Source organism: Anolis carolinensis, chromosome 2, assembly GCF_035594765.1.
Source record: "Anolis carolinensis isolate JA03-04 chromosome 2, rAnoCar3.1.pri, whole genome shotgun sequence".
In the NCBI taxonomy this organism is placed as follows: domain Eukaryota; kingdom Metazoa; phylum Chordata; class Lepidosauria; order Squamata; family Dactyloidae; genus Anolis; species Anolis carolinensis.
Genome location: NC_085842.1, coordinates 274,758,922 through 275,047,279, shown reverse-complemented (window position 1 = coordinate 275,047,279; position 288,358 = coordinate 274,758,922). Strand labels below are relative to the sequence as shown.

At 40.4% G+C, this 288,358-nt stretch overlaps 2 long non-coding RNA genes across 2 annotated transcripts; both read left to right on the top strand.

Moving 5' to 3' along the window:
- The first annotated feature begins 136,540 nt into the window (after positions 1 to 136,540).
- LOC134296694 (uncharacterized) lies at positions 136,541 to 158,196 on the top strand. The gene is made up of 3 exons (XR_010003518.1): positions 136,541 to 136,623; positions 154,897 to 155,121; positions 157,829 to 158,196. It is a non-coding gene; the product is annotated as an uncharacterized LOC134296694 (long non-coding RNA).
- Positions 158,197 to 162,966: 4,770 nt separating this feature from the next.
- Positions 162,967 to 260,349, top strand: LOC134296693 (uncharacterized). The gene is made up of 3 exons (XR_010003517.1): positions 162,967 to 163,286; positions 246,324 to 246,391; positions 257,064 to 260,349. It is a non-coding gene; the product is annotated as an uncharacterized LOC134296693 (long non-coding RNA).
- Positions 260,350 to 288,358: the final 28,009 nt, after the last annotated feature.

Here is a 288,358-nt window from a genome sequence, read left to right as displayed (position 1 = left end):
AGCCTGGACTCCCACCTTGGTGCCTGCTTCTCTTCTCGGGTGGCACTTGTGGCCCCAGAGCTGGACAGCAACCCCTTCAGCCCCTTCTTGCTTGCATGGGAAAAGCGGGCGCCTTTCCCATGCTGTCGAGATGATGCATGGCCCTCAATAGGCAGGGAGCCCTTTCCTTCAATGGGAGGAAATTAATTGATGGCCCAATCCTGATCCCAGATGCCTCAAGTAATGCTGACCAACAGATAGGAGGCCCTTGACCCCAAAAGAGGGTCTTCATTGCTGGTGGAGGCTTCTCAAGGTGAAGGGCAGAGCCTGGTCAAAGTCAAGAAAACACTTGTCAATGGGAGGAAACGCTTCCCCTGTACAGTATGTAATAAATGTTCATTTTTTGTTCAACAATAAATGTGAATTCTTCTTCTTAAAAAAATAAGACATCCCCTGAAAATAAGACCTAACACATCTTTGGGAGCAAAAATTAATATAAGACACTGTCTTATTTTTGGGGGAATAGGGTATGTGGCTTTCCTCTTTTTCTACTACTTTTATCTTACTTAGTATTACTGTCTTTTTTAACGAGCTATGTCTTCTCATTGTATGTTCAAAATGCAACAGCTTCAGTTTCGTCATCTTGGCTTCTATGGAGAATTCAGGCCTGATTTGCTCTAGGAACCATTTATTTGTCTTTGTAATAGTTGATTCAACTCTTCCTTAGCAGCACATTTCGAATGAGTTTATTTTCTTCCAATCCGCTTTCTACATTGTCCAGCTTCCACAACAATGCATATAGACTGTAAATACAATGGTTTGGAAAATACCAGCTTTAATATTCAATGAAATATCTTTATGTCTCAGGATATTGACTGGATCCTTCATGACTATTCCTCTAAGTCCTAATTTTCTTGTGATTTCTTGACTACACTTTTTCAAAATGTTTAAGTCAATAAATGAGAAATCTTGAGCTATTTCAATGTTTTCATAATCTACTTTAAAGTTATGTAAATTATCGGTGATCATTATTTTTGTTTTCTTAATGTTCAACTATATACCTGTCTTTGTACTTTCTCCCTTTCTTCAATAATGGTTCATGTCTTTGGTATTTTCTGCTGGTAGTATGGTGTTATTTGCATATATTAAATTGTTGATGTTCCTTTCTTGGGTTTTCACGCTTTCTTCCTCTGAGTCTAATCCTGCTTTATATATGATATGTAACATAGAAGTTAAAGAGATAGGCTGATGAAATGCCTGAATACCTGGCTAATTTGAGGCCATTCCATTTCTCTGTATTCATTCCTGAGTGTCTCTTCACATCCATGTGATGACACTCCTTGCCCTCAAAGACTCTTAGTTGTGGTCCTTAATGCATCATGAACAATTGTAGCAGTAATGGAAATTCAGAAACAGTTATTATATCTGAAGACACAGAACAATGGATTCAAGCTACAGGAAACAAGATCCCACTTAATAGGAAACAAGATTCCACTTTTAACATGTTGGAAGTCATAGAATCATAGAATCATAGAGTTGGAAGAGACCTCATGGGCCATCTAGTCCAACCCCCTGCTAAGAAGCAGGAAAATCACATTCAAAGCACCCCCAACAGATGGCCATCCAGCCTCTGCTTGAACGCCTCCAAAGAAGGAGCCTCCACCACACTCTGCGGCAGAGAGTTCCACTGACGAACAGCTCTCACATCTCTTCCTAATGTTCAAGTGGAATCTCCTTTCCTGAAGTTTGCAGCCATTGTTCCATGTCCTACTCTTCAGGGCAGCAGTAAACAAGCTTGCTCCCTCCTTCCTATGACTTCCCCTCACATAGTTATACATGGCTATCATGTCTCCCCTCAGCCTTCTCTTCTGCAGGCTAAACATGCCAAGCTCTTTAAGCCGCTCCTCATAGGGCTTGTTCTCCAGACCCTTGATCATTTTAGTCACCCACCTTTGGACACTTTCCAGCTTGTCAACATCTACATTCAACTGCAGTGCCCAGAATTGGACACAGTATTCCAGGTGTGGTCTGATCAAGACAGAATAGAGGGGTAGCATGACTTCCCTGGATCGAGACACTATACTCCTATTGATGCAGGCCAATATCCCATTGGCTTTTTTAGCTGCCACATCACATTGTTGACTCATGTTTAACTTGCTGTCCACGAGGACTCCAAGGTCTTTTTCACACGTACTGCTGTCAAGCCAGGCGCCCCCCCATTCTATATCTTTGCATTCCATTTTGCATTCCACTTTGGGTCCCCATTGTGGGATAAAAGCGGCATATAAATAAAGATATTATTATTATTATTATTATTATTATTATTATTATTATTATTAATAACTGAAATAATAATCATTTGGAAAACTTCCTGATGGTGAGAGCCGTCCAACAGTGGAATATGTTACATTAGAGTGCGGTGGAGTTTCCTTCTCTGGAGGTTTTTAAGCTGAGGTTGGTTGGCCATCTCTCAGGTGTGCTTCATTGTGTGTTTTCCTTGACAGGAGATTAGACTGGTGGCCCTTGTAGTCTCTTCCAACGCTATGATTCTAACAAACTTATTGTGGCTCATGAATTGTAATACTATGATGGAAAGGCAGCTGTTGGATACAAAGTTGCTATCACCTTATCTCTTTTTTTCAAATTTGCTCTAGCCACTATTTTTTAGAAGCTACTACTAATAGGCATACCTTTGCAAAATAAAATGAATTAACATTTAAAAATGAAGAAAAAGAGTTGGAACTTGTATGTTTCATTAAAAGCAACCTTACTATTCACTCTGTAATTTAAGGATCACTGCCATTGCATTATTAGAGTTCCAGGACCAAGGATGCGTTTCTCAGTTGGCTAACCTGATTTATCTCTTTATCCCAATCCAGGCAAGCATTCCATGCTCTCACATTCTCACCAAGCTTCTGGCATCTCATGAAGCTGGTGATTATTGTCTGTTAAACTCATGCTTTATAAAACCAAAACCAGCTTAATGAGCTTATATTATATTTAGAGCAGAGCATGGAAAAGATTGACATTTTTGGACCACTTCTCTGAAAACTCCAAAGTGCTATAATTGCTAGATTTTGGGAGCTGCAGTGCATTTCATAGAATCATAGAATCATAGAATCATAGAATAGTAGAGTTGGAAGAGACCTCAAGGGCCATCTAGTCCAACCCCCCGCTAAGAAGCAGGAAATCGCATTCAAAGCACCCCCGACAGATGGCCATCCAGCCTCTGCTTAAAAGCCTCCAAAGAAGGAGCCTCCACCACGGCCCGGGGGAGAGAGTTCCACTGCCGAACAGCCCTCACAGTGAGGAAGTTCTTCCTGATGTTCAGGTGGAATCTCCTTTCCTGTAGTTTGAAGCCATTGTTCCGTGTCCTAGTCTGCAGGGCAGCAGAAAATAAGCTTGCTCCCTCCTCCCTATGACTTCCCCTCACATATTTGTACATGGCTATCATGTCTCCTCTCAGCCTTCTCTTCTGCAGGCTAAACATGCCCAGCTCTTTAAGCCTCTCCTCATAGGGCTTGTTCTCCAGACCCTTAATCATTTTAGTTGCCCTCCTCTGGACGCTTTCCAGCTTGTCAGCATCTCCCTTCATCTGCGGTGCCCAAAACTGGACACAGTATTCCAGGTGTGGTCTGACCAAGGCAGAATAGAGGGGGAGCATGACTTCCCTGGATCTAGACGTTATTCCCCTATTGATGCAGGCCAAAATCCCATTGGCTTTTTTAGCTGCCGCATCACATTGTAGGCTCATGTTTAACTTGTTGTCCACGAGGACTCCAAGATCTTTTTCGCACACACTGCTGTCAAGCCAGGCGTCCCCCATTCTGTATCTTTGATTTCCATTTTTTCTGCCGAAGTGAAGTATCTTGCATTTGTCCCTGTTGAACTTCATTTTGTTAGTTTCGGCCCATCTCTCTAGTCTGTCAAGATCGTTTTGAATTCTGCTCCTGTCTTCTGGAGTGTTAGCTATCCCTCCGAGTTTGGTGTCATCTGCAAACTTGATGATCGTGCCTTCTAACCCTTCGTCTAAGTCGTTAATAAAGATGTTGAACAGAACCGGGCCCAGGACGGAGCCCTGCGGCACTCCACTTGTCACTTCTTTCCATGATGAAGACGACGCATTGGTGAGCACCCTTTGGGTTCGTTCACTTAGCCAATTACAGATCCACCTAACCGTAGTTTTGTCTAGCCCACATTTTACTAGTTTGTTTGCCAGAAGGTCGTGGGGGACTTTGTCGAAGGCCTTACTGAAATCTAGATATGCTACATCCACGGCATTCCCTGTATCGACCCAACTCGTAACTCTATCGAAAAAAGAGATCAGATTAGTCTGGCATGACTTGTTTTTGGTAAATCCGTGTTGACTATTAGCAATGACCGCATTTGTTTCTAAGTGTTTGCAGACCACTTCCTTAATGATCTTTTCCAGAATCTTGCCTGGTATTGATGTGAGGCTGACCGGACGGTAATTGTTTGGGTCGTTCTTTTTTCCCTTCTTGAAGATAGGGACCACATTCGCCCTCCTCCAATCTGCTGGGACTTCTCCCGTTCTCCAAGAACTCTCGAAGATGATTGCCAGTGGTTCTGAAATAACTTCCGCTAGTTCCTTCAATACTCTTGGATGTAGCTGATCTGGCCCTGGGGACTTGAATTCGTTTAGAGTGGCCAGGTGTTCCTGGACAACTTGTTTCCCTATTTGGGGTTGGATTTCCCCCAATCCTTCGTCCATTCCATGTTGCTGAGGTTGAAGATGGCTTTCTTTTTGTGAGAAGACCGAGGCAAAGAAGGCATTAAGCAGTTCTGCCTTTTCCCTATCCCCTGTCACCATCACCCCATCTACTCCTTGCAGTGGCCCTATCGCCTCCTTTTTCTTCCTTTTCCTTTCCTGAACAGTGATTTGAAACCTTGTTTTAGCAATATGATGGCAGTGAGCATATCCTTTTCATCTGCCAGTATTTCTGAAATATTAATTGTTAAAAACTTGATTCCTATGTAGACTGAAATTTGAAACAAATGGATTCTACTTAACATTTTATAATTCTCACTATAGCAGTTAGGGAGGATATACAGGATAATAGGTTACTGACAGTCATTTTCCAAATTACACTCTACTGTGGACTTATTTTCATTTATGCTTGTCTTTTATTGCTGTTGTTATATTTTGTTCATCTTTTCAATGCTGTCACCAGTGGTGGCTTCTGTTGTTAGTGAGGCAGTGAAGCTTCTTCAGGTTTTAATCCAGACTTCAAAGGATTCATCCAGGGACTTTTCTACACTGCTGAATAAAACCCCACATTTTCTGCATTGAACTGCATTATATGGCAATGTGGACTCAGATATTGTGGGATTTTCTGCCTTGATAATCTGGGTTATATGGTGGTGTGGAAGGGACCTAGTAGGCTTGCTCAAATAATTCGATTTCCCCGTTACCTGTTATTAATTCGTTATTTTCGTTTGTTTTGAAGCAATATACGGCCTTGATTGTCCACACGTTTGGATATCGCGGTTTCGAATCGCGAGAGGCCGTTTTTTCTTATTTCGTCGTATTTTTCGTTAGGAAAAAAAAGCTTTTGCAAATCACCCAAACTCCCACCATTCAGGCCCTTTCCTTTTGCCCCTCAGCAAAAGGGGCGTCACGGGCTCAGCCAATGGGAGGGGGCGAGGGGGAAGGAGGCCGAGGAGGAGGAGGAAGACGGAGGGGGGAAATGGCCGCCGCCACTGCCGCCTCGCCTCAGCTCAGGCCTGGTGTCTCTCTGTGAGGCGGGAAGGCGGCGGATGGAGCCGGGAATGGAGAGACCGAGAGAGACAGAGAGGGGCCCGGCGGTGAGGTTTTGACGTCTGTGCGAAGCTAGGCAAGTGGGGTTTATATATCTGTGGAAGGTCCAGGGTGGGAGAAAGAACTCTTGTCTGTGGGAGGCAAGTGTGAATGTTGCAATTGGTCACCTTGATTAGCATTGAATAGCTTTGCAGCTTCAAAGCCTGGCTGCTTCCTACCTGGGGGAATCCTTTGTTGGGAGGTATTAGCTGGCCCTGATTGTTTCCTGTCTGGAATTCCCATTTTCTGGGTGTTGTTCTTTTACTGTCCTGATTTTAGCTTTTCTGTAGCTAAAAATGCATATAAAATTGATTCTATAGGGAGGATAAATGATTGGATTTCAACTCCTACAGCTTGGCTTTCTCTGCCAATAATGGTACCCATCTTGGATATTGTAAGGGATTTATTATTATTATTATTATTATTATTATTATTATTATTAGACCTTGCTCCCAGGAAGGTGCCTTCGCTGTGGCTCCCAACTTATCTATCTATCTACCTTTCCACATATTCTCCACATTGTGTGTATGTGTATGTATATTATATATACATGAGCCCCGATGGCGAAGTGTGTTAAAGCACTGAGCTGCTGAACTTGCAGACCGAAAGGTCCCAGGTTCAAATCCCGGGAGCAGAGTGAGTGCCCGCTGTTAGCTCCAGCTTCTGCCAACCTAGCAGCTTGAAAACATGCCAATGTGAGTAGATCAATAGGTACCGCTCTGGCGGGAAGGTAATGGCACTCCATGTAGTCATGCCGGCCACATGACCTTGGAGGTGTCTATGGACAACACTGGCTCTTGGGCTTAGAAATGGAGATGAGCACCAACCCCCAGAGTCAGACATGACTGGACTTAACGTCAAGGGATACCTTTACCTTTACCTATACACACACACACAAACACACACACACATATGCAGGGACTATATATATATATACACAGTATATATCACACACACACCAATTTAACAAAGTTTCAGCCACAAAACCAAAGTTTCTGAAGTAGAACAATGACTTTCACAGTAAAGACAACCCAATTTAACAGGAAATAAGACTTTCAAACCAGGAACAGATTTCTGCAATTATTAAAAAATGGTTTATTATAAAAGCTATGAAAATTCGCCAAAAATCAGAGGATAAGGGAAACATTCCAAATTTTGGTGAGCTATCAGTGGTAAATGTGTTCTACCACTGTACCAAGTTTGAAGAAGATCACTCAAAAAATGAGGGTGGGAGAGTCCTGTAAATTCCTCTCCCTCTGTGCTGTTTTTGGGAATTGCGCATGCGCGTCCGCCATTAACGAATTAATTTTGAAGATAACGAATTTTCGTTAATTTCGAAATTTTTGGGGGGCAAAATTCGGAAATACCTTCAAAAACAAAACGCTGCCCCCCTCTACTTTTGCAACGAGTTTAGAATCAAATTTTTCGTGGATCGATCAAGCCTAGGCCCTAGGATGCTATAGCCTAAAACAGGTTCAGCACCTTGGAAAGCTCCTTGACAGTTTGTATGAAAATCTTAACTAGATTTACTGCCCTCCTGACATTGAAGCCTCTGGCTGCCACTGATAGTTGTTAAGCTGCTCTGCAGATCCTGGTGGACACACAATGCAGAATTCAAATTGAGATGTTTTCAAAGAAATAAATGCAATGGCTGATCTTGCTGATTTATTTGCTACAATGCTTCCAGTGCTTTGGAAATCTGCTGTTTTTTTATTCTTTAAAAGTCTTAATCCAGAGAATCTAACCTGCCTCAGAGAGTGCCTTCTCCCCTACACACAACAGGAATTAAGATAATTAAAAGGAAATGTGGTTTCAGTTTGTGCTATTGTCAACAGGAAGATTATGTTCCATTGAAAATAGGACTTCATCCCAGCTAGATCTGTCAGGATAAGATTTTTGAAGTCTTTCTATGTTTTTTTAAATATATGTTTGTATCTCTAGGCTCTTTTGAGGATTTTCGATTCTGTCTGATTGCTGCTGTGTTAACTTGCTGTCATCTTTTATGGTGATTTCTTGATGTTTGCTTATTGTGCTGTAGGCCATTTCACAGACAAGTGGATGAGGCAGAGAAATACTTATAAATAAGTATAAACCACAAACTAGCTCCTAATGTATATGCCAGGGTTAGTAAATAGGCAGAATGGTATATGAGTCTGTGTAGCATATCTCTTACTGGGTTTTGAATGTTGCTTTTTCTTTTTCACCTTTTCCTGCTTAACTTAAATTCAAGATCTGGGGACTTGGAAATATGTTACCTTGTAGTTATACAGTGACAGAGTGATGTGGCCTTCAGCAGCCTAATAATGACATGTATGTTGGACTGTGGGAACTGACAGTCCAAACAGTACAACAGTCCAAACAGTACAAAACAGAATTTGCTGGATTTCCCTCTCTCCTAGATATTATTTGTTTGTTTAATTTATACCCTGCCTACCTCCTCCTTCAGGATCCAAGATGGCTATTTGTTTCTGTCTCATCTGTCACTGGGCAGCAGCTGGAGGAAGGTGAAATGCAGGACTTACCCATGATCCCCTCCTGAAAGTCTGAACTGTTTCTGTTTCAACTGTTCATAATTGCTACATATTTGTGTCCTTGTTTGCTTTTTTGCTAGATCTCTTCCCACTCCCTTTCCCACTTGTTTCATATCATCTAGGTATGCTTGCAGTGATTGCAGAATTTTATTGGGTAGGAGCAATTGAAGTAAAAAAAAGTGATCATGCCAGCTGGAAGATTCTATGGGTTGTTTTCCTCAAAAGTAACTTTTCCAAGCTCTGGTAAGCCCCTAAAGAAATCCTTTCAGTTACATAATGTTTCAATAACTAACTGTGCAAATGCATCTCTGGTTTTGTAGTGAATACCCTCTGGCCCTACATGTACTGTAAGTCTAAACATAGTTTTAATACCAGCCCAATGAATTTGCTGAGACGCTTTAGTCCATTTGAAGTAAGTACTATTATGACAGAAATGAACATAAAGGGTTGCAAAGGGTATATTGGAGTAACATGTTTAACTGTGATGTGTGTTTTAATCTGTCTTGCTCAATGCAAATGAATGGCTATTGAGGGAAAGTGAAGAATGGCTTATCGTTTGAGCCAGAAAGCACTTTCAACCTTGTTGCATTTTAAAATAACCTCATCCCACTGATTTATATGTGGCTAAGTCGATTGCTTCCAACATCATCAGTTCATGCTAGCACATGAATTGAGTGTAGGGGAAAGTCCTTCAGTCAAAGTACTTTTCATTCTCTTCTTTCAGATAGGCCTTTCTCTTTTTTATGCAATGTCTTTCAAGATATTTGCATTGAACAGTCAACTTTAGTCATTTTGTGCAGGGGACGAAATGTAGGTGACGAAGGGCAGATTTATATGGGCCAAGTTAATCTGGGGCATTTTTGGGCATTTACCCCAAATCCAGCACATACCTGGTGAATCTGGGGCCATGTGTCCAGACAATCCAGCCTGTCCCTTTGCTGGCCCATTCCCTTTTCAGCTTGTTGCCACCACTGCTTCTTGTGGGCCATGGAGCTCCTTGTAAGCACCTGGCCATGGCCTGTTGCATTTGCTGAGATGATAATGAAGTGCCCATGTGATCAGCAGGGAAGGAGTATAACAACTCCTTCTTTCTTCCTGGTCATGAGGGTGCCCTATTATGAACTCAGCAAATATTATTGTGATGGCCAGGCACTTGCTTACTATGCTGATAAGTGCAGGGAAACAGTGATGTTAGCAGCATGCATATGGACAACAGATTGGGATGAAATAGACCTGATCCAACTTTATAAATGGGTGCCAAGCATATGAATTTTCTGAAAACTCCATATTACCCCAAACTTTGTTTAATATGGAGCAAAGTCAGGTTAATGGCTAAACACTCTGGCCTCTTACCAGAAGTCATGGTGCATTGTGAAGACTGCTATAAGAATGGTATATATAGAAAAAACTTAAATGTATATATTCTCATCCAGGTCCACAACCTAAAGAAGGACTTCCCGAAATGAGGCATTACTTGTTGTTGTATAGTTTTGGTTGTATACACACATTAGTTGTGTTTTTCATTTGAAATTGATATATGTTTTGCTTTATATGTTATATAATAAGGTTGTATAATTGTGCTTGTATATACACCATATTTGTGGACTGTTTTTGGTTTGAGATTCATGTGTGTTTTGCTTTATATGTTACATAATAAGATAGTACACGGTTGGGACTGTAAAGAAAATACTCAACAATACTAGCATATTATAATACACACATTTAAACATGGATGAGAATATATACATTTAAGTTTTTCTATATATATCATTCTTATAGCATTTTGATATAGATATCTGTGCCTTATCGGCATTGTGAAGACTGCCGTCATTGTATTCGGACTGAGTATTATTATTTTTAACTAGTGTAAACAAGCCATGAGAAATTAAAAAAGAATACGTATTTTGTTTCTTTGACTTGTGAAGTCATTGTCCCAGTTTATCATCATCAATTTTTTTTTACTGTCCAAAGACCCAATTTGCTCAGCAGAAAAAATGCATAGCATATTCATGAATGAATATGATTCTGTCCCAGTTTAGATCATAGAACTGCCTTCTCCTCTGCCCCTTTTGCTGGATCAGGTGAATGCTACCACCCAAGAGCTTCTGGATTTAAGAAGGAGAAAGTTCATGATCTCAGGACAAACTGGAGACATTTGGGCTATTATATAAAAAGACTACCATATAGAAGCTTTGTCTATTGACTTGGATCAACTTTAATTCATTTCCATAGAGGCTCCAAGGAAAAAAAATGTGCCAGAATGTTTGAAAAAGAAAATAACAAAATGTTAGGAATTTTACCTGGTCTTTGAGAAAAATGAACCTAAGCTACCTCCAGAAACTCTTTCATTTTAAGATGTGTATGTGTATGAATATAATCTATATATATAAAAGAGTGATGGCATCAGGGCAGCGGACAAAACAACAAAAGTAAACACCCCACAACCTCGAAAATTGACATCACAACCCCTCATCCATGCCTCTAGGTTGATACAACAAAAAGAAAAGAAAAATAAATTCCTAATTAGAGGGAGAGGAATAATAGTTTTTATCCAATTGCTGCCAGTTACAAGGCTAAGCTCCACCCACTTGGTCTCCTAGCAACCCACTCAGCCAAGTGTTAATAAAATAATGATAAAAAAATAAATACAAATAATACAATAAAAAATTATAAAAAACACTAAAATAATTAATACAATAAAATACTATAAAAATGACTAAAAATAATACAACAAAATAATAAAATATAATAAATAAAAAAGATAAGTGACAATAAAATTAATTTAAAAAAATACAAATAACGTCAAATAAAAATTCCACAACAAGTTTTAACCGATACCACCACCACTTTGCCACAGCAACGCGTGGCCGGGCACAGCTAGTTATATATAAAATACAGTTATTGTTTTAATTAAAATTTGTTCCATCAAATATTTTGTTTTGCTTCCTTTTGTTAATAATATTCTTTCTAAAACACAGGCAAACTCTGATCTGTATGATTCACCTTTACTCTAATTGATGATTTGTGTATGTTCCAGATTCTGGGGTTATCATTTTGAAAATATTATAGTTCTTGTCTCCTCCTAAAAATGTTTGTTCATCTTCAAAATGCAGCAATCTTCATGTTTCACAGCACAACTATTTTTAGACCCTGCTCACTGACTGATCTTCAGAGGAAATGAGTTATGATTATGCAATATAGACAGACTGAGTCTTCTGTGGAAAAATCTTGAAAAGTACTGTTGATGGTTGGGTCGGTAGGCTTGATAATTGTGAGCACCCTCTTCCCATGTGATTGAGTTTGAAAAATGACTCAAATATCTTACAAAGGAAGGCACTAACTTTACTTTGGTCGGTAGTGTTTAATGGTTCCATTAATCAAGTCTGACTAGCTCAGAAAGGTGTAATACTTTGAATACAAATACTTCCCAAAACTGCAGCTGGAAAGGGTTGTTTTTGAAGAAGTGTTACTCCTCTTTTCCACAGTAGAAAGAAGTTCTCTTCTGAAATGATGTCTGTTACAACGAACTGTTGTATATTCCTAAAACAACAATAACAACAGCAGTAAGTGTATGCTTTTTGTCTTTACAGTTAACTCAAATGCCAATGCATGCACATGAAATCAATACATTATTTTTGAAAAATGTATACTGTCAATCAACTAATTATTGTAAAATCCCAAGAGAATTTTATATGACAAAATGGCATGCTAATATCATTAATAAGCAAATAAGCTCTTTCTGGTTACTTTAAAATGTGAAAGCACTAATCTGGACAAATAAACAGGTTATGATCAATGGTGATTAACTGAATAATTTTATAACCAACAAGTCAGCCAGTCAAAAACATTGTTCCGTTGCCTTGGGAAACCAAAGCTCAGAACTCCATTGACACATCAAGCTCAATGAGTGACAGTGAACATGTCTTTTTTTTTTTTTTTTAAGTTCTCATCCTGTTTTGTCCCCATGGGTTGTTGCAAAGATAAAATGTAATGCAGTTTAACCACATGATTTTGCTTTCCTTGGATCTTTGAGGAAAATGGTAGGACTGAAATATGACTAAGAACTAAAGACTGATTCAAAATGGTTACCATGGTGAATCAGTCTGCAGACTTATACAGTGGGTATCATATGTGTCAAAGAGGACAATTACCTAGAAATGAATGACAGTACAAACAATATGAAACACACAATAGAGCAGCGGTAGCACTGTAGCCATAGGGCTACATATGGTCTCCTGTTTTGGGGGCATCAGGTCCACCCACAAACTATGCTTCTCTTGACAAAGAGGAGTGAACTTCATCCCTGGAAGAACTTTCACATCACAAAATTATAGCATTATGATTGCCCATCATTGTCTAAGGACTTTAACACATAAAGCTGCTGTAAAATGGCAGGTATGTGACCATAGATAGCTGATGAGTGCCTTCAAAATCATACATCTCTTCATTTGCACAGTTGCATCAATCTAACAATCCATGGTCCTCCATATCTTTGCAACCTTCCTGCACATCCGCTGGTCCATTGTTTTAAATTTTTTAGCAAAGAAAACAAATAAAAAAGAAAATGCCCCTGCAAAATATTAAATAAATGCAAAAGAAACAGCTTAAGAATATCGAAGAGAAGAGGGGAGCATCAAAGAGCAGGAGAATCCCAACCCCTGATATCACATTACTGTTGGCATACTGGCAGAAAATCAGACTGGTAGGTGATGGAAATGTTGTGGAATCATGAGCAGATTGACATATTGACATAGGGAGAGATGGGTTAATCTCAGGAAGTAACCGCACCAGCATCGGGATGTACAATGTGTCATACAATAGGGACCTTCAACAAATGTGACAGTCCAGTTTCAATGCCAATGTGCCTGACTTATGTCCCAATTGTCATGGTTGCATCCTATAGAATATTGTGCCAAACAACTATAGTGCTATGATTGTCCACATGTTATGGCTGTATCATATGGAATATTGTGTTTTTTAGTTTGGTGAGAATTTTGTGACATTTTTGGTGATTCGCGTTTGTGTGTCCAGATGGCAGAAAAGTGGTCTCAAAAAGTTGTTAAAATAATCCACCACATCACAGAATATATTGTAAAAATGTGAGAAGATAATGATGACAACTACTCTTCCATCTGTTCTTTATAGGTTCCTTGGCCCTGATCCTGCTACTTTGAGAGTTGAGAGTTCACCATAAAGGCCATCATGACACATTGATCTAAATGTAAACAATGAAGTGAAAATTTCTATACTTGTCTCAGAATCTACAGGTATATTTCAGTTTAAAATGTAGGCATGTCCCTGGGCATTATTTCCTTAACAGAACATTTGGGACCAGAGTCAGAAATGACATTTTAAATATAAGGGTAAATTTTATGAGATATAGAACTCACAGTGAGTAGTGTTGGAAGTCATGGGTGGTGGGTTCATGGGTTGGGGGTAGGAGGGGAAAGATTGGATAGAATATTGTAATATATTAGTTTGGGGGAACAACATACATAAGTAAAGGTAAAGGTTTCCCCTTGACATTAAGTCTAATTGTGTCCAACTCTGGGTGGTAGTGCTCATCTCCATTTCTAAGCTGAAGAGCAGGTGTTGTCCGTAGACACTTCCAGGGTCATGTGGCTGGCATGACTGCATGGAGCACTGTTACCTTCCCTCTGGAGTGGTATCTATTGATCTACTCATATTTGCATGTTTTCAAACTGCTAGGTTGGCAGAAACTGGGGCTAACAGCAGGAGCTCACCCCACTCCTCGAATGTATTAGATGTATTTGTCTATCTATAGATGTTTCTCCTTTTTATATTTTGTATCCCATTAACTTTAATCAATAAACTTATTTTTATCCCTCATGTCCGAATATGATTGCCTTCCCTGTTAGCAAAGGTAAAATCCTTAGGTTGCAGAGTATTAAAAAATAAAGCTGCAGCAGAAACAAAAGCCCTGAAGTAATGTGGTCAAACTTAATTTAATACAGAAGCATAATGCAGGAACAAAACAAAACTCAGAGAGAAAAACACAGCAGAACAGGCAGAGTGCAAAGTGCAAAGAATATATATATAACAAACACAGCTCCACCTGTAACAAATTGACAAAGCATATTACCTGTTTAAGGTACATGAACAATATAATTTTGTAACATTATAATATTTTCAACACTCCTCCACAAAATTATATTAGTTCACATTTATAAATTCAATTTCTTACAGAACTCATTATGTTTTTCAAAAGAAAGAGGTTTAGTAAAAATGTCAGCAACATTTTCAACTGAAGGAATATAATTGAGAACAATTCTTTTGTCTTTAACAAATTGTTGTACATTTGAATATCTGACATTAATATATCTGGACCTTGTTTTCATATTTTGACTGTTACTCAAAGCGATACAGGTTTGAGAATCAACAAAAACTTGCATTGGCAATTCTAAATCAATGTTAAGACTTTTAATTAAAGATTCTAACCATTCTGCTGATGTCAAAGCGTCAGATAAAGCTGAGAACTCAGCTTCTCCAGTACTTAGTGCCACAATTTTCTGTCTTCTACTCTTCCAACACACTGGTGTATTTGCATATTTTATCACAAAACCAGTAATAGATTTATTTTCCTTTAAATTTGCAAAAGAACTATCACAGTGTGTTGTTAAAGACTCTTTATCATCTGGACAAATTCTGAAAACTTTTTCAGCTGTTTGCTTTAAATATCTCAGAATTCTTTTCACTCCTTCCCAGTCTGTATGTGAGGGATTTTGAATCCTTTGACTTAGAATACCAACAGCAAAAGAAATATCAGGCCTTGTGTTATTTGCAATATACAATAAAGAACCAATAACTGAACGATAAATGAAATTATTATCGAACACTTCTCCATCTACATGTTGTAAAAACTGAAGTGCCATGGGTGTATTAACAGTGTTTGCATTTTCCATTCTTGTTCTTCTCAAAAGATCATAAATCTTGTCAGTTTGGTTTAACTCAAAACCTCCTTCATTTCTAACAATATTTATGCCAAGATATTTATTAACATCTCCAAGATTTTTGATTTTCAATTCTTTGTTCAAACTCTGAAATACTTCCTGAATTTGTTCCTCAGAACCAATGCATAACACATCATCCACATATATTACAACAAACATTTGTGTGTTTCCACTTCCTATCTCCTCCATTTTCACTGGGTGAGTAAGGATTTGTTAACCTGTGGACTATACCAAACTTTTTAAACAAATTCTGCATTTGTTTGGACATAAACTCAGCACCACGATCACTCTGAAAAGCTTTTACCGGGTACTTAGGAAACTGTGTCTTCATTAACTTCAGCCAAACAGAAAGTTTTTGAAAAACTTCACCTTTAGTCTTTAGAAAGAAGGTGAATTTCAGCCTTGAAAAATCATCTACCAAAAGCAAAAAATATTTTGACCCTCCTACAGAAGTAGGGTGAGGACCAGATATGTCCATATGAACAAGCTCTAAGATCCTTTTTGAAACTCTAGTACTGTATTTTGCAATAGGAGCTTTCTTAAGATTTTCTGATGCACAAATTTCACAATCTAGAAAATTCTTACATCCTTGAATAGGAATTTCACACAGCTCAGCTGTCTGCCTTAGATACTGCCATGACAAATGACCCATTTTTCTATGAAATTCATGAATACATTTGCTATGTAATGGCCTGGGATTATCAGGTATCTGGTTAATGCAAGCAGACATATTAGCATTATCAGATGACTTTAAAATAAAAAAATCCATTTTCTTGTATCAGTTTCACTTCGTTACCTTGAGGATCAACCAGCATAGACTTTTCTTTCTTTAAAGACACCTCAAAACCTTCATCCAAAAGTATGTTGGCACTGAGAATATTATACACAATTTCTTTTACATAGTACACATTCTCAAAAGTACATTTTAGACGATCAACATAAAGATCACCACAAGAAATTACTTGTACTTTTCTATCATCTGCCAAAGAAATAAAATTTATATCAGAGTCTCTCACATTTGATAACAGTTCCTTACACTTTACCAAATGTTGAGAACAGCCCGAGTCAATGATGAAAGAGTTCATGGTATCCATTTTAGAAGTCACCAGGAAAGCATGCTGAAAATCCTTTGAAGAACTAGGTCTCTCCACCTGCTTGTTTTTCCATTGTCCTGGATTCTGCCAGCAATTCTTAGCATAATGCCCTTTCTTTTTGCATTAATAGCATACAACTTGAGATTTTGGCTTAGCAACACAAGCAGTGTCTTTACAAGCAGTGTCCTTAGAAACAATTCCCAGATTCTTCTGTATAGAATCAACACTTCTCAATTTACGTTGAGCTTCAAATTCCATTATTTTCCCCGAAATAAACGGTATCGTGAGATCCGTGTCTGGAATTCCATGAAGAGAGTCAATAAATGCATAATAAGAGCGAGATAAAGACCCCATTAAAATTAATGCTTGTTGCTCAGGAGGAAAAATAATATCTCTTGCTCTCAATTCCGAAAAAAAGCCACAACTTTTGTAATGTGAGATTGAACTGGAGTGCCTTCCTCATGTTTGAGGTTAAACAGCTGGCGCATAAGAATTATCTTTGAGCCACTTGATTGTCTTTGGAACATATCTTTAAACAAATTCCATGCAGTTTGTGCATGAGGAATATTATGAAGGTGGACCAACAAAGAATCCGTCACAGACAACTGAAGCAGCGCCAATGCTCTTTCATCTTGGTGTTGCTCAGCAGGAGTTAATTGAGCTGGCAAATTCTCAATTATTTTCCATAAATTCTGAGAAACCAGATAAGCTTTAAATCTTATACTCCAACTCAGCCAATTCTTATCATTCAGTCTCTCAAACGGGAGTGAATTCACTTGAACAGGCGGCAAAGCCATTGTGTTCTTTTACTTTAAAGCTCCAAAGTTCCAAAAAAAAAAAATTCAGACCAGCCAGTCTATACTCACTCCTCCATGAAATTACTGGTTTCTTCCAAACTTCGCTGTATTTCTTTGGAATACAAGCAGGGTCTGACTCACAGACTTTTAGTTTCTTCTTTCAGCTTCCAAAATATTTACTGAAGAGAAAAACCTTCCATGCAAGGCATAAAAGGAAAACAACAAAAAATTGGCCCTCGTTGCACAAGCATGTAGAAGGCAAACCAAACAAACACTACACCATAGCAGGCTATAAATCTTCTTCATGCCTCCAGGTCTCTCCCAAGGTTCAGCATTCAGCAGCAAACTGCCGCTTTAAACTTCGCTGCTCTTCAAAACAGCAGGAGCAAAAAAAACTTTTCAAACCACATACTTCAAAATAAAACATTACCACAAACACATTGGCTTTGTAGTTTTCTGGGCCCATAACCTGTTAGCAAAGGTAAAATCCTTAGGTTGCAGAGTATTAAAAAATAAAGCTGCAGCAGAAACAAAAGCCCTGAAGTAATGTGGTCAAACTTAATTTAATACAGAAGCATAATGCAGGAACAAAACAAAACTCAGAGAGAAAAACACAGCAGAACAGGCAGAGTGAAAAGTGCAAAGAATATATATATAACAAACACAGCTCCACCTGTAACAAATTGACAAAGCATATTACCTGTTAAAGGTACATGAACAATATAATTTTGTAACATTATAATATTTTCAACATTCCCAGTGTAGGATCTTGGCCGTGGGTCTGTAGGTGACTGTAGAGACCTATTCTTGATCCATATGTTCTTCCACAATGAGGACATCTAGACTCACAGAGAAGGTTGTAAAGAAACATTTTGTTGCAGAGTGTGTATCACCATCTCAAATCTCTACAGCTAATTACAAGGAAATAATATTTTTGGTAGTATTTTTTTTTCATTTCTTGCAATGCTTAGGATAATAATTTGTTGTTATTGGGTACCTTTCCGTTTCTTTCCAACATATGGTGACCTTAAGGCAATCCTATCATGGGAAAGTTATACTGTCTCAGAGGAAGGCAAAGCCAATCTTATTTTGAACACAGAGATAATTTCATTTTCTCTTCTTCTTTATTCGTTCAGCCATTTCTGACTCTTCGTGACCTCATGGACCAGTCCACGCCAGAGTGCCCAACCGAAATATCTTTGGCTGTACTGATCCATTTAGTTTTCATGGTAAGAATACTGGGGTGGGTTGCCATTACCTTCCCCAGGGATCATATTTAGTCTGACCTCTCTGCTATGACCTTCCCATCTTGGGTGCCCCTTCACGGTTTAGCTCATGGCATCATCGAGGTGTGCAAGCCCCAGCACCACGTCAAGGTAATGATCCTTTGCATGGGAATTTCATTTTAGGATTACATAAATCAGAGATTATTTGAAGACACAGCAGCAGCAACTATGGGATAGTCCTTAGGGTTGCCTTATCCGGTCTCTTCCCATGCCCTGAGTTATAAGAATAAAAATCTGAGGCCTAGAAATAATTCTTACGATGTCACAAAAAAGCAGATGGACTGATGTTACAAGGACAGTTCCTGGTGACGTCATTAAGCATCAACTGCAGTTGAACACAACGTGTCAAGTAAAAATGTGTAATGCATGCACACACACAACTCTTTTAAGTAAGTGTGCTCATCCTGAGAATCCTCCTTTTTGCCCTGAGAACTAGAGAGAAGAAGCCAAGCCTTAAGAATTAGTAAACTAATCACTTATATCATCTTCAAGTTATAATGGGGAAAATTGGGAAGTCTGACAAATATTCTGGCACCAAACTCAGCATTAATAATTTTTTTTAATTTTTATTGAAGTTTCTTATTAAAAAGAAAAAAGAAAAGACAAACAAACAAGCAGACATGTAACTTAAGTGAAGAACGTACAGACATACCATTGTGCAAAAACGTAACAAACAAAAAAACATAGATTGCATCATCCCAACAGACGCAACATCTATGCACCAACCATACAATTACATTAAAATTGACTTCCTTCTATTGTGCGGTGCTTTGAAAATTAATCTTTTTATATACATTGTGCCCTTGTCTACCTAAATGCTTATTTTCTCCTTATTTACATGTTCTAGGGTGGTCCATTATTCAATCATTCTTCTCTAAACCACTTTCATATTATTATCTTGCATTTTTCTTTATTTAAATAGTTTTTGATTGATTCCCAATTTGTTTGTTTTCTTGGTTTACCTTGGGTGTTTGATAATAGATATGTTAATTTGTCCATGTTCATTATTTCAAAAATTTTATTATACCATAATTTGATGTCCGGCCTATTTTTTTCCCTCCATTTTTTGCCGTAAGTCAGTCTCGCAGCTGTAATTAAGTAATTGTACAGGACTTGTGAGAAGGCCAAACAATTTTGGAAGGAAATACAACAAGGAATTCAGAATATGCTACATATTAAAGTCAACCTAGACCCCAAACTCCTCATCCTAGGGATGTATGACATTGAAAAAGATAAAAATAAAGAAATCCTGTAGCATTAATAATTTGAGGTTGTTGTTCTTGCTTAATCTTTATGTTGAATATGACAAAAAGCAAAATTGTGAATTTGTGCTCCATTCTCAAAATGTACTATCTGTGCACTAACCATATCAATTTCTGCAAGTGAATTTCTTGGTACTAGAATATATGTAAAACCAGTGCTTGGTATTTGCAGATTTCTTTCTCAACAACTTCATTACTTATCACATCAACAGTTTTCTTGGGATCCCAATTGTAGTAAACATGACAAGAAATTAGGTTGAGAAATGATTCACTACTAAGAACATCTATTAGCAATTAACTTGTATTAGAGAAGTTAAAATGTTTAGCCAAGTCAGGTAAAAACAAAAACAGAGAAAGCTGCCTTTTTAGTAGTTTTGAAAGCATAGCAGGACATTTCCTCCCTTTCCCTATTAATTCAAATTATCTCCAGTAAGATGTCTATGTCATTAGGAAAAATTGATTAAACCTGGCAACCGCGATAAATTTATTAATGCCTGGATGGGCTATTTGCAGATGGGTGTATGTCTGTGTGAACAGTACATCCTGAAGCCATGTCAGCATGTCACTCTCTCAGTAAACTGTCTGGATTCCTAACCATATTTAGCAATACAATGCAGTTACACTGTGAGGAAGACAACAGCAGTCACAGTTCATCACTGAATGACATGACTTGACAAGACTTACATTTTATGAAGGATAGTTTCTATGAAGCAACAGGACCAGCCCTTATCTTCTTAGACACATGAAATTCAGTGGCTGCCACTAAGAAGGTAGTTTGTGATGAGAGTGCCAAGAAGAATATCATACTGCCACAGTCAAGTCTTTGGTTCTTTATAGTCTTTGCAAAACACAAAAACAGTATTTACCCTATATATGTGTGTCTGAGTTGACCTCATGTATTAGTCAAGGACAATTTTGGTGGACAGAATTATGAATTTTGATGTGATCTCTGGATAAGTCGAGGGTCACTCCATGGAGAGGGGAAACATCAATGTAGCCACAGGAGGCCAGCTGCCTCTGGCTGCCGTCTTCATTTTCACATCACAGGCACATAAATGTAAGCTTCCTTGGGCCCTGTGCTTAGAAAAAGATTGGATAGAAATGAAGTAAATAAAAGAAAAATTTAGGGCATGGTAAAGAAGCTTTTTCATGACTGGGTTGTTGTTGTTATTAATAGAACAAAGGCTGGTGGCCATCTGTTGGGTGTGTTTTGATTGTGCTTTTACTGTATGGCAGAAGGGGATTTGACTGGATGACCCCTGGGTTGTTCCTATCATTGTTATTGTTATTATTATTACAAAGGCTGGATGGCAATCTGTTAGGGGTGCTTTGATTGTGCTTTTACTGCATGGCAGATGTGGGTGTGACTGAATGGGCCCTGGGGTCTTTTATTGAAATACTGTTAAATGTATGTTGGTTTAAATTGTCCTTCATTTTAAATATTATATTTTGATTTCTTTCTGTCTTTCTTTTTTTCACTGCAATGAGATATGTACAGTGTGCATATGAATTTGTTCATTTTTTTTAATTAGTTCAAACAAGTACTCTCCATCCATTTGCCACTGGCCTGGCCCATCTGTCAAATTATAAAGTGCATTATGGGCCCTGTGTCCAAAAGTTTGCACATGCCTGATATATATGCTATATACATATACGTACACATTTCTTGGGGCTCCATGAGAAACCTTTGTTTCAAAAAGGGCTCAATGGCTGAAAAAGTTTGAGAAATCCTATGCTAGACTATTAGATGGAGAAAAATTTCAGGTGATGCCAGAATGGATAAAATAATTCCAGATGAAAATTTGTCTTCACAAATGATATCAGGCATTTGAGTTTAGAGATCTGTTTGTAGTTCATTTATTCCATCTGATATTAGGAAATAAACTAGAAATTAGGGATCTCTTCACACAGCTGGCACTTATTGGCAAAAAGGAGGGCGCATGGGTCGGCTTGTGGCACCCCGCACACCCTTCCCCCCTCATCAAATGGAGAGGGTAGGACAGAATGCGTTGGCACCCTTTCTCTTTCCCCATCAGATGGTGGAAAGGGCGGCAACACACATTGCCTCACTGCCCTTTCCTCCATCACATGGGGAAATGGGGGGGGGATGCGGGTAATCCATCGGAGCTACCCAAAATATACTTTCCTCCCCATAGTCATGGAAGAAGTGCCGATTGGGAGGAAAGTGGACAGGGTCTGCCATGTGTCATGTGGTGGCACATGGCAGGCCCTGTCCTTACTGCGAAGCATAGTGGCAAAATGGGGCAAAAATGGCCCATTTGAAGAGGTGGTAAGTCTATCTATATACATTTCTATCCATCTATCTTGTATCATCTTTTGGGATAAATCATTAGAATGTGGTGCAGATCCTCTATATTTTCAGTTGCATGAGTCTTTTTGTCTGCTTCAGCATGAGTATGGCTCCTCCAGTCTATATCTTGTAGAAGATTGAAGGTTTCTTTGCTGTTTATTGGCCATTCTCAATCTATCTGAATTTTGTAGGAATTGCTGTGTTGGTCAGTGAACTACCAAGATTACAAAACCAAATTCTATCCAATAGTCAGATCAAGTATTCTAACGATCTGGAGAACAAATTGCAACTTTTATATTAAGGTTCCTTCAAGTAGCATAAATAGCATATATAAAGATGTTGTTTTTAGTGGCACAGTTTACATAGATCTTGAATCAGTCTAGGCACAATCTTACATCTCTATTAGGATTATATATTCCACCTCCTTTGTTAGTGAAAGGAATATCTTATCACATGTTGGAGTTTGAGTTATCAGCCTGGAAGTAGAAGATTTTGTGGAGAGCAAAACCTGGTGCTTTGCTTCTGAAAAGCTTTCTCTTTAGAGTTCATCAGTCATTGTTTATCCACTCCGTCCCTGCTCTGTCATCCATTCAAAAAAGGGGGGAGGGGATTTGAGGAGAGGTAGGTATCATTTTGTATGCCGCCCCGACTCCCTATGGGAGATGGTGGTGGGGTATAAATAAAGTTTTATTTTATATTTTATTATTATATTACTACTCTACTTGTTTCAGTCAGTGTACATGTTGAGGTTTATTTTCTATTCTAACCAACTGGAGTCGCATTTTCTTGTGTACAAGTGCAAAGGTCTTTTGCTGGCATTAGACAAGTAACCTGTACTGTCAGAACTGTTGTTATTACAAGCTGGTTGTTACTTTTCTCTTATCTCTGTTTATATTTAGGTTTGTTCCCTTCCTGGAGCAAACAGGTGTTTATTTTCATAACATGCTATTCTATATTACATCTCTACAACTTTAAAAGCTTAAATGGAGCAAACAGAAACCAAAAACAGACAATCCTGTTACACACACAAACACACACACACACACAAACACACACACACACACCTCTATTATTTAATAGGTATTTTTAAAGAGATTTTCATCTACACTTTTCATTTCCTTTTTATCTGCTTCAGTGATGTATTTGAAGCATGAGTGGAAGTTGAATTGCCAATTAAATAATATATTACTTGGACAGACAAGAGTTACCGAACATTTCTTTCCACACTGGGAAAACAGCAGCCTCTCAAATACTACCCTACATGAATACCTCCTGCTCACAAGGCTGCAAAGATTGGCAATTCCATTAACATCAGGCATGATATTGACTCTCTATTTAGACAATATTTTAATTTTTATTAGAAATCACAAAATCCATTACAGAGCCACAGTGAAAGTACCAACATCTCTGACTCTACAGGGAAATTTCTAGCAAGCAAGTGAATGTGATCTATATTTTGTGCATTGCAATTTATGTGAATTGAATTAACAAAAACACAAAGTTCTTTATTTTTGTATTTAATTCAATCATAGAGTGATATGTGCACAAAATAATTTGATAATATTTTACTTTAATTGATAAACTTACTACATTATGTTTTTCTGGGATATAAATTGAACATGCAATCTATTCTGTTTCTGGACTTTACAAAGATGAAAGAAGAAGACATAGGTCAAGATTCTTTACTAATATTCATAACTGGTGTTCTGTGAGTGCAAAAGCTGCAGGTTGTGTGATTATGTGAGAGTACTCTTCTGGCATACCCCCATGATGTATGTGGATACCATTACATAGCCCAGGGGGAAAAAAACATTGAGAAAAGAGAGATGGGAATAACCAATTATTGAGATCTGGAAATAATACTAGTGTCAGCATCTGTTCACACTAGCATAAGTCACCTGAGGATTCCATACTTATTTCCACACAGCAAGGTCAGATCAGGTCAAGACAGGTCAAGAAGTATTTTACCCCAATTTGTCAAGAGTGGCATAAATTCAAGCAGACCGTATCAAGATAATATAAATATCTCAGTGAAGTGTACTGCTATGTTCAAGCAGTAAGCTTTACTGTTTATTGCTCTCTGCTCTGGAAATTAGAATTCTTATGATGGCTAGAAGTTCTATCAGTTGGCACTACTGTCCTTACCATGTAAATTTTGACTTGTATTTCCTGGAGAGCCCTTCCCTGATCTGTTTCTACAAAGCTCCCAGACTTCGGGGTTGGCAGTAAGGACAAATCCTTCAACTGGAACTGCATAAGAGATATTGAAGCTTCTCTCTTGAGTGGGAAAGTGGCACTCTCTTCATTATGTTTTAACCCAGGAGAGCAAGAGGATACATGTTTATGGATTATAACAGAATGAACAATTATTTTTTTATTATTATATTCTCATTCACACTGTTTCCTTCCATCAAATTGTGCATAGTAAGGTGTGGATTGGTGTCATCTGGATAATGTTTATCTGGATAAGCTTTGTTCACTGAGTGCACACCTAGATCCGATCTGCATGTGGGATCCACATATAGATCTCTCTATCTATGCATAGTTATCCTCTGCTGGATTTTGGTCACAGTACAGAGGGTGGAGCAGTGAAAAAGAAGGAGAATGATCTGCTTAAACATTAACAGGAGGGGAAAAATCTTTGTGGCCTGGTACAAATGGCTAATTTAATTTTATCGATTTAAGTGAAAGTGACTTTAAACCAAGGGAGACTAATATGAATAGTAAGCCTAATTGCAGATGCCTCAGTACATTATGTAGATAATAACAGCTCCCCTGTGGATAATACAGGACTTACTGAGAGAACGGAAAATTATGCTCTCTCTTGCTGTAATGAAAATGAGCCAATATTGCATCTTATCCTTCAGACTACAGATTGAATTGGAAATGTCCCGTGTCCTTTGTTTTTACTAATCCCTCCCTAATAATCGCATATGAATGAACTTCTTTGCACATTAATTTATTCTGACAAAATGAAAATGTTCTAGGTCAAGTAGAAAAACATAATCTAAGCTGGTGGGAAGAGAGGGGAAAATATTGCTGTTAAAAGAAAAGCTTTCCATTAGATTTACTAGATTTTCAAATGCAGGTGGGGAGCGGTTGGGTTGCTTTATTCCTATAATTCTAAACTCGGTCATCAAAGTATCACAGTTGCATCCCATCAGTATCTAAAACACCTTTGACAGGGATGCAGGGATCTCTCAGCCTTCTCGGAATAAATATTAGGCATTAAGGAGAATGAGTTTATCTTACAATAAACCCATTTTTCCTCCCACAACAGGATTTATCTAGAGCTTTGTAGTTTTGAAATCAAACTTGCAAATAAAGCTTATGTTTACCTCCTATGACCAATCAAGAAACAAAGCACACTGAGTACAAGATGCTTAAGTGATGAAAAAAAATGTACTGGGGCAAACGTGTCTTTTAAGATTCGAGGAAATGCCTTTTCTAAAAATATGATAAGCATATTGTGTAGTTTGACTCTCAGTATGTACTCCAAACAGTTTTCCAACAGACTTTCCCCAATAGTCTCAAATCTTCCCATTTTGACAGGCCTTTGGCATATACAGTGGATAAATGAGACATATAGCAAAATGCTACCACACAGCACTACTGTTGGGGATTCTAGCTATCCATTCCATTCTCACTGACAGCAAGTCAGCGTTCCCTGACTCTGTGTGTGTGTGTATACAGTATGTGTGTGTGTGTGTATTATTTTATGTGTTTGTGTACTTTGACAATCCTCATGATTCCCTCAAGTACATTAATGCTTTGCTGTGTATTGGGCTGTTTTGGCTCTACTAATGTATTAAATATTGGAAATTGAGATTATTTTTTAAAATAGCTAATAATTAAAACTGTGTATGCTAGGAGATGTAGGTAGCTTCCAAAGATAATTTTAATAGTCAGCTGAAAGCCACTTCAATGTGAAGGTAGTGTTTAATAAGCTGTGCTTTTTTTTTTTTTTAGTGATTTTGGTTCTTTGTTCTTCTTGTGGTTCATGAATTCAGTGTTTGAGCACTTACTTCTATTAGACTGTTAGTGAAGTTGGCATTTTATGCAAAAACACTTCAGATTGTCATACAGTAATTTACTATAAAACATTTTTATAAGTATATGTGAAATATATATTATATAATATTTTACATAGAATATTAAAGTATGTGTGTGTATGCTTTCAAGTTGCATGTTGATTTATGGTGACCAATGAATTTAATAGGTTTTTCTTAATCAAGGAATATTCAGGTACATTTTCATTAAAATATTTAGAAAGATGTAAATGCTCATATTGCATTGCATAAAAATCCTTTTAGGGATAAAGCTGCACTTTTCATGCTTTTAACTTTTCTAATTGATGCCTTTTAACTTGTTTTCTATTGTTAATGGTGTGATTTTTGTGTTTTTACTATTGTTTGCCACTGTGGGTGGATAAGGTAGAAATATGTGGTATGATTTTTTTTATTACAAAGAAATGTCTAAGAATGATTTTTCCCCCAACTGTACACCACATTTAGCAAAGGAAGTGTGTATGTGCCTAAAGTGATTTTGTTTGGAAAGTAAAGTTTTCACTACCTATGGAGCCTCTGCATGTATTCTTGAACCCAGAGGGTTTCTGCTAATTTGGAAAAGCTATCCGAGAATGCATTACTGCTGTATGTATTTATTTAATTAATGTCCCACATTTCTCCTGGCATGAAATTCAAAATGTCTTACAACAACATTAGGCTCAATCCTACTGAAGGCATGTTTCGGCATTCACGATTGCATTTCCTAAACATGTCAGAAGGAATGCACACCGTCTTTTCCAGATTATTGGTCTTCAAATAAAAACAACAGTAATGGGTAAGCTTGCCTGATCCTTCTGCTCTTACATTTGTTTTATCCCTCTTTTGAACATCTCAATATGTGTTATAGTATATCCCCTGAAATTAATTGGATTTGCTAGTTACGGATTACTTGATTCCCATTGATTCAATGTGTATACTTTAGGAAGGGTTAATATTTGAATTTTCCCCATTTTTTGTACAGAGGTTCAGTTCTGCTGCTTTGCATGCATAGATCACTTATAGTACAACCATACCCACATTTTTTCAGATCAAAGTCCCATTTAATTATCATAACTTCCAGTTAAGTGGTTCCTCCTCCTAAGGAGTGTTCCCTCTAAATTAAACACCCAGGATGGAGAGACAAGGATAAGGAGAGAATAATGTGGGCAAACACTTAAAGCTTGATTACAGGTGGAAAGTACGAATAAGAGGACGAGACATGGAAAAGGTGGGTGTTTTTCAGAAAGAGGTGTGTTCCTATATTCATTCACTAAAGAGTAAATTGGATTGGATTCAGTATAATCCCCTTTTCAGTAAATATAATTTGGCTAATGCTGTGTGAGAAGGGAAACAACACATGTGATAGTAGGGCCTACATCATGTAGTGATTAGAGAAATTGATTGGGAGAACACTGGGTGACCTTGGGTGCTTGCTTGCTATTACCTCAAAAGTTCATTTGTTGAGAAAGTGAATATGAAAGGAGCCATATCTGCTGACTTGAATTCACTAGAGGAAAGGTGAGATAAAAAAATATATAGGTGGACCTTGGTATCTGCTATGGTGTGGTTCCAGAACCTCCCTGTGGATACCAAAATAGTGTCCTTTATATAAAATGACAAAATCAAGGTTTGCTTTTTGGACATTTGGTGGAATCTGTGGGTGTAGAATTTGTGGATATAGAGAGCCAACTGTTAAGCCAACAGAAGTTTTAAGACTCCCAGGACAGAAGTCTCTCGATTTAGCCTAGAATTAACTGCCTTCTCATATTCTGAATTTAGCAGTAATATCACCTCAGAGTATACATGAACTAAATCTTTCTATCCAGCTTCATAACAGAATATTTTGTTAATATTTTATCACATGTCCATTAAGTCAGCCTTTTTCATGACTCTCTTCATGCAATTTGAGGATAAATTTGTTTTGGGAATAGAGCAGCCATGGTTTCCATCCATAAGAAATGGAAACTTATGAGTGTGTGGAGGATTTCTTGTTAGCCTTGAGATTGGTTGTAATATTAAAGAAAAAGCACACAAAATCACCACAGACCATCCTTTACAATCAGAATGCTGAATGAATTTATTGTTGGCTGAGTTTGTAGTGGTTCGTTTTCTCAATGTTCTCATCATAGTTCACTTTTGCTTCCTTTTCTGTCCAAAGAGAAAAAATAAATCGTATATTTATCTGGGTACAATTATTGAAAGGTAATCAACCTTGTATACATTATATTGTAATTATTTGCTGTTGCCACAAGAAATCAGGGGCTTATTTTATTAGTAATTTAAAAGGTTTAAGGGTTAATTTTAAACAATTGCTAATATACTGAATTCAATGGCATAACCATGGGAGTCTGAATATGAGCATGCGAAGGGATCTTGTAGCAAGAAGTTGGTAGCATAGGGTTTCATAGATTACTCTGAGATGTTACAATACCACTTTGCATACTAATATACTGAATGAGATGTATGAATAGTTTGCTATAGGTCCAAATGGTTTCAAAGTTGGCTGGATTTTGGTTTATTTTATCTAATTATAGGTGTGTGCTGGGCGGGGGGCGGGGCCAACTCTGGCCCCGCCTCCCTCACTATTCGCCCTGGCCCCGCCTCCCACGCAGCGTGGGAGGCGGGGCCAGGGCACGCTGGGCGGGGCCAGGGCGCGGGAGGCGGGGCTGGTGGCGGGAGCGCTTTTCAGCACCCCTGCTTCACATTAAAAAATATCTCCGGCCGGCCCTGACAGTGACAAAAAAGTAGAAGTAGGCAAGGAAATAAAGGACATGCTTGGAGCCTGCTTTTTTGGTGTGCTTTTCTGACAGTCTAGGTTTGAAGACGGTTGGATACCATTGTGAATACTATTTTATTGTGCACTTAACTTCCCAAGAAAAGAAAAACTCCTAAAACTCATAGGACAAGGATCATGAATGCATGGTATTTTAATTATTGTTGAACTATAATCTTCAGTACTTGATATGATTCCTGGAGGGCCACAATTCTCTGTATTACAGAAGTGGGAATCACTCTTTTCTTGAGAGAAGGAGTTTGGTCCCTTCTTAGAAAAAGGCCCATTGTGGGGGAGGGTATATGGCTGACATCCACATATGGATATTTACATTATGATGAGGAGACATTGGTTTGTGGCTTGTATGTGCAGGACTTTAATAATGAAAAGAAAATCTAAAAAGGATGTGTGGTGAGAAGATGAGATTTTATGTTAGATGTCTCCTTGTCAGAGCGCGCGGTTTGGATAAACACACATGCAGCAGAAGATCAACGAAGAATCACTGGCACCAATAAATAGGCTGAAGCCTATTTGGCTTTCTACAAAAGATTTACTAACAAACGGATAACTCTCAAGATGTCACGACCCAGGCTGCAGAGCACCAATAACCATACACAGAGGCCAGAATCTATCTAATATCTTTATTAAGGAAATATATAAAGTTAATAAAAGCAAGTGTATGAAATAGTTCAGAAGTAGACCTTTCAGGAAAGGTCAAAATTAGTCCAAAGAAACAATGTCCAATATAAAATATTAAGGTCCAAAGTTGTAATCCAATAACCGAAACACTCACTTTGCCAGGCAAAGTGAGGGGAGATGACAAGGTCCTTTAGTCCTTGAACTTGAGCAAGGCTAGGAAATAACTTGAAACAAGGCTTAATACAAGGCAACAAGGAACGAGGAGCGAGAACAAGATCCGTGGAATTACTTGGCAAAATCCGGAAAACAAGGCAAGGTCCGTGGAGGTAAACAAGGCTGGAAACGGGAACGAAGGCTTGGAAACGGAGCGAAGGCTTGGAATCAGGAACAAGGCTTGAAACAGGAACGAGGCTTGGAAACGGAGCGCGCTGTCCACACACAACTTACTCCAGTAGCTGACGAATTGACTCCGCAAAACCCCTTTGTGGGTAAAACACCTAAATAGGGTCTAGTTTTCCCACCAAAGAGCAGTTCTCTGGGGAACCAGAAACGAAAGCTAATCTCTGAGTCCAGATGCATGACTCCTTAAGGTTTCCCATGGAAAGCAGGCTTAATCAGCTGAATTCTTAGCAGCTATCCTAGCACTCCTACGAGAGGCCGCTTGAACTCCTCTCTGTTGTTTACAAAACTCGTGGCGAGAAAACACAGGAGATTTAGACTCAGGGCTTGTTTGACAGATTTCTGGAAGACAAATCTCTTGCAGGTGCAAGGTTCCCAAATCTGGCTGGGAAGGTTCCAATTCTGACTGAGACGGTGAAAAACCCAAGTTCTCCTCTTCATCTGGGACTACAGTGCCATGAACGGGACTACATGGCCCATGACTCATCACACTATCCCCCTCCTCAAGCCCCCTCTCAAACCGGGACTCTCTCCCCGAGGCGCGAGGCCGCGGCTTGGCGGGATAGGTCTGATGGAAGCGGCGGGTTAGATCAGGAGCATGGACTGTGGAAGCGTCTTCCCAAGAGCGTTCCTCGGGGCCAAAACCCACCCAGTCAATGAGATATTGTAGGCGGCGGCGGTGAAAGCGAGAATCCAAAATGTCCTCAACCTCGAACTCCTCCTCCCCATTCATCAAAACAGGAGGGGGGGCCGGCCGGTCTGTATCAGGGCGCACACCATCCGCCGGAAGGAGCAGGGAGCGGTGGAACACTGGATGAATGCGCATTGAACGCGGAAGTTGGAGTTTGAAAGTCACGGGGTTAAGTTGCGCCACCACTGGATAGGGGCCAATGAAACGGGCATCTAACTTCCGGCAAGGGCGATGGGAGGGCAAAAAGCGAGTGGACAGAAGAACCCGGTCTCCTACCTTGATTTCGGGGCCCGGCTGGCGATGTTTGTCCGCGTGACGTTTATAGTCCTCCTTGGCTTGGTTTAATTGCTGGAGCAAGAGTTGTTGCACCGCTGTGAGTTCCTGCAGCCAGTCCTCTGCTGCGGGAACTTCTGAGGTTTCAATGACAGGGGGAAAGAAACGTGGATGGAAGCCGTAGTTTGCAAAGAACGGCGTTTCTTTAGTAGAAGCCTGGACCCCATTGTTGTAGGCAAACTCTGACAGCGATAACAGGGAAGCCCAATTGTCTTGCTGGTAGTTCACATAACAGCGAAGGTATTGTTCCAAAGTGGCATTGGTGCGCTCAGTTTGCCCATCTGTTTGGGGATGATGAGCCGAAGATAAACGAGAGTCTATGCCCAATAGTTTTTGTAGTGCTTTCCAGAAACGAGAGGTGAATTGGGACCCACGGTCTGTGACCAAACTCTTGGGCAATCCATGCAATCTGAAAACATGTTGGAGGAATAGATCTGCAGTTTCTTTGGCCGTGGGAAGGCCATCACAGGGAATGAAATGGGCTAACTTGGTGAAAAGGTCCACCACCACTAGGATCGTGGTGAATCCACAGGAAGGTGGTAGATCAGTGATAAAATCCGCAGAGATTATTTCCCATGGGCGGGATGGGGTAGGGAGGGGGTGCAGAAGCCCTGAGGGCTTTTCTCTTCTTGTCTTGGAGCGCTGGCATACTGGGCAGGTGTTGACATATTTTTCCACATCCTTGCGGATCTTGGGCCACCAGAAATCTCTTAGGATCAAATGCATGGTTTTAAATAGCCCGAAATGCCCTGCTGGCTTGCAGTCATGACACAGACGAAGTGTTTTTTCCCTGCCCGGTCCTGGGGGGATGTAAACATGATTTCTATAGCAAAGTAGCCCATCCTTAAGCGAAAAGGGAAAACGTAGTCCTTGGCGAAGTTGGTCCTGTGCCCAGGCGTCTGCTTGCTGACTAGCCCTGATTTCCTGAGCACAAAGGGGTCCTGGAGTAGGGGAAGTTGATTCAATGGGAGTGGATTTGGTGTTTCCCACTGTGAGCGTGGCAAAGTTCTCGGGTTGTAGCAGCTGGGACTCAAAGGTCTCCTTGCGCCCTGCAGCGTATTCCGGTTTCCGTGACAGAGCATCTGCTTGCTTGGTCTGGGCTGGGGTTACATAATGAATTTGAAAGTTAAAACGTTCAAAGAATAAAGCCCAGCGTTGTTGCCTTTGATTTAGCTTGCGGGCAGTTCTTAGATGCTCTAGATTTCGATGATCAGTATGGACTTCAATGGGAAATTTGGCCCCTTCTAGCCAATGTCTCCAAGTTTCAAAGGCTGCCTTTATGGCCAATAGTTCCTTTTCCCAAATGGTGTAATTTCTCTCTGGCGCGGTCAATTGACGGGAATAAAAGGCACAAGGATGAAGATGGTCTCCCACTGGTTGTAGGAGTACAGCCCCAATTGCCACATCGGAGGCGTCCGCCTGCACAACAAAAGGGGTTTCAGGATCTGGATGCTGAAGGATTGGCTGGGACGTGAATAATTTCTTTAGTTGCTGGAACCCTTTCTCTGCTTGATCTGTCCAGCGGAAAGGCTGTTTCCCACGGATGCAGCTGGTGATTGGGTCAGACCAGCGGGCAAAGTCTGGAATGAACTTGCGGTAGTAGTTCGCGAACCCCAAGAATCGTTGCACCTCTTTCTTGTTGGTTGGCGCCCGCCATTCCAATACTGCTGAAACCTTAGCCGGGTCCATGGAGAGCCCTAGTGGTGAGACGCGGTACCCCAGGAAATCTACCTCTTGTAGATCAAAAGCGCATTTTTCCAGCTTGGCATAAAGTCCATGATCCCGCAATCGTTGTAACACCATTCTGATGTGGTTCTCATGCTCTGATTGTGATCTAGAAAACACCAAAAAATCATCCAGGTAGATGATCAAGAACCGATCTAGATAATCCTGAAAGATGTCATTGACAAAATGCTGGAACGTTGCGGGAGCTCCACATAATCCATAATTCATAACTCGGGACTCGAATAATCCGAATTTAGTCTGGAAGGCGGTCTTCCACTCGTCCCCTTCTCTGATGCGAACTAGATTATAAGCCCCCCGAAGATCCAGCTTGGTGTAGACCTTGGCTCCTCGAAGTCGGTCTAGTAGGTCCGAGATCAAGGGCAGGGGATAGCTGTTCCGCTTAGTGATATTGTTCAATGCTCTATAGTCCACCACCAAGCGTAAGTCCCCTGATTTCTTTTTCACAAACATCACTGGGGAAGCGGCTGGGGATTGAGAGGGTCTGATGAATCCCTTGCGAAGGTTTGACTCTATGAACTCCCTGAGAGCTTCTTGCTCCGGTTCAGTCAGGGAGTAGAGATGTCCTCGCGGGATCGGGGCCCCCTCCACCAAGTCAATGGCACAGTCATAAGGTCTATGTGGGGGTAATCTCTCAGCTTCTTTTTCATTGAATACATCCCAATATTCTGAGTACTTCTTGGGCAAGGTGATAATGGGTTCAGTGTCTGTGGCATGGCAGACCTTGGCTACAAGGCAATGGTTTTGGCAATATTTTGAAGCAAACTGCAGTTCTCTGTTGGACCAGGAGATGCTTGGGTCGTGAAGTGTCAGCCATGGAATTCCCAAAATCACAGGGAAATGGGGAACCTCGGTAACAAAGAAGGAAATCTCTTCCATATGTTTCCTTATCCACATTCTGGTGGGTTCCGACCACTGGCTTACGGGACCCGTCTTGAGGGGGCGGCCATCGATGGCTTGCACCACACGGGCATTCTTGAAGTCATGGTATTGTAATCCCAGAGAGTCGGCATACTCTCTATCAATGAAATTGTTTGTAGCTCCTGAGTCTATCATGGCATGGACCATGACTGGCCCCTTTTTTGCTGACCACAAGGTGACCACTTGTGATGACCCATGGGCCTTGTAGTCCTGCTCAGGACATTGTAATTCCTGATGAAGATGAAAACTTGGGTTTTTTACCTTCCCAGTCTGAACTGGATTCCTCTCAGCCAGATCTTTCCCAGGCAGATCTGGGAACCTTGCACCTGCAAGAAAGTTGTCTCCCAGAAGTATGTCAAACAAGCCCAGAGCCTACTTCTCCCGTATTCTTGCGCCGGGAGTTTTGTAAACAACAGAGAAGTTTGGATTCAGCTTCGCGCAGGAGTGCAAGGATTGCAGCTAAGAATGTGGCCAATTAAGACTGCTTCTCGTGAGAATCTTTGGGGAGTCTCACATCTGGTCTCAGAGTTAGCTTTCGGTTCTGATTCCCAGAGAACTGCTTCGGCGGGAAAGCTAGACTCTATTTAGGTGTTTTACCCGCGTAGTAACTTCGCGGAGTCAATTCGTCAGCCTACGGAGCGAGTTGTGTCTGGACAGCGCGCTCCGATTCAAGCCTCGCTCCTGCTCAAGCCTTGCCTAGCTATCCAGCCTTCGCCTTGCTTCCCAGCCTTTGTTTATCTACGGACTTTGCCTTGTTTCCCAGGATCAATCCTTGCCTTGTTCCACGGATTTATCAAGTTATTCCACGGACCTTGTTCTTGTTCTTAGTTACCTTGTTCCACGTTCAAGCCTTGTTTCAAGTATCAAGTTATTTCCTAGCCTCGCTCAAGTTTCATGGACTAAAGGACCTTGTCATCTCCCCTCACTTTGCTTGGCAAAGTGAGTGTTTCGGTTATTGGATTACAACTTTGGACCTTAATATTTCTTATTGGACATTGCTTTTTTGGACTAATTCTGACCTTTCCTGAAAGGTCTAATTCTGAACTATTTTCTACACTTGTTTTTATTAACTTTATATATTCCTTCAATAAAGATATTAGATAGATTCTGGCCTCTGTGTATGGTTATTGGTGCTCTGCAGCCTGGGTCGTGACAGTTTGACTCCGCCACCCTAAGCACCAATTAACCTCGGCCAGAATGTCTACCGGAGTCGTACCTGGGCCGAGCGGCCAGCCGATTACCTACACCATCGACAAGGAAGAGGTGGACCGAATCCGTGATAAGCTCAATGCACAGGATGGAGAAATAAGGGGTTTGAAGGAACGCGGAGTTCGTCTTCCGGCCATGGCGTTGCCAACCAAGTTTACTGGAGAAGCTTCTAAGGTTCATGTCTTCCGTCGCCAATGTCAAGCTTATCTGGAGGCCCGTGCTGCCGAGTTTCCCCAAGAAGACATCAAAGTGGCATGGGTTTACAGTCTTCTAGACGGGCCAGCGGCCAGCTGGGCGACGGCACTGTTCGACCAAGTCTCTCCACACCTAAGATCAGCGCAACACTTCTTGGACCACCTCAAGGAGACTTGGGGAATCGAGGACAATTTGGAGGCAGCCGGTCACAAACTCCGTCGCCTTTTCCAAGGAGACAGACCTATGTCTCAGTATATAGCCGAGTTCCGAGTGCTGGCCCACAACACCGGCTGGAACGATGTAGCCCTCAGGGGACAATTCCGGGAGGGTCTCAACATTGAAATGCTGGAAGAAATCTCCAAGGTGGATCCTCCCCAGACCCTCGAGGCACTCATTGATCAATGTTTACGGGCTGAAGTCATGATTGCCAACAGGAAACAGTGGGTTCGAGGCCAGGGCAGTAGAGCCGGGGCAAAACCCCCCGCTCCCGCCAGCGTTCAGCCACGTCCGGTGTGGAGACCCCCACCGCCAACCCCATACCCCAGAGGAGGCGAGGAGGTGCCGATGCAGTTGGGCAATGTGCGTCCCAGACTAGATGCCGCCGAGAAGGCCCGTCGTCAACGCTTAAACCTCTGCTGGTACTGCGGGAACGGGGGCCACTTCGCCAGAGAGTGCCCAGCCAAAGGGAAGCCTGCCGCCCGTCTTGCGGCGGCGTCCTCCACGGAGACGAAGGCGTCTGAGCCGACTGGCACACAGCCGGCGGGGGAAGCCAACGACCGGGTGTAGAGAGGCTCGCCAACCCGGTCAAAAAATCCATCCAAGAGCCGCCAACCGGGGTCCTGTTCCTTCTCGTGGTCACATTATGGTCAGCAAAAAGGGGACCCGTCATGATCCACGCCATGATAGACTCTGGAGCTACCAACAATTTCATCGATAGAGAGTATGCCGACTCTCTGGGATTACAATATCATGACTTCAAGAATGCCCGTGTGGTGCAAGCCATAGACGGCCGTCCCCTCAAGACGGGCCCCGTAAGTCAGTGGTCGGAACCCACCAGGATGTGGATAAGGGAACATATGGAAGAGATTTCCTTCTTTGTTACCGAGGTCCCCCATTTCCCTGTGATTTTGGGAATTCCATGGCTGACTCTCCACGACCCTAACATCTCCTGGTCCAACAGAGAACTGCAGTTTGCTTCACCGTATTGCCAAAACCATTGCCTCGTAGCCAAGGTATGCCATGCCACAGACACCGAGCCCATCATCACCTTGCCAAAGAAGTACTCCGAGTATTGGGATGTATTCAATGAGAAAGAAGCCGAAAAATTACCCCCACATAGACCTTATGACTGTGCCATTGACTTGGTGGAGGGGGCCCCGATCCCGCGAGGGCATCTCTACTCCCTGACTGAACCAGAGCAAGAAGCTCTCAGGGAATTCCTAGAGACAAACCTTCGCAAGGGATTCATCAGACCCTCTCAATCCCCAGCCGCCTCCCCAGTGATGTTTGTGAAGAAGAAGTCAGGGGAACTACGCTTGGTGGTGGACTACAGAGCATTGAACAATATCACCAAGCGGAACAGCTATCCCCTGCCCTTAATCTCGGATCTACTGGATCGGCTTCGAGGAGCCAAGGTTTACACCAAGCTGGATCTTCGGGGGGCTTACAACTTAGTTCGCATCAGGGAAGGGGACGAGTGGAAGACCGCCTTCCAGACCAAATTCGGATTATTTGAGTCCCGAGTTATGAATTTCGGTTTATGCGGAGCCCCCGCAACGTTCCAGCATTTTGTCAATGACATTTTTCAGGACTATCTAGACAGGTTCTTGATAATCTACCTGGACGATTTTTTGGTGTTTTCCAGATCACAATCAGAACATGAGAACCACGTCAAAATGGTGTTACAACGATTGCGGGATCATGGACTTTATGCCAAGCTGGAAAAATGCGCTTTTGATCTACAAGAGGTAGATTTCCTTGGTTACCGCATCTCGCCTCTAGGGCTTTCCATGGATCCAGCCAAAGTTTCAGCAGTATTGGAATGGCGGGCGCCAACTAACAAGAAAGAGGTGCAGCGTTTCTTGGGGTTCGCGAACTACTACCGCAAGTTCATTCCAGATTTTGCCCGCTGGTCCGACCCCATCACTAGCTGCATCCGTGGAAAGCAGCCTTTCCGCTGGACTGATCAAGCAGAGAAAGGGTTCCAGCAACTAAAGAAACTATTCACCTCCCAGCCAATTCTACAGCACCCAAATCCTGGAACCCCTTTTGTGGTGCAAGCGGACGCCTCTGATGTGGCAATTGGGGCTGTACTCTTACAACCGGTGGGAGATCACCTCCACCCCTGTGCCTTTTATTCTCGTCAACTAACCACACCAGAGAGGAATTACACCATTTGGGAAAAAGAACTACTGGCCATAAAGGCAGCCTTTGAAACTTGGAGACATTGGCTAGAAGGGGCCAAATTTCCCATTGAAGTCCACACTGATCATCGTAATCTAGAACATCTAAGAACTGCCCGCAAACTAAATCAGAGGCAGCAACGTTGGGCTTTATTCTTTGAACGTTTCAACTTCCAGATCCATTATGTGACCCCAGCCCAAACCAAGCAAGCAGACGCCCTGTCACGTAAACCGGAATACGCTGCAGGACGCAAGGAGACCTTTGAATCCCAACTGCTACAACCTGAGAACTTTGCCACGCTCACGGTGGGGAACACCAAATCCATTCCCATTGGTTCAACTTCCCCTACTCCAGGACCCATCTGTGCTCAAGAAATCAGGGCTAGTCAGCAAGCAGATGCCTGGGCGCAGGACCAACTTCGCCAAGGTCTGCATTTTCCCTTTTCGCTTAAAGATGGGCTGCTCTGCTATAGAAATCATGTTTATATCCCACCCGGACCGGGCAGGGAAAAAGCGCTTCGTCTGTGTCATGACTGCAAACCAGCAGGACACTTCGGACTATTTAAAACTATGCATTTGATCCTAAGGGATTTTTGGTGGCCCAAGATCCGCAAGGATGTGGAAAAATATGTCAACACCTGCCCAGTATGCCAGCGCTCCAAGATACGAAGGGAGAAGCCCTCAGGGCTTTTACACCCCCTTCCTACCCCATCTCGCCCATGGGAAATAATTTCCGCGGATTTCATCACTGACCTACCACCTTCCTGTGGATTCACCACGATCTTAGTGGTGGTGGACCTATTCACCAAGTTAGCCCATTTCATTCCCTGCGAAGGCCTCCCCACGGCCAAGGAAACTGCGGATCTATTTCTTCAACATGTTTTCAGACTACATGGATTGCCCAAGAGCTTAGTCACAGACCGTGGATCTCAATTCACCTCTCGTTTTTGGAAGGCACTACAAAAACTATTGGGCATAGACTCTCGCTTATCTTCAGCTCATCATCCCCAAACAGATGGGCAAACGGAGCGCACCAATGCCACTTTGGAGCAGTATCTTCGCTGTTATGTAAACTATCAACAGGACAATTGGGCTTCTCTGTTACCACTGTCTGAGTTTGCCTACAACAATGGAGTTCAAGCTTCTACAAAAGAAACGCCGTTCTTTGCAAACTACGGCTTCCATCCACGTTTCTTCCCCCCTGTCATTGAAACTTCAGAGGTTCCCGCAGCAGAGGATTGGCTGCAGGAACTCACAGCGGTGCAACAACTTTTGCTCCAGCAACTGGATCAAGCCAAGGAGGACTATAAACGCCACGCTGACAAACATCGCCAGCCGGGCCCCGAAATCAAGGTAGGAGATCGGGTTTTCCTGTCCACTCGCTTTCTGCCCTCCCACCGCCCTTGCCGGAAGTTAGATGCCCGTTTCATTGGTCCCTATCCAGTGGTGGCGCAATTAAACCCCGTGACTTTCAAACTCCAACTTCCGCGTTCAATGCGCATTCACCCAGTGTTTCACCGTTCCCTGCTCCTTCCGGCGGATGGTGTGCGTCCTGATACAGACCAACCGGCCCCCCCTCCTGTTTTGATTAATGGGGAGGAGGAGTTCGAGGTTGAGGACATTTTGGATTCTCGCTTTCACCGCCGCCGCCTACAATATCTCATTGACTGGGTGGGTTTTGGCCCTGAGGAACGCTCTTGGGAAGACGCCTCCACAGTCCATGCTCCTGATCTAACCCGTCGCTTTCATCAGACCTATCCCACCAAACCACGACCTCGCGCCTCGGGGAGAGGGCCCCAGTTTGGGAGGGGCCTTGAGGAGGGGGATAGTGTGATGACCCATGGGCCTTGTAGTCCTGCTCAGGACATTGTAATTCCTGATGAAGATGAAAACTTGGGTTTTTTACCTTCCCAGTCTGAACTGGATTCCTCTCAGCCAGATCTTTCCCAGGCAGATCTGGGAACCTTGCACCTGCAAGAAAGTTGTCTCCCAGAAGTATGTCAAACAAGCCCAGAGCCTACTTCTCCCGTATTCTTGCGCCGGGAGTTTTGTAAACAACAGAGAAGTTTGGATTCAGCTTCGCGCAGGAGTGCAAGGATTGCAGCTAAGAATGTGGCCAATTAAGACTGCTTCTCGTGAGAATCTTTGGGGAGTCTCACATCTGGTCTCAGAGTTAGCTTTCGGTTCTGATTCCCAGAGAACTGCTTCGGCGGGAAAGCTAGACTCTATTTAGGTGTTTTACCCGCGTAGTAACTTCGCGGAGTCAATTCGTCAGCCTACGGAGCGAGTTGTGTCTGGACAGCGCGCTCCGATTCAAGCCTCGCTCCTGCTCAAGCCTTGCCTAGCTATCCAGCCTTCGCCTTGCTTCCCAGCCTTTGTTTATCTACGGACTTTGCCTTGTTTCCCAGGATCAATCCTTGCCTTGTTCCACGGATTTATCAAGTTATTCCACGGACCTTGTTCTTGTTCTTAGTTACCTTGTTCCACGTTCAAGCCTTGTTTCAAGTATCAAGTTATTTCCTAGCCTCGCTCAAGTTTCATGGACTAAAGGACCTTGTCATCTCCCCTCACTTTGCTTGGCAAAGTGAGTGTTTCGGTTATTGGATTACAACTTTGGACCTTAATATTTCTTATTGGACATTGCTTTTTTGGACTAATTCTGACCTTTCCTGAAAGGTCTAATTCTGAACTATTTTCTACACTTGTTTTTATTAACTTTATATATTCCTTCAATAAAGATATTAGATAGATTCTGGCCTCTGTGTATGGTTATTGGTGCTCTGCAGCCTGGGTCGTGACACCACTAGAAGAAATAGGACCCCGGTTGGCGGCTCTTGAGTGGGTTTTTTGACCGGGTTGGCGAGCCTCTCTACGCCCGGTCGCTGGCTTCCCCCGCCGGCTGTGCGCCAGCCGCCTCAGACGTCTTCGTCTCCGTGGAGGATGCTGCCGCCAGACGGGCGGGGGGCTTCCCTTTGGCTGGGCACTCTCTGGCGAAGTGGCCCCCGTTTCCGCAGTACCAACAGAGATTTAGGCGTTGGCGGCGGGCCTTCTCGGCGGCATCTAACCTGGGACGCACATTGCCCAACTGCATCGGCACCTCCTCGCTCCCCCTGGGGTATGGGGCTGGTGGTGGGGGTCTCCATACTGGACGCGGCTGGACGCTGGTGGGAGCGGGAGGTTTCACCCCAGCTCTACCGCTCTGGCCTCGGACCCATTGTTTTCTGTTGGCAAGCATGACTTCAGCTCGTAAACATTGATCAATGAGTGCTTCAAGAGAGTGGGGGGGATCCACTTTGGAGATTTCTTCCAACATCTCGATGTTGAGACCCTCCCGAAATTGTCCTCTGAGGGCTATATCATTCCATCCGGTGCTGTGGGCCAGCACTCGGAACTCGGCTATGTACTGGGACAAGGGTCTGTCCCCCTGAGAGAGGCGCCGGAGTTTATGGCCGGCTGCCTCCAAATTGTCTTCGATCCCCCAAGTCGCCTTAATGTGATCCAAGAAGTGTTGCGCTGATCTTAGGTGTGGGGAAACTTGGTCGAACAGTGCCGTCGCCCAGTTGGCCGCTGGCCCGTCTAAAAGGCTGTAGATCCACGCCACTTTGATGTCTTCTTGGGGAAACTCGGCATTGCGGGCCTCTAGATAAGCTTGGCATTGGCGACGGAAAACATGAACCTTAGAAGCTTCTCCAGAAAACTTGGTTGGCAATGCCAGGGCCGGGAGTCGGATTCCGCGTTCCTTCAATCCCTTTATTTCTCCCTCCTGCACATTGAGCTTATCACGGATGCGGTCCACTTCCTCCTTGTCGATGGTGTAGCTGAGCGGCTGGCCTCCCGGTCCGGCTCCGGTAGACATTCTGGCCTAGGTTAATTGGTGCTTAGGGTGGCGGAGTCAAACTGTCACGACCCAGGCTGCAGAGCACCAATAACCATACACAGAGGCCAGAATCTATCTAATATCTTTATTAAGGAAATATATAAAGTTAATAAAAGCAAGTGTATGAAATAGTTCAGAAGTAGACCTTTCAGGAAAGGTCAAAATTAGTCCAAAGAAACAATGTCCAATATAAAATATTAAGGTCCAAAGTTGTAATCCAATAACCGAAACACTCACTTTGCCAGGCAAAGTGAGGGGAGATGACAAGGTCCTTTAGTCCTTGAACTTGAGCAAGGCTAGGAAATAACTTGAAACAAGGCTTAATACAAGGCAACAAGGAACGAGGAGCGAGAACAAGATCCGTGGAATTACTTGGCAAAATCCGGAAAACAAGGCAAGGTCCGTGGAGGTAAACAAGGCTGGAAACGGGAACGAAGGCTTGGAAACGGAGCGAAGGCTTGGAATCAGGAACAAGGCTTGAAACAGGAACGAGGCTTGGAAACGGAGCGCGCTGTCCACACACAACTTACTCCAGTAGCTGACGAATTGACTCCGCAAAACCCCTTTGTGGGTAAAACACCTAAATAGGGTCTAGTTTTCCCACCAAAGAGCAGTTCTCTGGGGAACCAGAAACGAAAGCTAATCTCTGAGTCCAGATGCATGACTCCTTAAGGTTTCCCATGGAAAGCAGGCTTAATCAGCTGAATTCTTAGCAGCTATCCTAGCACTCCTACGAGAGGCCGCTTGAACTCCTCTCTGTTGTTTACAAAACTCGTGGCGAGAAAACACAGGAGATTTAGACTCAGGGCTTGTTTGACAGATTTCTGGAAGACAAATCTCTTGCAGGTGCAAGGTTCCCAAATCTGGCTGGGAAGGTTCCAATTCTGACTGAGACGGTGAAAAACCCAAGTTCTCCTCTTCATCTGGGACTACAGTGCCATGAACGGGACTACATGGCCCATGACTCATCACACAAGGCGATATATACATACTAGGCTTGAGCGATCCATGAAAAAATTGATTCTAAACTCATTTCAAAAGTAGGGGCGCCAGCGTTTCGTTTCTGAAGTCATTTCCAAATTTTGCCCCCCCAAAAATTCGAAATTAACGAAAATTCGTTAGTTTCAAAATTAATTCGTTAATGGCGGACGCGCATGCGCAGTAGCCAAAAAAAAAAACAGCACGAGGGGAGATTTTACAGGACTCTCCCGCCCTCATTTTTTGAGTGATCTTCTTCAAACTTGGTACAGTGGTAGAACACATTTAACACTGATAGCTCACCAAAATTTGGAACGTTTCCCTTGTCCTCTGATTTTTGGCGAATTTTCATAGCTTTTATAATAAACCATTTTTTAATAATTGCAGAAATCTGTTCCTGGTTTGAAAGTCTTATTTCCTGTTAAATTGGGTTGTCTTTACTGTGAAAGTCATTGTTCTACTTCAGAAACTTTGTTTTTGTGGCTGAAACTTTGTTAAATTGGTGTGTGTGTGATATATACTGTATATAGTCCCTGCATATGTGTGTGTGTGTGTGTGTGTGTGTGTATAGGTAAAGGTAAAGGTATCCCTTGACGTTAAGTTCAGTCATGTCTGACTCTGGGGGTTGGTGCTCATCTCCTTTTCTAAGCCCAAGAGCCAGTGTTGTCCATAGACACCTCCAAGGTCATGTGGCTGGCATGACTACATGGAGTGCCATTACCTTCCCGCCAGAGCGGTACCTATTGATCTACTCACATTGGCATGTTTTCAAGCTGCTAGGTTGGCAGAAGCTGGAGCTAACAGCGGGCACTCACTCTGCTCCCGGGATTTGAACCTGGGACCTTTCGGTCTGCAAGTTCAGCAGCTCAGTGCTTTAACACACTTCGCCATCGGGACTCATGTATATATAATATACATACACATACACACAATGTGGAGAATATGTGGAAAGGTAGATAGATAAGTTGGGAGCCACAGCGAAGGCACCTTCCTGGGAGCAAGGTCTAATAATAATAATAATAATAATAATAATAATAATAATAATAATAATAAATCCCTTATAATATCCAAGATGGCTCACTGCTACAGAATCTTGGGAGCTTTAGTTTGGTATGGTACCATTATTGGCAGAGAAAGCTAAGCTGTAGGAGTTGAAATCCAATCATTTATCCTCCCTATAGAATCAATTTTATATGCATTTTTAGCTACAGAAAAGCTAAAATCAGGACAGTAAAAGAACAACACCCAGAAAATGGGAATTCCAGACAGGAAACAATCAGGGCCAGCTAATACCTCCCAACAAAGGATTCTCCCAGGTAGGAAGCAGCCAGGCTTTGAAGCTGCAAGGCTATTCAATGCTAATCAAGGTGACCAATTGCAACATTCACACTTGCCTCCCACAGACAAGAGTTCTTTCTCCCACCCTGGACCTTCCACAGATATAAACCCCACTTGCCTAGCTTCGCTCAAACGTCAAAACCTCTGAGTATGTCTGCCACAGATGTGGGTGAAACGTCAGGAGAGAATGCTTCTGGCACATGGCCATAGAGCCCGGAAAACTCATAGCAACCCAGCCAGTAGGCTGTTGCTGAACAACCTATGAACTTGTAGCATTAAAGGAAAAAATGCCCAAGATTTTATCACTTAATACTGTTGGCATGTTTGGAGAAGAATAGAATGCTTCTATACCAGGCAAGGGCAAACTTTGCCTATGTCTGGAGTTAGGAATTGTAGGAGTTGAAATCCAAAACAATTTGACAGAAAACTGGGAGTTGTAGTTTGGCATGGTACTGGCTCTCTTCTGCAGGGAAGGCTAGGGACTTTGTAAAACTACAGCTCACATGACATGGCACTGAATCTGTTGCAATTGAGCTGGTGCCAGAATCCTTTCCGGGAGATCTCCTCAGTGGAGATATCTCTTAAAGGGATATCCTCTGGCTCTAAGGATTCCGTTTAGGAAGGCAAGCCAGTGGTTTTGGTATTCCCCTTTAAGCCTGGCTGAAGAAGCAAAACCAAACGGCGGCTCCAGGGCGAGGCAGGGAGGCCAAGCGCAGGCAGGCATGGCTCTTCTCTCTTCTCTTCGCTCCCTCCCTGCTTCGCGGAAGGCTTCTACTGAGCCGGTGTGGTCCGGGGGGGGGGGCGATCCGAAGACATCAGAAACAAACGAAAAAAAGGTACTTTTATTATTCAAATTTGTAATATTTGTAAGGCAGTGAGCAGATGTTTCAATATCAATTCAAAATTAATTACGAAACGAATTTTAAACGAATTTAACGAACTAACGAAAAATTTGCTCCAGCCTAATACATACAGAGTGCAGAGAGGCAAAAGAGTAGAGGGCAGAGGGAAGAACAGATAACACAGCAAGCTATTTATAACCACCTCTGCTATCTGATGCAATACACAGTTAACTCTTTACACACTCGCATAGTGGACAGCAGACAGCATGATGCAATCTCCAGCTCACATTGCAACACTATAACTCAATTACATTTAAACAACTCTATATACAATCATTCCCACTTCAACACTCCTCACCAGAAATCTTTTCTCAGGCAGGTTTTATTAAGAAGTATCATCATCGTCCACTCATCCTCACCCCAAATAATTGAATTACATTGGGGATAATGTCTACTTGTATAGCTTTACTTATTTGGCCTTTGGTGCTTTTGTTTCTATGACTATATTCAATCCACTGTTTCTGTGTGGGGAGGGAAAGCTGGTGTCCCTAGTTCTTTCCTGAAGGACAACTTAAAGAAAACACTAGTGAATTTCCTTCGGGCCTTTCTTTTTCTGAAAATATATCTTATTTCCTTTCTCTGTTTCACATTGCCAGATTGTATTCAGGCTGATTCTGCCTTTTCTCATTGTCAGCTTCGTTTCTCTCAAATCTGCCATAATATAGAGATAGAAGCATTTTATACTTGCCACTAGTAAGAAGATCTTGTAGCTATTAGCATTTGCCCAGTATTAATGATGTATTCATGTAGAGGACAATATTTATCTATAGAAATCTGTTGACAAGACTGCCCCCACTCCCCAAAATGCTGAGCAGTTTCTTCAGCAAACTAAATTTATAATATGCTTTATGGTTGCTAGCCATGCAAGTCAGGCCATTACTTATAGGCTATAAGGTAATGGCAGTTTCAAAAATTCAGTTGACTGCATTTTGATAAGTAAAGATGCAAGAGAATGATCTCAGTGGAAAAAAATAGCCATAAGCAATAAGAGGAGAATGCATTATTGTCTGGCAAAGCAAGCAAAACTCACTATAGCATGGCATAACTGACAAAAAATTAAGTTCTCTTGCATTTGTTGTACCTCTAGTAAGCATTTTCCTTTCCTGTCTCTAATGAGTATGAATGAAGTAACATGCAAATGATGAGAGGAACTATCCATATCAGTAAACTACCATGTCACACATTATATAGGAAGCGGCCACATTTTATATAGGAATTCAAATTAGTGGTGGCTGATGGTTTCCATTACTGTGAGGTGGTAAATTTGCTCCAGATTTTGGTCCAGATTTAAAGAAGGTATCCAAGTTGCTAAGCCTATGTTGGAATAAGATTCAACACCTTGTACAGCTTCCTTAGAATCTGAAGTAAAACTTGTGACTTCATCACACACAGTAAAATCAGCATTTTTACACATATAAGAAATGGCAACCCACAGTGCCTTCTCATGACACAAGCTTCAACTGTGGTGGTGAGGTATTTTGCTGTTTCTAAAGTGTTGGTTTTTCCAACAATTCCTAAGCTAGTTGGCAATCGACTTATTTTTAAATCCCTTGCATAGAAATGGGCAAAATGGCCAATTTCCCTCTGTGATGTTAATCCCTGTTGCCCGCTTTAGTTGCCCACTTGTAAATAAAACAATGAATCTGTGTGTGGGAGGAGCCAAAATGCCAATTTCCCCAGATTGCCAATGCAGAGGAAAGGGTTAATATAAAACCACTTCCTATGATCACCAAAGGATCTGGGTAAGATGAGGATTAGTTTAAAACCACTTCCTATGATCTGGGGTGTTTCTTTTTAAAAAAAGATAAATAATCAAAATCCTTGAGGGATAATGGGAGAAAATCTCAGTGCAAATGACCCCATGGAAAGTGCCACCTTAAGAAAGATGCCTTAGATTTGCTTCGGTGGAAGTCTTAAAACCAAAGGACCCCAGGGAAAGTGCCGCTTTAAGAAAGGTGCTTCTGTTTCAGTGGAACGGTCTTGAGTGTAAACGACTCCAGGGAAAGTGCCACCTTTAAAAGATGTCTTAAATCTGCTTCAGTGGAAGGGTCTTGAAGGCAGTGCTGCCTTAAAAGATGCCTGTTTTAAAGTGTGTTGATATCCTTCGAATGAGAAGCACCATGTGATAGGAGTTAAGTGGATGGTTGAGTTAGAAGTTGGAGGAGATTTTAGTGTCATAGGAGTGAGTCAATTCTTCATCTTCTTTAAAGACAGAACCCCGTGAAACCCCACCCTTTCCCTTGTTTTCTCCAGCTCCTTCTAATGAAGTCCCTGGAGCAGATTAACTACCAACCTTCTATGGGAAGTACCCAGCCATCACTGACTCAGAGGACTGAGAGACAAGATCTCTCTTGAATTGTTATAGCATTGGTCTGTTGAACACTGAGTTCAGCAATGTCAAGAATTAGCAATTTCTCAGGATCAAAGAGCCATTCTTCCACTTTCTTGAATTTGGCAGACTATATCCAACCTCCACAATCCTTCACCTTCAAATTCTCCCTTCATATCCATTCACGTTCAAAGTCTATAGGAAGAAGTGCAATTCGTTACTGAAAATAATTTCACCTGTTCCAATTTATAAAGAAAGCTAAAAGAAAGCTTCTGAGACAATTTTCCATTTTCAAAGAAGAGAATTAGGGAGCAAGTGGCATGGATGTTGGAGAAGGTAGGCATAGCCTCTGGATTGCATGTTCTCCACCTTTCTGCTTCACTGACTGGCAGCAACTCATACGCATCTCTTTTTTAGGCCTTCCTGGGTGAGGACCAGAGATTGAATGTGGAATCTTTTGCATTCAAAAGTTTACCAATGAGCTAGTCCTTTTCCATTTAACTGCTTGGCTTCCTCTGCGCACTTTTCATCACCATCTCTTTCCCCTCACTGAAGTGACTCTCATTTGCCCTAGTTATTACAGCCAATGGTGAAGGATGACAGATGTTTTAGTTCAACAGCATCTAATGATCCACACATCCCTCATCATCATTTGAGGTTATAAACTTAGTCTCTTTCTAGGGATGGACAAGCACTGGGAACAGTGTTGCCTTCAGCTGCTAATTTATTTATTTGGCCAAGTTCCTGCTTCAAGAGATATATCTCTAGCACATAGCTGTGAAACATCTCCTGCTGAAATTCCTTCACCGCACCCACATTTTCAGTGTGGCAACTTCCCCAACACAGCCATTTCCATGTTAGTGAAAAGTGAAAAGAACAATGAGATTAAGTCCAGCTATTTTTCTTCAGCTGGATACACTGTGACAGGCATCATCAGGGATCTTTGGAAAGTCCTTGACAATGACATCAATACTGTACATGCACTGAAATTAAAATTGTTGGATGCATCTTTGCTGCTCCTCCCATACTCTACTGATACAGAAATGGCCATTGCCAGGGAGGAAGTGCAAAACTAAGTTTTTAGCCATTGTGCTGCCAATTCCAGACCCTGTAAGGACTAAATAGTTGCTTACAGTGGCATAAATTGGACTTACATCATATAATTCAATAACAAGATGGTCTCTACTCTTTTTCATGCTATTGGTTTTTACATCTGGATGTGGCTGAAAGAACTTCATAGTTGGAGTGCACATGTTGTCCCAGATGTATCATCATCATCATCATCATCATCATCATCATCATCATCATCATCATCATCATCATCATCATCATCATTTAATTATTAATCGCCCTCCATCCAAGATGGTCTAGGCGATTTACAAGATAAAACTGTAAAGGATAAAAACATACATATAAATATTGATAAAATTAACATAGATGTATACGCTTCTGCCTAAGGCCCCATCTACACTGACCATTAAATGCAGATCAAAATGCATTATATGGTCAGTGTAGACTTGTATAATGCAGATCAAAAGATTTGCTAACTGCTGGCCAAGATAGTCTCAGATATAGTGCTGAGGACTTCTGAGTTTTGTTTTAAAGGGACTTCAAGATCCATGCTGAGGTGTTGCTTTTCGGAAATGGCTTAGGGCTGCATGAAAACCATGTATTTTTAAAAGTCTTGCACAAGTAGAGTTTTCTTCATTGTATCTGCTGGTATTTTATAGTAGGGAAGTGTTAGAAGTATCATGGAAAGATCCACCTTGATGAGCTTTAGGTGCCAGTGACAGTAAGCCCCCTTGTTTGCAGGTCTAGTGCTGTGGCCCGTAACCCTGAGATTAGGATGAATAGAAATGATTTACTCATATATCATAGGAAGAAGTTTCTTACTGATACAATTGGGAATCATTCAAAGTGTGAAAAGTTTATGCTACTTGTGAATTTTACACAGAATTTGAAGTGAGTTGCCAATGGATTGTAACTATAATTAATCCTTTTTGCACTAATGAAGGCATAAGTACATTCTGATTGCGGCTTAATGATGGATAACTTCACTCCTTCACAGTATAATGGTAGGTTACAGTTAGTTTAGTTAATTTTATTGTTCTTGAAGAGTGTCCTTATTAAGGACCTCATCACACTAGAGCTTGGATCCACTTTAAATGCCCTTTAGGGAGGGGGCTTTAAACAATTCAGCCAGACAGGTTCTAGGCCTTGCCAAACTACAAATCCCAGAATTCTGCAGAAGGCAGAAACCGGATTTAAAGTGGATTCATGCTCTAGTGTGATGAGGCAGCAAGTGATGGAAGCAGAATCTTCCATAGATCATGCTGTGCATCATGCCATTTTATCCAGCATTTAAAAAGTAAATAACAATAAACGATTGACTTTTCAGAAGTGGTAAAATAAAGAGTTGCTTTTGAATTGCAAATGGATTGACCATTAGCCACTTTGTGGGGTGTTGGAAGTGTCATTAATTATTTTGAAAACGACTTTCCAAATTCTGTCCTGACATGAATTATGCAATATTCGAACAGGATAGTCCTGATGTTATTGTGTGACTGATGAGTGGAGGAGTATATACATCCAAATGTGAGATTAATTTCAGAAGTATAGTTTTGATATCACTACAAGTTTGCTTGTAGGAGGCTTGTAGGATGAGGAGGCAAAGTTACCAGGAGAATGTGAACACAGCAAATAAAAAAGAAGAATGGAGGTGTGTGTGTGTGGGGGGAGGTGAAGGGGAGAAGCAGCGTTAACACTCACTTGTTTTTATTTTAGCCTGAGCTGTCATGAATATAAAATAACTTCTTGAGATGTGATCCAGAGTGATATTAAAACAAAAAATACCTCTCCTTATAAAGCTAGAAATTTGGGAACTGAAGGAAAGTTTAATTTGGGGAGCAGAATTCCTATTTAGATAGTATGAGAGTTTTTTCCTCTTCCATTGGAAGAAGAGTGGCATAAGCTTTGACATTCATGCCATATGGGTAAAATAAACCCAGAATAACAGTCTTCAGGCAAAAGCAGGTAACCTGGTTAAGGTACTCACAATAGTCCTTTTATCACAGTCTCTCTACAGAAAGATTGAAAAGCACCTCCCTGCATTCTTTCTGGTCTCCCGCCTCCCCCTCCTCTCACCCCCTTAGCTACACCTGAAAGCACTAGCACCCCAAGGCACATTTCTACGTCACAATCCATGTTTGTGCCATGTTGCTTAAAACAAAACCCTGGAGCACACGTTATTGATAGAAAGGAATTTCACTGTATATTTTAAACCTTAGAGTATGTGAAGAATCGAAATGCTGAAGCATTCAACTCATCACATCTAAGCTTTCAGTTACTGTCAATTAAACTGATCTGAAGTACTTTGATTTAAAGGTCTGTGTATTTTTATTTACAGGATTCATTATCTGTACATATGAATATAAGCTACTTTAAAAACATTCAGTATTTAAATGATAATTACAAAAAAATCTAAATAGAATGTTTTGTTCATTTTTATATAATTGTTCTCCAATTAGCCTTTGTTTCAGAATTGCAAATTGAATCCTTCCAGAGACCTATTGTAACTTTGGCCGGAACCATTGCTAAATCTGTTTTTTGGGTGAGTGCCAAAAGAGAAGCACGAGTCATTGAATACCAGTCAAAATAATGCTCTATTTAACAATATAATCATATATGCTTGGATAATGAGAGCAACAAGCTTTTTTTCTCAATGATATGCTAGCCCTCAAAGTGCTTTTGTAAGTTTATTTAAAAAAAGAAAAGCTGGCAGCTGCATGTCAGATACATATTTGCTGTGGGAAAGGGAAAGACGAAACACACAAAAATCTAAGACAAATCTTATTAATGGATTGGTATAGATATCCCTATGGCCTAAAACCGACATTGTATTTAAACCTGACTGCCATAGTGAAGGGACTTATTCCTCCCCTTTCTTCTTGCAGCCTTTTTGTGCTGACTGAAAACTGGTTCTAGGAGAGTTTTCAGTGATTTAGAGCAGAACTTAATAAACCCACTTCAGACTCCTTTTAGTCCAATTTTTTTTTACATGACCCTGAGTATATAGGTATATAAAATAGGTAGAAAAAGAGTCCATTGTAAACTAAACACTGCACAACACATGTGTAAAAATGTCAAAAATGGCCACTAGGTTATGTTCAGAATATTTCTATTGTTGCCAAATTTTTAAGACCCCATCTTGAACTAAAGGGACCCCATTTGGGATCAGAACCCACAGTTTAAGAAGCAGTGATCTAGACCATCATTTGGAGACGCACTGGAGAAAAAGGAAGACCCTCTTTTACTGCATCCACAGCCAGAAGCAAGTCCCTCAATGGAACAGTCTATCCATCCATCCATCCAGGACCTAATGATATATTATAATATGAAGTTATATGTCAAAATAAAACATCCTTTTGTGTGTGTGTGTCTCTGTGTGTATATATGTCATAGATACATACATACATACATACATACATACATATCCACACACATATATTTGATGGAGGGGCGCTTTGTTGCAAGACTCCATTATTCCGCTCCCCTTTGCTATTATTGATACTGGATCTGTTTAGGGTCTTCGATATCACACCTCTCTTCATTTATGCAGTTGCACTGATTTGCCAATTCATGGTCCTGCAATCATACTTTCACATGCTCTCATAACTCCACCTTCTTGTACTTCCACTGTTTCACAATTTTTAAAATATATATTTTAGAACAATTTTGCAAGTTCAACTTTGAAAGAGGCAACCTGGCATCATTTTATTGCTGGCAAGTTGTCAAAGAAGTGAAATTGATGTATCACAGCAAGATGGATGATGGGAACAGTGTTGGATTATGAGTTATTGTTGGTTTGTCCTGTCAATAATGAGAGAGAGGAGAATCACAGGGAGGAGGCAAATCAGCAGCGGGATGCTTCAATGCCAGTTTGTTGGCTTATATAATAAAGTTGAGAGATAAATAGTTTGTGTGTGTGTTCTGAGGCACCAGACATTGTATGACCAATGAGGCCTGCCTACATCTGCAAGCATGTGGACCACATGGGGGCAAATACATCTGGTATCCTCATTCTCTAGGTCTGTATGGACTCACCCATTTGTTCATTTGTTTAGAATGAAATCCCTGCATAGGTTCTCTGTCTCTGACACTTGCTTATTCTGGTTAATCTAAATTAAAAATGTGCACCTTATCAAATCAATTTGTGTCATCCTTCTTATTTAATGTTCTTGGTACAGATGGAAATAGAAGTGATGAGGTCCTTTATGTGAGTTCAGGCTGTGTTCTTCTTATAGGGTGAGTTCCTATTAAATGTTGGCAGGGCTTCTGCTTGAAACGCTGGTATGAACAGTAGACTTTCTCGTAACCTCCTGGTTTTCTACTTCATCAAATGTTGATTAGCATTGCTACTGTAAGATATTCCGGAGATTTGTAATAGTATATCAGCATGTACATTTTCTTGGTAGAGGTGCATCTACACTATAGAATTAATGCAGTTTGACGCAATTTTAACTTTCATGGCTCAATGCTATGAAATGCTGGGGTTTGATAAGGCACCAGCACTTTGAGAGAAGCCTAAAGACATAGCAAAACTACAGATCCAATGATTCCATAGCAGTGAACCATGGCAGTTAAAGGGATATTGAACTGCAGTCATTCTACAGAGTAGAGGCATCCCTGGTTCACAGTTACATCACTGTGAGAGTATCACAGATGAAGAGGCAAAGGCAATTGATTCTTCCTTGGATGCCACTGAGCCAGGATGTGCTAAAATATTATCTACCCACATGAAGCATCAATTGCAAAAAAAGAAAAAAAAAAGAAAAGCTATTGAGTTAAATCAGATGAAATACATCAACAAGTAAATCCCTCAATCAAAGTTTACATGGGCTTGGTTAGTAGACAGACTAAGGCTTTGGGAGTTTTTCAGTGTCCCACATATCTGCAGTTGTCACTTCTCAAAATATTTTGTCTGGCTACATTTCACAGCTTTAGAATCTTGCTTATCCTCCTAATCCATGTGCACTTGGCCTCTGATCAAGCCCCATAAAGCTAGTTGATAGAGTTTGTGATTATATTCTTTTGGGAGTTCTTATTATAGCCACAAGATATTAAAATGGCTTATCATATTATTGCTCCTACTTGTAGTGTCTGGCTTGAAAATGTTCAATTTTTCTCAAAAGCAAATCTTGATTTTGCCATTTTAGATAGAGAACACCATTTTACTACAGCATTGTACATCATGGAAATCAAGTATCCACAGCATTTGTATGTGTGTTCTGGAGCCAAACTTCAGCAGATACCAGGAGCCTACTGTACAAACTAGCTTTCAATTTAAAAATTTGAAAAGTTGGGTCTCCCTTTTTTTTAGACTACTTGCCTGCTTGCTTCTATTTTGCTCTTATTTTGTTTACATTAAGAATTTGACAAGATTCTGGGATGGAAGCCAGTTCTGGGCCTTTAGCCAGGTTTTGGTATCTTTGCATTGGGATTTGTAGACTATAAATGAGGGGTGGGAAACCTTTTTCTGTTGAAGACTGCATTTCTACAGGGGAAAGCAGCCACAGCCTGCTTTGAAGTCATGGGAAGAACTACAGTCCAAAGTGAACAAAGCCTGAGATATAAACCCATGGTACCAGAACACTCTCTGATGAGGGTCCAATTTATTTTCTTATGTTGACAGAAGGAGGATTCTGGAATGCAATCCCTGAACATCTTCAGTATTTTCTCTGAATGGTCGGAAATGCACCAAAAAGCAGGATTTTGGCTAGTGAAGAAATCTATCAGGGGAAGAAGAGAAAAAGAAATCTTTTTATAGGAACTGCATAGGGAAGGAAATCTCTTCTTCCTTGACTTTCTCCTGTCAATGTTTTTGATTAGACTCTGTGCTACCACATTCCATCCCTCTTTTCACAGCCTCATAATCCAGTTGGGGGACTGAGTCCTACTCTACACTGCAGATTGAACTGCATTATAGGGTCAGTGTAGACCAGTGGTTCTCAATTTGTGAGTCTCCAGATGTTTTGGCCTTTAACTTCCAGAAATCCTAACAGCTGGTAAACTGGCTGGAATTTCCTTTGAGTTGTAGGCCAAAACACTTGGGGACCCACAGATTGAGAACCACTGATGTAGAGTCATATAATCTGGTTCAATGCAATTAAACAACTGATCATATGATACAGTTCACTGTCTTATAATTGCAGTGTAGACTCACATGTTATATTACCAATACTTGTTAAAGAAGAACTTTGAATAAAATCGCCCTGGGGAGCTGCAGATTGACTGAGATGGTGAAATGCATTTTCATGCTATGATTTCTATTAATAATTGTCTAATACCAGATTCTACCAGATCTCAGAAACTAAACAGAGTCAACACTAATGGGACACTTTCAAAGAATCCAGCTGCTATATTTCAGAGAAAGGTAGTGGCAAAACACATGTGAGTATGCCTTGACTAAGAAAAACCTATGAAATTCACAGAGTCACCATAAATTGACAAACAACACATAAATATATGCTGGACTGCACTCCTAAATATCTTGAGGGGAAACCCTTCTTCTAAAAGCTCGCTTCATAAACAATAGGACTTGCACCATGTGTAGAATTGTTCTACTGGTTGAGTATCCTTTATCTGAAATGCTTGGAACCTAAAGTGAATTTGTTTTGATTTTTATATATATTGCAATACTTGCATTTTTATATATGTCTGAACATGAAATTCTAATTTTATACACTATTTTTTAATTTTAATAACTTTGTACATGAAATAAAGTGTGTGTACATGGAACCATCAGAAAACAAAGATGCCCCTTTGTCAGTCGTGGATTTTGGCATATTTTGGGTTTTGGAATTCTGGATAAGAGATGTTCAGCCTATATTAGTTTATTCCTTAGGCCACAGAGTGTAACTTTTAATTTTAACATTTATTTAAATTAAAAATGCTTTCCTTGCTGGCTTTATATAAAAACCAAATTAGCTTTATCTTACAATTTCACAGATCTGTTAGAATAATAAACTTACATGTGATTTGCTTAATAGTGTTTGCATTGTTACAAAAGAACCAAGGAGGCCTCTTAAACTTGACATACTTAAGGGCCTCAGCGTGTATTAATCCCACCTTGCATGTTTCACATATCAAAATCATAAAAGATGGGGAGGGGGAGTATACAGAACCTTGAACAATAGCAATGTTCCCTGGAGAAAATAATATCATTTTCTTTTTACTTATTTTTTTTATAAAGGAAATCCTTTTCCACTTGTGGAAAGTGTTACTTACAAATATTTGCATTATATCATCTGAAGTGACGGACTTCTTAAAAGCAAATGGATACCTTGCAAATTAGATATTCATTTATTCTAACTCCAGCTTTTTAGAAATGAAAATGTTCCATTTGAAGAGCATTTTCTAGAGTTTTAAAATATATTTTTAAATGAAAATAAAAACAGATGAAGAATTTTCTTTAATGGTGAAGTTTCATACAATATAGTTATAAAGATTTAACATATTCAACAAGAAGAACAAGACAACCAAAACAGCACAATACCAGAATTATAATAAAAATATATCCCCACCTATTATCTTAAGCAGAAGTCATATAATGCTGCAGTAATGTCTGTCTGTAGCAAAGTGTTTAATTTCTATGTTACTCACATTTGCAGTACAGCCTGGAGTTGTTGGTTTGGACAATACATGAATACTGAAGCTACTTCTGCAAAGGAACCTCTAACCTCTATGTGACTGCACTCTAATATTGTAGGAGATTCAATGGATAGGATGCAGTTCTCAAGACTTTATCACTCCAACCTGTGGTACCACAACAATCGTGTTAGTGTAGATAATGGAGACATACAGAGTTGAGAACCATGAATACCGCACCTCTCTTTAGTAGTGTAGTTGTGTTAGTTAAACAGTCCATGAGCTTGCAGCTTGTTTTCTGTGCACCCTCACAACCTTTTTTTACCTGCACTATTCTGTATCCAGTGTACCTTCTGGTTCATTTTTAAAAAATATTATTCTGTGCAATACTAGTATTTATATATATATATATATATATATAGAGAGAGAGAGAGAGAGAGAGAGAGAGTCAAAGGGGCCCCTGGTGGCACAGTGTGTTAAAGCGCTGAGCTGCTGAACTTGTGGACCAAAAGGTCCCAGGTTCAAATCCTGGGAACAGAATGAGCACCCGCTGTTAGCCCCAGCTCCTGCCAACCTAGCAGTTCGAATACATGCAAATGTGAGTAGATCAATAGGTACTGCTCCAGTGAGAAGGTGACGGCGCTCCATATAGTCATGCTGACCACATGACCTGGAGATGTCTATGGACAACGCCGGCTCTTCGGCTTAGAAATGGAGATGAACTCCAACCCCCAGAGTCGGTCACGACTGGACTTAACGTCAGGGGAAACCTTTACCTTTTTATATATAGGCAAAGCAACTTCCTTTGAAACTGTGAAGGGAAGGCAGAGAGGAAAAGAATCCCACTTACTGTCACCACATCACATACCTCTAGACTGGACTACTGTAATGCGCTCTACGTGGGGCTTCCCTTGAAGACGGCCCGGAAATTACAATTGGTCCAACGCTCGGCTGCCAGATTAATAACGGGGGCAAGTTACAGGGAGAGATCTACTCCCTTATTTAAGGAGCTCCACTGGCTGCCGTTCATCTTGTGGTCCCAATTCAAGGTGCAGACCATCACTTATAAAGCCCTAAACGGTTTGGGACCCACCTACCTTCGTGACCGTATCTCCCACTATAAACCTGCCCGATCTCTCCGATCATCTGGGGAGGCCCTCCTTACACCACTGCCTATATCCCAGGCCTGCCTTGTGGGTACTAGGGAGAGGGCCTTCTCTGCTGTGGCCCCTCGACTATGGAATTCACTGCCCATTGAGATTAGGCAAGCTCCCACTCTATTAGCTTTTAAAAAAGATTTAAAAACATGGCTCTTTCGCTGCGCTTTTGGAGAGTAACTGTTATTTATTCCTTTTCTTGCTCCTCTCCAACATCTTTCCTCTAGACGGTTCCACTTTCATATGTCCCTGCTCCCCGTGGTCTCCATTCCCTTTATCTTTCTCACCCGAGTTTTTATCTTTGTATTCATGCGGCCGGCCCTGTTTTTACTGTTTCTTTGATTTGCGTTGTAGTGTATATTGTATATTATTACTTATTGTATTGTTTAATTGCTCTATGTTGTATTTATACTTGTTATATTGTTTGCTCTGGGCATGGCCCCATGTAAGCCGCCCCAAGTCCCCGTTGGGGAGATGGTGGCGGGGTATAAATAAAGTTTTATTATTATATTATTATTATTATTACCACATCACATACCATTGCACTAGGGTAGGTGATGGAAACATAGCGAGATAGGGAGTTATTAATGGGTTTTACTCATAGTTAAGGGTGGGAGAATCATGGGGGGAGTCAAGCTGATAGCTGGATGCACATAGTGCCGTGCAACATGGATCAGCTGCAACTCTGGTTTGCCTGCCTTTGTGTTAAAGTCATCAGTCTCATTACTTCCCCAGGCACACTTTGCCCAGGCACTTTATTAAATGGTCTTGTATTATGCACTTTTTGACTTGACCCCCCCTGCCCCCATTTCTCCATTGGTGGTGAAGTTGTTTTTATTACTTTATCTTTTATCTGGTTATTATGGTTTTTATTGTATAATTGTGTTTGAATTTGTTTATTTTAGTTGATTGTCGTGTTGCTTTTGTTTTACATGTTTTAACTTGTTATACCTTGTTCTTCTTTTGGGCTTGGCCCCATGTTAGCTGCCCGAGTCCTTTCGGGGAAATGGTGGCGGGATAGAAAAATAAAGTATTATTATTTATTATTATTATGAGAGAAAGCTGTCTTGGTATCTGTTCACATGTTATGGAACCTTTTCCCTTGTCAGATCCAATTTTCTCCCTTCTTGTTATTTTTCTGTCTGCTAATAAATATATTTTTTATTTAAGTAAACTAAGTGCTTTTTATGCAGCAGATAAAGTCTCTGTGTGTGTAGATATTTAATTTATTATGATTTTATGCATCTTTTGATGTTGTTTTTAAAAAATCACTTACAGTTTTGAATAAAAAACCATAAGTGATTTGTGTGTGTGTGTGTAAAAATCCACATTTTCTGTGACTAAAATAATACTTCTATAGGAAATAGGAAAGTCAGTTTATAGTCTTCAAGTCTTTGACAGTTTGGAAAACAAATAAGAAAGGGGCTTGAGAAGGATCCCCCCACCCCCGCCATCAAAATATTCAGGCACTTGAAAAGCTCCTTTCTCATGTTTCTCCTGGAGCATTCAAATATTTTTTCCATCTCTTTCTGAATCCTTTCTCCCTTTCTGACTAAACACCAATGAATTCATTTTACTTCTTCTATGAGAATGTGAATTCACTTTCATTGTAAAGCATCAAATACAATTACTGGAGAATTTTTGTTTTGCCGACAGTGCAATGCATGAGAACACTTGGTAAGGATTACTGTGTTAATTGAATAACAAGAACATCTTGGGTATGAATGATGGATAGTGAATATTATATTTAAATAGTATCACAAACACCATGAAATTCTTCTTTCCTGAGATCTTTATAAAAGTGGCATCAATAAAGCAACAGCAGATGCAATGGCTCACTTGCTAAGAAAATACATAGCCCTAGGATATTTCGTAAATAAAAGTTACATTGTACTATATGAGTTTCCAGGGTCCCGATGGTAAGGCGCTCTAGCATTGGCAAGGCATGTATTCAATCCACTGTTATTTATTTAAGGCATTTATTTTCTACCTTTCCTCTTCAACAAGGTTGAAATCTGATTTATTGGGGACAATGGGACTGACTTCTGTTAAAAGTACACAATCCTCCATAGGCTGGTGCATGCAGCACCATGCAAACAGTCTCAGAAGGTAAGCCAGTTACTTAGAACAGGGATATGAAAAATTTGATCAGCAAATCACATATTCACCAGCATCCCATAAAATATTTAGGGAAAGTATTGGTTACAAAAGCAATTCTGGAGTACATTTTTAATAAAATTGCAATTGAAAAAATTGAAATATTTAAAATGTAATTTTGGCAAAAATCTTTCCATATGTTTAGCATCCTCCACCATGCCAGAATCTAAATGTCATCAAGAAACATGGAAGGTGTTGGTGCCATTTTAGACTTTTTTCAGTAAAAAAAAAAAAAAAGGGGGGGGGGGGTGCATGAGATATGTGTGTCAGGGACTTCAACATGCCTGGCAGTTGCAATTGAATCAAGACCTTGGTATTTATTATTTTCTGAACTTTTGAAAAACCAGCTGAGTTTTTCTGTATAATAAATACATGGTTATTTTTCCATGAGGAGCCTCCGGTGGCTCAGTGGTTTAAAGCGCTGAGCTGCGGAACTTGCAGACCAAAAGGTCACAGGTTCGAATCCGGGGAGCAGAGTGAGCGCCCGCTGTTAAGCTCCAGCTTCTGCCAACCTAGCAGTTCGAAAACATGCAAATGTGAGTAGATCAATAGTGGGAAGGTAACGGCGTTCCATGCAGTCATGCCGGCCACATGACCTTGGAGGTGTCTACGGACAATGCCAGCTCTTTGGCTTAGAAATGGAGATGAGCACCAACCCTCAGAGTCGGACACGACTGGACTTAACGTCAGGGGAAACCTTTACCTTTTCCTTTACCTTATTTTTCCATGTTTCAGAGAATAGCAGTTAGATTTCCTTTCTGAAAATTTATATTCTATAACAAAAGCAAGAGTTATTCAGAAACGCTTATGTTTTCATGGAACATTTCATATAATAATGGCAAGTTATTAAGTGAATTATTTTAATAAGCATGCTTCTAACAAATGAAACCTCATACATAGTCAAAGACACGACACATTAAAACAAATTCAGCACATTAGTTCTCCCTGCCTTCAGCTTTCTTGTGTTTATATCCTACTCCTTCTCACCCTCCGGCCTCTGAAGAACTACTGCAGAACTTCTAAAATGGGACATTAACACTATTTAATTATGTAGGAGATATAAAGCACGAGAAGAACCGGATACATTGCAAAAATTGCGAGGTGAGGTGACACTCACAAATTGCTTTGAAGGTGCTGAGATTACTAGACTTCTGCTGAAATGTTTTATTCAGTGTGCAGCATAGTGTACAAAAAAGGAAGTCTTTTCTGACTTACGGAAGAATGGCAAAAGTTTCTGGAGATCTACAAATGTAAAGCCCTAAGGAATTCCAAAGCATTGATTCACATCCTGACACATACATAATCTTTTTAGGAATGAAAACTTTCATCATATCAAAGAAATTCAACGGATGCTCTTTTATGGGCTGTTTTTCAATACAATATTCTCCAGGCCTTCACACTCTTTTGACTGAATACTTAATATTTATTTAACCTCAGTGGTGTGCTAACTGCCATGTTAAGCAATAAATCACACAGAGTCAGTTCAGAGAATAGGAATGGAGAATGGCTTGACTGAGCATCCCTGACAATGTCATTTCATGAAGGAAGGCATTTCAGACCCAGATGAACTCTGGTTACAGTTATTTTCCAAATAATTTTTTCTTTTTCTTTTTAGTCTTCTTTAGTTTTCTTTTTTAGTCACCAAAGAGGAAGTAGTTACACTTCATGAAACTGCCCCCTCCTTTTCCTTTCATTTTACCATCTATTCATCATCTATGCAGCTATCTTTATTGCACTCCTTGATTCTTCTGGGTGAGTTCCATTTCCATCATGATTTTTCTTTGCCCACAAAATAATAGTGACAGAAGGAGAAAGCATGCCATCTCTCTGATTTGGCTTTGTATCTCAATACATGGTTTAAGGGACTTCGCGATAACACCAGAGGCCATATCAATGTTCATACTTTCTGCCTTCAATTTGACATTTTGTGAGCAAAAACAGGAAGGTGGGAGTGATATCTAACCATTGTGTCCAGCAAATATGAACAAATTTGTCCCTGATCATAGGAAAACCATAGAATTTCTGAAATGTATTTACCACTTCTCTTTATCCTTCTATTTATATTCCACTCTCTTCCCTGAAATGAGACTCAGTGTGATCCACAAAACTAAAAGCAGTACAAATTACTTATTTAGTTAGTGATTGCACAGACAGAGCAAAACAAAACAACCCCAAACTTTTTTAAACAACTAATTAGAACAACCTTTTGTTTTTAAGAAAGAAACAAATTTAATACCTACACTGCTTTGAGGTCTAAAGGCTATATGAAATGAGACAGTCTAGGACTGTCTTCTGGATACTCAAAAGAGATGGAGGAAGCCTGATATCGATTGAGAGGGATTTCTACAGCTGGGGGCTGCTGCAGAAAAAGTCCTAGTGCTACTTGGAACTGGAAATAATCCTAACATTATTGCCAGTGCACAGGATGGAAATTGTATGTAAGGGAGAGTAGTCATTTCAAACTCCATGAATATAGCAGCATATTTTTTTGGGAGTTTCTCAGCAACATTCAGGTTACACATTACCTCAAAACACAGAGCTGTCCCATTTTACATATAACAGTTGTTCCTTCCTACATTGGATCAGATGACAATGAACTTCAGGGGAAACAAATTGTCACTTTCAAGAAAATTATGATTTACTTTCAAAAAGCAGTCAAAGACATACTTAGAGGCAAATAGTATGCTAAAAAGAGTGAAGACAATAAATATGCTCAAAGACTGTGAGAAAACTGGTTGGAAACCAAGGATCAAAGAAAAACAAAGAATATAGCCCTGAGAAGGATAAAATTAACATCAACCTGTTGTTTGCTATAGTCAACCATATGTTATTTTAGCCACAAAATATAGGAGTTAGATGCTAAAGCACTTAAAAACCTTCCATTAGGATATTTTCTTCTGTTATATTGCTTGAAATAGTAAATGGCAATGAGGAAACCAATAAAAACCCTAATGAACAATAGGAGAGGGGCAGAAATGCCATTTCTCCAGTGACTTTCCACCTCAGATGTATACCTGCCATTCTGGAATGGTGGAGAAGGGAGTCTATATGGTCCTTATTCATCAGGATAGATGATTTCCCTACCTACTTAGGTGATCCCTCGTTGTCCGAGTATGATGGCCTTCCAAGTTCTTGGAAGATGCCTGTGCATGAGTTTTTAAATGTATGAATGTCGGTGCACAGCCGATCAACACAAAGTCTTCACAGAGTGAGGGTCCCAACTAGTGGCATGGTTAACATGATGACGGAGGTTTCTCAATCTGTTGCAGCCTTCTTCTGCCTTCACAGCCATTGTAACATGTACTATGTTATCATCTGCCTAATCTGCCGTTGGGGTCTTTCGATTGTGCTTGGTCTGGAACCTCCCCTGAGCCCCCCGCGGGAGTGCATGACTCCCAGTAGTTACACCCACAGGTTCATTGGAACACACAAGCCCCCTCACCATGACAAGGTGACAATCCATTGAGGGGGTTTCACCAGTCTGAAATTGGCACAACTAGAATAGAATTATAGAATCATAGAAGCATAGAGATGGAAGAGACCACATGGGCCATCTAGTCCAACCCCCTCCCATGCAAGAAAAGCACAAAGTATCCCTGAGAGATGGCCATCCAGCCTCTGTTTAAAAGTTTCCAAGGAAGGAGCTTCCACCACACTCCAAGGCAGAAAGTTCCAGTGTTGAACAGTTCATACAGTCAGGAAATTCTTTCTAATGTACAAACAGAATCTCCTTTCCTGTAATTTGAACCTATTGTTCCTAGTCCTAGTTTCAAAGGCAACAAAAACACATTTGCTACCTCTTTTTTATAACACTCTTTCACATACTTATACATGGCTATCATTTCTCCTCTCAGCCTTCTCTTCTGTACCCAGTTTTTAAGTCGCTCCTCATAGGGCATGATCTCCAGACAATTGATCATTTTAGTCGTCCTCTTCTAGATACCTTCCAGCTTATAAATATCTCTTTTGAATTGTGGTGTCCAAAATTGGACACAGTATTCTAGGCAAGGTCTAACCAAGGCAGAATACAAAGGCACCATGACTTTCCTCGATTTAGACACTATGCTCCTTTTGATACAGCCCAAAATTTCATTGTTTTTTAAGCTGCTGCATCATACTGTTGGCTCACGTTCAACTTGTTGTCCACAAAGACTCCAAGATCTTTCTCATATGGACTGTTGTCAAGTCAGGCATAACCCATCCTGTATCTTTGCATTTCATTTTTACCTTACATTTGTAGTACCTTACATTTGAATTCTGATCCTGTCCTCTGGAGTATTAGCTATCCCTTCTAATTTGGTGTCATCTGCAAACTTGATAAGCATGCCCTCTAAACCTAAATACAAGTCATTAATAAAGATGTGGAACAGAACTGGACCCAGGACTGAACCCTACGGCACTCCACTAGTCACTTCTTTCCAGGATGAAGAGGAACCATTGGTGAGCACCCTTTGGTTTTGGTTGCTTAACCAATTGCAGATCCACCTAATAGTAGTATTGCCTAGCCCACATTTGACTAGATTGATTGCAAGAAGGTCATGGGGACTTACTGAAATAAAGCTATGCTACATCCACAGCATTCCCTGCATCTATCAAAAAAAGAGATAAGAGTAGTCTGGCATTACTCATTTTTGAGAAATCCATGTTGACTTTTAGTAATCACAGCATACATTTCTAAGTGATTGCAGGCTGCCTCCTTAATGATCTGCTCCAGAATCTTTCCTGGTATTGATGTCAGGCTGATTGGACGGTAATTGATTGAATCCTCTTTTTTTCCTTCTTGAAGATAAAGGAACAACATTTGCCCTCCCCCAGACTGTTGGGACTTCTCTTGTTCTCTAAGAATTCTCAAAGATTATTGCCAGTAATTCTGAAATGACTTCTGCTAGTTTCTTCAATACTCTTGGATGTAGTTCATCTGGCCCTGAATACTTGAATTCATTCAGAGCAGCGATGTATTCCTGGACTACTACTTTACTTATTTTGGGTTGCATTTTCCCTATTACCTCGTCTTCTATATTGCTCAGGTTGAACCCCAATCTCCTTTTGAGAGAAGACTGAGGCAAAGAGGGTGTTGAGCAGCTCTGCCCTTTCCCTATTCTCTGTTAGCATTTCACCACCTTCTCCTTGCAGAGGCCCTACCATTTTCTTTTTCCTCCTTTTTCAACTGACATAACCAAAGAACCCCCTTTTATTGGTTTTAATCTCTCTGGCAAGACTGAGTTCATTTTGTGCCTTAGCATTATGAACCTTTTCCCTACATAGGTAAAGGGGTAAAGGTTTTCCCCTGAAGTTAAGTCCAGTCATGTCTGACTCTGGGGGTTGGTGCTCATCTCCATTTCTAAGCCAAAGAGCTGGCATGGTCCGTAGACACCTCCAAGGTCATGTGGCCAGCATGACTGCATGGAGTGCTGTTACTTTCCCGCCAGAGTGGTACCTATTGATCTACTCACATTTGCATGTTTTCGAATTGCTAGTTTGGCTGGGGCTAACAGCAGGCACTCATTCCGCTCCCGGGATTTGAACCTGGGACCTTTTGGGTTGCAAGTTCAGCAGCTCAGCGCTTTAACACACTGCGCCATCACCAGGGGCCCTTTTCCCTACATAGTTTGGCTATTTGTTTGAATTCCTCTTTGGTGATTTCCTCCCTTTTCCATTTCTTGTTAATGTCTCTTTTAAATCGTAGCTCAGTTAAAAGTTCTTTGGACATTCATTCTGGCTGTTTTACACTTCTCCTATTTTTTTCTCCTTGCTGGTAGTTTGCAATTGTGCCTTCAGTATCTCACTTTTAAGAAACTCCCATTCATCATTAACTCTCTTCTCCATAGTCCTGTCCATGGAATCATGCTCAGTATTTCCTTACATTTCATGAAGTCAGCTCTCCTAGAGTCTAGAATACGTGTTTGATTTCTCTTAGTTTCACTATTCCTTTGTTTCACAAACTCTAGGAGCATATGGACACTCCCACCTAAATATCCCATCTCTTTCACTCCATTGACTAGATCTTTTGTGTTGGTTAGGATCAGATCCAGAATAGCTGATCTCATTGTTGCCTCTTCTACCTTCTGAACAATAAAATTGTCTGCAAGGCAAGTGAGGAATTTGTTGGATTTTGTACTCTTCAAAAAGTTATCTCCAACAAATATCGGACTCATAGAAGACCCCCTATGTCTCTTCTTTTTGCATGTTTGGTCATCTGGTCAAGGAAGGCTTCATCCAGTTCTTCTGTCTGACATGAAGGTCTGTAGTAGACCCCCCATAACTACATCTTTTATAGTCCTTTCCCCCTGAATTCTTACCCAGATGCTTTTAGCCTGGTTTCCAGGATTAAGGTCTTGCATCTCTTCAAAGATGAAAATATTTTTGTCATTTAATGCTATTCCACCCCTTCTCCTGTTTGGTCTATTTCTCTGAAATAGGTTATACCCCTCCATTGCCACATTCTAATCATAGGACTTGTCCCACCAGGTTTCGGTTATGCCTATTACATCGTAACTGTTTAGTTGTGCTAGGAGTTCCAGTTCATCTTATTTATTTCCCATGCTCTGGGCATTAGTGTAAAGACATTTAAGTCCATGGGCCATCCCCTTAGCTGTTTATTTAAGATTATTGTCCCTTCATTGCTCGGTACTTGTTGTGTTTGTTCAACCCTCTCTTTAGCCTTTTTTCTGTTCACGCCGGGCCTTGATAAACTACTGTTTCCAAGGAAAATGTCACCCTCCCCCACACAACCTAATTTAAAGTCCATCCAATCAAGATTGCCAGTCTCTGAGCAAAAACATTCCTTCCTACTTCTGTGTGGTGCAACCCATCCCATGGCAGTAGGCTATCTTTCTGGAAGAGCACACCATGGTCCAGGAAGCCAAATTGTTCTTCCTGACACCATCTGTGGAGCCAGTTATTCACCTCTACTATTTTTCTCACTCTTCCTGGGCTGCATCGTATAATGGGGAGAAGAGATGAAAAGACCACCTGTACATTAAGATTTTTTAGTTTTCTTTCAAGAGCTTCAAAATCCTTTCTGATCTTTTGAAGACTATGCTTTGCAGTATAATTGGTTCCTACATGAATCAACATGAAAGGGGGAGGGTAGGTTTACTTGATGAGTTTTGTCAGCCACTGAGTTATGTGGTGGATTTTTTGCCCCAGGGAGACAGCATATTTCTCTAGACATCCTATCAAGTTTACAAATTACTGTTTCTGTTCGTGTCAGGAGGGAATTGCCTACGACCAACACAGGTCTTCTTTGAGGATTGACAGGGTCTCTACCACTCACACAATGGCTATCTGGAAGAAGATAGTGAAGCATAATTATTCATGAAGGACAAAGGCAGTTAGTTATCTTCTTTTAATAATATTAACAGACATAAACCAGTAAAGCCCACAAATAAGGCTTTCCCCACATACAAGTTAGTATGACTTTAAACTGCAGTTTTCCATATGAAATCTTTTCCCAAAACTTGTTGGAGTTCCTAAGAAAAGTGTGATAATTTTCTAATTATACATCTACTCATAAATTATTGAATAGGCAATTACAAAGCCATTTTAAGATTATGCACCTGAAACCATAGGATGATGATTGGATATTGTAAAGACAGCATAATTTTATAGAATTTTTTTTGTTACATTAAGCCTGGCTTTATAATCTTTCTTCAGTGTGTTTACTTGAAAACAAGTCTTAGTTGCTTCTTTAAGGCTTACCTCCAAGTATGCAAAGGATTTGAGCTAAAAAGATTTGTGTAATGCAAAATAATTTTCTTAAGCTCTATTTACATATTTAATGCTAAGGTGATAAAGTACATATGAATTTTACTACCACAATTGTAGATTTCAAAGCTATTTGGCAATAAGTCAGCTGGCCTGTGCCAGGTCAGACTGCTTGATGGTCTAGCCAAGGGCCTTTTAAACCCTTTTCTGACTGATATTTTTCCCATGTCCCCAGATACATGAAATAGGTATAAAAATCAAACATTTACTGAAAAGAGATCAGCATCTGCAAGGCTTGGAAAACAGGCTGATTTTCCTAAACAGCTCAAGCAAACACAGCATGTTGTTGCTAACAGATTTGCATAAATGAGTGGCATTCAGAAACCTTTTACAGTTACCTAAGTTTTCAGGACCTCAACATTGAGCTAAGGGGACACCATCTGGGGATGGGACAGTTTAAGGACCTCATCACACTTACCAAAACAAGTGGCTTAGGATACTGTGAGCCTTTTTCGGGGACAGAGCCCCATGCCAGTCATCACATAACATTGTGTGACTTCTGGTAGAGGCCCCACCCCCAAATCAGGGTGGAAGCATCCTTGGATGCTTCCCCGCAAATACAGGAGCATTCCCTGTTTGGGTGATGCTTCTCCCATGTGATGGGGGAAGCATTCCCATGCTGGAGCGGTGCATGGGGCAATGGATACATCCCTCACATCTGCTTTTTCACCACACATGCTGGGGAAAGGGTACCTGAGGGGCAGGGGGAACCCCCATGTGATAATTTTGTAAGAAGCAGTGGTCTAGCCCATTACTATCTATTCTTCTTGATCAAAGTTTCCCACAGTCTCTGATGGCAGGCTTCCTCACCAATACTACAAGATCCTTCTCAATAGGAGATGGCAATATAGTTACTGAGCTCTATTTCTTTCAACATTCTGAAATTTGCACACATGTTTGCAGTAGAGTAATTCCTTTCATGTCAGCAAAAACAGCTGCAAACTAAAAAGTAAACAGGATAGGATTATGGATTCTACCATGATACAGAGCAGAAGGAAATCAAGCCAATATATAATCTTGGAATACTGGTATATAATCATAGGTTTATATACTAGAATTAGCTGATATATAATCTTAGAATATCTGCAATCGACATGTTAAATAAATAGATAAATGCAACTGTCTATTCGTGAATGGAATATAAGCAGACAGATAAATTTAAGGTAGGATGGGAAGATATAAACATTGACTGGAAATACATTTACAAAGCAAATATAGACATATGGCAAACTAGGGAGGGGAGGTAAATGGTTTTCTTGGACTGCAATTTTTATCATCTTAAGACTACATGACCAATTGTGAGAAATGATAAGAACTGCAGGCCATGTGCATCTGGAAGACCATAGGTTTGCCTTCCTATTGTTCTAAGCAGTTAGGATACAGGAAAATCCTCCAATAGTAAATTATCTTCATTATTGCTTTGCCCAGTTAACACATGCAGAAGTAACCTACATCCTTTAATCCAGTTTTCCACTCAGTCACACTGTCTTCACAACCAAAGTATAGAATATGGATCACCAGTAGCTCCATGAAAACTACTTCAATCGTTTGGCACTAGGATAACAGAAGGAAAGCAAGAACACAAGACAGTGGAAGCCATATGGGATTATTGCATCTTTACTTCTAATTTCTTTATTCTCTTCTCTGTCTTACCATGCCCATGTTATATAGAAGTTCCTTTCATGAGTTATATATGTACAGATGGTCCAGCAATGACTAGGAAATGTGGCCCTGGTTAGCCAATATTTATTTATTCATTGTTTGTTTAAAATATTTGTCTTTTGCCCTTTATTCAAAGATATCAGGGCAGTTTACACTAAAATCAACAAAAAAACTATATATAATTAAAAAGTTCGAAAGACTAAAATATATTAAATAGTGTTTCAATTTTAAAAGAGACAAACTGGTTAAATAATCTTGAATAACATAACCATCCTTTTTTAAATTAGTTGACTCAAAGGCTTTTTTAAAGCCAGGTTTTAGCTTGGCACATAAATCATTCTAAATTGGCATCAATTGGGTCCCCAGAGGGAGGGAATTCTACAACTTGAGTGGTCCTACAGAAAAGCCCTCTCCCATGCCTTCCCCTAATGTATTTCTCTTACTGATGGGACTTAGACAAAGTGTTGCACCCCTAGACTGCAGAGACACCTTAAAACTACACTGGAGCCCCAGGACAAAAGCAATGCAAGCTGTTTATTGAAGATAATATGTGAAATAGCAAATTCAAAGTTCAAAGTCAATAAAACAAGCTTTTAGTCTACAAGGGCCAAGATATTTGAGAATCTTGAAGAAAGGGTCCCTAGAAAACCAAACACAAGAATAAACTTCAATCAAGGTAATCAAAATTTGTCCAGGGGACAAGATCATGAACTAAAACAAAGAACGGGATCAAAGACTGAAGCAAAAAACAGGATCTTGAACTGGAATAAGAGATTCACAATGCAAGGCTTTTAGGAATGTAGCATGATAATCCAAAATACCCAGGAACAGGAACAAGAACTAGAACAAAACTCAAAATACGAGGTTTACAAGAACTTAGCATGAAAGTCCAAAGGTAACATGAAACAAGAATCCATAAAGGAGGAACAAACCTCTCGATGAGCAAAGTTACCACCTCTGAATTCTCTCTCAGAAGCTGTTCCTCTTAAAGCTAGAATCAAGGCCTTTTTCCGTGGGAAGTTTGATCAAAACCCTTTCTCATTATTAAAATTTTGCTCCTTCTCAAAACCTCCCTTTCTTGGATCTGTTGACATATTTATTTATTTCTATCAACCTCATTACTCTTATCAAGACTGGAATGCCCATCTGCCATGGGATAACTCGACCTTGACTCTTCCAAGGAATGTGGTTCAAGCTGCCTGCTTGAAACCATTATATGCCTGCTCCCAGAATCCTTAGGAACAGCATCCTCATCTAACTCTGGCTGCATGGGAATTTTGATGATATGCACAACTGCAGACTTCTGTTGTTACATGAGTTCCCTTTGGGATAGTATATCTCCTTTAAATTTTACTCTCCTCCTGCATCTGTTACTCCAAATTGAATAGGAACCCTGCCAGCAGAAGACCCCAGGTCAGCACTTGAAGAAACTCTTTCTGACTTGCCACCTCATTGCATGTACCACTGGAAGCATCCTAGGATACTTCTAATGCAATTTAGGCATGAAGCCCCACGCCGCTGATCTTATGACATGGCAACTTCCATGGGGCTCCTTGCTTGAAATGAAGAAAAAGTGTCCTATGACACGCATGTTCCCTCCACAGTTCAAGCAGGGAGCCCCACTGGAGGTCACTCTTCATGGTGTGATGATCGGCATGGGAGGCTTCCCAGAGCAGTTCAGATATGGAGCCCTACCCTGCCCATCACATGAAGCAGGGCGACTTCCGGTGGGGTTCCATGCCTGAACTACAGAGGAAGTGTCCTACAAAGCTTCCTGTACAACATGGGCGGCTTCCCGTGTTCTGCTGGCTGCAGAAGCCAGCATGGAGTGAAGACCTGTGGTGTTGCTTTCCTCCTTGTGATGCAAGGCACAGGACCCTGCTTGGCTATATCAGATTTCCCCCCTCCCATTCACAGCTTCCCCCATCCTTCTCTTCCTCCCATCCCTTCTCAATTGGGAAGAGGGAGAAAAAAATATCAAAATAATTATGATTTTTAAAGCTCCTTATGATAAGAGCAAGGTTGGGTCGGTTGTGTGACCGGTGCCTGGTTGCTCTTCCCGCCTCCTTCTTCCCTAGTAAACATTAACCATTTGCAATTTGTATCTGCATTGCCCTGCATGCCTGGCTTGCATCTTTTTTCTTTTCCTCTGCCTTGATCCTGCCAGCAGCTTGCAGAAACCTGGCAACATGCAACTTGGAAACCTCAGGCTTTCTCTCAGTCTGGGACAAACTTAAGCCTGGGGTTGGGGAGATAAATCTTTCCTCCCAGAACTGCTTGATCTCCCTTTCTTGGGCTGTTTGGGGTTTGTGGGCTTTTCCAAGCACCTTCTTTACCCCAGTCCTGTTCTCTTGAGGATCCCTCTTCTCCCTGATCCTCCTTCCTCTCTCTCTTTGCTTTCTCCCTCCCTTCCTTGGTCTACACAACTTCCTTGCCAATCACTCTTTTCCTCTCTTTCTTTCTATCTCTTTTGGCTCCTCCCTTTCTCCATTTGAAGGTGCTCAGGGAACTTTCCCAAATTGATTTCTTCCCCCTCTTCCAGATGGAAACAAGATTTGAAACTCTGAGCTTCCTGACTTCTTCCTTCCCTCTGCTTCCTTTTTCCCTCTTTGCTACTTGCAATGTGGTCAACGCGGGCACTTCATGCTGGATTCACCTTGCTGTCCCACCAATTAAAGATGAAGGGGCTGTATGTGTGATAAGGTCATCCGAGCAGCTGGGGAAGGAGTGGCAGGAGCATCCAGTGTAGATTTCCTGCCTGTAAGATTCACGGGAAAAATGAGGGAAGTGGTATGCTTTATAGGGAATGGAATCCCAGTTTCTATCAAAATTTAATATGACAATACATGAAGGAGAGGAGGAGGAGGAAAGAAAGGGAGAATATCTTAATTAGTGTTGTTGTCTGTTTGTAAGGCCCAACAGCTCAAAATGCTTTTCTTAACAGTCTCAATTACCTCCACATATGCCTCCATGTTTCAAAGGACAATATAAAAGGGGAAAAAAAGGAAGGCTTTGGGTCTCATGAAGATGCCAGCTTGGGGCAAATGCTCAAAAGTGTTTTGCAACCCCTACTTCTGATGGAAGTCCCTTGTTCCCAGTGCATTCAGGGAAGGGCTAGAATGCCAAAAGCCAGCTATCAAGATCTTCAGTCAATGACATCTCTCTTTTGGCTGCCTGTTCCTGGTCATCACCTCTAGCTTTCTGCCTCAGCCTTGGCCAAGAGGAATCCCTTTGTTCTGCTGTATAGTAGTTCCTGAACCTTGACAACAGATTGTGAATCTCACCCTCAGAGTTTCAAGGCTGGTGAGAATGATACATCAAACAAATGACCTCAAAACATTTCACAGCATCAGGATTTATGCCACCAGGCTAAATATTTTTAATGTTGTAAAAAGGCATGTAACTTTGATTCATGTTCTTGCAGTAAGCTTATTTTTAAAATCCCCCCCCCTCTCAGAATTTGGATTTGTGGCTATGAGCAAGGCAGGGAGAACATTAATAAAAATGCATGCAGTGCCATGGTAATATTTGCAAATTGATAATGAATGTACGCAGAGCCAGGATTTATCAGCAAGTATCTTAATTTGTTTATTTAGGCAACTGGGCAGGCAGTAGAGTGTCTTTGGCAAGCTTATTTTATCTCAACCTTAATTAAAAATGAATGAGCTAATGGATCTGAAGTTGGATGTTTTTGCTATATTTTGTGAGAGTCTGCAGAGAAATATAAAACAAAAAATCAACTAACAAAAATAAAACAACATGCCCATAGATATAACACACATCATTCCAAAAAGAAGATCCAGCTGTAATAGTATGAAGAATTATGTGTGATAACAGCTTCCTCAGGCCTACCCAATCTTCTTGTACTATCTCTTTCATATCTGAATCTATCCCTAAGAAGAAAATAAAGTGCCTTCAAACAAGAAAAACAGCTATAGTCCAATACTGTATTGTTTTATCTGTCTTACATTTTTTACCAGTCAGAAATGTTTCCTGAGAAAACTCTCCTCATTATTATTTTGGTGTAAGGCACTGGTGATCTTTTACGATAAACTCTGCATGACCAGAAAAATACATTCTCACATAAAGTAGAAGTTACTTCCACTGTAATTGCTTAGAAATGTCTTGTCTGCCAGCTTCCTTATTTGGAGGGGGTGCATTGGGGAGAGTTCTCCCTAAACTGGGGAAAGAAAAGCAAACATAAATGATTTGCTTTGGGGCACAGGAAGAGAAAGCTTGGCATTGTGTTTCTTTTTAGTTATGTAGTATGGTGAATGACAGTGTTCTATTTCCCCTCCTTCCATTTCTGCAATAAAGAAAAAGTAATAAGCTGTTGGAATTTAAGAAATTGAAGACTTTTCTCTTCTAACAGTCCTACCCAGTCAATTTTTAACTATGAATTTAAAACTCATGTCCCATGTTTACTGTATTTAACTTTGTTCTGTATATTTTAATATATACATTTTATATAATCTATATATAAAAAATGTAATGTTCGTTTTACTATGGAGTAAACAACAAAACTACTGAACCAAATCACACTAAATTTGGCCACAAAAGACATAGTCATCCAAAATATGTCTTTCAAACAAAGAAACCTAGAAAAATTAAGCCCAAATTAGAGGACAAGAAAGAACTGTTTTTCCCCTTGCTGCCAGTTAGAAGGGTAGGCTCCGCCCACTCCACCTCCTAGCAACCCACTTGGACAGAAATGGTGCCCAGGGCCTCTTGCACACTGCCTAGAAAATACAGATTATCTGATTTGGATTAGATTATATGGCAGTGTACACTCAAGGCCCTTCTACACACCTATAAAACCCAGAATGCCAAGGCAGGATAATCCACAGTATCTGATTTGAATTGAGTCCACACTGCCATATAATCCAGTTCAGTGTGGAAAACAGGGAAATTCCAAAAAGGAAACAACCAGGGCCAGCTAACACCTCCAAACAAAGGATTCCCCCAGGCAGAAAGCAGGCAGGCTTTGAAGCTGCAAGGCTATTAAATGTTAATCAAGGTGGCTAATTGCAGCATTCATACATGCTGCACTGAGACTATTCATTGCTATTCAATCTGGCTAACCAAGAATTCCACAAGGTAGAAAGCGGCCAGGCTTGCAAGTAGCAAGGCTATTCAGTGCTGTTCAACCTGGCCAACCAATATTTCCCCTAGACAGAAACCCCCCAATCTTTGAAGCCATGGGGCTAATCCCATCAGCCTGGCCAATGAAGGATGGCCCTATGTAGATCCCCCCCGTTAGTTATATTCTTCCTTAAGATAGTCCTCAAAAGCTGTCCAATCAGTTTCCCCCTACCCCACTCCCAATTTTTTCCTGTGCCTTGTGTGATGACTCATGGGCCATGTAGTCCCGTTCCTAGTACTATTGTGGCAGATGAAGAGGAAAACTTGGGTTTCCCACCGTTTCAGCCAGAATTGGAGCCCTCGCACCTGCAAGATGTTTGCCCACAAGAAGTCAGCCAAACAAGCCTTGAGCAGAAATCTCCCCCATTTTCTTGCCGGGATTATTATAATCAAGATAGAGGCGCTAGGGAGGCGAATCGCAGAAGCGCCAGGATTGCTGCCAGACAATTAGCTGATTAAGCCTGTTTCCCTTGGGAAATCTTAAGGAGTCATGCATCTGGACACAGTATGGGTTTCGTTTCTTGTTCCCCAGGGAAAGTGTTCCTTGGCGGGAAAACAAGATCCTATATAGGTGTTTACCCGCAAAGAAATCCTTGCGGAGTCAATTCGTCACCTTGTGGAGTGAGATCGTGTGTGGACTACGCTACTCCAGTCCCTTGCCTCCAGGATCAAGTTCCAAGCCTTGTTTCATGGACCTTGTTCTAGCATCAAGCTTCCTTGTTTCCACGGACCTTGCCACGGACCTTGCTCTTGCTTCTTGCCTCTTGTTGCCACATATCAAGCCTTGTTTGCCAAGAATCTAGTTTGCTTCCAGCCTTGATTGTCAAGCTCCATTGGACTAAAGGACCCTGTTATTTCCCCACACTTTGCTTGGCAAAGTGTGTGTTTCGGTTTGGATTATAACTTTGGACTTTAATATCATATATTGGACATTATTTTCCTGGACTATATTTGACCTTTCCTGAAAGGTCTACTTCTGAACTATATTCTACACTTGTTTTTATTGACTTTATATATTTCCTTAATAAAGATATTAGATAGATTCTGGTCTCTGCGCATGGTTATTGGTGTTCTGCAGCCTGGGTCCTGACAGTTTGACTCCGCCACCCTAAGCACCAATTAACCTAAGACCAGAATGTCTACAGGAACCGGGGCGGAAGCCCAACCACTCAGCTACACCATTTCCAAGGAAGAATTCGACAGGATCCGAGATACTCTCCGAACACAGGAGGGTGAGATTCTGGGCTTGAAGGAACGCGGAGCGCACCTCCCTGCCCTAGCGCTTCCAACCAAGTTTACTGGAGAAGCCTCCAAGGTTCATGTTTTCCGTCGCCAGTGCCAGGCGTACATAGAAGCCCGCCAAGCTGAATTTCCCCAGAGGATGTCAAAGTGGCGTGGATTTACAGTCTCCTAGATGGGCCTGCGGCCAATTGGGCGACGGCGCTGTTTGATGCGGGTTCCACGCACCTAAGCTCCGCGCAAAGTTTCTTGAACCACCTTAGGAAGACCTGGGGGATCGAGGACAACGAGGAGGCGGCTGGCCATAAACTCCGGCGACTCCTTCAAGGGGACAGGCCGTTGTCCCGGTACATAGCCGAGTTCCGGATGCTGGCTCAGAACACCGGTTGGAACGATATCGCCCTCAGAGGGCAGTTTCGTGAGGGCCTTAACTTCGAGATGCAGGAAGAAATTTCTAAGGTAGATCCTCCAGAGACTCTTGAGAGACTCATTAATCATTGTCTACGAGCCGAAGTCCTGCTTGCCAACAAAAAACAGTGGCTCCGAGGTCAGAGTGGAAGAGCCGGGGTGAGACCCCCCGCTTCTACCAGTATTCAGCCACGACCAGTATGGAAATCCCCACCGCCAGCCCCAAACCCCATGGGAAGCGAGGAAGAACCGATGCAGTTGGGCAATGTGCGCCCCAGACTGGATGTTGCCGAAAAAGCCCGCCGCCAACGTTTGAATTTGTGTTGGTACTGCGGGAATGGGGGCCACCTCGCCAGAGAATGCCCAGCCAAAAGAAAGCCCGCCGCCCGCCTGGCAGCGGCGTCCTCTGTGGAGCCGGAGACGGCCGAGGCGGCTGGGGCCAAGCCGGCGGGGGAAGCCAGCGACCGGGCGTAGAGAGGCTCGCCAACCCGGTCAAAAACCCCACTCAAGAGCCGCAGACGGGGGTCCTATTTCTCCTAGTGGTCACGTTGTGGTCAGCGAAAAAGGGACCCGTCATGATCCATGCCATGATAGACTCAGGAGCAACAAACAATTTCATCGATAGAGAGTATGCCGACTCTCTGGGATTACAATATCATGATTTCAAGAATGCCCGAGTGGTGCAGGCTATAGATGGTCGTCCCCTAAAGACGGGTCCAGTAAGCCAATGGACTGAACCCACCAGAATGTGGATAAGGGAACACATGGAAGAGATTTCCTTCTTCGATACCGAGGTGCCCCACTTCCCTGTGATTTTGGGAATTCCATGGCTGACACTCCACGACCCAAACATCTCCTGGACCAACAGAGAACTACAGTTTGCTTCAAAGTATTGCCAAAACCATTGTCTAGTAGCCAAGGTCTGCCATGCCACAGACGCTGAGCCCATCATCACCTTACCCAAGAAATATTCAGACTTCTGGGACGTTTTCAATGAAAAGGAAGCCAAGAAACTACCCCCACATAGACCCTACAACTGTGCCATTGACTTGGTGGAGGGGGCCCCGATCCCGCGAGGGCACCTCTACTCCCTGACTGAACCAGAGCAAGAAGCTCTCAGGGAGTTCATAGAGTCAAATCTTCGCAAGGGATTCATCAGACCCCCTCAATCCCCAGCTGCCTCCCCGGTGATGTTTGTGAAAAAGAAGTCAGGGGACCTACGCTTGGTTGTGGACTATAGAGCATTGAATAATATCACGAAGCGGAACCGCTACCCCCTGCCTTTGATCTCGGACCTCTTAGACCGGCTTCGAGGGGCCAAGGTTTACACCAAGCTGGATCTCCGGGGGGCTTACAATCTAGTTCGCATCAGGGAGGGGGACGAGTGGAAAACCGCCTTCCAGACCAAATTCGGATTATTCGAGTCCCTGGTCATGAATTACGGATTATCCGGAGCTCCCGCAACATTCCAGCATTTTGTCAACGATATCTTTCAGGATTATCTAGATCGGTTCTTGATCATATACTTGGACGATTTTTTGGTGTTTTCTAGATCACAATCGGAGCACGAGAAACACGTCAGAATGGTGCTACAATGATTGCGGGATCATGGACTATATGCCAAGTTAGAAAAATGCGCCTTTGATCTGCAAGAAGTAGACTTCCTGGGGTACCGCGTCTCGCCACAAGGGCTCTCCATGGACCCGGCAAAGGTTTCAGCAGTATTGGAATGGCGGGCGCCAACCAACAAGAAGGAAGTGCAACGTTTCTTGGGGTTCGCGAACTACTACCGCAAATTCATCCCAGACTTTGCCCGCTGGTCTGACCCAATCACCAGCTGCATCCGTGGAAAACAGCCTTTCCGCTGGACGGAACAAGCAGAGAAAGGGTTCCAACAATTAAAGAAGTTATTCATGACCCAGCCAATTCTACAGCACCCTGATCCTAAAACCCCTTTTGTTGTGCAGGCTGACGCCTCTGATGTGGCAATTGGGGCTATACTCATGCAACCAGTGGGAGAGCATCTTCATCCTTGCGCCTATTACTCCCGCCAACTAACAGCCCCAGAGAGGAATTACACTATTTGGGAGAAAGAACTCTTGGCCATAAAGGCAGCCTTTGAAAATTGGAGACATTGGCTGGAAGGGGCCAAATTTCCCATTGAGGTTCATACTGATCATCGAAATTTAGAGCACCTAAGGACCGCACGAAAGTTAAATCAAAGGCAGCAGCGCTGGGCTTTGTTCTTTGAACGTTTTGACTTCCAGATCCATTATGTGACCCCGGCTCAGACCAAGCAAGCAGATGCTCTATCACGGAAACCAGAGTATGCTGCAGGACGCAGAGAGACCTCAGAATCTCGATTGCTGCAACCCGAAAACTTTGCCACGCTCACAGTGGGAAACACCAAATCCACCCCAATTGAACCAACTCCTTCCAACCCAGAACCCCTTTGCGCTCAAGAAATTAGAGCCAGCCAGCAGGCAGATACCTGGGCTCAAGAACAGATTCGCCAAGGACTACGTTTCCCTTTCTCACTTAAGGATGGGCTATTGTGTTACCGGAATCATGTTTACATCCCTCCAGGCCCCGACAGAGAAAAGGCACTTCGTCTGTGTCATGACAGCAAGCCAGCAAGGCATTTTGGACTCTTTAAAACCATGCACTTGATTCTACGAGATTTCTGGTGGCCCAAGATCCGCAAGGATGTGGAGAAATATGTCAATACCTGTCCTGTATGCCAGCGCTCCAAGACACGGAGGGAGAAGCCTTCGGGGCTACTACATCCTCTCCCCACTCCTTCTCGCCCATGGGAGATAATTTCCGCAGATTTTATCCCTGACCTACCACCTTCCCTTGGATTCACCACGATCCTAGTGGTGGTGGACCTTTTTACCAAGCTGGCCCATTTCATTCCCTGCAATGGCCTCCCCACGGCCAAAGAGACTGCAGATTATTTCCTTCAGCATGTTTTCAGACTACATGGATTGCCCAAGAGTTTAGTCACGGACCGTGGATCTCAATTCACCTCTCGTTTCTGGAAGGCACTACAAAAACTATTGGGCATAGACTCTCGTTTATCTTCAGCTCACCATCCCCAAACGGATGGACAAACTGAGCGCACCAATGCCACTTTGGAACAATACCTTCGCTGTTATGTAAACTACCAGCAGGACAATTGGGCTTCCCTGTTACCGCTATCGGAGTTTGCTTACAACAATGGTGTCCAGGCTTCAACCAAGGAAACCCCGTTCTTTGCAAACTACGGCTTCCATCCACGTTTCTTTCCTCCTGTCACTGAAACCTCCGAAGTCCCTGCAGCGGAGGACTGGCTGCAGGAACTCACAGCGGTGCAACAACTATTGCTCTAGCAACTGGACCAAGCCAAGGAGGACTATAAACGCCACGCTGACAGTCATCGCCAGCCGGGCCCCGAAATCAAGGTAGGAGATCGGGTTCTGCTGTCCACTTGCTTCTTGCCCTCCCACCGTCCCTGCCGGAAGCTAGATGCCCGTTTCATTGGTCCCTACCCAGTGGTGGCACAACTTAACCCCGTGACTTTCAAACTCCAACTTCCGCGCTCTATGCGCATCCATCCAGTGTTTCATCGCTCCCTGCTCCTTCCGGCGGATGGTGTCTGCCCCGATGCAGACCGGCCGGCCCCCACTCCTGTTTTGGTGGATGGGGAGGAGGAATTCGAGGTTCAGGACATTTTGGATTCTCGCTTCCACCGCCGCCGCCTTCAGTATCTCATTGACTGGGTGGGTTTTGGTCCCGAAGAACGCTCTTGGGAAGACGCTTCCACAGTCCATGCCCCCGATTTAGTCCGTCGCTTCCATCAGGCCTACCCTGCCAAGCCGCGGCCCCGCACCTCGGGAAGAGGGCCCGTTTTGGAGAGGGGCCTTGAGGAGGGGGATAGTGTGATGACTCATGGGCCATGTAGTCCCGTTCCTAGTACTATTGTGGCAGATGAAGAGGAAAACTTGGGTTTCCCACCGTTTCAGCCAGAATTGGAGCCCTCGCACCTGCAAGATGTTTGCCCACAAGAAGTCAGCCAAACAAGGCTTGAGCAGAAATCTCCCCCATTTTCTTGCCGGGATTATTATAATCAAGATAGAGGCGCTAGGGAGGCGAATCGCAGAAGCGCCAGGATTGCTGCCAGACAATTAGCTGATTAAGCCTGTTTCCCTTGGGAAATCTTAAGGAGTCATGCATCTGGACACAGTATGGGTTTCGTTTCTTGTTCCCCAGGGAAAGTGTTCCTTGGCGGGAAAACAAGATCCTATATAGGTGTTTACCCGCAAAGAAATCCTTGCGGAGTCAATTCGTCACCTTGTGGAGTGAGATCGTGTGTGGACTACGCTACTCCAGTCCCTTGCCTCCAGGATCAAGTTCCAAGCCTTGTTTCATGGACCTTGTTCTAGCATCAAGCTTCCTTGTTTCCACGGACCTTGCCACGGACCTTGCTCTTGCTTCTTGCCTCTTGTTGCCACGTATCAAGCCTTGTTTGCCAAGAATCTAGTTTGCTTCCAGCCTTGATTGTCAAGCTCTATTGGACTAAAGGACCCTGTTATTTCCCCACACTTTGCTTGGCAAAGTGTGTGTTTCGGTTTGGATTATAACTTTGGACTTTAATATCATATATTGGACATTATTTTCCTGGACTATATTTGACCTTTCCTGAAAGGTCTACTTCTGAACTATATTCTACACTTGTTTTTATTGACTTTATATATTTCCTTAATAAAGATATTAGATAGATTCTGGTCTCTGCGCATGGTTATTGGTGTTCTGCAGCCTGGGTCCTGACACCTTGTTTGTTATCATATTTTTCAATTATTAATAAAAACTATTTGCAAAACAAAATGAAGGATGGCCCTATGTAGAAAGCAGCCAGGCTTTGAAGCAGCAAGGCTATTCAGTGCTGTTCAACCTGGCCAACCAAGATTTCCCCTAGATAGAAAACTCCCAGGCTTACGATATGTTTCACATACACCATATATTCACATAGCCCCAGGTGGCACAGAAGATTAAACCGGTAAGCTGCCAAACTTGTTGACCAAAAGATCGGCAGTTCAAATTCAGGGAGCAGAGTGAGCTCCTGCTGTCAACCACAGCTTCTGCCAAACTAGCAGTTCGAAAACATGCAAATGTGAATAGATTGATAGTACCACTCTGGTGGGAAGGTAGTGGGGCTCCATGCAGTCATTCAGGCCACATTACCTTGGAGGTGTCTACGGACAACGCCAGCTCTTCAGCTTAGAAATGGAGATGAGCACTGACCCCCAGAATTGGACACGACTAGACTTAGTGTCAGGGGAAAACCTTTACCTTTACTATTCACATAGCATGAAGGTAATTTTATGTACACAATGTTTTCAATAATTCTGAACAAACCTTTGAGGATGCCTTCCATGGATACAGGTGAAACATCAGGAGAGAATGCTACTGGAACACAGCCATACAGCCCAAAAAATTCACAGCAACCCAGTGATTCCAGCCATGAAAGCCTCCGAAAATGCATCAGGGACATCAATTCAGAACCTTAAAACCATGATCCAACATTTAAGACAGGCATGGGCAAACTTGGGCCTGCCAGGTGTTTTGGACTTCAACTCCCACCATTCCTAACAGCCTACCAAGATTTCCCCTAGAGAGAAAACCCTCAGGTTTTGAAGCCACGAGGCTACTCCGTCCCATTCAACCCGCCTAACGAAGGATGCACCTATATAGTAAGCGGCCAGGCTTTGAAGCCAGCTAACACCTCCCAACAAAGGATTCCCCCAGGCAGGAAGCAGCCAGGCTTTGAGGCTGCAAGGCCATTAAATACTAATCAAGGTGGCTAATTGCAGCATTCATACTTGCCGCACCGAGACTATTAATTGCCATTCAACCTGGGCAACCAAGAATTCCACAAGGTAGAACGTGGCCAGGCTTGCAAGCTGCAAGACTATTCAGTGCAATTCAAGCTGGCAAACCATTATTCCCCTACAATGGAAGTAGCCAGGCTTCAAAGTGGCTCTTTGATTGAGGTTGCTACTCCAGCTCACCAAACAAGAATTCCCCTAGCTATAACACAGCCAGGCATTGAAGGTGCAAGGCTATTCAGTGCAATTCAACCAGACCAACAAAGGATTAACCTTGGTAGAAGACAGACAGGTTTTGAAGTAGTGATACTACTCTGTACTATTGAATCTGACCAACCAAAGATTCCCCTAGGTAGCAAGCAGCCAGGCTTTGAAGTAGTGAGGCTATTCATTGCAATTCTAGCAGCCCAAAAAACCATTCCTCTAGAACGCAAGTACCCAGCCTTCCAAGCAGCAAATCTATTCCGTTGCATTCCAGCTCACCAAACAAGGATTCCCAAAAGAAGAAAACAGCCAGGCTTTGAGGCTGTAAGGTTATTCACCTGGCTAATTCCACTTGCCAATTGCTATTCCACCCAGCCAACAAATGATTCCCGTAAACCACAGCAATGCGTGGCCAGACACAGCTAGTATTTTATGAAATGTTTTAACTATGTTGTACCTTACCTTGTGCTGCAAGAAGAGGCAGATAACAAATAAAATAACAACAATAATACTAATAGTAATTATTATTATTATTAACCTTATTAGTAGCCTTGGCTGACCATACTGATTAATTATAGCATTATTACCCCAATTAAATTGCCATGGTTTGTTCCTCGGATTGGTAGCTTGATGAGGCACTACTGCTCTCTTGCTGTAATCCTTCTGTCATAAGTTTCCATGTGTCTTAAGAATATCTTAGAAAGTTACAAAGCTACAAAAACAAATTACATTCAAAAGGCATCTTGGAAACAACAAAAAGCTAAAGAAAAATAACAAATAAATCTCTGATGTCCCCTAAGTCAAAATTGTCCCTTTTTACTTACAGAAAAGTAGACCTGCTGTTCTCATGCATTCCCATAGCTAAGGAAGAAAGAATCTGATAATTTGGAGACCACACTTTATTAGCCTCTCTCTTACCAATGGTCAACATTCCAAAGAGAACCTGAAAGAACATACCAATAGCCCACTGAGAACAAAGACAGGAAAACTTATATAGGCCTGAATTCTGAAGATTCCCAGTGTTTGACCATGTCTACCCACATAAAGCTTAATACTAGATAAGGGCTAGCTCCCCAGATCTCACCTATCATTCTCCCAATCCTAAATGTTAGCTTCATGTACCTTGGTATATAGCCAGTGGTTCTCAACCTGTGAGTCCCCAGGTGTTTTGGCCTACAATTCCCAGAAATCCCAGCCATTTTACCAGCTGTAAGGATTTCTGGGAGTTTAAGGTCAAAACATCTGGGGACCCACAGGTTGAGAACCACTGCTCTAGATAATGCATGAGTGTATTACACACCTCCTTAAATTGCAAGGTCAACAATTCCATAAGATGAAACCATGGCAGTGAAAGTGGAATAACTTTGGGCAAGTCTTACATGAATTCAGTGGCAAATGTCTGAATAAAACTTGTCAGGAAATCCGGAGTGCCAAAATCTCAAACTCCAAAAACCAGCAGCGCATACATTTACAATCCAAGGTCACATCGATAGTCCCACAGAGATGTAAACAATAACAGATATACACAAGAGAGAATCCAAATGTCTGTTCCAGGGTCATGATCCAATTACCAGAAATGTTCAGAGTACCAGGTTGAATCAAAGTCCAAAAGCCAATATCTAAGGTAAGTCAGGGGTTCAGGAAACACAAGATATCATGTCCAGGGTTGTAGTTTCTAGAAGTGACATTGTAGTCAGCAACCAGGTATCAGTCTTTAGTTCCTTAAATCCTAAATCCTATGGGATCGATGCAATGTTTTAAATGCTTAAATGCTTTAAATGCAATGTTAAATGTTTTATGGTATGTTAGATGATTTATACAGTTTTAATTACTGGTAGCTAATTTATGGTTATATGTACTGTTTTTAGACTTGCAATGTTTCTTTTATGTTTGTGAGACATTGAATCTTTGCCATTTACTATGTTGTTGAACTGCTTTGAATCCCTTTGGGGTGAGAAAAGTGGTATATAAAGGAAATACATAAATAAATAAGTCCACAGGTGTTACATGTCATTGACTCTCTTCTCAGCTGAATTCAGGGCCCTTCCACACAGCCATATAACCCAGAATATCAAAGCAGAAAATCACACAATATCTGTTTTGAACTGGGTTATCTGAGTCCACACTGCCATATATTCCAGTTCAAGGCAGATAATATGGGATTTTTTTTTCAGATGTGTGGAAGGGTCCTCAATCATCTGTGCAGCTGAGACCTTTCTTTTCATAGGTCAATGAAAGCTTAAACAGTTAACCCTTCCTCAGCCTGCTTAGAAGAACTTGCTTGCACTTGTTCAGAAGGCTGAATAGTAGCTTCTTCCATGGATGTTGCTTCAGAGTTTGTCTGGGGATGCTTCTGTGCACTGCTGGGCTCCGGCTCTACTGCTGAGCCTTCCATAAGCATCTCCTCATCCACACTTTTCAAGCTGTCCATGACACAGAGGTGACTTGAAAGCACCTAATAAAGAACCAATGTATTTTAAAAAGCTATCCATATATTACTAAAGGTTCAGGACAACCCTCCTGCCTTTAACCAATTTATTATTTTCATACCCTCGAAGACAGTTTCCCTATTTCCACTAGTTTCTACACATTTGTGCCTGCCTGTCTGCCATAATCTAATCACCAGGTCACCTGATACCTAAGCAGATCTTCCAGATGTGCCATTAAATAACAGCCATAGATGGAAAAAGCTACAGTGGAAGGTTTTTGACTCTATGCCTTATATTTATTTTAAAAAATCTGACTGGCCACTTGGGACACACGATGCTGGATAAGGCTGACCTTTGGCTACAGCCAGCAAGCTTCCTCTTGTGTTCTTACTCTCAAGGTTATTCTTTTTCTTGAACAGGAAATGTATGTCAAAACTCCTTCTGCTACACTTGGAATACATGCTTGGCATCTTGCTCACTCTCTGTGTCAGTGTGGCAGCTTGCCAGAGAATGGAGCTGCTTCCATGCTTTTTGATGCTAATGGATACATTCCTTGGGGCACAGCTTGGAATAAGCGTGGTACTTACAGGTTTTCTCAATAAGCTTCCAGAATGATCTAGTTTCTGAGCATTTTCCTCAGTTTATAGGGTCCCAGACTCCTTCAAAATGTGAAGTATTTTCTTATCGGGCAGAAATTTATGACTCACAGCTCTGCCAAAGTCCCCAAGATCTCAGCTGGCATTCTGCCTTGCAATTGCACATTTGTAAACTAAATTTACTGATCCATATCTGCTTGGATCAGTAAGTGTCCCCAGTCTATCATAACAGCCAACAACCACATCAGGTGAATGAGATCTATTCAATTGTTGATCCAGGTGCAAGGAAAGTGACATATCCAATAGGGTTGTGTAATCTGGTTTAACTGTTATCTGTTTTGGTGTCCTGGATTTTTTTTTGGGGGGGGGGGATCCCAATCCATTTTTGAGAGCCTCCGAAATTTGGGAAGACAGAAATCCATTTTTGACCTGGGAAGCCAAAAGATTCATTTTCTATCTGGCCCATTGGCGGCAATGGGGGGGGGGGGACTTCCCAGGCTCCCTTTGCTGTCATTTTAGGAATCGTTTGTCCTTATATCCTTCATTAAAACCTGAATTAAAAGCATCAAAGTTAAGATTCCACTCTTTCTGTGATCCTTTCCCTTCTGGCTATAGAGGACATCTAGGTTTAAAGAAAGGGCTTAAGAAACTTTGCTTCCTGCGATCCTTTCCCTTCCATCTGTAGAGTAGACCTGGCTTTAAAGAAAGGGCTTAAAAACCTCTCTTCCTGGGATCCTTTTCCTTCTAGTGGCTACCACTCTCTCCACACTCCATGTGCAACCGAAAGAAACTGAAAGCAGTCATTTTTCGACAGCCACTGTTCTGTTGTGGCCAGTAAAAAATTGGCAGTGAAGCCCATACCATTATGGGCTTCTGAATCAACTCAACTAACTGAACAAGCTGAAAGCAAATGTCCATAATGAATTCATGCACAAGCCTAATGTCCAGCCCCCTCTCATTAGTAAGTCAGGCGTGGAGAGTCACAAGCAGGACTCTTGTTACCATTTCTTGTCACAGCATTTATCACTGATGAGAGTAGGCTGGATACATCTCCTTTATGCATTCCAATTGGCATCTGAAGAGATCTCATACACCTGATATGACTGCTGGTTGTTAAGGTGAACTGGGAGATCTTGGGCCAGGAAATCTTATTTACATCTCCTTGGGTAAGCAGTGGATCTAGAACATAGGATCATAGCATACCAACATAGAGTTAGAAGTGACCCCAAGTGCCATCTAGTCCAACCTCCTACCATACAGGAGCACACAGTCAAATCACTCCTGAGAGATAGCCATTCATCCTCTACTTAAAAACTTCCAGAAAAGGAGACTCCATGACATGCTGAAGCAGCATATTCCACTGACAAACAACTTTAACAATCAGGAAGTTCTTCCTAATGTTTAGGTGGAACCTCTTTTCCTATAGTTTTAATCAATTGCTTTGTACCCTAGTTTCTATAGCAGCTAGTTTCTATAGCAGCCCCCTTCTCAATATGACATCCTTTCAAGTATTTAAATATGACTGTCATGTCCCCTCTCAACCTTTTCTTCTCCAAGTTAAACATACCCAGCTTCCTAAGCTGATTCTTATTTTTGTTGCCCTTCTTTTGGCATTATCTTTCTTGAATTGTGGTACCCAGAACTGGACACAGTATTCAACCCATATTGTTAAGACCATGCCTTAAATCATTCAGAGGAACCTTCCGAGTCGTATAGATATTTCTCTATAACATCTAGATATCTAGCTAGGGTAAAGGTGGGTTCTGGGTGCTCTTATATTGTTATTCCCATCCGCTCTTGCCAGAATAACTAGAGATGAATGACTATGGTAATTACAATAAAACAATATTTTGATGGCCCTAAATTCTACATTTCAATTGCTAATGTGATTCTTCTAGGGGTTGGGGGAGAGTCAATTAAAAATAATTGAAATATTAAGTTTAAAATTGAATGTTCTTTTGAAATATTGCATATATGTAAGGAGCCTGTGCTTCTTGAATTAAATCCCTATGTATCTTTCCTGATTTGTTATATATGTTAAGTGCTGAATAGAAACTGTGATGGATTTAGGAATGTAAATCCTCATTTATTTTGTTCTGTTGTGTGAGAATGAAAATCCACTGGGTGAGATTATTTGAGATTTTGGACTTTTTTTCAGGATTTTTAATGAAGTCTTGGGGAGCTAAAACCCAAGCTTCTTTGATATTATTGGTGGTTAAAAGCAATGGTTTTTTTTAACACTTGTGCAAAGATGAAAATCTTTCTGAAATTGGCATTATTTCCAAGCAAATTTCTCCAGACACCCTTTGGATAATAAAATTTGCAAATGTTCCTTACAGCCATAACATGGTTCCAAAATTTACAGGCAATATTTTATTCATTTCTGGGAGCATTGGACAGAAAATTGGCATGACTTGGGAATGCTTTAGACAAGAATGCTGAAAACCTAAGGAAGAAGCTGGCAGCATTTTTGAATGCAGTCCAAATAGAGAGTATTGCACTTGGCATACATGGCAAAATATGTATATATCTAATATTAAAAGCAGGAAATGGTTTATACTGAAAGCTAAAGATTTTCAGTCATGGTAGTCCCTTTTAAATTTCTTTAATTATTTTCATCAGAAATATTTTTCACTTCCACTGCCATGTGAGATGTTGATTTGGAGAATGAAACTAAATTTGTGTTACAATAGTCATTGACCTATATGCACTTAAGGCCCGAGTTTGCCAAAACATGTTTTAAAATCCTGAAGCAAAGTGGGATGTCATAAATCTTCAGGTATCTCAAGTAATTGCTGATTAGAGCAATGCATTTTATTTTATTTTTCTCATTGTAGTGATAGATGGGTAGCAATATGGTAGTAACATAGAGAGCTGATATTTATAAGAGCCAGAGGAACATTTCTGTTTGATAAGATGATGTAGGATCACTCTGTACTGAAGTCCTGAAATAAGAGGTCATCCGGAGTTTTGGAGTTCAATGTCATCTCTACTACTCCTTTTCACCAGATGTTCAGGAGGCTATCTAGGTCATGAATCAGTGCCTGGCTACTGTGGTGGTCTGGATCAGAGCAAACAAATTGAAGTTGAATCCAGACAAGACAGAGGTCCTCCTGGTCAGTCGTAAGGCCAAACAGGGTATAGGGTTACAGCCTGTGCTAGAAAGGGTCACACTTTCCTTGAAGGCGCAGATTCGCAGGTTGGGAATCCTCCTGGACTCATCGCTGAGCCTGAAACCTCAGGTTTCGGTGGTGTCTAGTGGGGCTTTCGCACAATTAAAACTTGTGCGCCAGTTGCACCCGTACCTTGGGAAGTCAGATTTAGCCATGGTGGTCCACACTCTTGTTACATCTAGGATAGACTACTACAAAACGCTCTATGTGGGATGGCCTTTGAAGATTGTTCGGAAGCTTCAAATAATCCAATGAGAGGTAGCCAGGTTAATAACTGGGGGGTGGGGCTTACAAGGAGCACACAACTCCCATGTTGTGTCAGCTCCACTGGTTGCCAGTTTGCTACTGAGTACAATTCAAAGTATTAGCTTTGGCTTAAGAAGCCCTAAACAGCCCTGGACCAGTTTATCTGTCTGAACACATCTCCTTCTCTGAAACACTGTGCAGATTAAGATCTTCTGTGGAGGCCCTGCTCTCGGTCCCGCCACCGTCACAGGTGCAATTGGCGGGGACAAGAGAGAGGGCCTTCTCAGTTATTGCCCCTCGGCTATGGAACTCCCTCCCTGGCGAGATTAGATCAGCCCATTCCCTCCTGTCCTTCAGAAAGATGGTAAAGACCTGGGTGTGGGACCAAGCCTTTGGGGCAGGGCAATAACGGCAGCAATAGGGAATTTCACCCTGCTGACTGGATACAGTGTGGCTGTCTTGCAAAAGTTTTAAATAATGGTTTTAATGTGAAGATAACTGATTTTAGTGTTTATGTATATTTAAGCTTTATTTTATGTTCCGGCATTGAATGTTTGCTGTATATATGTTGTGCTCCACCCTGAGTACCCTTTGGGGTGAGAAGGATAGAATATAAATGTTTTAAATAAATACATTTTCAATTGCTTAATAATGAAAACATAATTGAAGAAGACATTTCTTTTTAAATGATATAAGCAAGCATCTCATCTGAGTGACACTAGCAACATGCCCAGAAAACACACTAAAGGAGATGGAGGTCAGCTGAAGAACAAAGAATGTCTTCCTAGTAATTTTTACAACACAAAAGCACAGCTAGGGGAAGAATCCACATTAAATAAATATAGCACCTTGCTACCATTTTAACTGCCATAGCTTCTTCCCAAGGAATCTTGGAATTTGAAGGTTGATGAGGGATTAGAATGTTCTGATCCAATCAGGGCCAGTTCATCATGGAGGTTGTTGAAGCTGCCGCTTGGGGCGCAGCCCTTGGGGGGTGCACTCTAGGCAGCAGCAGCAGCGGCGACCATTAGGTCACTCGCCGCGGAAAGAGGAAATCCTCGCTCTTCTTGCGAGATCTCGTGAAATATCACGAGAAAGCGAGGCCTTCCTGGAGGCCTTCGTAGTTCCGTGGCTGGAGAAAGCACCGCCATCACCCCCGGTATGTTGTGGGGGGGGGGGTGCGCATATTTTTTTTGGGGGGGGGACGGCCCTACGTTTGCTTACATAGCGAAAAAACCTAGGGCCGCCTCTGGATCCAATGTTTCTCAAACTTTGGTCATTCAGATGTTGTAGAATTTAGTTCTTAGAATCCTTGAACTAAATAATGATTTTTGGAGTAAGGTCCTAAACATCCAGAGAGACAGAGGTTGAGAAACAGTGCTAGCTTGTGGTCCCCTAAAATGCAGCATATTGTCAAAAGCAGAGAAGGTGTCATGCTGGGTGGGTCAGGGCCAGATACAATTCTAAGAGCTACTGAGAGTCATTATACATAGGATAAATTGGGAATATTTGCATCAAAATCCTTGTTTGGCCACAAAACCAACTGAGGAATCATATGTGTTCCGTTGAATATCTTGGGGGAAAGGTAGGGTATGAACTATAAATGTTAAGTATTGTATAATTCTCAGTGGTACCTTTGTGAACAGATCTAAGTGTTTGAAAATTAATATGGAAGATTAACCACAAACAAGCAAATTAATATGGAACATTAATCACAAACAAGCAAAAATATTTTGGGTTAATTTATGTTAAATGCTTTCCGTATTCACCCTATCTCCATGATCCCATAATCTACAATAATTGCATCATACTGGCAATATGGAGATGGTCTTGAATCTTGTGAGGTGGTTAATTCTAGCTTCATCAATTCCATGGCTCTGGATGGCTATCAGTGGCAAAATGAGAAATTTATACCTCAGATTAGTCTTTCAGTAGAAAACACCATGGAATCTCTGCAATTAAATATTTCAAGGTTACCATTCCATATTACAAATGTAGAGCTGATGACCAATGCAATCAACATAGAATGAAGTGGGAAAGTCCCGCAACATCTGGAGGGCCACCAGTTTTCTGTTCCTCTGACTCTCTGAACAATATAGATCAAGACTATGCCCCACTACTAGCTGTTGACTGGATTTGAGAATAAACAACACCTCCTGAAATTCTGGCTATGCTGACTGTGCTTGCCTCAAGATTCATTCAGCACAATCCACATAGAATGACAGAATGGAAAAGTACTTTGAAGACTGACTAGTCCCTTGCTAATGGAGGAAATAAAGCTGCCTTCCTTAGCCCTCCTATATATCTCCTCTGCAGGATATAATTATGGTCCTGCTGTGCTTTGCCGTCCTCCACCTCTTGAAAGCACCTTTTGGAAAAGGTTGCAGTGGAACAATGGGAAAAGTTATCTCTGCTATAAGGTTGTTCAACTAGGAAAGGTTACATTACTGCCCTTTCTTTATTACGTTTCAGACAATTGTTTTTTTTCCCCATCATGCTTTTAGTAGGGCTCAATAATCTCTAGACTTAATGGCTTCTGCATTCAGGCTTATTTTGATGTCATAGCAATTCAGTTTTGCTTTTACCATTTGTACTTCAAATTTTATTTTGCCGTGAATACAAGTAGGTGAAGAGGTAATAAATATGTGCAAAGAAACAAGCAATATACTTCTTTAAACCTGTATCAGCCAGGACATCCTCCTAGATGCAGTGCTCTCTCTCTCTTTCCCTCTCCTCCTTGGGAACAAAACTATCCTTTTATCTTTAAAAACTATCAGGATCTCAGCATGTGTGCCATCGGTCCATGTAGCTTTCCTCTTGATGTCAGCTCAGAATGTGAGAAGGCTATCAACACCTCTGCCAGTTCAGTGTATTCTTCCACACATTTTTCTTTTTTTCTCTGCTGTCTCTCTTTCTGATGTTGCAGCTTGCTGAGCAGGCCAAGTGCTTTGGGCTACAAGCCTATGCAGCTTAACCTCAAAAGTACAAAACTGTAGGTGGCAAATGGGAGGGAGGGATGGGGAAGAGAGAAGAAGATAGTGTGAAATGATGAGGCAGTAAATCCATGGCCAGTTTGCAATTGGCTGCTTCCTTGGGTCTTTTAACCTATATAAAGGTCGAAGTTTCCCCCCCCCCCCCCATAATTTTAATATGAATTTACAGATCATTTTTCCTTTAGTGCTTGTAGTATTTTTCTGTCCTATTGTTGTAGATCTTATGTTCATCTCAATGATTGCTGGGGAAAATATAAATATGCACGGCAAGTAGTACTCCAGCTTCCCTATCCTTGTCATGAAAGCCAAATTCAAGAAGCAACGAAAACCTGAACAAAGAAATGAAGAAAGGCTTTTAAATAAAATGTTGTGATCACCTACATGTTAATTTTATTGTGAATAGTCATCACTGCTTATAAAATGTAAAGAAATTGAGGAGGAAGCAAGACCAAGGCCATGAAAGAGAAAAAACTGTCTTTTGGGCACATTATTCCAAAGTTCAGAAAAGTTATCTTTTAAAACATAAATTTCATTTAATTACATGTTCTCACAATAATAAAAGAGTCTTGAAAATATATAAAGAAAAGTTTTTTGAATGATAATATGCAGAATTTCTATAATAATCAGCACAGATGGTGGAAGTTTTGGATCCTCCGTCTTGATGTAGAGGAGGGATTTTGAACCACGTACAGACTGAAAAATCAGAATCTCCAGAGCTATTGTTATTAATCCCATTAATCAACTGGCTGTTGTGGATTCTACCCTCAGAACCACTTGAAGAGCATTACTAACCCCACCCCAAGGCTTGGGGCTCTTATGAACAAGCAAGGTAACTCGGCCCCACTAGTAATGTGGAAAAGTGTTTTACCACCTCATCAAATGGGCTGATTTACCCATTGTACACCGTTTCATTTCCACTTTCATCATGGAGTCCATTAGACGATGCAAAGGCACTTCCAGCCAGACTTTGTGCCAAAAGAGGAGAGGAAGCGGTGCGCACTGTCACCAGAGCAATATGGGAACCATCCTGTGCTGCCTTACCATCAATGGGGGAAAGCCAGGCGGCAACACTTTCCCCAATGGGATGAGGGGCAAGCCAATTCACACAATGCAGGATGTGGAATAACAAGTTGTCCATTTCCCCACCAGGAGCCCATGGATTTGCCATGATATGTGGCAAATCCATGGGCCTTTGTGATGAGGTCCTTACACTGGATAAGACCAATGATTCCTGTGACTCATTTGTGCTTGTAGCAAAGAGTGGAGAACCTGTGGACCTCTAGATGTTGTTGGATTCCATGTCTACTTATCCTTGACAATTGGCTATGCTGCCAGGAACTGATGGGAATTGGAATTCAACAATATCTAGAGCAGTGGTTCTCAACCTTCACTTCACTTCACTTCACTTCACTTTATTTCTTAATTAGTCACTCTCCACCAGAGTGCTCCAAGTGACTTACAATTTAAAATATTCCACAATATAAAACATTCAACATAAAAACATTCAACAGTGACTATTTGGCAAATTAGATCTGATTTACTTAAATGCACAACCAAACAGCCAAGTCTTGAGTGCTTTTACAAAAGGTCGCAACTCCGACATTGCTCTAACATATGGAGGCAATGAGTTCCACAGAATTGGAGCATAGGTCGAAAAGGCTCTACGCCTTGTAGCTTACAGGCATACCTCCCTAGGGCACAGTATGTATAGGAGATTTTCCTGGGAGGATCAAGGTGACCACTGATGGGAAAAAGGAATGAGGCGGTCCCTAAGATATAATGGTCCTTGGCCATTTCGAGCTCTAAATGTTAGGATCAGTATCTTGTAAGAGATCCGATGTTCTATTGGTAGTCAATGGAGTTGTTTCAGAATCAGTGTAATATGGGATCTTATAGATGATCCTGCTAGCAGCCTGGCCGCCGCATTTTGGACCATTTGGATCTTTTGGGTTTTTGTCTTCGGAAGGCCAGCGTATAAGGCGTTACAATAATCCAACCTAGTGGTGACTGTTGCGTGGATTACCATTGCCAATGCTTCTGTCGAAAGGTAGGATGCCAATTTCCTTGCCTGGTGAAGATAAAAAAAGGCCTGCTTACTTATGGCAGTGATCTGGGCCTCCATCGTCAGTGATGAGTCCAACACAACCCCAAGGCTTTTAACAACCTGGGGTTCCCAGATGTTTTTGGCCTACAACCCCTGGAAATCCCAGCCAGTTTACCAGCTGTTAGGATTTCTGTGAGTTGAAGACCAAAAACATCTGGGGACCCCAGGTTGAGAACCACTGATCTAGAGGGTTGTAGCTTATTCATCCTTTTCTGCACTGACTGTTCAGGGTTTACGTGTGGTCTTTCCTATCCTTACTGGGCATACAATATTGATCCAGAGAGTTTCTGCATACAAAATATATGTTCTGCTAGTTGGTCATGATGCTTCCATTTATATACATATTTTATCTGTATTATTCTCATATATTTGGTGGGACAAAACCTATAGTGTACATGCTGACTTGAAACAATAAACCCAATGTCTAAGTCCTCTTGATTGACAACATGTTATTCATCAGTGCATGTAAGAATACAGTCTGCTTCTTTCTCTTTTGTACCTCACTGCTCTATTTTTAGGCAGATGAAAATTAAATAATTTAGTAAAAATAGCTCTACACATTAAATCAAGTAGCTCATTTGAAGGACACATAAGATAGATATTGGGAAATCTAGCTCTGGAAATATTGATTTGAATAGAATACTTCCAGTTCTTCCAAATGTAGCTTTCTGATCCAGTCTATTTGGCTCAAATCCAAAATGAATCCAATGAAAGACAAGGGAGTTAAAGATGGATGTAAGTTTTTCAAGAGTGAAATACTCAAGGCGCAATTGCAAACAGTGCCAACAAAGAGAAAAAACAAGACAAGTACAATTAAGCCAGAATGGATGTCCAAAGAACTTTTAACTGGGCTAAGACTCAAAAGAGACATGCACAAGAAGTGGAAAAGGGGAGAAATCACCAAAGAAGAATGCATACAAATAACCATCTCCTGTAGGGAAAAGGTTCAAAGGCTAAAGTGCAAAATGAGCTCAAGCTTGCCAGGGACATTAAAAACAATAAAAAGGGCTTCTTTGTTTACGTCAGTAGAAAAAGGAAGAAGGAGGAGGTGATAGGGCCTTTTGAGAGTAGAGGATGGGGTAATGCTGACAGGGGATAGGGAAAAATCAGAGCCTGGGCTGTGGCGCAGGTGGGAGAGCAAGCCAGCTGCAACCAGCTGTAATGAATCACTCTGACCAGGAGGTCATGAGTTCGAGGCCCGCTCGGAGCCTATGTTTGTCTTGTCTTTGTTCTATGTTAAAAGGCATTGAATGTTTGCCTATATGTGTAATGTGATCCGCCCTGAGTCCCCTTCAGGGTGAGAAGGGTGGAATATAAATGCTGTAAATAAATAAATGTAATGCCTTCTTTGCCTCCGTTTTCTCACAAAAAGAAAGCCGTCCTCAACTTCAACAACATGGAATGGACGAAAGATTAGGGGCAATCCAACAATCCTCCTACCAAATTGGGAGGGATAGCTAATATTACAGAAGACAGGAGCAGAATTCAAAATGATCTTCACAGATTAGAGAGATGGGCCAAAACTAACAAAATGAAGTTCGTTGTGTTGTCGAAGGCTTTCATGGCCGGGATCACAGGGTTGTTGTATGTCTTTCGGGCTGTGTGGCCATGTTCCAGAAGTATTCTCTCCTGAAGTTCATCAGAGACAAATGCAAGATACTCAACTTAGGCAGAAAAAAATGAAACACAGAGATACAGAATGGGGGATTCCTGGCTTGACAGCAATACATGTAAAAAAGATATTGGTGTCCTCATGGACAACAAGTTAAACATGAGCCAACAATTCAATGTGGAGGCAAAAAAAAAAGCCAATGGGATTTTGGCCTACATAAATAGGAGTATAGCGTCTGTATCCAGGGAAGTCATGCTACCAGGAAAATCTATTCTGCCTTGGTCAGACCACACCTGGAATACTGTGTCCAATTCAGGGCACTACAATTTAAGGGCTGAAATATACAATTTGACAAGCTGAAATATATCCAGAGGAGGGCGATTAAATGATCAAAGGTCAGGAGAACAAACACTATGAGGAGTGGCTTAATGAGCTGGGCATGTTTAGCCTGCAGAAGAGAAAGCTGAGAGGAGACATGGTGGCCATGTATAAATATGTGAGGGGAAGTTATAGGGAGGAGGGAGCAAGCTTGTTTTCTGCTGCCCTAGAGACTAGGATGCGGAACAATAGCTTCAAATTACAGGAAAGGAGATTCCACCTGAACATTAGGAAGAACTTCCTAACTGAGTGTGGTGGAGGCTCCTTTGGAGGCTTTTAAACAGAGGCTAACTGTTGGGTGTGCTTTGAATGCGATTTCATGTTTTTTTGGCAGGGGGTTGGACTGGATGGCCCTTGAGGTATCTCCCAACTCTATGATTCTATGATTCTATTATTCTAATGCAGTTGTAGCAGGACCTTTTCATAAACTGCCATGGCTCAAACAAGCACAAATATCTGTGAAAGTTTTGCCCAGTTCCCTTTGCTTAAACTGATCACCCTTATTTCAATTCTGTGCAAGTATCCTTGGACGTTAGACCCATTAAATTCAGTGGGACTCTTTCCCAAATCAATAATTGGCAAAGCATCACTGTACAACAGTGGAGGGTGCCTCCCATTATTTTCCAAATACCAAACAGGTGCTATATTTATTCACTTTTAGTTGCCAGCTGTGAGGCATCCTGAGATGCTATCCAGGGATTCATTATTTGGCAAGGTAATAATGAGGCTATATCATTGAAGCCTCCTGCAGCTTTCATTGGTTGTTGAAAAAATGGGATTTTCTTCTGCTGTTCCATTATTGTCTCAGAAATACTTTCTGAAGTACAACTGTGAAACCTTTTATTTCAGTTTAAGAAGACGGATATATATATAAACTATAAGTAGAACACAATTATTCAGGTATTAGGGATCATATGTGATAAGGTCTACTATTTAATCAGCACATACACAGAAGTAAAAAATACTTCCAAAAATAATAAAAGACCTCAATAAGGTATCTGATCACAATAATATGAACATTTTCTATATAGTCAAAATGGCACCATTCAAACAATCAGAAGAACATAGTACCAATAGACTTAGTAGACTTCCAATGTTTACTGAAAAAGAATTATGCAAAGAAGAAGAAAAAAGAAAACCTAAATGGGCAAAAAACATCAATAGAGTTAGGAAAGAGGAGAGATTTTTCCCTCCGTAGCAGCAGCCAGAATTCCAATAAATTGTTGAATCTGCAAAGAGGAGGGCTGACGGATACTTCTAGTAAGTAAATCTCTGTGCTGGGCTGGGAAGAAATCCCTAAGAGACATTCAATGAGATAGCTGTTGTGGCTTTTTAAAAACGTTAACATTTCCCTAAAATCAGCAGATGGATGAATATTTCTGAAAGTTGCAGGGAATTATCCCCTTTTATCTTGGGTCATTATATAAGAAATTCAAGGAGATAGCTGTTGTAGTTTTTTAAAATATATATTGTTTATAAAAATGTTTAAACTTACCCAAAAATGTATGGTTATGTGAAAAGTTCTGAAACTCGATGGGCTAATAGTGGTAAATGTGTTCTACTATTGTAACACATTTCACCAACAGCCATAAAAATAACGGGTAAGGAGCCCCTGCTGAGGTGGCCCAGGGACACAGGATGGCAGCCTTCTTTCCCCACTGCCCTGTGTCATGGTGGTTCTGGCTGCATCATGGTACCTACCTTTTTTCTGTCATTTGCTCAGATGTCAGGCAGAGTGACAGGAAGCACTGGGGAGGAGTGTTTCCTCCTCTCCCCCCTCCTCCCTTGGGGCCCCATTGCTCTGGCTCATGTTAGATTAAGCAATTGGGAAACAGTTGGTGCCATGCCATCATGCAGGTGGGTGGTGAGGACTTTCTCATGCCTCCACAGTGGTTGAAAGGACTCCCTGTTTGGCACGCCAAATTGGTCCCAATTTCTGAATCATTGGGACCTAAGGTATTTCTCTCCCATTCTCCATGTCCCATCACAGCTGAAATTCTGCTGTTGAGAATTCCATTAAGACATTTGGCTAATGCATTGGGCTGTAGTGGGTTTTGAAGTTAATGCTTGCTGAGGGAAAATTGTTTTATCTCAGTTGGCTGACCTAGGTTATAGATACAGCCAGCACTTCAGCATTTTACATCCCCAGCTGCTTCCTTGGTACAAAGATTAAACTGCCAGAGGAGCCTTTCAGAAGATTCTTTCAGGCTGTCATTTTGTAAAGTCAGCTTTAAAGTTTAGTGGCTTGCTTTTGTTGCCATAACAAGCAAGAGTGTTTTCAGCTAAGAAGACCTTTTAGCCCACTTCAGATTGAGCAGAAATCCTGCTGATAAGCTAAATAGGGATGCTCCTGTTGTGAAAACAGAATTGCAGCTATTGCACAGATCTTGTGGCAATTGATGTACTCAAAACATCAAGATAAAATTTTCTGATGCTCTACAATAATACATGAAAAGGCTGATAGGAGACAAATGTCATAATGGCAAAAGGAGTCTACAGTCTGCATTTACCTTTTTTCTATATTTTATATCATCACAAAGGCCGGACATGTTGCCATTTTCTATACAGTATGGCCCTTTTATCCATGGTCTTGATAATAAAGTTTTACTTACGTATGTTCCAAAAAAGAAACAAAAAACAAAACACACCCCACTAATGTTTGTTGTCCTTTCTAGGTCCTCCAGTGTGATTCTATGGTATACTTTTGGACTAAATATATTCAAGATATAAGGTTTGCTATCATGAACATTTTTAGATATCCACAGGTATTTTGGAAAGTATCTTAAGTTGACATGGGATTTGTATTGTATTCTATATTTACAGGTTGAGTATCCCTTATCTGAAATATTTGAACGTATATACACAATGAGATATCTTGGAGGTGGGACCTAAGTCTAAAGACAAAATTCATTGATATTTCATATACACCTTATACATATTGCCTGAATGTAATTTCAGAATATTGGATAAGGGATGCTCAACCTGTATCATTTTCTTTCTAGCTTAGATAAAGGGAAATGTTTTCCCAACATTAAGTCTAGTTGTGTGCAACTCTGGGGGTTGGTGTTCATCTCCATTTCTAAGCCAAAGAGCCGGCGTTGTCTGTAGACACTTCCAAGGTCATGTGGCTGGCATGACTGCATGGAGTGCCGTTACCTTCCCGCAAGATCTATCACATTTGCATGTTTTTGAACTGCTAGGTTGGCAGAAGCTGGGGCTAACAGTAGGAGGTCACACTGCTCCCCGGATTTGAACCACTCACCTTTCAGTCGGCAAGTTCAGCAGCTCAGCGGTTTAATCCACTGCACCATCGGGGGCTCCTCTTTCTACCTTATATAGAATATAATGATGAACAAGATTGTTTAGTTGACAGATGCCCATTCTTTTGTTTTGGCTGCTGTGATTATAGTAGTTTGAAGCCATGATGCCTCTGGCTGTTATAACTACATTGGTGTAGGTGGCAGTAAAATCACAGAGCATACCTGTGACATGGGGGAAATGGTTATGAGCACTGCAGTGATGAGGCGGCACCAGCAAAACTACCTCGGTCAGGAGCAAAAACATATATGTCAGCTACTGAGGTATTTGGGAAGAAGTAAAGCAACTTTATTTGGTGACAGAGATTGTTTTCTTTGCTCTCCTGCTGTTAAACCTCACTCTCTCCAAAAACTGCCATAAATTGGTATCATGGAACATTCCACTGCTATAAGGGACCTGGAATATTCCAGCCATTTGCATTCTGCTCAACCTTGTTCTCAATTTGTATGAACATGTTCTTATTTTTATCTCTCGTTTTCATGTCCTTTTATTTTGCTGGTGTTCTGGAGATTATCAAACCATTCTGTGTTGGTTTCTGTGCTTTGTGTTCTTTTCTTTGTACAGCTCTTTGCCAAGCTAAGAGAGACATGCCTCTTTAAGAGAATTTGATTTAAATTTTCTTTGAAATTTTGAAAAACTATTTCTGTTTTGATCAGATGGTCTGAGAATTATATAAAAAAGAATGGAGAACATACAACTAGTTTTTTTTCTAGATTCTGTACAGCTGGGTGTGAATTAATTGTTATCTATAGTATTCAAGTATCTCAATGCTTTCATGGCATTGCTTTCCTTCATCTTACTTTTATTAACCACATCCCAGTGCTAGTGAAACACTGTGACTGGATGAGTAATCTTGATTTATTTCCAGTGGTGAACTGGATCTAAAAGTATAGAATCATAGAATCATAGAATCATAGAATAGTAGAGTTGGAAGAGACCACATGGGCCATCCAGTCCAACCCCCTGCTAAGAAGCAGGAAATCGCATTCAAAGCACCCCCGACAGATGGCCATCCAGCCTCTGCTTAAAAGCCTCCAAAGAAGGAGCTTCCACCACGGCCCCGGGGAGAGAGTTCCACTGTCGAACAGCTCTCACAGTGAGGAAGTTCTTCCTGATGTTCAAGTGGAATCTCCTTTCCTGTAGTTTGAAGCCATTGTTCCGTGTCCTAGTCTGCAGGGCAGCAGAAAACAAGCTTGCTCCCTCCTCCCTTTGACTTCCCTTCACGTATTTGTACATGGCTATCATGTCTCCTCTCAGCCTTCTCTTCTGCAGGCTAAACATGCCCAGCTCTTTAAGCCGCTCCTCATAGGGCTTGTTCTCCAGACCCTTAATCATTTTAGTCGCCCTCCTCTGGACGCTTTCCAGCTTGTCAACATCTCCCTTCAACTGTGGTGCCCAAAATTGGACACAGTATTCCAGGTGTGGTCTGACCAAGGCAGAATAGAGGGGGAGCATAACTTCCCTGGATCTAGACGCTATTCCCCTATTGATGCAGGACAGAATCCCATTGGCTTTTTTATCAGCCGCATCACATTGTTGGCTCATGTTTAACTTGTTGTCCACAAGGACTCCAAGGTCTTTTTCGCACACACTGCTGTCAAGCCAGGCGTCCCCCATTCTGTATCTTTGATTTCCATTTTTTCTGCCGAAGTGAAGTATCTTGCATTTGTCCCTGTTGAACTTCATTTTGTTAGTTTTGGCCCATCTCTCTAGTCTGTCAAGATCGTTTTGAATTCTGCTCCTGTCTTCTGGAGTGTTAGCTATCCCTCCCAGTTTTGTGTCGTCTGCAAACTTGATGATCGTGCCTTCTAACCCTTCGTCTAAGTCGTTAATAAAGATGTTGAACAGAACCGGGCCCAGGACGGAGCCCTGCGGCACTCCACTTGTCACTTCTTTCCATGATGAAGACGACGCATTGGTGAGCACCCTTTGGGTTCGTTCGCTTAGCCAATTACAGATCCACCTAACCGTAGTTTTGTCTAGCCCACATTTTACTAGTTTGTTTGCCAGAAGGTCGTGGGGGACTTTGTCGAAGGCCTTACTGAAATCCAGGTATGCTACATCCACGGCATTCCCTGTATCGACCCAACTCGTAACTCTATCGAAAAAAGAGATCAGATTAGTCTGGCATGACTTGTTCTTGGTAAATCCGTGTTGACTATTAGCAATGACCGCATTTGTTTCTAAGTGTTTGAAGACCACTTCCTTAATGATCTTTTCCAGAAGTTTGCCTGGTATTGATGTGAGGCTGACCGGACGGTAATTGTTTGGGTCGTTCTTTTTTCCCTTCTTGAAGATAGGGATCACATTCGCCCTCCTCCAATCTGCTGGGACTTCTCCCGTTCTCCAAGAACTCTCGAAGATAATTGCCAGTGGTTCAGAAATAACTTCCGCTAGTTCCTTCAGTACTCTTGGATGTAGCTGGTCTGGCCCTGGGGACTTGAATTCGTTTAGAGTGGCCAGGTGTTCCTGGACAACTTGTTTCCCTATTTGGGGTTGGATTTCCCCCAATCCTTCGTCCATTCCATGTTGCTGAGGTTGAAGATGGCTTTCTTTTTGTGAGAAGACCGAGGCAAAGAAGGCATTAAGTAGTTCTGCCTTTTCCCTGTCCCCTGTCGCCATCACCCCATCTTCTCCTTGCAATGGCCCTATCACCTCCTTTTTCTTCCTTTTTCTACCAACGTAAGCAAAAAAGCCTTTTTTGTTGTTTTTTATGTCCCTGGCAAGCCTGAGCTCATTTTGCGCTTTAGCCTTGCAAACCTTTTCCCTACAGGTGTTGGCTATACGTTTGAATTCTTCTTTGGTGATTTCTCCCCTTTTCCACTTCTTGTGCATGTCACTTTTGAGCTTTAGCTCAGTTAGAAGTTCTTTGGACACCCATTCTGGCTTCTTTGCACTTGTCTTATTTTTCTTCTTTGTTGGCACTGTTTGCATTTGCGCCTTGAGTATTTCACTTTTGAAAAACTCCCATCCATCCTTAACTCCCTTGTTTTTTAATATCGGCGTCCATGGAATGCCGCTCAGTAATTCCTTCATTTTTTGGAAGTCAGCTCTCTTAAAGTCCAGAAAGCGTGTTTGACTTGTCTTAGTTTCAGCATTCCTTTGTATTGCAAACTGCAGGAGCACATGGTCACTTGCCCCTAAGGATCCAACCACTTCAACTGTATGGATCAGGTCTTCCACATTTGTTAAGATTAGATCAAGAGTTGCTGATCCCCTTGTTGCCTCTTCTACCTTCTGGACCATAAAATTATCTGCAAGGCAAGTGAGGAATTTGTTGGACTTTGTACTCTTGGCTGAGTTTGTTTTCCAGCAGATATCGGGATAATTGAAATCGCCCATGACTACTATATCTCTTCTTTGTGCCTGTTTGGTCAGCTGTTGACAGAAGGCTTCATCAAGTCCTTCATCCTGACTCGGAGGTCTGTAGTAGACACCCACGACAAGATCTTTTTGAGTCCTGGTTCCCTTCATTCTTATCCAGATGCTTTCAAGCTGGTTTCCCGGATTACAGTCTTGCATTTCTTCTGCAACGTAACTGTTTTTGACATATAAAGCTACCCCCCCTCCTCTCCCCTTTGTTCTATTTCTGTGAAAGAGGTTATAGCCCTCAATGGTTAAATTCCAGTATATTATTTATTTATTATTTATTTATTTACAGTATTTATATTCCGCCCTTCTCACCCCGAAGGGACTCAGGGCGGATTACAATGAACACATATATGGCAAACATTCAATACCAACAGACAAACAACATACATTAGACAGACTCAGAGGCATTTTAAACATTTTTCCAGCTTCACGATTCCGGCCACAGGGGGAGCTGTTGCTTCACCGTCCAGTAGTGGCTGTACTTCCGCATGCCTTTCCTCGTGTTTTGCTGGCAGTTTTATGATGTTGTAAATTAGCCTCCCGCATAAAGCGTCCCTAAATTTCCCTAATTGACAGGTGCAACTGTCTTTCGGGGCTGCATAGGTCAACAGCAAGCCGGGGCTATTAATGGTCGGATGCTTAACCTGACCCGGGCTTCGAACACATAACCTCTCGGTCAGTAGTGATTTATAGCAGCTGGTTACTAGCCAGCTGTGCCACAGTATAAGGTCAACAGCATAGGTCAACAGCAAGCCGGGGCTATTAATGGTCGGATGCTTAACCTGACCCGGGCTTCGAACACATAACCTCTCGGTCAGTAGTGATTTATAGCAGCTGGTTACTAGCCAGCTGTGCCACAGTATAAGTTGCCAAGAGACAAAGTGGGCCCACCTACAACTATAAGGCTATCATTTAATTTTTATAAGAAATAATATAGATCTGAGCTTACATATCACATGTGTGTTGGTCTCACATAACTAAAATCAGAATTATTTTTTCAGCATTATTTATTATATTCTTAAATATAAAGTATCTTCACAAAATACTTTAAAAAATATTTTAATTAAATAGAAATATAATGTAAATTTTGGTTGCATACAGTAATAATATTGGAATTTATATTTTCAAAAAGGTTACTAAAAGGTTATTAACTTTTTAAACATATAGTTTAATAAGCATGTGAGATCAATAAAAATGTTTCAAAAGTCATCACAAAATTAGGGGGCGCTGGCATTTTGTTTCTGAAGTGTTTCTAAAGTATATTTAGTAAAACTTTTACTATAACAAGAGTAAAGAAATTTAGTTACTTTTTTGCTATAGTGATTGTGCAAGTGGGAAAACTTCAGGGGCTCCCTTCTTCTTCATTTTTACAGCTATTGGGGTGAAACATGCTACAATCGTAGAACATATTTACCATTGTTAGCCCATCAAGGTTCAGAACATTTCTCTTATCCGCAGTTTTGGGGAATTTTCATTTCTTTTATAAATAACATTTCTTAAAAATAAAGTACAAGAACTATCTCCTTGAATTCTCTGTACAATTTTTTTTGTGTGTGTTAGGAGTGACTTGAGAAACTGCAAGACGCTTCTACTGTGAGAGAATTGGCCATCTGCAAGAACGTTGCCCAGGGGACACCCAGATGTTTTACCATCCTGTGGGAGGCTTCTCTCATGCTCCCACATGGGAAGCTGGAGCTGACAGACAGGAGCTCACCCCACTCCCAGATTCAAACCACCAACCTTTCGGTCAGCAGTCCTGCTGGCACAAGGGTTTAATCCATTGCGCCACAGCTATCTCATTGAATGTTTATCATGTTAACCAATAGAACTTCAATTTAGTTATTTATTCCCAGCACAGAGATTTACTTGCTAGAAGTATCGGTCAGTTCTCCTCTTTGCAGATTGAACAATTTATTGGAACTCTGGTTGGCTGCTAATACGGAGGGACAAATTCCCCTATCCTGATTGGGGCTTTCTGATGCTGAGCAGAATTCTGGGAAATGTAGTTTAGGGCAGGGCCTTTTGAATTCTCTGGCATATGGCTCCTCATCTTTTCAAACTACATTTTCTAGAAATCTGTGCTTTCTCAGTCTCTTTCCCAGCAAACTCTGCTTTCTCCCTGCAGCTTCCCGCTCCTAATGGCGAGAGGCCATTTATTTAAAGAGGAAAGGCAGCCTTTTTAGCTTGGCTTTGCTTCCTTGTGCTGAAAATGAAACTGCCTTTGGGAGGCTTCCTAGATTTACAAAATTTAAATGAAAAGGTATTGGGTAAGTTTAAATTCTTAAGGTTTTGGTACGGGCAGAGGCGGTTCAACCACCAGGCCAACTAGGCAGTTGCCTGTGGTGCCATCTTGTTGGGGGTGCCATCGAGGCAACTCCTGTCTCCTGCGGCCTGCCTCTGCAAGGTATTGAACTGCTTTTTCTGTCGATTTGTTGTAAAACATGATGTTTTAGTGCTTAATTTGTAAAATCTTAACGTAATTTGATGTTTAATAGGCTTTTCCTTAATCCCTCCTTATTATGAAACATTTTCACTTATCCAACGCTTTTATTTTTCAGTGATTGGTTTGGGGGGGGGGCAAAATTCTGTTCGCCTACACTTGAAAAATACTTAGGGCCGGCTCTGGGTACGGGCCACACATGCATGTCGGATATCGGGTCGTAAGTATGAATTTAATAAATTTGATATGACTTATAATGACTAAGCAAAATGTTGCACACCCCTTTTGTTTAATGTTTAAAGGGAGTCACTTGCCATCGGGCAAGATGATACCCTAGCGAATCTGCCACTCCCCCCCCCCCCTAGAGTTTGATAGTTTATATATAATGTTTCCATGTGGTGTTTAACACACACCTGTACACATTAGTAAAACACCACACAAAATAATCTTGGTGCCATTGTATCTAAATTGTTATTTGTAATGTTTTATCAATACAGATTCTTACATTGTTAGCATAGAAAAGATAATCAATTTAATACTGTACCTCCATAGAATGCATATTTGAAAGCTGTGTTTTGCAGCTTTCAGTAAAAATCTTGACAGTTTTTTCCATCAAGAAATCCCAATTAAGTTTTTGTATTATTTTGAATGAAATGAAAATAATTACACTATAACAGCAATTTTCTGCTTTTGTGGGTGGCCTGCATTGTTTCAGAACTTCATAGAACTGCGATTACTGCAACAAATAATTTTGCACTTCATTGAAAACGAAAATGCCATGGGAAAAAATGTTTATTTCACATAATACAATTCAATACTTTGTGGCAAATTTGAAAGGTTATGCTTTAACCCTGGCTTTTTTATTGTTTTGGAAAAAACAACAACAATCTCACAGTACTTTTTGATTCTTTCTACTTTTTGGTATTTTTTTTTTGTCTTTGTACCTGCTGAAGTGAACATTAAGTTCTGCTCAGCCGCAAGTAAAACTGCTTTCCTCCTAATGGACAATTGCTGGCAAGTATTTTTCAACCACTTTGACCTTATTCCTTTGTTAACCAGGCATTTTCCAGAGCAGACCATGGCTAGTAACGCAACTATAGTATTAATCAATAAAAGTAATCAACCTGCAAGGCCAGACCTGTCTATTACAATAGGTTAGCAACTGAGGATTGTGTACATTACACTGTTAAAATGTAAACAAAAGGATACAATTACATTGCTCTTCTGATCTCTTCTTCTCTATGGGCCCTTTCACACTACCCTTTATCCCAGGATCTGATCCCAAATTATCTGCTTTAAACTGGAATATGTGAGTCCCCACTGCCAGATAAGCAGACAACGTAGGATCAGACCCTGGGATATGGGGGCAGTATGGTAGGGCCCTATCTTACCCACATATTTATTTTAAGCATTGCATTCTGTTTTTAACATCAACCAGTTCAGGATGTGTCATGGACAGCTTGGAAATCATGAATAAGGGGATGCTGGTGGAAGGCTCAGCAGTAGAGCTGGAGCACAGTAGTGCACAGCAACATCCCTAAGCAGGTTCTAAAGCAACATCCATGGAAGGATCTACTATTCTGTCTTCTGAACAAGTGCAAGTGAGTTCCTCTGAGTGGGCTGAGGAAGAGTCAACCATTTCAACTTTCATGGACTTATGAAAAGAAAGGTCTCAGCTGTGCAGATAATTGAATTTAGCTGAGAGGAGAGCCAACTACATGTAACACCTGTGGACTTAGGATTTAAGGAACTGAAGATTATTACCTGGTTGCTGCCTGACATTTGGATTCTCTCTTGTGCATTTCTGTTATTGTTTGCATCTTTGTGGGACTCGGCTCAACCTTGGACTGTAAATGTATGCTCTAGTGGTATTTGGGGGTTAAGGCTTCGACACTCTTGCTTTCTTGACAAGTTTTATTCAGACATTCAGACTAAAATCATGTAAAGCTGAGAGAGTTTGAGACTTGCTTAAAGTCACACATTAAGAGTTTTGAATCCTGCCTTGGCAACAGTAACCCCTAAGAGCAATTCATCTGATACTGGGTGTGATGTATTTTTAATATACAAGGTTGAGTGTAGATTAATTTATTTTACATTAATGTTTTAATAGGATTGTTTGTTTCATGCCATATAAATTCATGTACTACATATTGTTTTAGCTGTTTTGCTTTAACGTACAATATACCCTGCCTTGGGCTCCTTAGTGAAACAAAGATGAGATAGAAGTAAATAAATAAATAAATAAATAAAATAGTGCGACTCCTAACTAATAGCAGCATCAAACATGATTAAAATCAATATATGGAGAAAATAATCAAAGCTGTCACTGCAGGCCTAATGTTTAATTTCTCTGTTTATAAATAGGATCTTCATGGCTTTTAGCAGTATGCTCATATTCTCCAGGAGAAAATATAGTTTGCAAATCCAGGCTACAGTGATAACATATGGGGAGCTTTCTTGAGAGGCTCAGTCAATATATCCAAGGCACACACTATGCCTCCATACACTTACTTTATCCATGTTAGGGGTGTAGCAAAATTCTTAATTCCAGTTTCTAGCAATCTAACCTTTAGAGATGGCCCTAAAGGAAATTGCCTTGGGATTAATTCAAATATCATTCCACATATGTATATGGACACCTGTTTATCTTCCCTATATTGCATCATGCATAAGGTGGATGGCTTGTCTTTCGCTACACATTTTGGCTTTGCATGGCAAATTTCTAAGATGAATGGTGTGTGATTGCATGAACAACTTGTGAGTACATCAAATGCCTTTTAAATACACTATCCAGATCTTAAAGTGTGATGGAGACAGACAGGTATCCATATGCAGGAGACCCATAGAAACAGACTTTTCTTGGTATCCATTGATTTTTTTACACCTCTATGAATTTTTCTAGAAAAGGACACAGAAATTTGCCTTATTCTAAATCACACAATTAGTCCACTCAATTCTATACACTCCAAAATTAGTTATGAATACAGATGAGGTGACAAAACAAGCTCTGTTACCCTTTTGTAGAAGCATCTCCCTAGGTATTTGGTTGGACTCTTTCCCAGCCCCACTTGAATATGCCAGATCTGACAACTTAGGCCCATACACAATTTTATCTACCATTTAACAATGATTCCTTTTCCCCTCATATGTATAATTTCATGATTACTTAAAATTATCTCACAGCACAATACATAAGTACAGTAGAGTCTCACTTATCCAAGACTCGCTTATCCAATGTTCTGGATTATCCAATGCATTTTTGTAGTCAATGTTTTCAATATATCATGATATTTTGGTGCTAAATTCGTAAATACAGTAATTACAACATAACATTACTGCGTACTGAACTACTTTTTCTGTCAGATTTGTTGTATAACATGAAGTTTTGGTGCTTAATTTGTAAAATCATAACCTAATTTGATGTTTAATAGGCTTTTCCTTAATCCCTTCTTATTATCCAAGATATTCGCTTATCTAAGCTTCTGCCGGCCCGTTTAGCTTGGATAAGTGAGACTCTACTGTACCATACTGAGTCCTATCTAATGCACTATCGAATCTAATGCACACTGTCATGGACTCGTATCTTGTGTATTCTAGACACCAGAGCACCTCCATGACATCAAGGTAGAGAAATAAAAACAGAGTGGAACCATCTGGAGACTGGCGTGGGAAAGAGCCTGATAAAATGAGCCTTCTCAGACTGGAAGACTTGGAGGCTGGACAGAGGAACTTTTGAAAATTGTGGGGGTGGGCTTTAGGGGTATTGAATTGGGAACTTCCTGTGTTTTCTTCATTTGCAACTTTCATGTAGAATAGTAATCTAACATTAAATACATTTCCAAGATTTCCTCGTGAGTGAACTTAATTGCTAACAAGGTTCTGTCATCATCACACACACCTTAATTTTCAAAACCCTGAAACAAAAAAAAGTATTTGCTGCCAAAGGTAATGTGCAGAAACAAAACGTTCATTCTTTGTAATTTGGCTATTACATTTGCGGCATGCTTAGAATTCCTTTTTTAAAAACAGAAGTATCAGAAAAGCAAAGCTCCCAGCAATGGAAAATAAAACCTTGGAATGCCCCAACACTGTAGAATTTAACTGCCCAGCTCAGCGCTGTGGAGTTATGGGGGCTGTAGCTTTACAAGGGTGGGAGCCTTCTTTGCCAAAAAATGCTGATGCCTCACCAAACTACAAATCCCAGGATTGCATAGCATTGGCCATGAAAATTAAATTATAGATTATGTCCCTCAGATAGGAGCTACTGAAGCAGCTTCCCCTTTTGCTTTGGCTCAGCATTAAGATTACTGTATTATGCAAGTCCTAATTTTGGCAAGCTGATTAAGACAAAAAAAACCCCCTGAAAATTAGATTGAAGTAAATAGGGTACTTTGTGGGTATGGAGAAGTTTGTCCACTTTTTCTTAATGGCACTTCCTAACAACTTTGGAAAATGGTTTATTTATTTATTTTAGGCTTATGAAATCTTTTTTTTAAAAAAAACAAAACAAAAACACAACAGCTTACAATGTGTCCTAGCATGTTTCTGCTTCAAAAAAACCAACCAACCAAACAAAATAAACACTTTTGCTAATCTGGTAGTTTTCTGGATCATGACTGAAATGAAGAACCACATACTGTACAAAGTCCCCTAAAAGAAAAGAAAGTTTGGCATGGGAAGAAATGAATTTATTTGTTAATTTAATGGCACATACACAGAAATTCACAAACATATAAAAGGCAATATGAAAGTCTCCTGTTCAAGATCATATGTGATCAGAATATAAAGAAATATGTTTCTGATATTACAAACACTAGATTTTCTTTTTTATGTGCAACTGATTTAAAAATCCAACATTTGATGCTTGTTTTCTTTAACTTATAATCCCTTCATATAACATTTTACAGCCAGGGTGTGAAATATTGTTATAAACCTATAACTTCTCCCCAATATACGAAACATTGTTTTACAATACTCAAAGGTTTAATTCTCTATTCTTTTATGCTCTTTTAATTTTAAAAATGATATTGTACAAGAAATACAGAAAGTATACAAATAATGAAAATATAGCTAGGTTGCTATGGATTGGATACATATAATTCAGTAATTATATAGCTGAAGCATACAATATGCATTTCCAGAAATGATGACCAAAGAAAAGTCAAGTTATTATCTGTGGTAGCAATGAGTGTTTAAATGTTTACATATGTGATAATGTAAATTTAGACATAAAAGAAAAAGAATTGGATGAAATCAATAAGGTTTTAGATAACCAAGGGGAACAATGCTATTTCACTGTGTTTATTTGATAAATATAGTGTGTACTGGAATCCTATAACAAAAATACAGGCTGAATCTACACTGGCATATAATGCAGTTTGAAACTGCATTATGTATATGGTCATTGTAGACCCATATAATGCAGTTTAACTGCACTGAAGTGCATTATATGGGTATACACTGACCATATGATGCAGTTTCAATGATCTATTTGCACTTGGTGTAACAGTGTATGTAGGCCCTAATCCAGGAATGGGCAAACTGAGGCCCGGGGGCCGAATGTGGCCCTATGGGCTCTTTTTTCAGGGCCTCCTCTCACACCATCCAATCTTTCCTCCCTTCTCTCTTTCCTTCCTCCTTCCATCGTTCCCTTCCCTCCTTACCTCCCTCTTTCTCCTTCCCTTCCACCCTTTTGTCCTTCCTTTCTTCCATCCTTCTCTTCCTCCCTTCTCTTTTTCTCATTTCCTCCTTTCCTCATGGGGGATGTTTAACTGGATGAAGAGAAGGTAGAGAAGGAAAATTTTTCAATATTTCAAATGGTGTCCAATTGAGGAGGAGGGACAGCGGGGGGAAACTGATTTTCTGTTGCTCTAGAGACCAGGGCACAAGGGAGCAATGGGTTCCAATGGCAGGGAAAGAGATTCAGCTGAAAAGATTAGGAAGAACTTCCTGGAGAGTGGCCTAGGCTGCTGGGGTGTGTGGTAGAGGCTCCTTCTCTGGTGGCTTTTCTGCCAAGGCTGTCTGTCGGGAGTACTTTGATTGTGCCTTCCTGTATAGCAGGGGTTGGCCTGGATGGCCCTTGGGAGTCTCATTCCAGTTCGAGGATTCTATTTCAGGAGTAGGCAATAAGGGGTCTAATGGATATACTTCTTCTCTCTCATCTATCGTCTCATCCTGACCAAGGCCAACCCTTTTGAGATCCAAATGTTTCCCATTTTTCCCTCACTTTATGCCTCTCAAAGAGAAGAGGAAAGGGAGGAAAGGTCAGGGAGGGGACTTGGGAAGAACCCTTCCTCCCGGCTCACCCACCCTGCTCTGGCCTGCCATGGGGCCCCAAGTTAGAAGGTTTGTCCATGCCTGCCCTAATCTGTAGTGGGGCTGTGTTATACTTAACAGTGTGAAAAGTAAATGATGTTGAATGGTTGCTCCAATTTCTTTTAGATGGGATGGGGAATAAATTTTTGCATCAGAGGTTTGGGGAACAATACATCACAAAATGAAGAAATGCATAATTCATGTGGCAAAATTGAGTCCTCAAGTATGCTACAATTAAATGGAAGACATATTTTTGTCTTGGATAAATACATTAAGTGGGGTTTGATAAATACAAGAGGTATCAAATTAGTTTACTGTATGTTGAATCATTTAACTGACAAGCTTCAAGAACTTCTGAAGAGGCTTAAGAATATTAATAATCAGTTTAATGATCTCTCAAAGGGTTTTGAAAATTAGATAAATCTCTTCAAAAGTTCTCTCAGTCTCTAAGGTGCTACAAGATCCTTTTGCATTCCAAAGTGATGACAGACATATAGCTTAAAGTTATAATGTATACTTTCCACATTATAATTCAAAGTATTTTCATCAAACATTAGACAAGGAACTGGACCTGGAGCAATGCCAATATATTGTAATGCCATATATATGTTTGCATTACCATCTGTTCTCCTGTATTTTGGTGCTGTGAAGCAGCAGCAGATTGACGAAGGGAACTTGTTTTTATCCACCTTATATATTTCCTTAATAAAGATATTAGATAGTTTTATTGGCCTCTGTGTTGGGTTATTGATGCTCCGCTGCCCTGGTGCGTGACAGTTTGTCTCCGCCCCCCAAAGCACCAAGCAACCTAGGCCAATATGTCGGTGACACCAGGAGCCGGAGCAGCCGCGCCGGTTCCCAGCTTCACCATTTCCCAGGTTGAGTTTAACCGGATCCGAGACAAGATCCGGGAGCAAGAAGGAGAGATTCGGGGCCTGAAGGAGCGAGGAGCCCGTCTCCCAGCTTTGGTGTTGCCAAACAAGTTCTCCGGGGAAGCCTCCAAAGTCCACGTATTCCGTCGCCAGTGCCTGGCGTACCTAGAGGCTCGCCACACGGAGTTTCCTCGAGAAGATCTCAGAGTGGCGTGGATTTACAGTGTCCTAGATGGACCTGCGGCCACATGGGCAACAGCGCTTTACGATGCGGGTTCCGCATACCTGGCTACCGTACAACAATTCTTGGCTCACCTGCGGAATACCTGGGGAATTGAGGATGATCAAGAGGCGGCTGGCCACAAACTCCAGCGCCTTTTCCAAGGGGACAGACCGCTATCACAGTACATAGCCGAATTCCGGGTGTTAGCTCAAAACACCGGCTGGAATGACATAGCCCTCAGAGGACAATTTCGTGAGGGTCTTAACCATGAGATGCAGGAGGAAATCTCCAAGGTGTAACCCCCAGACTCCCTTGAGAGACTCATTGCCCATTGCTTACGGGCGGAAGTTCTGCTCGCCAATAAAAAGCAGTGGCTCCGGGGCCAGGGTGGAAGAGCCGGGCCAAAACCCCCTTCCACCACCAGCGTCCAGCCTCGCCCCGTTTGGAGGCCACCGCCACCAGGCCCTAGTCCCTTGGGAAGTGAGGACGAGCCGATGCAGCTGGGCAACGTGCGTCCAAGGTTGGATGTGGCAGAAAAGGCCCGCCGACAGCGTTTGAACCTATGTTTGTACTGTGGAAACGGGGGCCACTTCGCCAGAGAATGCCCAGCTAAGAAGAAGCCCCCTACCCGTTTGGCGGCGGCGTCATCCGCGAGCGCGGAGACTACCGAGGCAGCCGAAACGAAGCCGGCGGGGGAAGGCAGCGACCGGGCGTAGATGGGCTCGCCAACCCGGTCAAAGATTCCACTCCCGCAAACGGGAGTCCTTTTTCTTCTAGTGGTCACACTGTGGTCAGTCAAAAAGGGGCCCGTCATGATCCATGCCATGATAGACTCTGGGGCGACCAACAACTTCATTGATAGGGACTACGCCAACTCTCTGGGATTACAATATCACGATTTCAAGAATGCCCGGGTGGTGCAAGCCATCGATGGCCGACCCCTGAAGACGGGGCCAGTAAGCCAATGGACCGAGCCCACTCGAATGTGGATAAGGGAACATATGGAAGAAATCTCCTTCTTCGTCACTGAAGTTCCCCATTTCCCCGTGATTTTGGGAATCCCCTGGCTAACTCTCCATGACCCAAACATTTCCTGGGCTAGCAGAGAACTCCAGTTTGCTTCAAAATACTGCCAGAACCACTGCCTAGTAGCCAAGATCTGTCAAGCCATGGACACAGAGCCCATCATTACCCTGCCTAAGAAGTATTCAGACTTCTGGGACGTTTTCAATGAAAAAGAAGCCGAGAAACTACCCCCGCACCGACCTTATGATTGCACCATTGATCTTATTGAGGGGGCCCCAATTCCGCAAGGACACCTCTACTCCCTGACAGAACCAGAGCAAGAAGCTCTCAGGGAGTTTTTAGAGACAAACCTCCGCAAGGGGTTCATCAGACCCTCTCAGTCCCCAGCTGCATCTCCAGTGTTGTTTGTGAAAAAGAAGTCAGGGGGCCTACGCCTGTGTGTGGACTATAGGGCTTTGAACAATATCACGAAGCGGAACCGCTACCCATTGCCACTAATCTTGGACTTATTGGACCAACTTCGAGGAGCCAAAGTTTTCGCCAAGCTGGATCTTCGCGGGGCCTATAATCTGATTCGTGTGAGAGAGGGAGACGAATGGAAAACGGCTTTCCAGACCAAATTCGGATTATACGAGTCCCTAGTCATGAATTTCGGTTTGTCAAACGCGCCCGCAATATTTCAACATTTTGTCAACGACATCTTCCAAGACTATTTGGACCGCTTTCTAGTTATATATTTAGATGATTTTCTGGTATATTCGAGGTCACAAACGGAGCATGATCGGCACGTCAGGATGGTGCTACAACGGTTGTGAGACCATGGGTTATATGCCAAGTTGGAGAAATGTGCCTTTGATTTGGAAGAAGTAGACTTCCTGGGATACCGCGTCTCGCCTCTAGGGCTGTCCATGGACCTGGCGAAAGTTTCAGCCATGTTAGAATGGTGGGCGCCAACTAACAAAAAGGAAGTACAGCGCTTCCTAGGATTTGCTAACTATTACCGTAAATTCATTCCAGACTTTGCCTGCTGGACAGATCCAATCACCAGTTGCATCCGAGGGAAACGGCCGTTCCGCTGGACAGAGCAAGCTGAGAAAGGGTTCCAGCAGTTAAAGCGATTATTCATGACCCAGCCAATTCTTCAAACACCCCTTTTGTTGTCCAAGCAGATGCCTCGGATGTGGCAGTGGGGGCCGTGTTGATGCAACCGACAGGAGAACATCTCCACCCTTGTGCCTACTATTCCCGCCAGCTAACAGCCCCAGAGAGGAACTACACTATCTGGGAAAAAGAGCTCCTAGCTATCAAGGTAGCCTTTGAGAATTGGAGGCACTGGCTCGAAGGAGCCAAGTTTCCAATTGAAGTTCACACTGACCACCGGAATTTGGAGCACTTAAGGACTGCCCGGAAGCTAAACCAAAGGCAGCAACGTTGGGCTTTGTTCTTTGAACGTTTTGACTTCCGGATCCATTACGTGACTCCTGCCCAGTCCAAGCAAGCCGATGCCCTATCACGGAAGCCGGAATACGCAGCAGGGCGTAAAGACATCCCAGAGACTCAATTGTTGCAACCCGAGAACTTTGCCACGCTCACAGTGGGAAATACCAAATCCACTTCAGCTGAACCAGCTTCATCTAGTACAAAATCCCCATCCACGGATTCTCTTTCTACCCAAGAGATCAAGACCAGTCAACAGACAGACGCCTGGGCCCAAGAGCAGATCCAACGAGGACTACAGTTCCCATTCTCACTCAAAAATGGATTATTATGTTACAGGAATCATGTTTACATTCCTCCAGGAGTCGGAAGGGAAAAGGCTCTTAGCATGTGCCATGACAGCAAACCTGCTGGACATTTTGGATTGTTCAAAACCATGCATTTGATCCTGCGAGATGTCTGGTGGCCCAGGATTCGCAAGGACGTAGAGAACTATGTCAATTCTTGCCCTACATGCCAGCGTTTCAAGACACGAAGGGAAAAACCTTCAGGACTTTTGCATCCCCTTCCCACCCCCTCTCGGCCTTGGGAGATAATTTCAGCGGATTTCATCACAGACCTACCACCGTCCTTTGGATTCACCACAATCCTGGTGGTGGTGGACCTTTTTACCAAGATGGCCCATTTCATTCCTTGTGAGGGGCTCCCCACAGCCAAAGAGCCCGCAGATTTGTTCCTTCGGCATGTATTTCGACTACATGGCCTGCCCAAGAGTCTGGTCACAGACCGAGGATCTCAGTTCACCTCCCGTTTCTGGAGGGCCCTTCAGAAACTATTGGGCATTGACTCTCGTCTCTCCTCAGCTCACCATCCTCAGACGGATGGGCAGACTGAGCGCACTAATGCCACTCTGGAGCAATATCTTCGTTGTTATGTCAACTACCAACAGGACAATTGGGCATCCTTACTACCGCTCTCAGAGTTTGCATTTAATAATGGTGTCCAGAACTCAACCAAGAAGCCCCGTTCTTTGCAAACTACGGATTTCATCCCCGTTTTTTCCCTCCCGTTGTGGAAACCTCAGAAGTCCCTGCAGTGGAGAATTGGCTACAGGAACTCACAGCAGTGCAAGAACTCCTGCACCAGCAACTTGACCAAGCCAAGGAGGACTATAAACGTCATGCTGACAGCCATCGCCAGCCCAGCCCCGAGATCAAGGTAGGAGACCGGGTTTGGTTGTCCACTCGTTTTTTACCCTCCCATCGCCCCTGTCGGAAATTAGATGCCCGCTTCATTGGTCCATACACCGTGGTGGCGCAACTTAACTCCGTGACTTTCAAACTCCAACTTCCGCATTCCATGCGCATTCATCCGGTGTTCCACCGTTCCCTCCTCCTTCCGGCGGATGGTGTCCGCCCCGATGCGAATCGGCCACCCCCCGCCCCCACTTTGGTGGACGGGGAAGAGGAGTTCGAGGTCCAGGACATTTTAGATTCCCGTGTTCATCGCCGCCGCCTTCAGTACCTGATTGATTGGGTGGGCTATGGACCAGAAGAACGCTCTTGGGAAGACGCTTCCACAGTCCATGCTCCTGACTTAGTCCAACCCTTCCATCGAACCTACCCTGCCAAGCCGCGGCCCCGTGGATCTCGGGGAGCGGGCCCCGTTGGGGAGGGGCTTGGGGGGGATAGTGTGATGCCTCATGGGCCTTGTAGTCCTGTGCCTAGTGTCATTGTGACAGATGAGGATGAAAACATGGGGTTTTCTCTGGATCAACAGCCAGAGCCAGAGTTTTTCCAGCTGCCTGAAGTTCTTGTCCAAGAACCAATTAAAACTGACCTTGATCAACGCTCACCTCCCTTTGCTAGAAAGCAATCTTTCTCGGCGGATAGGGGAGCGAGAGAGAGAATTCGGAGGAGTGCCCGAATTGCTGCCAAGCAAGACTGATTAGCCATGTTTCCCCTGGGAAAATCCAGGGAGTCTTACACCTGCAAGCTGGGTTTTCGTTCCCTGTTCTCTAGGGAAAGAGAACGCTGGACGCCCATTTGGCGGGAAACGAGACCCAGATAAAAGTATCAAGCTCTGTTGATTCTTTGCGGAGACAACAGCTCAGCTTCGAGAGTGAATTCCATGTTTCCAGCCTAGTGCGGACTTCGCTAAGTTCGCAATCCAGTTTCCTTGCCTCACCTATCCAAGTATCCAAGAATTGCCTTGCTTTATTTTTAGCCACGGATTATGCTCCTTGAATCAAGTTTTGGACTGCCTGCCTTGTTTTGAACCACGGACCTTGTTTCCTAGATTCAAGCCTTGTTCTCAGCTTCCCTGCGGATTTACCTTGTGCCTTGAAAGACTTTGGGACCATTCCCCACACTATTGCTTGGCATTAGTGTGTGTTTCGGTTGGATTTTACCTTTGAACTCTAATATCAATTATTGGACAAACTATTTCTGGACTATTTTAGGCCTCCTTTGAAAGGTCTGTTTCTGGACTATATTCTCTACTTGTTTTTATCCACCTTATATATTTCCTTAATAAAGATATTAGATAGTTTTATTGGCCTCCGTGTTGGGTTATTGGTGCTCCGCTGCCCTGGTGCGTGACAGGAAGTCCCTGTGAAGAGCTTCACAGCAGAGCCCTGCTGGAAAAGTAACTTGCTCAGAATAAGGCGCTAAAGGTCGAATGGTCTCTTACAGTGATTCTCAACCTTTGGTCCTCCAGGTGTTTTGGACTTCAACTCAAAGAAACCCGAGATTATTAGCTGTTAGGAATTGTGGAAGCTGAAGTCCAAAACACCTGGAGGTCCAAAGGTTGAGAACCACTGGTCTTCTACCTCGTCATTGACTGTGTGGCTGGGTGCCTCATTCTAACATGAAAGCAAGGGACTTCTCCATTGGGGTTCTTCTGGAAAGCTGTTTTGTTGGAAAGGCAGCAATAGGCATATCATATACTAGGAAAAGGAGAAACAATTTGAAGTCTACACAAAACCTTGGGGAAGCTGTTCAAAAGCATGAGACCTTATACAGGAAGAAATATTATTTCTATAATGTTCACAAAATAAATCTCTTGGTAAGCTACAATGACTGGTCTTTTAATTATCAGTATACTTAATAAGTCAGAAATGCCAAGGGCATCTACAGGATTTGGAAGGTATTTTGGGTTGGCCTGGAAATTGGAAATGTTTCAATTCCTACAAATTTGCATGGATTTTTCCTCCAGTAACAACATATTTCTCTCTATTCATGCCTTCTCAACTAAATCCTAGGACACATTCATGACATTTACACCTATTAATAAAGCGGAATTCCACAAAGTCTTATGCAGCTACTCCATGGTGCAATTCAGCTGATGCTGGGTTTTTGGAGGCTGTGCCAGTGAACCATATATTCTGTCTGGTTTTCCAAGGCTGTTGAGTATGGTCCAGGGGCAGACTATCCATCTGTTATATAAGGAGCAGTTAAGCCAAGTCCAGAGAGGTTTCATACCAGAAGGACAGCCATCTGGTGACAAACTGGCCATAGCAGCCATGCATGGAATTGATGCAATCTCTATTACTTTTGGGATAACCAACATGCGAGAAGTTAGAGATCTTCAAGCTTTTCAAGGTAAGTATAACTTGACAGAAAATGAATGATCTATTCTGATCACTACAACTTTTATGCAAGTTATCAGTGCATAGAATAGTCATGATGTGGGATTAGGAACAACTAGAGAGATATTTGCTCAGTTCATTTTAATGCAAACCCATCTCACTCAGATTTTCCAAGCCTATTTATAAAACAAAATATAATTAGCTTGTGGGACTCACAGTCCTCTGGTTTTTGAAATGCAATTCTCTACTTGAAGATACATAAAAATGTACATATTATCCCAAAGCCCATACAAAAGCTTGTATTAATGAAACTATATTTTAAATGCATTACTTTACAAGTTGCTTGCAAATGCCTTTTACAATATTTTATGTTTTTATTAATGTGAATTCTTTCTGCAAAAGAGGAACAAGGTAGAAATAGCTAACAACTCAACATGGCAACAGCAATAAAATAAGTGCAATTAAAACAGGTTAGCAACGTAATTAAAAAAAACTAGAAACATATGAATAAAAAGAAACAACAAGATATTTCAACTATACCATTTCATTTATATGCCCTTTAATCTATTTTAGATTCTAAGACTATATTTGAATTTAAATGTTTGTCAGAAGTATGTCTCCAGTCACCTGCAGTTTTATTCCTGTTTCCATTTTTAGCATCTATGGAATATGTAAAGAAATGGCAAAGAAAGAAATGGCAACCTAGGTCTTGTAACCAGAACTGTTTTTAAGGTTGGAGAATTAGTTATCAATTTTGCCTAACTGCAGGTACTTGTAAAGAATGGGGAAATTACTTTTTCCCACCCATTTTCAACTAATCATCATTAAACATTCATACACTTGTAATCACAATGTGTACATAGAAGTGCCATTTATGCATTCAGTGTGGCTTACTCCTAAGTAAGTGTGCCTATGGCAGGTTGGAGGCAGTATTCATTATTCCTGGGAAGGCTCAATGACAACTGCTCTCTTAACATTTATTAGTGTTTGCCTGATAGAATAATCTAACCAGACCTGAGTTCTTAGTTCTTAAAGGTTCAATATGGAATCACTGTGTATTTAAACATTTTTTTTATGTTGAATTGGAGTTGCCACCTCTTTTTGCCTGAAAGGTTCCTCAGCTTAAGCCAATCTTCAGCTCTTCTCAGAACTTCTAACATGGAGAGGTTAGAGATAAAATTGGGTAGGAGTACAACATGGGCAAGCTCTACAAATTTCCCTCTATGTGAGGAAACACAACACCAAAAAAATTAGGTCATTTCTGCATGAAATATTATCATCCAGTTAGCTACACTGATACTCAACAATATTTCATAGATGATAACCAGACTATGTAGCTGAATAACATGAGAATGTGATTATAAATGTGTAACCAAGCAAAAAAGAGAGCACACAAGACTATTGTTTTAAAAAAGTGCAACTGTAGAATTGGTGTAAGGGATTTAGGAAAACCTGGAGAAAAATAAAACAAGTCTGCTTAGAATGGCAAGAGTTTATTCCCTCCTGAAGCAGAAGGAGGAAAAAGAAGGAATGGAGAGAAAATGGGACATTTTAAAAACAGCTGACAAAGTGGGAGAGCAGAGGATAACTGAAACTGTCTCTGCTAAATTGGAATAGTTGGAAGCGATGCACCTCATCGAATCACAGAGACCAGAACAGCCATCCAGGCCAACTCCTTGCCCAAGCCTTTGCTTAAAACACTTCAAAGAAAAAGAAACTCCACTGTACTCCAAGGCAACACAATCCACTGTTGGACAGCTCTTCAGGATGTTATTTCTAATCTTTAGGTGAAATCTCTTTTTCCTGCAATTGGAAACATACACTGAAGATCTGAACAGAAACCAAACCACCACAAATGGAGCTTATATGCTTGTTCCAGAAATTCATGGTATTTTTTTTCTTTATATAACCACAGAACCTTGGAGATTTTGATCCATTTGAACAAAACTTTTCATATGTCTTAATAACTTGCTTCACCAAATAGTAGTATTGGTAATAAAATTTATTGGTATAGCCTTGTAGAGATTCTTTCTCTTATCTTCTGTAGAATGGCTGACACATACTATCATGTGTACTGTCATAGCTTTATATACTTCTAAGCCCTGGATGTCAACTCGTAAAGGTTAATGCCAACTTTCATCTTTTCTAATGCCTCAAAAGAGTCTGTCTTATTCTGCCTCCTTTTTTGCTTTAGATAAAGACACCATGTGAGAAACTCCATGTGAGAAGATTTGTGTGTTTTTTAATATACCCCTTTCCATGTTGATATTTTGTTTTGGATTTCTAACAGGTTTTGCAGTAACTCAGTATGAACACATACTGAAATCAGCACTTTTACAAGGCACAGCTTCTATTAACTCTGTGGAATGCTTAATGATTTGAAGCTTGCTAAGAGAAAGTCAGATTTCCTATTTGCCAATCAAAGTAACTAAAGAAAAGGTCACACTCAATTTATAACAGTAGAAGGGTTCCAGTAGCCATATATATTATTAAGGTGATGAAATACAGTATCTAAAAGTTTTTTTACAGTCTACCTAGAAGGGCATCCAGAAAGTTAATTGTAGCAAAAATACTAATTACTGCTTTCAAACACAGTATAGAATGAGGATCACATTCAATGAAGTCCTTAAGCACATGTCTAACTCTGAGCATGTGGATGGCTATTTTGAGTCATATTGTTGTTCTCTGAAAAGAATCTATTCAAAATGTAGACTGGTAAGGAAAAGTTAGTTAGTCAGGAACATATACTAACTTGAGAAGAAAAATAATCCAAATGGAAACACTTTCAATTGAAATGATTTTTTTTTTAAAAAAAACCCAAACACATAATACACTTCAGTTCTATAAAACTGATGATCTTAACAATTATTAACATAGATTTTAGATCAGGCTGGGGAGGTTGTAGCTCTTAGGGCCGGGCCTGGTACATTTGCTCTGCTCTCCCATCATCATCAGAAATCTAATCAATAACCCAACAGTGTGGGATTTCTTGAGTTTGATGTGTTGAGTGTCTCTAATTCATTTTTTTTTTAAAAAATTAAGAATAATATGAGATCAGTGCAACACACCTGCTATTGCAACAACAAAAAACTTTATTTATATACCGCTCTATCTCCCATGGGGACTCAGAGCGGTTTCCACATAGTAAAAACATTCAATACATATACATCTTACAAAATACAAGAAAACAATATAACAGCAGTTAACAAAACATAATTAAAATTCCAACATTTTAAAACAATGTAATACCTTAATAAAAGCAATAGCAAATTACTCCATTGGGTGATTCTACAACCATTGGGTTTAGTATATAAATCAGACAAGATGGCAGTATGGACCAGAATAGGGCTCACATGGTAAATAGACATAAAGCCAAGGGAGAAGTGTGACTAATAGCAAGGAACCTGGGCTAGGATTTCACTACTTCAACCTATTGTATAGCTATCAGGTAGAACTAATAAAAGTAAACACCATAACAAAATTAAAAGGAGAAGGTAAAGTGCAGAACAGGAGTCATATAATGGCCAAGGTGGCGTCAAGGGTTACAGAGTAATCACTTCCTAAGGCCAATTTAGACCGTCAAGTTACCATTTGATGCCTAAGTGGCATCTAGGGCTTCAGGTTAGTCATTTCCAAAAACCTGTTGAAACCACCAAGTTTTCAAGTCCCTACAAAAATATGTTATTGATGGAGCTAATCTTGATGGAGGACTGTATTTTATATTGTTGTATTTTATATTGTGTATTTTATACTGTTGTATTTTATATTGTGTATTTTATACTGTTGTATTTTATTGTATGTTGTTGGGTTTGGCCCCATGTGAGTCGCCCTGAGTCCCTTCGGGGAGATGGGGCAGGATATAAAAATAAACTGATTATTATTATTATTATTATTATTATTATTATTATTATTATTATTATTATTATTATTGTATGACACAGCAAACAATGTTTTTTGGCCTTCAACTCACAGAAATCATAACAGCTGGTAAACTGGCTGGGATTTCCGGGAGCTGTAGGCCAAAAACATCTGGGGACCCCACGTTGAGAATCACTGATGTAAAAGGTTTATTAAACTGCAAAAACTGTATTTTTGCGGTTTGCACAAAGGGCTAAAATGGCACATCAAAGGTTTTAAAAGCAGCCACAAAACTAAGTTTCTGGAGTATAAGAACTATGTTCTAAGTAAGTACAGTGTCATTAAACAGAAAATAACACTTTCAAACCAGGGACAGATTTTTTTCAAGTTTTGTTATGTAATGTTACAATTTCAAGGAACTTTACAATTTTGTGATGTTTAGGGGGATTTTAAAAAAGGAAGTGGAAGTGGGGAGAGAGAGGGAGAGTTGGATGACCCTGGCTGAACTTCACTGCACGAGGTAGGTGTGGGGATTGTGGTGTGATTAGATGCTATTGTTGGGTTTTGTGATGTTCATGTTTTTCTGATGTTTTGTCTCCATGTAATATAACGATGTTGTACAGAACAGTATTGTGTTTATGTGTGTGTGAGGGAAACCTCCTTCCTCTCTTCTCAAGTGAGTTCAATAACAGTTCAATTGCATGCATGGCATCACCTATCTCTGTTCACTGGTTTGAGATAAGAAGAATTTCCAAGCAGCAAATAGACAATAGAAGGAGAGTGTCAATATGCTCTTCTTAAACCAGATCTCTAGGTCTTTTGGATCACAGCTGCTTTCACTTGCTAACCAGAGCTGTAATCTTTCCCTCTTGGCATTTTGGGTATTAAATAGCATGTGGAGCTTAATCTGATCCTCTTTTACAGAATGAAGATTTATCTTGTTCCATTTTTGACTAGAGAAATTAAATCCGATAGGAAGTATAGGCAGAAAAAGGCAACCAGGCATTGGTGCATAGTACTGACTATGCACCAATGCACTTGAATACTCCCAACAGCATTATTATGTCAAAGAATTATAAGAGAAAATGAACTTACGCTAGTCTTCTTTGGGTGGCAAACAGTTTAAACAGTATGCATGTGATTTCTCAAACAAAAAAAACTGCTTACTGTTGCTTCAAACTGGAGGTGGTGAATGTGAGACATGTGGGTCATGAGGACTCCCACCACTAATATCTGGTTTAGGAAGAAAACATTTTTTTTAATTCAAAGGATCCCTATGCAATTTATTGGTTGTAGAGACCATTTTTGTCATTTCTTGGCCTATGGAATACTTTGATCAAAGCAGGATTCAAAATCAACAGTTTTTATATAGCACTGTGGGAGAGGAGAATGTTGAAATTGCTTCCTACATGACCTAGGGTGCATTCACACTGTTGAATTAATGCAGTTTGATCCCACTCCCCCCCCCCCCCGGCTAGATGTAGTGGAATCATGGGGTGTATAGTCTGGCGAGTCACTTTATTTGGCAGAGAGGTAAAACTACAGTTCCCATGATCCCACAGCATTGAGCCATGGTAGTTCAGGTGGTGTCAAACTGCAATAATTGTACACTGTTGTTGGACCTTTAGTAGGTTCAGGATGGAATTCTAAATATTTTTAAAGTTTCACCCCCCCCTTTTTTTTTTTCATGATGTGAGACACAGGGAGAATGGTGAGGCATCTGCGCTAGGAATATTTGAAAGAAAATTAATATTTATTTTCCGACACTCAGGAAAGTTAATTGGGAAGAATAACATAGAACTGAGAATATTGTGCAATTTACCTCTGTCGTCACACATACTGAAGTTTTTGAGGAAATGATTCCTTGCAAAAAAGGGCTTTTTGTGGGGGGAGTGGAATTTTATTTTTGTGCTCCCGCCGCCACCATCCCAATGCATTTCTGAAAAAGTACTATTGTGTGTGGAAAAACAAGAGGGTTTTTTTTTGGTAGAGACACCACATTTTTTGTCAGGACCCAGGCTGCAAGGCACCAATAACCATACACAGAGGCCAACATCTATCTACTATCTTTATTGAAGGAGTATATAAAGTTGGTAAAAACAAATGTAAAAGTTAGTCCAGAAGCAGACCTTTCAGGAAAGGTCAAAATTAGTCCAAGTACCAATGTCCAATATGCAATATTAAGGGCCAAAGTTGTAATCCAGTAACCGAAACACTCACCTTGCCAGGCAAGGTGAGGGGAGATGACGAGGTCCTTTAGTCCATGAACTTGAGCAAGGCTAGGAATTAACTTGATACTTGAAAACAAGGCTTGAATCGTGACACAAGGTAACGAGGAACAAGAACAAGGTCCGTGGAATTACTTGGTAAAATCCGTGAAACAAGGCAAGGTTTAGTCCTGGAAGGCGAGGCAAGGTCCGAAGGTAAACAAGGCTGGGAAGCAGGAGCGAAGGCTTGAGAACAAGGACAAGGCTTGAACAGGAACGAGGCTTGGAACGGAGCGCGCTGTCCAGACACAACTCGCTCCGGAGGCTGACGAATTGACTCCGCGAAGTTACTTCGCGGTTAAAACACCTATATAGAGTCTAACTTTCCCGTCGAGAGCAGTTCTCTGGGAACCAGAAACAAAGCTAATCTCTGAGACCAGATGTTTGACTCCTTAAAGATTCTCACGGAAAGCAGGCTTAATTGGCTAAATTCTTAGCAGCTATTCTAGCACTCCTGCGCGAGGCCGCTTCCAAACCTCTCTGTTGTTTACAAAACTCATGGCGAGAAAACACAGGAGATGTAGGCTCAGGGTTTGTTTGACATACTTCTGGAACACAACTCTCTTGCAGGTGCAAGGTTCCCAGATCTGGCTGGGAAGAACCTGGCTGGGAAGATTCCAGTTCTGACTGGGAAGGTAAAAAACCCAAGTTTTCTTCTTCATCAGGCATCACAATGTCATGAGCAGGACTACAAGGCCCATGAGTCATCACACTATCCCCCTCCTCAAGCCCCCTCCCAAACCGGGACTCTCTCCCCGAGGCGCGAGGTCGTGGCTTGGCGGGATAGGTCTGATGAAAGCGACGGGTTAGATCAGGAGCATGGACTGTGGAGGCGTCTTCCCAAGAGCGTTCCTCAGGGCCAAAACCCACCCAGTCAATGAGATATTGCAGGCGGCGGCGGTGAAAGCGAGAATCCAAAATGTTCTGAACCTCGAACTCGTCCTCCCCATCCACCAAAACAGGGACGGGGGCCGGCCGGTTTACATCTGGCCGCACACCATCCGCCGGAAGGAGCAGGGAGCGGTGAAACACTGGGTGAATGCGCATTGAACGCGGAAGTTGGAGTTTGAAAGTCACGGGGTTTAATTGCGCCACCACTGGATAGGGGCCAATGAAACGGGCATCTAACTTCCGGCAAGGGCGATGGGAGGGCAGAAAGTGAGTGGACAGAAAAACCCGATCTCCTACCTTGATTTCGGGGCCCGGCTGGCGATGTTTGTCAGCGTGGCGTTTATAGTCCTCCTTGGCTTGGTCCAGTTGCTGGAGCAAAAGTTGTTGCACCGCTGTGAGTTCCTGCAGCCAATCCTCTGCTGCGGGAACTTCTGAAGTTTCAATGACAGGGGGAAAGAAACGTGGATGGAAACCGTAGTTTGCAAAGAACGGCGTTTCTTTTGTAGAAGCCTGGACTCCATTGTTGTAGGCAAACTCCGACAGTGGTAACAGAGAAGCCCAATTGTCCTGTTGGTAGTTTACATAACAGCGAAGGTACTGTTCCAAAGTGGCATTAGTGCGCTCCGTTTGCCCATCTGTTTGGGGATGATGAGCGGAAGATAAACGAGAGTCTATGCCCAATAGTTTTTGTAGTGCCTTCCAGAAACGAGAGGTGAATTGGGATCCACGGTCTGTGACCAAACTCTTGGGCAATCCATGTAATCTGAAAACATGTTGAAGGAATAGATCTGCAGTCTCTTTGGCCGTGGGAAGGCCTTCACAGGGAATGAAATGGGTTAACTTGGTGAAAAGGTCCACCACCACTAGGATCGTGGTAAATTCACAGGAAGGTGGTAAGTCAGTGATAAAATCCGCAGAAATTATTTCCCATGGGCGAGATGGGGTAGGAAGGGGGTGTAAAAGCCCTGAGGGCTTCTCCCTTCTTGTCTTGGAGCGCTGGCATACTGGGCAGGTGTTGACATATTTTTCCACATCCTTACGGATCTTGGGCCACCAGAAATCTCTTAGGATCAAATGCATGGTTTTAAATAGTCCGAAATGCCCTGCTGGCTTGCAGTCATGACATAGACGAAGTGCTTTTTCCCTGCCCGGTCCTGGTGGGATATAAACATGATTTCTATAGCAAAGCAGTCCATCCTTAAGCGAAAAGGGAAAATGCAGTCCTTGACGAAGTTGGTCCTGCGCCCAGGCATCTGCTTGCTGACTAGCCCTGATTTCTTGAGCACAGAGGGGCCCTGGAGTAGAGGGAGTTGAATCAATGAGAGTGGATTTGGTGTTCCCCACTGTGAGCGTGGCAAAGTTCTCGGGTTGTAGTAGTTGGGATTCAAAGGTCTCCTTGCGTCCTGCAGCGTATTCCGGTTTACGTGACAGGGCGTCTGCTTGCTTGGTTTGGGCTGGGGTTACATAATGAATCTGGAAGTTAAAACGTTCAAAGAATAAAGCCCAACGTTGTTGCCTCTGATTTAGCTTGCGGGCAGTTCTTAGATGTTCTAGATTCCGATGATCAGTATGGACTTCAATGGGAAATTTGGCCCCTTCTAGCCAATGTCTCCAAGTTTCAAAAGCTGCCTTTATGGCTAATAGTTCTTTTTCCCAAATGGTATAGTTTCTCTCTGGTGCGGTTAGTTGACGAGAATAAAAGGCACAAGGATGAAGGTGATCTCCCACCGGTTGTAGGAGTACAGCTCCAATTGCCACATCAGAGGCGTCCGCTTGCACAACAAAAAGGGTTTCAGGATCTGGATGCTGAAGGATTGGCTGGGACGTGAATAATTTCTTTAGTTGCTGGAACCCTTTCTCTGCTTGATCAGTCCAGCGGAAGGGCTGTTTCCCACGGATGCAGCTGGTGATTGGGTCAGACCAGCGGGCAAAATCTGGAATGAACTTGCGGTAATAGTTCGCGAACCCCAAGAATCGCTGCACCTCTTTCTTGTTGGTTGGCGCCCGCCATTCCAATACTGCTGAAACTTTTGCCGGGTCCATGGAGAGCCCTAGAGGCGAGATGCGGTACCCCAGGAAATCTACCTCTTGTAGATCAAAAGCGCATTTTTCCAGCTTGGCATAAAGCCCATGATCCCGCAATCGTTGTAACACCATTTTAACGTGGTTCTCATGTTCTGATTGTGATCTAGAAAACACCAAAAAATCGTCCAGGTAGATGATCAAGAACCGATCTAGATAATCCTGAAAGATGTCATTGACAAAATGCTGGAACGTTGCGGGAGCTCCACATAATCCATAATTCATAACTCGGGACTCGAATAATCCGAATTTAGTCTGGAAGGCGGTCTTCCACTCGTCCCCTTCTCTGATGCGAACTAGGTTATAAGCCCCCCGTAGGTCCAGCTTGGTGTAGACCTTGGCTCCTCGAAGTCGGTCTAGTAGATCCGAGATTAAGGGCAGGGGATAGCTGTTCCGCTTAGTGATATTGTTCAATGCTCTGTAGTCCACCACCAAGCGTAATTCCCCTGACTTCTTCTTCACAAACATCACTGGGGAGGCGGCTGGGGATTGAGAGGGTCTGATGAATCCCTTGCGAAGGTTTGTCTCTATGAATTCCCTGAGAGCTTCTTGCTCCGGTTCAGTCAGGGAGTAGAGATGCCCTCGCGGGATCGGGGCCCCCTCCACCAAGTCAATGGCACAGTCATAAGGTCTATGTGGGGGTAATTTTTCGGCTTCTTTTTCATTGAATACATCCCAATACTCGGAGTACTTCTTTGGCAAGGTGATAATGGGCTCGGTGTCTGTGGCATGGCAGACCTTGGCTACGAGGCAATGGTTTTGGCAGTACTTTGAAGCAAACTGCAGTTCTCTGTTGGACCAGGAGATGCTTGGGTCGTGAAGTGTCAGCCATGGAATCCCCAAAATCACAGGGAAATGGGGAACCTCAGTAACAAAGAAGGAAATCTCTTCCATATGTTCCCTTATCCACATTCTGGTGGGTTCCGACCACTGGCTTACGGGGCCCGTCTTGAGAGGGCGGCCATCGATGGCTTGCACCACACGGGCATTCTTGAAGTCATGATATTGTAATCCCAGAGAGTCGGCATACTCTCTATCAATGAAATTGTTGGTGGCTCCTGAGTCTATCATGGCGTGGATCATGACGGGTCCCTTTTTTGCTGACCATAAGGTGACCACTAGAAGGAACAGGACCCCGGTTGGCGGCTCTTGAATGGGTTTTTTGACCGGGTTGGCGAGCCTCTCTACGCCCGGTCGTTGGCTTCCCCCGCCGGCTGTGTGCCAGCCGGCTCAGACGCCTTCGTCTCCGTGGAGGACGCCGCCGCAAGACGGGCGGCGGGCTTCCCTTTGGCTGGGCACTCTCTGGCGAAGTGGCCCCCATTCCCGCAATACCAACAGAGGTTTAGGCGTTGGCGGCGGGCCTTCTCGGCGGCATCTAATCTGGGACGCACATTGCCCAACTGCATCGGCACCTCCTCGCTCCCTCTGGGGTATGGGGATGGTGGTGGGGGTCTCCACACTGGACGCGGCTGAACGCTGGCGGGAGCGAGGGGTTTTGCCCCAGCTCTACCGCTCTGGCCTCGTACCCACTGTTTCCTGTTGGCAATCATGACTTCAGCCCGTAAACATTGATCAATGAGTGCTTCAAGAGTGTGGGGAGGATCCACCTTGGAGATTTCCTCCAGCATTTCAATGTTGAGACCCTCCCGAAATTGTCCTCTGAGGGCTACATCGTTCCAGCCGGTGTTGTGGGCCAGCACTCGGAACTCGGCTATGTACTGAGACATGGGTCTGTCTCCTTGAAAGAGGCGGCGGAGTTTGTGACCGGCTGCCTCCAAATTGTCCTCAATTCCCCAGGTCTCCTTAAGGTGGTCCAAGAAGTGTTGCGCTGATCTTAGGTGTGGAGAGGCTTGGTCGAACAGTGCCGTCGCCCAGTTGGCCGCTGGCCCGTCTAGAAGACTGTAAACCCACGCCACCTTGATGTCTTCTTGGGGAAACTCGGCGGCACGGGCCTCTAGGTAAGCCTGGCACTGGCGGCGGAAAACTTGGACCTTGGAGGCTTCTCCAGAAAACTTGGTTGGCAACGCCATGGCCGGGAGGCGAATTCCGCGCTCTCTCAACCCTTTTATTTCTCCATCCTGCGCGTTGAGTCTGTCACGGATGCGGTCCACTTCGTCCTTGCTGATGGTGTAGCTAAGTGGCTGTCCACCCGGCGCGGCTCCGGTAGACATTCTGGCCTTGGTTAATTGGTGCTTATGGTGGCGGAGTCAAACTGTCAGGACCCAGGCTGCAAGGCACCAATAACCATACACAGAGGCCAACATCTATCTACTATCTTTATTGAAGGAGTATATAAAGTTGGTAAAAACAAATGTAAAAGTTAGTCCAGAAGCAGACCTTTCAGGAAAGGTCAAAATTAGTCCAAGTACCAATGTCCAATATGCAATATTAAGGGCCAAAGTTGTAATCCAGTAACCGAAACACTCACCTTGCCAGGCAAGGTGAGGGGAGATGACGAGGTCCTTTAGTCCATGAACTTGAGCAAGGCTAGGAATTAACTTGATACTTGAAAACAAGGCTTGAATCGTGACACAAGGTAACGAGGAACAAGAACAAGGTCCGTGGAATTACTTGGTAAAATCCGTGAAACAAGGCAAGGTTTAGTCCTGGAAGGCGAGGCAAGGTCCGAAGGTAAACAAGGCTGGGAAGCAGGAGCGAAGGCTTGAGAACAAGGACAAGGCTTGAACAGGAACGAGGCTTGGAACGGAGCGCGCTGTCCAGACACAACTCGCTCCGGAGGCTGACGAATTGACTCCGCGAAGTTACTTCGCGGTTAAAACACCTATATAGAGTCTAACTTTCCCGCCGAGAGCAGTTCTCTGGGAACCAGAAACAAAGCTAATCTCTGAGACCAGATGTTTGACTCCTTAAAGATTCTCACGGAAAGCAGGCTTAATTGGCTAAATTCTTAGCAGCTATTCTAGCACTCCTGCGCGAGGCCGCTTCCAAACCTCTCTGTTGTTTACAAAACTCATGGCGAGAAAACACAGGAGATGTAGGCTCAGGGTTTGTTTGACATACTTCTGGAACACAACTCTCTTGCAGGTGCAAGGTTCCCAGATCTGGCTGGGAAGAACCTGGCTGGGAAGATTCCAGTTCTGACTGGGAAGGTAAAAAACCCAAGTTTTCTTCTTCATCAGGCATCACAATGTCATGAGCAGGACTACAAGGCCCATGAGTCATCACATTTTTGTGGGAAAAACTTATGTTTATTTCTATGAATAATATTTTTCCCCAATAATTTAGAATGTATAATTACTAGGTAAAAACTGAACAGAAGTACTCATTTTCTTTATATGTTATCAAGGATAAAACTGGTGAAATTATTCAGCCTTGAATGTGAGGATGAAACAGATGCACATCCTGAATTTTGACCCCATGTAGTGGCCTGCCCCTACTTCAAATTGTGTTCAGATCTTCATTGAGAATACCAGCATTTAGGAATAAAATAAATAGCAGGCACAGTTTTTATTCTGCTTGACTACTGATACATATCTAGTGATGAGCAAAACTGTTTTTGAAGGAACTGTTTCAGTTACATGGGGTAAAGAAAAGAAGCATGAAAGCTTGCAAATCCTCTAATTTAGATAAAGAATATCTTTGCTTGGTGCTGAATGCTAATATTTACCCTATGGATAAGTATGGCTTGCCAGATCAATAGAAACAGATTAAAAATAATTACAGAATACACTTTGTGGATAACACTATTTAAAATGATGTCATGATGTAAGTAAACACTTGTAGCTGTGAAGATTCACAGATACTGTGTACCATACTAAGTTGCGAAAATTTTCCCTGCCCTAAAACTTGGTTTGTGCTTTAAAATAATGATATTTGCAACATTTCTATACTGCTCCGAATGATCTATTGAAACCACAAAGTTTAAGATAAACTACAGCCATGAGAATGGCAAAACTGGCAGTCAGGTCCATTTCACATCATACAGCTATAGCACTATGGTTCTACTTTAACTTCGTTAACTCCTATGGCTCCTGGGATTTGCAGTTTTGACTGATAATTTTAAAGATAGTGTTTGCAATTGTAAATCCCAGGATACTATAGGATGTTGTCATGCCAATTAAAGTAGAATCATAGTGCTATAATTGCAGAGAGTGAAAGGAATCCCAGGCAGGTCAATGTCAGCCAGCTCTGTTTTTGCTGCTGTTTAATTGACTGGAATAACAGTGAACAATAAGTGACTGGAATAATAGTGGGCAAAGACTTGGGACAGTAAGTCAGTATTTCTCAAAAAAAAAAAAAAAACCAGGGGTTGCCATGTGATTTTTTTCGAATGAAAAAATTGAAGGAGGAGCATAAAGACTGATAATTTGAAATAGCAAAAATATATTATTTTGAAATCTTTCATTTTCAAGCAGAGGGCTAGGAAACCTAAGGAACACTCCACATCATATACAGTTATCAACAATAGCAAGCAAGGCAATTATTTTTGACCTTTCTCTGCAATACCCAGATATTGGGAAATATCAGATGTATTCTAAGATGCATAAAACTCATATGATGGTGAGCACTTCCTTCACATTGGCCTGCATGGCTGGGAACTTGTGGGTGGGAGTTCAATTTTTTAGAGATCTCAGTGGCCCCATAGGGAACCAAATTAAATTCGTTGGCAGAGGTTCCTCTTTCTTATAAAGGATAACAAGATCTCCAGCTGTCCTGATTTGGTAGAAACAATTCTCTCCCCCCCCCCCCGCCCTCATTCCCCGCCAATATTTTTAATTATTTTTGTGGCAGGAACATTTCAGATGAATTTTCTGTTGTTCCAATTATTTAGATGTTTCTCCCTTTTCCTACCCAGTTACCCCTTAATCTTCAGTTTACCAGAGATGCAAATGTGCTGCAAACTGAATTCAAAAAGCAAACATAAGTTTTAGTCAGTCAGCAAGTAGCGGGATCTTGCCCTTCTTTGTTTTGTATTTAATTTTTTATTTGAGCATATTAGTAGAGTATAACACTACACATTCACATTACAGAAAAAAATAAAGGAAAAAGACAAAGAAAGGTCTCCCACATATTTATTCATACAATTCTGGTATGACATATATTCTTAGCCTTTCCATTTCTATAACTGTCTACTACTTATATCTGTTTTTGCTCTTCTTTATAGGCTCAGGCAAAAGCAAACTGCTGCAGCTTCATGTAGCTTTTGCATTTTTATTCCATGTTTGCTATGTTGACCACACACAGATTCCGCTTGGCCACACATATCCTGGTTTTCATATGTGAAAAGTTAGCGGGTATGTGATAATTCCCCAATGGTTTTGAGTTTAAAATGTTCACTGTTGGCCTGAATGTATTGACCTAGATTAACTTCTGTTCGATTCAGGAACATAGTTCTCAAATCTGGGAAGTTACCTGTAGCACAATAGGGTAATTACCAGATTTTCAGTGCATTCCATTAGAACAACTTGGGAACAAAGCAATTACTTTCCTTCTTTTCAGGGTGGTTATGAGGAGGGAGGACAAACGTAAGCAGGATGAAAAGCAAAAATAATAAAAAATATTTTCAGGAACATTTTTTAATGTAATACCACTTTTAACACCTTGCCAGGCTGAAGACCAGAGAAGGTGTTTTCCTATCACTGCTTTTGTATATATTTTGTATATTCTGTAGTCAAAAAGCAGGAGTGCTTGAAAGAACAGTGGTTCAAATCAAAATATAGTTGCTATGCCGAAACAGTATTATTAAAGCGTATGTTGGTAAGTCTTAATGGAAATCTAGTTTAGCCGCAAAATATCTCAAATCAATATCTTTAATAGAAAGTGCCCTTTATGGAAGAAAAGGCACACATTAAATTTACAATGAAATTGAAATTCTTTAGCTTACCAATGGCCACAGTATCTGTGGGTAAAAAAAACAAAAAAACAAACAATACAAAGAACTGAAATAGGATTGATTTGGACAGTGAAAGTATTTATTTTGCTTCATAGTTCCATCATAAAAATAAGATGTTGCAAAATGCAAGTGTAACCCATTGCTATAACATACCAGCAATTGGAGCTGGGCTGCAGCAGTTTTACTTCTCTATTAAAAATGTGCCCCAAATCTGGATTCTCGGGGAAAAAGGAAGTTAGCCATTCTTGTGAAACAAATAGATGGTACTTGGCAGATAAAATGGAACTTGACGAAGCAGCTTTGGAGAAGCATATATTATGCATGCCTGCTACTATGCTGTTTTAACTAAACAAGAGGATTTGAATATCAAGTGTCTCCAGGTTCATTTGAAATTTTGATTTCTACTCAAAATTTTAAAAAGAGAGCTTTAATTAAAATTCATTTCCTGCTGTCTCTTTCAGCTTCCTTCTTTGTTTCTATCTTCCATCTCTGTATACCTCTGCAGAAGCATTTTCCTTTCTGCGGCAAAGTATAGATATTGTTTGTCGTGAGAAAAACACAGAACCAGAAAGAATTGTGGATAAGGCAAGCACTGGAGTTACTCAGAAATGCCCCATGGGACCATCCAGAGACCTCAGTGGGCATGAAGAAGGGAGTACAGTACCCCTCTGCCAATGACAATTTCCTGTTCCAATTGTGTGCTCAGTGAGGAATCTAGGCTATATATCCAAGAAACACAATGTACACTGTGTTTTGTTCAATCACAATGTTCTTTCTGATTAGAACGGATGAATCCATATTTGCAAAATTATTCAACCGTGCCATGTTGTTCCCCTGGTTTCAAAGTGAAAGCACTTATTTTATATGACAGAGGGGATTTAATGCATTTTCTTTATAAAAAACTGTTTATGGTTTTGAGGAAAGCTTGTTTTTAAAATGTGTGCCATGTGCCTTGAATCAGGATCAAGGTGGAATCGGTGTGTGTTTAACAAAACACATTAGTTACCTATTATTATTATTATTATTATTATTATTATTATTATTATTATTAATAATAATAATAATAATATCTGCATTTCTATACTGCTTTTCTCACCCCTGGGGGGACTCAAATCGGTTTACAATATAATAAATGGCAAAATTTAATGCCTCACATATGTATAAAAATATATCACATATCTAAATCAGAAACATATAACTGTAGACAGGGCCATAGCCAGAAAAAAAATTCAGGGTTTTTTTAAAAAAAAATATAGGGGGGGGGGGGTTGAACCCCTAACCCCACCCCACCCCACCCCCCGGCTACAGACCTGTCAATATCTGCTTGAGATAGTGCCTGGAGGGACTCTTAATTTTTTGCGTCTCATAGACTTAGCATGGGGATTTGGTTAAGCAGTTAAAATTCATGATTAACCAGGTTTTTTTTAACCTGAAAAATTTGGGGGGGGGGGGTTGAACCCCTAACCCCCCCCCCCCCCCCTCAGCTGCAGGCCTGACTGTAGATTAAACCATTAAAACTATAAAAACATTAAACGTAGACATACACATGAAACATGTTATTGCAGTAATTAGCATAGATCCCTTCACCTCCACTGAGTTTCAACCCTTCTTTTTACACCCTCCCCCCTCCCCCCTCCCCCCTCCCCCAGGGAGCAAGATGGTGGAGGACCTCGATGCCTGAGGCCCCCACAGGTGTGGTCCTTTTATGCCCCGCTCCCTGGAGGCAGGCCGGTGTTCTTGCCGGGCCTGTCTTCGCAGAGTCACAGGGTCAGGGCATCAGTTCTGCAAGGAGTGAGTTCCAGGAGCTGAGCCAGAGGCAACAAAGAAAACAAAGGCTGCCTCTTGCCTCAAAGTCCCTGGTGATGTACCTTCACTCCCTTGATGGTCCTCTATGCCTCAGTATGACAAGTGGTATGTCATTGGCTAGGGATGACAATTGTAGTGTTGCTATTTTATTACTGTATGTATGGGTGTATTTGAATTACTGAAGGCTTACAGGGCTTCAGAATATGCATGGGTGGGATGCCCATGGTTCCCATGGTGACCTGAGTCCAAAAGGAGTTCAAGTTTTCATATTCATACCAGGAAAGGGTTGCCTTTTAAAAAATTCAATGTATGTATGCAGATATCTGCATATTTTGAAGAATATGCAAATATCTAAAATAGAGGTGTCCCCTTTGGATATTCAGAAATCTACATACATACGCTAAACAAACAAACAAACAAAAAGAAACTGTCAACTTCACGCTTGCTGTATATAAGCCAGCCAGTGGGAGTGCAGATGGGTGGTAAAAATGACAGGAAAGCAAGGCAGACTGTTGGTGTATATGAATATAAAATGCATTTATAAATTTTCATGGGAAGATAAAAATGCAACTAGTGCTGTCATTTGATATAAAATAATTTGATATAGTAGGAGCCTCCAGTGGCCTAGGGGATAAAAGTCTTGTGACTTGAAGGTTGGGTTGCTGACCTGAAGGCTGCCAGGTTCGAATCCCGCATGGGGAGAGCATGGATGAGCTCCCTCTCTCAGCTCCAGCTCCATGCGGGGACATAAGAGAAGTCTCCCACAAGTATGGTAAAACATCAAAAACATCCAGGCGTCCCCTGGGCAACATCCTTGCAGACGGCCAATTCTCTCACTCCAGAAGCAACTCCGGTTGCTCCTGACACAGAAAAAAAAATGATATAGTGAACATGTTAACCTAGTAGGGACACCGCTTTGTACTGAAGTGATTTCAGGTTATAGGAAATGTGTGGTTTTTCAAGATCAAATTGAGTTTGGATGAAAACAGGTGAGTGTGGGTAAAACTGGAACAAAATACTGTGCACTGGAGCTAGGATATTGCCTTCATGTGGATTTATTTCTCCATACTGAGAGCCAGTGTGGTGTAATAGTTTGAATGTTGGACTATCACTCTGTGTGACCAGAGCCTGAATCCCAAGGGATTCTATGGCAGAGCAGGGATTCAGGCTCTGGTTATACAGCATAATTGTCCAGCATTTAAACTACAGTCAGTCCCCGAGTTTCACACATGTGAATTATAAATGACATAGTTTAGAATGGGAGGGGAGTGAGACAATAGGAAGTGAGAAAAATCTAGGAAGGGAAATTCAGTCCTTGAAGAGTTATCATGGGGAAAAGTATTTCCATTTAAGCTTTATCACCAATCCTTGTTTCCACAACAAGCCATTTTTTTCTAAATCCAATTATCACAGGGACAGAACATGAGGTGAAGCTTTCTAGTCAGGGGCATTGAGACCAGAAACAAACACCATAGGGGTGTTAACCCTTCCGTATTCTATCTAAAGCTAAAAGGTATATGTTTTTAACTGGAGTTACACTTTAAAAATGTACCTGTTCTGACTTACATACAAATTCAACTTAAGAACAAACCTACAGAACCTATCTTGTTCATAACTTGGGGACTGTCTGTATTACACAGTGCTAGCTTTCAGTATGGAGGGATAAATAGATCTAAAGAAATGAATGCATCTGCAGTTATGCACTCCTAAAAAAAACTTTTGAAGTTGAAGGCCTTTGATTGTTTCTTTGCAATTGTCAGTGTAGTAATACTAGTGCTTAGGCTTTCATAGCCTGAACTGAATCTACAAGGAGTTTATTTAAATATACTTCTTTCTGTTGTGATATGGAGTAAAAGAAAGAGAAAGCAATGAATACAATAGCAGTAACTGACAAGTTAAAATTCATAAGCTGCACTGTAAGTAAATCACCTCTGCCCATTTTTAATCATGCTATGAAGAAAAAAAAGCATTAACTTAATTTTTTCCCACTCCTCTCTTTTAATTCTGAGCAAATATACTGAGAAAATACAGAAAGAAACCACAGAAAAGCAAATTATTTTTTCTTCCTTTGAAATGAGGTTTGGGTGGAGGGGAAGAATCTGGGAGAGGCCCTGTAGTTTCAGAAAGTGATATAGATTCCCAAATAGATTTTTTTAATGTCAGGAGCAACTTGAGAAACTGAAGTCATTTATGGTGTGAGAGAATTGTCCATCTGCAAGGACGTTGCCAGGGGATGCCCGGATGTTTGATATTTTACCATCCTGTGGAAGGCTTCTCTCATGTCCTTGCATGGGAAGCTGGAGCTGACAGACAGAAGCTCACCACTCGGTCAGCAGTCCTGCCAGCACAAGGGCTGAACCTATTGTGCTAGCAGGAGCTCCCCCAAAGAAATGAATGTACTAGACAAGTGAAGCTGGGTTACCTAGTTTTCTGTTTTTAAGTCAGAAAGGCTATTTGGTCTCAAACAGGATTTACAGTTTCCCCTAAGTGAAAACTGGAGAAGATTCCTGTATCTTTAATGGTTGGGTAGAAGAGGAAATTTCAGTGGATGTTGCTTGTTACTTGGCTGCATGACAAGCAACACCTGCTGAAATTCCTTCTTCTACACAATCATTTTGTAGTACAGAATTTTTCTAGTTTTCAATCTAGCAAGCCTACTTATTATTAAGGTAAGATAAAGGTAAAAGTTTTCCCCTGACATTAAGTTTAGTTGTATCTGACTCTGGGGGTTGGTACTCATCTCCATTTCTAAGCCAAAGAGCCGGCATTGTCCATAGACACCTCCAAGGTTATGTGGCTGACATGACTGCATGGAGTGCCATTACCTTCTCATTGGAGCAGTAATTACTGATCTACTCACATTTGCATGTTTTTGAAGTGCTAGGTTGGCAGAAGCTGGGGCTAACAGTGGCAGCTCACTGCACTTCCTGGTTTCGAACCACTAACTTTTCAGTCAGCAAGTTCAGCAGCTCAGCTATTTAACCCTCTGTGCCAACGGGGGCTCCAATTAAGGTAACTACATTAAAATGCACCATCTTCTTAATTTTGTAATGAGTAACAAATATACACTTCCCCACCAATGCAGCCAAAAATGGAGAAATGAAATTAGAATCTTACAAACCTTTTTCACAGGGGCGAACACTGACCAATCTTTTGCCTTAATGATCCTGCCTTAGCCTTAGCAACCTCTTTTCTTTCTCTCCAGGCTTGGCCTTTTCCTCTTTGGTCAAGGCTCCTGCAGCTCTCCCCATCACCTTCTGTTCAGACCTCCCAGGAGTCAACTCTCTTCACCTTTTCCAGACCTTTTTGTCAGTTGTTTCTGCCTCTTTCATTTTGAGGTTTCTTCAGCAGCCTTCTCACTCCTAAGTTCTGCAGTATCGATGCACCCTTAGTCTACACATGCTTTTGATGCAAACTTCTTTCTTCAATTAATCTGTAAGATTCCTTTGTGTACTAATATTACAGACTAACATGACTCAGTCTTTGAACTGCAGTTTAAAAGAGTCTAACATCTAAAAATGCAAATTAAATTGATGGTTGTTACTGTCAGCATTTACTCTTGTTTTGGATGTCTGGCTCCAGATGAAGCGGCTCAATACATCAGCTTCTCTTTGCTTTCCACACATTCCATCAGAGTGTTTTCACTGGCACTGCCAAGCTCTTGTTTAGTGGGGAATTCTTTGAATTATGCCTTAAGTATATTGGTGCCATTGGGGAGGTATGTATTATGGCCAAACAAACATTTAGAAAGTTCTGTGTTACTCAAGACTTTTAACATTTATTCTATCTCTCTCTTTCTTTCTGTTTATGAGTGCCATTTTAAAATTCTACCTGTGACCAGAATATGAGCTGTTAGATTTGACGGTCTCAGTATTTACAGTATGGTAGATGCCCCCCAATATCAATGTACGTTGCTGTGCACTGGAAAATAGAATCTTGCACAGCTGAGTTCTAATCTAAAATAGGCTTCTTCTCCATTTCATTTACTGTGGCTCACAGGGATGAAAAAAGCGTATAGACATGGAAGATGAAAGAGAGGAGTAGGAAATAATAACTAGGAATAAAGAAAGCAAAGAAATATGTATAAGCTAGTTGCCACTGAGCCAAACAGAATGAAGCAAGTTAAGAGAAACCTATATAAAGCTTCAGGCTTCAGAGCTGAACTGCAGGGTTAGAACAGCTTTAGAAGCTACAAAAAGAAAAAAAGAAAAAAAAGGGGGGGGGGGAGATGGACAATAAGAATCCAGAGAATGCAACTTTTAGTATCAGTGTATAGCCCAAACATGTAATTCCTTCTGTACTCTGAGACAGTTTGAAATGGCTAAGATTCCAAAAGGGCTGTTGTTCTTTTCCAAACTAAGAAGTTCTCATATAAGCCTAATGTTCCACTTCTAATGTTCCACTGCAATTAATATAATTCTTAATTTGTTTACTGTGACTCCAAACAAGAAGTATGAAAAAAGTTGTGCCATTTTAACTATTGTCAATGGGTGTTTCTGAATGGTTTTGCATTTGATTATCTCTTCCAAATCTGGAATTCAAAAGATAAAAATAAATGTTCCTTTGATGTGCATGGATAGGAGTTTTGACTTGGTAGTTTAAAAGGGAGATAGGTGTTTAAATATGAAAAATAGCTGAAGTATGAAGAGGAGCTGAATTAAATTAAATTTGGGGTTCATGAAAAATGAGTTACAGGTGGGCACACTGTTGGCTAGGAGTTGAATATTATAATATGTACATATCAAAACTATCAAAATGTATTAAATCACTTTGGTACAGGGCTTAGAAAATTGCATTTTCATAGCAAAAGAATGCATATCCTTTGCATGTTTTTTCAATTTTTGTAAAATTTGTTCAGATGGATTTGGTACCTTTTTTGGGGGGGGGGGGAGCTCAACAAATAGATCAATGGAAGTATCCTACTTACTGAAGTAGTGAATGTGACCATCTGCCAGTCCAGGTCTTATCGAAGGATATATGAAATGATCTCAGAAAAGGAGGTTTCTTAAGTCTGATGCCTTAACTCAGGTCTTATTGAAAGATATGAAGAGAAACAATCCTGGAAAGGGTGATTTCATAGAATCATAGAATCATAGAATCATAGAATAGTAGAGTTGGAAGAGACCTCATGGGCCATCCAGTCTAACCCCCCGCTAAGAAGCAGGAAATCGCATTCAAAGCACCCCCGACAGATGGCCATCCAGCCTCTGCTTAAGAGCTTCCAAAGAAGGAGCCTCCACTACAGTCCGGGGGAGAGAGTTCCACTGCCGAACAGCTCTCACAGTGAGGAAGTTCTTCCTAATGTTCAGGTGGAATCTCCTTTCCTGTAGTTTGAAGCCATTGTTCCGTGTCCTAGTCTGCAGGGCAGCAGAAAATAAGCTTGCTCCCTCCTGCCTATGACTTCCCCTCACATATTTGTACATGGTTATCATGTCTCCTCTCAGCCTTCTCTTCTGCAGGCTAAACATGCCCAGCTCTTTAAGCCTCTCCTCATAGGGCTTGTTCTCCAGACCCTTAATCATTTTAGTCGCCCTCCTCTGGACGCTTTCCAGCTTGTCAACATCTCCCTTCATCTGCAGTGCCCAAAATTGGACACAGTATTCCAGGTGTGGTCTGACCAAGGCAGAATAGAGGGGGAGCATGACTTCCCTGGATCTAGACGCTATTCCCCTATTGATGCAGGCCAAAATCCCATTGGCTTTTTTAGCTGCCGCATCACATTGTAGGCTCATGTTTAACTTGTTGTCCACGAGGACTCCAAGGTCTTTTTCGCACACACTGCTGTCAAGCCAGGCGTCCCCCATTCTGTATCTTTGATTTCCATTTTTTTCTGCCGAAGTGAAGTATCTTGCATTTGTCCCTGTTGAACTTCATTTTGTTAGTTTCGGCCCATCTCTCTAGTCTGTCAAGATCGTTTTGAATTCTGCTCCTGTCTTCTGGAGTGTTAGCTATCCCTCCGAGTTTGGTGTCATCTGCAAACCTGATGATCGTGCCTTCTAACCCTTCGTCTAAGTCGTTAATAAAGATGTTGAACAGAACCGGGCCCAGGACGGAGCCCTGCGGCACTCCACTTGTCCCTTCTTTCCATGATGAAGATGACGCATTGGTGAGCACCCTTTGGGTTCGTTCGCTTAGCCAATTACAGATCCATTTATTTACTATTCTTTTACCCCACCCTTCTCACTCAGGAGGGGACTCAGGGTGGCTTGACAATGTGGCAATAATTCAATGCAAGTTATGCCTTAACTCAGGTCTTATTGAAGAATATGAAGAGAAACAATCCCAGAAAGGGTGGTTTCTTAAGTCTGATGCCTTACCCCAGGTCTTACTGAAGGATATGAGAAAAAAATGATCCCAGAAAAAGTGATTTCTTAAAACTGATGCCCTAAAAATGATGGAAAGGGGAGCTCGGAAGTTCCCCCATTGCTACCAATGGCCTGGATCTTCCCGGAGCAAAAACGGATCTTTCAGCTGCCAGATTGAAAAACAGAATTTTGCATGCCTGAATTCAGGAGGCTCCTGAAAAATAGATTGAGGGGCCACCAAAATCCAGACACCAAAAATGGCATGAGGGTTTAGCCAAATTGTACACCCCTAGTATATACATAAATATGGCACACGCCATGTCTCCATAGACGCCAATACCATGTGGCAATAATCTCATGAAGTGGGAGAACTCACATGACAGTGAATGGACATGGTTGAAAGAATATATAAATAACTCATCCGCAAGTGCAAATTCACAAAAAAATTAAAAACCATAAATCAACATAATTCCTTTACAGTAGATAGATTAATATAGACATGTGCAAAGTGCAATGCTCTTTCGGACAGGGGGGAATCTTGTTATCCCAACCACTGCCACCATTAAATGTAAAAATACCTCTCTCTTCACAAACAGGCAGGGGGAAAATCTCTGTTTCAAGATCCCAACCTCTGCCACCAATTAAATGTAACACCTACACAGCCCAAAGCCCAAACCCATTTAGGCTGAGGGAATCTTTTTCTTAATATTCCACACCTTTGCCAACATTAAACATGGGACCTCAATTCCCACTAGGACAGGGGGTGATCCTTATTTCAGGATCCCAGCCACTGCCGGCTATAAACACTTGAGTGCATGTGTGCGCGTGAATGCGGTGATGTGACACCGAAGGGAAGAATGTGAGACACATCTTCGTTGACTCTATGTAGAGCAATTCACCACTCAAGGACACTGTTTTTATTAAAAACAAAGAAATGTTTATTTATAGGTTCTTTAGCACAATAAGCATAACTTGTTGCAAAGGTTTCTTTCTTCAGTTTCACTTGTATATAGTATAGATAATATCTTTCATTCTTTAACATCAACAACTTGACTGAAACTTTGTCTCAACAGTATTTCTTTTCCTCAGCTTTACCCAGCTGGGAACCTGGACCTAAATTAGTCTTTTTACACTTCAATAGAGCAATCGTAGTTGCACACTTAAACACATATACTCTCCCCTCTAGCACACAGGCTAGAAACTAAACTGAATACACAGAAGTCTTCCCTCTAGTTTCCCTCCCTAGAACCTCACACAACTTAATTACACACATCTTCCTCCTAGCTCACCGGCTAGAAACTTCATAACTCAACTCTTTTTAAAACACTCCCTCCTTTTTCATCCAGCTAGCTCCACCCCTTTCAAATAGCCTCCAAATAGTTACATTTCTACAGAAACAGCTACGTTACCATAGTGACTCGCAGCCAGTCAGAAGTAGCTAACTCCTGTCCACCTTCACCATTTAAACCATATTAAATAACATAGATAAAAATCCCCAATAAAATAAGGCGTTCCGTTACAACATGGATTCTGGAAAATAAAAGTTCTCCCTATCATAAAGCAATGTAAGACTTTTTGAAAAATTGTTGAGATCATTATTATAGAAAGCTGTATTCACTTGATTAAACGTTTTCTATAACTGACCATTTATTCGTAAAAACTATGAGATTTACTGGCTGAGACAATGATCCTTGGTATTGATTTCTGAAGTCTGCTTGACTTGAAGTAAATTGACATTTATGTCACTACAACAGATATGTGTGTGTGTGAACTATGAGGGAGTATATAACCAAGCTCTCTGGAGCAGCTGTATCAAACAATACAAAGCTTGTTAACTTTGCTGTGAAGATGGAAGCTCAGAAAGAAATTGAGCCAGTTGGCAAAACAAAAGAAGGGAGAAAGAGAACAAGATAATACAAGAATACCAAGAATTCAACATGAAACCAATAGAATGTTTCACTCATGGCTAAAATACTTGTGATGATAAACACATAGCTTACAGCTGAAATGTTCCATGCAAGCAGTTGTGAGATACCAGTTCACACTAGAAATAATATTTGAGGGTGTTTTGGTCTTTTTTTTTTCTTCATTGCTACTTTTTGTTTTAAATTCATCACTCCTACTCTGCAAAGCAGGAAAGAGGGAAAAGAGGGAGGAAGAAAAGTTGATTGATACAAATATAGATTGTCTTGCATTTTTGGTCTCTGCCTATGAGCACAGGAAAATAGGATAACAGTTAAATTTTCTCTAGCCATCTAGATCAGATCTCCACACACTTACTGTCAGTAAAAAAAGAAATGGTGTATGTAGTCTTGTTCAAAATTGACACTAGTGATTTTTCCTGCTATTTCCATAAAATTGATATCGAGCTCAAATTTGGGGGTTCCCTCTTTAGCGAGAGGAACCCAAAGCTTTCCCTGGCAGGTCCGGTGATCCTGGCAAGTGGGGAGCCGCTACGAATCAGAGTACCCCCATTCCCCAATAATCTCACCCGCAGACTAAAGAGAGAGCACTGAGTTGATGTTTTATTTGATTCAGCTGAAAAGGATGTCAACCGCAGTCGATCACCGAGAAGACATGACAAGAAACCCAAAGCAGTAACTTTTATAATAAAGAAAACAGGGCGGCAAGATTTTGAAATTCCCACCATGCCTTCTCCGCCTGGTCTCATGCTGATTGGTCCTTGGGGGAGCGGCACGAAGCCTCAATCCAGTCAGAGGGCTCCCTCCGCTTTGGTTCCTCTGCCAATCAGGGGTGAGGGGGCGGGCTGAACCGCAAACAATGAATGGCCAAGAGGATTAATGAATGAGTAAATGAGTAAATATGCAAAAGTAAGCACCAAGAGACTAGATAAGCTCTCAAGGCGACTTATGGATCACATTGGGGGTGCAAATAAACATATCTGTCTGGCAGGCTTTGCCAGATTCCGGTGAGTCAAAGACTGATCAGATGAGCGGGTATGTTTCTCAATGGATCCGGTTCATTGATAAAGAAATGATAGCTGGAACAACCCTTGCCCTTCCGAAGGCCAGATTATCCCCTGTTGGAATGTAAAAATATAAGTCAAACAGTCGATCCCTTTTCCAAATGGCCTTGCTCCGAAATTTGAAAGGGAATCACCAGGTCTATTGTTCATGCAAAAAGGTATCTGACAGTGTCCTGGGGCGAGGAGATCCTCCCCGCCTGAGTTGCAGCTGTTTGTCAGTTTCTCAGGTCAAACTTCGGGCACTTTTAATTTTTCAGCACACAACTCATATTTCATAATGGGAAGGAAAAAGGGGTCATGCAGGATATACAGGGTACATTCATGAGATCATAAATCACGTTGTTCGATCACTCCCACCCACCCTTGAGTCCAAAGTTTAATTCATAAGCTTTATTGGGAAGTATAAAGTCCAAAGGGAAAGAAGAATTCCATTCAGTGTTTATTGTGTGGCCATGCTTGGTCTGGGGCCGGCCAAAGGGGTTGTCGAGTGTGGCAAAGGTCACGCCGGGGCATGAGAAGGCTTCTGGGTGACCTTCTCCATGTCCAACATGCAGTTTGAACTTCGGGCGGCAAATTTCAGCATCGGGAACCGCGGCGAGGCAAGAGGGCGTTCATTTTGACAATCAGCTGTTGCCCTTTTAAACTTCATTTGTTTTATTGAAATAAAATGGTTTCCCGCAACGGGGGGTGTCCCAAAGGTTAAAGCCAAGATACCCGGCATGCTTAGAGTTAGTCCGGGGAGATGTAATATAAAATGGATGCCAACTCCTTAATCCATGGATGGGGAGATCTTGGAGGTTTCCTCATCCGCGATTTAAAGAGTGAGGGCCCTTCATCCGACTGCAAGCTGTTTGCAATCACGTTGGAGGAGGAAAAAGGGGAAATCTTCTTCAGGAAGTATCTTGCCAGTGAGAAAGGGAGAGTCCCTCATGCAAGAATCAAGAAAGGATACATAATAGCCACCAAGAAGAAGAATGGAATGATACTTTTATTAAGGGTTAGTTACATAGTTGAGGGCAAAGAGGGAAGCAGAAGGGAGGCATGTCATAAGCTACTGTTGGAGCATCCACACATTCTGTGATTGGGTTGGTCCCAGCATGATTCCTTTGATCGGTGGAACTCTCTGTTGCTGGTCAGATTAGGTTGAATGCAGATGGCCGGTTTTGGTCGATCACAAAATTATTTCAAGAAAATATTTCATGTTTCAAAAACAGCACCAAATTCCTGTTTGTTGCAACTTCTTTTCCAATTCCTTCAAAGAGGAACAATTCTTGGTACTATCAATGTTTCTGGAAATATTGATGTCATCAACTTAATGCACATGCTGTTAAAATCAAGAATTGCAGTGTAGAAAGCTTCTTGCAGGGAGTTATACATTGATTCATTACTATGTCACCCTTGTGTTGAATAGCAATATTGAACAACTAAATGTGCACATGCAGAAATGCACACATCTGCATTCACAATGGCCTATACACACAATTCCACTTCTGCAACAGTGAGCAGAATATAGATGTTCCATTGTTTGTAAAAAGAGTCAGGAGTTAGATTGTAAGAAAGATTAAATAGAATTAGACCAAAGACAGGGTGATGATCTGAATAGGATTTTTGGAGTTGTGAATGGGGCAAGGAGTTCATGTTTACCTACCTTGTTATACAGGGTCAAAAAGATGTACCCGAGTTATAATCACTATCTGTCTACAATCACTAACTACCCGTGGATGTGACTCTTGCCACTAGAAAGAGTAGGATGTATAGTTTCAAATGGCTCACTTTGGATTCCTCTTCCAGTGCACAAAGAACCTCTAGCCTCAGTCATTTGCAAGATGGTGACCCCACCACATAAGGTGCAGTTCAGCATATATTTTATCTGCATTTTGGAAGAGGCATCTAGGAGTAATCATTTAAAACTTTATGCCTCACTCTTTTAAGTGGTAAGAGTTTCATTCTGAGTGATTCATGATTTCAGAGATATGGTGATTTAAATTTGGATCCACCTTTTTGAAATACTCTATATAACAAATCTTCATTTCTTTTATTTATTTTACAACTGTTTCATCTAATAATTGATAGGAAGAACTGGTCATGCTTTCCCACATTGAAACCACTGATCAAGACAGTCATTTGTGCAGAATAACAGTGACTTTGAGGCTTGAGTACCACATACTCAAAGAATGGGCAAGGTGTGTGTCAAGAGCCCGAAGACTGGAAATGCAGGGCCAGCTGGAATACAGGTTTCATCACAATTATGAAAAGGAATTGACTGTTATTGTTTTTATAAAGAGTAATGTTAGGTTAGAAGATGATGTCACAAAGCTAGATGGCTAATTTGGATAGAAAAAGTCACAAAACTAATGTACAACTAGACTGTGGTGACTTTGAGAGGACAATGATCCCTGAACTAAGGCTGCAATGCTAGACCCACTTCCCTGAGATTAAATCAAATTAAACTCAGTATTGTTTTTTCTAAGTGAACCTTTTTGGCATTAGACTGGAAAGCCTTATACAGAGTGTGTGAAAGTAAATTTCATTAATCTCTAAGAATGTCAAAAATAAATTATTTCCATTCTCCTCAGTGAGATTTAAAAACATGGTGTCTGTTCAGGAGTCTTGATTGCTGTGAATGGGTTGTCACTGTGACTTTGCCTAAAGGGCTTCCTAACCTAGAAGAAAGATTTAACAAAAGAGCACCAATATTCTTTGAGTGATTGCTATGAATCCTTCCTCTGTAATTTGTATATTTTCCATATTTAAGGGAGGATATCTCTCAACCTAATGAGAAGAAACACATAGACAATTATATGCCCATTTCCTTCTTAAATTAATTGATGTGAAATAATTTTTTTATACTGCCAACCCCCCCCCCCAAAAAAAACCCAAACAAACAAAAAAAACCCTGCCACAGAGATGGTAGCAATTGCTTTTGGTATTAACCTACAAGAACACCAAGTAATGGAAAAGGTAATGGGAGGAAAATTGGTTAAACTATGTTCACCTTGATGATATTTAAAGGATGATGTTACAAGTAGTTGTTTCTGATGATGCTAGTAAGTGTAGTCTCTATTCTGCACCAATCACAGCTTCATGGAACATCCAATTCAAGTAAAATAATAATAATGAGGAAATCACATATACACACAGTATTTGCTCTGAGATTTCTCCTTCTCATTGTGAGGAGTGATGGAAAAATTTGTCAGTTTTACTTTCTTGCATATATTTTTAAAAACAAACAAATAGTAAGCACATTCCATCCCAAGTTTAAAGTTTGCTCCTTTTAATGAATTCTTCAAAAATGAACTGAATTGAAATTCTTCCCTGTTTCTTTTAGCGATTTTTAGAAGTACACCTGTTCACAACTAGTAGAAAATCATATTACTGATGAGGAGTATTTCATAAAATAACATTAATTCAACACTCTCATGCTTAAATAGAGGTGTAATTCTTCTCTTCTATCCAGTGAGTAATTTTAGCAATTTTCTTCCCTCTCTGAGAAAGAATGTGAAAACCACATTTTTCAAAGCCTATTTGTAATTCAGGACTTATTCTGTACAAATTTTGTCCATAGTTGTTTTGAGCAAAAAACACTATTTTCTTTACAGAGAACAATATGTATATGCAGAAAATTAGAAATATTATTGTCTGTATAGAGCGGGTATGGGCAAATCCAAGCCCCTGGGGCCAGATGTGGCCCCTTGTGCTCTTTCCCAGGCCCTCCTCTCTCACACCATCCTAACCTTCCTCCCTTTTTTCTTTTCTTCCTCCTTCCCTCCCTCCCTTCTTTACCTCCCTCTTTCTCCCTCCTGCCTTCCTTTCCTTCCACCTTTTCATCCTTCCTTCATTCCCTCTTTCCTCCCCCACTCTCCTTCCTTCCTTCCTTCCCTTCAGTCTTTCCTTCCTTCTCCCTTCCCTCCCTTCTTTCCAGCCTTCCTTCCTACCATCCTTTTCTTCCTCCTTTCCTAACTTTCTTCCTTCTCTTTATCCTTCCTCTTTTCCTCCTGGGGATGTTTAGCTGGGAGAAGAGGGAACACGAGAACTATGCTTCAAGATTAAAGGGGGGTCCCATTGAGGAGGAGGGGGAAAAATGACTTTCTGCTTCTCTAGAGACCAGGGCATAGGGGAGCAATGGTTTTAAATGGCAGGGAAAGAGATTCATCTGAAAAGATTAGGAAGAACATCATAAGAGTAAGAGCTGTTGGAGAGTGGCATAGGCTGCCTCGGAAGATGGTGGAGTCACCTCCTCTGGAAGCTTTTCCGCAGAGGCTGTCTATCGGGAGCGCTTTCATTGTGCCTTCTTGCATGGCAGGGGTTTGGACTGGATGGCCCTTGGTAGTCTTTTCCAGTTCTAAGATGCTAAGATTCTATTTCAAGAGTAGGCAATATGGGGTCTAATGGATACACTTTTTCTTTCCCGTCCACCATCTCATCCTGACCAAGGCTAACCCTTTAGGGATCCAACCTTTTCCTGTTTTTCTTTTATTTTCTGCCTCCAAAAAAAAGGAGGAAGGGGAGGAAAGGACCCACCCACCCCACTCCGGCCTGCCATGTGGCCCCCAAGTTAGAAAGTTTGCCCAGGCCTGGTGTAAAGAAACTGCTTTCTGCTCAGCAAATAATATTTTCAGTGAAAACCATCCACATACAATTTTTGTGTGGACGGGACTGTGAAGATTCTTGTCAGTGTAGAATTATTTTAATCACATTTTTTCAATTATTTTGAAATAATTTTCCATTCCTTTGGTTGAACACCTAGTTGAATCCCTGGATCTGAATAGCTGAGCCTGTGAGCTTCATTTTCCCCATATTCACCTTTTAAAAGAAAAAAATCCATAGTGTTGTCGAAGGCTTTCATGGCTGGGATCACCCCGGACTTTCCACAGATATATAAACCTTGCTTGCTTAGTTTCTCCATATACCTCACAACCTCTGAGGATGCCTGCCATAGATGTGGGCAAAGTGTCAGGAGAGAATACGTCTGGAACATAGCCATACAGCCTGGAAAACACACCACAACCCAAAAATCCATTGGTTCTTTCTTTCCTGAATGTTAGCCGCTCTGATTCCCTCAATAAGGGAGATAGGGCGGGATATAAAACAAAGTAAATAAGTAAATAGATAAATGTGAAGACATTCATGCATTTTGATAAAGTCTTAGAAATTATTAACTGGAAGAAATTCCGATCCATCTCTAATTATCATATAAATGTTCATGTCTCCCCGGCCCCAATACCACACAGCTTGGGAATACAGAAAAAAAAAATCCAAACATGGTCCATTGATTGTTAGTGTTATTGCCAGTTTCCTAAGTATTTTTAAATTCCCTGTAGTTACTCAATAAAGAGTTAGTTTTGCAACTCATTATAGAAGGCGAATCGAGCAGAAAAGCACTTATGCACGTTTGTCAATAACAGCTATGGGCGATACAAGAGGCCCTCCCATTACTCACTTTACTGTGGCTTAAAGGGTAAAAGAAGCATTGGTCTTGAATACAGACTTGTGTGAACCTTATTCAACAAGCTAAGCCAACATCACAAAATTGATTACAGTATAGGCAGCATTGTGCCCTGAAGCTCATTTCTTGCTTTTCGGTAGACATAGCAAATAGAATATCAAGCAAACAGGAGCCCATTATGTCAAATAGCTCCCAAGACAGTTGGAGGCATTTTGGAAAAAGGGTTTGAGCACCACATTATCATCTGACATTCCAGATTGTGTGAGCTACCATTACAGGAGTTTAATTATGGAGAAGCAGCTTGCCTTAATTATCGTAGCCAGCAGTTACTAGACCCAGGCTAAAATAATGAGGAGGAAATAGTAGGGGAAATATTAATTGAAAAAGGCTGCTTAGTGACATTTCATGCATTGTGACATATGGCTTCATGGGGAGAGTCTTGTAAAATGGGCAATACAAGCTAAAAGGTAAAATGTTATTATTCAAATGATGATATATTGAGTCATGAATCTAAAGCGGGCAAGCATATGGTTTAGAGAGTGTACAGAGTAAAAAGGCATCTCTATAAATGCTTTTTCAGAAGATACTGTGAATTACTTTTCATTTCTCTCACAATGAAGCTAATTTTTGAGATCAAAAATGTAGGACTTTGGTGTAAGATACATTGTGTGCTGGCAGCAATAGGATATAATAGATGATGTATGACTTTCCCTCAGAGGTATTAATAACCATAGCTACAAATAAAAAATGTTATTTCTGTAGACAATGTTTGGGATGACAAAATAACCAGAAGTAGTGGGAAGATTTATTTGACCAGTTATATCAAATAAAACTACTCCAACCAAAAATAGTTGGCTAACTTATTTAGAGGGGAAACATCTATGTAGGTTGATTGAATGTGTAACTATAGCCTCACCTACTCTGACTAAAGTCAAACAGGTCATTTCAAACTACAGTGTCTAATCAACCGACACCCACAAAGGTGCACAAAAGAAAGCCTTTAATGTGCATTAGTATTTTGTAGTTTGTGTAATCACCATCCAGGCCTGAAACTGATTCCAGGGATTCCCTTGTAAACAATTGCTCAAACAAACCACCATCTCTAATACCAGTTTGAAACTGCAACACCAGTGTGAAATGCATGTCTTTTAAAATGAAATTTCCCCTATTTCCTCATATACATACAATATATGCTACACATACACACTCATATGCAATGAATGCTCCTTTGTTTTATATCTACAGTTTGCCAGTTATGGAATGGAATAAGACAAAGTGATAGGTACATCAAATAGTTAGGCTGTCATAATATAATTCCAAATTTACAATTGTGGTCGAGATCTTGCATAAGGAGGTGGGATATATAGTTCTGCTGTAATGATGAGGGGAAAGTCCAAAAATAATCATAAGGCCTGTTGCCATATTAAAGAAACTATTCCACTCAAAAATTAAGGGAAAATTTGAAGTTGTAGAGTTATTACAATCTTAGCAATCTCAAGGCAGATTCCTAAGAGCTTAATAACTTTTACAGAACATTCTGATTTGTGTCTTCTTCAACTGGTGTTATTTACAAATACCAGTATCAATTTTCCATTATGGCTTAATGCTTCTGTTTCATGTTTGGTTAATATCTTTCCTGTATCCTCTTATGATCTGCTATATGTGTTTTAAATTGTTGGTAGACAGATGTCCCAAAACTGCTGTAAGTGGTACATATATTTCGGGGCTAAATAGTTGAGAAAGACTTCTGGATCAGCACTGTATTGTTAAATAAATGACTGCCTTATTTCACTGTTGTTTACATTCATGAACCCAAGTAGGAAATGTGACAAGTTTCATTTTTATACCTGCTCTCAATAAGTTTTTACTCTCTGGGGTGGAATGGAGAAACCTATGTATCTGTTGCTGGATGGAGAGATATAGAGGAATGGAGATGCATCCATTTCTCCTATAATCTATTGCTGGATGCAGAGCAATTATGTGATCTCTCAGGATCTCAAGAGGCTAGGTGGGAAGTATGGAATGATGTTTCACTGTCGTGCATTCAGATATAAGCTCATAGGTCAGTAGTTCTCAACCTGGGGTCCCCAGATGTTTTTGGCCTACAACTCCCAGAAATGCCAGCCAGTTTACCAGCTGTTAGGATATCTGGGAGTTGAAGGCCAAAAACATCTGGGTACCCCAGGTGTGGAACCACTGTCATAAGTGAATACTTCCCCACCCTCCACTGGCCACTAAATGACTTTGTTGATGTGAGTGTCTCTCTCTGTGCAGCAAACACAGTAATCCCTTCCCACAAACACACATAAACATAAGTTGGAAAAATGCTTTCAGTGTGGCACCAACAGGATGCCAGCCATAGTCATATAAATTTAGATTCATGGCAAAGTATCATTGGCAGTATGAAGCCTTCATATTGCTTTCTGGGGAGCCTATACTGCAGCTAAGGGAGCTGGCATGATTTATATTTTTAATGTACTGAATGCACAACTTACTTATGATCAGTTTTAAGACAGAACAGTGGAACATTATCCATCAATGTGACATAAAGCACATGTTGCTAATTCACTCACTCTATCTTTTCATAATGCTTTTATGGAACCTGCTGCTATACTCAGGCAAATCGCAAATCCAGAATCGAATCAGGCACATCCACAAGAAGCTTCTCTGGTGGACTTAATTTGAATCTGAATACTCTTCAGGTTTTGTTAGCCATTTAGACTTGTAAGGACACAGAGGGCCTGTCTATTCCTGGAAAAAAAAAATCTTTATTCACACTATATTTTCCTGACCTGCATATACGGCACATTTGCCTTGTTAGTGCCACAGGTGGAATAATAATTCTAGTGGCTTCATCTTATGTGACCGCACATGTCCCTTCAGGGAACTCATCACAATGTGATCTTGCTTTCAGAAAATTCCTCTTGTATACACTATTGAGGGTCATACAGCATGGACACTTCACTTTCCCCCTGTCTTTCATGCATGCAAATATGCATATTTCCACATAAGTTGTCATTGTCCACCTATATTGCTATTACCAATCCTGTTAGCTGTACTAATACTATACTGGTATACTGACTAGTTCTAATGAGCAGCTGCCTTTTGTGGATGTCCACCCAACAAAAAAAAAATCCAGAATTCATGCAGATCTTAGACCAGAATGCAGGGTAAAAACAAAATCCTTTTAATATGATTTCAGGATAGCCGCCACTGTGAAGTGTCAATAGGCTCAGAGACATGAATAATATGTCCTTGGAAACCAAGATATTTCCCCTCAAGTTTCCAATAATGGGAAAACTCTAGGCAGGCAGCTGAAAAGAGTGAGATTTGGTGAGTTTCAGCTGTATTACTATAGTTTCACAGTCCAGTTCCAGTGCTGTGGGGGAGGGACACAGAAGTGGTATTTTTTAGAACTGAATAAATATACAGTGTTTTTGGCTAGTTGTCTCCCAAGAGCAAGAATAAAAGTGCTTTGGTAAAGCCAATGAGATCTGATAGTATGTAGCATTTGATCTCATTTGGAAATTGTTTTAAGTCTTTCTGCTAGATTCACTCCCATTATGTCTCTAGCACAGTAGGCTCCACACCAATTCCTATCCTATTGCATTTTCTATGACTTTCTATACACTAAAGAGAAAAGCTGCCTTTGTGGAGATAGTTTGCCAAGGCATTTGTTTTTTCCTTGAGAGACAGAGGAAATATGGGTCAAGAAAAAAAATCTGTCCCAGCATGGCAGCTATAATACAGGAATGTCTAATTGCCCTTTTTAACAGAAGATTTTTCAAGATTTTACCTTATGATCCCCTCCTGGATGTTGTTATTCAACTCCTATCAGTATTCAACTTCTGCTCTTAGAAACATGAGTTTTTTCTAATCCTCTTATTGAAACTAATTGGAGTGCAATCATAAACAGCTACTGTCAACTCTCCAAGAGAGCTAATGAACTCTTTTAAAAGAGAAAGTATTTTAAGAAACACCAAAGTTAATAAATTTTGTGTGGTGGGTTGATCGTAGCACCTAAAACTATTCACACCCATCAAAGGGTTAATGTTTTGCTTTTCCTTGAGGCCATAATAAAGGAATTTTCCCAGGATGAAAAAACATAACACCTCCCCTTTTGAAGATGAATTAGTAGCCTAGGAATTTTTTTAAAATGAAGAAAAGAAAGAGTATTTTACTGCCACCCTGTTTCAGACACAATAGTAACTTTAAGACAAAACGGTTATGGAAGACTCATTGGTCAATTATGTGGAACCAGTTGAATTGAACCAAATTTTGATTGAGAATTACGAGAGAAGAAGTAACAGCGGAATTGAAAGAAATATGTAATTCTCTGGCAAGCTGACTGGGAAGCCAGTCAGACAAGCCAGAATTTTGTGAAATTGGATTACAAAACCCAGCAGCAAACAACAAGACTGGCAACATTTTTGTTGGAAACTGTACATAAAGGTTTCAGCAAGGAGATTGATAAAATTGATTAATACACCTGGCCAGACGTCAAACAGATAAATCTGTTTAGGGAAGCAGAAGCTAACTTCATAAGATGGCAGATTCATGATTGGGCTGTGGTAAGAGATCATTGTGGGAACATCCATATACATCAAAAGAGAAGTTAAAAAGAAGAGGAAGTCTGGCATGAACTATTTCTGTTTCCAAACATAAAGCGGAATGGAAAAGAAATGTCTAGAGTTTATGGCAACAGCAAACGAAAATTGGTGAAATAATTAAGATAGCCAAATGTATTAGGTTGATGGAGGGGAAATATTTGTCTAACTACAAGAGAGCTTGAGGATTCATTGATTAATATGCAGTTGGAGGATTGACCAATTGGGGGATTATGAGCTAGTAATATGTTTCTAAATGTAGAAGTGTGATTTTATAACATTTCTTAAAGGGCATAGACTAGTCAGAACAAAAAAAACCCCCCATCAGACAGAGAGTGAGAGGTCTGTAGATTAGTTTTTAATAACTTAGTTTTGCTTTCGTGCACATTTCGTGTATTGGTACGTTTGTTAGTTGTTGTAGGTTCATGTTTTAGATTAAGGAAAAATATGTGAGGAAGATATTATCCTTTTGTTTGACTTAATTTGTTTCTTTGCATATATTTTTGTTTGTATGATGGAAGGTTTGTTTATTTTAATAAAATTAATTTAAAAAGAAAAGGTGCTTTTGCTTCCAAAATGTTCCCATGGCTTTATAACTGAATTTATTGCATGCCTAATACTGTCCTCAAGAAGGGTAAGACAGTTTGATACTAAATTTTGGTATTATGGAATATGTTTTTAGAGCCTGGGAAAGTGAAAAGTATTTAAATACAAAGCCAATGAAGTTTGGACTCCTGTTCATTTATGCTGTCATAACCCTCACGGTAACCTATTTTGGATTTACCTAGGAATACCTTTAGGAGCTGTGCCATTTTCTTGAAAATTGCCCTTCTTAGGCCCCTTCTACATTGCTATATAAAATCCAGATTATCTCCTTTGAACTGGATTATCTGGTAGTGCAGACTCATATAATCCAATTCAAAGTAGATACTGTAATGTGGATTATCTGATTTGTTAACTGAATTATATAGCAGTATAGAAGGGGGGCTCAAAGTAAAATTTAAAATTATTTATATTAAAATAAAAATAGTCAGGCTGATTTGGTTAGGACACCAGCCCCCCAAAGTTATAATACTCACCTTTCCAAAAACATAATACATCTACTTCTCTATTGGGAAGGTGTTTTGATTAGAAATAGAACAGACAACTTCTCTTCTTTGTGTTATTTTCACAACAATTTGTCCACAAAAATGTAAGGACTTGAGTACTTCGTTTCTTTTCTTTCTTTCTTTCTTTCTTTTTCTTTTGAAACCCCTGAACTATAAAGGCTGTTTATGCACCATCTCTCTGTATGTGTTTTTCTATATGTTCTTGATCCTTACAGAAGGGGTAACTGTTTCTTTAAATTTCTTTCTCTTAGGAGAGAGAGAAAAATATCAGTAGATTAAAAGAAGACAAAAAAGAAACCCAAACAGAAGCCCTATGTATAAGCTTCAGGGGGCCTGTGAACCATCCCTTAAAGATTTTTCTCCTTTATGAGACTTCTTTTTTTGGAAAAAAGTTTGGTAGCTTTTATCAGATATTCAGAGGGGTCCAAGAACCACAACTTTAAGTGTGTCATAGTTCAAAAACAACAGCATTTGTTTGTGTTTTGGCAGGCATAATTCTCTTCTAAGGATCCACTATGTCAGCAAAGTTCATCCAGTGTTAGGAAAAGACATGGTTTTGATGTCGTTGGCTGGAAGATTTGGATTTCTAAACTGAGAGACATCCAGATTGCAGAATAATAGCAGTTTGACATAACTTTTACTGCTATGACACCATTTTATGGAATCCTGGGATTTGGAGATTGTCGTATCACCAAAGTTCTCTGACACACAAAGGTAAATAATATATCTTACAGAACTGCAAATTTAATAATTTCATAGCAATAAAAAGTGTTACAGCTGTAATTCTGCAGCATAGATACAGATTTAGACCCAAGATGAATCAGACAGCTTTCAGATTAAGCTGTTTTCCAAATCATTAAACTGGTGTTCAAGCCAAAATCTTATATTCTGTGCAACACCCATATTTGTCTACACATGCTTTTGTCTACTACTCAATTCTCTAACATTTTCACTAATTTTTTGGGGGCAACCAGTATTATCTTAGAATCCCAGAAACTCAAAAGAAGTCAACTGATTGCAATTTAATTCTAATATTAGGCAGTATGTCTGAATGGGAATTGTGTCTCCATATGTGGATGTATCGTCATATGTGGTAGCTAGAATGGGTTGGTTTTGTAATATCTATATTTAGGAGAGGGCTGTTGTTACCAGGGCCGGTTGTTACTACGAGGCCGCTGACGCGGCCGCCTCGGGCGCTGGCCGCTAGGGGCGCTGTCGAGGCGTCGACAGCGACCCGTAGCGCCACCGACGCCTCCGGTGTTGGCGCGGGCCCGCGGGGCTTCAATCCCCGCGCCCACGCCAAACCGCGACAAGCAGCTAGGCCATTTTGCCCTTAGTCAACAAACTAAGGGCAAAAATGGCCTATCTGTGCTGTGCGCATGCGCACTGCCAGATAGGCCATTTTTGCCCTTAGTTTGTTGACTAAGGGCAAAATGGCCTTACTTCCTGGTCGCGGCCGCCGATCGCCCGGGCGGCCGGCGGCCGCGACCAGGAAGTAAGGCCCAAATGGGCTATCTGCGCTGTGCGCACGGGCACAGCGCAGATAGCCCATTTGGCCCTTCCTGGTCGCAGCCGCCGGCCGCCCGGGCGATCGGCGGCCGCGACCAGGAAGTAAGGCCCGAATGGCCTAGCTGTGCTGTGCGCGTGCGCACAGCACAGCTAGGCCATTTTGCCCTTAGTCAACAAACTAAGGGCAAAAATGGCTTATCTGGCTGTGCGCATGCGCACTGCCAGATAGGCCATTTTTGCCCTTAGTTTGTTGACTAAGGGCAAAATGGCCTTACTTCCTGGTCGCGGCCGCCGATCGCCCGGGCGGCCGGCGGCCGCGACCAGGAAGTAAGGCCCAAATGGGCTATCTGCGCTGTGCGCACGGGCACAGCGCAGATAGCCCATTTGGCCCTTCCTGGTCGCGGCCGCCGGCCGCCCGGGCGATCGGCGGCCGCGACCAGGAAGTAAGGCCCGAATGGCCTAGCTGTGCTGTGCGCACGCGCACAGCACAGCTAGGCCATTCGGGCCTTACTTCCTGGTCGCGGCCAGGGCACGCTGGGCGGGGGGCGGGGCCAACTCTGGCCCCGCCCCCCGCACTATTCGCCCTGGCCCCGCCTCCCACACAGCGTGGGAGGTGGGGCCAGGGCACGCTGGGCGGGGCCAGGGCGTGGGAGGCGGGGCCGGTGGCGGGGGCGCTTTTTAGCACCCCCGCTTAACATTTAAAAATATCTCCGGCCGGCCCTGGTTGTTACTTTACTATGTAGCAGAGATAACACTATACTCAACATGTAAAGCACTCTTGTTGGTAAGCTGATACAGATCTTAGCAGAATTTCTTAATGCCTCTGCTACATAGTTAAGAATATGTAAAATTACATTGTGTAAAGGATGATATAGGATTTTAGCTCATATTTTGAGAGGCTTGGTAAACTAAAAATAAACATTTTGAGTCCTTTTAATTGACCTAATAAGACTGTTACAGTAATAAACAATTTTGGAATATTTCTCCGAAAAACCCAGCTATCTATGCTTTTCAAAATGCAAGGCATTTTACTGGAACATTTCCAGATGTATTACTTGGCTCTCCAGTGACAAGAAAAGACAAAAGGAGCCTCTTGAATGCAAGAGGGTTTGGGGAGCCATGACACTAATTTTGCTGTCAAATAGTATTTGTTTGACATCTGGCAGCTGTGCCTGGTATGCTCTGAATTTGTTCACTTCAGTATGGAATGAGAAGTCACAGAAAAAAGAATGAATTAAATATGAATGCAGTCCTGTTGAAACTGGTGTTAGAGAAGGGCAATGACAATAGATATCCAGAAACAAGTAGGTTGACACAACAAGAATGGTAGTGTTGGTGCCCATTGATTGTTTTGGAATGAGAGGCAGGTGTGTTAAACCTTACTCTTAGTTTTAGAAATTGTCCACAAAGGATGCATGAATAAATCGTCTTTCAAAATACTCTTATTTGTTCCCTCAAAGATACCTTTATGCTACCCACTGTTGGATAGATTTAAATGGCCCATAAATGTGAAGCAATTATGAGTAAGTACAAACAGTGATAGCTTTATCGCAGATAGCTCTCAATGTTTGCATTAAAGTGAGTCATCATCCAAATGTGCTTTCTTCAAGGACAGCCACAACATGATCATCCAGCCTATTGAGATCCATTATATCCTTTTGTAGCTAAGTGTATTCTTGGCACATGGTCTACCAATTGTGGCATCAGGAACAGTTTCACTCTGTTATGAAGCTGGTTTCTGAAATTATGGGACCTTCTAGGTTGGCCAGCCTATGTATTAGGGATGGTAGATTGCAATTTCTCACATGTGGTTCTGTTGAAAATAATAGGAAAACAACAAAAACAATGAATAACAACATATATTCAGCATCATAGATCACAATTTTTCTTTTTTCTTTTTTTGTTAATATAGATTTTATTAAAGTATAAAATTATTGAATACAGCGAAAGAGTGGGAACAATGTGAAGTAACAGAAAGATAAGAAAGAAAGAAAAAGAAAGAGAAGAAAAAGAAAAAAAGCATAAAAGTGCATTAAAAAATGACTTCCATCTTTGCCTTTGCGTATCCCATTTCTATTTGTATATAAAAAAGAGGGTGATAAATAAAAAAAACAATTATAAATCATCCTCTATCAATATTATGAAAAAGGCGAACACTGAAAAAACCTAGTGTTTGCCTTTATGTTGTCTAAGTCACGGTTTCTTTACTAGCCATAAAAACAGTACGTTGATAGCCACCAGGAGAAGTTGTCCTTCTGTTCATTCCCTCATGGCCTTCAACTTCTTTTCCTTTCAAATTCTTCTACTTTGCTCCAATCGGTATATTTTATCAGGGACCCAGTGTTTTTCTTTAATAAGAAAGTTAATTTATCCATATCTTTTATTTCTCTCACTTTCTGTAACCATTCTTCCATACACGGAATTTCCTTCTGCTTCCATCTTTTGGCGAAGCTGATTCTCGCAGCTGTCGTTAAATAAGTAAATAGAATGTCATCATTGGCATCCAAGTGAATGTCCTGGTCGGTTATCCCCAATAAATAGTACTCCGCTTTTTTAGGGTACTGTATTTTAAATATTTGTTGGCAAGTTATATGAACCTTCTCCCAGTATTTTTTCGTTTCTTTACACGTCCACCACATATGGAAGTAACTGCCCTCTTGTTCCTCGCATTTCCAACAGTTTTTTTTTGTATTCTTATACATTTGATTTAATTTCTTTGGTGTAATATACCAGCGATGGAACATTTTTAGCCAATTCTCTTTTAAGTCCATTGCATATGTGTATTTTAGTTTTTTAGACCAAATAGATTCCCATTCTGCTAGCATTATTGGTCTACATAAATTTTCTGCCCACCTAATCACACAATTTTTCACTGTCTCCTCTTCTGTGGACCACTCCAATAATTTATTATAGATTTTTGTAATTATCTTGTTTTCTGTTTCTAATATTTTATCCCAAAATTGCTCGCTTTGACAAAATCCCATTTCTCTACCTTTGTTATATTGTTCCTTGATCTGCATGTAGTGTAACCAGGAGATATGAGTAAATTTTTTCCTAATCTCTTAGTCAGATTTCAGAATTGATGAGTCCTTTATTAGTATGTCCTTATATATTGGCCATTTAGACCAACCTAATAATCTTCTCTGTTTGGCTTCCATAGTGGATAGCCATAATGGGGTCTTTAAATAAAAGAACTTTTTAAATTTTTGCCATGTACGGAGTAGGGCGGAGCGGATAAAATGATTCCCAAAGTTTTTCTCTTTTTTCTCTCTTTCGTACCAAACGTACGAATGCCAGCCCACTCTCAAATCAAAACCCTCCAATGTTAAAAGTTTTTCTTTTTTGAGATTCATCCATACTCTAATCAAATCCAGTGCACATGCATCATGGTATAATTTTATATCTGGGAATCCAAATCCTCCTCTATTTTTTTTTTTATCTATCAATACTGTATATTTGATCCTAGGTTTCTTCCCCTTCCAAACAAACTTCATTATGCTCACAGAATAAGGCTTTTCTACATGGACAAATAATGCCTTCCAAACTATTCATCATTATCCATTCTTTGAATATACTGTTATTTCGTATTATTGGAATGTTTTGGAAAAGGAACAGAAGCCTTGGTAGGATATTCATTTTAACCAAAGATATCCTTCCCAAAAGGGATAAATTTAAAGATTTCCATGTTTCTAAGTTTTTCTTTATTTCTTTCCACACTCTAGTATAGTTGTTTGTTAGAAGCTGGGAGTTTTTTGGGGTGATCCATATCTCCAAATATTTTATTTTTGACACACATTCTATGCCCGTTTTTTTGGATAATATGTCTTGATTCTTCTTTGGTACATTCTTCGTTAATAACATTGTTTTTTTCTTATTCAGTCTAAACCTCGCCAGTTTCCCAAATTCCTCTATTTTTTGAAGCCAAGCTTCTATATTTTTACATGGGTTCTCAATTATACCTATCAGGTCGTCGGCAAATGCCCTCACCTTGAATTCATGTTTAGCCACTTTTAATCCTTTAATATTAGGTTGGCCAGCCTATGTATTAGGGATGGTAGATTGCAATTTCTCACATGTGGTTCTGTTGAAAATAATAGGAAAACAACAAAAACAATGAATAACAACATATATTCAGCATCATAGATCACTGTCAGGACCCAGGCTGCAGAGCACCAATAACCATGCACGGAGACCAGAATCTATCTAATATCTTTATTAAAGGAATATATAAAGTCAATAAAAACAAGTGAAGAATAAAGTTCAGAAGTAGAGCTTTCAGGAAAAGTCAAATATAGTCCAGGAAAACAATGTCCAATATGTGATATTAGAGTCCAAAGTTATAATCCAATAACCGAAACACACACTTTGCCAGGCAAAGTGTGGGGAAATGACAGGGTCCTTTAGTCCAATGAAGCTTAACAACAAGGCTGGAAGCAAACTAGATTCTTGGCAACAAGGCTTGATACGTGGCTACAAAGACAATAAGCAAGAACAGGGTCCGTGGCGAGGTCCGTGGAACAAGGAAAGCTTGATGCTAGAACAAGGTCCGTGAAACAAGGCTTGGAACTTGGTCCTGGAGGCAAGGGAATGGAGTAGCGTAGTCCACACACGATCTCACTCCACAAGGTGACGAATTGACTCCGCAAGGATTTCTTTGCGGGCAAACACCTATATAGGATCTTGTTTTCCCGCCAAGGAACACTTTCTCTGGGGAACAAGAAACGAAACCCATACTGTGTCCAGATGCACGACTCCTTAAAGTTTCCCAAGGGAAACAGACTTAATCAGCTAATTGTCTGGCAGCTATCCTGGCGCTCCTGCGAGTCGCCTCCCGAGCGCCTCTATCTTGATTATAATAATCCCGGCGAGAAAATGGGGGAGATTTCTGCTCAAGGCTTGTTTGGCTGACTTCTGGTGGGCAAACATCTTGCAGGTGCAAGGGCTCCAATTCTGGCTGAAACGGTGGGAAACCCAAGTTTTCCTCTTCATCTGCCACCATAGTACTGGGAACGGGACTACATGGCCCATGAGTCATCACAATCACGATTTTTCTTTTTTCTTTATCTCCTTCCAACTTTCCTTCCTCTCCTTTTGTATAGGTTATAGTCACTTGAAGAAGATAAAAAAGACAACACCTCCCATACAATTTGAAAAGATTTTCTGAAATGCTCCCTTGAATGGCTCTAAGTGGTGGCATACTGCCACTGGTAGCAGCATTGTATCCCCATCATTACATAGTTTAAGGGAGATGGGAGGTAAGATTGCCAGCATCCCACAGCCAGCTGGCAATCTTATCTCCCTCTCTCTCAAACCATGGAGGACTTAGAGTTATAATTCAATAATAACTTTCCCAAGTTCTACATGATGGAAACTTCTTAACAAATTGGTTCAAAATGCCATTATATCTTGCCTACAATATACAGGTGCACATTGAACTCTGAACTGAACATATTTTATCTCTGCTGTTCTTCTACAGCTCACAGAATAAGGCTTTTCTACATGGACAAATAATGCCTTTTACTTGTAAATGGCTATCCATTTCTGAACTAGGCAGAGGAGAACTGGTCTAGCATAACAAGACTTTTCTTTTTCTCTATTATAATGTTAGAACTTGGGGTCATCCCTAAAATGAATGGTGGAGATAGGAGACTATACAGTGATACTTTGAGTTAAGAGTTTAGTTCGTTCCATGACTGAACTCTTAACTCAAATGACTCATATCTCAAAGCCACTGTTCCCATTGCAATACATTGAAATGATATTAATTCGTTTCGGACCTCCAAGCCCCCCCCCCCCATTTTTGTTACGTGTTTTTAAATAAGAAAATGTACTTTTAATATAACAAATAATGCATGAATGCACATTCATGTGGAACAATTAAAACAAAATGTCAACATTAAATGGTATAAGCACAACACTGTGGCAAGAAAACACATTTGATGCAACAAAATGTGTGTTGGTTAGTGTAACAGCAAGGCAAAACCTGGACATTCACATGGAACAATAAAAAGAAAGATCAACTTTAAAATTGTGGCACAATGGTTGTGGCAAGGAAGCCCAAGGTTGTGGCAAGGAAATAAAAAGCAGCAGGTGAAGAGGAAGGGGCATCATTTTCTTCATACTTTACTCATTCCACACTCCCTTCCTTTTTTGCTCACTCTCTCTTCATGAAGATCACACAAAATCAATTAACCCAAAGTTCCTCAAAACAGAAAAGTGTAAAGCAGACAGCAATCTCCCAAAGTGGACAAGAACATGAGCCACGGAGGCACAGAGGTATGAGGCATAGAGGCTGCTTCCTTGAAGCCCTAAAGCCTTATACTCCTGCACTATCACTCCCTCTCTCACTAGCACTCCCTCTTGTGCTAGCTCTTAACTCAAAATGCGGCTTATATGTCAAAGCAAAACCTGGGCCCAGTGGCAGCTCTTAACTCAAAACATTAAGTCGGGATGCTCTTAAGTCAAACTTTCATTGTATATCTATATTGGCTAGTTGTTCTCCTCCTAAGGAAAATTCAAACTATGAAGTTTCTATCAGATTGATACTTTGAAAGGGGACTCGATAAAAGTCAAGAAAATGACACTTTCAGTGGCCATTAGTTATAGTGGTTACACAACAATGTATGTAGATAAATAGGTACTGCTTTGGCAGGGATGAAAAACAAGCAGCAAAATCAGACTGGGAAGGCATCTGAGGATGACAGCCTCCTCGATGTGGAAAATGAAACAACAGCATCCCCCCCCCCCCAATGGCCAGGTCGAGCACAGCCGGATGCCGGAAAGGAAAGGAGGGGAGCCTTACCTCTGTTTATGTACTGTTTGTCTTTGTCAATTGTATAATGGCATTGAATGTTTGCCATATATGTATGTACCTGTAATCCGCTCTGAGTCCTCACGGGGAGATAGAGTGAAATATAAATTATTATTATTATTATTATTATTATTATTATTATTATTATTATTATTATTTTACTTCTACTATGAGACACAGGATGCTTTTCAACTCTAGTTGGTTGGACAATAGAGTGAGAGAGGATTAATACATTCATTTCCTATTAGTAGTGTTCCGTCTCCCAGGGGTTTGATTTGCATTTTCCCATGGTTGTAGGGAATAACACTCTTTTTGCATTTTTTCCAGGATTGCTGCAGACTCAGCAGCACTCTGACAGTTAGCCATTAACAGAGATTTGTAACCATTCTGCAAAGTCTTTGCTGCTGAAAGCTTGCAAAGTATCCTTTTGTTTTTGAGACTGCCCCTTTTCCTGGGGTTGAAATCTCCATTTTGAGAAGCTTTTTTTGCCTTTCCACAGAAGAGAAAAGAACTCAGATGTGCTTGTGTGGTCAAGCCAGGCCAGCTTAGACAATCCATCGTAAGTACTGACTTCTTGCCTTTGAAACCGGTGCTCAGCTCAGATAAGGAAAGACCTGCTCTTTCTAATACAGCAACTCAGCATTGGGGCAGAGAATATCTCAGGATTTCTCTGCCATTGGAAGAATCTCCAACTACTTCGTCTCCAAGCTAGCTTTGAGCTTAGATAGGGAAAGATGGGCTACATGGGCTTGGGATAGTAGTATTTCAGGACTGCTAGTTGTGGTGGAAGTTGCAGGATGTAGAAGAGAATTTCTACTGTAGAATTCTGGATAATCATTGCTCTCCTTGTGCAAAATGATGTTAATAAGAGAACGTTAATGATTTTTGCACATGCCATATGTATTATCTGAAAATAGAAATCTCTTTCCTCCCTTGCCAACCATGTGCATGGTCTTAGCACACATTGCGTACTCATCACTGGAATAACTGCTGGTTCTGCTCAAACAGTGGAGTCATCTAATACTTGTGTCCATACCCTATTGAATTGCGAAAGACATTAGTACAGTGGGACATCCATATTATTGAAAGCCAGAACAACATAAACCAGTAACATAACTGCAAAGTAGATCTGAGAAGTCTGACAAGCAATTGATGCTGCTATGCACAGGAATGAGGTTTCAGAGGTTAGGGGATGAAATTGAAACTTGAAAGAGGATAAAGCAAAGGGCATGGGGCATCTTTCATTACCTTTATGAAAGCTTGTGAACTTTCTGACACTGTCTTTCTTGATGGAGTTTAAGGCATTTCCTCCTCCATCACCATCACCCAGATTGGATGTCAACATCTGTCTCAAAGCTTGAATGTCACAATGCAAACTACTTTTCTGAAAAGCAAGTGACACACCGATCTCCTAACAACTTTAAGAAAAATCAGATATAAAGGAAGTGCTCTTCTCTGGCAGATATTGATAGGAAATAGGAAGAATGTGGCAGATTTTGTTTTCTAAAAAATGTTTATTAAGCTTATAATACACAACTAGTTTTCTCCACAGTATTAAACATATGATATTCAAAGTGAATCCTGCCCTAATTTCTGGATAACCCTAGGCTGTCTTTCTGTACCTTTAAATAAAAACAATGATTTCTAGGATGCTTCTTTATAAATTGTTCTTCATACCTTTTTAGTTCCAAGTACTGTACAAAGATTTTAATTCTGTGTGTTGTTGAAGGCTTTCATGGCCGGGATAACAGGGTTGTTGTATGTTTTCTGGGCTGTATGACCATGTTCTAGAAGTATTCTCTCCTGACATTTCGCCCACATCTATGGCAGACATCCTCAGAGGTTGTGAGGTATGGAGAAACTAAGCAAGGAAGGTTTATATATATCTGTGGGAAGTCCAGGGTGAGGGAAGAACTCTTGTCAGTTGGAGGGCAGCATAAATGTTGCAGATAATCACCCTAATTTGCATTGAATGACTACATATACTAGCTACTTTCTGCCTGGAGGCATTCTTTGTTAACTGCCCCTAGTTCCCATGTCTCAGAGTGTTGCTTCTTATTTACTGTTCTGATTTTTGAGTTTTTTAATACTGGTAGCCAGATTTTGTTCATTTTCATGGTTTCCTCCTTTCTGTTGAAGTTGTCTACATGGTTGTGAATTTCAATGGCTTCTCTGTGTAGTCTGACATGATAGTTGTTGGAGTGGTCAAGCATTTTTGTGTTCTCAAATAATATACTGTGTCCAGGTTGGTTCATCAGGTGCTCTGCTATGGCTGATTTCTCTGGTTGAGTTAGTCTGCAGTGCCTTTCATGTTCTTTGACTCGTGTTTGGGCGCTGCGTTTGGTGGTCCCTATGTAGACTTGTCCACAGCTGCATGGTATACGGTAGACTCCTGCAGAGGTGAGAGGATCCCTCTTGTCCTTCACTGACCATAGCATTTGTTGTATTTTCTTAGTGGGTCTGTAGATGGTTTGTAGGTTGTGTTTCTTCATCAGCTTCCCTATGCGGTCAGTGGTTCCCTTGATGTATGGTAAGAACACCTTTCCTCTGGGTGGATCTTTCTGTAGCATGGGACTTGCTGTACTGTCTTCTCTTCAACATTCAGTTAATATTGTCCCCACTATCTGTCAAATCTTAGTAAAATTTAATAGTATAAGGGTTTCTTCAAATTATTTTTTTCAATATTTCTTAAATTAATTTTCTTCTTCTTTCTCTTTTCTCCTTCAAATTACATTTGTTTTCTAGGCTACCCCTGTTGCTTTAATTTGAGAATTCCATTGAAAACAATTTCATTTGCATATAGTAGAAGACACTGGAAGGACTATTTTTATGTCACAATGACATACACTCTCTAGCTCCAAGTAGCAGTGACATAAAAAAGGTGGCCATTCCTTCAGCAATGAGAGTCATACACTGAAGAACAGACATTGAGTTTTTCACTTGGGGAGGCTTAGATTAGATTTTACTTATACCATTTATATTATAGCCATAGCAGAATCGGTATCAGAGCAGCCAATGGAAGAGATATCACTCTACAATTGAGAGAAGAAAAGTAAAATGTCTTGATAGGTATATATGAAAGCAATTTCTTTTTGAAGTGGTCTGTGAAAGGGAATTTCACTCCTGGGACCATGCTTAGTGAATTCAGGTTTATTTCTGTTTTGGCAGTTCTTAAGAAAGTCTTTTAAAGGTTAGGATGGTATTTTTGTTATTTTGCCATTTTCTTGTGTATCTTAAATTTTGTTTACATGTAAGGTTAATGTTATTGCAATTATTTAGAAAATGTATATTACAGTTGAAGGTTTGAAGAAACCCATTTCCAAATCTTGCAGTGATTCAGCCCGGGGCTTTCTGTAAAGCTTTCATGCATTTCAGAAAATGACAAAAGAGGAAGCATATCATTCATTAAGGATGGATACATTTATCATATTTTGGTTTCCATCCGTGATTGCAGAAAATAAAAAGGCAAGGAATTGGTTGCATAGAGCTGAACTTTTTGCAGTATGTAATGTGACAAAGCCCCCAGTGGTGCAGCAGATTAAATCATTGAGCTGCTGAACTTGCTGACCGAGAGGTCTGCGGGTTCAAATGTGGGGAGCAGGGTGAGCTTCTGCTGTTAGCCCCAGCTTCTGCCAACCTAAAGGTAAAGGTAAAGGTTTCCCCTGAAGTCCAGTTATGTCTGACTCTGGGGGTTGGTGCTCATCTCCATTTCTAAGCCAAAGAGCTGGCGTTGTCCGTAGACACCTCCAAGGTCATGTGGCCGGCATGACTGCATGGAGCGCCGTTACCTTCCTGCCGGAGCGGTACCTATTGATCTACTCACATTTGCATGTTTTTCAACTGCTAGGTTGGCAGAAGCTGGAGCTAACAGCGGGCACTCACTCCGCTCCCGGGATTTGAACCTGTGGCCTTTCAGTCTGCAAATGCTTTAACACACTTCACCACCGGGGCTGCCAACCTAGCAGTTCAAAATCAATCAAATGTGAGTAGATCAATAGGTACTACTCTGGCATAAAGGTAACGGCACTCCATGCAGCCAGCTTAGGGGGAAACCATTATCTAAACCTTAATGTGTCTCTGGTTCAATCTATACAAGGTAAATAATTCATCCTTATTTCAATCTCAATATTATTGGAACACTTGCCATTATTGTACTTGCCATTATTGTACTTTGAATGTGAAAAACATTTCTTTCTGATGCCTTGGGACCTTAAGGTGATTAAAGACATTCCTTCACTTGACTTAGCTATTTTTTTTGGGGGGGAAGAACCACATCACCTCATCACACTGATGAGATCTGAGCCTCCATAGCGAATCAGCAGGGCAATCCCGGCACACTGCACCCCGCCTTGCTGGCAGTGACACTTCCTCACCACAGCCTGCATTGTTTGATGGTTCCTGCCACTGGACATTTGAATTTGGTTTGTACGAAGACATTTGTAGGTCAGTATTTCACCTCTCCCTTCTCTGCTTACTTCAGCTCACAAATTCACTAATCAGCACTTCACCTTTCCCTTTTATACCAGATTCACCTTATAGAAGCACAGAAGAGCAATCATAAGAAAAATAAGGGTTATTTCGTTAAGTGAATCTGTAAATATGTATGTGCATGCATTGGAGGAATGAGGGGAAAAAACTACCCCACAGCTGCTGTGGTTATCTGACAATATCAATCAATATGGTGAACGTGTGTACATACCAAAATTATTTATTTGCACTGATGTGACTATATAATAGAGGTCCCTTGTAGCAGGTAGGTGAGTAGCAGTTAAGGGGTAAAACCAGAGCAGTATCCAGTGGTGCTCATGTAGATTCAACCTGTGATAGGTCCAGATTGAAATAATGATTTCATTGAAATTAGTGGGACATAAGTTAATTTGACCTAAATACATCCTATAGATTTCAGTGAGTCTGAATAAGTCAGGATCAAACCTAACATCTAATTGCTAATTTAGATGGGATACATTAGAGACATGACTAACCATTATGCTAAAGCATAACTGAATCAAAAGTAGCTTATATGCAAATGTGTCATAATACTTCAGTTTGTATTCACCAAAACACATTACTAACAAGCACATATCCTTTGGTTATAGGCTGCTGCTGGCATTTCAGTTGAGAGGAACTTTTTGTACTTATCAAAGATCCATGGCCCTTAGCTTGATTGATATTGATTATGTTAGGCTTGTTTTGTGAAATGTTGGGCTGGCAATTTTATGATGGATTTGTAATGAGTTACAGATCTGTTAAGTGCTTTTTATTCACTAACACAATGCAGTCATGATTTTGGTGCTTTTGCTACAATCGTAAATGTCCTCCTGAACCTACTTTACCAGGCATCAGCTACACTATGAAAGTGATGAGAGCACAACAGAATTATGTTTCCACCCCTTTCCCACAAGTGAGTGAGGCCATGAGAAGGAATTACAATGGGGTCAAACTTCTTGTTGTCGTTATGTTGGTTGTTTATGGAATGAGGGTATCAACCTTCTGTGACCCAATTGCCATCTGAACAGACCATATGTCTGCATGGTAATAACTAAGCAGATGATTGAATTTAAAGATATAGTCATGTTAGTCTGGAATATCAGTAAGCAAAATATATTGTAGCACCTCAGAGGTGCATCTGAGGAAGTAGACTCAGAACATCTTGGGAGCAGTGGTTCTCAACCTGTGGGTCCTCAGACTTTTTGGCCTTCAACTCCCAGAAATCCTAACAGCTGGTAAACTCTCTGGGATTTCTAGGAGTTGTAGGCCAAAACACCTGGGGACCTACAGGTTGAGAACCACTGCCTTAGAGAGAATAGAATTGGTAACATAAGCTTTTGTAGACTATGTCTAATTCCTCAGATGCATCCTATATCTGGAGATGTGCATTTTTACTAAGATAATGAGCAAAACTGTATAAAAGTATAAAATCATGTCTGCTGTGCCAGCTCCCAGTTCTGGTCAGAGCTATCGATTTACTACATTCCATCTCTCTCTTGACTATACAAAACAAAAGGACAGAGTGTATTCTTTCTATGTGGGGTATAGGAGAGAAGGCACTGGAAAGGACTGGGCGAGGCTACTGCTTTGCTTTAGTTAGCACTCCTCTCTAGGAATATAAATCCCTGTTCCTTCCAGGTTCTCCCAATTTGCCATGTCAATGTTAAACATATAGATTGCTGGAAGCAGATAAGTGACAAACTGTATACAGGACATGTCGATCCATTTGAGGGTTAAGGCTGAACTTTGAAGATGCTATCCATGGTGCTGAACCACTTTTGGAACTAGGGTTCGGAGGCTTGAATAACTTATTTAATGTTCAAAAGTAAAATCTGGAGTTGAATTAATTCCCCACTAACACAGGAGCAGCCAACTGACAGAGGCATGTACAGAAACACATTGATGACAAGAAGCAGTTGTAATAGTTCAGTCTCCTGTCTAATTTACTACTTTCTTGCTAACTGAAGAATAGTCTTGGGTCTTTCTTAAGTTTCTCTCTTACACTTTCCCCCACACAGTTCTTAGACATTTCACTGCAAGTACAGACAGAATCGACTGTTAGCCATTTTTATCCTCATTTTCCAAGAAAGCACATCCGATCCTTCTTTTTTATGATGTTTTATCTTATTTTTTCTCTGCAACAACATTTGGCCTTTTAACTACTAAAGTGTCAAGGAGTGTTAGTTTCCTAATTAAATTTAAGTACATTTCAAAGTACAGCTTGATTAGTTCAATTAAGCAGGATTATAAATTACTCATGATATTTTGTTCTGCAAATTTCATAAAGAGAAACATTATTCTGTTATTATTGGTATGCATTCCACAAGCCATTAGCTCTTTATTTAGGAATACAAATTTGCTCCTATTGATTGCTTCAACATTTTCATCCAAATTGAAATATTTCATATCCATAATCTTTCTGGAAGTATTGGAAAACATTTTGTTAATGTTCTACATTAGCAGCTTTCAGAGTCTGAGCTTTCTGCTGACCCAGAAGGCTAGAGAGCTAGAGTCTTCTATCATAATTAAAGTCAGAACTATTTCTAGGTAAGCATCTGTGTCCATTTCATTGTATCAAGCTTGTTTAATTCTCTTCTTTTCTTGTTTATTATGTTTCATATTTTTGTTGGATCAGCTTCTGTTATGTGTATACTGATAACCTGACAAGTTGTTTGTAAATAACGATCAGGCCTGTATGTTTATATATGTGCCTTCACATCACCTCATGTATTTTAAAAGGATCTCTTAGGCAAGGAATTCTCAGAGGTTGTTTTGCAAGTTCCATCCTTCAAAATAGAGTCTGCAGTACTGGTATTCATTGGTGGTCTCCCAGCCAAGTACCAACTGGGCTGACCCTTCTAAGTGTCCAAAATCAGATAGGACCTGGGGCCTCTAGGATATTCGGACTTTGTTTTTGTTGTTGTCTGCCTTCAAGTTGCTTTCTTCTTGGCAAAATTCATTTAAAGTAAGTTTTGCCATTGCCTTCCTTTGAGGCTCAGAGAGTATGATGTTCATAGCCACTCAGTTTTTGTGATCAAGCAGGGATTCAGACCCTATTATTCAGAGTCCTAATCCAACACTCAAACCACTACACCTTGCTGACTCTCATTTAGCCCTGTTTACAAAGTCATTCGGTAGTATTAGATTTTATTGTCCTCCTGCTCCTCTTCCATCTTTCTATAATACCCAAAAGTCCAGCTGTACAAGAGAAATAACCCAAGTAATTTTCCTATTAGTTGGGCTAATAGAAACAATCCCATCCATGGTATAGTTCTGCTAGATCTGACATCCACAATATTGGATCAAGAAGAGGGATGTAAAATATATTAAATACTTTTTTTTAAAAAAAATAACAATTTGAAAAGGGGGCTTCTTGAGCATCAGGAAACCCAAAAAGTGAATCCTAAACAAATGTGAATCTTCATGATTTGGGACTTATTTTGTGTGGAAAAAATTGCAGAACAAAAACTCTGCAGAGACAATTGGATCTTTAAAGGGGTCTGAAGAAGATGCTATCTTGCCATGCTAAAACAACCAGCTTGTGGTTGGAAGCTCAGTGGTGGCAACATTTTTTGTCATACTGCTAACTGAATCCTTAAATTTGGGTACATTTGAATAATGCCTTATACCTAGGGAAAGTTTGTGGAATTCAACATTTCTGAATTCTTGTCCTTACTCACACCTAATCTTATATGTATGCTTGAAATCTATTTTCCACCAGATTTTGCCATTCCTTGATGTTCTAATGCATTTTGTCAACTGTAAAAAGTACTCAAATACTTATTTAAAGATAAAAATAAAAACAAGAATCATGTGACTGATGTTGAGAGGGGGCACAGAAGAGGGGGAAAGCTTGTTTTCTGCTTCTCTGGAGACTAGGACTCAGAGCAATGGATTCAAATTCACACAGAACATTTTAAAATCCTATTCCATGGCATCTCCCACTCCATGATCACTAAGGCAACTGGGACTGACATAATGTCACTTCCAGTCATCCAAAAAAAAAAAAAAGTCATGACAGTGCGTTGCAGGCCTCTGGAATTCTATGGGAGCCCAAGATCAGGTGGTGTATTCCTTTGAGCACATATTTTAAAAAGAAATCATGTTCAGATTTTTTTTCTAGGAAAGAAAGTTTGCAGATGAATGCAGGAACAGTACCAGAGACTAGAGAATGAACAGATGGGACAGTTGACACAGACTGGCAATAGTCTGTTTTGTCCATCTCCATTTGGACTTGAGTAGAGGAAAAATGCATGCTGTCACAAGCTAAATGTTTACATATATCAATTTTTTATGGAATTACCTTCCATTCATACTTGGCATTTTCTCTCTACCATGTGCTTTGTAGATCAGGAAGCTGTTTCTCCAACTGTCTACATGTTGATAAGTAAATTCGTAATGCCTGCTGGGGAAGTACATATCTTTATGCAGAAGTATTTCATCAGAATGCGCTGTCAGTGAAAATAGTTTTTGTTGTAATCTTGCATAATGCACTCCAACAAAATTGCTCAGATAATTGTTTCATTTACATTCTTCAAGAAAAAAGCACAAAACATTATGACTAATGTAGATTGATGGGAATTCTCTGCTAGTCTTTCTCATAAAATCACTTGCATAAAATCCTATGATGCTGATATAAGTGATAGAAACAGGTGTAACTGGAATGGGAGAACACTGATAATCATATTATATTTTTTATTATATCCAAGATGATGCTTTTGAAGACAGTCATTAAAAAATTCCCATCTGTTCACACCATTTGTCAAGCAGGCATTGAAAAGTATCTGAGAGCAAAATCAAAAGTGAGGTGTTTGGAGGGAATTGATTGGAAATCTTACTGTTGCCGATGCCATTTTCAACCTGCTAGTTTTACGTTTTTCATTTAGGAAGGTGCAAGGCAAGTTTGAAATTGGTGAGATATCTCATTAGGCAGAATATCTCAGTGAGCTGGTCTTCAAGAAGGCAGAAGGAAATTAAATGCCAGGTTATATTTGTCCAGCTTCCCCCACTTTCTTTCCTGTTTTCTATAAATCCAACTTCAAACAACGAGCATGCTTTCTTGTCTTAATTGAAAATAATGGTTTTGATCCTGCATAAGCTTCAACAGACAAAAGGCTTAAAAGGGGTTTCTTCGAATTACCAGAAGATTTTATTTTTATCCAATGGAAGAACCTCTCTCTTGGAAAATATTAGAGGCATTATTTGACATTTCACTATCCCATTGCAATGTCCTATGCCTCCTTCCCCTAATTGTTGTAGATTTGTGGGAACCTTTAGAAACAGAAGGGGAGTTGGCACTGAGGCTGAAGACAGAGGGAAAATTTGCAAAGTTCTACTTTCCTCCATATTCTAGGAACATTCTAAGTGTAACCTTCCAAAGAGAGACACTGGAGGTGTTGGAGGGAGATAGCTGCGGCATCTCCAGTCCATTCCTCCTTATTCTTCCAGCTATGCACATCCCCTGAACTTATGCCCAGCAGTGGTGATGTTTCCTTTTGAATAGCCAAGCTGGTTGGCTCTCTTTGAATATTTATAATCTCCCAATGAACTACAGATAGCACAAGTTACATATTGATTAGAATAATAATAATAATAATAATAATAATAATAATAATAATAATAATAATAATAATAATAAATCTGCCTAGAAGATCAGGGGGCAGAGGACTCTTACAAGTAAAACAAGCAGTCAAAGAAGAAGAACATGCCCTGGCAGAATATGTAAAGCAAAGTGAAGAACCTGCTTTGATTGAAGTCAAAAATCAGAAACTCCTCAAAGCACAGCAGACAAAAAACCAGTACAAGAAAACCACACTACAAACTAGAGCTGACAGCTGGCACAACAAAATATTGCATGGAAAGTTCCTTGACAAAATTGAAGGAAAAGCTGACAAGGAGAAGACCTGGCTATGGCTCACAAATGGGACACTGAAGAAGGAGACAGAAGGCCTGATCCTTGCAGCCCAGGAGCAAGCCATCAGAACAAATGCAATAAAGGCCAAGATCGAAAAATCAGCTGACCCAAAATGCCGACTGTGCAAGGAAACCGACGAAACCATTGATCATATCCTCAGCTGCTGTAAGAAAGACTACAGACAGAGGCACAACTATGTGGCTCAAATGATTCATTGGAACTTATGCCTCAAGTACCACCTCCCAGCAGAAAAGAACTGGTGGGATCACAAACCTGCAAAAGTATTGGAAAATGAGAACGCAAAGATACTGTGGGACTTCCAAATCCAGACTGACAAAGTTCTGGAACACAGCACACCAGACATCACAGTTGTGGAAAAGAAAAAGGTTTGGATCATTATGTTGCCATCACGGTGACAGTCGCATTGACGAAAAACAACAGGAAAAACTCAGCCGCTATCAGGACCTCAAGATTGAACTTCAAAGACTCTGGCAGAAACCAGTGCAGGTGGTCCCGGTGGTGATGGGCACATTGGGTGCCGTGCCAAAAGATCTTGGCCGGCATTTGGAAACAATAGACATTGACAAAATTACGATCTGCCAACTGCAAAAGGCCACCCTACTGGGATCTGCACGCATCATCCGAAAATACATCATACAGTCCTAGACACTTGGGAAGAGTTCGACTTGTGATTTTGTGATACGAAATCCAGCATATCTATCTTGTTTGCTGTGTCATACAATAAAATAATAAAACTTTATACCCCGCCACCATCTTCCCACGGGAACTCGGGGCGGCTTACATGAGGCAAAGGCCCAAACAACATAATGACAAAATAAACGACAACATAATACAAATCACAATATAAAAAAAGATAAAACAGTAATACAATATGAAACAAGAGTATTATAACAGTTAAAACCAGTCAATTAAAACAACAATACAAGGATAAAAATTGCATTTAAAACACATAAATGGTAAAGACATAATAAATACAGGATAGATTATTAAAAACCATCTGAGCCTGATTAGTTAATGACTATCTCACTGAAGGTCTGCCGAAACATCCATGTCTTGCCTTTCTCCCAATACTTGGAATTCACAGGATTAAAATCTTGCTTTAAAAACACCAATATTAGTGCTAATAATAACAATTATATTAGCAGTATGAAATAAATGAATCACAAGTGTCCTGGAAATAATCATGCACAGAACTAATGAAGCGCAGAACTGTCATGGATAGCTTGGTAAGTGTGGATGAGGATGGTCTGGTGGAAGGCTCATCAATTGAGTTGGAGCTCAGCAGTTCCCAGCATCTCCCTCAGCCAAACTTTGACGAAGAACCCATGGAAGAAGCTACTACTTCTTAGCCTGTAGAACAAGTGCAAGTGAGTTGTTCTCAGTAGGCTGAGGAAGAGTTAATTGTTACAGGTTTCGTGGACTGTGAAGAGAGAGGTCTCAGCTATGCAGGTCATCAAGACTGAGAAGAGAGCCAGAAACAGGTAACACCTATGGACTTAGGATTTAAGGAACTTAAACCTGGCACCTCGAAGCCAGCTGCAACATTAGTTAAGCTATGACCTTGGACTCTGGCTATCTCATGTTTCCTGAACCTTGGGCTTACCTTGGACCTTGGCTTAGGAATTCTGATTCATCCTTGTACTCTAACATTCTGATATTTGTCTTACAGCCCTGGAATTGACATTTGGCTTCTTTATTGTGTTATCTTGTTAATGTTTGCATCTCTGTTGGACTATCAGCTTGACCTTGGACTGTGGATTAATGCTCTGCTAGACTCTGTGGATGAAGTTTCCGAAAAGAACCCACACATTAAAAGCTTCTTTCTCTGCTGCTGGCTACTAACCAAACACCTGTGTCAATAAAAAGGACTTTGCTACCAAGACAAGTGGGAGGTGTCAGCCTAACCTCCATTTGGAATGAACTCTGACCAAATGAAAAGAGAAAGAGGCAGCATACACCGGATCACACTCAAGGTAGCATCAATGTGTGGATGAATTGTGATGTTGCTGTGACATCTTCTAGTATATTTTGTTTCAAGAGTGATCTTCAGGGAGGTATTCGAGCACAGTGTTGTATGTGCCTGAAGCACACAGCTGGCCCTATGAACTCTAAAGCACTGTTGCACTTGGATAAGATAGAGGATGCCGTTCTGTCATCCATGTTGTAGTAGGATTAAATTGACAGGTTGGCTGCCTTACAGGGGCCCTGGTTCAACTTGTTAGCTCTCAACCAATTCATTGCAGCAGCCAGACACTAGTATGACCCCCTTTCAGCTCCTACTGTCATCTACATTAAGGAAAAGAAAGAGCTCAGTCTTATGACAAAAATTAGAATCACTAGCATCTTAATTGTATCCAGCTACCAGCCACTAATGATCCCTCCAACCACCACTGATGATTCATTATAAGAATGAATAATATTGACTGAGCTATGAGGCACTGTGGAAAGAAGCAGTAATAGATGTAGCTGAGTTTTTTTGGAAAATGCACACTGAATGATCCATTTTATATTGAGTAATTGAGTGTTCTACTCCATCAAAACTGAATAGGATTTCAGCCATTATTGTTATTATGTCAAATCTCAAGTGCTCCCAAAGCTTTGAATGGTATTACTGAACACTTTTGCTTTGACTCCTTTTATTTTCTTTTTCCAGGATGGGATATGTTATTTGTTTGTTACATTGATTTTATTGATGTTCTAAATTGTCATGAGTGCTATTTATGAAAAGACAAAAATATAGTTTTGTATATAAATAACTACAATGGACAATCAAAAAGTAGCATAAGCTCAGAAAGCTTTAAAAATGTCAGTTATTATCTTGTGTGGTCATTCTCATGGCAAATACTCAAATTATATTAAAGTATAGACTGTGATACTGCCTCCTCCTCCTCCTCCTCTTCCTCCCCTAGCACTGCTAATATGTTTAGATATTGTTGTTGTATGTTTAGATTTTTTTTCCAAAATTTGTGGACAAGTTCAGATGTTACTTCTAAACATTTCAGAAAGCCCTGGGCAGATGTTATTGAGTTATGATCAACCACAGAATAAATGTTCAAGTTATGCCAGCTTTCTCTCAAAAAGAAAGTATTAGCATCTGTTATGTTTAGCTTGCAGAGATATCAAACAGCACTTTGATTCATTTAGTAGGAGCAGCCTCTAGCTTATTTAAAAGGCGCTTTGAAAAACCATTATGCCATTTATAGCACAATCCATGGATGCCTGTTTGGAAGCAAATCCTAATGAATTTTGTGCAGCGTATTCTTGAGTATAAGATTGCTGCTGAAATCAGAAATTAGAAAAGTTTTGTGACATTCACCCATATAATTTGCCCACTGTTTGTTCTCCTAAACATTACTTTTCAAGCTATGCCCAAAAGATTACAAGCTATTGTCTATGTTGGTCAGTGTTGAATGTCTTAAGTCAAAAATAGTATACTGAAGGCCTTCTTTTGGAAATAGATCTAGGTTCCCATCAATGATACAACATCAATATAATGCCAAAGGGATTAATTTTCCCTGGGACTATTCTAAAATCTCTGCACTGCTGTTTAAGAAAATGTGAAAGTATTCTTATTGTTAAGTAATGTTGAAAGTAGGGGATATCCCAAAGAAAAATGGTTTCTGCTTTGATTACAGCAAAGATTTGAATTTGGAGCAAATAATATAGAAGAAAAGTGATGGTCCAACTGCAGTGCTGGTTTGCCTATCTTGTGTGATAAAGTCTCAAGAATTTAAATATCGTAACTATCAGTTAAAAATAAAATGACTCTGAGATGTGCTCTCTCAAAGTCACTTTAGAATCTTTGTGAGGCTTCAGGTGATTAAATTTCAAAGTCTTGGAGTTGTGCTGGAAATATACATCATATATTCTATTATTCTATTACCTATCTAATTTAAAGAAAGTTAAACATACAAATGCATATCTAATGCAATAAGTATTAGAGAAGTTTAATGAGTCCAATCAAATTATTTAAGGTACCATCCAAAAAACAATTGTCCCATATTACTATGGAGAATCACTACAAAGTAAGCAAAATACTTTTGCTTCTGTGAAATCCAAAGTTGAGGTAAAAATTTTACTTAGGAGGCAACTGCCCTGAGTCCCTTCTGGGAGAGAGGGCCATCTGGAAATAAAGTATTATTATCATCATCATATATAAAACAGCAGTGTTGGGTGGCATGATATGTGATGAGCTATGCTTGATAAATATGACTTACAAGCAGGTTTTTAGGCAGAAAGATGCTTCCTTCCATATTCTGAATAGAAGGCTGGTAGGAAGTGATTTTCTTGCCATCTTGGAAGAAAACAAGCCATATTTTAAAAGTACAAACTAGAATTTTCCTTTGAAATAGTCTCATTGTTGTATTGAAGAGAGAACTCAGTGCTTAAATATCTTGTTTACTCCTGACAAATGGAAGATCCACATTTACGTGGTTAGGAATGCAGTACCCACATAAAAATGAAATGTGAATAATTCTAGCACACACAATATACACTCGAAATATATACTATGGACGCTATCCAGTTTTTGAACACATTAGCCTGAATTTAAAGACCTTCCTTATCCATCTATTTGTTCTCCCCTCATCCCTTTTCTTCCCCTACCTTTCACTTCCTCCTCTCCTGGCCACCAAGAAATGTTTTTTAGATTTTATATGCTGTATGCCACTTTCAGTCCCGCTCTGAGAGGAAAGTGGGATAGAAATAAAATAATACAAAGAAACCCTTGATTCCATGTTCTGTTGTCCCACCAAAACCTTCAGCCTGAGTAAAGATGGTGGTGGTGGTGGTGCCAGTGAGTTGAAGAAGGTGGATCGGTGGGGTAGAGGTAGATCAGTAAATCTGAACGTTTGTATAATTTTACGTAGCACTATTTGCAATAAAAAAAACTTTTAAAAAAAAAGAAAAAAAAGGAAGGACTTTCAATTCAGGCAGAGGCTTGAGGTGGGATGATTGGCAATGGAAATCAGGGAAGAGAGGTGAAGGAAAGGGCTTCAATGAAATGGTATGTATGGGAATAATGAAAATATTTTCAAATCTTGAAGTTGCTTTGATGGGAAGGTGGGAGAAGCAACAGAGAAGAGAGTTTAAAAGCTGGATGTTGCTTCGATGGGAAGGAGAAAGTTTAAAAGTTGGATGTTGTTTTGATGAAATTGTGAGGAAGGAGCAATGGAGGAAGGAGTTTAAAATTGTGCTGAGCCTCCAATGGGCAGGTGGGTAAGGGAGTGAGGGACTGGCACTGTTGGAATGATAGTTGTGGATTGGTGAGGAAACAAAAAGATTGAGTGAAGGAGGTGGAGCTATTTAAGAAACTCACAAATAATTAAAGTGAAGTCCACACCGGTTGTACCTGTCTATACTTGATTGACTTTGTTCTATATTGCAACTCCATTGTAAGCTCAGAGGACCAGTTAAGAGTCTTTAGGAGACCAGAAAGTGATAAGCAGAGATCACATTCACATCTGAGTTTTGCACACAGAGACCCCCCCCCCCCCCGGCCACACTCAACAGTTTAAACACACAAAGGCTTATCTTTTGAATTCTCCATATGATACCATTAAGGCTATGATTCAACACATCCAGAGGTGTCTCCTTCAATTCAGTTAAGAGCCCCCGAGTTAGGGATAGCTTGAAAATAAGTGGGGGGGGGGAAGAGAGAACTTCCACCAGACTCCAGAGAGATTAAAAAGATTCCAGAGAGAGAGCCCCCAAAGATTCCAGTTATTAGACAGATTTCCAAAGAAGGAAGTGAAAATGAAGATACTGAATCTGGATGGCCATCAGTCAAAATAAAAGTAGATTATGCCTAATTAAGGTACTTCAAAAAATGCCACTCTAGCAAGTAACCATCTTCCCTTATTGTGTTACTTGGAAAAAAGTAACCATCACCATTGGAAAACAAGTCTAGAAAATCTCCTACACAGCTACAACCTCTCTGAGTTGAACTCTGTCTTGGACATGAATGAGAAGCAAATAAAGAGACTGGCTATTTTGGATTGATTCAAGAAGGGCTCTGCAATCAATCAAGAATGCACAATTATCCCCATGGTTCCCCCTGTTGAAAACCAAATATTTTAGAGCCAGATACCTGATTAAATTTAAGCCAAACTCCTTAAGAATTGCCTCAACTGAACTGCGATTCCAAGTAATACCCACTACAGTGTTAGATAGTTATTACCATAATGTGTCATTGGAAAACAGACTTTGCATCTATAGCCAATGTCAGGTGGAAGACATTGTGGACTACATGTTAAACTGCCCTTTGTATAGTGACCCAAAAGAAAGATACTTGAAACCTCTGCTGATAAAAGAAAATGGGAACTCTCTTATAGAGACGGTTCAGTTTTCTTGAGTGACTCAAATGATTGAAACAGATAAAGAGGCCCTCTTTACTTGTCTGTAAAAAGATCAGAAAGAGAGACCTGGATGAAATTGCCATCAACTGCTATGGAGATGCAAAGGGCTAATTTGATCCTCTCCCATAATGTAACTATTGACAATTCACATTGTTTTTGCTCTCTATGTGATCATGATAGCCTTTGGTCATTATCCTTTGCTTCCTGTTTGCTTGGAGGATACTATTCTGTGCACCCTGTACCTATACCTATTTGTCATGGTCTTGGGCTTGTACAATAAACTATTTGATTGAGAAAATGAAGATATTGAAGATTTCCCAAGCAAGAGCAGCAGAAATCCCCAAAGTCTCCTTCATCCAAAACCTACTTTCCTGCCTTATTTGGACTTTTCTTCACATCAGAGGATGAGACAATCATGTGTGTACAATTCTGAAGCCTTTTTAAGCTTAGCAACATCACTCATAGTCTCCTTAGATTGGCCAGGAGTTGGGTTATTAACAGCTTTTCAAAAAAGAATCAACCTGTACTGAATGCAATCTGCTTCATTTCATAGGATTTCTATTCCTATTTTTTTTCTTCTTAATAAAGAAATAATTGTTTTTGGTTTACCTGACTTCCCCTTTTAAAGTCATTTTTACTTAATTGTCAGTTGTTAAAGCCTTTAGCCTCAAAGATTCAACAGAGAGTTAGTGACTAGCAACCGCATTAGATGGGGGTAGAAACAGCAGCATGCTCCATTTCACCTTCCTTTTAAGCACGGAGCCTGCTGGCTCCCATTACATGACACATAGGTACTTTGGGCAGGGCTCCATACTTAAAGAGAAGCTGAAATGGAGTATGGCAGCAACCGTGATCCACCAGGAACATTGGGGAGAAGCCAGGCAGTCAATGCTTCCCCTTGTGGGATGATAACTTGGGTAAGTCAGGAGATCACTGCATGTCAAGGGACAATGGGTTCTCCATGCCCCCTGACATGCACTGCCAGAATCGCCACAATTCATGGCAATTCTGGTGGTTTTTGAGATGAGGTCCTGGGAGAGCTTTCCCCCAAACCAGTAAACCCATTGCTCCTTTAAAATACTAGAACTAGAAGGTTTTCATGTCCTTTTTGTTATTATTTTTAGTATGCTTGAGATGTCTCTATAATATTTCTAACAAGAAACAAATACCAAACTGTATTTATATATTTACAGTCAGGTCTACTACAGATTTTTGCCTTAAGAATTTGTAAAGGATTTATCCAACAGTAAGTAGTGTGTGTGTGCTCACATGTTCATATGTCATGAGTACACCTGAAAGAATTTTCTGGCTGTTGACAAATATATGCTGGCAATATTTCATGTCTTACAAAGGAAATCACAACAATTTTAAAAAATAACAAAGGTGCAATGTCCAGAAAGAGCAGGTTTAGTAGAATGAAAGCAGTGGGCTGTTTCATAAGAGCATTAGTTCTTTATACGGCATCTTTTCTGTACAACCCCTCTCCTATTACTGAACAAAGAATGTACTCTGCAAGCAATCTCCTGACACAATTCTGCCCTTATTGGATGAACTTCTTTAAGTTTCAATTTGACAAACAAGAGTAATTGCAAATCGAAGGATTTTAGAGTCCACAATATATCTTCTTTTTCCAAGTTATTGTTGGTGTCAAGATTAATCTGTGACCTCCAGTATGTAGCTGAAAGAATTTCTATGCCATGAATGTAGCCTAAAAGGGTTAGTAACCAAGAGGCAACTTTTGTGTAACAATATTCACCTACAGTGTCATAATAGTATGGGAAGAGGGTTCATGCTGTAAAGGAAATTGAAGTTTCAAGCATCATTTTCATTGTAAGATATGATAGGCAGAATAGTATTCTCTGCAAATTTGAAATTGTGGTAGATCAGAGTAACATTTATTTAATGTCTCCGTAAAATGACTACATTTTGACATTTTAAATTTACAGTCTTTCCTTCCTTGCATTTTCTTCCAAAGAGATCCCGCAAATTCAGTTGCTGGTGGTCACTAAACTTTATTTACCATATATACTCAAGTATAAGTGGGAAAACTTATTGACTCGAGTATAAGCCGATGGTAGGAAATGCAGCAGCTACTGGTAAATTTCAAAATAAAAATAGATGCCAATAAAATTACATTAATTGAGGCACCAGCAAGTTAAATATTTTTGAATATTTACCGTATTTCAAAGAAAAACTAGCTCTGTAAGTGGAAAAGTAGGGTCAACAAAAACAATACGGTATTAACAATAACTTAAGAACTACTACAACAACAATAAAACTTCATTTGTACCCCGCCCGATCTCCCCATGGGGACTCATGCTGGCTTCCACCATAGTAACAGGCAAACATTCAATGCCTATATAAACAATGAAGAGCTAGATATAGATCTATAATTATATATACTAATTTCACATATGCATTTTCCCCTGAAATGTTTGCAAATCCTCTCTATATATGTGCATTTCCCTCCTGCATCTATCTAAAAATCTCTCTCTGTGTGTGTGTGTGCATTTCCCCTGTAGTATTTCCAAGCCCTATATATCTGTATTCATATACAGTAGAGTCTCACTTATCCAAGCTAAACGGGCCGGCAGAAGCTTGGATAAGTGAATATCTTGGATAATAAGGAGGGATTAAGGAAAAGCCTATTAAACATAAAATTAGGTTATGATTTTACAAATTAGGCACCAAAACATCATGTTTTACAACAAATTTGACAGAAAAAGTAGTTCAATACGCAGTAATGCTATGTAGTAATTACTATATTTACAAATTTAGCACCAAAATATCATGATATATTGAAAACATTGACTACAAAAATGGCTTGGATAATCCAGAAACTTGGATAAGTAAGACTCTACTGTATATCTATCTAGACATCTCTCTCTATATAGATAATTATATCTGCATAGGATTTGCAAAAACTTGCAAACATGTGAGGCAAAAATTCATATATAAAAATAATGTATACACATAGATATATACAGGTATATGGAAATCTCTAGATATCTATATGTATATAGGATTTGCAAAGACTTGCAAACATATGAGGGGAAATTCACATATAAAATTAATATATAAAGAGAGATACAAATATTTAGGTACATAGGGATTGCAAAGGCTTGCAAGGGGAAGTGCCTACATATCTGTAGCAGAGATTAACAAATATTTCAGGGGAAAATGCTGTTATAAGATTAATGGGTGTGTGTGTGTGTGTGTGTGTGTGTGTGTGTGTGTGTGTGTGTGTATATATATATATATATATATATATATATATATATATATATATATATAATTCTTGACTTGCAGGGGCTTATTTTCCTTTTAAAAACATTCCCTTCATTAAGAGCAAGGGAGGCTTTGGAAAAACAAACGCACTGATAAGGGAGGAGAGAAATATATCATATATTGCAAGCAATAGCCTCCAGGCTCCACTGATGGCTTAACCTTGACCCCATTATAAACTGAGGGAGGCTTTTTCAGCTGATAAATAGGGCTGAAAAACTCGGCTTATCTTCGAGTATATATGGTATTTGGGAGCAAGTACCATTTATATTTTACATGTACCTGTAAGTATATTTTATTTATTTTCTGAAGAATTTAGTACCAATTGTTATATTTTGCAAATTTAAATAAACCCCCAGAGATGTTAAACCTTTCTTTTCACATTACAATCCTAGCAATAATTGTTCCCATCCTAAATAGCAACTGAAGAGGAACTGGATAATTCAACCCTTCAATTGCTAATTTTTATCCACACTGTGTGGTTCCGGTCCTGATTTGCCACACACCAGAAAGCATTATTTACAGTTATAATATGATATATATTTCTGAAGTCACGTGTAGTTTGGATTCATGTTTATGATAGTCCAAATAATATATTAGGGACTTTCCAAAATAATTAGACACAACCATACTGTGATATAGACATTGGGCATCTTATTCTGCATGAAATAAAAGTTCAATTCAAGTGCCCTACTGTGTCACATTGTTACCCTTATGTATACATATAGATATTTAATAAAAATAAATCCAAAAAACCCTGGGAGAACCTAAAAGAAATACCAACCTCCTCTAACCTCTCTGCTGGGTGCCACTTCTGGTCTTTTTAAATGTTTGGGAAGAAAAACAATGGGGGTGGTTCCCAAAGGTGTCTGGTCCCTTGAGGCAGCATTGGTGCTTTTCTCTGTCTGCAGAATGACCCTCAGCTTACTCATGGGTCATATTAAGTTCCTTGATTTTGGCATAAAAACTTGTCCTACAACTTATACACATGGTTGACTTACACATGGGTGTATATGATAGTTTTGCATGAGAGAAGAGCAGAAACATATTCCTCACCCTTCACTACAGCCCCATTATTTGCTCTCATTTCCTTCAGATCCCTGACTAGAACAAGTCTACACAGGGAAGGGAATAGACCAGTGGTTCTCAACCTGGGGTCCCCAGATGTTTTTGGCCTTCAGCTCTCAGAAATCCTAACAGCTGGTAAACTGGCTGAGATTTCTGACGGTTGTAGGCCAAAAACTTCTGGATACTTCAGGTTGAGAACCACTGGAATAAACTTTGCTGGTGTTATCTCTGAATTCCCCTCATGTAATTCTAAACATTTGTGGGTTAGAAAAGAGAAGAAAAAGCTAATGGGAAAACATAAAAACACTAAGTTAATCAATAACCTTTTAAGGTCATTTTAACTTACTGAAGGTTTTATCATGTTTTATCTTCTTTAAATTATTCATTGGTTTTCATCTGAGGTTTTTAAAAAATTGTTCATAGTCGTTTTATCTGTTTGCTGACCTGAGATGTGATGGTAAATGACAGTGATTAAATGTTTTAACATATATAACAACCACAAAGAAAATCGTTAAGTTGCAATCATTGAAATAAGTTAATTAATTCTACATTAGTTTTAATTGTAAAGTATTTTCCATTATTACATTGCAACTCTTACTACAAAATAGCTGTTTTTTTATTCTCTCCCATCTTGAAATTTAAATTTTGATAGTCCCATTTCTCAACCACCCCACCAAGAATATTTTCTTCCTTTCCCTCTCTTCTCCCCTCTTCTACTTTTCCTCCCACTTTCTGCAATTTAACAGTGTCCTCAAGAATCCTAACAAAAGTTCCAGGCTGTAAATACTTAAAATGACCTCAGACAGAGGAGGATCCTGTATACAGCATCTGGGTTAGAAAGCAGAGGTTCCATAAATCCAATTATACTTGTGACCTATTTGTAATTCTCCAACCTCAAGATATTAAAAAACAAGAAGAAGAAGAGCCCCAGTGGGAAGGAGAGGCTAAGGAAATCTGCTTTTGTTAATTAACTTCGCACATCTAAGTCAGGATCAAGCCCAATGTTTGTTTTTTATTGAAATTTTATTGAATTTTAGGACATAAATATGGATGAACAAGTCTGGTATATATATATATATATTTAAAATATTTTATTGATACATCCATTCAGTTAACAAACTTTTGCCACACAAGTCTTAACTCAATATATATTATTCCAAAAGTTACTTTACCTTAAATGACACTTTATATATTCCTTAGATGTGTATCACCCATTACTCATGCCCTCCCACCATTTCCCCCCTTCTTCCTGGAACAGTGATTTTTTTATTCTTTTATTCTTATCTTTTTCTCACCCCAAGTTTTAACTGAGTGTTCATGCGGCCCGCCCTGTTATATTGCTTTTTTGATTTTGTGTTGTACTGTACATGATTATTTATTGTATTGTTTAATTGTATTATGATATGTTGTTTTTATATTTTGCTATATTGTATTGTCCTGGGCATGGCCCCATGTGAGTCCCCGTTGGGGAGATGGTGGCGGGGTATAAATAAAGTTTTATTATTATTATTATTATTATTATTATTATTATTATTATTATTAATGATGCAATGACATCATTAGAAATAGCAATACTTGGGGCGCTACTTGCCATCCTATTGTCACACTTTATCCACCCAATTATAAATAAAATGGACATACATGCATTCATAATTGCCCGAGTGTAACATAATGACTGTCTTAAAACTGGATAATTTGCAAAAAGTTTGAAAGCACATTTGAAAATTCCTAAGGCTCCCTAGTTCTGCAAACTCAAGCTGCAGCACGAACTCTGAACTGGAGAAAAATAATAATAGTGCTTTGCAGAAAGCTAAATAGCCTACCCATGACAAATATAGTATTCAGAGCCATGATAGACAAAATTAATGACAATCTAAGAGCATCCCAGTTATAGTTCAATGATGCTGAATTTCAAAAGCTCACTAAAACACCTTGCTTTAAGTTTTTTCATTTCCCACCCAGCATTACACATGAGAATACATTAAAGATACAAACATTTTAAACTCTCATTATTATAGCTCTCTAACAAGCCAAGATAGATTGTTTAGCATAAACTAAAGGAACCAATTTTAGACATTCTTTGGAAAAAGAATGTAGCTTTTCCTGTAAACCTTATAGTAATTATATCAAATATATTAGTCTGAGGCTGCAGCACCCGGACTTTGACCAGGCTAATTTGGCAGGAGCCTCATCTCTACTAAAAATATGGTTAATCACTGTTCCTTCCATATCTTTTTAAAAAACATATTTCTAGATCTTTAAAAAAATCAGCCACATGGGTGTGTTTCAAAGGAAACTGTCCTCCAGTTTTGCTTTGCAAGTATTTTGTTCCCTGATTCAGAAATAAAATTAGCTACCTTACATTAATATAATTAGGACAGGATTTCGATCTCAACGGAAATTAAAATCTATCTCTTATCATAGGGCTATTGCACTGCATAACTAAATGGATTTCATGGACAAATTAAAGGAAAATTAATTTCTGCATCCTTTTTGTGCATTTAAAACTACTGGCATAGGTTCAGACCTTCCACTTCATAAGGGAAAGGATTCATTCATCTAAACCAGTGGTTCCCAATCCTTGGTCCTCCAAGTGTTTTGGACTTCAGCTCCCACAATTCCTAACAGCTGATAAACTGACTGGGATTTCTGGAAGTTAAAGTCCAAAACACCTGGAAGACCAAAGGTTGGGAACCATTGATCTAAACAAAAGGAGAGGCATACAGTAGCAGGCTAAAAGCTTAGTGAAACATTCTTTTCTCTTGGTGGCAAACAAGAAGTTTATGGGAAGCATGTAAGCAAGATAAATAGGATTATAGAATTAGAAGAGATCAAAAGGGCCAACTAGGCCAACTCCCTCTCATGCAGGGAAATTAATAATAATAATAATAATAATAATAATAATAATTATTATTATTATTATTATTATTATTATTATTATTATTATTAATTTCCCTGCATGAGAGGGAGTTGGCCTAGTTGGCCCTTTTGATCTCTTCTAATTCTATAATCTTATTTATCTTGCTTACATGCTTCCCATAAACTTCTTGTTTGCCACTGTCACGACCCAGGCTGCAGAGCACCAATAACCATACACAGAGGCCAGAATCTATCTAATATCTTTATTAAGGAAATATATAAAGTTAATAAAAGCAAGTGTATGAAATAGTTCAGAAGTAGACCTTTCAGGAAAGGTCAAAATTAGTCCAAAGAAACAATGTCCAATATAAAATATTAAGGTCCAAAGTTGTAATCCAATAACCGAAACACTCACTTTGCCAGGCAAAGTGAGGGGAGATGACAAGGTCCTTTAGTCCATGAACTTGAGCAAGGCTAGGAAATAACTTGAAACAAGGCTTAATACAAGGCAACAAGGAACGAGGAGCGAGAACAAGATCCGTGGAATTACTTGGCAAAATCCGGAAAACAAGGCAAGGTCCGTGGAGGTAAACAAGGCTGGAAACGGGAACGAAGGCTTGGAAACGGAGCGAAGGCTTGGAATCAGGAACAAGGCTTGAAACAGGAACGAGGCTTGGAAACGGAGCGCGCTGTCCACACACAACTTACTCCAGTAGCTGACGAATTGACTCCGCAAAATCCCTTTGTGGGTAAAACACCTAAATAGGGTCTAGTTTTCCCACCAAAGAGGGAAACCAGAAACGGGGAACCAGAAACGAAAGCTAATCTCTGAGTCCAGATGCATGACTCCTTAAGGTTTCCCATGGAAAGCAGGCTTAATCAGCTGAATTCTTAGCAGCTATCCTAGCACTCCTACGAGAGGCCGCTTGAACTCCTCTCTGTTGTTTACAAAACTCGTGGCGAGAAAACACAGGAGATTTAGACTCAGGGCTTGTTTGACAGATTTCTGGAAGACAAATCTCTTGCAGGTGCAAGGTTCCCAAATCTGGCTGGGAAGGTTCCAATTCTGACTGAGACGGTGAAAAACCCAAGTTCTCCTCTTCATCTGGGACTACAGTGCCATGAACGGGACTACATGGCCCATGACTCATCACACTATCCCCCTCCTCAAGCCCCCTCTCAAACCGGGACTCTCTCCCCGAGGCGCGAGGCCGCGGCTTGGCGGGATAGGTCTGATGGAAGCGGCGGGTTAGATCAGGAGCATGGACTGTGGAAGCGTCTTCCCAAGAGCGTTCCTCGGGGCCAAAACCCACCCAGTCAATGAGATATTGTAGGCGGCGGCGGTGAAAGCGAGAATCCAAAATGTCCTCAACCTCGAACTCCTCCTCCCCATTCATCAAAACAGGAGGGGGGGCCGGTCGGTCTGTATCAGGGCGCACACCATCCGCCGGAAGGAGCAGGGAGCGGTGGAACACTGGATGAATGCGCATTGAACGCGGAAGTTGGAGTTTGAAAGTCACGGGGTTAAGTTGCGCCACCACTGGATAGGGGCCAATGAAACGGGCATCTAACTTCCGGCAAGGGCGATGGGAGGGCAAAAAGCGAGTGGACAGAAGAACTCGGTCTCCTACCTTGATTTCGGGGCCCGGCTGGCGATGTTTGTCCGCGTGACGTTTATAGTCCTCCTTGGCTTGGTTTAATTGCTGGAGCAAGAGTTGTTGCACCGCTGTGAGTTCCTGCAGCCAGTCCTCTGCTGCGGGAACTTCTGAGGTTTCAATGACAGGGGGAAAGAAACGTGGATGGAAGCCGTAGTTTGCAAAGAACGGCGTTTCTTTAGTAGAAGCCTGGACCCCATTGTTGTAGGCAAACTCTGACAGCGATAACAGGGAAGCCCAATTGTCTTGCTGGTAGTTCACATAACAGCGAAGGTATTGTTCCAAAGTGGCATTGGTGCGCTCAGTTTGCCCATCTGTTTGGGGATGATGAGCCGAAGATAAACGAGAGTCTATGCCCAATAGTTTTTGTAGTGCTTTCCAGAAACGAGAGGTGAATTGGGACCCACGGTCTGTGACCAAACTCTTGGGCAATCCATGCAATCTGAAAACATGTTGGAGGAATAGATCTGCAGTTTCTTTGGCCGTGGGAAGGCCATCACAGGGAATGAAATGGGCTAACTTGGTGAAAAGGTCCACCACCACTAGGATCGTGGTGAATCCACAGGAAGGTGGTAGATCAGTGATAAAATCCGCAGAGATTATTTCCCATGGGCGGGATGGGGTAGGGAGGGGATGCAGAAGCCCTGAGGGCTTTTCTCTTCTTGTCTTGGAGCGCTGGCATACTGGGCAGGTGTTGACATATTTTTCCACATCCTTGCGGATCTTGGGCCACCAGAAATCTCTTAGGATCAAATGCATGGTTTTAAATAGCCCGAAATGCCCTGCTGGCTTGCAGTCATGACACAGACGAAGTGTTTTTTCCCTGCCCGGTCCTGGGGGGATGTAAACATGATTTCTATAGCAAAGTAGCCCATCCTTAAGCGAAAAGGGAAAACGTAGTCCTTGGCGAAGTTGGTCCTGTGCCCAGGCGTCTGCTTGCTGACTAGCCCTGATTTCCTGAGCACAAAGGGGTCCTGGAGTAGGGGAAGTTGATTCAATGGGAGTGGATTTGGTGTTTCCCACTGTGAGCGTGGCAAAGTTCTCGGGTTGTAGCAGCTGGGACTCAAAGGTCTCCTTGCGCCCTGCAGCGTATTCCGGTTTCCGTGACAGAGCATCTGCTTGCTTGGTCTGGGCTGGGGTTACATAATGAATTTGAAAGTTAAAACGTTCAAAGAATAAAGCCCAGCGTTGTTGCCTTTGATTTAGCTTGCGGGCAGTTCTTAGATGCTCTAGATTTCGATGATCAGTATGGACTTCAATGGGAAATTTGGCCCCTTCTAGCCAATGTCTCCAAGTTTCAAAGGCTGCCTTTATGGCCAATAGTTCCTTTTCCCAAATGGTGTAATTTCTCTCTGGCGCGGTCAATTGACGGGAATAAAAGGCACAAGGATGAAGATGGTCTCCCACTGGTTGTAGGAGTACAGCCCCAATTGCCACATCGGAGGCGTCCGCCTGCACAACAAAAGGGGTTTCAGGATCTGGATGCTGAAGGATTGGCTGGGACGTGAATAATTTCTTTAGTTGCTGGAACCCTTTCTCTGCTTGATCTGTCCAGCGGAAAGGCTGTTTCCCACGGATGCAGCTGGTGATTGGGTCAGACCAGCGGGCAAAGTCTGGAATGAACTTGCGGTAGTAGTTCGCGAACCCCAAGAATCGTTGCACCTCTTTCTTGTTGGTTGGCGCCCGCCATTCCAATACTGCTGAAACCTTAGCCGGGTCCATGGAGAGCCCTAGTGGTGAGACGCGGTACCCCAGGAAATCTACCTCTTGTAGATCAAAAGCGCATTTTTCCAGCTTGGCATAAAGTCCATGATCCCGCAATCGTTGTAACACCATTCTGACGTGGTTCTCATGCTCTGATTGTGATCTAGAAAACACCAAAAAATCGTCCAGGTAGATGATCAAGAACCGATCTAGATAATCCTGAAAGATGTCATTGACAAAATGCTGGAACGTTGCGGGAGCTCCACATAATCCATAATTCATAACTCGGGACTTGAATAATCCGAATTTAGTCTGGAAGGCGGTCTTCCACTCGTCCCCTTCTCTGATGCGAACTAGATTATAAGCCCCCCGAAGATCCAGCTTGGTGTAGACCTTGGCTCCTCGAAGTCGGTCTAGTAGGTCCGAGATCAAGGGCAGGGGATAGCTGTTCCGCTTAGTGATATTGTTCAATGCTCTATAGTCCACCACCAAGCGTAAGTCCCCTGATTTCTTTTTCACAAACATCACTGGGGAAGCGGCTGGGGATTGAGAGGGTCTGATGAATCCCTTGCGAAGGTTTGACTCTATGAACTCCCTGAGAGCTTCTTGCTCCGGTTCAGTCAGGGAGTAGAGATGTCCTCGCGGGATCGGGGCCCCCTCCACCAAGTCAATGGCACAGTCATAAGGTCTATGTGGGGGTAATCTCTCAGCTTCTTTTTCATTGAATACATCCCAATATTCCGAGTACTTCTTGGGCAAGGTGATAATGGGTTCAGTGTCTGTGGCATGGCAGACCTTGGCTACAAGGCAATGGTTTTGGCAATATTTTGAAGCAAACTGCAGTTCTCTGTTGGACCAGGAGATGCTTGGGTCGTGAAGTGTCAGCCATGGAATTCCCAAAATCACAGGGAAATGGGGAACCTCGGTAACAAAGAAGGAAATCTCTTCCATATGTTCCCTTATCCACATTCTGGTGGGTTCCGACCACTGGCTTACGGGACCCGTCTTGAGGGGGCGGCCATCGATGGCTTGCACCACACGGGCATTCTTGAAGTCATGGTATTGTAATCCCAGAGAGTCGGCATACTCTCTATCAATGAAATTGTTTGTAGCTCCTGAGTCTATCATGGCATGGTCCATGACTGGCCCCTTTTTTGCTGACCACAAGGTGACCACTAGAAGAAATAGGACCCCGGTTGGCGGCTCTTGAGTGGGTTTTTTGACCGGGTTGGCGAGCCTCTCTACGCCCGGTCGCTGGCTTCCCCCGCCGGCTGTGCGCCAGCCGCCTCAGACGTCTTCGTCTCCGTGGAGGACGCCGCCGCCAGACGGGCGGGGGGCTTCCCTTTGGCTGGGCACTCTCTGGCGAAGTGGCCCCCGTTTCCGCAGTACCAACAGAGACTTAGGCGTTGGCGGCGGGCCTTCTCGGCGGCATCTAACCTGGGACGCACATTGCCCAACTGCATCGGCACCTCCTCGCTCCCCCTGGGGTATGGGGCTGGTGGCGGGGGTCTCCATACTGGACGCGGCTGGACGCTGGTGGGAGCGGGAGGTTTCACCCCAGCTCTACCGCTCTGGCCTCGGACCCATTGTTTTCTGTTGGCAAGCATGACTTCAGCTCGTAAACATTGATCAATGAGTGCTTCAAGAGAGTGGGGGGGATCCACTTTGGAGATTTCTTCCAACATCTCGATGTTGAGACCCTCCCGAAATTGTCCTCTGAGGGCTATATCATTCCATCCGGTGCTGTGGGCCAGCACTCGGAACTCGGCTATGTACTGGGACAAGGGTCTGTCCCCCTGAGAGAGGCGCCGGAGTTTATGGCCGGCTGCCTCCAAATTGTCTTCGATCCCCCAAGTCGCCTTAATGTGATCCAAGAAGTGTTGCGCTGATCTTAGGTGTGGGGAAACTTGGTCGAACAGTGCCGTCGCCCAGTTGGCCGCTGGCCCGTCTAAAAGGCTGTAGATCCACGCCACTTTGATGTCTTCTTGGGGAAACTCGGCATTGCGGGCCTCTAGATAAGCTTGGCATTGGCGACGGAAAACATGAACCTTAGAAGCTTCTCCAGAAAACTTGGTTGGCAATGCCAGGGCCGGGAGTCGGATTCCGCGTTCCTTCAATCCCTTTATTTCTCCCTCCTGCGCATTGAGCTTATCACGGATGCGGTCCACTTCCTCCTTGTCGATGGTGTAGCTGAGCGGCTGGCCTCCCGGTCCGGCTCCGGTAGACATTCTGGCCTAGGTTAATTGGTGCTTAGGGTGGCGGAGTCAAACTGTCACGACCCAGGCTGCAGAGCACCAATAACCATACACAGAGGCCAGAATCTATCTAATATCTTTATTAAGGAAATATATAAAGTTAATAAAAGCAAGTGTATGAAATAGTTCAGAAGTAGACCTTTCAGGAAAGGTCAAAATTAGTCCAAAGAAACAATGTCCAATATAAAATATTAAGGTCCAAAGTTGTAATCCAATAACCGAAACACTCACTTTGCCAGGCAAAGTGAGGGGAGATGACAAGGTCCTTTAGTCCATGAACTTGAGCAAGGCTAGGAAATAACTTGAAACAAGGCTTAATACAAGGCAACAAGGAACGAGGAGCGAGAACAAGATCCGTGGAATTACTTGGCAAAATCCGGAAAACAAGGCAAGGTCCGTGGAGGTAAACAAGGCTGGAAACGGGAACGAAGGCTTGGAAACGGAGCGAAGGCTTGGAATCAGGAACAAGGCTTGAAACAGGAACGAGGCTTGGAAACGGAGCGCGCTGTCCACACACAACTTACTCCAGTAGCTGACGAATTGACTCCGCAAAATCCCTTTGTGGGTAAAACACCTAAATAGGGTCTAGTTTTCCCACCAAAGAGCAGTTCTCTGGGGAACCAGAAACGAAAGCTAATCTCTGAGTCCAGATGCATGACTCCTTAAGGTTTCCCATAGAAAACAGACTTAATCAGCTGAATTCTTAGCAGCTATCCTAGCACTCCTACGAGAGGCCGCTTGAACTCCTCTCTGTTGTTTACAAAACTCGTGGCGAGAAAACACAGGAGATTTAGACTCAGGGCTTGTTTGACAGATTTCTGGAAGACAAATCTCTTGCAGGTGCAAGGTTCCCAAATCTGGCTGGGAAGGTTCCAATTCTGACTGAGACGGTGAAAAACCCAAGTTCTCCTCTTCATCTGGGACTACAGTGCCATGAACGGGACTACATGGCCCATGACTCATCACAGCCACCAAGAGAAAAGAATGTTTAAAGAATAATAATTATTATTATTATTATTATTATTATTATTATTATTATTATTATTTATTTGTACCCCGCCAACTTCTACCAGAGGGACAAGGGGCAGTTCACAGAGCACTCAAGGTGGAACATGCAAAATACTAAAAGTGCAGAAACAAAATTTAACAATAAACAGCGAATATAACATCACAATTTCATAATACCCCCCGATTAAAAACAGTAAAACACAGCAATTGCTTGCAGGTAAAAACAGCAGTACTCAAAGCAATTTTGATAGATGGTGATACAGCATCTGTTTTAAAACCTCCTCCATGTTCTAGGATATCATATTCCACTGTTGAAATTTCTTCCTGATGTTTAGTTACAGTCCCTTTTCCTGTAATTGAATCTATTGCTTCATGTTTTAGGGCAAATCTACACTGTCCACATAGGTCGGATTGGACCCAGATCAGCTAAATACTGCACTGAGCTGATCTGGGGCAATGCAGGGCAAGGCGATCTTAATGTGAACTTGCCTTATGTTAAACAAAGTCAGGGAATAGTGTAAAGTACTAACAAGTGCTGTTCTTTGAAGCAACACTTCTGGATTTTCAGATTGTAGTCTGGTACATGCACCATTCTTTTTTCTTGGAGCGAATTCAGTTTCCCCTTGTAATCTTTGAAGACCAAAGGGAACTTCAATTCAAGATGTTTAAACTTTCAAGTGACTTTCTTTTCTCTTTAATATGCCAAATGAAACATGGCTTTGCATAAGGCTTGCTCATTTAATTTTCAATGAGGATTACTTACTAGTAAAAGGATGTAAACAGCTCAGTTCTATGCACTTCTAGAAGTAAGCTCAGAATTAAATCCCACTGAGTTCAAACAACATGCTCCCAAATAAATATGGCCAAGTTTTCAGTCTTTGTGTGCTTTAATTTCGGTATATTATTTCCCTTCAGTTCCTTTGTAATATTTTTATTCTTGTTATTTATCTTCAAGTCATTTCTGATTTATAGTGGCCCTCTCAAAGGTTTTTGTTTTGTTTTGTTTTTTTGCAAGATTTGTTTGGGGAAGGAGTTGTCTTTGCCTTCAATCAAGGCCCCTTCCACACTGCCCTTATATCCCAGGATGTGATCCCAGATTATCTGCTTATCCCAGATTACCTGGCTGTGGATACTCATATAATTCAGTTATAATATAATATAATATAATATAATATAATATAATATAATATAATATAATATAATATAATATAATATAATATCCACAATGATATTTCCTTTGAAATAAAAAGGTATTGTATTTCAGCTATAAAAACATTCATGGAAGGAAAACTTCATTTAGCCTCATTCCACCTGTTATCAGTGTGGGGACTGTTGGAAGGAGGAACTGGCTCCAAACTGATTTAATCCCCCCACTCCACTCTACCCCACCCTGTCTTCATACCTTATCCCACAGATTCAGAAGGACTTGCAAGCATCTGGAGAATTGGTTGTGGCTTGGAAAGGTTGTAGCTTGTTGCAGGGTGGAGAATAAAAAAGAACCAAGTCCTTCCATGAACTCGTCTTACAGTTTGATGTAGGTTTGTAGCAATAGAAGTCAGAATAAGAGTATTACACCTCCAAAATAAAATGTATCTCCACCCCACAACATTAATATCTGCAGCTCTTCTATAAATTGTGTCCATGTTCCCTTGGCAAATCTGCTTTCACTTTTCTTTGGATGTCTATGCCCTCTCTAAATACTGAACTGAAGATTTAAGTTACTACAATGATAGAAATTTTTGAACTGAAGGAAACATTCATTAGGGGAACAGAATTCTCATTGGGGGAGAAATACCTTCCTTTTGCCTCTCTGTAGCCACATTCCTGATTTGACTTTTCTTGTAATTCTTTAATATTTCTTATTCCAAATGATCTCCTCATATTTATTTATTGCATTTGGACTGCACACAGTTAATTAGAAAAAGCAAGAGGACTGAAATTTCACATCTAAGAGAATCTAAAAATCAAAAGAAATGATTGCCACTCAGTGATAGCCAGCCACATTGTCAGACCACTTTAATATCTCTTACTGTAGGATTGTAATTAAGCTCAAATAGCCTCACTGTGTTGGTCACAATTTCAACTTTTAATCATCTTATTTGTATCACTTTGAATACTTTTTTAAAAGTATTTTTGTTAATTACTTTTAATTTTATAACACAGGGACTTCTAATGAAAGATTCAAATTTCAGCAGACAACACTCATTCAGACTTGGCTGTTCCGAACATCCCTGTACACCCAAATATCTAATTTATTATAGTAATGTTTATTGTTTTCATGTTGGTGTATTTTATTTTATGTATTATGTATTTTATGTATGGCATCTTTGTGTGCTATTTGTAAGCCACCTGAGTCCCTAAGGGAGATGGTGTTGAGGTATAAATAATGGTGGTGGTGATGGTGGTGGTGATGATGATGATGATTATGGCATAGTTTTGTATCATTATTTAAAATATTTCTGTACCTCCTGAGACTGGCAATGGAACATAGAACATCTTGCCTTGGAATTGGATAAGGGTTGTGATGAATTTTAAAGACTGAAAGGGCACACCAAATTATGCTTACATTTGAAAAATGACAAAGCAATAGAAAAGATATATTGTACATAAAAACATGCATGGGCAGGAAGGGAAAAGAAGGCTGTTGAACTCATACAGAATCAGAATCAAATGAGAATGTGAATTGGATGCGGAGAAATGAAGCAAAACTGAGGGGAAGGTTTTCACATTCTTAATCTATTCTTGTTTTCTCAATGTCATCTCCTTTGACTGACTGACTGACTGATTGATTGATTGAATGAAAAATTTTATATCTAAATATCCCATAAAATGCTCAAGACAGATGAAGTCATAGCAAAGAGCTCTTCATTCTGCAGATGAAAATAATGTTTATGTATGTGTATCCTATTTTTATTGACAGTTAACAATAATACAATATATCAACAAGTAAGTTGCCCCTTCACTCCAAACATAGCCCTTTCCTCTTCAATTAATAATACACTTTCAGAACACAATTCTCTTACACCTGCATGTTAAAATGTCTTCCATCGATAATTATAATAATTGTATTTCTCTAACTGCCAAAATAAAATTTCACTTGATCATTTGGTGGTTTTAATTTTCCATTGCTTTGACACATAAAACTAACAAATGATTTTCAAGTACAGTAATGTCAAATAAAAAGTCAGTGCTGTTCTTGTCATATGCCACCCTAATACTAGCTGGTTCCTCTGATGTCATTGGAATAGTGAATTTACATCAGGTTCGAATTGAAATGTTGCAGCCGCTATCTAAGGTGCTGAACTAGATGGCATGCAGCTGCTTGGACAGCTCTTTTAAATTAGCCCCTTTAAATTAAACTCAGAAAATATTATCTGCATTGTAGCCACAGCCCGGCACAATCCAATACACATTATATTATGTTTCCCCTCCCTAATCTTCCCTGGTAGTTCCTTCTACCTTCCTATGCAGACAGTCTGTCTATGCCAGGAGTTCCCAAACTTATTTATTTCGTGTCAAAAGCATTGTACAACAAATACATTTCAAATAATGGAAATAAAAAAAAGAAGAAATCACAAGCAACTAAATAGTTTTGGACCAAAAGCGGGCAACAGCAACCGCATTGTCTGTAGCTTTAAACAACTCCTCCTCCGTGCATGAGGCAGGGCATTGTGGGCAAGCATACATATGCTGAGTTGTTTGTTCAGCTCCACAGTCACACAAGGTGGAGGATTCCTCCAGGTAGTGCCACCTTGCCAAGTTGTCTTTTGATCTGCCCACTCCACTTCTGAGTCTGTTCAGGGACCTCTGAGTTGCCCATTCTTGGTTTGCCCCTGGAGGAAGACCCTCTTGGGGGGCCATCCAGTTGGAATTGCCAGGTTTAGCTGCCCAGAGGGACACCCTTGCTGTTGCTGGAGGAACATCAAGAGGAGTGGTGGTTCTCATGAAGCCCTTCCTTGATTAGAGTCTGGTGGGAGGAGGGTGATAGTCATGCAGTGGGTGGCTTTCACAATGTTCGACCTTTTTTCTCTCACCGTTAGCAGCAACTTCCCGTCGCACATCAGGGGGGGCAATGCCAGCTAACTTGTAGAGTTTATCAACAGGTGTAGTTAGTTCCCAAACTAAGGAAGGTCATTTACCAAACCCCACCCTAAACTTTAGACTTAGGGTGACTCTAAATCTGAAACAACTGGAAGGCATACAGCAACAATCCTAGTTAACTTTCCTATCTCATCAGTCAAAAGCAGGCCCACAGCTCCCATTGAAATACTGGTAAGTTTGTTACTTAAAATTGTTCTTCATTTTAAATATTATATTATTCTTTCACTTTTTGTACTACAAATAAGATATGTGCAGTGAGCCTAGAAGTAGATCATGATGCTGGGGAAAATGGAGGGAAAAAGGAGGAGAGGCCGACCAAGGGCGAGATGGATGGACGGTATCCTTGAAGTGACTGGCTTGACCTTGTAGGATCTGGAGACAGCGACAGCCAACAGGGAGCTCTGGTGTGGACTGGTCCATGAGGTCACGAAGAGTCGGAAATGACTATGCGACTGAGCAGCAGCAGCAGCCTAGAAATTTGTTCATTTTTTAGAACTCCCCCACTGTCTGAGGGACCATGAACTGACATTCTGCTTTAAAAGTTTGAGGACCCCTGGTCTACGTTATACACAAAAGTAGGAAGTGAGCAAACTATGATATTGGATCTCCCCCCCTTTTATTTATTCAGTATATTTAAAAGCCCCAAAGAGAGTGAGGAAGGAACCTAGGAGGATTCTTAGAACCGTCTCCTTCCCTTCTCAGCAAACATACTTTTAAAACTCTGAAAAAATGCCCATTTCAGCAGCAGACATCAACATAATTATAGCTGTGAACTGTGCAGAAACATGCCCCTTTGAACTCAGTGAAACTTCTAGTAATATAAGGCTGAAAGGAAACAAGTCATATTCTCCTGGACTAAATGGGTGCATTGCTGGTTATATCACCCTTATGAATACATTTCTCTGGTATCAATTACAGTTTCAAACTACCTATCAAAGTGAAAAATAATAATGTAACTAAGCCATTTTAGAGGTAACATCTTTGGCTGCATACTGTATCCCTACCCTCTTCCAATGATGTACTTATTATTCCCATTGGCGTTTTAACTATCTAAAGCCCCTTCCACACATTTTCTGCTTTGAACTGGAATATATGGTAGTGTGGACTCAGATAACCCAGTTCAAAGCAGATATTGTGGGATTTTCTGCCTTGATATTCTGGGTTGTATGGCTGTATGGAAGGGCCCAAATTCAGTACTTCCAAAAACTCCCGCCAATAAAGTTCATCACTGTATGAAATGAGCATAGACACAAACATCTGGTGCCTCTTATTAGCTTCAGCAACTGCACTATTGTTTGAAGATTGTGTCCCATCTGCAGCATTCATCCTCTTCTCCCCTCCACTTGCAATATAATAGATCCTTTCAGTCATGAAAGGGGTGAATTGCTTTTCTTTCTGACATGTCAAACATCATTTTATTCCTCAGTACTTTCCATAAACTGCTAGTCTTGATTGTTCTGGGATGTAAGGTGCTGTTATGAAGCTCTGAGACTTGTGAATAAAGGTTTTGTTATTTTTGTAAAAAAGACTATTCTGAAATATATTGAAGGAGTGACACCATGTAGTTCGCAAATATTAGCAGCAGTGGTTAAGTACAATTAAAGAAGAAAATTGGGATCTTTTATAAATGACCTTTCCTTTGACAAAATTAGTTATGTTATCTTAACATTAGTTAAGCTTTGGAAACCAGAAGGAGGAAATAGTCCCAAAGTGGAGCTCATATAAATATGTTTGTCCTTCAAGCTTGGAATTCTTCAAAACTGTTTCCTTTATGTACACAGACACACACACACACAAAGAATATCTGAAATTGCTTTGTAAATAATATGTATGTGGTACTGCATTGCAAATAATTAAGTATAATTACAGGCAAATGTAAACACTATGTCTCTTTATATAAGCCTGCCCAAGTTTTAAGATCATCAGATGATTTTCTGTTTGCCCAACCATTGTCATAGGTATACTTAATGAGGACACAGACAAAAGCTTTTTGATGGTTGCTCCCTTGTTAAGGAACTCACTCCCAGGGCAGATTAGAATGGCTTCCTCACTGCTCTCCTTCGACTGGCAGAAGAAGACGTTTTTATTTAAGGAGGCATTTGATGACCAATGGAAAGATTGTGCAGTGCTGTCTGTTCTGATTTCTAGATTATGTTTTCTAAATTTTGTTACACTACTGCACATTAGTGGTTATTCCATTATAATATTTTACAGTATGATACCCATATTTATGGGCCTAGTTTCTGTGATTCATTTATTCACATCCAACCAAATAGTTCTTCTTTCTGTATTTTGAGGCCCCCTGGGGTATTCTTGAGCCAGAACTCCTTCATATCAACAGGGTTTGCTATTATTTGTGGTTTCATATATGCACGTGATGTCCAGGAACACATCCCTTATGGATATGGAGTTGTGTCACAGATAGCGTGGATGTGGGGTTGATTGTTGAACTAGAGCCTAGCCAATAACAGCAACTCCCTCACCCACATCCAGAAGCAATAACTACTGAGCCTGCTGACCAAACACAAGAGGCTTTAGTGGAGCAGGTTGAGGAAGCATTAATTGTGTTTTCCTTTCTGGAACATAGAAGCAAAAAATCTCAGCTGAGGCATTCAGTCAGAATTGCTAGAGGATGGCCAGCAATAGAGATCAGCTGTGAAAGCAGCATTTAAGGCTTTGCAGTGTGTTGCCTGACTTGTACTTGCAGTGTTTGAAGTTAAGCCTTGGAACCTGTGCTCAAAAGGCCTGAGGACGCTGTTTGGGACTTTGGTGAGTTTCATCGCTTGGAGTTGCGGTAAATGGATTGAATCAGGACTCTATTTTGGCTACTCTTCTGCTTGTTCCTTTAAAGTTTGTTGTCATTCAGTATTAAGTTTGTTGTTACTCCAAAGTACAATAGCTTCAATTTGATCATTCTGGCTTCTACAGCAATTTTTTAAAATTAAAAACTTGGACAATCTGTGATTTCTCTAGCACCGCCCCCCCCCCCCCACACACACACTATCTTCAAAAAAGTGGTAAAATGAAAGTCCAGAGACCAGTGCCAAAAACTATACATCATTTTCTGAAGTCCCCTTGGTGCTTGTTGCCTATCATGCATGCTTCAGGGCATGTACATTACATATAGAAGTCTTCTGTCTTCCTACCTCCAAATGTCTGAAATAATAGGTAAGGACTCTTGAGATTATAGAGTCTTCAGCACAGAATGAGCTTTCACAGGAGAACTGCCTAGCTCCATTCACTGAACTTGTATTACTCATGGGAACTCTGGACTTATATTATGACTTGATTAAAAAAAATTGCTAGAAGAACATTTGGAACCATAAGGATAGCAAATGAGCCTGCAATGAATGACAATATTTAGGCCCATAAAATGAGATACAGGGTTAAATGGGAGGAATGGAAGGGAAGAGGTAGTTTATTAGCATATTGTATTTTTAAAGATATAATGGTGGATGTAATTTTTTAAAATGCATATAATTGATCATGCATTGGCTTACATTAGTCATTTTCTGTATGACTGAATTATGAGTAATGCTACTGTTTGTTATTCATTTAAATGCCTAGTCTGCTACATATCAAGGGCTCGGAAAGAAAGGATGGAAATAATAGCCTACGAATATTCTGTTATTATTTTCATCCTTTCTTTCTGAGCCCTTGATATGTAGCAGACTAGACATTTAAATGAATAAATGCAGCATCTATTTATATGATTTCAGATAAGGTATACACTGCTGAAAATTCCACATAGTTAAAACAGAACTTTCATGCTTGTCTGCCAAATCTAAACAGAACATACATTTTAGCTGATGTAGTATCTTGTCTCCCATCCTGTCTCTAATTAATACTCCATTTCACTCCTGGTTCCTAATTAATGCTCCAGGGCTCTGCATACAAAAGCACTAGCTTTTTAAAGAAGTCTTAAACTCAGCATAATTCCTGTTATACTAAACTGGTCTAACATTGAAAATGTCCATAATTTACTTCTCAGACCAATTTCAGTCAAATGCTGAAGTATGGCTTGAAAAGATATGAATAAGCCTAGACTCCTGAAACTGTTTGCAAGCTTCCATCTTCCCCTTCCCACAACTGTAGACTCTATATTAATCAGAACTCTCAAGCTACCAGAATAAAAATCAAAGAAATAACACTGCATTTACAAAGCTGCTTTTCTAATATAGTAAAACATGGTTACATTAAGTTAAGTTTGTCTTTATTTGCTATGACTTACTGTATGCCAATATTAATATCATGCTAATAGAGAGTTTATAGTATTATTTAGGCCTGTTTTAAATAGTAACTCTCAAGTAATCAGAAACTACTTTTTCTGGCATCTACCAATCCCCATGGGTGCCAATGAATGGAGAGTCTACTGTATATGGTTAAATGTACCTGTTTCCCCCACATGACTATTTTTGTAAACATACATCTATTAATACATTTACTTTCATACTTTTAAATTTCAGTGGTACAGGATAATGGTCAAACTCCCTGGAACTTCAAATTGAAATAAGGTGTACAGGGAATGTGCATCTTGTTTTAAAACATGTTTCTTGGAAGCTTCCCCAAATGCATTTTTTTTTACAAAACAAGGGACATATTTCTCATCTTCATCGTTCTCAAAAGAGATGTCATTTACAGCATGGTTGAAAATTTGGTAGCAATATGTAAATGTGGGAGCATAGAATATTAGCAGAGTGAAGAGATGCAATGTGGTCCCTGCCCTGTGAAATTGCCCACATACAATTTAGAAACAGATTATTACAAACTGTAATTTTGGAAACTAGACTTTTGCAGGCTGGTTGTAAAAATTTTTTAACCACAATGTCGGAAGACACCATTGACAAAAAGCGAAAGCATGTGAATTCCTCACAGCTGGGGAGCATGCGTATTAAGCATAGAGTTGGAAGAAACTCCCAGGGGCATCTGGTCTGCTACGCTGCACTCCCCAAAAAATGGCAATTCAGCCTTGTTTAAGGGCCTCCAGAGATGGAGACTCCATCTCACTCTGAGGAAACACATTCCACTGTTGAACAGCTATTATTGTCAGAAAGTTTTTCCTAATGTTTGATGGAATCCCTTTTCCTGCAATTTGAATCCATTGCTCTGTCTTTGTCTCTAGAACAATAGAAAACAAGCTCCCCTCTTTTTAACCTTTCCGCCTTAGCGTTCCCTGATCCAATGCCATCCTGATGGTCATACTGGGGATGATATGGATTACAGTCCTACAGGCCACATAGGGACTGAATGCTTTCTACATTTGCTAAAAGATAGATCACAGTCAGAGTTGTGTTTATGTTGTTTCCAAACAGATCCAAACAGTTGTCCATAATCTACTATCACAACCACACTTGGGTAGGATTTGACTGTCTGGTAAATCTGTAGGTAAAACAGCCTTGCTGACAGTTATGTATGTTTAAATACATGTTCCTCCATTATTACTTTTTAAAAGAAGGAATAAGATGATATATCATATTCCTATACAAGTAGCATATTTATAGATAGTGTTAAAGATATTGTAACTAATGAAAATGAAGTACTTCTGTCTTAACAGCTATTGATTCAATTTTACCAGTTGTTTTATCACCGTGAACATTATCTTCTTGGATTTATGCCAGCTACCTGCACAATCTGTATCTGATTATTTCTGTGCAGTAAAGAAACCACCCTGGAACACAATAACTACATTAATTTGATTGATACATCATAAGGGGATGAGTGAACTTTGCAGGAACCCAAGAACAGCTCTCACAACACAAGGAAGAGACATCGCTCTTCCCAGAATTTGCTGTGGGCAAATTGAAGCCTAATAAAAGAGATGGGCAAGCTTGCTGTAGAGACTAGAGCATGCACACAGCGTGACGTTCTTGCTAATTACACTTCTATAAATAAAGTATTATATTTATTTATAAGGGATGAAATCTCCCATATCAGCTATGGAAAAAAATAATAAGCAGTGTACGTACATAGATAATTGAAAGCTATGCCTCTTTCAGCCATCTCTCCAACTCTTTGTCAAGGGCATATGATGTATGTTTATTATAACTTTATCTAAGCTATAATATTAACCTTTTCGTGCTGTTATCCCAATTGGAATAGAAATATCACCCAGGAATTGATGTACTTAAACATAAACAAAGATTAATTTTTATTTATCAACAAATTGTCATCTTAAAGAAAAACTGGGGTGACATTGGGAGTGATATCAGTGAGGTCTCTAAGAGTAATGCTGGTGGTTCTGGCTTATCACAAAATACAAAGGGAAGGAAGGATAAATGATTTTTATTGAGGTAGCAAAATCCCCAGAATGTTTTGCATATCCTGAGATTGCTACAGAATTCCATATCAAGCAACATGTGAGGTAGATTTAGTGTTTGTTGACTGGAAAGTTATCCAGGAGGAATCTCAATATAACCTTTGAGGTCCCATACTTACAATAAAAGTAGATATGTTTCTGGCTATTAGATCCAATGATTCAAGACTGCAACAGCAAGACATTTGAAACTTGACATTCATAATGAAAGGAACAAAAAATGTAATGTTCCCCCAATAGGATCAACACCCTGGATAATCATTTTAAAGTATACAATAAATCCTGAATGGATTCACCACACTCCTAACATGGAAGTCATTTTCTGCCACTGTGATTGTCTGTCTTTCACATGCCCAACCTGAAGGAGATGTCCTCATATGAGGAAGGGGAGGAGGTGAGTCGAGATAACTGAGTCAGGAGAGACACATCACCCTTGGAGCCAGAAGAGGTCGATAGCCCTGCCCTGGAAGTACTTCATCATAGGTAGACCAAAGAGTTGAAGCCTGAACCACTCAATCCTTTGGAGTGACATAGAACAAAATAAAACCAGAGGCAAGGCTATTGCCTACCTTAAAATAAAAAATGCTGATCTAATTAGGCTACTAGTGCTGGGCTACAGCTTAGCACAATCAAAACAATTTCCATGCTGCCAAACAAAAGCTCCTCAACCTTCATCTGACACTGTGTAATATTCTCTGCTTTTACATTTCCCGAATTCCATCTTGTTCCTTGAACTCTTTTTAGTAACTTTGACTGACATTTGGCTCCTCTTTTTTCATGTCAAGACCATGGACTATTTCAACCATTTTTATGATCATACAGATCTTCTGCTCATGACTATTAGTTGACTTGACTTTTCCATTATTTGTTTTCTTGAACTACAATTGCACTGCTGGGTACTTACCATCAGAACAATACTGTATTGCTGTATTGCAACTTCTATATTGTAGAAGAGGATTAAGTAGATGGTATTATCCAGAAGGATCTTCACAAGGATACATATTGATAGCTATTCAATACTTCAAGCTTTTGAATCATAGTTCAGCCCTGAATAAGTAGATAAGCCCTTATTCAGACTGTGTACTGTTTCCAAAAAGGTCATTAGTATTGTCAAAACTGTTCCAGTATTGTCAAAACTGTGTAGCCCTTGGTTGTGAATATCGATTTTATTTTCTTCCACTCCACAAAAGCACCATTTCATATGTCTAAGATGTTTTCATTACAAAAGGGCATCTATGTATAGAATGCATAGAAACCTACTTCCTTTCTTCCTTTATGTCAGTCTGGGCAGGTAATGATTCAATTGTTTTGTAGGATTGCTTCCAAAGGGACTGAATTGGTTTTGGGTCTCCAATTTGGCCATATTTTTCTACACATGTTAATGGCAAAGAAATGAATTCTGAACATACCACAGCGTCCCCCCAGGGATCATTAGAAAAGTAAACAAAAATAATAAAAATTAAAAAGCATCAATTTCATGATTCTTTTTAATGCCAGCTGTTGTGTGACAACATTTTAAAATACTTTGGAGAGCTTCATAAAAGCATATCTGAAAGGGTCAGAGGGACCAAACAATTTCTCTGTATAAAAAGAACACAATTTTTGGGAATTTTTATCTCAGAAAAAGGGTAAAATAAAAATTGAACATAATAATGTTGTGTAAAATTCTCATGCTGTAGAGCATGTGAATTGGGAAGCATTTTTTCTCTCTTGTCTCCTCACAATATTAGAACCCAGGATCAACCAACGAATGCTGGACAGAAAAAAGAGACACATGCTTCATACCCATTGCTGAATTGTGATCAGGTCCACCAATTAGTCTAGTTTTCAAAAGGAATTGTAGGTTTTCATGGGAGAAAACGCTATATCAATGACTGCTAGTTATAATAGCTGAATTATCTCACCAGTATCCAAGTCAGTGTGTGTCTGAACACAACTTGCTGGGAAACATGAACAGGAAGGTCCTTGTTGATTTCTTCAACAATCATAATACAGGGTGTTTGAAAAAGAACTCCCTATTTTAAGTATAAATCCATTAAAACTAGGGAGTTCTTTTTCAAACACCCTGTACATTGGCTACAGTGGGAGTTGATGAAATAGTTAATTAGGATAAGTCACCCACCACTTCTTTCATTTCAATATTGTGGCTGACTTTATTTCTGAATGCCGTATTTTTTCGAGTCTAGTGCACATCTTTTTTGGACAAAAATGGCTAAAATTAGGGTGCACATTTGTATTAAGTATTATGGTAATCTAAGTGTTGAGGCAAAGTCAAAGGGGAAGTTGCTTCAGAATGCCATGAGGCTTACAAACAGGGAGAAGCCATTGGGAAAAGAAGAGGAAAAGACCAAGAGAAGGAAGCTACTTGCTTTTACAAGATTTTCTGCCTCCCCGCTCCAAGATTAGTCTGCTTCTAAAGCCAAACAGAGAAAAACCTGGGAAGGGGACAGAAAGGGAGGGGGAGGGCAAAGAGGCAGCACCTGAAGCCAAACAGAGAACAGGGATGAAGGCCAGCCTTCTTCCCCAGCCAGGAGGGAGAGAGAGAGAGAAAGAAGAGGGGAGATAGGCAGAAGCTGTTGCTGAACTGGTCCCCACAGAGTGCTTTTTTTCCAACTACTTCCACTGAAATATAACCTACTCCAACTGATATAAACCGAGGGCCTTCCTTTTAAATATTAACTAGGACTGACATTGCTTGGTTTCCAAGATCATCCTACTTTAAACGCTGCAAAGTTCTGGAGCCTGTAGTTCAGGGAGCTCCATGTGATTTGCTTGTAGTTCACGGTGCCCTGTGCATCCTCCCTCCTTTCTCCATCAGATGGGGACCCTGTTGGCCTTTCCTGTATCAGATGGGGGAAAGGCACAAAAAATGTGGGTAGTTACACTGAAGCTACCCCAAACCCACTTATGACGCTTCCTCGCCACTTCAGGATGAATGTGTGCGGGGCCAAGACAGCGTTGTCTGATGCTGCTCAGCAGGCCTCGTCCCGAAGAGGAAAAGGGGGCCAAAAAACCCTGGTGTGATGAGGTGGTAGGTAAAATTTAGGACCCCAGCATAGCCCTCCTAGGATGCATCTACACTGTAGAATTAATGCAGTTTGGCACCATTTTAATTTCCATGGCTCAGTAGTATGCAATCCTGGCAGTTGTAGTCTGGTGAGACAGCAGCATTGTTTGGCAGAGAAGGCTGAAGACCTTGCAAACTACTGCCCTCATGATTCTATGGCATTGAATCATAGCATTGAAAGTGGTGTCAGACTGCATTAATTCCAGTGCAGATTCACCCAAGGACTTTGAAATCACCTAAGATGCACCTACACTATAAGCATGTTTGCTGCTGTCCAATAACACTGAGAATACCATTATTCAGTGTATGGAATCTTGGGATTTGTGGTTTGGGCAGGCACCTCTTTGGCAGAGACATCTAAAGAGCTTGTAAAATTACAACTTTCAGGATTTCATAGCATAGATGCAGGGCAATTAAAGTTGTGTCAATCTGCATTCATTCTACAGCATAGATTAACTCAAGGAAGCTAGGGCAAGATAAACAGGAGAGGATCCTTAAAGGAAAGCTTACCTATTTTTCTGGGGTTTTTTTTCCAGTTTCTGGAAGATTTGGTGTCCTAACACTTTGGATTTTAAAGAAGCTGCTCTAAGCAGGCAGTAACTGCACATCTTTTTTGACCAAATTTCAAAGTGTGCACTTTTTGCAGCTGCACATTACGTTTGCCAGCAAATATATTTTTGGTGGATCCTCCAGTAGTGCAGCAGGTTAAACCACTGAGCTGCTGAATTTGCTGACTGAAAGGTTGGTGGTTTGAATCTGGGGAGCTGTGTGTGCTTCTGCTGTTAGCCCCAGCTTCTGCCAACCTAACAGTTTGAAAACATGCAAATGTGACTAGATCAATAGGTATCGCTCCAGCATGAAGATAACGGTACTCCATGCAGTCATGCTGGCCATATGATCTTGGAGACGTCTATGGACAACGCTGGCTATTTGGCTTAGAAATGGAGTTGAGCACCAACCCCCAGAGTCAGACATGAATGGACTTAATGTCAGGGGAAAACCTTTACTGTATATTTTTGATTTCAGGGTTTTGAAAATTGAGGTGCGCATTACATTTGATGTCGCACTAGATTCAAGTAAATACGGAACTTCACCATACTTTGATAGCATATCTACCATCACCTCATTTCACTTTCTTGAAATTTCTGGGATTTTTGAGATCCAGAGAGTTTAGAAAACTCTGTATTCAATATTGACAATTACATTTCTAGGTCTTTTATTATGAGAAACTCCACTCATATTTGACTTCAGATAAATTGTATGTGTGAGAAGATTCCCAATAACTACCTGGAAATAATCATCTGCAGTTAAAACCTCTTCTTTTTGTTTTCTATGAACAATGATTGGGAGTCTTATTACAAGAATATTAATTTTCTTTTACAAAAAGTCTTTTCATTCTAGCATGTTCTATATGAACTAATTGCCAGACTGTAATTAATGTCATCAAAGAATTTGTATTTACTACTCAATTAAAAAAAACCCCCCTTTTTTCTATAGGAATTGTTTGAAATTTCTTTTGCGCTCAATTGAATGAACAATTGAGTGATTTCCTTGGGTAATAGACTTAATTAATCATAGAAGGCATGACTGCCAAAGTGACAGCTAGAATAGTTTTTGGAGGGGGTAGTTTAGTCTGTTGGGTGTATTACAGACTAATGCAATTTGCCTGGTTTTCATCAATGAGAGTCATAAACATGAATCATATTTCCAGAAACTGCTACTTAAAGCCTCTTTCTTTTGAGGTCTCTGACTACTATTCAAAGAAAAAAAAGGGGAAGAAGATATTCAATTAGAACTGAATGATTTCTATACAGGGGTAGATTTGCTGTTATTTAAATGTAAACAAAATTTTACAACTTCTTCTACTCCTCCCTTATATTATGCTTTCTTCTCTTATCGAGATTCAAAGTGGGTCAACATACTAAAAACAATACAAATGACAATTAGAAACCTGTAACATTCTGGATTTGCTTACATATTAAATTAGTTATTTGTTTTATGAGGTTTCTTTCTCTCATTGTCTCTTTTTTGTGTAATTCTCTGTTAATTTTCTTTTCTAAAGAAGTTTTATCCACAAATAATAATAATTTCATTCTTATATTCCGCCACCATCTCTCAGAAGGGACTTGGGATAGTTTACATAAGAAATAAGGTACATTTAAATAACAAATTTAAAATCATAGTCTCTGATCTCGTAGTTATTGTCCAAGCCGATTCATTTAGATTAACTTTGTGATTGTATATCGCAGTGGTTGTGCTACTCCCTAAACACTTGTTTCCACAACCAAGTTTTGACTTTCTTCCTGAAAACCAAGAGGGAGGAAGCCGATCTAATATCACTGGGGAGGGAGTTCCATAACCAAGGGGCCACCACTGAGAAGGCCCTGTCCCTCATCCCCACCACTCGCACCTGTGAAGGGGGTGGGACCGAGAGCAGGGCATCCCCAGAAGATCTTAATGTTCATGCTCATTCATAGGGAGAGATACATTTGGACAGGTAAGCTGGGCCAGAACTGTTTAAGGCTCAATCGGCTAAAGCCAGCATTTTGAATAGTGTTGGATAGCAGATTGGCAACCAGTGGAGCTGTTGCAACAGGAGGACTGTGTGTTCCTTGTTCGGCTCTGGTGAGCAATTTGGCTGCCGCCTGTTGGATTACTTGAAGGTTTTGAACAGTCTTCAAAGGCTGTCTCACATAGAGCATGTTGCCATAGTCTATTTGAGATGTAAGAAGAGCATGGACAACCATGGCCAGGTCTGGCTTCTCGAGGTATGGATGCAACTGGTGCACAAGTTTTAATTGTGCAAAAGCACCCCTGCCCATTGCCGAGACCTGGGGTTCCAGACTCAGGAGAATCCAGGAGAACTCCCAAAATGTGAAGCTGTGAATCCCGGGGAAGTGTAACTCTATCCAGCACAGGCTGTAACCCTATACACTGTTTGGCCTTTTGACTGACCAGGAGTACCTCTGTCTTGTCTGGGTTCAGTTTCAATTTGTTTGTCCTCACCCATATCATCACAGCTTCCAGGCACTGGTTCAGGACCTGGACAGCCTCCTTAGCCATTGGTGGAAAGGAGTGATAGAGTTGGACATCATTTGCATACAGATGGCATCAAACTCCAAAATTCTGGATAATTTCCCCCAGCAGCTTCATGTAGATGTTAAACAACAACTACCTTTCACCCATCCTTTATTAACTATGTTTATGCAGATATAGATATTCCAAAATCAAAATTCTGAAAAACATCTGGTCCCAAATTTTTCAGATGAGGGAGAATCAACCTGTATGCTTTTAGTCCAAATAAATTATTATGATTTTAAACTGTCAAAAATAGTTTAAACTGATTTTATTGGATGCCACCTTGAGATTCTTGAGCTTCTTGGATATATTTTTAAAATAAGTAAGTGAATTTGCCCTTTATCTTTAATCCAATATATGGGCTGTATGTTATTACCAAGAGAGATAATACAGATATACTTAAATTTCTGATACAGCCTGCAGTGCAGTTGAAAAGTGCCAGGACTCTGGACTAAAAGCATTACAAATTAGCCCAAGCATGATTCCCATCTCTAAACCTAATCAATTGGGCAAAGGGCAAGACAAGATCATTCCGGTCACTATTAATGGGAATGTTTCACAGTTGCAAGGGGGAAGTCTGCACATTTTGGTAGATATCAGAAAAAATGAATGTATACCTTTCTGAACCTTCAAGCAAATGTTTTTAAGTATTTTTGCACTGCTGCTCTAAATATAAAGTTTGCATATGTGCTCACATACAAATTTATTTATATGTCATTACCGGTATGTATCTATTATGAATATATGTATCTTTAGAGTCAAGGATGGACAGATTCCTGTGGTTCAGCCTTTGCTCCCTTTTCAAACTTGGAGCACTATACAGGTAGTCCCCGAGTTACAAACATCCAACTTTCAAATAAGTCATAGTTAAGAATGGGGGTGAAGCAACAAGAAATGAGAGAAATCTACCCCTTAGGAGGGAAATTCACTCCTGAAAGAGTTATGATGGGGAAAAGGTGTCTCCACTGGGACTTTCTCATCAATCCTTGTTTCCACAAGAAGCCAAATTTTTAAAAATTTTTCAAAATCCAATTGTCACATATGGCTGAAGTTACACTTAGAAAATGTACCTGTTCTGACTTATGTACAAACTGAACTTAAGAACAAAGAGAGCCTATATTGTTCGTAACTTGGGGCTGCTTGTACTTCCTCTTCTAAATATAGGTAAAGGTAAAGGTTTCCCCTGATGTTAAGTCCAGTCGTATCTGACTCTGGGGGTTGGTGCTCACCTCTATTTCTAAGCCGAAGAGCCGACATTGTCCATAGACACCTCCAAGGTTATGTGGCCAGCATGACTGCATGGAACGCTGTTACCTTCCCGCTGGAGCGGTACCTATTGATCTACTCACATTGGCATGTTTTTGAACTGCTAGGTTGGCAGAAGCTGGAGCTAACAGCGGGCGCTCACTCCGCTCCCCGGGTTTGAACCTAGGACCTTTTGGTCTGCAAGTTCAGCAGTTCAGCGTTTTAACACACTGAGCCACCATAAATATACATAAATATACGTATTTTAAAACTTGGAAAAGGCTCCTTGGCTCCTTAGGGAGCAATTTTTTTCATGCTACCATGTGGTTTAGTCTAAGAAGGACCGTCCCCCCCCCCCCCCAACCAATGGAAGTAAATGGAAATCCATTTTGGTTTTGAAAATGCTGTATCTGAATAAGCTCTGAGAGGAGTGTAGTAAAGGTCACGAAGATCAAATGACATTGCTCAACCAAAATTCTGCACCTAGGAACATTTCTTTCAGTCCCCCCATTTCTAGTATTGCAGAAAGTGAGCTACTGCAAATTGTTCATACCTTGAACTTTTCGCTTTTCTATGTTCACATTCCCTTGGTCATTTTGTCTGCTCTTTATTGGAATGCCTTGACATTATTTCTGGAAGCTCAGCTAAAGTTTTATGAAAGTTGAGGGTTGTAGGAAACTTTTATGGGGGCAGAATTCCTATATTGGAAAGTAACACCCTTCCCCCCCCCCCCCCCCCCCGGAAGATATGGCCTCGAGCTCAGGAGAGACAAAATAGTAGTGTATCCTTAAAAAAAAAAAATTAGGGTCCTTTCCTAGTTTTAAATATATATATAATGCTTTGCAGTAGGTTGGATTGCCAGGAATGGGTTCCTCTGCAGATAGTAATACACTTCAAGAGAAGAAACCACTTTAGTGGCCTCCAGGAATAATAGTTGTTGCTTATTTGTTCAATCGCTTCCGACTCTTCATGACCTCAAGGACCAGTCCATGCCAGGGCTCCCTGTCGGCCATCACCGCCCCCAGTTCCTTCAAGGTCAAGCCAGTCACTTCAAGGATACCGTCCACCCATCTCGCCCTTGGTCAGCCTCTCTTCCTTTTTCCTTCCATTTTCCCCAGCATCATGATCTTTTCCAAGCTTTCCTGTCTTCTCATTATGTGGCCAAAGTACTTCATCTTTGCCTCTAATATCCTTTCCTCCAGTGAGCAGCCGGGCATTATTTCCTGGAGGATGTACTTGCAGTCCAAGGCACTTTCAGAATTTTCCTCCAACACCACAGTTCAAAAGCATCTATCTTCCTTCGCTCAGCCTTCCTTACAATCCAGCTCTTGCATCCATAAGTTACTACAGGGAATACCAGGGAATAGAGACCAGTATTAATTGCAGGAGGTGCTTTGCATCAAAAAGCTACATGTGATGATTGTGGAATGGAGAGGCCAGACTGCCCTCTCACATACCTCTTTGAAACATTAATGGCAGCTAATAGAGAGGGTGGGTGAGTGAGTTCAAGAATTAGGTTTCTGTCTTGGTATCCTCTTGGTGTAGGGTTTTGCTCTGGAACAGACTCTAGTAAGCTGTGTAGAATCATAGAATCATAGAATTGTAGAGTTGGAAGAGACCTCATGGGCCATCCAGTCCAACCCCTTGCCAAGAAGCAGGAAATCGCATTCAAAGCACCCCCGACAGATGGCCAGCCAGCCTCTGCTTAAAAGCCTCCAAAGAAGGAGCCTCCACCACAGTCCGGGGGAGAGAGTTCCACTGTCGAACAGCCCTCACAGTGAGGAAGTTCTTCCTGATGTTCAGGTGGAATCTCCTTTCCTGTAGTTTGAAGCCATTGTTCCATGTCCTAGTCTCCAGGGCAGCAGAAAACAAGCTTGCTCCCTCCTCCCTATGACTTCCCCTCACATATTTGTACATGGCTATCATGTCTCCTCTCAGTCTTCTCTTCTGCAGGCTAAACATGCCCAGTTCTTTAAGCCGCTCCTCATAGGGCTTGTTCTCCAGACCTTTGATCATTTTAGTTGCCCTCCTCTGGACGCTTTCCAGCTTGTCAACATCTCCCTTGAACTGCGGTGCCCAAAATTGGACACAGTATTCCAGGTGTGGTCTGACCAAGGCAGAATAGAGGGGTAGCATGACTTCCCTGGATCTAGACTCTATACCCCTATTGATGCAGGCCAGAATCCCACTGAAATTACATGTGTAATTTCAGTGGGAGGGCTGGGAGTTTACTTTTCAGCAAAAATCTGAATGGGGAAACCAACCCAAATATTTGGATTGCCCTTGGGGGTCAGGTGGTTCATCCAAGTGTAGGCTGCAGGGATTGGTCTCTGGAAAGACACCTCTAGTCCCGCATCAGGTTGCTCCCCCCTCTTGCTCCTTTCAGCCAAAATAAATTAATAGGATATAGGCTTTAAAAAGTGGCCATTATTTCAACCCATTCTTTGTGTCTGGTCTCATAATTTCTTTAATGTTTGATGTTTCATCATCAAAGAAGCATTTTTGCCCATGAGATTTTAATAATAAAACCATAGAGCTAGGAACTCTCTCTGTTGTTGTCATTATAAGTGCAATACATTGGGAAGCAAACACAGTTGTTCAGTTGTTCAGAGTTTGTAATTCAAATAATAAGCACCAAGCCTGGTAAATGAGAAAGATTTCTTTTTTTGGAAATTAGGATTTCTAAGTTCTTTATTAAATAGGGAGAGGGAAACACACATTTACAAGCAATGCTTTAAAGAATATATGGAAATCATAGTTTACTCAAAAGAACTCTGCTTTGAACAGCAGTCTAAGTTAGCTATTCCAAAAGAACCTGCAACAGTAGGTGACCAAGATCACACAGTTGTCTTTGTGTGTGTGCATGAAAGCAAATGTAATTTTCAAAATAAAGTTATCACCCTGAGGTTTCTCCCACTTTTCTGAGGACTGGAAAAAGGTGGACACACCTTGAACAACTGAGAAGAGCAGCCAAGGCTTGAAACCTGGGAACAGCTAGGATTTGCGAAAATACCTGGCATACTGAAATGGTAAAGGGCTGCATCATTCAGGCCTAGCCACCTAGAAATGTGCTGTGTCACCATGACTAGTCATGTGGCTGATGCAATATGTGATGGTAGGCAAGTGGCTCCCACGTGCTCAGTGATGATGGCTTGATGAGGTTTTGGTGAGAGTTAAAGGACAGAGAGAGAGGACTGTACAATTTGTATAGCTGTAATTATCTCATGCAACTTTGAAAACAAAGCCTTCCTGTGGTTTGAAAGAACATCTGTGTTTGGTGTCTTTATTGTTCCTGCAATCCTCTCCTATACCACATAAAGGAGTGATTGGATTCCAGCTGGATTTCTGCTTGGAGGCATCATCCTTTCCTTGATGATGTAAAATAGGATTTTTTAGAAGAATCCTCACCATGTGCTCTCGTCTAGAGATTCTAACCATGATTAGGTTAAGAAAATGCCCAGGGATAGTTTTCTCTCCCCCCCACCTCCCCAAGTCATAATAGCAACAGCTTCAACAGAATACATCTTGACTAGCTTGAGAAGATTTGAAAAATCACTGCTGATTAATGTAGTTGTGGCACACCATTCCATCAATGATGCTAGGGACTGAAGGAGCAGTCATTGTGTTTTACTAATCCTTGACTGATTGCTGTTCTTATCCACATGTTGTTAGTACCTGATATCGGTAAAATGCACTAGCCCAGCTCTCTTTTATAATTGCAAGAACAATTAGGAAGCTCTGCATTCCTTGAATAACAATACATCTAAAGGAAAGTTTCATCTCCATTATTGAGAAAAGTGTTAGACTTGATCCATTGAAGAAGCTCTCTTGCATATAAAAACAGATACCCTTTATCTGAAAGGGATTTCAATACATTATTACAGGAATTTTCCCTGGGAAATTAACTCTCTTCACCTTCTCATGGAAGTCTTATGTTGCCTTTCAACATTCTGTGAAGACCAAGTTACTATGCTAAGCAATATGTACTACATTTATATATCTGTCCTATACACATATAGTGCATAGCAATCCTCAGGTGATGAATTGCAGCTATCAGCATTCCTTATTATGTGCAGTGCAGGTTAGGGATGCTGGGATTTTCAATTTTAAAATCATCAGAACTGCACAGTTAATACACCAGACATTAAAAGTAGGGATCGGTGAGATGTCTTTGCTATGTGAGGAGATCGAAACCCTGATTTTCCCCCTCATATTAATTTACTGTTGGCCATTAGTTTTACAAGGCAATTCCTCTCCACCCTGAGTACTGAAGATAGGAACTATCACATGCCTACATTTAGGAGTTCCTAGTTTGTATGTCTCTCTAAGATTAAAGCTACTTTATTTCTCTATCTGGCAGCATGGGACAGAATTATGGGATTAGTAGGTGCTCAACTTCTGATTTGAGAATACTAATTATTATGCTTATGAAAGACAAGTTTCTCTCAGAATTTCCAACACTGAATGCTGAACTAGAAAATATCCTGTTTACACAATTTGCAATTTTGTGACTGTCTTTTTAAATAGTAGACATGGCAGCCCTGATCCAGAACAGGAAAACAGGACTCTGATGTGAAACAAGGTGCATTTGATTCCATTCTAAATCAGGACCTGCATTTGCTCCCTTCTTCGAAATCACAGTTACAGAAAAAAGATGAGTAGTAAGTTCATAAGAATAACCATGCTGAAAAAATTATGTTTTTAAGCAAGCACTTCAACTCGTGGTGATCCTATTATGCAAGTCCTACTGTAGTGTCTTCTCAGCAGTTTCATTCAGAGGAAGTTTGACGTTGCCTTTTTCTTAGATTGGGAGAGTTTGACTTGCCCAAGATCACCCAATGGGTTTTCATGGCTGTTCAGGGATTCAAACCCTAGTCTCACAGTGCCCTAATACAATACTCATCTCCATCTCTTTGAAGAAAAAGGTTTTTACTCTACACTAGTAGTAAGAACTTTTTACTCTATACCAAAAGCAAAACTTTCACATTCCTACTGATTTTCAGACTGCAGCTGCCAACATTCCTCAAGATTGGCTATGTCAGCAAGGTTTACTAGGTTTCCTGTCCTTGCTTAACACAATTTATCTTCACCTTCTAAAATTGTTTGCTGACCTCATGCTGATGGGAAATTTGGGAAAGGTAATCCAAAAATGATCTGATGATATAGTATAGTGCATTAATTTGTGGGGGTTTTTTTCCATTTGCAGCCAACTATTTTATCTAGTCCCACATGAATCAGGACCCAGAGAATAATTACATTGTGTTCCTATGCCAGGACATAACCTAAGAGTCTCTTGCATAATATTAATAAATAAATCATGTGTAATACTCATGATTTATAAATTTGGCATAAGATACTGCGAATAAGTCTCCATTCCTAAGCAGGTTGATTTAGATATAGGGAACAAATGGAGCAATAAATCAATGCAACTGATCAGCTTCTTTCTCGCCATCACTGATTAAAATGAAAGAGGACTACGGTAGTGCTAAGGGATCATGACTAGACATAGCCTATGATGGTTGAAAGCTTGATTTTTTTTCTTAGAACCACTAGGGACCTCGTCACATTGAGGTCCTAATCTGTGGGGCAGCGAGAGGATTCACCACGCAGCTTGGCCAATCTGTGAGTAGCAAGGGAAACCATGCCCCACATTGCCCACTGCATCCCTTACCTCATCCCATGGGGGGGAAGCGTCACTGCCCAGCTTCCCTTGTGCTTCCTTGTGGAACATGGGAATCCTCCCATGTTTCCAGGGAAGCATCCTAGCATGCTGCCAGGATGCCTCCTCAATGGGACCCCACTGGAAGTTTCCTTATGTTGTCTGATGGCATCTGGTGGGCTCTGTGAAAGAAGTGTCCTGGTAGCATGCTAGGATGCTTCCCAAACTGCATGTGATAAGGTGGAAAGATGTGTCTGTTTGGTCCTTGCTTCCCTATGTACTGAGAAGTAGGTAATGGATACATCTTCAGAACAATGCTCTGGAAAAATGAAGGAGAGAGGAGTCTCTCATCCGCTATCTGGAAGTTGGTTAGGGGAAAACAGAAGCCTCCAAGCGGCAAGAGCAGTATATTCCCTTACTCTTGGCAGCTGTTTGCACAACACAGAGTCATTTGATCCTTATATATACTGAATTATCAAGCAATGCTCAGATTGTTACCATATTTGAGGTATTTCAGATGTGCCTTAGAAACCCAAATCCAATCACTGTGCTGTGGAAAGATAACAAAGAAAAGATAAGACATTGTTTTGAAACTAGGCACAGAGTAACATTAGAAAGCGTATCTTTTTCTGCCTTTTAATTAGAGTTCCAGCAGCTCTACTGGCATGTTGTATTTTATCTAATTATTTCTGCCAGTTCATCTGTCACATTCCTACCTTTCATCAAGGGACAGAGCTATATAGTGTCTCCTTGGTAGCAAAATATAAAGCAGTCTTTTTGAGACTGTTGAAACATCTTCCTTTTTTAAAAAAATACAGCAACACAATGTTGGGTTTCTTTTTTAAAGCTCTGTAAATAAGTAGAATAATGTTGACATCCAGTTTTCTTGGACAGGGCAATCCTATCAGCTGCTTTCTCATCCTTGAAACATTTGTGTATTTGTATTCAGGTTTCCCAATCCAACAAAAGGTAACCATGCACAGAAGTTTATTTGCATACACAGATTGCTCTTTTGGACCACCTTTCCTGGAAATAAATGGGATGCCATGCTTCATACCAAGCAATAGGCTGAATGAGGAATTTTTCAGCCTGCCAAGCAGACTAACATTGGCATCACGGGTCACTTGCTTTTGGAGAAAGGGTGAAGCCCCTTGAATGCAGCAACAGCTGCATGATTTACTACTGTTGAAAAATGCCAAACTTCCGTTAGTCATGCCACACATGTTCACAACCAATTCAGCTTGGCATAAAGGGAGGAAAGCCAAACATGAGTTTTCAGTAGAGAATACTCCACACATCCTGTATTTCTCCTGAGCTTCCTCATTCCTGCCATGCCAGGACAGCTTTCTTTCCTGCAATGCTACTTAAAAGCTGAGGCAAGAGCATCGGAAATACCCCAGCATATCTTTATTCACAATTGTCCAGTTGTCCATGATACTAGAAGGCTATGGAGAAGCCACTGAATATTTTATAGAAAAAAAAAATGAACATGTGTATTTATTTGGGGCTTGCTGGAGTCATCTCTATGTTTGGGATGCTTTTGAGATGAGCCAAACTAGTTGTTACAAAGAATGTGGGATTACATGTAATTGAATCATACAATTGAAAGGGACTTTAAAGGTTATGCAAGCCAGCCCTTTGGACATGTAGGAGATTTGCTGACACAATATCCCTGATTAGTGACTCTTGCATTTAAGAAGAAATACCAGATATGGAGAGGGTCTGAACTATGCCTATGACATGTGGGAAGGTTGTTTTAACTCCTCCCATCCCGTGCTATTGTCCCAAGGAAAATGCAAGGGAGGCTGCCTTTAACTTCAGTAGCAGCCTTTCTCCATTGATGGCTGGGCCAAGTGATGGCTTCTTTGCCAATGGAACCAGGTTGACACCTTTAAAATTCAGATTCAATCATTGAGGGGGTTCTATACCTGCCACCTTTGTTTCTCTCCAAAGCAAATATCAGAATTGCTTCTAGAGTCACTAACACAGTCACCAATGTAGACAATTTTGAATTTGAAGTATTTTGGATTTGGGAATTCGCAATAAAGTAAGCTCAACCTGTACTACATTGTGGCTTTAGATACTACAAAATTCAAAGATCTTTTATTCCTTTAAATGTTTAAACATTCCAGTGTTTTTCTTAGAATGGCTACTGAATTTGGTACACAATGAACAATTCCAGCCTAGTGGAACGGAACAAAAGGTCTTTTCTTGTTACTGTTATAGACAGGTCTTTCTATCTGCTGCTTTTGCATTCACCAGGATGCCTCTCCAATCCATATGGTTGTCAGTAGGGAAAGATGAGAATGAAGACGGTTATATGACATTGTATACTATTTGGCTAGTATCATTCATATAATTTCATTATTTTTGCTCAGTATTGGCTATGAATTTTGTTTGCATACCTTTTTTTTGACACACATCACTTAATTTGACACAATTCCATCTTCTTCAGCAGGACTTAGCAATGTAACTGATCAATGAAGTGAACTTACTGTGGCACAGTATTATTTGGGTTAATCCATGGCTCTGAGACTATATTGTCAATCAGTGTTTGTTGTATCTGTTAAGCAGATAAGATTGTAGTCGGTGGCTTAGCATGCTGTGTCATTTATTTACTATACTAAGATAAATGGCAGAGACTATCTCAAACACACCAATACTCAAAGTCTAAGAAAGGAAGCATAAGCAAAGAATCAACATGTTCATCCCTGAGTTTTAATGCTTATTACAATTTTGTTTTGTTAAATGATTTCTCTCTCTATCCAAACAGGACAGTATATTTGAAATTTAGGGGGCAATGAATGATGGTTTTACTCACTAATTATTAAAGCAATGTGCATGTATTTACAACATTACTATTATAATAACAAGGTAGATTGCATTACATTTTATAGCTATCCTCTATGCCTGCAAATAAGACTGATTAAATTCAAGGGACCTTAATGTCTATGAATCTTGACCTTTAGGAACACAACCTTATTATAACCAAGGCTCCTTCTTAGGAGGTTTTTAAACAGAGGCAGGATGACCATCGATCAGGGCTACTTTAAGTGTTCTTTTGATGCATGGCAGGGGGTTGGACTAGATAGCCCATGAGGTCTCTTCTGATTCTATTATTCTAACCTGAAGACCTCTATCATTACAGGCTGTGAAGAAATCATTGGATATCAAAGTAGAAAACATCAAGACTGGTTTGATGAAAATGTTAATGAGATCAAACAATCTATATATATAATAAAAGTGAAATCGGAGTATGTATCAGCGTTTTGATTGGCCTGGCGGAATATGTGCTCGCGTTTTGATTGGCCGCCACTATCCCAGGCTACTGAGACCAACAGGAATGACGGATCTGCACCAAACTTGGCACACTTCATCCCCACGATGCACTTTATGACCTGCTGCCATTTGGGGGAGGATGGACCACAGATGATGGGATTTGCAGTACTTTCAAACACTTTAACTCCCACAGACTACTGCAATGCCCACCAATGATGGAAATGGACCAAACTTGGCACACAGAACTCCTGTCGACCCCTTTACATCCTGATGTATATTGGGGCAGGATGGACCAAGGATGATGGAATTTGCAGTACCTTCCCTCACTTCTTGAGACCACAGCAACTGCCACAAATCACACAACTGAACCAAACCAGGCACACATATCCCAAATGACACACTTCACATGCTGCAGCAGTTTGACGGAGGGTGGACCAAGGATTATGGGATTTGCAGTACATTCATCCAATTCACCGCCCACAAACCACTGGGATGCCCATGAATGACAAAACTGTATCAAACTTGACATGCAGGTGCAGGGTAGCCCACTTTACATCCTGGTGCAGTTTGGGGGAAGAGGGACCGTGGATGAGGGGACTTACAATATCTTCAGTCACTTCCTGGGACTACTGTGACCCCCACCAATGACTGATCAAGACCAAACTTGGCACATAGAGCCACCATGGCCCACTCTACATCTTGGTGAGATTTGAAAGAGCTTGGACCTTGAATGATGGGACTTGCAGTATATTCATTCACTTCCTGAGACCACTGTCACCCCCATCAATGTCTCATCAAGACCAAACTTCAAACAGAGAACACCCATGACTCACTCTACACCCAGGTGCAGTTTGGAGGATGATGGACCATGGACGATGGGACTTCCAATACCTTCACTCACTTCCTGAGAGCACCGCGACCCACACAAATGACTGATCAAGACCAAACATGGTACATGGAGCCCTCATGACCTATTCTACATACTGGCTCTGTTTGGAGGGGGATGGACACTGGACAATGGGACTTGCATATGGGAGTTGGAGCTCACCCGCACCCACTGAACCCAGCTGACATTGGATATAGGCTACACTTGGAACACAGGCAAACAATGCCTTTCTCAAATGACCCGGGCATCGCCGGGTCTCCAAGCTAGTTAATCGATTAAAAAAGGAAAGCCTTCCAAATATGACAAAAAGATACCAACCGTGCTTCTGAGAAAGTGATCTTTACTAGTGCAAAAGCTGAGACCCAAAGAAGAACCAGAGAACTCAAGAACATCTGGTGGACTAAAAAAGGTGGAAGAAATCCAAAACCACACATGACACACGGGGATTCCTTAGTGCCGCAAAGATCATCTATGGCCCAACAAATCATGGCATACACCATTTACACTCGTCAAATGGAACTACACTTGCAAAAAGACAAAAATCAATTGTACTATTCTGGAAATAGCACTGGCCAAAAAGGTCTTTTCACAAATCCCACAACAACAAACCAGACATGTGCTAGCAGCACTGCCTAGTTTGGAGGAAGTCAGCAAAGCCATCAGCCAATTAAAAAATTACAAAGCACACAGACCTGATGGGATCCCTGTTCAAATCTTCAAAGAGGGTGGACCTGAGGTGAAACAACAACTTCACCATAGAATCATAGAATCAATGTGTTGCGGCTGCTAAAAAAGCCAACGGGATTCTGGCCTGCATAAATAGGGGTATAGCATCTAGATCCAGGGAAGTCATGCTCCCCCTCTATTCTGCCTTGGTCAGGCCACACCTGTGGAATACTGTGTCCAATTCTGGGCACTGCAATTGAAGGGAGATGTTGACAAGCTGAAAAGCATCCAGAGGAGGGCAACTAAAATGATCAAGGGTCTGGAGAACAAGCCCTATGAGGAGCGGCTTAAAGAACTAGGCATATTTAGCCTGCAGAAGAGAAGGCTGAGAGGAGACATGAGGAGAGGCGGATAAGAAATATTATTATTATTTACTAGAACAAAGTCAGTCTTTGCTTTTGTTTTTTATGACTGCTCCCATTAGAGCAGTGGTTCCCAACCTTTGGGGGTCCAGATGTTTTGGACTTCAGCTTCCATAATTCCTAACAGCTGGTAAGCTGGCTGGAATTTCTGGGAATTGAAGTCCAAAACAGCTGCAGGACCAAAGGTTGGGAATCACTGCATTAGAAAATGCATAAGGATGTGGATGAACTACAATTCACAAAATCATGAGTCAGTCGTCCCCAAACCCTGACAGTATTCAAAGTAGTAGGCTACATATGTTGGGTCAGTTTGCCAAGTTCGGTCCAGATCAGCTGGATTCAGTGCTTTCTGCATGCAGGTGAACTACAACTCCCAGCATGCAAGGTTAATGCCTCCTCCCCAAACCCTCTCCAGTATGTTCAGTTGGTTTTGTGGGTTTTCTGTGCCAAGTTAGATCTCAGTCTGTTGTCGGTGGGACACACTGTTTCTTTGGATGCAGTTGAACTATAACTCCTGAAAATCAAGGTCAATCCCCCCCCAACACCCCCCTCCAGTATGTTCAGTTGGTCATAGGGGGCCAGTGTCACAAGTTTGGTTCAGGTTCTATCATGGGGGGTCACAGTGATCTGTGGAAGTGGGTGAAGGAACTTCAAATACCATTATCCATTTTTCATCCTCCCTAAACCACACCAGGACATAAAGTGAGCCAATGGGGGGTGGGGGTCTGTGTCCTAAGTTTGGTCCGGGTCTGTCATTCGTGGGGGTTGCACTGGTCTCAGGAAATCCAGGCCCCAGCCAGAAAAATACATCACCCACATACATACACACAAACGCACACACACATGTGCGCACACGCACACACACACAAACATTCACTTTTATTACTTTACAGATAAGATTTATTTATTTATTTATTTATTGCACAATTCCATCTTCTAAAAGCAAAAATGAAAAAGCATTGCATAGAACCAGCATGGGCAAACTTCAGCCCTCCAGGTGTTTTGGACTCCAACTCCCACAATTTCTAACAGCCTATGGGAAGTTTGCCCATGCATAGAAGGTAGGTGATAGGAACATCATGGGATTGGTATGGTTTTACCCATGAAAAGAAAGGAATAGGAAAATCATGGGGGTGGAGGAGACTGACTGGCAGTGGGATGTGCATGGCATTGTGTGATAAGGACTATCTGCAATGTCTACCTGCAATGTTACTTTGCAGAACCCCCCCCCCCCCAATTCAGTGGTGGCACTGGCCAAAGGTGCCTTTGTAATGCAGTTACTGTCTCCTTGCTCCCAAACCTTGACACTGCATTTCCCACATTCTTTGAAATAAAGGGGGGAAATCTAAGCAGATCTTTCATTTTTGAACTAAATTCTTACATTTAAAATATTATTGCAGTTTTTTTGTTTTATAAGAACCTGCTTATGAAAGTCAAACTCCTTTTATGCCTCCTTTGAATTCATAAATAAACTTTGAAGCATTTCACTCTGATCTGTTATTGTGTTTACCTACCTTTCCTCTTCTGCTGAGTTGCATGGAAAGCGCAGCAACACTGCTCATTATATTTGAAAGGATTGAATTCATTATCTTCACTTTCCAACCCTATTCTCACCCAATTGATCCAGATGAGGTGTTTGTTGGCCAAAAACCTGGACATTTTTCTCTCCACCTTCTAAGACATACTTCTTTTTTCCCAACAAATATTCAACTTCTAAAGAGAACTCCATTGTTTCAGTTGTCTATTAACTGGGTGATTTGTGGATCAAATGTTGTTATTGTAGTTGTCAATTGCCATCAAGTAGTCTTTGATTTATGGTGACCTTATGAATGAGCAACCTCCAAGTCACCAGGTTATCAACAGTCCTGTTGACTTCTTCCAAAATCATGATGACCATTTTCTTGCTGAATTCTGTCAACCTGTAACATGGACTTCCTCTTTTGCTACTTTCTGTCTACTTTCGCAAGGGTAGATCTGTGGGCAGGATATTTTTTTCAATCTCCATGGCTATTGGAGGGTCCAATGGACAGGAAATTGCAGCGATTCTGGGAGTTATTGGCCAAAAATGTTTAGGGATGCAAATTTGGGGATGATTTACACTGATGAAGAATTCAGGAGAACTCAAAAGATTTTTTTTTTAATTTTATGATATACCGGTTAATCCTAATTCAGGTTAAGATTTTTGTTCTGGAATTTTGTAATTAAATTTATAAAGGATTAATGAATGCTGCAATCTTCCTGTTCTTGTGCATACTTATTATGGTAGGTGATTAATGCCTACTGTTTAATATATAAATCTTCCATTGTAATAAGAGGATAGGGGTATTTATTTAACAGCCTTTTAAACAGAGGCTAGTTGGCCATGTGTCAGGAATACTTTGATTATGTATTCCGTGTACTCCTGCATAGCAGAGGGTTGGACTGGGTGACCCTTGTGGCTTCTTACAACTCTTTGATTCTGCGATTTGCAGATGCCTTTACTTTAGGTCTTCCCATAGGCCATGTACATAACATTACATTTTCTCTGTGTGTATGAGCGTGCATGCACACAGTTTTTCTCTTTTCCATTCTGCCTTGAATTCTTCCTTTTTTGAAGATGTTCAGTTTCCACCATCCCTTTGACAATGCTGAGTAGACATTTTTAGTGTGCATAGGTTGGGCAGATTTGTCTTTTCTTCTCTCTCTCAGAGGCCACAGTAATGACAGGTGGATTAAAGGTTAGGAGGTTCATTCATTGCTGCGAACAGGGCATGATGGAGCTATGACTGTTTGCTCTTCTCCCTTTTTGAGGTCACTGCAATTTCAATTGCTGCTGCTGGAGACTAGTCAGGATGGAGCTGTATTTTCCTATTCTTCTCTACCTACCTCTGAGGCCACCACAGTAGTGTGATGTTAACAAACATTTGAAATCTGAGTCCATAATTTATTTTGGGAATGATTCTGGAAAGTATATAAATTCACTTACATTTTCTTTGCTTTTCTCTGTACGTGGCTAGGTTTATTTATTTTTGAAGAGGGCTGCTGAATTCTATTTACTATCTATTTGAGGTGAGGAATATGTAGCCCTCCAAAGGTTGTGCTATTACAAATAATTGGTAATTGACCATCTATATTTGATGGAAATTGAAGTCTGACAGTATATCTTGAAGGCCATGTATGTCCCACCCTTTTTATAGCAATGGTTCAAAAGCCCAATGCAATATGGTGAGAAGAGTAAACTGGGGCCCCATCTACACTGCCACATAATCCAGTTTCTGAATCCAGATTGTCTGCTTTGAACAGGATTATATGGCCCTGTAGACTCATATAATCAAGTTCAAATCATATAATCTGGATTCAGAAACTGGATTATGTGGCAGTGAAGATCCAGCCTGAGATGTTCCAGATCAAATCTAATCTCAGTCATGAATGCACCAGATGACTTTAGTCAACCTAGCATTCACTGTCCTACCACCCTCACCTAAAATATGAGACTAGTATTATCTTAATAGACAATTTAAAGGACAGTTGTAAAACCTAAGAGCAACATAATATATGTGAAATGCTTCAAGCACTATGTAAATGCTAATTATTCTGTGGTTTTTATTATTTGATTATAATATAATTGCTATTTTAAAATGAAAGCACCCAAATCATTACACACAAATCAATGTCATCAACTTGCTTATTTATTTATTTTATTTACTTACAGTATTTATATTCCGCCCTTTTCACCCCGAAGGGGACTCAGGGCGGGTCATAATGTACACATTCAAGGCAAACATTCAATGCAATATGAACATAGAGACAGAGACAGAGACAGAGAGGCAATTTAACCTCCTCCAGCTTCCAGCTTCCTGAGGGGATGCTCAATTCCGGCCACAGGGGGAGCAGCTGCTTCATCATCCACTGTGATGCCAACTTCCTCATTCCAAATGCTGCTGGACAATTTTTATTGTGTCGTAAATTAGTACCCTCCCCGCATAGTGGCATCTAAATTTCCTACTTGATAGATGCAACTATCTTTCAGGTTGCTTAGGTCAACAATGAGCAGGGCTATTTTTTATTTTAATGGCCGGGCTGGCCTTGAACTCATGACCTCTAGGTCATAGTGATTTATTGCAGCTGGCTACTAACCAGCCTGCGCCACAGCCCGGCTTATCAGTGGATAATCATCACTAAAGTGCCCTGAAAGACTAGTTTGGTTAATGCATAGGATAGAACCTCTGTGGAACTCCCTGTCAGAAGAAATCATGCAGGTCTCAGCTTTGATGAAGCAGTTTAAGCTTGTCTTATTTTACCTGGCCTTAAATGTCTCATCTTGATTATACGGTGATGTTGCTTGGCAACACATGTCCCAAATATCATTTTTGAAGTGTTGATGGTTATGAAATTAACTTTCTTCTATATCAAGATGATCTGCTAATGTATACCTGTTCTACTAAAAGACATGGAGACCAGAATGGTTTGAGCATTAGACTAGGATACAATGAGATCAGGTTTTGAACCTCCTCTCAGCCATAGAAACCTATTGGTTGACCATGGGCAAGTCATATTCTTTCAGCAAGGGCAAACTTCCAAATAAACTCTGCCATTATAAATTTGTGCTGGATTGCCATAAGACAAAAATGACTTAAAGGCATACAAGTGAATGACACATATACTCAAACATTACTTTCACTGGCAGTTGGACAACAACATTTTTTCATAAAACATTATTTTCACTTGCAGCTGAATTACAATATAATGAAGTGAAAAGGAATACCTAAATATGCACATGCATGTACACACACAACATACAACACATTCAGCAAACCATTTAACCCATACTCTGAGTAAGGCAGCTGCCATTTTAAAAGTTTCAAATTGCACTATAAATTATTCTGAAAGTGTTCATCAGGGGGATATTGTGCAGCAGTTACTGAAGGTTCATCTGACTGCTGATTAGTATGCTAACTATGCTATTCATTTTATACAAAGTTCTGTTTCTGTCTGCATGATTTTATCAAAAGCAGACCAGCCTGAAAGTACAAACCTTTGTGTATGGAAAATTTAAAATCAGATATGTATAGTCATGCACTAAGCTCTTTGTTTGCTTAGCTCTATGCACTAAGCATACTGTGTTTCACTATAGTGAAATGCAGAGAATCACATGAAAAAAATGCTGACTCCATATATTTCTTTCCTTTGTTCTTACTAATTTCTGTGTTTAAATGATTAAACCTGGGGGTGGAGGTGATGACAAAGTACCCAAAAGTTTTTTCAGCAAAGGAAACAAACAGCATTATGGATAAAAGTTATGGGGCTGCTTTGTTTGTTTTGCTTCCTTTTGTTTTGTTTTTTCAAAAAGTATTTAATTATTTTTCTGGCCTACAATAAATTCAGTGAGCTGTGAAATCCAGAAGACAAAGAGCGGGAGAGCATGTGTGCAGTAGGACTATAGTTAGAAGACACAAAGACAAACCCAGTGAATAATGACTAGAGGGAAAAAAAGCCAAGGAAGTCATGCATTTCTTTGAAAATGAAAGTTTTGGCCAAATAGGATATACAAACATATAAAAATGTATGGCCACAAGTACACCAGACTTTTTATTGCATCACTTGTGTATTGGTCAGGGGATTCTGTGGGCTTTGAAGTCCTGTAACTCTGTGCCTCCAATATACCTGGTATTCATTGGTGGTCTCCCATCCAAGAATTCATTTCAGGTTGAATTGCTACTATCTGAAATGTTTGGGACCAGATATTTTTCAAATGTCAGATTTTGGATGGAAATTTTGGAACACTTGTGTGTATGTGTGTGTGTGCGTGCACATATATAGTGACAGTGATTCCGGGTGGGGAAAAGGGAACTAGTTGCATATTGAATTTTTCCTAAGAAGCTCTGAAAAAGAAAGACGAGTAAAAAGGGGGCAAGAACTCTGTGTACTAAGCCCTTGAAAAATGTGGAGGTCACAAACACTTCCTCAGCTGTCAGCACACTTTCCTCTCATTTGGTAAAGGAAACAGGAAGTGATAGGAATCCGCCTTCACCTGTGGACATTTCTGGGCTAGACAAAGATGGTGGCCAATGGGATTACTCCTGTTCACTTCATGGTGATTTCCAAGACATCCGCATGTTGTTGCCATCCCACCCCCAAAATAAGTGACCAGACAACTGTGTGGATTAAAATATGGGCAACTTTATTTAAATGTTACCTGAATTAACTTTATGTGACTTAACAACATGTAACTAAAGTGGCATGAACCTGGTGTGGATTTAAGCTAGGGTAGGGGCCCTCCTTGACCTACCTCTCAGCTAAGTTGGGCAAAACACTTGGGTCCCTGGATATAGTAAACTTTAACATTTCCAGGGCAACATAGGAAAACATAGGAAGAATTCTGCCCCAAGTCCAAAGGATTTTACAAAAGGCCAGAACTCTACCCTTGCCATTCCACATTGGCTATGTCACCCAAGTTGAGATGCTGCTCTGAAGGCTCTTTTCGAGCATGTCGTTTAGCCCCATACATGCAGCTGTGACCTCTGATCATTACTCAACTGTCTGAATGGCTGCCACCCAAGAACTGCAACAAAAAGTGTTAACAAAGTGATCAGTAAAGTATGTAAAAATTGTAAGCCCTGAATCTCTATCTCCCTGAGGTCTACATTCCATCTACAGAATATCCCATTGAAGCTACCTGATCCGAAATGAATGGGTTCTGAAGATCCAAAGCTTCCTGAGTTCTGGATGTAGTGAATCTGCATGGCAAAAAATTGCCTCACTCAGTTTGCTCTAAGGGAGATATAGGCCGTCATTGGCCAAACCGGGCACAACTCATAATCACTACAGTGTACTGCTTAAGGATAATAAATGTGCCTTAGTTTGGTGGATGTAGCAACCTAAGTCTTGTGATAAGACTTTAAAGGTGGGAGACCAAAGAGATCTCACACATCCCACCCCTGGGCCCAATTCCCGGACCTCATGGTGATGCTGCTTCTTGTTTCAACAAGAACAGACTGAGTTCAATGGATGGGCTCCTCCCTAGTGGAGCCATGTCCTTGATAATAGTTCCTGTGAAACACTTTTCCTCATAACCGGTCTCGTTATGATAACCACAAGCTACAGGAAGCGCCTTGTCACGGACTGGGTGGAAGTCAAGCACAGAAATATCTGAGATGTCAGCTTTTTACAGGGGCTTTATGTAAGCAGAATCCTTCTTCTCCCTATTCTCTTTCTGTCAGCAGGGCTTCTTGAGAAAAATTGGTGGGCACTCAACACATGACTAGCTCGCTTAACCCAATGGTGGAAGTAGGTGGCCCATGGCAAAATATTTCATGTTTTGGATTATTTTGGATTTTAGATTTATATGTAAAGGTGACTCAGTCTCTAATTGTGTACTATTCTGTTGCTTCCACCTATGATCTAATTGAATATACGCCAGGTATTGTGGAATCATTTTTGCAGTTTTGGACGGGATCCCATTAGGTTAGATTTATACATGGAATGAAGTGGGATTTTTGACTACCTTCATTTCAACGTCTGTAGTTCATAGACGTAATAGATATATAAAATGCTTGTTTCTGATACAAGCATAGATCATGAAATGAAAGCTCTCAGGCAACCTTCAATTGTTTTCTTAGGTCTTCTTTTTGCAATTTTGCTTGAATTGATACATCCCTTGGGACAAAATATTTGATGAAATGGATTTTAATTTATATCTATTTGTTGCAGTCATCAAAGAATTGGAAGAAAGAGAACATTGCAAGTAGAAAAGAAGTCACCCACCAGGTGACAAATAATGTTCTTTTGGGCACTCCACCAACCCATTAAATCAAAATCTTTAAAGCCTATTAAATTGCTGTGCTGTACTATTTTGAGTTCTTTATAATATAAGCTACCCATTAAGCCAACCTGCATGATTCAGGGAACTCATTCACTTTGCTAAAATGTCTAATTGCTGGATACAATTTTTAAAAGTTATTATCAAGACTGAAGCAAAGTGGTCAGTGGTGCTGCTACTCACATTATGTCAAAATGTCTATGGAGCTGTATCTTTGTGATGCTTGTGAATGGTTACAAACAAGATTATAAAGCTTCCACAGCAGGAGCAAATAAAGACAAGTACATGTAATGTTCATAAGTGATTTTGTTGTCAGTCTTTTTCCTCAATAAAAAAATGAAAAAAATGCATTTGGCCTAAAGAGTATCCTATCCTTCTCATCTCTTCTTAATGCCTTCTCTTAAACAGCAGGGGAAAACATCGTAGAAGACAACAGCTGGAAATGTGGAGTGTCTATCCAATCACTTTTGATTCAGTGTGAGCCTCCCTAGTTTCAATGGTGTGTAATTAATAGTATGTGTCTTTAGGAAAACAACTTTAGAAAAAGGCAGAATGTGAAAGTTTGTTTGTATTCTAAAGTTTAGCATATATTCCTTGTATTTTATTTATTTATTACAATATTTATATGCTGCCCTTCTCACCCAACAGGGGACTCAGGGCGGCTTACAAAAAACACATATATAAAAATTATACAGTGCAATATAAATCAGTTAAAAAGTATTATTAACTTACATCAGTATTCATAAAACACATTATAAAATACAGATAGGCGTGTTCAGTTAAAAAAAAAACTGGGTCTGTCGATTGTACTTATAATGTTTTAACTCTAATATAAACTGATACTTTTATTATCCTCCCAGAGGTATTGTTTGCCATCTTGTTGGCTTTGGTTTAAGACAACCTTACGAAATAAAAATACCACAGCCCTGTTTAAGGCTTGCAAATGTAGGATTGTGGTTTCCTTGATGCAAATCAATATTTTCCTTCTTTTCTTCATCTCTCACGAGCTGTATAATCTTTTCTAGTGAGTCATGCTATAAGTTCAGGGTGCTGATTTGCTCTTAGAACCATTTATTTGTGTTTTAGCTGTACACCGTATCCTTTCTTCCAGCATGACAGTTCAAATTACTTCTTTTCTTCTTTTGTCATCTTTCTTCATTGACCAGCTTTCACAACCACACACAGAAATTTGATATACTATGGCATGAATGATCCAGACACTTTTAATGATATATCTTTGCATTTGGGATCTTATGTAGTTTTTTTCAATGCTGTCATCCCAAGTCTTAGCCTTCTTCTGATTTCTTGACTCAGTTTCCATTTGAATTAACGAATGAACAAACTATTTTGATATCTTTGAAGTATAAACCACTTTAGAGTTATGAAAACATCTGTATTGATTATTGTTTTTTTCTTAATTTTCAACTGTAAAAAGGTTTTTCCTTAATAGTGTATTTCTCTCATATGACTAAAATTATTGATATTTTTCCTCTAATTTTCTCACTGAAAACCCTACCGTGAGACAATACAAAATGAAGCATTAATGTGCTTATAAAAAAGTATGAAAATGTACATTTGTCTTAGCTGAGCTATTTGTGTATATTCCTTGATAAATCCTGATTTTATGTTTTATCAAAAGGATTGTCAAACTCATTGCTTTTCTCTGTTGTAGCAGCAGTCACATTGCAACATTGCAATTTCTGTAACACTACCTCTCTGACAGTATATGACCAGAATCAATATTTTGCTTTCAGAGGAAGAGGAAAAAATGGCAGACTCTTTTTATATGTGGACTTAAAGCTAATCAAGTTATTCAGGTATGGAAGCAGAAAATTCCATTTGTTACTCCTCCTCCTCCCTGACAATAATACAATAACAAGGTCACATATCTACTGTATAAATCAACCTCATATATAACTCAAGGGCACATTTTGAGGTAAAATTCTGAATTTTATATGACTCATGGATAAGTCAAAGGTCATTCCACACAGAGGTGGAAAGTATGAGTGCTGCTTTATGAAGGCAATAGCCCATGCTGCCATCTTCCTCACCCAGATTTTCAAAAAGAGCAGAACCAGCACCACAGTGGAGGGAGTAGAGAAGGTCAGTGCTTCATTTAGGTTCTTCTAGGGACCTCATCAGATGGGGGAATTTAGCTTCCTATTTAGCTTCCTGTAATTTTCCCTGTTACCCCTCTCCTTTCTCAGTGAAGCCAGGCAAAGCGGGATGCTTCACCTGGCCTTGTGATGAGGCCCAAGGACAGTGCCATTTGCCATTCTATTCAGAGACACTTCTCTCTTTTATGATGAAAACTACCTCATTCCACTTAATAGTAGGGCATGTCCTGAACAGTAGCTATTCCACAGTTGCTATTTTATCTTTTGGTCTAAGACTACCACTCTTTTCAGAGTACTCTTGCACTAAAGGATATCTGTTTTTTTTTCCTTGCTTTCTCCTTTGCTGTAAGATATCTTTTTATTCCAGTGCACACTCCAGGTTAAATCAGTGTTGCTCAGTAATTTGGTTTACTTGAGGTCATGTTCTATACCAGGCATAGGTAAACTAAGGCCCAGGGGCTGGATGCTGCCCCCTGGGTGCTTACTTCAGACCCTCCTCATTTTCCCTGTCCTCTTGGCAGGTAACGGTGGCCCACCACATCCTTATACCAAAAACATTGGGGAAAAAAATATGTAGCAGTTGAGAGTCCTCTGGAGCACTCTCAGCCACCATGTGTCTCATCCTCCTCCTGGCATAAGGATGGTGCAAGTGGCCCCATCCCCATACTGGGAGGACAGCTTGAAGAAGGCACGTGGCACCTGAGAGCCCTCCGGAGCACGCTCAACTGCCATCTTTCTCACCTTCCTCCTTGCATAATGCCAAATGGACAGCCCAAGGATTGGGGGGGGGGAATGATGGAGATGGTGATTGGGGCATTTGCTGTGTGTCCCACCTTCCTCTTGGCAAAAGGATAGGGCGAGCAGCTTATGCTGGGAAGACAACCTGAGGATGACCTAGGCCCTGCCTGCCCCCTCCTGGCCTTGCCCTCTCCCGGACCCTTCCCCTCCTGGGCCCACCCACCCAGTGTGTGCCCAGCCCCCTTTCCTCCTGGCCCGGCTCTCCCCTCCGGGCCTGCAATGTGGCCCCTAGAGAAAAAAGTTATTCTATGCCTGTTCTATACAGTATTTACAAATCTCTAAATTTCCAACTTCATATTAGCAGATGAACTCCTCTGAGTTCCAGCAAGGCATTCTGAGTGTTTCTCTTCTGTGTAACATTTCTTATGTCTTCATAGCATGGTTCAAATTTACACATCAAAACTAGGTCCTCCCCACACCCTTGAATTGTCACGAAACAGAGAAGTGTTATGTTTCTTTGCATGAATATATTGGAAAATAGTATTAACTGAAGCTTCTCATTCTTTATATCTGCAGTGAAATACAATTCAATTGCTTCTTTCCATCTTAAGTTCTCTTCAGCATTATTTTCAAACACCAACTTTGCTTGAGGCTTTTGCTAGGCCACTAACCTTCCTTACTTCCTTCCTGTCTTTACTCTCTGTTTTTCTTCTGGCACTGTGTAATATTTGTCACTGCAACTTAGTAAAACAATGCCACAGGAGACAGAAGATGAGAACAAAGTAGTCTACTTTAAAATGCACAATTACTACAACTGAGCTCAAAATGAGTACAATTCCCTGCTAGTGTTCTGCAGAACTGATTCCCTCCATGGTTTCTGTTATGGAGCCCTTTGGTGCTATCACAAAAATGGGACTTGCAAAATTGCATGCATTCTTATATATATATATATATTTCACTGTATGAGAAAAATAGAAAGTCATCATGTTAGATCAGTCTAAAGCTTATCTCAGGGCCCATCTACATGGGCTAGCATCTGTGGGGCTGGTCCAGAATAGCTGTACTTCAGCCTGGCCCCCAGGGAAGTTACACTGTTCATCTCCATCCTGCTTAAGTGATCAGATGGAGTCCAGACTGTCCACCCTTACCTGTATCATGTTGTCATCCTTATAGCAATGGCCATGGGGCTCCAAAGAACTCCTGGTTATCCCTGGGTACCTTTGCCAATGTAAGCAAATGAATCCATGTGACATGAAAAGAAAGGGGGAGGAGGAAGGTTTTTTTTTTGTTGTTTACATTGGCAAAGGTGCCCAGGGACTGCCAAGAGCTTTTTGGAGCTCTGTGGCTGCTGTTGTGATAGGAAAAACATAACACAGGTTAGTGCCACCGCAGTGTGAGGAAAGTGTGATAGTAACACTGGCCTGTGTGAACAGTGGGACAGGTTCCAAATCACAACCTGCCCAGCTCTACCCTGGAATGAGGGACTGGGGCCAAGATATCTCAGTGTGCAATGTAAATACCATGAAGGCAGTGCTCACCTGCCTCAGGTTGTAGTGCCCATATATATGTTTTTGTCCAATAATACACAGTATCCAAATCATGGCAATCAAAGGCATGAGTGCAACTACAAACACCATATTTTGATCACCTGAAGCTGATGTAGAGAAACAAGATACTTCTGATATTTTACTTCTTCCTTCTGCTTCATTTTGCTATACGCCTACAAAACATACATAAGCTGCAGCTAGAACAGTTCTACAAGATAGATCAAATTAGTTTAATTTGGCTCTTAAAGTTCACATTCCTCTTTCTTTTTTGCTCAGAATCCCAATCATTTTACAATTCTAATAACAAATATATTGAGTCATTGGTTTACTGTAAACTGTCTGTGTCTATGTTACCATCATATTTGCTGAATACACATACTCTCAACTGATTTCAGAAGATAAGCATGGCTGGGTCTTGTCAGTGATCACCAGGGAATACAAGGAAATTCCAACTAGGGCTAGGAAATAATCCTGCCAGAAGCTCAGGAGAGACACTGCTAGTCTATGTTGATCATATTGCGTTAGAACAATGGTTCTCAACCTGTGGGTCCCCAGGTTTATATAAAACTACCGAGATAGACACAAGGAAGATGGATCAATATCTAGATGATGTGAGTTTTACTAAACTTTTGGATGAAATGAAAGCATAGCTGGACAGACAAATTGTGCAGGAGGAGCTGTGTAAGGCTATTGATAAATTAAAAATAAATAAAGCCCAAGGTCCAGATGGATTTTCTTCCTTGTAATATAAGCTATACAAAGAAGAACTGGGCCTGTAACTGCTTTCAGTAATGAATCAAGTGCTTCAGAAGGGGGAGATTCTGGACTCATGGGCGGAGGCCACTATTATAGTCCTTATACCTAAACAAGATAGAGACATGGAACAAGTTAAAAAATTTAGACCAATTTCATTAGTAAATTGCGATTATAAAATATTAGCAAAGACAGTATGTTGATGATGTTGGGCAGAAGGATGGGAATGTGTGGAGATGCAAATAATCGGCAAACAATTTTTTTCCCTGCTGTAAGAACATCTTCAAAATCTGCACGTTTCTGACGACATTCATATTGCTGAGGTAAAATTGAATTCTTTCTGTGGGAACAATATTAACTAAAAATTACATCCCTAGCATAGTAGACCTACTATTGATATGCATGTGTTTTGCATTCTATGAGAAACTGATACAACACTTGGAAACTGATTTTAAATCATACTGATCCAAAGAATTAGCTGAGATACTAATCTAGGACACGTTAAAAAAAACTTGCTAGCCTCTAGGGCTCCATCTATACTGCTATATAATGCAGTTTCACAAGGCAGTTCAACCATATTGAACTGCATTATATGAGTCTAAGTGCCTGTTCAGTTCAGTTAAACTGATTATAAAACTACATTATGAGGTCTAGGTCTCTCATACTCTCTAGTGAAGACATTAAGAGAGACACTGATTTTGATTATATAAAAATCAGCTAAGTCTTCTTGTGAAACAAGTGAGGTATTTCACTTAAACAAACAGGGGAAATCTGTTGGCTTCCATCTTGAACATGATTTAGTCTTCCAGTTGGCAAACTCTACATACATAGAGAGGTTTAATCCAGCAGATAGAGAAGCTGAGGGAGAGAGAGAGAGAGAGAGAGAGAGAGAGAGAGAGAGAGAGAGAGAGGGAGAGAGAGAGAGAGAGAGAGAGAGAGAGAGATCACTTACATGGTGAAACAATCAGCCAAGGCAAGTTGGATCAGCACATGTATATTACAAAGTAAATGCTAATTTTGGCAAATATATTAGATTCCCCACCAAGAACAAGAAAAGCTTTGGAATGCATTCTGTTAATTACATTTTAGAAAAAAAACAAATCCTATGTACTTTGAAGTTTACATGATTTAAACGTCATCTACAAATTAGCCCAATCAGAAAAGAAATTTTACTGAACAACAGTAAGGATTGTATGGCCAAGAGAATTTCATGTAAAAAATCTCCCATACATTTCTCATTTAATTTTCACAATTAGCACAGGCTTTAAAGCCTCTGACTCAAACAAACAAAAACACATTCTGAGATAATCTCTCTCCATCCCACCCCATACTGGCATAGCATTGAAGGTGCCAACAGTTCATATCCACCCAGCTTGGCAAAGGTACCAAGGCTAAATGCCAAAGCTCTCGCTAACAGTTTAAGACAGGCTGTTAGCACACTGAATGTGTTTCAAACATGAAACCTCTTCCGATGAATTTAAAGTAGGAGACAGCTGCACATGAAGCAAACAGAAACAGTAGTATGCTTTGCATTAAGCTGCAGATGCTATACTCTGCTCCATTATGCTAAATATCAGTTGCAAGGCAGTTCTGGAGATCTATTTGTACTAATGGGTTGCTGGTAGCTCTCAATCACTTCACTGCAAATTAGGATCTGCTCTTATTTATTTATTTTACCACAACAATATAATTCCCATCCAAATAATAAATATTCAGAAAGAAAGAAGAATCAGGGAAAAGAGAAAAGTGCATAAAAGTAAACTAAAACTAATACACAGTACTAAGGTGTTAAACTAAAACACTTACTAAACATTAAATACAAAGACATAATAGTGCTCTGACTATAATGAAAGAACTTAATGCAAGAAGAACAAACCATCATGAAAATTTAGAAAGAGCACATTATTTTACCATTATAGATCCAACTCCTACCTAGAGATACTTGTAACCATAGCTGTAGATTATTACAGTAATACATTTCTGTTTGCTCTTAATGGTTTCCAAGTTTGTTTGTTTTTTTTTAAAAAAAAACACCTTTTTTTGTTTATGCTTTAAAGGCCACATTACTTTGGCATTTTCAGCACCCTTAACATGTGCCATTTTTCTGGTGCTTCAGGTCTTCTCCAGGTTAAAGCAACCAGCCTTTTTGCTGATGATATCATGTATCTGAGATGTAATCCACATAATACCTAGCAAAAGCACATTCCTGGTGATATTGCAAAATCTACCTATAAAAGTGTTTGACTTAACATGTAAATCTTAAACCAATAACTTTTTGATTTCCTATAAGTCCAACACATATGCAGAGCCATCCTGAGATAATTTTCAGGAGTAGAAGACCAGAAATTTGGCGTTCCCCCCCCCCCCGAATTTTTACATCCCCCACCCCCAAACAAATTGTTGAAAAATACTTGCGGCGGCGGTGGCACGTAGGTGAGAGCAGGCTGCAGAGCTTTCAGGAGAGGCAGCATCAGGCCCGCGAGCAGAGGCAGAGCCCAGGCAGAGGGGCTGCAAGGGCTGAGGCAGAGGAGGAAGGAGACCCCTCGGTGCCAAAGCCCGGGATCCTGAGGGAAGGGGGTGGGGGGAAAGGAGGGCCCAACACACACACACACACACACACACACACACACCTCACCTCTTCCTCCTCTTCTCTCTTCTTGAAAGGCCTCCCCCTCCTCCACCAGAAGTGAGCTCACAGGGAAAGGCGTCACCCCTTTGAGCCTTCCCCGCCTCTCTAGGAAGTGTAGGTCTCCCCCTCTCGCTGGCTTCCACCCGAACCAAACATGGCGGGCGCGTGCAGGATGCCCATAGAGAGGCGGGGAAGGCTCAAAGGGGAGGTACTGGGCGACGCCTTTCCCTGTGAGCTCACTTTTGGTGGAGGAGGGGGAGGCCTTTTGAGGAGAGGGAAGAGGTGATGTGTGTGTGTGTGTGTGTGTGTGTGTGTGTGTGTTGGGCCCTCCTTTCCCCCCTCCCTCAGGATCCCAGGCTTTGGCACCGAGGGGTCTCCTTTCTCCTCTGCCTCAGCCCATGCGGCCCCTCTGCCACTGCCGCCGCGGTAGTGTCTCGATGGCGCCCCCGGGAACAATGTGCTACAAGCGGCTGCTTAATTGACCTCGGCAGTGGACCGCCTCTGGAAATATGGGAAAAGTGGTGGACTTACCTTGACAATTCCACAATTCCATTCATAGATGTTTTTGATAGGTTATTTGAGAAATTATTGTTATCATTTATTTGTTTATTTATTTCTTACCCATCTCTCTTCAAGGCTTAAAGTAGTTAAACAACATCTGTACATCACCTTATATATGTTTTCTTTTAAATTACTGCACACAGTAAGTTTCATACTTTTACTCCATATTTTCCTCATACATATGTTATGTCCAGTTTCAGTCCACCTTATCATATAATCAGGTTCATCTTCTATTACTAGTTTCAAAAGGTATTTATGCACTTAAAATTATATGGTCACCATTCTTACACTGTTTTGAATGAACCCCATTTTTAAAACCTTCACTTTGTATTAAACTGTAAATGCAGATGCTGTTCTCTGCTTCACAATGTAAAAGAACAGTTACAAAAATGGGTTGATGGTAACTGTCTAACTCACCCCACTGCAAACTAGAGTCTGCTGTTGGCAGGTTTTTTTTTTTTTTTTCATTTTGGAAATGAAGAGACATTTGCAGTGGTGAAAAAATTGAAGAAAAACAGCTGGAGCCAACCTGTGTTTCTCAAGAGCCTATGGACCTAGTTTTGCCAGGAAAATATCCTATCAATGGCATAGATAGATCAATGGCATATCATAGATTTCAAAAGTAGCATTGTATATACTGTCTCACAGACTTTGACAGACCCCAAACCGGTAGTACAATGGCAAATTCTCTTTGTAAGGTTGAACAATTTTGTAATACTAATAATAATAATACTTTATTTATAACCCGCTTCCATCTCCCTGAGGGGACTTGGGGCAGTTCACACGGAAGACAGGCCCAATCAACAGATAAAACAATACGACTGAATCCACTGAATCTCCTCAGGACAGCACTATCTAACCATAAATCAGTGCACTCAACTGCTTTTTCTGCTCTTTTCTTCTGGCACTTTTTGATAACCTGAGTATCTGTTCATCACAGTATCACCTGCTTTGAACAGAAATATGCTGTTGGCAAAGAAAGTATCAGTTACTGAGCAATCAAAATACATATTTTGCACTTTATTCAACTAAGTTTTTTATTTGTCCTCGGCTGCATTCTGTCCTTGATCCAGTTGATGCTTAATTTGTCTGCCACTCCAGGGGTGCACGCATTTCTTTAAAACAGAGAAGGGAGAAATAGTAGCTTGTTTCTTAATTAATGAACCCCTCACGTTACATAGTTTGGGGCCATATTCTGCTACCAGGTACAGAGCAATTGGGTGCATAGTGATAAGCCATCTGTTTATTTCACAATGATTTCTTTTCACCTCTGCTGGTGGCTGAATGCCATGGTGTATAATCACCATTTTCTTCTAGCCAAGTGTATTAACTCATTCTTTTACTGCTCTTTGTAGTACTAAACCTTCAATTCAAGTGCCTTACTTATAGAAAGATGAGAATGGGTGAGAGAGAAAGAGGTGCATGTACAGTAGGAAGGTAAAGGATTTTGACAAATGTTCTTGTTCTCATTGAGAATGGGTGTCCAAACGATGGTCAGGACAATCAAGATTTTGGATAAGTTGGCAGCTTTTCCTGGAAAAATAAAATTTTGCAAAAAACAAAAAACAAAAAAAAAAAAACACCAACCCCATTGTTTAGAAATCATGGGACAAAGATAGGATTTTCCATGTGCCAAACACTGAATTAAGGCTTTTGTGATTTTATAACATCCTGAAATATAATTTGCAAAAGTCTCAAAATTTAACTACTGGGAATAAAACTTTGAGAATTATGCAAGAATTAGATAGGATATATATATATATATATATATATATATATATATATATATATATATATATGAGAAAGAATATTTTTAAATGAAAAAAATGACAAGTGTTTCTTAAGGACGGGAAGCTCTGATGAGAAGAAAACCAGAATAATAAGAATATTTTCTATTCAAGCTTATTCTTCACAAAATTCAAATGTGATTTTTTTTTTGCAGAAAAAAAACATTTTCTGCAATTTTCAAAGACTTTTTCATAGGAGGAGGAAAACAAAATTACCAAAGAATTATATTCCTAATATCCCTAGGGTTCATTCAGCCACAGTCAGGAAGTGAGAAAATAAAATACAACAAACCCAAGCAATTGCCCAATATATGTTAGAGAAAGGAACAGAAGAAGGCTCCAAAATATCACAGAACTCCAGCTAAAATTAGAATTGCTTTGAGATAGTAAATGGAAAACCAGTACTACTTGCAGGAAATGTTTGTATTTTTCATTATTTTAAGAGAGTGCTCTCAGTTTTCCACATTCATCCTCATATATGGGAGATGTTTATCAGATGTATTTACAATATTATGAGCATGGTGAAATGATGGCATCCCAAGTTTGACCCAAGGGAATCTATTGCTCTTCTCCTTCTTAGTGCATAAAGCTGCCATTCCTCATCATGTGTATGCTGACATGAATATTGTGTGAACCTTCAGATTTCACAGATTTGTAAGATGTATTTCCTCTGTTTCAACCTTCCCTACCACCTCTATGTCTTTCTCTACAAAAGAAAAGCTGGATATAGCTCACACTCATCCACTTTCCTAAAAGATGCTGACCCAGGAAAAGGTTTTCTAATGATTTAATATCTCCAATGGAGATTAATCTCAGATTGCCAGGTTAAAGACAGGCCTTTAATTCTTAACCAATCTTCAATAAGAAAGAGTTACTGTAAAGTTCCATTAGAAGAAAGGGGAAGACAGTGGGCAGTGTTCCACACTATTCCTACAACTGGATCCATAGCAACAGGCGTTCTATATGATCTCCTAGGGGTTCTCAAGGGCTTCAAGATGTTGTTGTTTTCCTATAGCCAGAAAATATGTGTGTTGGGAAAGGGTCTGCATCAGGTAAAAGGTGAGGATGACAATGGAAAACAGATTGCACATCTACTAAGAAGTAAAACAACAGGAGTCCTGCCACATATTCAACATGGCAAATATCCCAGCTCATGGAAAATATTGGCATTACCTCCCTGACTTCTGCCCTTATATGATGAGAAATAATGTGCTTTTAAAGGGCCGGGCTGTGGCGCAGACTGGTTAGTAGCCAGTTGCAATAAATCACTATGACCAAGAGGTAATGAGTTCGAGGCCAGCCCGTGTCAGAGTGAGCACCCAACAATTAAAATAGAAAATAGCCCTGCTTGTTGTTGACCTAAGCAACCCGAAAGACAGTTGCATCTGTCAAGTAGGAACTGCTTACGCAGGGAGGCTAATTTAACTGATTTACAACACCGGATGAGGAAGTACTCCATCAAAAAGGACTTGTCATCACAGTGGATGATGAAGCAGCAGCTCCTCCTGTGGCCGGAATCGAACATACTCTCACAAAGCCAGAAGCTAGGAAGTTAAATAGCCTCAGTATCTGTCTGTCTGTGTGTTGTTTGTCTAATGGCATTGAATGTTTGCCATATATATATGTACATTGTGATCAGCCCTGAGTCCCCTTCGGGGTGAGAAGGGAGGAATATAAATACTGTAAATAAATAAATAAATAAATAAATAAATAAATTTTCATTCCTGCTGTACCAGCACACCTTTCTTCTGGTGTTATACATGTTCATTAATGAGCAGACATTGACAATGTCCTAATGCAAACAATTCCAGATTGTTCAAACAGATCCCCTCTTTTTTGTCTGAACTGTCTGCTCAGAGCATCACTGTCCAGCGCCCTGAAACAGATGATGTGGCCCAAGTGAGTCAGCAGTGCCCTTATCATGGGTCTTCCACACCAAGCAGCTGAACCTTTAAAGCTCTATATGGCTCAAGTCCAGACTATGTGGCTGATTGCATCTCTCTCTACGAACCTGTCTGGGCCCTGAAATCATCAGGAGAAGCCCTTCTTTTGGTCCCACCTCCATCGTAAGCTTGGTTGATGAGGACATGAGAGAGGACCTTCTCAGTGACTGCCATTAAACTCGGGAACTCCTTGCTCAGGGAAGTCAGAATGCCCTCCTCCCTGATATCATTCTGGTGGCAGGCTAAAACCTTTTTATAAAGGCAAGGTTTTTAAGAAGGAGGATTTTAAGATCACACCAGGGGGTACTGTAGTTTTATCTATGAATAGGTTTTTAACTGATTATTTTTAATACTGTTAATATTTAATTCTATTTTAACGTTAATATATTTTTAGGTTTTAAATTGAATTGTATTGGTTTTACTGTAAGCTGCTTTGAGTTTCTTTTTAGAGAAAAAGGCAGAATAATGATAATAATAATAATAATAATAATAATAATAATAATAATAATAATAATAATTTTTTTCTGTGTCAGGAGCAACTTGAGTTGCTTCTGGAGTGAGAGAATTGGCCGTCTGCAAGGACGTTGCCCAGGGGACGGCCGGATGTTTTGATGTTTTTACCATCTTTGTGGGAGGCTTCAAGTCACTTAGTCCACTACGCCATCTGGGGGCTCCATCATAATAATAATAATAATAATAATAATAATAATAATAATAATAATAATAACTTGCTGTTTAGAATAAACTCGCAGAATTAGTGAGAACATTCCAAGCAAAACCTAAGTAAATATCAATGGTTTTCTTGAGTCTTTGCTAGTTAGGAGCAGCAATTAGATTTAGCCCCTTCACTTTAACTATTTGGGCTACATTCAGGTGACAGTAAATAAGAGGAAATTAAAATGATGTTGGAGAAATTAAAATTACAACTCCCAGGGATTTTGAGAGCTTTACTGCCATCAATTCTGTCACATCTGTCTCAGGTGGGTGAATAATGCAGGGAGTATTTTACCCAAAGCCCACTAAATAGTGAATCCATTCCTGAGACTTGAATATGTTATGCTTAATTTTCATAAGAAATTTCATTAGAATATTTGCCAGTGTTTTCACCCTTGAAGAAGAAAAAAGGTTGCAATGCTTTGAATCTACCTATTGAAATAAATGAAAAACTTACAAAATCTGTATGTGTATGTATGTATATGCAATTTCATGGGGGGAAACTATATTTTGTATGGAGAGCATTTGTGTGAAAAAAGAAAGTCTTTGTGAATTTCCCCTGCAAAAAGATTGTTAGGGGCCCTTTTTCTCTATTGGCCACTGAATAGTCATTGCACAAGAGGTTACTCTTTCTCAAATATTGTATAAGTGAAGTTCTTATTACAGCCAATTGTTCCACAAAGACATGTGTAGCCTTCTTGCAGACTTTTGACCTGGTGGGAAACTGTTTAACCACTTTACAATAAATGAACTCAAGGCATTGTCAATCATTGGGACCAATGCAACCATCCTCAAATATATTTATACTATACGAATGGTGCGTGTGATATTATCCATATAAGCAAATATAAAATCCACACAATTTCATGTATCTCAGCCTGCAGAAAGAAAATATCTGATTTTTTTGTTCAATGTAAATAACCAAAGATTTATAACCCTAAAGACATCTAGTTATGTCACAACCTCAGGTTATGTCAACATACTAGGAGTCTCTTATTTGGAAGAGATCATCTCCTGTCTTTTCCCATCATTTGGAAGTATACCATCTGATCTAGTTTTTAGTCTTTATTAGCATATGTCACCATTCTCCTTTAAAAACAAGGCAGGTACACTCCAAAAGCCTTACAATGTTAGCATAATAACACTGACATCAAGAAACAATTTCTTTTGTTGGTAAAATATTTTATTCGCTTTATTGTGTGAGCAGTAATTGGTAACCTTTTTACTAATTTAAAAAAAAACAGTATTCACCTGTATCCCCGACCTCTCATTTTGACACTGAGGTTCAAGTTGATGAAAGCTACAAAAATTCAAGATAAATAAATTAGAAAAGTGAGACTATCTGTTGAGACGTATTGCATTCCTTCAGGAGCTCACCCAACCTAAATGTTAATGAAATTCTTCCTTTCAAATTACATCCACAAGGCAAACACTGATAAGAAAAGTAGTTATCACGGGTAAAATATGATTGAATTGCTTGTTTTACATTTTGATAATTCATGTCGCAAGGTATAGGTCATCAAAAGTTATACCAAGAGGAAATGATATTTAAGAGGATTCTGTTGTTTCATCAAAGCAACTCTTGCTCGAAAGGCAAGAACAACTTGGCATACATTTGCTTATCAATTAATTCTCAGATGATAATTTGAAATCATAATGGCTGGAATTTTGTGAGGGACATAGGCATGTGTATTTTGCACTATGCATGAATTTAGGTTACAGGAAAATTCCTCTGTAATTGGCAAAGTGAACAGACCCAAAGGGTGCTCACCAATGCTTCCTCTTCATCATCGAAAGAAGTCACAAGTGGAGTGCCACAGAGTTCCATCCAGGGCCCGGTTCTGTTCAATATCTTTATTAATAACTTAGATGAAGGGTTAGAAGGCATGATCATCAATTTTGCAGATGACACTAAATTGGGCGAGATAGTTAATGCTCCAGAAGACAGAAGCAGAATTCAAAACAATCTTAACGGATTAAAGAGATGGGCCGAAACGAACAAAATGAAGTTCAACAGGGACAAATGCAATATACGCCACTTAGGAAGAAAAAATGAAATGCAAAGATATAGTATGGGGGGTGTCTAGCTCGACAGAAATACATGTGAAAAAGATCTTGGAGTCCTCATGGGCAACAAGTTAAACATGAGCCAACGATGTGATGCAGCAGCTTAAAAAGACAATGGGATTTTGGCCTTCATAAATAGGAGTATAGTGTCTAGATCCAGGGAAGTCATGCTATTCTTCTATGCTGCCTTAGTCAGACCACACCTGGAATACTGTGTCCAATTCTGGGCACTGCAATTGAAGGGAGATGTTGACAAGCTGGAATGTGTCCATAGGAGGGTGACTAAAATGATCAAGGGTCTGGAGAACAAGCCCTATGAGGAGTGGCTTAAAGAGCTGGGCATGTTTAGCCTGATGAAGAGCAGGCTGATAGGAGACATGAGGAGAAGTGGATAAGAAATAAAATTATTATTATTATCATTAATATTATTATTTACTAGAACAAAGTCAGTCTTTGCTTTTGTTTTTCATGAATATTCCCATGGCCATGTATAAATATGTGAGGGGAGTCATAGGGAGGAGGGGGCAAGCTTGTTTTCTGCTGCCCTGCAGACTAGAATGTAGAACAATGGCTTCAAACTACAGGAAAGGGGATTCCACCTGAACATTAAAAAGAACTTCCTAACTGTGAGTGCTGTTCAGCAGTGGAACTCTCTGCCCCATAGTGTGGTGGATGCTCCTTCTTTAGAGGCTTTTAAGCAGAGGCTGGATGGCCATCTGTCGAGGGTGCGTTGAATGTGAATTTTCTACTTCTTGGCAGGGGGTTGGACTGGATGGCCCACGAAGTCTCTTTCATCATTCTATGATTCTGTGATAATTTACTCAAGACACTAATGTTAAGTTCAAAACAGTCATAATGCCTGTTTAAACATCAGGCATACGGTGATATAGATATATATAAACTTTCCTTGCTTAGTTTCTCCATACCTCACAACCTCTGAGGATGCCTGCCATAGATGTGGGCAAAACGTCAGGAGAGAATACTTCTGGAATATGGCCATACATCCCGGAAAACATACAACAACCTTGTGATCTCGGCCATGAAAGCCTTCGACAACACACAAAAGGAAGGCTTTTTAAAAAGGGAGAGAAGAGGGCATGGGAAAGTATGATGGCCTAGGAAACCAGATGGAATCAAGAGGATAGCTCGGGACGGGATAAGATAGCAGACTGGATAAGGAACACTTATCCAGTCTATTAGAAGGCCATGGAAATTCCCTTTACTTGGTCATTAATCTTAGCTGTATTAACTTCCAGCTCAATGCAATAGCCTTGGAAATTTGCAACAACAAATATTAACAGTAGCCACTCAATTGATGTACCTATTCTTGCATGTCCATTTTACAGCATATGCTGGCTGCCTGCAGTTTAAGGAAAAGCAGTGAGAGGCTGGATCTACACTGCCCTATATCCCAGGATCTGATTCCAGTTTATATGCTTAGCCCAGATTACCTGGCAGTGTAGACCCATATAATCCAGTTCAAAGCAGATAGTAGGATCAGATCCTGGGATATGGGGCAGTGTGGATCCAGTCTTAGACACTATATTATTTCTATATTTAGAAACCCGATGGCATATGTGAGGATGATAATATTAGACTTTTTGTCCTCACAGGTCTCTGCTTGTTGCAAAGGAAATGAATATCTCTGCACAATTCTTACCAAGTGTTCACACATCTCAAGGTATTTCAGGAAATTATCCTGTGCGGAAATACATATGGATTTTGTATGAAAATTGTGGAGGCTTGCCTTAAAAATCCATTCCAGACATGTGTAAGACTGTTGTTTTATATTCAACTCTGCCCATGCAATATTGCACACCAAAAAAGAAACAAGTACAGTATTTAGAATTCCATCATCAAGAAAAGACTGGGAAAATCAGAGATCTCCACTGTGAATTGAGGCTGCAAGGGTAGAGAACGCTGTCCTCTTCTGTATGCTGCTTTTACTAAACAGAGGCCCTGTCTACATTTACTATTTTTGCTGTTGCAAACAAGTATTGAAGAAAGTGGTTTTGTTGTGCAAATGATGGCATAGCAAGTCATGGGACCACTTTGAGGCATGGATGGTGATTGCTCAAACAACAGGGCATTGGTGCACAGAAAGGACTTTCTTTTACAAGATTTTGTGAGAGTTGTCTGACTGCTGGAGTTTGAATCTAGCTTCACAGTGTAGACAAGGCCAGAGAGTGAGGTCAAAGGGGATGTGCTTGGCACGTGTTGATTTTTACACATTTAATAATGGTCTGGATAGAAGAAACAACAATTTGTTAGCCCAATTCACTAGGTCTAACCTTCCTAATACAGTAGTCTCACTTATCCAACATAAATGGGCCGGCAGAATGTTGGATAAGCAAATATGTTGGATAATAAGGAGGGATTAAGGAAAAGCTTATTAAACATCAAATTAGGTTATGATTTTACAAATTAAGCACCAAAACATCATGTTATACAACAAATTTGACAGAAAAAGTAATTCAATACATAGTAATGCTATGTAGTAATTACTGTATTTACGAATTTAGCACCAAAATATCATGATGTATTGAAAACATTGACTACAAAAATGTGTTGGATAATCCAGAATGTTGGATAAGTGAGTGTTGGATAAGTGAGACTCTACTGTATATAGAAGGAGTGAGCAAAGTACAGTCTGTGGGCCACATGCCACCTTTGGATCCCAAAGTATGATTGCTGAATCTCCAGCCATCTCATTTAGTTTTTGTGCTGATTTTTGGATTTACTTCCCCCATGGCCCAAATTTGCTCGTAAATGTGGCCATAAATGATTTCACAGAAATTCTGAAATGTTAAAATGTGGCTGTGTTGGCAGCTGTGAATGTGGTGAGAATTACCCTCCCCTCTCTTGTAGTTTCCTTCCCTGTTCTATATGACACATGTAGATTATGGTAGAGCTTGCCTTGCTCTCCAATTGGCAACAGTTCTCAAACAAAGTTCTCTCAAAAAGCATGGTGGAGCACCTGCTGCTCCACTTATGACTCACAAATGTATGGGTATAATAATGACAGTTTTGTTTATTTGTTTTTAAAAGAATTTGTCTAAATGTTATATACACACACCCCAGCCAATGGGCATTTACATACACCAAACAAATTAGCCCCTTCATAAAGGAATAAATGGGCTTAAAATGCTAATGTGCAAAAATAATGCAGTGGCGAAGAACTCACTCCATATTCTTTAGTAATTCTTAATCTCACCCTATTTATGCCCATGAAGCTTCAGAGTTAAGATTCATTAAGGAATGAGATACTGCTGGACATGGATTTAACAAGAATTGGGTATGGCTTTCTAGCTATAATAAGTAATTTTCCAGTTCACAAATGTTTTGAGAAGATATGGGATTATGGTATAATAACAAGTGCAGAACCGTTAAAAAGATAGAAAGGAAAAGACAGAAAAAGGAAAGACAGAAGTAGGGCCTTTAAAAAAAATACTTGCTTTTCACACATGGCAAAACACATAATACAGTATTACTTTCAGGAAGGCTGTGTTATGTGTTTTCCCATGTGCATAGTTAGGGGAGCATTGCATTAAACAGAGTTTGTTCTGCTCCCCTTACAATTCAGACCTAGCTGGGAGAAAAAGGTGAGATTCACCTTCTGAGAGGATGAATGCTTTGGACATAGCCCACTGTCTTCTTAACAATAATGCCTATGTGGCTTATTCACTATTCCTCAAGTGTAACTGGGACATATTTGCCATCAATAGAGCATAAATTCACCAATGTGCTCTATATCTCAGGCTGTCTCGTGAATTTTCTTTCCCCGTTAGCCTTGCTGCTGTTGTGTTTCTAATCTATGTATATACGTACTTCCTAACTTTTGAAAACACCTCATGAATCTGACAAAGTAGTCTCTAGCTCATGAAAGCTTATGGTACAATAAATGTGTTCATCTTTAAAGTGCCACAGGACATTTGTGGTTTCTCTCTCTCTTTCACAGCCTAACATAGTTACCTTATGAAATACAGTAAAAACATCTTGTGGTGAAGGCATATGAGTGTAAAGAAAAGGGGAGGCTATGTCTCCCAAACATCAGGACAATTTTATTTTGCAGTAACAACCTACTGTGTCCTATTTGACATGGTAAATAAATGATGAATGAATTAACATGCATTCAGCATGTATTCCACTCCCAAGACAGGTTTTGCTTTTTATTTATTACATTCCCAGTCTATTGCTTTCCAAAATGGATTTATACAGTTGTGAAAGAAAAAGGCGATTTCACAAAGATGAAAAATTATTTGGGTTTCACGTATCTAAAGACATAGTAGAAATCCTGGCAGGATATATGGTTGAGAGTGGGAGCTGTAGCTCAGTAGTGGAGAATATGCTTTGCAGGCAGATGAACCCAAGAATACCCTGCTTGTCATGTCAATTAAAGTGAAATTATAGTAGTATATTTGCCCAGTGTGAAAGGACACCTGGTCAGCAGTCTGGCCATAACAGTTTGAAGCTGCTGAAGTCTTTGAATAGTTTCCAAAGGTAGCCTAATGTAGCATGTGATACAAACAGGATCAAATTACTGGACTCTCTGTAAGGCCCCTACACAGCTGTATAAAATCCAGATTATCTGCTTTGAACTGAATTATCTGGCAGTGTAGTGTTAGATAATCCAGTCCAAAACAGATAATGTGAATTATCTGATTTGATTTTCTGGATTATACGGCAGTGTATAAGGGCCCTAAGACATCTTCCTATGTTTTTAAACTCAACATATAGCAAACAGGAGAGGAGGAAGCATGGCAGAACTTTCTAACTTAGAATAAATGGTCCAACTGTTAACATTCTACAGATGGAAGAAGCAAGGACAGTAGCAGGAAGTCACATCAGAACTTACTTAAAGGAATTTTTACTTTTTAGCATCACTACAAATTAAACATTCCAACTAAGGCCTCACCTACACCATCTAATGTCATCCAAGGAACTCCCATAAAAGCACATAAAATAAAGCCCTTAATGTGCATCAGTGCTCTGTGGTCTATGTAATCACCATCCAGGCCTCAGACTGGTTCTAGAATTTCCTATGTAATTATCTTCCCCACAAAATCACATTGTTATTCATTTATGTACTATATTTATACCCCACCTTTCTCACCCCATGATTGTTCCCGGGTTCTAGTCCCCCTCCCTCAAGAAAGTGCATGCTTTTCAGGGGGAAGGTGTCAAGATGCCCTGCCAGACTTTCTAGCAGGGCACTGGAACACAAAAGAAAACCCCTTTAAGAAGCCTTTTTAAAAGGAAAATAACTTAGCCGGAAGCCATTTCCCCTTCTCTGAAGCTCTTCTGGCTCATACTAATGATGCAACAAGAGAAGGGGGGGGGGGAGAAAATCACTCCTAGCCCCCCTTCTCTTGGCATGTCATTGGTACAAGCCAGAAAAGCTCCAGAGAATGGGAAATGGCTGCAGGGTTAGTTATTTTCCTTTTTAAAGGCTTTTAAAATGTGTTTGGGGATTAGATGGGGGCTGTCTTGGGTTCTTGGGCTCCAGCAGCTGAAGAAACATGAGACCGATGTGTAGATGGGCACTGGAAGACATGTGGCACAATCCCCGGTCCCATCCACACAGAGCTCACAGCTGGAAAGACACAGGTCTTCTGAAAGACCTGAGTCTTTCCAGCAGACAAATTACCTCAGCACAAAGCAGGGTTTTCCTGCTTTGTGCCGAAAGCATTTGTTTTTCCCTGAAGTGTCATCTGGATGCTCCAGGAGAAAATGCGTGAGGGCATGCACTATTTGTGCTGCCTGGATGTGCCCAGGGTCCCCTTCAAGGCATGCCAGGTGCTGTAGGCTGCATTTATGATGAAGACAATGGCAAAACTACTTTTGAGTATTTTTTGCCTAAGGAAACCCTATGAAATCAGTGGAAAGGGAGCATAAAATTATCAGACCTGAAGGTGCAAGTATACACAAGACCAATTACATATTTTATTTAATAAAAGCTGAAGTACAAAAAAGCAAAATGGCAAGAGTACATCCCCTTGCATTTCTCGTTTTGACATCTTTTCCAAAGATATTCTTTTTCAATGTTGTAGTTTTTCTTCTGTAATTATTTTATTTGTAGTTTTTGTCTCTGGCTATAATAACCTGCCTAATGGAAACAGGGCATAAATATTTCTATGAATAAATACTAGCTGAAATTCTATTAAATAAAAAAATAATATATGGATATTCTGTAGATGAATGCTAACTCTTGCTAACTCTTGCCTTAATAAATTTCTCACCAGGATCTTATGTGACATGAATTGGTCTAGAAACGCCTAGCCCAAGTGGCTCCCTAATGAGATTTGCTATAAATAGATCTTGCCTATCAGGCCACGTTGCTTGAAAAATCTTTTTCAGAAAGGAGGTCACAGAATCTGCCAAGCTATGTCTCCTGGTACTGTAAAGTCATCATCAGAAAAATTGCTACCAGACGTTTGGTGCCTTAAGGAATAAAATAATCTACATGATGATACATGCTGGCGGAAAAGGTAGTATATTCTTCTTGTAAATTCATCAAATAAATAGAAGTAAATTATACAAGCAGGAGACACTAAATGTATGATGAAACTTAGGGGAAAACAGAGGTACTGACTAACAAAACAAAAGAGTTACTTAAACAGGAGTTACTGGCAAAAAACACAACAAAAGACCAAAAAAACTAAAATACAGATTTAATGTGATACTGAAACATATGCATTAGACCCATCTCACATAAGGAGAAATATACTGAGATAAACCAGAGCTTGAAAGTAACAACCCCTCCCCAAAAGCCCCCAAACCCCTTTTAAAAAGTAAAATAACTTACCTGGCCAGCATTTCCCTTCTGCCGGCTCTCTCCTGGCGTGTAGGAATCCGGGTGTTCTTCTGGAAGGTACCGGGAGCACATCTGGACACCCAGCTACAAAAGCGCAGGCTTTTGCGGCTGGTGTGCGGACTACAGTCCACCCTGATATGGGTTTTTTAAACCCAGATTTTTTAAACCTGGGTTGAGGTGGACTTTTCTGCTGTGTGGAAGCACAGTCAGTAACTAGACTGGTAGTGCATCGACACTGTAAAAGTAATGTGGTTTGACACCACTTTAACTCCCATGGCTCAATGCTATAGAATCATAGTTTGGTGAGGTACCAGCATTCTTTGTCAGAGAAGAATAAATACATAGGATTCCAAAACACTTAGCCATGACAGTTTTATTGATGTCAAGCTGTATTAATTCTACAGTGAGGGTGTACCATGAGTCTCCAAAAGTGTGCTTGTATGGGTCGCATACCCCGAAGTGGGCAAAATTGTTCCTGGGCATCCACAGGATATAAAGGAGCTTCCTGCACTCAGTGCAGGGCACAACTAGTTAACATGGTTTTGCCCCACATTAGGTAAAGTCAGGGAATGACTTGTCCTAATGTGTATAGGGGTGTTGTGAACAGTCAGGATGGTTATGATTTGGACCTGTCCCACTGGTCACGCAAGTTGCTGCCACCACTACAGTTTCCTTGTGCTCCACTTGGAAAAGGGAATGGCACTAACTTGTGTCATTTTTGTTACCATAGCAGTTTCATCGTAGCTCAAAGGAACTCCTTGCTATTGCTTTGTAAATGTCAGCCAAGGCATCTGCACAAATTGGAGAGGGGAGAGGAGAGGCTGCTCCCTCCTTTCTTCTTTCCTCTCCCCGGGCTGTGCAGGTGTCTTTGTGCAAATCAGCAAAGGTGATCAGCAATGGCCAGGGGTTCTTTGGAGCTTTGTGACAACTGCTACAGAGCTAAAAAATGACACAGTTAAAACTGGCTTTCTAGCAGGGCTGAACTGGGTTTAACTCGACTGAGCAGTCTAGACTTCATCACACCATCCTGGTGAGATGGAGGCAGGTGGCAGTGGCCAGTCCACAATATTGCCATTCTGAACCAGCCCCACATGAAGGGCACAATTACTTTGAGCATTTAATTCAGTTTCTAACCACTATGGAAGAAAATGGTTTCACTGTGCAGAAGATTACACAGAAAACCTTGGAACCAATTTGAGGCATAGATGGTGATTACACAAACCACAGAGTACTGATGTGCATTAAGGGCTTTTTTTCATTTTTTTGGTGGGAATTTGTTGTCTGGCTGCCACAGTTTGAAGCAAGTTTTGAAACACATTAAATGGTCAGTGTAGATTGGGCCTAAGAGGCCCATGCAGATGGGCTCTCATTTAATCTCAAATTTGCCAGCAGATCACTTTGTGATTTTTTAAGTTACTTCAGTAGTTACAAGTTGGTGACATTGATGCTTAAGAGCCTCATCAGACATGTCTCAGTGATGGAGCGGCATGCCGGACATCACATAACGTTGTGTGACTTCCAACAGAGGCCCTGCCCCCAACCGGGGTGGAAACATCGCAGGAGGCTTCCCCCACAACATGGGAAGCTTCCCATGGGGAAAGTATCTCTAAGAGTATCTGCACGCAGAGTGATAGATTTGCCCCACCACCCTTCTTTTTTTGCCGTGATGCCAGATGAAGCGGGATGCTTCACCTGGCTTTTCTGATGAGATCCTAGGTGTGCTTTATACTGCAGACTAAAGGCTTGTCACATTTTGATATATTAATTAAAATAATAATTATTTTAATAGCTTTGGAATAACAAAAAAGCAAGTAGTTACTTTCCAAATTCTGTAAGTCTTCTCAGCTTGGTATTGGGGTTTGAATCATCAACAAATCTCATGTATTCAATAAACTTGTGAGCTCTCACATAATTACAAAGCCAAGTATATAATTCATTTGATTTCATACTAACAGTTTTTCCACCAAATATATGAGTATGATTCAGCTCAGAATGTGTTGATTGGATTGCCCATCAAGAGGGAAAGGTCTTGACAGCAGCCTGTCCTTAAGAGGTGATCAACACTACAGGAGACAACTTGGATATGTCTGAAGTGCTTGCACTGTGCAGAGGATCTTCACCCTCGCATGCAAGAAAAAGATCATTGCTACCAGAGTCAATTTTGATATGGCTCAAGTGCTTGCACTTTGTCCAGGATAAAGCAACAGAGATTTAAATATTCTTTACCCTCACATGCAAGAAAAAAATACTCTTTCAAGTATTTTGTTTCCTGTTGCAGTAAAACAACTATTTTTTTCTGCCATTCTCAAGAGATATTCACACAGATGAGGTCTGTGCATGTACCTTCACATCAGTTGTCAAATGATGGCAACCTCATTAATCTCATGGAGTTTTCTTGGGCAAGGGACACCCAAATGGGGTTTTGCCATTTTCTTCCTCTGAAATGTAGCCTACAACAGCACCTGATATTTGTTGGTAGTCTATCGTCCAGTTACTAACTAGGACTGCCCCTTGTTCTGGTGCCTATAGAGTATTTAGTCACTTATATATCTGTCTAAAATCCACATGCTTTATGCAAGAAACAATAATTTCATTTTAAATCTTGTTTAAAATGCATTGTTGTATAACATTTCACATGTTCTGTGCTAAAATGCTTAGGGTTTTACACAGATATCTGAAACATTTTTTTTTTTGCAAACCTTAGGACCTTATCACACAGTCTTATACCTCATTTCTGATGCCTTTTGCCTATTGAGCCTATGGGTTCTATCACATGACACAAGGTCTATTTCATCAATAACCTGTAGGCATGTGTAGGCAAAGAAGCTGCCACCAGTATCTTTTGTAAAATGGGAAAGAATAAAAGCCTTTGTCCTTTATTTCTCCATGTGCATCTGAGGCATATTTTTGCGTGTATGATCCAGTGATTCCCAAAGTGGGTGCTACCGCCCCCTGGTGGGCGCTGCAGAAATCCAGGGGAGCAGTGATGGCCACAGGTACATATATCTTTCTGTTTAATTGCTATTAAAATTAAAAAAAATCCAGGGTGCTGAATAATATTTTTTTCTGGAAAAGGGTCGGTAGGCCAAATAACCACTGGATGATCGTACTCCTGTCTGCAGATCACTATCTGTCAGTGATGTATTTTTCAGGGTGTGCTTCAGGGGCAGTCTTTTCATCCTAATCAATTTCCTAATCAATGTATAAAGATAAAGATATAAAGATTGTCTCAAAAAGAAATGAATATGTAAAAGAAAACAATCCTCATGTTGGTGGTGGGAATTGTAAATGTTTTGTATGTGAACGGTATGTATTTTTTTATGTTTTAAAAAATAAAAATTCGTTTAAAAAAAGAAGAGAAGCACATGTGATGGAATGAGTAGGTATTCAGTCCTTATCTAGCATTCTTAAACGATGAGTTGCCTAATGCCTACTTTAAAATGCTTTTTCCGAGGTTTGTGTGTCAAGTTCCATAATTTTAAAAGTAACTTCATCCAGTACAAATATCTTTACTACTGTCCTGTTCTACTTAGAGGTGTCTTAATTGTCAGAAAACCCATTATTATTATTATTATTATTATTATTATTATTATTATTATTATTATTATTATTATTGGGGGGGAATGAAAATTATTGAAAATGAAAATGAAAAGCAGCTATTAATTGTTCTAATATGGTAACTTAATGCTATATAAAATAATTTGATGCTGCATCAGAATTGGGATATATTATACAGTTAAATATCTCCCATTCTAGTCACTTCATGTATTGACATAAACCATCCAAAGGATACTTATTAAACTGATGAAATTGGTCTGGAAAAGAGCTGATGATTATTTAAAATGCTTGGAGAATAAGAGACAGGATTCTTTATTTAACTGAACTGAAGAGAAAGAGACAAGAAAAATGCAACTGATTTTGGATGAGATAAAAAGAAAAGAGAATGAATTTATAAAAATCTCCTTCAAGGACTTCTATTAATAATCAAATTAAGACTCTGCAGAGACAGCTATCAATGTTAATGGTGAATGAGATGGAGCAAAAGATAAGCTATGCGAAACAGAAGAATTCTGAGTTGCAAATAAACTGGGGAGATTGTTGGCATAGAAATTATGAAAAGAAAAAGAAAGTGGTATTAAAATTGCAAGAAGGTGATGCTGTATTAACAGATAATGCAAATATGTAGAAAACATTTCACTCATATTATTCCTCTTCATATAAATGGCAGGACATTTCTTTAGAGGAAGCGGATGATTATTTCAGTATACAGCATTTGACTAAGACTGTAAATTATGAAAAGCAAATTATGAATGCACCGGCAAAGATATGTGAAGTTATGAAGAAGACTGCTACAAGAAAGATACTTGGTTCAGATTATTTGTTGGCCAATTATTATGAATGTTCGAAGAGGAACTCATTTTGCCATTACAAGAGGCAATGAACACCATTTTCCAGGGTAGGAAGATTCCTGATAGTTAAGGGAGCAAATAAAATTAATATCAAAAGAAGATTAGGATTTGACATTGAGAAAAAAATTAATAACAACTATATGTTATTTATGATTATTTTAGCTGAAAGATTGAAAATAATTTTCAAGACTTTATACATGGGGATTCGTGTGGATTTTTATTTGAAAGGCAATTATTATGAGACAGCACTATAAATGTGTTGGATATTTTGGAATACTTGGAAAGACAATGTGAAGCAACCCCCACAGATTTTTTAAGATATGGGGAAAGCCTTTGATAATTTGAAAAGTACAAGCTGAAGGCATTCACTTGGTGATAACATTGGAAAGTCCTTTGGATTGCATAAAACTGATGATAGGAACATTAAAATAATTTGGTGACTCGGCAGATAAATAAAAGACTGATTTTGACTAAAAATATGAAAATGAAACATTGAATAGAATTGTTGGATAAAATGACTTTAAAATTCAGGAAAAGGGTGAAATATTTAGTTGTTACTGTGACAAATTTGAATTGTTCGTTCTTTCAAAACAATGATTTTAAAATATAGAATAAAATTCAAAAAGACATATGTAGATGGAAAAATTAAATTTGTCATTGTTGGGGAGAATTTAATTGATAAATATTACAATATACTTTTAGAAAAAAACTCCTCCCCTCAACAATTGTATTGCAGACAACATATTTTTTGTATTACACTATACTTTAGTGATAAATATTAATGTTTTTCCTAGAATGCTATATTTATTTCAGACCATACCATATGGCAAAGGGAAAAATAAGAGTTTAATGTAAGGTGTTGCAAGATTGAAAGCAGAGAAAAGGATTGGGTTTTCCAAAGTTGAAATTGCATTTTGCTGCCTGCTGCTTGATTTGGTTGAAAGAAAGGATGAGGAAAAAAAGATTATTAGATTTGGAAAGGTGTGATTTGAGGTTTGGGTGTTATGGGTATTTATACATTATAAATTTATGATGCATTTAATTTTAATAATCATTATATGAAATGTAACTCATTGAGAATATGGAATAGATACAGAGTGCTCAAAATACTTCTATATGTCTCTTCACAGGAAACATTTTATGGAAGAGAAATAACAGACAAAGAGAGATGGCGAAGATGTTAAGATTCATCAAACAATCATCAAGGAGAACATACAATTAAGATGAAAAAGATTTTGCTTACAGAAGGACATAATTTTCAATGGTTTTCATTTGCTGACAAACCAAAAACCACAGTCATGGATTGAACTAAAGGCAACTTTTATTGAATAGTTACCTATTTATGCTGTTTCTTGAGGTTAATCAAACTATTTGGGGGAGCAATCTGTTATAGGAGCAGTTGAGGGAGTCTGTCATCCCTGACTTGAGCCCTCAACATCCTCTTGGGCATTACACAGAAATCCCTAAGAGCAATCCATAATTTACATGGTTGCTCAAAGTCCAGTTCTTATCCTGGAAAACGAATCAAGGGTTGTATGCCCCCAAAGTTGCTTTTGACTTCTAACTAGACCCCAGAGACCAGCCCAAGGACAGGATGTTAATCTCCTACTCCCCAGATTGCTTGACCAGCAAGGGGGGTTGAAAATTCTCATCCAACATCAAATTGTGCCAGTAGGTGAACACCATACCATAGCTCCCTCCTATACCTTCCACAAATAGGGGGCCAGTGTCCACTGAGCCCCCCTTTCCCCCACCAGAACCACAAATCATGTATTTAATGGCATGTTCCAAATCCCCTGGCTCTAATCCTAGCTCAGAAAGATGAACACCATCTGACCATAGTAACTCAGGTCGTTTATAAGTAATTTCAGGGTGATTAATATGACAACCCAAACCATTAACTATGGCACGTCTAATTTCCCTATTTACCCTTTTTTGTGCTACATCCAACCAATTAGCATCTCCTTCCCCAGGCCAACATTGTCTAGAAATGATGACAGATCACAAAATCTTAGTAAAGGGCCAATCCATGTCAATAATGGTGTGAATTATAAGGGCCTTCTCTACCAAAAGTGCAAGGTCATTGTCCCCAAGATGTAAGATCAATATGTGGGGAGGCAGGCCACAGTGATCATTAAACAACTGTGGCAATAAGCTGTGTCAATGAAGCCTCCTCCAGCCCAGCCATTTGACAGTGTCTATACCACCAAGGCTCAAATGAGGTCCAAAATAGCTCCTGCGCACGTGACGCTTAGCCCAGAAGGTGAAGCTGTGTTCACAAATAAAGACTCTATGTTGTACTGGCTTGTAACATAAAGCTGGACTAGACAGAGCTTTTGTCTGATTCAGAATTGTTTTTTATGTTCTTACCTGCAGAAAATATGGCTGGGATGATGACAACTCACAGCCCAGAGACTATTTTGGTGGCATTTCTGTAGCAACCATAATCTCTCATACTCAACAGAGGTGTCCAAATATTACTCCACTTCCCTTCTACCCTACTCTTTAGCTAATTCACGTGGGAGATGTACTGACTAGATTAGTGGTTTCTCTAGCCTAAGCAGTCAATTGACACAAATCTAATGAACACTGAGCACGTAGAGGTGTGCAATTCAGCCAAAACGCATGCTGTTTTGGGGTCCATTGTCGGCTGACCCCTCATTCAGTTTACTAGGAAGTTACTTGAAAGGAGAGGGGTGTTGCCGTTTTCATTCGGCACAGATTCGGCCCATCGACTACAATGGGAAATTGTAAAGGTGCAATCCTCAGCCATTTTAAGACCTATCTGCAAAAAACCTACCTCTGTTTTAGATCCTATTTACAACTGCAGGCCTGCCAAGTTTGGAAACAATTCACCACTCTAGTAATTTCTTAGAATTATTGTAAGTTTTATTGTAACATTTTTAAAAATAAGACAAACCACAACAGAGGGTTCTGGGAATTGTAGTCACCAGTTGTGTCCATTCTCAGTCTATCAGAGCATGGACACCACCAGACTTTTTATTGGCTGAGAAACACAGAGAGAGAAAAGCCTCAGCTCCCATCATGCTCCAAGATGAACTTTTCAATGCATGCCCTATGCAAGTGCTGCTGGGAAAGTGAATTCCCAGGGCCCTCTCTGGAGGAGGAGGGATCTTTCCACGAAGAGCTGGGGGGTGCTGCTTCTGTTGGGGAAGGGGGGAGATTTCTGCCTCAGGTATATTGCAGACTTAATTCCTTCCTCAACCAGAATTGATAAAATCTGGCTCTCTCAATTCGTTTTCCCAGGCTTTCGTCTCTCTTCTCCCTATTCTGTTTTCAGATATTATTTAAAATGGCCCACTGAAAACTACAAAGCATTCTTGGTCAAACCAATTCAGGCCCAAGCCAAATGAGCAGGGTAGAAGTGGTACAACATTTATCATACCTCCAGAAAGCTTATGTTTGCTGTATCTTGCATAATATTTCTGATTCAAGAAATCAAAAAAGGATAAGAATTGGAAAAGCAGTTATGAAGAATGAGATAAAATCTTCAAATGTAAAAATATATCATTACATACAAAAATTAGAACAACCCATACCATATCATTTTGATATCTATGTTTGTGGGTGAAAGGGGGACAGTGAAGAAAACTCATAGGAAGAGAATACCATAGACTGTCAAAAAGACAAATAAAAGGTCCAAAAGCAAATAAATCCTATAGTCTTCCTAGAACCAAGATGACTAAACTAAAGCTTTTATGAAACAATGTGGCTGATTAGAAAAGACAACAATGACAAGCTAAAGTGGAAGGCAGAAATGAAAGAGAAAGACCACTTTACAAATGGATTGATTCCATAAAGGAAAACTCAGCCCTGACCCAGGTTAAGCTCTAGGACACATGGAGATTTCTCATTCATATTGTCATAGCAATTCATGACAAAGAATAGCTTTAGTTCAGAAGGAGGTGGTAAACTGTGGTACTTGAGCAATATCAATTCAAAGTACAGCAGGAATTACTTGATGAAATGCAAGGGTCAAGGATTTTCATTTCCCTTTCTCTATCTCTGGCATGGTATCTTCTAGGACCTCATCTCACTTGAGCTTGGATCCACTTCAAATCCACTTTAGGGAGGGGGCTTTAAACAGCTCAGTCAGACAGATCCTGGGCCTCACCAAACTACAAACTCTGGAATTCTGCAAGAGGCAGAAACCAGATTTAAAGTGGATTCATACTCTAGTATGATGAGGCAGCCAGTATATGGGGTGACTTTTCATCATTCTTTTTTTTTTAGATGTTTTTTATTTCTTTTTGATACATCATAACAATTAACTATTTTTGCCATACATAACTTATTTCAGTATACATTGTTCCAAAGGTAACTATTTCTTAAATGACATTTTAAACAGTTCTTAGAAATGTATCACCCTCCACCCCCACCCTCCCCCCATACCCCCACCCTCCCCCCATACCCCCCACTTTTCATCATTCTTTCCCTGGAGCATCATACAAGCATTGACTGTGAGGCCTCACATGTGATTGTAGGGAAGAAGCTAAGCCCTTTCCAATTTTCCATTGCCATTGCTATTATTCCTTCACAGTGCTGGGGTGACAGGTAGGGAGTTATTTAATAAACCCTCAAGCTGCATACCTGTTTCCCTTCAGTTGTAGATAAACCGTTTCCCCTTGTTGCCTTCTAAGAAGAGTAAACTAAGTAGGCATCCACAAGGATGAGGGAATTGGTCTGCTTTTGCCCCAAATATTCAGGCCCTGATATTTAAACCCTGTTCTTCCAAAAGTATCTTTCAAAAGATCTCCTGTTGAATTGATTGTCAGCATTTGGGTTTATTTGCTTAATAGGCATCCCCACTCTCTGTCATGAATCCTTTAGAAGTCTTTTTCATCAAGCTTCTCAACTAGAATAGATTACTAGAATAGATTGGGATTTTTTTTGTATACTATGATCTTGTTAGATGATTTAGTCTATCTTGTCTAGTCTGCCATTGGCACAGATCTTAACATTTTTTCATAGTCTTATGTTACAGACAACAGGAGCAGAACCTAATAATTTCCACATATAAAAGAAGCATTCTACTATTAAGCAATGGCTTAATGCTCAAGTAACTTGGCATGCAGCATCTGTATTATCTTATCACATTGCTTTTGTGACTTTGTATTCTCTTGGACAATTAATGCATTTTAATATATTTGGCTACTGTTTGCTGTTTCACATGATGAGGAAAAGCTTCAGTTGCACATTTGTGGCAATGATGCACTCAAGGAATTAAGGAAAAACAAATAAATTGCATTGTTATAATATTCCATCCTGCAAATAAACGAGAACCTTGTCAGCAGCCTGTGCCTCATCACAAATTCTGTGTGAAGTCTGACTAATTTTAACTTAAGATGATTAACCAAGCAAAACATTTTGAATACATTTTATAAGATGCATAATCCAAAACAACTAACATGAGCATAATCATATACTGAATCAGAATCTCATGAATGGTTGTGTTGTGAATATCAAACACAGGGTGTACGGCATTTTAATAGTTGTCTATCATTATGTATTACTTCAGGCCTCTGTTGCAAATTAGATGTTTACCTAAATGAGGTTATTCTCTCCTAAGTAAAAGGTAAATAGAAAAATAAAACAGATGCTTAGAATTCATTAAGTTTGTGAACATATTGAAATGGTATTCCAAATCTCTTTCTGACACTACATAATAAAGTTTCAGTATTTATGAGCACTGAATACACCTGAATGGTAGACAAGGAAAACTGATTTTCTTATACCTAGAATGCCTAGGAATATAAATTCAAAATAGGCCTGATCCAGGAACTCTAGTACAAAAGCAGAGATACATATGATGTTATGAACATACTGTTTGATTTGGAGCTTCTTTGTCACCCCAGTGGAACAAAAACATTTTATGATGCATCTGCCATGTCAAAGATGATGTGAACACTGAATCTACGTCCACAGCAATAATATATTATATTACAATAATATAAAGTGTGTGATTGTAAGATAAGGCTGACTAGAGTTTTCAGAGGGGTTCCTCTATTTGAAGTGGCGGCTCACAGAATTTTCAGGGAAGAATCTTTTCTTATACTATGGCAGAGCAGTGGTTTTCTGTTTCTAAATGGGAGGGGCAATAGTCTTCCGGCATCCATCATTTTATTTTCCCACAGTTTCCAGATTGATTATACATTTAGGGCATTTAAGCAAAAAAAAAAAAAGGTGGGTATCAATTCATTTGGAGTCATCAAAGTTCAATATTCCTAAATATGACTAAAGGGTATGATAGCTCTCACCAGGCATGGGGTCCATAGGAGACAATTGTATCATAAAATAGTATCATATAAAATTTATTGTATCATATAAAATAGTGTGCTGATAGGAAAACCCTTTGGTTGCTGTACTTTCAGCTCTTCAAAATTCCTTTCCACAAGGAGTATGATTCTAACATGCACAGACTTGCTCAAGAACAATGAGAAAAAACCAAATGATAAACAGGATCATGTGATCCAGAGTAGGAATTGATGACTAGTATTTAATATTGAGATAAAAAAATGAAAAAAGTTTTGAAACCAATTAATAAAACCAATAGCACTGTCATTCTTCCTTGTGTGATAATGATCTTCCGCCGCAGCTTGTCCTGATATTACAAAGTGGAGGATGGTCTTCTAAGAATAATTGAAATGGGTTGTTGTGTGTTTTCCAGGCTGTATGGCCATGTTCCAGAAGTATTCCCTCCTGACGTTTCGCCCACATCTATGGCAGGCATCCTCAGAGGTTGTGAGGTATTGAAATGTGTTGTGGAAAAATGGGGGGGGGGGAGAGAGAGAAAATAGGAGAGAAAAAAACATATATGGATTGCATCTTTTCAATCTGATCCTGAGCTTGTGTATTTTATTAAGTCTGTTGATGATTTTGAAGAGTTATCAGTTCTTTGATTTTCTTTTGTCTATCTATATTCTATTCCTTTTTAAATTGAAAATATGAAAAAAAATCTTTAAAAAGCCAAATCACCAGGATTACACAGATTTACAGCTGAATTTTATAAATAAATGATAGAAGTATTAGTCCCATAAATGCAAAGTTTATTTAATAGCATATTGGAGGGAGAGAAAGTCCCCAGTACATGGAGAAAATCAGAAATATAATTATATTGAAGTCACAGAAAGACCCTCTGGAGACAGATTCCTATAGACGGGGCATGGCAAACTTTGGTATTGCCATTTCATTAGGCACGAATGGTATAGCACAATATAATAAATGTATAATGAAATTATTAGAAATTACTGCAAAAGCAGTTAGTGGTTGAAATAATAATTTCTTCATGTGAAAATAATACTTTATTCCCCATCTCAAGATATATTGTGTTAAAATAATGAGAAGAATTATTTTGTTATAATATATGCTTCATTTGTCAAGTCATACACACACAATCTAATTTGCAATGAGCTATTTTCAGCCACAGTTATTATACAATAAGTAGATATTTATAATTGCAAAAATTACAATCTAAAGTGGGGGAAATTATAGAGGCATTGAAAGGTAAGAGAAATTACACTTGCCTTCTCTAGAAAGTATAATGGCATATGGGCATAAGGTGAATGTTATGCAGTAGGGTTGAGCAAATTTTTCGTTAGTGCATTAAATTAGTTTCAAATTCGATTCGAAAGCACTTTTGAAGCGATTTTTGAAACATCTGCTCACTGCCTTCCTAATATTACGAATTTGAATCAAAAAGCACCTTTTTTTGTCTGTCTCTGATGTCTTCGGATGTAGCTGTAGCCCCTCTGAGAGGTGAAGCCATATTGGCATGCCTCTCAGCCAATCAGGGCGAAAGAAAGAGGGAGGGAGAGGCATGGCCATCGTTCTGGTAGCGTTTTTAAAAAATGTTGTTTCAAAATTCCCCAAAAATCAGTGGATGGGTCAAACATTATGAAACTTGATAGGTAAAGAGTGGTTAATTTTTGCTTTGATTGGGGCAAATTTCATCCCAATAGCTTTCAAAAAGCTGAGAACGAAGCCTCTGCATTTTCTCCATTTATAAAAGCATTGGGCTGAAGCAGATGTTTCTCCAATAGCACTATGCCCGCTTTAAAACTACAATTCCCAGATGTCCCAGGCCCTCTCTCCTCTTAACATTCCCCACCCCCTTTTGTCCTGACTTAGAATCATAGAGTCATTGAATAGTAGAATTGGAAGAGACCTCATGGGCCATCCAGTCCAACCCCATTCTGCCAAGAAGCAGGAAATCACATTCAAAGCACCCCCAACAGATGGCCATCCAGCCTCTGCTTAAAAGCCTCCAAAGAAGGAGCCTCCACCACTGCCAAACAGTGAGGAATTTCTTCCTAATGTTCAGGTGAAATCTCCTTTCCTGTAGTTTGAAGTCATTGTTCCATTGCGTCCTAGTCTTCAGGGCAGCAGAAAACAAGCTTGCTCCCTCCTCCCTATGACTACCCCTCACGTATTTATACATCATGTCTCCTCTCAGCCTTCTCTTCTTCAGGCTAAACATGTTCAGTTCTTTAAGCCGCTCCTCATAGGGCTTGTTCTCCAGACCCTTGATCATTTTAGTTACCCTCCTCTGACCATCTTGCCCAAACTTTCATACAGTATATGAATTCTTGGAAGGTATGAGAAGTTTAGAGAGAGGGAGGGAGGGAGGGAGAGGTTTGAGTTTTGGACTCCTATTGTGGCTTGATTCCCCACTCAGCCACCCACTCAGGCAAGTCACACACTCTCAGCCCCAGAAAAGCCAATGAAACAGGAAATAGCACTTTCAAACCAGGAACTGATTTCCTTATTCAGAGGTTGATAGCCATCTGTCATGAATGATTTGATGGTCTACTATGATTTCTGTTCCTGGGTGATACATGTCATTTCCTAATTGGTTCTGTCATAGAAACATGGCAAAATTTATGACACTGCCTGAACTTTGTCTTTGCGCAAGGGATATGGAGCACATTATGGTTTCCTGGGACACTGTTCACCAATTTAACAAAGTTTCAGCCACAAAAACAATGTTTCTGAAGTAGAAAAATGACTTTCAAAGTAAAGATAACCCAATGAAGCAGGAAATAAGACTTTCAAACCAGGAACAGATTTTTGCAATTATTAAAAAATTGGTTTATTATAAAAGCTATGAAAATTCTCCAAAACTCAGAGGATAAGAGAAACATTCTGAATTTTGCTGAGCTAGCAATGTTAAATGTTTTCTATCACTGTACCAAGCTTTAAGAAGATAGCTAAAAAAATGAGTGTGGGAGAGTCCTCTAAATTCCCCCCCCGGTGCTGTTTTTGGCCACTGTGCATGCACATCTGCCATTAATGAATTAATTTTGAATATTGCGAATATTCTTAAGTTATGAAACTTTTTTGGGCCACATTTTGGAAGTAGTTTCATAAACGAAGCACCAGCACCCTCTACGTTTGAAGCAAGTTTAGAAACATTTTTTTCATGGCTCGTTCAAGCCTATTATGCAGTCAGAAATTTCTTCACCCAATAAGACCAAAGAATATTTTTAAACAATGCAATAAAATCGTAATATGCATAGATTAAATTTGTTTTCCACAAATTACACGATAGGTTTCTAAGTTTTCAAAGCAACAATTCTTTTCACTTTTATTGTTTACGCATTATTGTATATCAATTTATGGATTTCTTCCCAGTCCAGTAAAGATTTACTTGTTAGTATCAATCAGTCTTTTTTGCAGATTTGTAAACTGCATGGCTGGCTGGCTGGCTGTTGCTACAAAGGGAAAATAGCTCTCCCCTATCCTCATTGGGGCTTTATGATGCTGAACCAAATTCTGGGAAATGTGGTTTAGGACAGGGCCTTTTGAATTCTTTGCCGTAGAGCTCTTCACCTTCCCAAATTACATTTCCCAAAATTCTGTGCTCTCTCAGCCTCTTTCACAGCTCACTCAGCTCATCCTGCCCTGCTGCTTTCATCTTCTAATGGTAAGAGGCAGCCTATCCTTAATTTAAAGAGAAATGACAGCCTTATTGGCTTTGTCTCACTTGTGTTGAAAATGAAACTGACATCTGAGCATTACAGAATTCAAACAAAAAAGCATAGGGTGAGTTTTGATTCTTAAGTTTTTGTGTGGGAGCCCCCCCCCCAATAACATGAGAACAGATATTTCTTAATATCTGTTCATATATACAAAACTTAAGAATTACATTTGACTTATGATTTAAAAACAAATATTTGCAAACCCTTATTGTCCATTCTCAAGAATTTTTAATTGGGTCTTTAAGCAATAATAGTAATACATTTTATTGATTAGCCTTTAGGCTATATCACAATACCAAACCAAGCAATAAGGCTTGATAGAACTTAATTATATTCTATGTCTTTAAGTGATAAATAATCAACATCTGAGTAGGTAAGATACACTGCAATCCAAAACAAAGTGTTCAGTGCTTTTGAATCCCAGTTGATTCGAAGCAGCGGTGGCAGAAAAGTTGTATGTGCCTTTTTTTAAAGTTCATTTAAAATTTTATCTTCATTCAAACCAATGGGAGGGAATTTTGATAGCTTCAAGTCTGTCATTATCAACACTTCTCTTACCTGAGGGCTGTGCCAGATTTAGGACAAGTGAGGCCCAGTACTAGTTAGGTTATGAGACCCCTTACTTGGGCCCTGAAGGAGGTAGGCTTGGTAGCCGACACTAGCTACTTTGTGGCACACACCCATAGACTATCAACTTTGTCATTATGTCTGGAATTGCTCAGAAACAGAATGCCTTCAAATTTAGAACTGCACCACATAAGCAAAATCCCCCCCCCCGCCAACTTGTTCCGTGCCCTGCAAACTTCAGCTGAACTATTCACAGTGGCAGTGTTTTCCACCATTCTGTTGGTTTCCCTCACTACTCATGGAGAAGGATGTCCCTAGCAACTTATATTGTTCAGCAACCAACTGTAGCAGCATAGAGTAGTCCCCTAAATATTCATCATAGGCCAGTTCCATACAGGGAGGAAGTCTGCACCAATCCAGGCTTAAAAAATCCGGGTCAGGGCGGCCTTCTGTCCCCACACCAGGAAGCAAAGCCTGCACTTTTGGTGGTGGGTGTTTAGATGCTTTCCCAGAACCCTCTGGGGACATCCAAACACCCTAACCCCCTCCTCATAAACTATTTAAACCCCTTTAAAAATAAAATAACTTACCTGGCTGTCATTCCCCTTCTTCAGAGCCATTTCTGGGACAGAATAATACCAACTTTATGGATTTTTATAACTACCATATATAGTAAAAGGTAAAGATTTTCCCCTGACGTTAAGCCCAGTCATGTCTGATTCTGGGCGTTGGTGCTCATCTCCATTTCTAAGCCAAAGAAACGGCGTCGTCCATAGACACCTCCAAGGTCATGTGGCTGATGACTGCATGGAGTGCCATTACCTTCCTGCCAGAGCGGTACCTATTGATCTACTCACATTTGCATGTTTTCAAACTGCTAGGTTGGCAGAAGCTGAAACTAACAGCGAGCACTCACTCCACTCCCGGGATTTGAACCTGCGACCTTTCGGTCTGCAAGTTTAGCAGCTCAGTGCTTTAACACACTTCGCCACTGGGACTCCACATATACTTGTGTTTAAATTGACTTAATATATAACAGGAGGGCAAATTTTGGGGCCAAAATCATGGCTTTTGATAAGATTCATGAATATGTTAAGAGTCATTTTGGAGAGAGGGGAAAACACGAGGGCTACCTAAAAGTGCTGCCCCTGGCAACTTCCTCTATTTCCCTGATCAATCATTCAAAAAGGTTTTTTATCGCTTTAAAGGGGATGGAAGGGGATGGTTCCTTTTTTAGTTAAAAATTAAGGTCAGTCTTCACTCATAATGAAAAAAAGGAACCATCTTGGTTGAGTGGAAAAGGCAAGAACTTAGTTCACCCCAGGAGAACCTGAAAGAAGAACCAACCTGCCCTACTGTCTTGGTATTCTTTCGAGGGCAAGTGCCAAAGAGCTTCCATCTAAGCATTCAAAAGAACCAGAAACAGTACCATGATATAGAGAAAATAAAGGGGCCAGTGCTTCTTTTAGGTTCTTTTAGGTTAGGATGGACCAACTTTGCCTTTCACTACTCTATTCAGAAAAGGGAATGGTTTTCTTTTTTCTTTTCTTTTTTTGGATAAGATTTAAGCTACAGTACTTACATTAATCTGTGGATGTGTTAACCCAGTTTTGCGGGGTCATTTTTAAATTAAAATTTCTAGACTTATATGTGTGTGATGTATATACAGTAATTATTTTTTCTAAGAAATAATGAGGAACAATGTAACTAAATATTCATATTTGCTGACTTCTGTCCAGAATAAGTAGAAAATTTAAATGTCTTTTTTCAAAATAAGACTAAATTAAGATATTATTTGCATACTTCAAAATTGGAAAAATCAGCTAGGGAGGCCATTGGATTAGAATACAGCTAAAATAAATAAATAAAGGAGATCAGAGCAAAACATTTTTTCTGAACAGGAATGTGAGCAGCACAGCACCTTGCCAGGTGAGGAGAGGATGATGGCCAGATAACCCAATTCAAGTCTTAAAATACTTGACAGTAATGAAGTTCAGTTAAGCAGCCCTAATAATCATGGAAAACCTACTGTTCTAAACCTTGAGTCACATTGTTGAGTGGAAAAGTATTTTCAAGCATTTAGTCTTTTGTTTTTGAGTTCCTAAGATACTGCAATTGAAGCCATTCTCTGTGTTAAATCTCTGAATCTATTTCTGAGTCTGCAAATTGCCAAAATTGCAAGTACTGTGCTCAGGGTCAATGTCATAGATAAGGTAGTAAGAACAATTTTGAAATGAGCTGTTCTATCCTGAGAACATCTGTTTATTTACAGGAATGATGGCATTATTCTATAATGTTCATGTGATTCTAGTTTCTAAACCTTGAGGCATATGTTAAACAACCTTTACTCATGCAATTTTTTTCTCTTAATGTAACACTGAAATATCTCTAAATAGCTAATGCTTCCTAATAAGGTTTATCCATCTGATCAACTCTTGCACTCTGTTGGGCAAAGAGCATAGGCTGAGAAAGATGCTTCCTTTAGCCTAAAAATCCTGTCTGTCTTCCATCCTAATTAGATTTAGGACCCCAAATCTAGCTCTGTATCCTCACTCGGGAGATAAGACAAAGCTAATATTTTAGTCAAACTCAACAACATCATTCATATGATTAATTGAAAAATAAATCCCTTCCTTTTATGCTCAAATTGAATCTGGTATCCATGGAAAATAAATTTATCTCATTTTGCAGTATCTTCAGCTTTGTTCTCAAGATAAAATAAAACAACAGCCCTTTACCACAAAATGGAATAGAAATGAAACCTGAATACCCAGATCATGTCTAGAGATTTCTGGTCCTTAAATCGACCAAGCTGAGTCGATTTAACTCTACATTAAGCAAAGTTGGAGCAGTCCCACACTTTGGTGTGACCATGAAGATCAGAGTGGCTCCAAAAAAACAAACCAGTCTGTTGTCCACATATGACAGCACTGTCATCATTTTTCCTCTGCTATTGGTGGTACAATGAAAAGGGAATCTGTTGAGGGCATGCTGAATGCTGTGACAGCTGGCTGGAGAGCTCCAGAGAATTTCTGGCTGTCACTGGATGGCTTTGCTGACATCAGCAAAAGTATTTACGTGAACAAGGAGAAGGAAGACGGCTTGATCTCTGGAGTGGAGCTCTTTGGCCCCATGCTGTGGTAGTGACAGAGATGAAGGACAAGCAAGAACGATAGTGGATCTGACTTGTTTTGTTTTGACTTGACTGGATTGTCTGAATAGCAATTGAGTTTCTGTTCAGTTTTGTAGCATGTGGAGCCAGTTTAGAGCATTTCTGCTCTGGACTGATCTTGGATTTTGATGTAAGTGTAGGTGAGACCTAAGTCAGACAGTAAATTGGCACTTTGGATCACCTAGTGTCTCTTGCTAGCAAAGAAGAGAAACCCATGCCATTTCTGGATAGGAGAGGCAGTATTAAGTTTCCAAAATAAACAATATGCACATTTATATTACTAATAAACATTAATCTTTTTTATTTCTTCCCAAAGGTCTCTTTGAAGAGAAAACTGTTCTCTTTGCCTAAAAAAATGTTTACTATCTTTTACCAGTCCCATGGGGTAATATTTCCTAAGCTATAAATGAATGGGAGTAGTGTTTTATGACAAAATTCCTAAAACATTCTTAAATACAACATTGCGAACTGTGACTCTGCAATGCATACACCAAACTACCAAGAGCAATAAAGAAGAGCCACCCGTAAAAATTGTTTTAAAACTGGAGATGAGCAAGTATTTGGAAAAAAAGAAATATTATGAGGGCAAACCTGCTAAATCAAAGGCAGCACAGTGCAGTAAATGCCAAACCACAGAGCCTGTAGGAGATTTACTGCAAAATTTCAAGGTAGCTCAGTTTTTCTCTTTGAAGTAAATGAAATTATGACATGACACCATGCCAGATCTCATGAAGTGCCAGGATAAAGATGTGATAAATCGACATTTATGGTAGGAAGCCAATGAATCTGTGCTCCTGGTATCCTTCAAGGTTGAAATGGCTTTATATGTATGTTAAAATTATGTCCAAGGCACAACATGGCTGAAATGCTTCTGCTCTGCACCTTATTTACAACACAGGAAGAACCTTTAAACATGAAATTTACTTTTAAAACACTGATTGTGTATACAAATCTCTGCATGTTTGCTTTGTCCAGAAGGCTCAATATTTTGCAATCCCTCTTACCTGCTATCATTTCTAAGCACATCCAAATAAACTCTTTCATTTTCTTATTCTGAAAAGGCACTCCTGGGTATGAATGAAAGAGGGGGGGGGGGTTGTTCCATTGATTCTCATCATTTGACACATTACAGGCTTTATGATCTATTGCTTCTCGTGGTTGAATTATTATTGGGATAAGCAATTGCATGTGGCCACATCTGGCATGCCTCACTCTATCACTCGATCTAAACACCCTTACATGTTCCCTGCTGCTACCTTCTGAAATGAAAGTTGGAATGTAGAGGTGGTGAAACACATATGGGTCCTACAATCTTTGAATACTTTTTTTTAGAGTTAGATGTCCATTTTGCACAATATGGCCTCCCACATATATCTATATTTATTTATTCAAGTCTAGTGCATCAGCAAATGTAATGTGCATCTGAAAGTTGAGGTGTGCATTACCCAAAAAGAAAGAAAGAAAGAAAGAAAGAAAGAAAGAAAGAAAGAAAGAAAAGGATTTGGTAAAGAAGGAGGAAGCAGTGCCCTTCCATCATGAGATTTGCCAGCCTCAGCTTGATGAAAATCGATGACACTTCATCTTCCACTCCTTCCACTTCTCCTTGCTTTAGATTGAAAATCCTTTTCTAAAGGGGCATGGTCTCTTCTTAATCTCTCAGCTGAGAAATGAAGGAGAATGAGGCTTTGGGTGGGAAGGGGTGCCCTTTCTCCTTCATCTTGCAGACGAAAGAGAAATGACTTGGGGAGGGAAGGGTATCCCTTTCTCCGTCTCATAGGTCCCTTCTACACAGCTGTATAAAATCCAGATTATCTGCTTTGAACTGGATTATATGGCAGTGTAGACTCAGATAATCCAGTTCAAAGCAGATAATGTGGGTTATCTGCCTTGATATTCTGGGTTATATGGCAGTGTAGAAGGGCCCTCAGATGAAGAAGAACAGGGTTTGGAGTAGGAAAGGGCACCCTTTTTCCATGTCCTAGATGAAGGAGAATGGGGCTTGAGGAGGGAAGAGGCACCCCTTTCTCCTTTGTCTCTCAGATGGAAAAATGGTTTGAGAAGGGAAAAGGCTTGCAGAGGGAAGGGGCACCTTTTTTTTTTGTCTCTCAGCTGAGAAACAAAGGAGAAATAGCTTGGGAAGGGAAGCCGCTGCTCCACCATCAAGTGGAGGCTGCTGAGTTTGCTAGGCTCAGCCAGACAAAAGGACACAGGCACCTTTTGGTGTGCGATTATAATGTGCCGTAGAATGAAATGCGTATCTCCATTTTAGCTAAACAATTAAGCCAGAATAGATGTGCATTACATTTGACTAAATACGGTATAAGTGTCACCAGGAGAGACTCCTTAGAGTTGAAACTCCTATTGAATTGGTGCCAGGCCAGGACTCTTAGGCATTTAATGTCACCTGTATATGAGGCCCCTTTGTACTATGTAATTACAGCATCATGATTCCACTTCCAATGCTCTGGTTGCGTCCTCTGGAGACCTAGGGTCTGTAGTTTGGAAAGCCACTACAGCTCTGTGACAAATAACTCCAAAGACTGCTCCAGAAAACCGTAGGCCCCAAGGTTACATAAAATGAAGCTGTGACAATTAAAATGGAAATAAAATGCTATACAGTTTGCCCTCTGAATTCGCAAGTTTCACTTATGTGGATTTTTATTATCTGTGAATTTTATTAATATGGGAAGAATTTACATTGCCAATAATGTAGTTTGAACTGCATTAGATGGTCAATATAAAGCCATATAATGCAGTTCAAACTGCATTATATCAGTCTAAACTGAGCATGTAATACAGCTTAAATTTTATAAGATAACAGTGTAGATGGGGCCACGATCTCTCTAGGAATCTCTAGGTCCTCCAGCACTATTCTATGATGAATACCCAGCAACATTTGACCATGGAGTTGCACTGGAGGACTAAGAGATTCCTAGAGAGGTTTTCTATCAGGCTAAAAAAGGTGTTTCTAAATTCACTTTCATTGTGAATGTGGGGGGTTGACTCTAGGTTTATAGAGTGAAAAGACTGATAACAGACAGGTTGAATACATCAGTTGACACATTGTTTAATTATTTTGGGCCATTTTATGGGAAATGCTATATTTTAATAAAACTTTAATAGACAAATTTTAGTTATGGAACTCTTGTATATCTTAGGATTGCTGTAACCTCCTTAGGCTTTTTTTAGGGGCATTAGTAAAATGTTGTTTTGCTGCATTCTTACATCAAAAACAATTGTTTAAAGCAGTTTAAAATGATCATAGCGTTTTAGAGGAGACAACAAGTGTCAGCACATGGCTATATATAACCTTATCATGTTTGAGGGTGAATTGTAGCTTGGGAGCCTTCCGATGGCTATAATGAAACAATATAAATTTCAACTTGAACGCACAATTTAAGGATAAGTGTTCCATACACAGGCTATGCCTGATAGGATCTTGATTGTTGTAGCCACCACTAATTGAGCAAGTTTTTTCACAAATTGCAATCACATTGATTGATCGCCTAACTCAATTGAAGGACAATAGAAAGACCAAAACACTTTGGTCCTCTTTCGAAATGCTATGATAGAAATGCTGGTATTAAATTTAGGTGATCAAATAATCCGGATAACATAACAAGGTCAGAAGATATTTTAGATCACAAACTGGTTTTCCTTCTCTATTTGATTTATTAAAACATAAGAAGGAAGGAGGCTTAGCAATTTTTTAAAAAATGAAGCCTGGCTAGCTGAGCAACATTATGCTCTTCCAGTATATGTTCTTGTCCTGACATCAACTTACAAAACTGCAAGATCTTTCAAAACATTAATGTGATTCTCTTTAACTTTATGGGCTGTTCAAGCATCAGCATCTTTCTTCTGTATGCGGATTCATGTTATTTGATCAGCAACAGTGCAATAAAGAGAAATGTTCATTTTTCTCAAAGGCAGCTCATGAGAAAAAAAAAAGCTCAGGGCTAAAAACTGATAATATTGCAGATATTCTACATGCATCAGAAAGAAAATAAAGCATAACATTTTTCATTAATGAGCTCATTAGGACATCCCAATCTTAAAATATCTCCTTCACACATATTCAGACACTTTCAATCTAAAATACTTGGCAGCTGTCTAAGAAATTTAGAAGAGTCTTTGGGGGAAATAGAATGCAAAAGGATATAAACATTAGCTATAGTTATTTCTATTTCAGTACTAAGATACTGGCACATATACTAATCACAGTTCCTTGGAAATATATTTTGGTATTCTCTCTGAATCAGATTAGAAAGGGCTTTTATTTGACACAGAGATGGTTGAAAAAAACGAATAACTTGTCATTCCTTCAGTCTGAGCCCTATTAAAATTTTCTTGCAAATGAAAGCATTATACTTCTCACGCACCATTTCCCACGCCTACTTCATAAGACTGGCATAAGAATCTCCTAATTCAATGAATTTGATATAAATGTAGATCTGTTCTTTAAGACTTGTTTTTAGTATCACATATTTCCCATAGCAGTAATTTAAATCTTTCAAGACAAGATACACTTCTGAAATTATTCCCTAGAAATAGTGCATAATACTACAAGCCATCCTCCTTTGGTAAAGTTATTTTACTGAAATTATCATGATCCAGAGATATGAAAGACAAACAAATTTGAGAGCAATGGGACAAAAACAATTCTGATTCCTCAGGCTCCCCAGGTTTCAATCTGCCACATTTATTTTCCTGTTCTGTACCATTGCATCCAGATCTTTTAAAAACTCTCTTTAGCTATTTAGAAATGTTTCTATTTTTCTATTTCAATATTTTGGCTCTATGTGGATTGCATTATAGTAATGGTATTCAATACTTAGATACTTGAGATGAAAAAGTTTTGTCTTCTGTTTTGTTTAAAAGATAATGGAAACAAGGGATAGCTAGAAGAGCCCCTAAACAAAGAGGTCTGCATGTTAAGGCTGTTTGGGTAGTGAAGCTTTAGAACAATGGTTCTCAACCTGTGGGCTGCGAGTGTATGATAGTGTATTTATTTCATTTCTGCTCCTTTCTGCAGAGCTGACAATTGCATTGGATAGACCGCATCAGCTCTAGATTATTAAATATGGTTTTCTGTGGGAAAGCAGATAGAGACTACTGGATGGCATATGTTCTATATCAGAAACTAGAGCTGATGTTGTCTATCCAATGCAATTTTCTGAATCAGCACCCTAAATAACCAAACCAAATCTAAAGTTGACCAAAAACTGATTCGTAACCCTTTTGGTACTAATGTTGGAGAGTGGTCCCTGGTCAGAATGGTCCCTAGTAAAAATGGTCTCCAGTCAAGTGGTCCCTGATCAAATGTACCCTGATCAAAGTGGGTCCTGGTCAAGTGGGCCCTGATTAAAAAAAAGATTGGGAACCACTGGTTTAGAGATAGAGGTTCTGCTCTTTCACCTTGTAGCTCAGTGCATCACTAGCTCCCAGAAAACCTGAACAAAGAATATCCTTATTTGGATAATACTTTCTGGGATGCCATTCATGTGCGACCTAAGCTCTTACCGGATTAACTCAGTATAGACTCTCTTGCTCACATGAGAGGTTAGGCTGGTCCCTGCCAGCTTCGTCTCTATGTTGCTATTCCTTGCCTGTTCTCTTGTAATCCTTTGATGCTTCCTAGTAGCACTACACCCACCTCTTTTGCAGTAACTGTATATAATACTACCCCCATATCTGCAGAGGATATATTTCTGGACTTTATGTTGATATATGAAACTATGGACAATAGTTAACCCTATGAAATGAAGGACCTCCAGCCCAGCCTCATCAAACTAGCTCATGGATCCACTTTAAATCTGGTTTCTGCCTCCTGCAGAATTCTAGGGTTTGTAGTTTAGTGAGGCTCAGGAATTGTCTGGCTGAGCAGTTTAAAGGCCCCTTCCTAAACTGCAAGCCTCAGACTTCTGCAAGAGTCAGAAACTGGATTTAAAGTGGATCCATGCTCTAGTGTAATGGTCCAAGTATACTATTGAGCAGGTATGGGCAAACCCAGGCCTGGGGGCCAGATGTGGCCTTTTGGGCTCATTTCTTAGGCCCTCCTCTCTTTCACCTTCCTGTAAGCATGAATACATAGTGGCCTGCCCACATCCTCATGCTGAGAAGAGACCATCGAAGTCACATGTGGCTGCAGTACAGCCCCATGCAGAGCCTCTTCCTGGCTGCACCTTGGCCTCCACTTCCATGGGATTTAGCTGCTCCCTTTCTTCCAGACCTCTTCTCCTGGCAATGAAGAGGGTGGCTCCTCTTCCTCCTTCTCTGATGCCACCACCTTCCTCAAGGGCAAGTTCCTTCTTGGAAAGAAGAACAACAGGAGTGGGGGAGGGGGAGAGAAAGAGAAGGAGAGCCCTAAGCAGCTGCATGCTCAGGTGGCATCAGTAGAGGAAGAGGAGGCAGTGGAGGAGGAGCTGCCCTCCTTGTCACCAGGGGCAGAGGCCCATAAGAAGGGGAGTGTGCTGGCGAGGAGCAGATGGGTCCCATGGCAGTGGAAGCCAAGGTGTAGGCCAGGAAGAGGCTCCGCCCGGGGCTGATGCTGATGAGAACAACATCCTAGGCACCACCGGGGATCAGACAAGCTGCTGTGTGTGAAATCCTCCCCCCCCCCCGCACCAACCCCCCCCCCCCCCGGCCTCCCTTCTCCCTCTTTGCCCAGCCCACTCACCCCACTCCGGTCTGCCAGTTGGCTCCCAAGTTAAAAAGTTTGCCCATGCCTGCTTTTGAGTAACACTGGAATATCTAGGAAATGACTGACTATATTTTATTAGAAGTGGATAAATGAAACTGTGGACATTGGTCCCATGGATACAGAGATCATACTGTATATATAACTGAGTGTGAAAAGGAAGACCCCTTTTCTGTGCTGCTGTCACAACCAAACAGGAATTACCCAGACTATGACTTCTTTTAAATAAAGGCCAAGGGTAGGATAATCACGCACTGTGAAGAATCCTGGGGATACAGAATAATGCTTGGCAAGACAAAGTTGAGTAAGTCAAAGAAGAGCATATTTGGTTCTTAGATCAATTATATGTGAAATCTAATAGTGAAATGTAATTTTTAATGGAATACAGTAGATCCAGAATAATGTTTTTTGTGTTTGTGAAATGTGCCTGAATCACATTCAGGATCAGGGCAAATAATCAGAATAAATTATTCAACAAATGTTATTTGTTTTTATACAAAGTGTAAGATATAGAAACTCCTTGACTCCAAAGGAGCTATGGATTTGACATGGAAGGGAAGTTATTTGTGTGTGCAAAGGAGCACTCCTACATGTAAATAGGCTTTTGTCAGGGGGTTATGATTGCTATAGAATAAGGAAAGTGGGCACGGCAATCCTGTACGGCTGAACAAATCACACTGTCACACCGTCACACTTAATATGTGTAAGGTGTCATGTGCACCTTCCACTTGGTACAGATTAAGCTTCACTTATCTGGAATCCTATATCCAAGATATGTTATTACTTACATACATAAGAAGCTAATACAGGTGGAGAGAAGAAAATGTTAAAATCAGCAATTAAAACAAAAGTGATGTTTCGTGCCAGCCTAAATAGGGGAGGAATTGTTCAGAATGAAAATGATTGCTTGGCTGTGTTTTCTGGCAGTCAGCTCCTGTAAACACCCTGCTAGATGAAACACAACAAGACAATGATAGATGCAATTAACAGGTTATAGATTGCTTCAGTTAGCCAAAAGAATGTATAAACATGTTGCTGAGGCATTCTGACTGGGGATGGAGCTGGAATCATATCAGACTTATTTTTTAACCATTTAAGTCCTCCTTGCTCCTCATCAGGGCTTAGCATTTGGCAAGGTACTTTAAAGTCAGTGTACAGCAGTATGTCTTTAATATATCTGTGGTGAGAATGTATTTTTTCTTCAGCAACCATCAGGCATCCTGGGCTTGCTGAAATATAATTTTTCAGGCTTCCTTTAAAAAAGATGAAGAGAAGCGTGCCAAAGGACCAATCATGAGAATTCTGTCAGCTTTCCATACCCTCTCTGCAGTGTCTTCTGACTGTGATGAAGCATCATGTACACCATCATTTACTACAATTACATAGGCATGGTTCTCACTTATTTATCACAGGGGAAACTCAAGAATAGCAAACAATATTTGTATTTCAAGAGTTTGGGAGCAAAGAAGACTTGCTTGTAGTACTTGAAACTTTTTCTGCTAGAAAATGGTATTCCACTTTCCTGAAATTACAGGAATAGAATTTCCTAGCAACAAATTCTAAGTCCCACATCAAACTACTGATTCCAAGTTTCAACTAGACAGTGTCATATCAATTTAACTGAGATAAGCCTGCTGTAATTATGTAGCATGGGTGCTTCGCACCATCCATGTGAGGAAGGTGATGATGATGAAACATTTTGTTTAAAGTAGGACAAGAAATCTAAAAATTAAAATACACGAATGTTTCAGAAATAAAACACAATATTGTCACATATGTCAGTGAACTCGTCTCCCATCTTTCTAAGGCTCCAGTATTCCTAATCAGCAGCATGCAGAGATAGTGGCTGGATCAGAGGTGTTTTATTATTGATTCAGTGATTAAAGATGAATGTCAAGGGAAGGCTCCCTGATCTGACATGCCTTTCACTTCACAGCTATTTGGTTTTATGGTTTTCAAAAACTATATGCTTTCCTCTGATTGGTTCAAAGTTGCAGTCTGTTTTTCATTGGTTTGATATACATACCTTTCTAGAATTTTGGCAACTGTGATTGGCAGACCATGTACAGTGGGAATTTTAATAAAGTTTTATTGTAGGAACTCATTTATTTGTTTATTTACTATATTGACTATATTTATTTACTATATTTATTTACTAACTTGAGTTCAATGCAGGCTGATCATGTCTGTACCTCTTATGTGGGCTGGGTTTTTTCGGATGGGACAAAGGGTGGCTGGGTGTGACAACAGTGGTGAAGGGCTATCTTGGCTTTGGAACTTAGGGACATACTCACCGTTTGCTCTACTAATTATCTCTTGTTTTGATGATAGACAGGAGGGGAGGGAGGGAGGAAGGGAGGGAGGGGGGAGGGGGAATTGAGAGAGAGAGAGAGAGAGAGAGAGAGAGAGAGAGAGAGAGAGAGAGTGAGAGAGAGGGATCTTGCATTTTTAAGATGTTATGAATTACAGTCTTTTCTGTAGTGGTACAGAAATATCTGAGGATTCTCTTGTCCATGTCCACTGATTTCAAAATAACTAAATGTTCCTTAGCAAGGCTGTACTCTGCTGTAAATTCAGCAATGATATGCTTATTGACAGATGAACCTTTAAGTGTTGCACATGCCACTCTTTATATGTCTTCAGTGGAGACAGACACCCTAAATGGAATTAATTTGCTTATAAAGGTTAACATTTTAACAGTGTACATTTGATCAATTAATTATCTCAAGCAGTTTTCTCATTGAACAGTTTGTCTTCTTATACAACAATCTTATACACTTCCTTAGAGAGCCAATTCTATCTTTTGTATTTTGCATTTCTCGATATAATATCTTTTTATTATTTTATATCTTTACTGATTTTACTGTTTTTAATTATTATTAGAGGCCCTGAGTCATGTATACATACTAGAAGGGAAGAAGGTACACAAATAAACAAATTTGCTGCTCTGCCTCAAGCCGCAAAATGCTTTGGCCTAAACTTGGTCTAAAATTGAAGCAATATATATATGTGTGTGTGGTTTTCTACAGATTTGGAGTAAAATTGAAGCAATATATGTGTGTGGTTTTCTCCAAATTTGGAGTACACTGTCACAAAAACAGTGTGGCTAGTTAGTTAGTTCCTCTTAAAGACCTCCTTCCCATGCTCTGTTGGAGGTGGGAAAATTCCTGCTGAGTTCTGTGATTCATCCATAACAATCACCACATAGGCTAAGAGAAAGATGACCCCAGGAGTTTGTGAGGATTTTTAAGAAGAGGTTTCCTTCTCTTATTCCTTTCCCCACATGCTGGTAAGCAATAGTTTATAAAGTGAAGCTCAGTGGCTGTTAGGAGATTCTCCAATGAGTTGATGCTATTGCAGCATTCATAGCAAGAAACTCATGTCTCAGCGGCATCTGATAATCTGTGTATCAGGAAGCATGTCATGGAAATGTGCCAATGCAGGATACCTGAAACAAGTATCTAGGGCAGATAATGAAGTTCAGCCTTCTCCTACCTAAGGACTAGTGTGATAACCAATAAGAACTCTGTCTGAAAACATACTATATATTAAGCTCCTATAGTAGCAGTCACAGAGTTAGACTTCAAGGCCAATCCTGTCATTTGTCAGGGTAAGATGGTTGTCTCAGGTGGCAGAAATGTGACAAGTTGCAAACTGAACACCTAATACACCCAGCACTAGAGGTCCTCTTGCTCTTTTTGGGAATTGTGTTTGATGGGTAGCTTACTTTTGAACTGCCTCTGATCCCTGCCCACTTATTGGGCCCAGAGCATGAGGTGCACTTTTAAGAAAACATGAACAGAACAGTCTCAGATGAGGAGAGTTAAAGGGAGCTGTAAAAAAAGGAAAGGCAAATAAAGGGCCTTTCCAGACTGGCCCAAAACACAGGACCTGTCTCACTTTTTACCTGAGGCATCCAAATGATGCCTCAGATAAAAGTGAATTAATGCAGAGTAAACCAGGTTTTCATATTTTGTCTACAGCAAACCATTATTTATTTAAATCCTTTTTAAAAAACACAAAGTACATAATGCCTGATTTTAAAGAAATATAAAACTCAGTTCACTATCCCCAGGATTGTTCTGGCCTTCAAGAATGTGATGCAGACCACAAATGCTCTCTTAATTTCCCTGAAAATTTACCTTTTTAGTCCTTTCTCATAGCCTTGAGGGCTCCTGGGTTTACTAATTAAGGAGCTGGTACCAATACACAACAACCTCGAGTTACAATCTTCTGCTCAGCATAAGAACTGTAACACAAGAAATTCATCCCCCACATCATAAACTAGTGGATGTGTGGGAAAGTATTTTGCTGGTTTCCTGAGGATGGAGGCCAGTTATAAAATCTGTCCTAGCATCACATGCAAGGATGAGGTGACAGGAGATGAGGCCTAGCTTATGATTAAAAAGTGGCGGCATCCTTCTTATTTTCTCCGGGAATTCTTCAACCCACCCTTCCACTTCTTTATACATTATAATAGTGTTGGTCACTGTGGGCCTGGGTAGGAATCTTTTATCCCTTTTTCCAGAGGTTTTCCTCTACCCAACATTGCCATGGAGAATCAGAAATTGGCTATGGGTGGTGCCTTAAATAGTTTTCCTGGAAGGTCTTGTGGGGAAATATGATCTGGTCATACACCTACAGGTACATTGGTGTAGGATGAGATTTTGGAACTGGTCCTGTGTAACATGCGAAATTGAGGTTGGGGAATAATCTCCTGTCCTTGGGTCTCATCTTTTGCCCAAAGCAAGGCCCAAAGCAGCTGAGTTGCAGGGATCCCCTTTGTCGCTATGCTGTTTTTGCCCAGGGGAAGCTCGTGGCTCTGGTATGGAGAGAGCTGCTCCCACACCTAATTGCTCTTCCCTTTTAGATTTGCTTATTCCCCAAAAACAACAAAACAAGTAACAGTGAATAAAGTTGCCCTAAGTTCATACCATCTTTATTCTTTTTTTTCCATAGGTTGGGAAGCCAAAAACTACATTATCAATAGCAAATGACCTTCCATCCTCTGCTTAAATGCCTCAAGGACAGTTCACTATCTACAATTACAGCCTTCTCCACTGTTGAACAGGTCTTACAGTTTAAAAAATTTCATAAAGTTTCAATGCAGTTTGCAATGCCTAAGTCCCTTCGGGGAGAGAGAGCAGGTTATAAAAATGTTGTTGTTGTTGTTGTTGTTGTTGTTGTTACCCATTGGCTTTGCCCTCTGGAATATTATTTGCACTATACAGCTAAAGCAGTTTCCTATAATTTACGTTGTCAATTCATCATACATAATCCTTGGATATGTAGTTTGGTGATATATTTAGAATTTTTGAATGCTGTAGTTCAGGAGAATTTTAAATAGTTTGTCAAACTGCCAATTTCAGGATGCCATAGAATGGAGCCATAGCAGTAAAGTCCTATCTAATGATAGGATATATAATGATATAATGGTGTAATCTAGATGCACCCCAAATTTGTTCCATCTTCTCTATTCCTTCTTTCATCATCCCTTCCTCCCATCTTTGTTTCTTTATGTGTATATAGGTATCTTTTTGTATGAGAATTACACACACACATTAATGAAGTGTACCATGAATTATAATTTAAATATCTATACCAGTGATCCTATATGTCTATTTGAAGGTTGAAATTATTTTGATATATGTTTAATATGACCAAAAGGTTCTCTCAAAGGTCAGTGACTCTTTCTCAAGACAAAATGATTTTATCCTCTCTAAATTTAATCACTGCTTCAATCAAATAACCTTCATAAATGTTTAACACTTAGTAGAATAAATATTATAACAGGTTCTTTATGAGGCTGAATTAATTTTTATTTGCTGTTCCTATAAATGTTATCTTGACTCTCTGCCCAAAACATAATGAGGCAAAATATCAATAAGACACAATATAAATGAACAGTCCATTATGTTTTAATATCCCTTTAAAAACATAACAGCTTTAATACAATTTTATGGGTCTTTGAGGAGTGCTGACACATATACAAGCAAATCTAAATCCTAGTGTTGTTTAAAAATCAGGTTATGCAATTTAATATCTCTTATCATTGAGGAGTTGTAATGAAAGGTGAGTAAATTATTCATATGTTGCTGCATTGTATTTGCTCCACTCATTTTTATTAATTAACAAAGTACTGTGCAAAAGTCAAATTTATATTAATCTCTTCATTGTTAATATCTAAGGGTTTTATTTTCATGATGAAATTAACCCCCCTGGCTTAAAACTCCATGTTAAGTACAGTGTGTAGTACATTGAGCTCCCGTATGAATGGAGCTTCCCATAAGCTTCAGCAATGGCATAACTCTTCAAGACTCTTCAACATTCAGTGCTCAAAAAGCTATCACTTAAAGGCCAAACTTAAGGCAATATCATATTGACCCAACCTTCACAAAAGCAGGATCGTAAAAGTTATGGGTGATGTCTTAACAACATGTCCTGTGATCAGGAATGATGTTGTGCAATGTCAAAAAGTTAGCTACTCATACAAGTCTTTAGTCTTTCAGGTCAAAGGCACCCTTCTTTGGCAAGCTAGAATAGGGTACATTCATAGTGTTCATCCACAGTTGACAAAAATATATAATATACCTTTTTGAAAACATGACAATACTCAATGTTTTGATGTTGAGCATCTTTTCACCTTCTGTAGCTGTTATCAGACCAGGAGGAAATTTGGCACATTCTCAGACTTTTCATATATCATAGCTGCTACATTTCAGATGATTAGCTCAAAATGTATCATTTTTATTAGCAATAGATAATGAGAGTGCTAATGCAGAACCTTTTAATTTTATGACTTAGCTTAACTGAAGGAACAATTTAATAACTCTGTAAAATGTGCACAGTTAAGAAGAGTTTCTATCACATAGAGAAGAGGGATTCATGTTTCAGGGTTCAGAAAAATACATATCACCTCTTCTTAAATGTTTTACATAAATAATGCAAACTGGAAATATCTATAGCTATGACAGATTTACATAATGTACATTGTTCATGTAATCATTTTGATGCAACATATGTATAAAATGAAAGCCATACACATCAGTTAAGTATAAATAAGTAAAAAAAAAATCTATCCTGCCCTATCTCGCCATGGCAGAATAGAAATAAAATTTTACTTACTTATACTTAACTGATGTGTATGGCTTTCATTTTATACATATGTTGCATCAAAATAATTACATAAGTTGCATCAAAATAATTACATGAACAATGTACATTATGCGAATCTATCATAACTCAGGGCAGTTGACAACATATAAGGCAAACATTCAATGTCGTAAAAGTACCATGATAGACTTGACCATTCAAATAAATAAAAACAAACATTCAACAGTAAAAACCCATCTCATAAGAATAGTAATTCACACATTACACAGAATTAAAAGAAAAGGTTAAAAGCCATATCGAAATTCCATTTCTTATTACCAAAAGCTGTATCTTTAAACAGTCCCATATCCATATGCTTGGGTATGTAGGAAGTTTTTTATTTGTTTCCTAAAGGAGGACAGTGATAGGCTATTCTGATCTCCTTCAGGAAGGGTTCCAGAGGCTGATTTTGAGACAAGCGGTGGGACCAAGAGGAGGGCCTCCCCTGATGAATGCTGTGTCCAGACAAGCTCATATGAAGAGAAGTGGTTAGCCAAGTAGTCTAGACCTGAACCATTGAGGGTTTTAAAGATAACAACCAGAACTTTAAATGTTGCTAGGTAGTAAACTGGAAGCCAGTGGAGCTGCCACAGCATGTGAGTTGTTCTCTGTTAGCAATGGTCCTGTGGTACAGTGGTCCTGTTAGCAATCTGAGTTCTGATCTCTGAACCAGCTGAAGCTTCCCAGTGCTCTTTAAAGGCACCACACATAAGAGTGCATTGCAGTAGTCCAGTCGAGATGTAATTAAGACACGTATTACCATGGCCAGATCTGGCATGTCAAGGTACAGGTGCAGCAGGCACAGAAGTTTTAAATGTGCAAAGGCACTCCGCCACCACTGATACCTGAGTTTCCAGGGTCAGCAATGAGTCCAGGATCACCCCCAAGCTGCAAAATGAGTCTTCAGGGGAGCTAAACCCATCCAGTATATATTGTATTCCTTTACCCTGATCTGCCATCCAACTGACGAGGAGCACCTCTATCTTGATTTAATTTTAACCTATTCACCTTCATCCAGTCCATTACTGTTGACAGACATCAATTCAGGACCAGAACAGCATCTTTGGCTTTTGGTGGAAAGGAGTAATAGAGTTGGGTGTCATCTGCATAAATATGGCGCCAGACTCCAAAACTTCAGATGATATCTCCCATTAGTTTCATGTAAATGTTAAACAGCGTGAGTGACAGAATAGATCCATGAGGGACCCCGCAGGCCTCTGGCCAAGGAGATGAACAGGAGTCACTCAGCACCAACTTCTGGGTTCGGTCCTCTAGGAAAGAACAGAGCCATGGTGAAAGTTTATTAAACTGCAAAAACTTTGTCTTTGCATGAGGATATTGTGTTATAGCATGTTTTGCTATCCAATCCATCAATTTAACATTGTTACTCACCCATTTAACAAAATTCCCAGAGTAGACCCATTGTGCCGTCCGCCAGACAATAAAAAAAACTATAAAGCTGAAACGTGCCGTCCTTTATCCGGGCGAACTGCAAATCCCTATAAGCTGTCCTAAAAATATTGAAAGACTGAGTCTGGAAAACTTCAAAAAAAAAAGGATGTTTATTCATACAAGGTTGTAAACCTGGCACAGATCTTAAAGTTACAGAAAATGAAACAAATTTCTATAGGTTTTAGTTGCGGAATTATCCCTGGTTCCAGAAGGCAAAGGTGATTATAGTACTTTCAAACTAGTAACATATTTTCTTTATTATTAAAAATATTGTTTATAAAAACTTTGAAAATTCCCCAAAAATCTATGGATAAGTGAAACATTCTGAAATGTGATGCACTAAGGCTGGAAAATGTGTTCCACCATTGTAGCCAGTTTCACCCCAACAGCTGTAAAAATGAGGGAGAAATGAGCCCCTGAAGTTTCCCCAATTATAGTAATTGTGTGTAATTACTATAACGAAATAGTAACTACATTTGTTACTCTCGCTATAGTAATGAATTTTTCACTAATGATACTTTAGAAACACTTTAGAAATGAAACACCAGTGGCACCCCAATTTTGTAATGACTTTTGAACCATTTTTTATGAATCACACATCCCTAGTTTATGCTCAGTAAAATAGATTGGAGGAGGGAGTTATGTTTCGGGCTGTAGTGTCTCAATTTTGACAAAATAACAATAATGAACAGTTACCTTGATTCTATACATGTTTCCTTTGGGCATGGGCATGGGCTTGGGATTGCTTGTTATTGAGCTTCTGTCTTGGTAATTTCACTGTAATACTTAAGAGATTCAGTGCCATTTCTCACATTTTTCAACACCAATTAAGCAAGAGCAATGGAGGATCTCCTCTTTCCAGTTAGATCCCCAAGGGCACCTCTGTGTAGCATCAACAGTGTTATTCCTAGAGGCTCTGCAACTGTTACTATGTCCTTAAAGCCAGCAGATATTGGGAAATAACATGTACTTCTTTAAATTTTACTCCCATCCTCTCTTACAGCTCTAGCAGCTACCTTAAAACAATTGTATTTGATTTCCAAGCAGAATCGATACCCTCCTCCCTCTGAAACTATTTTGCCCTCTTAAAGAGAATCAAAACAGGTTATAAACTGGGGCTAGCCAGTTTCTACCCACACATAATTTAAGTATGTAATGTGTTGAAGAAAAACAATCTGAAATCTAAAATACAAATCTTTGGAAAATAAACCTCTTTAATTAAATTAGGACTAGCAATTATTTCCATTAAAAATTATATTGGTAGATAATCAGCATTTGATAATGCAAAGATCCAAAAGGAGATTTTCTACCTCATCAGATGGGCTTAGTTTCAGCTGTATGCGCCAAGGTCTTCTATAGTTTTATGATAGAGCCTGCCAGATGACATTGAACTACTTCTAGTGGAACACCATTGTAAAACTATAGAAGATCTGGTGTATGCCATTGTGGTGACAACACAGGGGGCTTCCCCTGTTTCCTTTGAGACAATGGCGAAGCTGCGCAGCTGATGCTTCCCCCCATGGGATGTGGCAATCGTTGAGTCAGGCGATGCAGGGCATGGAGTGACAGGTTTCCCCCGCCCTCTGCTGGGCACTGCTGGATTCACCATGATGCATGGCAATTCTAGCAGCCTGTGTGACGAGGTCCTTGGATGCCTCCAGGTACTTCTGTGTTAAGCTTCATTACACCTGAGAACATTCTTTTGAAGCACAGTCAATAGAGAGGTATCCTCCAAGGTGACTTCATTGTAACTTCCAATGGAAGCATACCTTAGAATCACCCGAAGAACCTAGAAAATTCCTAGACAAGATATACATATTTTGTCATATGTGTGTAAGTGAAACTGTGAGTATCAATTCCACCATCTCTATTTCAGGTTAGTGCACAGAAAGTCAACAACCTTAACCATTTCAAAACAACTATTACTTGGTTAGTAACCTGAAAGTTTAAGTCTCTCCTGTATGATCTGGTACTACAACCTGGAAGGTGGTGGGCTCACTTGAGCTGGATGGCCTTTCTCTTCCATAAAGTGAGTAGGAGCCTGCTTCTAGTTGTGTGTGTCCAATAACCTGTAAAAAAAAAGCTTCTCTAACCTGCATCTTGTGTCATTGGAAAAAAAAAATTGGCAAGGCTTTTAAAAGACTTGTTCCTCCTGCCTGAATTAATGTTTGGATGGAAATTAATGTTTACATATTAATAGAAGTTAAAAATTTGAGATCTTCATTCATCACTTTCAACCAAATGGAGAGCCATTTGGAACATAACTGAGTCTCTTTTAAGAGAGGAAAGTAGGGTGGAACTCTGGCTCTGGAACTCCCTCCCTAATGAGATACAATCAGCCCCCACCTTAATGGCCTTTCCTCATTCGCAAATTAAAACCTTTCTGTGGAGCCAGACCTTCCCAGACTAATGAAAATAAGCACTGCTAGTTGATAATTTTTTTGATAATACTTGACAAATAACTTCAATGGCCGGAGATTATGGATATCTTTAATATGGTGCTTGTAAGTTTTAAAATTGTTTTATTTGATATCTTAATTGGGTTTTAATTGGGATATGATGTTTTAATTGATTATGTATTGCTGTTCAATGCATTTATCAATGTTTATATCTATCTAGATATCTGTGTGTGTGTGTGTGCACGCATGCGCACATTTTCCCTCTGCACTTGCAAACCTGTGAGGGTAAAATTCATATATAAAATTAATGTATACATATAGGAACGGATATACAGGTACATGGAAATCTCTGTCTATATTTACATAGGATTTGCAAAGACGTGTAAACATATGAGGGGAAAATTCATATATTAATGCATTTGTAGGGGGAACATCTATATAAATATTTAGAAACTTTGGGGCATGCATTTACCCAAGAAAGAAATGCAAGCAAAGTCCCCCTAAAAACAACTTTGTCCTCTTTTCTCCTGCCCTTTCCCACCTCTTTTGTTTCTCCCTTTTTCAAACTCTAAAAGTAACCAGAAAAGGCTTTTTAAAACTTCTCTCCCCCTCCCAAAAAAGCCCACCTCATTTTTGTTTCCTTAGGAATAAAAAGAAATACACACCTTCTGTTACTCTCTTTTCCCTCCTTCCCTCCCTTTGGACTCAAATGTTCTTGCAATAATAGTAGTAGTAGTAGTAGTAGTAGTAGTAGTAATAATAATAATAATAATAATAATAATAGTAATAGTAATGAATCGTGCAATATCTTTTTTACTTCCCCTTCTACCCATGCAATCTGGCTTGCAAGGTTTTCTCTCACATTCTCCTTTCGCTTTTGAAAACATTCGCTTCATGTCTCTGTCTCTCTCTCTCAAAAAAAAATAAGATAACCAGCCTGAGAGGAGAAGCGAAGAAGGGAGGCTTTGGAAAAGAAAACACACTG